At 40.1% G+C, this 288,358-nt stretch overlaps 5 protein-coding genes across 10 annotated transcripts; 4 read left to right on the forward strand and 1 right to left on the reverse strand.

Annotated features, from left to right (window-relative positions):
• The first annotated feature begins 10,894 nt into the window (after positions 1–10,894).
• Positions 10,895–24,963, forward strand: as3mt (arsenite methyltransferase). 2 transcript variants are annotated; one of them, XM_056254389.1, is made up of 11 exons: positions 10,895–11,000; positions 11,234–11,263; positions 11,640–11,767; positions 14,667–14,817; positions 16,754–16,890; positions 17,727–17,796; positions 18,016–18,097; positions 18,238–18,369; positions 19,351–19,493; positions 20,419–20,550; positions 24,804–24,963. In XM_056254389.1, the coding sequence occupies exons 1-11, from the start codon at positions 10,971–10,973 to the stop codon at positions 24,906–24,908; spliced, it is 1,140 nt and encodes a 379-aa protein (XP_056110364.1). In that variant the 5' UTR covers positions 10,895–10,970; the 3' UTR covers positions 24,909–24,963. The 2 variants fall into 2 exon arrangements, with proteins under 2 accessions (XP_056110364.1, XP_056110362.1); XM_056254387.1 differs by having other exon boundaries at positions 10,945–10,996; positions 11,227–11,263.
• A 2,038-nt stretch (positions 24,964–27,001) lies between these two features.
• Positions 27,002–73,718, forward strand: cnnm2b (cyclin and CBS domain divalent metal cation transport mediator 2b). 2 transcript variants are annotated; one of them, XM_056254390.1, is made up of 8 exons: positions 27,002–28,651; positions 52,184–52,327; positions 60,461–60,598; positions 62,373–62,542; positions 62,856–62,949; positions 69,623–69,673; positions 71,176–71,354; positions 72,955–73,718. In XM_056254390.1, exons 1-8 carry the CDS (start codon positions 27,202–27,204, stop codon positions 73,165–73,167), a joined length of 2,439 nt encoding a protein of 812 aa, XP_056110365.1. In that variant the 5' UTR covers positions 27,002–27,201; the 3' UTR covers positions 73,168–73,718. The 2 variants fall into 2 exon arrangements, with proteins under 2 accessions (XP_056110365.1, XP_056110366.1); XM_056254391.1 differs by lacking the exon at positions 69,623–69,673 and having other exon boundaries at positions 27,003–28,651.
• A 4,126-nt stretch (positions 73,719–77,844) lies between these two features.
• On the reverse strand, positions 77,845–119,271 carry nt5c2b (5'-nucleotidase, cytosolic IIb). 3 transcript variants are annotated; one of them, XM_056254394.1, is made up of 19 exons: positions 119,232–119,271; positions 116,882–117,005; positions 108,295–108,368; positions 96,411–96,528; positions 96,194–96,289; positions 96,006–96,097; positions 92,509–92,566; positions 91,984–92,034; positions 91,796–91,889; positions 89,871–89,924; positions 89,678–89,761; positions 86,080–86,121; positions 85,888–85,995; positions 83,754–83,820; positions 82,593–82,763; positions 81,952–82,003; positions 80,605–80,665; positions 79,660–79,836; positions 77,845–78,248 (listed from the first exon to the last, which is right to left on the reverse strand). In XM_056254394.1, the coding sequence occupies exons 2-19, from the start codon at positions 116,983–116,985 to the stop codon at positions 78,012–78,014; spliced, it is 1,740 nt and encodes a 579-aa protein (XP_056110369.1). In that variant the 5' UTR covers positions 116,986–117,005; positions 119,232–119,271; the 3' UTR covers positions 77,845–78,011. The 3 variants fall into 3 exon arrangements, with proteins under 3 accessions (XP_056110369.1, XP_056110367.1, XP_056110368.1); XM_056254392.1 differs by lacking the exon at positions 91,984–92,034; XM_056254393.1 differs by lacking the exons at positions 96,006–96,097; positions 96,194–96,289; positions 96,411–96,528; ... (1 more) ...; positions 116,882–117,005; positions 119,232–119,271 and having other exon boundaries at positions 91,992–92,034; positions 92,509–92,537.
• A 16,231-nt stretch (positions 119,272–135,502) lies between these two features.
• On the forward strand, positions 135,503–138,296 carry inab (internexin neuronal intermediate filament protein, alpha b). The gene is made up of 3 exons (XM_056254395.1): positions 135,503–136,708; positions 137,578–137,702; positions 137,950–138,296. The coding sequence occupies exons 1-3, from the start codon at positions 135,677–135,679 to the stop codon at positions 138,203–138,205; spliced, it is 1,413 nt and encodes a 470-aa protein (XP_056110370.1). The 5' UTR covers positions 135,503–135,676; the 3' UTR covers positions 138,206–138,296.
• Positions 138,297–228,726: 90,430 nt separating this feature from the next.
• anos1a (anosmin 1a) lies at positions 228,727–271,564 on the forward strand. Of its 2 annotated transcripts, none has more exons than XM_056254398.1 (14): positions 228,727–229,020; positions 232,650–232,697; positions 241,826–241,888; positions 247,099–247,321; positions 248,016–248,200; positions 248,584–248,713; positions 248,894–249,090; positions 251,754–251,895; positions 252,038–252,154; positions 255,173–255,261; positions 255,752–255,923; positions 258,799–259,016; positions 270,695–270,839; positions 271,179–271,564. In XM_056254398.1, exons 1-14 carry the CDS (start codon positions 228,841–228,843, stop codon positions 271,226–271,228), a joined length of 1,959 nt encoding a protein of 652 aa, XP_056110373.1. In that variant the 5' UTR covers positions 228,727–228,840; the 3' UTR covers positions 271,229–271,564. The 2 variants fall into 2 exon arrangements, with proteins under 2 accessions (XP_056110373.1, XP_056110371.1); XM_056254396.1 differs by having other exon boundaries at positions 228,728–229,020; positions 258,796–259,016.
• Positions 271,565–288,358: the final 16,794 nt, after the last annotated feature.

Consider the following 288,358-nt stretch of genomic DNA (forward strand, 5'->3'; position numbering starts at 1 on the left):
TTGTCTATCAATGTGTGTCTATTTGTTAATGAGGGATTTGTGGACACATCAATGTTTTGGGATTTGTGGAGTAAAAGTTATTGTTTTTATTGTAATTACACAAATTAGATGTACATTTTACATCTTTGCTTTCATTAAAACCTATAGGTTAATTGAGTGATATCATTCAATTTGATTTTACTGTGTTTCTATTATGATATATCTTCAAATTAAATGTAAATATTCATATGACTACATTAGACAGAGCGATTTTACCTTTCAGATTAATCTCTTTTACTGGGATTCTGCTTTTGTCTGTCATCTGTTATTCAGTTATTCAACTAAATTGTCAAAATTTTAAATTGAATAGTTGATTTAGTATTTTTATGACACTTTAAAAATGTAAAAATTTTAATAAGAAGTATATCAAAAGTAATGTATACATTCTGTAAAAGCTTCTTACTCCTCTTTTGATACCTTATATGTTGTGCTATAACAGCAAATTAGCGAATGTTTCTATTTATTTCCACGACGGCTGATGCATCCTCCAGCAAAAGCTAAACTTATCTAAATTTGTTTCTGTTTAAAAGTAAATCCACATTGTTCTTAAGGGGATCCCCATCTATTATTGTAATTATCATTGGGTGTAAATCAGGGTTACTATGGAACAATTTTACAAGGGCAAACATAAAGATCAGCTGGTTGACAGTAAATGGTTCCTCTCCCTGAACAATAAATATATTTTTGTAAATGATATAAATATATACTATCATATTTTATTACTTGAATTTCTGAAGGCTCTATGTTCGGGATAAATTATGATTTTAACAGGTGTTTAAAAATGCCACAATTGTTCTCAAAGTACGCTCTCTACAGGTCATGCATAGTATTATTTCATGATAGGACAACAATAATGCAAACTTTACACATTTTGATGGGAGAAGGTATTCTTCTTTTGAGTTTTACTATTTTAACATTATTAATAAATACATTAACATAAATCATTGGATTTAACCCACTATGGGACTAATTATGAAATCACAGAAAAAGTCATTTTCCATTTGCACCGTAAATCGATTTCCTGTGCCACCCATTTAAAACAATGCGATGTGGCACGGTTTCAAAACAAGTATTATAAATTGGCAGCCTTCTCTTGTGCTCTTAATAAAACTAATGGGGTGCTTATCTTAGTCGATAGGAAGTTACATATAGGCCTAACTATTGAACTTACCGGGAATGATGATGAAGGTAGATTTGTTTTTGGGTGTTTCTGCAACTACAGGCACTTTTGACTATCCCAATAAAAAAAAAAAATCAACCTCTATGAATTTCAATTTTAAGCATCACAGTCTGTAGGCTAATACATATATATTAATGTACACAAAATAGAATGTAGTTGTTAAGATTTTAATCTGGAACATGTTTATTTTTTATGTTTTTCGGGTCATCTTCTTAAAAAGTGTCCTTACTGCAACGTTACAATAACGTTCATTTTATACATTTTTCTTTAGTAATTTCTATAAAAAAAATTATATATTTAAATAGCTTTTTCAAATTTGATGCAGTTTTGTAAATACTGATATAAAAAAATAATATACAAAATAGGGAATTTCATGTTTTTTTTCTATGCCATGTAAAAAATTTACAGTAACCTTAGATGTCAATTGTTTCCATGCACACAAAAGATAACATTTAACTTTTTATGACAGATGTTGCAATTTCAATGTGTTAATCATCTCAGCTTAAGTGTAAAAATATTTTTTTTGCAAATGAAAATGTGAAAAAAAAAATGAAATAGAGCAGTGCTGCGGTAATGCCATTTTGTGTCGGTAAGGACACAATGTCGGTGTATGAATGATTGAGTGAATGGATGAATGTGAGGCAATATGTAAAGCGCTTTGGTGGCCATTGGGTCTGTGAAAGCGCTATATAAAATGCAGTCCATTTACCATTTACCAATGTTAAACTGCCACGACAAAAAATGGCATGTTTATATGACGTTATATATATATATATATATACTAATATATACTTCAGTATTAATAATATGCTGAATATTTGTAATTTAATAGCCTATACAGTAAACCTTGAATTTGTCTCTACCGCAACACAAGGTCTTTACCGCAACACCTAAATTTGCTGCGGTAAAGACATGTTGCGGAAATTACATTTTTGCAAATATTTTAGCTAATTGGCAGCTAGCAAGGCCTTCCACATTAGTTTGGACTCTTAGCATCTTAATATACATGAATTCAACAGTAATATACATTTATTTTTAAAATGTAGTTCAAAATACACAATTATTAAGCTGATTGGTAAGGACGCACAATAAATACTAGAGCAGATGATGTTTACCTCACTTTTTTGGTATCTTGTGAAGTAGTGTGGTGGCCCAGTCTGTCAGCAATGTGCTCAAGTGATAAGTTCTGTTTCCATAGATACTAGACTTGTTTGTGTTCGATAAAATTTCATAATAAAAGCTTTTTTTCATTGTTTCGGTAAGGACTCAAAAGTGTGGGACAGGCACATTTAGTTAAAAAAAATCATAAAAATGATCAGTAAATAATACAAAGAATTTTAAGATGCTGTAAATTAATCTGTATATTAAACAATTCCATTTGAAATAATGTCAAATTGTAATTAAATTAGCTTATTTTATGTATCTCAACATTGAGACCACAGGTGTACGTGGGACCTTAACAAAAATGGTGTTTTGAGCAGTAATTATATTTTTTGTCAAGGTGTGTAATGTATTTTTGAAACATTAAATGAAATTTTTTTTTAACATAAATCTAAAATTTCACTGCAGGGACTTAAAAGTGCCCGTAGTTGCAGAAACACCCTTTTATACGTTGCAAAATACATAATGACAGGTTAACACTGGCCTCCATTTACTGCCCGAATGAGTGCATTTTTCATGAATATTTCCAAAACATTGCTTGAGCAGACTGATTGTCATTCAATGGTTGGTGGTGGTGGTTTTAATGCCGTCTTAAATCCTGCATTGGATAAATCTCACCCGGATACAACAGCTAACCCATCTTCTAAGTTACTGAATAAATTTATCACTGAACTTAATATAATCGATCTTTGGAGAATTCCAAATACTACATCTAAGGACTTTACTTTTTTTTTCTAACAGACATAAGACTTTCTCTAGGATAGATTACATATTTCTCAGCCCATCTCTAATTTCATCTAACTCCTCTATATTACCAATTTTATTGTCTGATCACTCTGCAGTGTTATGTAATGTTCACCTTTCCAACATTAAGACCAATGCCCCTAGATGGCGTTTTAACCACTGATCTATATAATCATTCTATAGATCAGTGGTTCTCTTACGAGAGGTTCTCTCGTATTGCGTAAGCTAGCTTATGCTACGGGAAAGATTAATCTTTTCTGAAATATTGAAGCCAAAAATTATCCTTAATTTTGTATCCATTGTCAACGCAGTGTAGCAGCTGCAGACCTTGAGCGGGCTAGCTAGCGAGCTCATTGGTCACTCTGCGGCAACTGCTGCAGCCTATGGACGGACAGAATGAACTAGCGTCCAATGAGAGGCGCTCGCGCCTTCATCACGTCACAGCCCGCCAAACTGGGCGTGGCTAGAGTGTATATTAGCGAGGTCTGAAGGCTGCATCCCTGATTTTCATCTCTTCAGCGAAGCTCTTCGCATCTGATCCACAGAAGCCACGTCGCCGTCTGAGGGGCATTTTAGGGAGCTTGGACAGCGCCTGAAGAAGCCGGCCGTCTTCGCCACCTTCAGCCATCCGGCAAGCTACGCCATCCGGTGACGTATCCTTTTTCAGAGCTAGCTAGTTCCTCAGTGAACTATCACAAAAGAGCACGAGAGTCTTTGTAAAGATGCCTCGCACCACCTGTGGTTCATGCCGCGCCCCTCTCAGCGCCGGAGACCGCCACCTCATCTGCGCTCTCTGCCTGGGACTGGAGCACGCAGAGCTCGCTCTCGCTGATGGCGGATGCGACCTCTGCGAGGAGCTTCCGATGTCGACCCTGCGGGCTCGACTCGAAGCATTCAAAACCGAAGCCGCCGCGCCGCCTTTCGTCTCGCCGCGCAAGAAGAAGCGCCGCTCCCAAAGGCCGCCGGAACCGGTGCTGGAAGCGACTGTCTCGCCGGAGCCTCTCCCTCGAGCCTCGCTTTCACCCCCCCCCGCCCTCCCCGGACGCGCAGTTGCCGCCGAGCGGCCGCACTGCTGCCATTTCGGATGACGAGGCGGAAGTAAAGGACTGCTGTTCAGTCATGGCTTCGGACAGCGAGGAGTGGTCAGGCTCCTTCGCCTCCTCCTCGCCCCACGAATCCAGCAGGACCCGCGCCGGAGTCGAAGAGGAATTAATGCGCCTCCTCACACAGGCCGTCGACCGCCTCGGGCTCAAGTGGTCACCGCCCCCTGAGCAGGCCCCCAACAGACTCGACGGCTGCTTTCTGCAGAGCCGCGCGGCGCCCGCGGCCCGGGCCGCGCCCTTCCTGCCAGAACTCCACGCCGAGCTCACTAAGTCGTGGAGCGCGCCTCTATCGGCCAAGACCCGCTCCCATGCCTCCGCCTCTCTCTCTTCGGTGGATGGCGCCGCCGAGAAGGGCTATTCTTCCATCCCTCCGGTCGAGTATTCGGTCGCAGCGCACCTTTGCCCGCCCTCTGCGAGATGGCGGTCTAAGCCCGCGCTCCCGTCTAAGGCCTGCAGAACCACTTCCGCTTGTGTTGGCCGTGCTTATGCCGCCGCCGGCCAAGCCGCATCCGCTCTGCACTCCATGGCCGTCTTGCAAATCCTCCAAGCAGACCTTCTTCGGGAGTGGGATGAGAAAAACAGGCACACAGAGGCTGTGTCAGACCTAAGAAGCGCGACGAATCTCTCCCTTCGCGCCACGAAAGCTGCAGCCCAAGCCCTGGGGAAGTGCATGGCCTCGCTGACTGTGACCGAGAGACATCTATGGCTAACGCTTGCCGACATGGGAGAAACTGAACGCGCCACGTTCCTCAACGCGCCGCTCTCTCCTTCCGGTCTGTTCGGTTCTGCGGTGAGTGGCATTATCGACCGCTTCTCAGAAGTCCAGAAAGCCACCCAAGCCATGAACCTTTTCCTGCCTCGTCGCGCTAGCTCCTCTGCAGGCCGCCCACGTGACCAGCCTCCTGCACGAGACCCTGCACAGCGCCCAGCTCAACACAGCCAGTCTTCTCAGCGTCGACATGGCGGCCGCCCTAGATCGCGCTCAGACAGCCGCTGCAGACCGCTGCCCCCCCGCGGGCCTCGGCCTCGCATCGCGCTGAAACCTGAGAAACCGAAGTCCTCCTAGCTACGTTAAGAAAACGACGGCTCAGTCCTGCTGTGGCCGGACCGCCGTCGAAGCTTCGCCCTCTGTCAGTCCCCTTCTCTCAGGCTACTGCAGTGGTGTATACAGCAGCCAACAAGCCGGTGGTACTACCCGCTTGCCTGCATCCAAACGCCGTTTTTACGGCGACCCAGAGAAATCTCTTAAAGAGCAAACATGCCTTATGTGTAGAAAATGTGCCCACAACACAGTGTTCACCCCTACACACAAGCATTACACTGGCCCGTGTCCCTGTCAGAGTGCACTCTCATAAAGCGGGCACAGCCCGCTCGAGTGTTAAAGTCAATAAACGCGCCCACGGGCCCGTGCGCGCGCCCCCTCTCTGCCCGCTCTGTCACACGGCCAGCCATCACCTCTCTGTATGTAAGTCCCGTGCCCGTGACTATGCTCGCGCATCACTTAACAGTTGTGGCTCTTTCCCCATTCACCCCAATCGGGAAGTCACTCACAGAACAGCCTGTCCCTGCTGTTTGCGAGCCGTCATGCATAAGCACAATAAGCGCGCTCACACATTCTGTTCAGCTCGCTGTGTGCGGCAATCAGGGCGATTTGGCCACTCACCCTCTAGCGTTACGCTTCAAAGCGTGGGAAGCTATCCCAGGGATATCCAAATGGGTGTTAAGCACGATAAAACAAGGTTATTTGCTACAATTCGATCGCCGCCCTCCCCGCTTCCGAGCGCGGCTCGAAACCACTGTGAACACGGCAGCAGCCTGCATGCTTCGTTCAGAAATAGCAAACCTTCTGTGCAAAAGGGCCATAGAGAGAGTGCCGCCTTCTCTGAGCGAGTCGGGGTTTTACAGCCGTTATTTTCTTGTTCCCAAGAAAGACGGCGGCCTCAGACCGATTTTGGATCTCAGATTTTTGAACAGGGCGCTTGTGAAAAGACCGTTCAAAATGCTTACAGTCAGGAAACTCCTCGCGCACGTGCGCCAGGGGGACTGGTTTATATCTCTCGATCTGAAAGATGTCTATTTTCAGATTCAGATAAATCCCCGTCACAGGCCATTCTTGAGATTCGCCTTCGACGGTCAGGTTTATCAATACACCGTCCTTCCGTTCGGCCTGTCCCTAGCACCCCGTATTTTCATGAAGTGCATGGACGCGGCGCTTGCACCCCTGCGGAGCCAGGGCTTGCGAATATTGAACTATTTGGACGATTGGCTGATTTTGGCAATCACAATCACACACGGAGCTACTGTCTCACAGGACAGTTCTCCTCAGTCATCTGAACAGCTTGGGTCTCACAATCAATTGGACCAAGAGCTCACTTCAGCCCAGTCGAGCGATTTCCTTCCTTGGAATAGAGCTAGATTCCGTGGCTATGACGGCTCGCTTATCAACACAGCGCGCGCGCCGTGTTCAGCGACTAGCCGCATCTTTTCAGATGAACAACCTCACGCCTCTGAAACAATTGCAGAAGATGCTAGGTTACATGGCCTCAGCCTCAGCAGTACTCCAGCTGGGTTTACTGCGCATCGCCCGCTTCAACATTGGCTAAACACCCGCGCGTTTCGCCGGGCTTGGGCCACTGGCCGCCAGCCGATCAGACCTGTATCTCAGCTCTGCAGCCCTGGTCAGTAGCCGAATGGTATCAGCGGGGAGTGATGATGGGAGCTGTATCTTACCGAAAAGTCATCTCGACAGACGCGTCCAACACGGGTTGGGGCGTGGTCTGCGAGGGCTCACCGGTGTTTGGCCTATGGTCAGTGCAGGAAAAGCTCCTTCACATAAATTGTCTGGAAATGATAGCGGTCGAGTACGCGCTCATGCGCTTCCTCCCGGTCATTCAGGGTCACCACGTCCTGGTCCGTTCGGACAACAGATCTGTGGTATCCTATCTAAACCGTCAAGGCGGTGTCAGGTCCAGGAACCTCTTCCATCTGACAGAACGCATACTGAGTTGGTCCCAGTGCCATCTGCGCTCGCTGAGGGCGACGCATGTGCCGGGCCACCTGAACGACGGCCCAGACAGACTGTCCAGAGACAACATTCCCCCAGGGGAATGGTCTCTGCACGCTCTAACAGCCCAGATGTTATGGCGCCTATTCGGCAGAGCAGAGATAGACCTCTTTGCGTCAGAGGAGAACTCTCACTGCCCAGTATTTTTCTCAGAAAAAGCGAGGACGCACAGGCCCAACCGCCCGCTTTACGCCTTCCCTCCCGTCTCGCTATTGCCACAGGTAATACAGTGAATCAGGGAAACGCGCTGCTCGGTGCTCCTCATAGCCCCGCGCTGGGAGAATCAGACATGGTTTCCGGAGCTTGCGCAGCTGTCACTGACAGCCCCGTGGCCCATTCCAGTGAGATCAGATCTCCTCTCTCAAGCTCGCGGCACGATCTGGCATCCCCACCCAGAGCGCTGGGCGCTGCACGCGTGGGTGATCAACGACTACCCGTCGCTTTGCCAGAAGGAGTTATGCACTATCATACACGCTAGAGCTCCTTCCACGAGAAGACTCTACGCGTCCAAATGGTCTGTGTTTTTAAAATGGTGCACCGACATAGATCTGGACCCACGGACATGTGGGGTTTCGCCGCTGCTCGTGTTCTTACAGGAGCTATTGGATAAGGGCAGGTCCCCATCCACGCTCAAAGTATACGTGGCGGCCGTCGCGGCGTTCGCTGAACCACTGCACGGCCAGTCACTGGGAAAAAACGAGCTGGTCATCCGTTTCCTCAGGGGAGCTAGAAGGATGAACCCCCCGCCCCCCCCATCGGTTCCTATCTGGGATCTTTCATTAGTGCTCGAAGCTATGAAAGCCCCTCCTTTCGAACCGCTTCAATCCGTGGATGTGAAATACCTTTCACTCAAAACCTGACTGCCTTTTTCTGACTGCCTTCTCATCAGTTAAACGTGTGGGAGACCTTCATGCGCTGTCTGTCAGCACCGCGTGTCTTGAGTTTGGACCAAATGACTCCAAGGTCATTTTAAAACCTAGACACGGCTATGTCCCCAAGGTGATCGGTACCCCGTTCAGAGCGCAGATCATTTCCCTATCGGCTCTGCCAACATCCGATAGCGAATGTGACGCCAATCTCCTCTGCCCTGTGAGAGCACTGAGATTGTATACTGCGCGCTCTGCCTCTTTCAGACGCACTGAGCAGCTTTTCGTTTCGTTCGGAGGGCGCGCCAAAGGTCTCGCCGCCTCGAAACAGACACTGTCTAGATGGATAGTGGACGCTATTGCTGCTGCGTACGCGTCAAAAGACCTGCCTTGCCCGTTAGGCATTAGGGCTCACTCCACTAGAGGCATGGCCTCCTCGTGGGCGTGGTCCAGCGGGATTTCCATTCACGACATATGTGTGGCAGCGGGCTGGGCTTCCCCCTCCACCTTTGTCAGATTTTACAATCTGGAAGTACCCGCCCTGCAGGCGAAATTACTAGCGGTCTAATACGCTACAGCTCTCCTGGTGAGCTGCAATGATGGGAAACTCTCCACAGACTGACACTGCCGCTCTGTCTCTTTCCCACTATGTGCTTATGTATTACATATACACTGGCCCGCACTCTTGCTGACCAAAATGTTTTCCCCACTCATAGGGCTCCCCGGGGTTCCCCCCCCTGGGCTCATGCTGTGGATGCTTGGCGCGCACGGCATTGACAATGGGTTCCCGTAGCGTAAGCTAGCTTACGCAATACGAGAGTACCTCTCGTAAGAGAACGAATCGGTTACCTAACGTAACCTCGGTTCTCTCTAGATGAGGGAACGAGTATTGCGTAGCCTGCCGTGCTCGCGCCACGAGCGATTTTTCGCTTCATTCTATGAAAACCAGGGATGCAGCCTTCGGACCTCGCTAATATACACTCTAGCCACGCCCAGTTTGGCAGGCTGTGACGTGATGAAGGCGCGAGCACCTCTCATTGGACGTGAGTTCATTCTGTCCGTCCATAGGCTGCAGCAGTTGCCGCAGAGCGACCAATGAGCTCGCTAGCTAGCCCGCTCAAGGTCTGCAGCTGCTGCACTGCGTTGACAATGGATACAAAATTAAGGATAATTTTTGCCTTCAATATTTCAGAAAAGATTAATCTTTCCCGTAGCTCGTTCCCTCATCCCTCGTTCCCTCATCTAGAGAGAACCGAGGTTACGTTAGGTAACCGATTCGTTTTAACACATCAATACTAAGTAATCAGATGTTCATTGATTCGCTAAAAGATCATATAAAGGAATTTCTTGAAATTAATACATATCGCAATGTAGACCCTCAAATATTGTGGCAAACAACTAAATGTAGTATACGAGGATTCTGTATATCTTTTTCTTCTGTATATCTTTTTCTCTAAGAAGACAATAATACAGAACTGGTTTACTCCACACATGTGTGCAAAAATATTGGATAGCCTCCACAAAATAGTGACTTGAATGTACAACAGCACGAATTAACAAGGCTAAACCTAGTACCATTGATGCATGGCAATGTTTTTCTTCCAACATATTGGATTATATAAAGGAATGACTATATAAAGTTTTTTTTTCCCTTTTTTCTTTCTTTCATATTGTTAATTATTGATATAGGCCAATGTCGGTTGCTCCCCCTTCCCTGTCTGTTTGTTTGAGTGGATGTGATAAAGAGTTGGTCACAAAAAAAAAGTCATTTTCCAAAATTAATTTTCTAAATATATTCTGACCGTCATTTATAACTGACTTTGTCCTATTAGGGTAAATTATTTTTGTCAAATTACCTTAAACTTCACACTCATTCAAATGCATTTTTAAAAAACATTAAAAAGCTTTATTAACATTCCATTTCATCTTACTATACTATATTTGGAACTCACATGTGAAATTGTCAAAAATTTCACACAAATTCAGAGGCAGCTTCGCTGCCTGGAATTATCAATGATAATTCAGAGATGGACAAATAAATGTTCCACAAAAGACTTTTGTGTCATATTTGACATTAACATGAACAAATGTAAAAAGAATTTTAAATTTGTAACATTATAAATGTACGAATGATCAAGTAAACCCAAGTTGCTTGTTCATCTTACATTTACTTTATGATTTCTGAGCAAAAAAGACTTTACTTGATAAAAAAGGATGAACTATCAATCAGAGGACTGCATGAAGTAGATTCTGTACAAGTATTTTTTCAGCAAAGTTTAGCTCATATTGCATAATTTATAGGCCCCATTTGCATATTAAATATGATACAGTAGGCTAGCTAATCTATTCATAAATAAGCATTATACTTATATTGTTCAACATACTTTTATAAAGAATATTTAGTTTAAGTTATGAGGGAATAAATTGTTTAAAAATTTGGCCAAAATGTAACACGGCGTATCCTGGGGGATACAAATATTCCTAATAAGATAGAAAATAGCAATAAATAAATTTTCTCATGTGTCTTTATTGTTTTTTTTATACCCCTTTAATCGGTTAGTCCCGGGTTAATACCGACTTTAGTGTAAATAAACCCATAGAGGTCTTCTTAATCACATTATATTAATAATTTACTCGGGCATTGCATCATCATCATGATAGTAGTTGATCACTCTCCTGCTGCATGACTTTGCAGTCTCAAAAGTCCCTTTTAAAACTCAAACTGATGAGCTACACAGCATACTGCTCACTGATTGGCTGAACCTCTCAAACTACCGAAAGCCAGAAAGACCAAAACACATTTTCGCATAATCATGGCAGACGCACCTACAGCAGCCAGGTACGTTGCTCAGTAGTAGGTTACTCGAATGTTTTACATGTGATTTGCAGTATCAATCAAGCTGGCAAAGTATGAGCTTTCATTTTGTAATAACAATAACAAAATAGATATAATAGACATAGCGACAGCAAGTCTTTGCGAGTTGTCCAGTTTTGCTGTAGCATAAGCACAACATGTTCTGTAACAAAGTCAATTATAGTCTCAGTAAAGTTTCTTATTATTGTTCACAGTAACAAGGCTGTTACAAGTGTTTACAATGAGGTTAAGGTATGTATTTCTCTAAACGTTAAAAGACGAAACTCCTTTGTTGACTTTAAAGGACTGTTAAACTAAAAAATAAAATAAAAGTAGTATGAAGTATGTGTGTATATATTTATACAAGGGGAGGCGAACGTCGGTCCTGGAGAGCCACACTGGTCCTTTAGAGTTTTTCCTCCAACTCTGATAAAAGCCCTTCCGACCTTGATTAGCTTTTGCTCAGGTGTGTTTGATGAGGGTTGAAGCAAAGCTTTGCAGGACTGTGGCTCACTAGGACCGACGTTTGACACCCTATATATATATTTATATTTTATGTGTATGTATGGGTGTATATATTTTGCATCTCACATCGCAGCCAATTGACACCTACTCACCATTAATACAGGAGTACTATGGAAAGACACTTAAGAAGACATCTGACCTGAAAAGCAATGCATGTGTACCGTCTGCCAAGTCTGTCCCTGCATATGTGAGAAAAGCGATAGCTGGGATCCATCCAGATGTCGTTGCAAAGTGAGGTTTACATGATAAATGTTGTGTTGATGCAATACAGGCTATATATAGGCTATACACATACAGTCAAACCAAAATTTCTTCAGACACCTTTTGCTATCCTTACTTACATGAACTACAGTGTCCTGCACCCACTAAAAAAATAATCATAACAAAATTATATATGGTCTCTGAATAATTTTTAGTTTGACTGTGTATGTATATATATATGTATGTACAGTCGTGCTCAGAATTAATGGCACCCCTGTTAAATATGACTGGTAAATATAAATAAAACATAAATCTGCATCGTTTATCCTTTTGATCTTTCATTAAAAAAAAGCCAGAAATCGAACCTTTCATTGAAGTAAAAGAATTGAAAGTGGAATCACATTATGAAATAAATGTTTTTCTGCAAAACACGTTGGCCACAATTATTGGTCAAAAGGATAAACAATGCAGATTTATTTTTTACAGCCAGTTTTGATCATATTTACCAGGGGTGCCATTAATTCTGAGCACGACTGTATATATAACATATATATATATATATTTCCTTGGTATACTTATGTGTTTGAATATATGTGTATATATATATATATATATATATATATATGTGTGTGTGTGTGTGTGTGTGTGTGTGTGTGTGTGTGTGTGTGTGTGTGTGTGTGTGTGTGTATGTATGTGTGTGTGTGTGTGTGTGTGTGTGTCTGTGTTTTACTGTTTTCACCAAGGCTGGATTTGTTTGATCAAAAATATATTAAAATCAGTAATATTATGAGCTGTGATTTACTCTTGTCATGGCAAGGATGCATTTTCAGCATCATTACTCCAGTCTTCAGGGTCACATGATCTGTCAGAAATCATACTGACATGCTGATTTGATGCTTAACCCTTAATCAGTGTTTGGGGTCCAGCTGACCCCACTGGACTTTTCCTTCATTTTTAAAAAGTGTTACCTTTCATCTCAGGGGCATGAGACTCTGTGACTTTTCCTAAATAATCTAAACACGCACAAAACAATCTGGGCTTGATTTGGTTGTTCTAAAGTTGTGTAACTTTTTTTTTTATCGTTTAAGGTGCTTGGGGTCAGATTGACCCCACATTGAAAATTAAGGGGAAACTTGTAAAAATGTTTTTTGTTTTTGTTTTGTTTTGTTTTTTTGTAAAAAAATAATAATAAAATAAATCCAGTATAAATCTGAAAATTTCTACATTTAAATCAAAGTTTGGTCCTAACACACACACACACACACACACACACTGCTTTGTTTTTGTGATATATGAGGACATTCCATAGGCGTAATGACTTTTATACTGGACAAACTGTATATTCTATCCCCCTACACTGCCCCTATCCCTAAACCTACCCATCACAGGAGACATGCTGCATTTTTACATTTAAAAAAAAACATTGTTTTTTATGTTTTTTAAGCTATTTGAAATATGAGGACTCATGCAATGTCCTCATATATCACGTGTAAGTTGTAATACCAGTGTAATATGCATGTCATTATACACATTTGTGTCCTCATTTATCACAAAAACAAACACACACACACACACACACACACACACACACACACACACACACACACACACACACACACACACACACACACACACACACACACACACACACACACACAATTTATTTTATTTAAATATTAATAAATATTCTATTTATTTGTGAAATAAATAGTATGTGATTACAGTCATGTCTTTTAGTGGTGACTTGTAACGTTTCTGCAAATTTATGTATAATAATTTGCAAAAGCAGACAATTCAAAATATTTCAGACAACAACAAATACAGTTTTTTAATGTATTTTAGAATGTTTAAATATTCAAAAAATATATATCATAAAGTTGTGAGGAGAAGTTGAAGCATCAAGAAAAATGAAATGAGTCCCTATGGACCTCTACTGGATATATATGGTCATTGCACTTTCTTTCTTTAACTATAATTCCTAAAGTTTTTCCACAAACCTGCAGATGGCAGTATTCTATCCCTAACACATAGAGCAATGTCCAAAACCAATTTAGATTTAGTTAAGATCACCATTTAAGAGATTTCTTCATAAAAAAAAAAAAAAAAATCCCAGCCAATTTATGGCGTAGTAAAAAAAATTAATTGTGTAATTGTGCAGTAAAAAAAAACCTACCAAATATCCACAAAAACACATTAAAAAAATTATATATAGTTTGCCATGTAAAACATGTATATTTCCTTATGGTCTATCTGACCCCAAGCACCAAAAATGTAAAACCCTATTTGAGCACTGATTAAGGGTTAAGTAACATGTCTTCTTATAATCAATGTTGAAAAGTTTTGTGCAAAACCCTGATACCTTTCTTTCAGGATTTTTTGGATGATTAGAAAATTCAAAAGAACAGCATTTATTTGAAATGGAAATATTTTGTAACATTTGTCTTTACAGTCACTTTTGATTTTTTTTTAAAACATTCTTAATATAAGTAGTCATTTCTTTAAAATGGATGTAGTAGACTGTATATATTACAGCCATTGATTAACTGGAAAGGTAATTGTACATTATAAGCATATTCCAGATTTTGAATGTTTGCTATTAAATAAAGCATTTTAATTTATTTTTAATTAATACTTTATTGGAAGGCTGTTGCCATATTAATAAAAAAAACAGATATATGAAAAATTATTTAAGTGGGCTTAATAGGGACACTTGATACAATGAAATAATTGTATCATATTTAAATAAAGCCAACCTTTAGATTTTTTTTTTTTAATTTGACTGCTTATACCTTGTCTTATAACAGTTATACTACTTTATTCTGAGGATACTTCTGAGGTTTTTTTTTTTGTTGCATTTTTACATCTAGCCTTTCACCATGTTTCAATGCTTAGTCCTTGGTGGCAGTATAACTTGTTTCCGTCCTCTCAGGTACTATGGCTGTGGTCTGGTGGTCCCTGAGTGTCTGGAGGGCTTCAGGGTGCTTGATCTCGGCTGTGGGAGTGGACGGGATTGCTACATGCTCAGCCAGCTCGTAGGAGAGAAGGGACATGTCACAGGCATCGACATGACTGAAGATCAGGTCAGTTCCCTTGAACTGCAGATTACGGTTACAGGGTGGATTATTGTAATGGACTCCTCACTGGCCTTCCTAAAAAGACCATAAGACAGTTGCAGCTCATACAGAACGCTGCTGCCAGGATTCTGAGCAGAACCAGAAAATATGAACATATCACACCAGTCCTCAGGTCTCTACACTGGCTCCCAGTTACATTTAGGATTGATTTTAAAGTATTATTACTGGTATATAAATCATTCAATGGCCTAGGACCTCAATATATTGCAGATATGCTCACTGAATATAAACAGATCACTCAGATCATTAGGATCACATCAGCTAGAAATACCAAGGGTTCACTCTAAGCAAGGAGAGTCTGCTTTTAGCTATTATGCCAGCCGCAGCTGGAAGCAGCTTCCAGAGGAGATCAGATGTGCTCCTACAGTAGTCACATTCAAATCCAGACTCAAAACACATCTGTTTAGCTATGCATTTACTGAATGAGCACTGTGCCACTGTTCGTCCGACTGTTTTTACGGTACTTTATTTTATTTTTTATTCTAAACTGTTTTAATTATTCTTATTTGTTTTGATTATTTTATTTTCTCCTATGTAAAGCACTTTGAATTACCATTGTGTATGAAATGTGCTATATAAATAAACTTGCCTTGCCTTGCCTCGCCTTTTGAATAATAATGTGCACAGTTAGTAAATAAGTAATTTTGTGCTTGTTTCATATTTCAGTTCCTTTCAGGTTAAAAGACCAAACCTTTAGTCTTCTCCAAACCAGTTATGAGATTAAAGGCCTGTTCGCACCAAGGACGATAACTATAATGATAAAGGTGTAGTTTTAAAAATCGTTCTAAATAAAAGCATAAATAAGTAAAAGCACTGCAGAGTCCACACTACAACTATAATGACAATGGCACAGAGGAACAGTAACGATAGAGGAAGTCAATGTCAAAAACACTGACAGCCAATCAGAATCCACCCTGCTTTAATTTAAAGAGCTCGATCATTTAAAGCAGACGACAAAACTGTAGTGGGTGCTTATAATAAACGATTGTTGTGGACGCTAACAGTTATTGTTATATTTATTAACTTTATAGTTATCTATGTAGTTGTTCTATGTGTGAACGGGCCTTAATAGTGTTTAATTATTTTAATAGATAAAGGCCCGGTTTCACAGACAGGGTTTAGATTAAGCCAGGATTAGGGCTTAGTTTAATTAGGACATTTAAGTAGCTTTTATAAACATGCCTTAGAAAAAAACATAACTGGTGTGCAGCTTGAGACAAAACAATGGCATTGACATATTTTAAAGACCCCCTGTGGTGAAAATCATGCTTTTAATGTTGTTTAAATGTCTATGTGGTGTTTTAATACACTTTAAGACAAACCATGTGCAAATTTATAAGTCAACACCATTGCTGAGTATTTTCTCCTTAAAACTGCAGTGAACCAAAGACAGTGTCAAAAACTGTTTGAAACCGCTGTTGTTTCTGACGTCACAAACTATATTTGTTACCAATCACGACAACGTGATCGTCAACGAGTGGATCTCTGAGCTGAGGGAGTGAGTGGAGATGGGGCTTATTTTCATATTCATAGAACGCGTATACTAAATGAGGCAAGGGTGTAGAGTTACATTCAAGCTATTTTAAGGCATGAATCATTTTTTTTCAATGAAAAATCGTTTAAATGTCATTTTGGTAATCAAAGATGAGTTTTAAGGGATAAAATGATTGAATACAGGGGGACTTTAAGATATATCAGTGCAAGTTGCTTTCAGTTAAAACAGCTCAAACATGTATTTTAGCCTGGGACTAGCTTAAGCCTTGTCTGTGAAACCGGGGGTGACAGTCTTAATATAAAAAAAGTTATTTATTTAACACATCCTACTAGATGTAATGGCAAAAACAGTATATGTGAACTACACTTTTCTTTTTCTTTTTTTCAGCTTGAGGTGGCCCAGAAGTATGTTGACTACCACATGCAAAGATTTGGTTACAAAAAGCCAAATGTGAATTTTGTTTGTGGTTACATTGAGGCCTTGGCTGAAGCAGGTCTAGAGGAGAAATCATATGATATCATCATGTAAGCTTTCAAAGTTTCAAAATAGTAGCCTTACGCCCGTTTCACACATACTCCGTATGCAGTGCGTATGCGGTGCGTTTTTTTCCCGTACCCATGTTAACAGGTTAGAGCTTTCACACTGCACGCGGATGCAGTCCGTCGATCTGTTCCAGTTGCGGTGCGTATACAGCAGTGCAGAGATCGTTTCCGCACCGAGTCTATTTTTGCTGTGCTGCAAACGCTGAATTAAAGTGACAGCACACGGTTCGTGGTCAAAATGAACACAGACTGACCTGAATGTAGTAGGTTAATTTCACCATAAATGCATTTAATTCAATAAAATGTAGTAATCTCACCATAAATGTATTTAATTAAATAAAATGTAACCATAAATGCATTAAATTAAATACTACTATTTTTCATAGTCATCTTTTTACTTTAAGACCGGGGTAAAGCAAGAATTTACTTCAATGCCACATAATGAACGACACTCGTCTCATTCGTTGAGGTGGAAAAACAAGTTATTTGTGACATGCAAGATTTATTGTATAAAGATTTAAATTATGCAAAAGAAAAGGTATGAGTCTGCTGTTTTTGTCAATTTTAAGTTTTAATTTAAAATGTTTGCGATTTTAATATAAGTACATGGTTAAATATGTTACCACTTGCTTGAGCAACTTAATATATAATCTATATAAAAGTAATGCATTGAATAATACGTTGTTTAAAATGTTTTCTTTGTTTTCTTTTCTGACTTGAGACTATTCTCTTTAACAGGTTTCAGTCTGTTCAGTTCCCACTATTAGCTTGCATAAACAGCCAATTAATTGGCGGTTTTCATTCTTTTCCTTCCAAAGATCAAACTGTGTGGTGAACCTGTCCCCAGATAAAACCAGTGTCCTGAGGGAGGCTTACCGTGTACTAAAGGTAACTCTATTTCACACTCGCACCAATGTTTGGAGTCATTTCAGAATTCAATTATTTAATTTTTCAGTTATATTTTTCCCCCATCCCTGACACTCGGATACTATACTTATTATAACAGTTATACGAAGCATTAGTTTGAATATTTGAAATAACACTGGACATTTTTGTATATTTAGCTCATTAACAAACAAAAAGGATTTCAATTTTCTTTGTTTTTAGGATGGAGGGGAATTGTACTTTAGTGATGTTTATAGTGATGCTAGAATCCCAGAAGACCTCAAGGCCAACAACGTGTTATGGGGTAAGAAAAGACATTGATCCTAATTAGCCTATTTTCTTTCTAAATGTTACAAGACAAGTTTAACTTTAGTTGTTCCACTGTGTTAAACAAAACAAATAAAACCTGACGCTGATATAGGCTTATTTGCATATGTTGATCAGGTGAGTGCCTGAGTGGAGCATTGTGGTGGGAAGACCTGATACGACTGGCTGAAGAGGTTGGGTTCTGCAAACCCAGACTGGTTACTGCTAGTATCATCACTGTGGGCAACAAGGAACTAGAGAAACTTCTTGGTGAGACATTAAAATGGTGAAATGTGCCACCTTGTAATGTTAATCAAAAATTAATTGGCTCAAGTCTGTTCTGCAAAAAACAAACAAAAAAAAACAAATAGACATTTTGCCAAAAACTTCTTTTGTGTTCCACAGAGGTAAGAAAGTCATACAGTTTAGAACGACATTAGTAAATTTTCATTTTTGAATAAACTGTCCCTTTAAGGCTCAATCACAGCCATGCTGATCTTCAGTCCAACAGCACTCTTACTCGTGTGATATTGGTTAAAGCAGCAATCTAGAGGAAATTATTACTCTTATACCACAGTTACCACACATGTACTGCATGTGTTAATACCAAGACATTTTTATTAGGTTTTCGTGCCACAAACATTCTTGTGTGTAGAACTATTTAGTTCTACTATTAAGTGATATGCGCAACTGCTGTACATTTCTTTAGCTTAAAATTATATATAAAGTATATATAAAGTGTATATATATATATATATATATCTGTTGCATTTAACATTTTGGATGATTTGCCGTAATGCTGAACATTTTGGAGGAAAAAAGTTGTTTATAAATTGCGTCAGTGCATAATGCATCATAACAAAGATGAATGAGAATAAACTTGTTCTCTTTGCCTTTGCAACCATCTATCAGCTCAGAGAGCACAAATGGCAGTCTATCTGGGTACACACACACACGCACACACAATTAATTGTCAAACATGCAGCACAAAATCTCAGACACATATTCCAAGCATCATTTTGTTTCTATTCTCCCAGTACATGCTCAGAGAAAAATTTGCCATTTCCATCTTGCTGACACTTGATTACAGTAGTAGACAGGAGGCTGATCATCTGATCTCTTGTCTCCCATTGGTAGTCATTACATTAAGTCATTCTGCATTTGCATAAAGTTAAACCTTTGTCATCTTTGTCACATTTATGAAATGTTTAGATATTTATAGTTTCATTTTGAATTGTAAAATTTGTTTAGGTGACTACAAATTTGTGTCTGCCACATACCGGCTCTTCAAGTTACCAAAAGGTTCAGAGAAGAGGTCCTGTCTGGTCATGTACAACGGAGACATTACAGGTGTGGAGGAAAGCTTCGAGTTTGATGCCCAATTTACCTTTAAGGTATGTAGTTACATCCAGTTCATCAGAATTTAACTACTTATTCACCAGAGCTCATAACTCATATCAGATCCTGCACATTCTTTCTCTTCTTTGTCCCATTAGTAATTATTAATATTTTGGAATAAATTAACAGTAATGTTATAGTTACATCCATGGATTAGCTGTTTGAATCTTGACAATATGTCACTATCATGTTGTTTGGAAAATAAGTGTAATGTAAGTGTGAGCTTTAAAAAATATCTTAACTGTGTCTTATATTGCTAGGTTTTAATTTGTTGGTCATATGGTAATAATATATGAAAATGAAATGCATATAAATGCTACACATGTAATTATTAAGTTAAATGGGTTGCATACAAATCTTTACATTTTACCGTTCAAAAGTTTCTGTTCAGTAGAATCTTTTTTTAAAGAAATGAATAGTAATGCAGCAAGGATGAATTTAATAATTATTCAGCAAGGACGAATTGAATAATTAAACACAAAAGTGCCAGTAAAGGCATTTATAATATTGCAAAAATAAATATATTTAAAATAAACACTGTTCTTTTGAACTGTCTATTCCTCGGAGCATTCTGAAATAAAGTAAAAGCACAGCTTGCACAAAAATATTAAGCAGCATTGTTTCAACATTAATAAGAAGCAATGTTTCCTGAGCAGCAAATCAGCATATTATAAGGATTTCTGAAGGATCATGTGACACTGAAGCAGGAATAAGTTACATTTTAAAATAGATTAAAATAGAAAACAGTTATTTTAAATAGTAATAATATTTCACAATATTACAGTTCTACTAAATTTTGTATCAGCCGTAGTGAGCATAAGCTGCTTCTTAAAAAAAAAAAAACATTTTACTGATCTTAAACTTAGAAAGACTATTTTGTGAACATTCATAATCAAGACAATTCTGGGTCTCTTTGTCTAGGTTGATAAAGTGATGGAGGTGGATGGTGATGTGGCCAGCCTCTTGAGTAACTCCAGATTTGCTGAAGAATTCACATTTCAGCCTCAGGAGGTGAACACCTCTGCCTCTGGAGGATGCTGGGCCAAACCCAAGGTAAGTGACTCATTTCCTACCATGCCTCATTTTCTTGGCCTACTTTTATCAGCAAAGCACTTATAGGGCCCTATCTTGCACCTAGCGCAATTGACTTTGTACACCGACGCATGTATCATTCATATTTTGCACCCGTGCAAAGCGGACTTTTCCCTCCACAGACGCACGCCGGCAAACTAGGGAATGAACTTGCGCTCCCTGGGCGGTTCAGCGCAAAAAAGGAGGCGTGTTCCGGCGCAAACAATCCCTGGTGCTATTTTGCAGTTCCAGAAAACAATTGCGCCACTGACCAGAAAAAAACTAGTCTAAAGTCAGTGGTGCGTTGCGCGTACATTCAGATGCTATTTTAAACGCGCATGCTTGGCCATAATACAGAGTGTGAACAACGCGCATACACTGTAGATCAGGGGTTCTCAAAGTTTTGATAGGTGAGGGCCAATTTAGGAACCCAACATTGAACTGAGGGCCGCCAAAGTGGCGGGGGAGAAAACAAAGAAAAAAAAACTGAAAAGAAAATCCCATTTGAAATTATTTTAATGACCAGGTTGCATCTCTACAGTTTACATTAGTTGCAATAAACACATTTTAATTCATAACTGAGGCTAAACCTGGCAAAACTTGTGAAAATTTTGGGGGGGAGAGAAAGAAACTTTTAAAATAGAAGCTTACCAAACAAGTCATCATCATTCATTCATTTCTATCATTGCTTGTCAGTCGCGTTTCCATTATTGCAGATTTGCATATTATTATATATCTTTTTTAACCCGTAACTGAAAAACGAAAAATGAACGGTTGTTGTCTTTTTAAAACGCAAAGTTGAACAAAATTTTAATTTGAACTGGCTTCACCAACTGCTGCGCAAAAAAAGTAAATATCGACAGACTTTTTCAGATTTTTGTTTAAATGACTTTTTGCCCCTTTATTAAACATTTTAAATATTCACAAATTAATATGGAAAACATGTCGATTTTACTGGTTTTCTAAGGCCAAATTAGAACCTGGAATTTATATTTTTCCCGCAGTGATGAATGAGAAGAGCCATATAGCCTGTACGTGTCTGATCTAGCCTGATTTATAGGTGAGTTATAGGCTAATGATAATAAATGCGTCTGAAAAAACAGCGAGGCATTTTAATTGTTTATTAATAAACTATTGTTTTCTAAGTGTCGGCTAAAAACATATCTCCATCTCCGCTGTTAAGCAGATGCGCTTTTAGAGAGAAATCCACCTTTAATACGGATTACATAATCAGGTATTTGCTTTCGATTCGAGTTTGTTTGTTTAAAAGTGCACATTTTAAGCTTTAGCCTACATAGGCTAGCTATATTTTGTTTCAGTTCTCGCGCTCCAGTTCACGGAGATCATGAAAGCGCGTAGTAGCCTAGGCTACTGATTGTTTTATTTTATTTTACAAAAGCACGTTTTCTTGTTATGAGTTTACACAAATAAAAGTAGTTGCGAATAATGCATTATTATTTTCTGTATGACCAGAAATGATAGACTAGTTTAAGTTGTTTCCACTGTTGATAGGAAAATGCAAGTGTTCGCGCCCGCGAACATTTTGAAAGGTAGGCTAATGGAAACGCGGCTATTAATAAGCTTGACATTGTTAAGATTATTATTAAGTCATATTGAATATTGATTACTTGGTCAACATACCCTTTTAAATTGCAATGGGAGTTGTGGTGCTGGTTTCGGTTGGCCACGATTCCTATTCCTGTGTAGACAACCACTGTTCCTGGTGGCCTTGGGAGTGAGGTCAAGTGCGATCGGTCGGTCGGACCATGTAATTACCGCTTATGCCTATGGATGCCGCTAAACACCACTAAACGGAGATATTCATTTTTTCAAAGCAATAGTTTTAACAGTTTTACAGATGTTATCGCGGGCCGCCAGAAATGTTTCGGCGGGCTGCACTTTGAGAACCTATGGCTTATGCCTATGGATGCCGCTAAACACCACTAAACGGAGATATTCATTTTTTCAAAGCAATAGTTTTAACAGTTTTACAGATGTTATCGCGGGCCGCCAGAAATGTTTCGGCGGGCCGCCATTGGCCCGCGGGCCGCACTTTGAGAACCTATGCTGTAGATGATTCTCTCATCTACACAGATGCATTTTACTTTTTGCAAATGATACATTATTATAAGGAAAAATATTAAAACACGAGGGAAATCATTGTTGTGTTCATGACGATGGGGAAAAATAGCCATAAAGTTTACACATTTACCCAAATTATTATATGCATGTTTAACCGAAGCTAATTTGGGTGGGTTTGTCCCATCCCCAATGTCACTTCTCTTTCTTTTACGGCCCTGACCAGAACATCGATCTCCTCGGCTGTGAACTGATTCTGAAGCGCGCCTGGTAAATGCGTCGTTATAATAGTATTGCACCATGGAACAAGCGCACCTCGTTCATCATGCTCTTAAAGGGAATGTGATATGACGCTCTTATTGGTTTGTTTCCCGTTACGCCCAAACCACACCTATGAATAATGAAGCTACTTCAGACCAACCCCTTTTAGATTTGCGTCGAGCGCAAGAGGCATTTATCCCGCCGGTTAAATAGCAACAGCGCCGAGATCCGCCCACAAAGTTACTTGCGCTTTGCGCTTGACACTTGCGTTTTAGATTGTTAAAATAGGGCCCATAGTATATCACATCTCTACATTCAATATTATAATGATCCATTTGAGTTTCAGTTGTAAAATCCAGTTTGTCTTATTTGACATTAAAATCTGCTGCAAAAGTGACAGACACATTTTTTTTTCGTGTTTAATACAGAAAAGCTAATTGCTTTAAAGAAATCTATTGTATAAAGTGCCAAATTGCAAAGCAGGTTCAAACATATCTACTTCACTATGATCAGATGCGTTCTTATCTGGTGTATTCTCACCGCTGTCATTTTTGCTGCATGTTTTTGTTATTGAGAGGAAAGCGAGCAACACATATTGCATATTCTTCTAAATCGTGCTCTCAGCAGTGAGGGTGGCGTCAGAATATTTGCTATTCAAACTTCTTTTTACCCTTAAGAAAAGAAAGATCTTTTGCCGTGAGTATTTCTGGACTTTCAGTTGCTCTATACAGACACACAAGGTCACCCATCTGTACCACAAAACCTTGAACACAGAGGAATGTCCGCCCTTCCAAACAAAGAATGCCATCTTATCAAAGCTGGTGGTGATTCAGTCTTTGCAAACGAATCGACAACAACACGCGGTCATCCTCCAGGGAGTTTAATGATCACTGTTGGTGCCTGGATCAGATTTACTCCATTTTTAGAAATCCTGATTTAAACATTTAACTAAAAAACATACATTTAGTTAATGTTAGTTAATGACCATTGTTTTGGTTTCATTCATAAAATATCTAAAACTTTCTTAAACTTCTAAAGAGCTAAAAATGTTCCTGCCATGCTTCAGTGGATTTTTACTTTCACACAGAAAGCCTCAAATATAATCTCATTGCCAAATATCAGAGATACATGTCATAAGTGCTGTATAATCCAAATCTTTTTTTAATATTATAAACCAAAACAAGATTTACATAGTGAACAAGGCATGGGTGTGTTCTTTGCCCACTGTAAAAAAAGAAAAAAGAAAGATCAATAAGAATTTTTTTTTACTTGCTTTGACACATCAAAATAAGTTAAGCAATTTTCACATTTGTATAAGTTATGCAAGATTCATCTTATTCTTTTTAAGCGAGTTTAATGCAATTTAAGTTGAAATTACTTAAACATCCAAGTTGACTGTACTTAAACATTAAAGGCAGCGATTGGTTTTTTTTTTAACACTGTATTAGCTCTATTTTGTTTTAGTGTTGGTTTTGTCTGAATTGAAAGTGTAATAAGGAAGTGTTGCACCCATTTGATGCTGTTTCTGTTGTTTTAGACCCAGAGTTTTCAAACTTCTTGATGCACTAGCCCCCCAAACGTGATTTTGTAATATATTTTCAAGTATATGTATAAACCTGAAGAGGTATATATAGTTTTTAAAACACATTTTGCACATAATTTTTCTCTGAACTTTCCCCGGACCCCAGTTTGAAAAGCCCTGTTCTAGACAACTCTAGTTTTCGGTCCCTGAATGCAATGAAGTTTTACACAGCAATGATATAATGGGCTGCAGTTGCATAATGAATCAGTCTGAATGCTCTGTGTCATTGAGTACTTTGGAACCAAATAGCTATACATTATGATTAATGCAAATACTGTACTTCCAACCTCTGAGAATGTTCCTCTCTCTTCAGGCAGTGTCAATGAATCCCTTTGAACTGGTCCAGCAGTTGGGCAGTGCACGTGTAACTGCTTCCACTGGGGGGTGCTGTGCAGGCCAGGAATCATGCTGCAACTGAATCTAATGTAAAATCAGTTTTGCTTGTTTATAATTTGAAAAGAACAAATTATTGGTTGTAAAGTAAAAATTAAAGTAAAAATTATATCTGTGATTTTGTAAAAAAATAAAAATAAAATGTACATAATATAACATTACTCATAATTTGTAAAAGGTAACAAAAAAACGAGGACATCGATCAGTATAGTGTAATGTTGTGCATCCACTTTTAATCATATGGATTAATGTATAGCAATATCTTGTACATCACAAGTCTATATAGTTGCATAATCTTAAGCATTCTCCTGCCAGATTTAATCTTTATTGTATCTTTATTGTATTGTCAGATATAATCTAACTGAAAACTCATGGTTTATTGAACTTTTGTAATCAAATCACTTTTTTCTACTGCTGTAATAAAAATGTTTGAGCTGCTGACTGCCTGGCTATTACTATCAGCTGGAGAATATTCATGAGCTCTCAAATGAAAATCACCTTTTATTAAATATAATCTAGACCCCATCCCTTAAAATTTCACAACAGGATTTTCAGGTGAGAAGGGGGAACACATCAACCCTTTGCTGCGATTCTGGGACCAATGTTCTTTTCTGAAAAAGGACAGAATTTGAGGTTATAGAAACTTAAGGAATCAGAATTCCATTGTAGAGTAAAACGTTTTTTTTTTTACTCTAAAATTCTCTCTAATTTACTGAATATGTAAAGTTTCACCACCTGTGAAGAATTTTAGGATTGTGAAATGGTTCATAATCAATCAACTCTCCTTTGGTCTGGATTGATCTCTGGCCCTGATAATGATAAAATGCACACTGTACGGAGATCTGAGTCCATGATTATTTTTACATCCTTTCATAGGTTTTGCACCTCTTGCATTTCTTAAGATCCCTCTAATCCCTGCCTTATCTATATAAGGTAAAGAGTTACCTTGAATAATCACAATAAATGTTCAGCTTTGTTCATTTTCTTTAGGATGACATGGACTGAATCGTTGTTCAAAATGTCTGCATTGTGGTGTTTCTCCAACTTTGAGAACTTTATAACTATAAAACTAATGTTTTTCAACTTTTTTTCTGCCACATCTTTTTGCTTCTCTTCAAATGATTTTTGTGTAGATTTTATTATGTCCCAGACACAAACTTTCAATCCAACATAAAGATATGAATAATTGTAAGATCTGTGGTGCAGCTGTGCACATGTTCTGGATATGTGGGTCCCCGAGAGCCCAACCTGGGACATGCTGTGATCCCACTTCCCCTCTTACCCATACTTTCTACACTTCTATTTTTTTAGGAAATAACCTCCTAAAATATAGGAGATGGCAATACTTTCATAAATGTAACAATCATACAACAATTTCATTTTATGTTAAACAAATGATGCTGTTCCTCACTGGCATAATTTCCAGCACAACCAACAATTTTGTATACAATTGCTTTATATTTTGTATAAAATATATAGGCCTATATTTTGTATTCCTCCTAAGTATAGCTACAGGTTACAGGAGGAAACAGTGAAGATGTTTTTGAGATGATCTAAGAAAAACCAAGGCAAATATCTGTTTTTAGATGTATTTTTATTGTGTATCATTTCACTCAATTTGAGCCTACATTAAGATATGCATGCCATTTATTTTCAAAAACGTTTAAAATGGAATTCCACCACTGTAATTTCAGCACAGAGTGCTATCAGACAGTTTAATTTGGTAATACAAAAGGAAAATTACAGAATTCTCTTGTGATGCCAAATTGCTGTTGGACTTTGTAAATAGACTAGTGTAAATTAAACAATCTGAGTGTGATATAAATGTATCAGTCTACAGGTTGTCCCTATAGGCTGTCTACTGTTGAAGAAACTCTCTAAAATCTTGTTTAGGTATTTATTACATTTCCTGAGAGTATCTTGGTATTATTCAAAAATGCTGTCACCAAATATCCTTCTCGAAACACCAAAAAACAGTCACGGGGAAACTTCTGTATGCGCTCGTTTGCATTAAGTGCGACTGTTTACGGAGCTCATTGGCTGTTCCAGCAGCGAAGGCCCCGCCCAACGTCCAGCTGCGCCACTGGATTGGCTGGCCAGGTCGCCTGTCACCGAGACATCAGTAGAGGCACGAGTTCGCGCTGCTCTCGCTGAAGTGTGATCAGTTTCAGCGGCGTAGTGGGACTCAGCGAGACCTGATGCACAAGTCAAGGCGACGCACAGCGGAGATGAAGCCGGATTGGCTCTGATTTTTAAAAGCCCTTTCATTCAAGAGGCTGTCCATTTATCAACAGTCGGTTCCAGTAGCCCCTCAAAAAATGGCGTCACTTAGCCGGGTCCGAGCCTTTACTTTGATGTTCTTTACTGCAAGCAGTTATTTAATTACTCCCACAAGTGGCAAGGAAGGAGGGGGAGAGGAGACTGTCATCATCGGGCTGAGACTGGAGGACACGGACGACATTTCCTTCATGGACAGGGGCTATTTGCGGGTCAGTGAGAGGTCTCGGGTGAGATTGAGGGTGTACGGGCAAAACATTAACAACGAGACGTGGTCCAAAATCGCCTTTACGGAACACGAGAGGAGTCGAGTGATTGGCAACATCGACAGCTCCTCAGGAGACAACAAGAGTCAGGAGGACACGTCGGGCTTGCACCCCTGTGGCATCAGGACTTCAGATATTCTGATCTTACCCAACATCATTTTAACCCGCAAGACGTCTGGCATCGTGGAAATCGAGGTCAAACCTTTACGAAAGACTGAGAGGAGCAAAGCGTACTACCTGTGCATCGCCACTTCCACACCTGCTGTGGCTGGCATGCACGACCCGTGGACGGAGACCACGTGGATCTATCACGATGGAGAGGACACCAAAGTGATCGTGGTGGAGGAGAGAAAGTTTCTGCTCCCTTTCTGGCTTCAGGTCACCTTTATTTCCATGTTGCTCTGCCTCTCGGGCATGTTCAGCGGCTTGAACTTGGGTCTGATGGCGCTGGATCCCATGGAGCTCCAGATCGTCCAGAACTGCGGGACGGAGAAGGAGAAGAACTACGCCAGGAAGATCGAACCTGTCAGGAGTCAAGGAAACTACCTGCTTTGCTCGCTTCTTCTGGGGAATGTTCTGGTCAACACGACCTTGACCATTTTGTTGGATGATATCGCCGGTTCTGGATTGATAGCTGTAGTGATGTCAACCATTGGCATTGTGATATTTGGGGAGATTGTGCCTCAAGCTATATGTTCACGACACGGTCTCGCTGTGGGTGCGAATACAATCTTCTTGACTAAATTCTTCATGCTGCTCACTTTCCCTGCGTCCTATCCGGTAAGTAAACTGCTTGATTATCTCCTCGGACAGGAGATTGGCACAGTGTACAACCGAGAGAAGCTCTTGGAGATGTTGAGGGTCACGGATCCCTATAATGACTTGGTGAAAGAGGAGTTAAACATCATCCAGGGCGCGCTGGAGCTCAGGACTAAGACAGTGGAAGATGTGATGACCCCGTTGCGCGATTGCTTCATGATCGCTGGCGACGCCACGCTCGACTTCAACTCCATGAGTGAGATCATGGAGAGCGGCTACACGCGCATTCCGGTATTCGAGGGCGACAGGTCCAACATCGTGGACTTGCTGTTCGTGAAGGACCTTGCGTTTGTGGATCCCGACGACTGCACCCCGCTGAAGACGATAACGAAGTTCTACAGCCATCCCTTACATTTCGTCTTCAACGACACTAAACTCGACGCTATGCTGGAGGAGTTCAAGAAAGGTGAGAACGCGCTCGCGCTGAGAGATGATGTGCTGAAGTGTTTTTGAACAATGTTGCATTGAGTGTTTTCCTACTATTTAAGCCTACTCTACGTTGCATATAGGTTTTATTGTCATATGAAAGCTAGACTATCATCATGTCTAGGCCTATATCAAGGCAGTCGCGTGCCTTTTACGCACCGGCTGTATTACGCACGACTATATCATTGGGCTACTAGATTCTACATTTCCTTTTCTTCAAAAAAGTTATTTTTAGTCCAACATATGTCTATTCAGGTATTTAAACATTGACCTGGAAGGCAACCTACATAGTCCATTCATTCAGTTTACTTGAAGGTACTCAGATATTTAGTTTTGATTGAATATAGGCTAATAATTATGTAATACCGTACGTATAGGCTATTATGGTATGTCCCCCATCATTATTTCATCACACGTTATGTCTTAAGTCCTATGTCTTCCCACTTTTTATCACCTATAATGATTTAAACTCTCTAAATTGGGATAAACTTAAGATTGTAAGTAAAATCGGCAACTTGCAGTAATAAATAGATTTTTGCAGAAAAAAAAAAAATTATTCTGTTACATTGATGGGAATAATTTGTTATAGTAATAATGTGAACTTTTCAGAACTAGTTTGTCATTCATGGTCATCCCATTTCAGAGTTTGCTAAATACTTCCTCTCCATACCCATTGCTTGCTCTTTCTTGAGGGTTCCTGCACTATTTAAAACTATTTTGAGTTGTCAGCTTTGACCTGTTTGACCTCACTTGCTGCCCTCAGGACCCTACACAGGTATTACAATGTGCCTGAGTGCAGGGAAGTGCGGTATCTCGATGTGCCCTCACATAGCTAAGGGTTAATGCTTGCAGCAGTGGTGAGAATGTAGTGATGCAATGGAAATACACTGCAGGTGTACTCACAGTTGCTAAAGGATGACTCAGGGGGGTTATTAGGTGTAATACTTCATAATGCATGAAATAACATGCCAGTTCAAATTAGAACTTAAATTTAGTAGAAAATTTCTTATACATTCTGAAAAAGAAAACTAGTATTTAATAGCTTATATAGATTTAAAAAAGACAGAGTAGATTTAACGTTTACTGGTGTGAATCATACCCTATAATGTACAGACCAAACTTACTAAATGTAATAACCAATTAGCCTACATTATCAGTTTGCATTAGACACAGCCTCATACGATCTTATGACAGTATCCACACCTCTGCAAACCTGATGTTTTATTTAAAGTCAAACCAGCTTACAATTAATATCAAAATAATGAACTATTGTAGTTCATCTAATGCATTAATACATTTCATTTATATATATATTTTTTTGCGGGGAAAAGGCATCAAAACGTTGACATGACTAAGCGACTACAGGAATACACAGCCATTATAATAATTTTAGCAACCTTAGCTATGATTGTGACTCTTTTGTTCTTGGCTTCTCTCCAGAGGAAACTCACGATTGGCTGTTGGCATTCTAATGACTGATTAGGGGAGTGGGCACAAAGTTTCACATCAATCTGGCTGTGGTTTGGGCACTCTCTCAGTTCAAACTTAGTGCTTTGTATTGTAAGTCAGTGTTAATTAATCTAACGCCTCTTGTGGAGCTGCACAGCCATCCAAAGTAGGAACAAAATACATCACTCCTGCCAAGCACACCTTCACAGTGTAATTTGTTTCTCTTTGATTTTGCTTTTTGAGTGGCAAAAGTTGCTTTTATTATTTCTGCAGCCGACTTAAATGATAGCATTTGAACATGAGGTAGATGATGCTCCATTCTGACAGAGGAAAATGGACTCAGATGTCTTATAATAGTCAACTAATTTGGGTCCGAATGAGAAGGACTTCTGACTGCAATCATGACCTTGAGGTCAGCCCTAAAATTCCTAGAGCTACAGACTACTAGCTCCTGATTGAAATAATTAGTGTGTCATAAAGGGAGCCCTGCCAAACAGCAGTTTTGTGTTTAATGAGAATGGCATTGTTCATCATCTGGGCTTAACCCAAAGTTGTGCAGTTCAAGGAGGCATTTGCTGCTGCTGCAAAGATTCTTATGTTGAGTGGGTATTTTGTTTTTCTCTCTTAGTATGCGAGTTTATTTGTAAGAATATTTTCTATGCTAAACAGAGTTGCGTTTTCTTATTAGTGGGGAATAATAATTAAATATTTAATTAACTAAAGGGCTCAACAATAAGGATTGCCCACTATCAAGGGTTAGTGTGAGACAGTTGAGAAAACTAGAACAATTTGCATTCATTAAACTTGTACATCAATGTTTTTCATACATTACAAACTTTTTTCTGTAATGTATTGTAATTGTTTTTGTTGCAAATTCTACTAATTTGTCACCAAGATGAATAAATATGAGGGTTTGTAAAAAAAAAAAAGAGTATAATTTCCAATTGTGGCATATATTATTTTTGTTTAAAAAAATGAGTGAACAAATGTATTTTTAAGAAACCTTAAATGGATAGTTCACCCAATAATGAAAACTCTGTCATCATTTACTCACTCTCATGTCGTTCTAAACCCACTAGAGTTGGGTTTAGAACGACATCTTCAAAACACAAATTAAGATATTTTTAATGGAACCTGAGAAGTTTCTGTCCCTACATTAAAAGAAAAAGGTTGTTGAAAAAGGTCATCATAAAATGAATCCATATGAATCAAGAAGCTTAATCCAAGTCTTGTGAAGAAATATGATCGCTTTATATGAACAGATTTTTTTTTTTACATCTAAACAATGATTGACATACACATAGACCACATAACATAACGCGTGTGATGCACGAGGACCAACAAGGTTTGTTTTAGAGCATAATGAACACGTGATGCATGCAAAAGTTTCTGTTACGTGATGTATACAAAATATGTGTTTATATATGGAACGATATGTCGCAATGTTTGGAACAACATTTTTGGCTTTCCCTTCAACATATAATAAAACAAATTTTATTTCTACAATTATAAAAGTGCCTTGCTAAACATAAAAATCATTCTTTTGTGGCAGTGCAAGTAAAAATCAGAACTACTGGCCCAATTGGTCATCAAAAAAAAAAAAAAAACCATATTGTTGATCCCTGAACTTAAATTATTAGGGGTCATTCAAAATTCCAAAGGAATGGAACACAGTGCAACTTTTTTTTAATGTAATTTTTTTTTTTTTTTTTACCTTGACAGAGTTTTATAAAAATGCAACGCTCAATGGCGCAAGATGCTGAAAAACAACAAGATTTATTGCGTTCATCTAGTCCAGGGGTAGGCAAGTTCGGTCCTAGAGAGCCGCTGTCCTGCAGAGTTTGGCTCCAACACTGAAAAAAACCTCTCCTGCCTATAGCCTTAGTAATCCTGAAGACATTGATCATTGATTAGCTTGTTCAGGTGTGTTTGATTAGGGTTGGAACTAAATTCTGCAGGACAGCGGCTCTCTTGGACCGAACTTGCCTACCCCTGATCTAGTCCATGCTTACATTAAAAAAAATACTTTGCAAATGGAAGCAAGTACGCATCCTGAGTGACCAGCCCTCGGATGCTTTCATCGTGCTTGATCATATCTCAACATACATCGTGTCAGTTAATTTAGTGCTTAATCTAGAACAGAAAGGTTACTGACTTCTTTGTAGTACTTACCTCATCAAACTCATTTAGCTGCAGAAGGATGTAGAAAACATACTCTCTGCAAAAAGTTAGAACAAAGTACGTAAAGACAAAGGTCATGAAATCAGAGCCTAACTCTCCTGAACTCACTAACCCTCCAATATGCCTTGGTTCAGTGCCAGCATTGCTATCACACGCTTGAGGCGATCAATCTGTTAATTTATGCGAGATAGGAAGATTTGTTATCATTTTAAATCATGCAGATGTACTCTTGGCCTTCAGTGACGCCACACTCATCTGTATCTCCAAAATAAGTGTTTTGCGATCATGTTTTTGTCATTATGGTTATAGGAATCAGTAATTAAGAGACTTACTTAATCTTATCTCATATTCATGATGTTATACCTTCAAATATATCACAATTGTTCAAAACTCCTTAAAAAGCCTGCATACTTTGCACCTGTCATGTTATCAGTTGTGACATCTATAGATGTCATAAACCACAGTAGTTCATTTACAGTACAGTACTATTATTGTAACGCAGGGCCACTGAAGGTGGTTGGCCTCCACATGAGTTCTTGCACGTATTGAACCAATCCACCCGCCTGCTAATGTAGGCCAATCTATGCTTAATTCAGATTCAGCAACCTCCTTTCCCTCTTGTTTTAACGTGGGAATTCTTTTTGACTTCACTTGGCCTAGTTATGGCTGCATTATGTCTCATAATAGATGACATCCCTCCTTCTTACACTGCTCAATCCAAATAACATCCTCTTCAATTAAATCAGAATCATTTTTGTGGCACCCCGCATCTTCAATTTTGACATTGTTCATCTGATGAGCAATCAGTGTAATGATTTCTGCTGAGATGTTGGAGCGTATACAGTACTTAGTAACACTTGGTTTGGTGGGGATTATGTGGCGTCATATTGGCAGGAACTCTGCTGGATGTAGTGTGTGGGATCCCCCTTTGAACACACTATGGTTTCACACTTATGGCGTTTTTACTCTGGGCACTTTTGCTGCAGTCCGTGTCCGAGCGTGATTGTTCCCGGCGCCCCCCGCTGTGTTGGTCTGGTTTCACTCTCCACTTGATTCTATTAAACCCTGGTGCAGTTGCGTTCATCTTACGCCATCACAAATGTGCATGGCGCATGATAGAAAAAAGAATGCAGGTCAAATATATTGTGTTTTTTTTTTGGTGCTACGCACAGCTGAGTAAACGACACTCTGAATGTGTGTCGCATGAAGGCGTCTTTCTGCTGCTTGCAAACAGACTCTTTTGAGGATACAAAAGTGGATTGCCAATAATTTGCTGCCCTGATTGCTCTCTCTATGCGTGAATACACTGCAGGCTCATTCTCGCTCGTATCCAAGGTAAATCATCAACACTGTCATCCCTTACATGTGTTTTATTGAACTAAATACATCGTAGTTGCCTAAAACGCATGCACAGGTTTCTTTACAGCAGCCTACTTCCTGAACAAGTGTGCACCTGCTTTCACATTCACGCGAATCGCGGCACAGACCACCTCCTCGTAGTCTCGGGTTCGGTACATCGGTGCACACCCTGGTCCGCATGCCATTACCAATTTTTAATGCAAACAACCCGTTCTGAACTAAACTGCAAGTGTGAAAACGCCCTCAGACTCACAATTCCATATTATACTAACTCTAATAGGCCTAGATTAGGGATGGGCGGTATGATAGGGGTGTAACGGTACACGTATTCGTCCCGAACCGTACGGTAAGTATAATGTTCAATAAGTTATGCTCATCTTTGCTCACTCCTTTGAAGGCATCTTGAGTAACAGCTCTATATTTAATGAAGCACATACAAAAGACCTGAACCCGAAATTATTCAACCCGTTTTTCAGACTGATCTCATGAAATGGCGTATGTATGACACGCCAATTCGTATTTTCATTTTTGGCGTGCTATCAACACGCATAATCGCTTTTCAGCGTGTTTATCAACGCCTTTGACTTAACGTTATATTACTGTATTATGTATATATAAATATATGACCTACCCCAACCCCGTCCCTAAACCTACCCGTCACTGGGGTTAATACCATTTATGAGTCTTCTCCTACCATCCTAGGAAAAGAAATATCGCTCCACAGATGTAGATATAGATTTTGCTTCGTTTCGCTCGGACATTTAACGGCGTACACATGCACGCGGAATCACTCGGACATTTAATGGCGTAGACATACACGCAAAAGATTTCGGCGTGGACATACACGCGGATAGCTCAAAATGCGTATAGATAACACGCCACTTGACTTGAAAGTGGCGTGTATGTTTACGCAAAGTCATGATGTCATGTTGCGTTTTTACAGAATACTAAAGTTTGTTGCGCATAACCCCCATAAAAATAACTTCCCTTCCACAACGAAATCCTGTCTCTTCTCTGATGACGTGCTTACTGGCGCGAGGGTGGGACAACCTGTCATTCACATGAGATCCCAGCAATCCAATCAATTCCCAAAGGACAAAATCAAGTCCTGTCCTACATTTTCTCATTCAAGAAGCCTTTTCACTCAGAAATTTGTGACAATAGGATAGAGAAAATGAACGTTCTCAGAATGAAAGTACTGTTGTGATGTCTTATTTTGATTTTGTCAAGCTATCAGCAGTAGTAGTCAATTCTGTCAGGACTAGGGTTAAATGTTATTGAACATGCTCTCCATTATCATTCCACGTGTGCAGCTCAAGCGCATGCTAAGACGTGGCTTTTCAAATGGCCTACATTCCTCAAATTCTGGTACATGAACATGAAATGGCCTCAAAACCGATTAGTTAAACAATTGAGTAGTGCCAGTACCTCAACAAAGTCTGTCTGATTACTAGCCTCTGTTGTGTCTTGTTCATTTTAACAAAGATAACAAGCATAATATTGATGTTTTACTCAGTGTTACTCAGTGTTTTGAAATAGTTATTTAGAAGTTGCTTGGCAAAATCACTTCTAATATAATCAGGTTGAGTCTTGGTCAAATCAAAGATTGAGTGCTGAGTAATGGCCTTTTATTCTTCCTGACTATTATGCAATCGGATTGTTCTCTGATTCAGACCTCTGCTTGTATCCATTCCTCACTCATTCATTTGTCTTGGAAACTGGAAACCTTCCAGACAAATACAAATGGAAACATGTACTTCCCAAAAATACTTTTTGGATGTTATTATTTACAGTTTGTTATATTTTTGGGAGATTTAAGGAGAGTTTGGAGCAGTTTGGAGGACAGATTGTTCATGTTCAGAGTTTAAACGGATTTTATGTAGCTATTTTTTACTTTTAACAGTTTTTTTTTTTTTAGTTTTCACACATCATTAATCTTTGTGAATATCAGAGGAATATTATGCCACTAATGCTGTATTTTGAGACTCCCTTTAAGCTTCTGCCTTAATTAAGGTCTGCCACTGTACTTCAATTCTTGGAAAGAAAATCTGGATCCAGCTCTCCTGCTTTACTGTAATTAAAGATCAAGCAAATTCGACGTAACACTTCTCTTCCAAACTCTCTTTCTTCTGCCTTTCTCCCTCTTTCTCTCTGCCATCTACTTCACAACACATTCAGAGTTGCAGAACCCACTTGGGTTTCAAAACTGCCCCCTGGCATTCCCAAGGCTTCCGTGCCATGCCCCCTCCCCCGACCCCCCTCCCATATTGTCCTTTTGCCCATTTCCCTCAATGTCGTAAATTACAAGCGACACAAACCCTTGCCTAATGCTCTGGCATGGAAGTCTTCCAACCAGAAGAGCTCTGGCTGGCAACATTGATTGCGGTAAGCAGTTCTCTCTCCCTCTCTTAGTGAGAGGAAAAACAGCCACGCCAAACGGGTGCTTCCATGGAGTATAAAATACAGCGCTAGTGTCAGATAAAGACATGACTGAACTTAACTCACGTTAAACAGCGAGGCCCAAAAATGCATGGCTGAAGCAGGCTGCCTCTCACTTGCATCTATTATATTTCATGACCAGTTGCAAGGTGTATGATACTTGTTTTATGTCCACTTTTTACTACTGCGAAAGTGTGGTAATTTGAAAGACATATGTTGAAGCCTTAATTTAATTTAATTTACAATAGTTGAATATTTAATTTAGTCTTTTATTTAATTAATGTCTGCTTGTAGAGGGTAAGGCATGCCAGTTAAAAACCTTTCTTGTCTTATTTTGCTTTTAGCTTAATGGAGTCCAGCCACAGTGAATTGTTTTCAATGTGGTATCAGTTGTTATTTGCAGCTTAGTTGGCTTGGATTGAAAACGTGCACATGTATCAAATAGTGTTTCGTTACCGTAGCTGATACACATTTAAAAGGATAGCTTGCCTAGAAATAAAATACTGTCTTCATATACTCATTTGCACATTTCAATCAAAGGAAGCATTTCATTTGCGAAAAACACAAAGCACATCTAAAACTGGAAAGAGCTTTGCGATTGACTGTACAAATAAATTTGACAAGAAATCTGAGGAATATTTTTACAGACTGCTGAAAGCTACAGAACAGAGAAACAAATGGATCGCTGCAATTCATAGAAACAACTGGACTCCAGGCAGCAAAAGCTGGATTTGCAGTTATCATTTTGTGTCATTATGCTGAATTTAGGAGTAACATCATTCCCTATATATTGTATTGTTATATATTGTATTGACAACTCATCAATTAAATATTTACCATCGTATATTCTGCATAATTGGACGTTTTTAAATAAACACTGACAAAAGAACTATATATGTTTTAAGGCTGGACAATATGATGTTATATACAACATTGATATAAGTGATCACATGGATTTAGACCTACCTTGTATTTATATAAAGCGTACACAGGCAAATTTGCTTTATGTATTTCCCAGCTTCGAAATCAGTCACAAATACATTTCAGGAAACACAATTCCTGGCTGCATGTCAATATCCATGGATCACTGGGTCTTTGGTAAGTTGTAAGTAACACTATATCGAGTCCAACCTTTAGTTTAAACTGATAATTGTTTGTTCTCCTATGCAATCCAGTCACGCAGCAGCTCTTTTGCCACTCAGTCCGGCTGAGGGGGGCGTGTTCCGGCGGGACAGTGACGTCAATGCATACCCTCTATTGAAGTTGCCGTTGAATTGATTTGGATCTGGATATTTCTAATCATTATGTTATTGTTTACATTTCAGTACGAGAGACCTGATCTCCTAATTAATGCATGACAGACTACTTAAAGGGGTCATATAATGGTGCATGCACTTTTACAAGTTGATTGTACTGAAATGTGTGTTGGCAGTGTCTGTACACAACCATCATATAATGATAAAAATCCATCCAGTGGTTATGTTTTAATCTCCTTAAATGTTTTCCCCTGCCTCAAATCGAGCCGTTCGACCGTGTGACGTCACACGCTCGGAAGCCCCTCCCACGATTGTTGATTGACAGGAGCGTCTCAACACAGACCCGCCCTCGCGGGTGAGATCAGCTCCATGAGAGAGCTGTCAATCATAGTCTGCGCGGACCGGCGCGGTCATTGTTGATATGCTGGAGCACTGTCTATGAGCAGAATGGCGTCTAAGCGATTGTGGTGTTCTGTTCTTGGGTGTAATAACGAACACAGCAGTCATTTTAATGTTCCTAAATCCGAACCGCTGAAGACGCAGTGGCTGTGTTTGTTTTCGAAGGGAATATTCCCCACGAGCAACGTCAATGCGTTCATGTTTGCGCGAATCATTTCTCACCAGACTGCTTTATAGACGAGGAACAGTATAAAGCTGGATTTGCTAAGCTGCTGCTCATGAAAAATGGATCGGTAGCTGCTAACGTTACCAGATATTCGTGTTCCTGCTGAATCTCCAGAAGAACGTAAGTGAGTGTAATGTTTTATTAAACTTTATATTAATATATTAATCTTTGCAAATCGCTAGCTGCATGCTTCACAATGAATGCGTCTAAGGTTTACACTCAGGGTACATTACGGCATGTTTTCTATGTATGACGTTCTCAATATAATTCATAATCCCACGTTTATACTGAACAACGCGTTATGGTTATTGAGTTACAAATGGTGTACGCCAGAGCTCTGGTGTACGCATAGAACAGAGGGGCGGAGTCAGCAAAGCTCATGATCATTTAAAGTCATATGCACTGAAACGGCGTGCTGAAAACAGAGCTGTTTTTGACCAGGTAAAATAAGTGTTTTCTTACAATACTAATGAGAATTTTTAATTAAAGTATATTACAAACTTTTAATTTAGACCCTAAAGAATCATATTAGCTTGTACAAAAATGGCATTATATGACCCCTTTAACAAAACATTAAATGATCGTGTTAAATTATATGTGCATAATTTAATTTATATTAATTGATATTAATTTGTGCGTAATTCTTCCTACCACTTTTAAGGTGGGATGCCAATGGGTCCCAAAATATTACAAAAAGTGACATGATGTGTAGAAAGGCCCTGGAGTTCTTTTTCATTCCTTAACAGTGAAGTTATTTTTGCTCTTTGTAAAACCACAGCAGCAGTTGTGCTGCACGCTTTTCTCTGAATAATACACAATAAAAATAAAATAAACACAAAAACAACAAGGACAGTGGTCTGATCATATGTGGAAATGTTTGCAGCTCTGCAATTCAGTTCCAGTTTGGCGCTCCAGTCATCACAATTATTTATATAGCACTGTATATAATACATAGATTGCTTTGAAGCAAGCAGCTTTATAATATTAAACATGAAAAAAAAAACAGTGTTAATGTCTCTTTCAATTAGTATTACAACTTTAATTTCTACTATAAAACGGCTCTCCAGTGGGTTCATGTTTTAGTCGCTGAAGTTTGACCTCGAACAAAATGAACAAAATAAATTAACTGAAGAAGATGTCCACGTCAAACAAGGCGAAGCCCCAGAGCACACCTACTAATCATGTAATCGCCATTCACCAATGGTAGTTTGAAGGCGTTTACCAGCTGGAGAAAACTTTTCCAGAAAGTTCGCTTTGGCAAGCTGTAGGCAAGCTGTGGCACTCCTGAAACAAAATCCGAACAAACTTTGTTTTAGCCTGGTTTTGTTCAAAATGAGTGCATACCAGGGACTTTATGTTGAGAACTGATCCTTTTTCAGAACCGACTACTGAAACCCAATTATATTCATAATGTGTGGTTCTGTTAAAAATCAAATGTTAAAGTTCTTTCACTGATGCTGACAGTGATGCTGGGGTTGTTATGTAGTCTGATTTTGTAAAAGAAAAATGACACGTGTAATGTTATGTATATATGTTTTGTTTCATGTATCATAACTGAAAATAAAACTATATAATAAATATATATATAATATATATAATTATATATAATATAATAAATGAGAGGGGGGAAATCTTCTCATACTGTTTTATATATATATATATATATATATATATATATATATATATATATATATATATATATATATATATATATATATATAAAACAGTATGAGAAAAAATTCACTCTGTAAATTCACCACCGCAAAAAATATAAAACTCACTATTCAACCTCATTAATCCACACAGCATAGTCACTGTAGTCATAGTACAAGAATGCCATGTGTAGCAACTTTGTATCAACTGTATTCACTTTGCCAGTCTTATCTAAAACTCCTTATAGTTCATCATTCCAGCAGACTGGATGTCACAATGAAAGAGCTGTTAGATAAATGCACCAAGGACACCTATGAAGATGATGCTTCCTGAATTATCCTAATCAAAGTCCTGCAAATCCTGGGAATGGTGTGAGGGAGTCAAACCCATGGTGATAAAAAGTTAAGGGAGTAATATATGTGTTATCTATGCAAGGAAATTAACCTGAAGAATCCATGCAGTGTGTTTTGCAGTTTGTCTATTGTTAGTGTTATCTATCCTCAAGTTTATTTATTGTATTACATTTATTGTATGACTACTAGTGGATAACAATACAATTGCTCTTAGCCTTGACCCACAAAAAAGTCCTTTCCAAATAAACAAGCATTTGTTGTTGATCATCAACCAGTAACTGTCGAGATGAAATGAATTGAATCAAGCATTCTCTAAAATATTTGCTGAAAGAAACTCACTTGTTACATAGTGCTCTGCTGCTTGTTAACAATATCAATTGAGTGTTTAAAATAGTGTAGAGATCTTGTGACTGTGTCTGTCTGTGCTTCAACGGCCCCTTAATGATGCTGAATCTGTAAGCAGCCTTAACCCAGAGCTCAGGCTCCTGTAACGCAACGCTCACAGACAGATCACTGTTATTCATTGTGAACCTTCACTAAGGAACCAAAGATGTTGGTTGGTTTAGTTACAGAGTAAAGAAATGAATCCTTTTTAACAAGGAGGTCAGTGTAGTGAGTAAACTGAGTTTTGCACTCGGTAGTTTGGTTTATGTAAACAAAGCGATGAGATGAAACTGCTAAATTTGTTTTCTTCAGATGATATCACTCTTATTTGAAGTCCATTTATATTTGTCAGGAAAAAAGGAACAAGTTTTGTGACGCTCTAAAGGGAGCTTATATTTAGAAAACGGGGTGATTTGCAGCAGCGTTATCTGGAGGTTGTTTTGGCCAGAGTTCATAATCACTGTGGGGGTTTGTTAGCCTAGAAATCTAGACGCACCCTAGCGGCAGCAACAATTATTTTGCAGCAAAGTGTGGTCTAGCAACTCTCCGTTGGCTTTTCGAGCTGGAAAAACCAAACTCTGGTCAGGCCAATCACATCGTGTATAGAGTTGGTGGGCGGGCTCAACAATGACGGCAGAGATGTGACGGTTCCGCGTGATTTCCATAGGTGATTTCCCTGCTAACGTTACTTGAAAACAAAGAAGATGCTGCTGGCGAACAGCGGCCTTTCGAATCGGCTTTGACCGTGACTCTGGAGGACTTGGAGTTAAGAGAACGTCACTTAAGTCATTCTTAAAAAAGGAAGATGTGTTCGGAGTTTTGACGATCGGATACGGCAAAAGTTTAATATATCAACTATAGCTCCGCTGGTGGAAAAACGCATGGGACTCACACAGCCACAGCCGTTCGTTGCTCTGGTTGGTTGTAGCGCTATCCTATTGCGTGCCGAGGGATATTGAAAGACAACCGTTTATCCCGCCCCTCGGATTGAGGTATGCCAATTGGGAGTTCCCAGACCTAACATCTTGATGTAGGTCTGGCTTGCCAGGCTAGGTGTTTGTATGCTGGGACTTTAAAATGACTTATAAAAAACATCTATAATAAACTTGACCTGATTTTGTAAAACATTTTGGGGGTTAAAGAGTTTCTTTTTAATTTTTTAATTTTACAAAATTTCTTTCTATATTTTATTCAGGGTTTTGATTACAGCTTAGTATATTATGTAGCATCCATCTTTGCTTAGGATTCAACAGCACATTAGTTTCAGTATTTCTTATTAAGTTAGCAGATGATTTTTCATCCAGAACAGCAGTATACCCGTTGCAGGACGGTCCCCAGTGGAATAGCCTAGGGTTAGGAGTCTTGCTCCGGGGCACATTAATAACAGAGTAACTTTAGTTCCTTGCTGTTGTTTTTCTAAACATGATGCAGATGCTCAACCATTGCTCTACTACTGCTACCATCATGTTGAACTTTTCTAATGAATCAGCATTTATTGTGGTGCTCATTGTCCTGCAGCCTAATTCACCCTGTGTGTGAGTAATATTGCGCATCTTATGGAAAGAAGAATGTAAATGATAAAGAGAAAAGAGAAAATATCTTGGTAACGCTTTAGATTACAGCCTGCAAAGAACTGTGTAAGTAAAACAAAGGTAAGCGTACCTTTCGGTTATTATAATGTACCGGGTCCGTACCTATAAAGTACGTACTTGTAGGTATAAGGGAACAATATGTAAAGTTTAGGGAATACATGGGTAACAACCAGGAAAACATTAACAAATTATTTATACTGGAAGTGTTTTGGATCTAAGGGGTACTTATTCTACAATATATCATAGGCAACAATCTTACGCTTGGGAGCAATTTAGTGAGAACATACACTGCACATACCTTTTTATAATAATAGTGTACCAATACTTATAGGGTTTTTAAAAAATGACAGGGTACATATCAGTGCATTCATACAGTATTTTTTTAAAGCAAAAGTGCACTGATTAAGTTTGGGCTTCTGTGTCAACTTTCAAGCCAAGTAAAACTAAAACTATTGCAACTTTTTTTTTTTAAATATTAGAGAAATATACTGTTGTTCCATATAGTTACAGGGTAAGGGTGACATCTGCGGGCTGTAAATTAAAGTGGTGCTTGTTACCCTCTTGTTCCATTAAGTTACAGAGTAAGTACAATAAAATCACACAGACACAATCTGATATCACACTGACTCTGAAAACCTTATTTGAAACAACTTCAAATTACAACACTTCTGCTTATTCATTTAAAACATTTTTAATTTCAAATACTAAAGTCCTGACAGAAAGTAGCACTTATCGAGGAAGAAGCCAAGCAAGAGAAACAGAAAAAGAGGGACAAAACGTGCTACTTTCTGTCAGTACTTCATCATTTGAAATGAATCAGATTGTGTGTATGTATTTATTACTACATGGAACAAGAGGGTAACAGGCACCACATATTTAAAAAAAAAAAAGCTGCAATAGTTTTAGTTTTACTTGCCTCGAAACACAGAATGGCAAACTTAATCAGTGCACTTTTGCTATAAAAAAAAAAAAACTGTATAAATGCACTGATCTAATTTTTAAAAAGCCTATGTATTGGTACACTATTATTACAAAAAGGTATGCAGTGAATGTTCTCACTAAATTGCTCCCAAACGTAAGATTGTTGCCTAATAGTAGAATAAGTACCTCTTAGTTCTAAAATTCTTAATAATTTGTTAATTTTTCCTGGTTGTAACCCCTTTATTCCCCAAGCTTGACATATTGTTCCCTTATACCTGTACACATACATAAATTATAGGTACACTATAATTACCGAAAGGTACGCTGTAAATTCATTTTACGAAATAAAGAAATATTATTCATCCAATATTATTTACTGATCCTGACATAAAGTCTATGTATAAATACCCAGATTTTTTTTTGATCACAATCTTTTTAAAACATTAAAGCTATTTATAGGTTATGGTTACAAGGTTACAAAAGAAATTTAGGGTCAAGCATTTGGATAACAATGTAATGATTTTCTCAGAAAGTCCTCTTATGAAATACATCACTTAATTTGTGATATCCCACCGCTCATTTCCAGTGTCCCAGTAGCTGTCAGAACTAAAATATTTTCTGAGAAGGCTGATCACTGTCTGTCTGAGACTGTGGCCTTGTTGCCTTACGTGACTATTTATGGTGGGAATTAGGCTATGGAAAAATATGACAAACTGCATTCCAAGACTTAAACTGGAAATGGTGGAAAAGAGCACACAATGAGTCTCAGAAGAGCTGAGGGGGAGCAGTAGATGTTCTCATGCAGGGTTGTGTGGCCATCTTACATCCACAAATTACTGCTTACTAAATGATATACAATATATGTGTACATGTCTTAATAAGGATGAAGATGATGTTGACAACGATAGTGCTGAAGATTGTAATAGTGATCACTTTAAACAAATGTTACCAAATGAAAATGTCTGTTAAGCATTATATTGCATATCTCTTTTTAACTGTATTGATTTATTGAAGCAATGATATTGTTTGTGAAGTTTTTTTTTTTTTTTTTTTTTTTTTTTTTTTTTTTTTGATGGTCAAATATGAGGTGTGTTAATTTGGACCTGTGAGATTTTACAGTGGGTTTGGGCGTGTGGCAACCCAGTGGGATGTGACAGAAATAAAATAAGTAAATAAATGTCGTTGCAGTCACAACTGGTTACACACATGCATGGCATGTGTACTAATTTTTAACTCCTGTAAAATTACTTGAGTACTTATGAAACAAAAGTAAAAAGTACTGATTGATGAACCATGATCAGTATTTATTTTAGCCAGCAATAGTCATTATTTAGCACTAGAATGAAAGATTACTACAGACATTTAATATGTATTGAACTACAAATAATCAAACTTTATATTCCATTACCAAAACTCATTAAACACAATCAAAACATTGAACGTTGATTATACTAAAATTTTAATTCTAACTTGAATTCTAATTAAATTTAATTGAATGTGCAAACAAGTGAAATAATATACCATGAAGTATTTATACTGTATTTATAAGTAAAATTTTAAAAACAACATTTCTGTAAATATGTATCAACAGATGGTATAAAAATTAAATGTACTGACATCACAATAATATTTAAAGAGAAACTCAATGCAAACACACTAGTTTTATGTAATTTGAAACTTCTAGGGCAGCGGGAAAGATGCATGGGCATTAATTTGTGTTATTTTACCTATAGCCTACCCTGTACAGACAGTGATGCACAAATGCAGACATATCCACATTCATTTGTTTCAATGTGATTCAACAGTTCACCCTTTTACAGCAGATTTACTTATAAATATTATAAATATTTTCATTTACAATGATCAATGATCAATATTAAAATACTACATTAGTATCTATTTTTTTTGCCATCAGTCATGTGTATCATCAAGCTCCGACAATATCTTGGCTATTGGCTAATTTTAGTTGTAATTTAGAGTTGTTGTCTCAAGAACAGCTACAATCGGATCAGTCAGATTCACAAATGAATCTTTCAGTGTGATTCATGAACCAATTCAACAGGTTAATTGGAAAGAATCAACTTGTTCACAATTCAGGTTTAGTATTGCTTCCGACGACGCTGCGTCAGCTGCTGACGCTATGGGCACACGTCCTTGTGGAACTAAGGCACGTGTAACTTCATGCCCATACCACAGGCCGATTCAGTGTTATGACGTCAGGCGGAGCGCCCAAGGGTATAAAGAGTTGCCTGCAAACACGTCATCAGCTTCATTGTGTGGAAAACTGCACACGAGTTGTAGGCTATGTCATTTGTTTAGGAGCGGAGCACACACGTTCAGCTCCACTCCCGCTTGGGTCTCTTCATGAGTGATGGAAATCAAACCTCTGAGCCTTGCGGTTCTGGCCCTGCGTCTGCTCTCCCTCGCTTCTCTAGCCAGATCGGCGGCTCTCGTATCTGTATAGCGGCTTCTTCCAGGTTGGACATGAGCAGTTTGCACGCTTCAGGTTCTGAGGAACTAGATATGGAGTCAGTAACAGACATTACATCTAAGTCTGATACAATCCCTCCTATCAAAGGCCTGCATACAATGAGCTATTCGAATATCAGTTACGCAAATATCGAGGGGATGTATTAGCAGGGTTATGGACAAATGCCTTGGCTTGAAGAGAATTTGGCAAGCTATCACTACTCTGGGACTTCTTTGTCACTGAATGCTCCTGTTCTGCCATCCAAGCCATGCCAGATAACATCTAGGCTGGTTGGCCAATAGTATGTATCGACAGGTCAGGCTTGTGCTGCCCTGTCCATCATGGTGGTGCTGCAGGCATACCAGGCTGACCTACTCAAATACCTGTACCAGGGTGAGGGTCAATCCCCTAAGGCAGTCACTGAACTGTTCATAGCCCCTCCGCACCACTAAACAGTCAGCCCTCTTCATCGGCCTATCCATGGCGGCAGTGGTGGCGATAGAGAGGCATTTGTAGGTTAACCTGTTGTGCGTTAAGGAGAATTAAAAGACTGTCCTCCTTGATGCCTCAGTCTTGCCTTCCATGCTTTTCGGCACTGCTGTCAAGACTGTGGTGGAGAAGTACAGGGAGGCGAGAGCACAATCAGCTGCCTTCAAAAAATATATCCCTTGCCGGGTCCAGGCTCTTCCAAAGTCTTCTGGTCCTTCTCCTTGTACGAGGTCTACGAGGAGTAGGGGGAAGAGGCACCGTGCTGGGAAGAAGAAGGGAAAGGAAGGGAAAGACAGGTGATTGAGCTTAATAAAATGTAGGCTTTTACCCCTTTTTTTTTTTCCTGGTTGCTTCATTCTTCACTTTTATGCACACCAGTAGTTTACTGTGTGATGAGTGTTATGTGGATTTTATTTAAACTAGTTTAAAGGAGCTGTATGTAAGATTGTGGCCAAAATTGGTACTGCAATCACTTTCAAATTACTGTAGAGCTGTGTATCCCCTCCCCCTCCCCCCTGACTCGAGGTTGCCAGATAGGCTGCAGGATCCAGCAGGAACATAGGCTGCTACAAGGAGCTTTCAACTAGAGCAGAGCTGGCAACCTGGATGCCGAAACACTACTGACTTCGTGATTGGTAGATAGGTGGAGGGTGGGGCTTCAGGCCAAAACACAAGATGACAATATCAACATCAGTTGAGGGCTGCAACTTCACTTTTTAAATGACAATATCGTGGCCGTACTAACTGTTGTCAGAGATATAAGTATTTGATATGAACATGATTTCTTAATGTCTAGAGACACATCAGGGCCATTTTATGATTAATTGAAATACATTTCTTACATACAGCTCCTTTAAAGCCAGATGAAACAGCGCTGACAAATGGGAGAAACAATGTGCGCAACGATACAATCAGAATGCTTTTCAATCTACAAATCGCCATCATTTAGCATGGATTTGCTGTAGTAACTGCAGCATGGAATTGTGGCAGAAATGTCAGATAAACATATAAAATGATTTTTTATCAAATAAAATTTTATTATACTATTATTATAGACATGTATTAAATATGTTAAAGGAGCAATGGAATATAATTACAGTATTTTTTGTGATTAAGCAATAGCATTTGTGCATTTATACTCAATGTATTTAGGCTCATACAAATACCATATAAACCATGTACATTTTTACCATGTTAGTGAGGTGCCATAATGCGTGGTTTTAACTATGGTTATTATGATCTAAATGTATGCTACTATGGAAGACCAATGGTTAAAACAGTCAGAATATATACATTTTACCATATAAAAATGATATTTTTTTTTACAGATGTTACTGTTTTTGTTAATGAACATAAATTTACATCTGCATCCAAATTCAAGCTACTGTCAAAATGCATTTCTAAGAGACAAAACATGTAATAATATTAATATTGCAGCATGCACTGTAAACTGTGCCGAAATAAATGTTCCATCAAAAATCAGACAACACAAATCCGTGTTTTATGATTTGAAACAATATCACCCGTTAGCACATGCAGAAACTAAGAAATACATTTTTCTATTAAGATATTTTGTTATGGAAAAATTACCGGAAAAGTGTAAAGAATTCAAAAACATGAAGTGTTTGTCATGGTCTGATAATAAAGAGTAGTTTTAAACCATAATTAATGGTCTGGTTTCTACAAATTTCACTAAGGCAAAAGTCTGCCTTTAAACTTGAAAGAAATAAAGATTTGACATTTATCGTGATAATTATCAATATCGACTTTATGTACTCTGGTGTATCTCTGCCAGGAGATGAAAAGAGGAAAAGGTCTTTCATTAACTATGGATGGGTTGGTTTGAATATTTTTTTTGCCATATCGCCCAGTCCTAGTTGAGCTTGACACTCAAGACCTTTCCTCTCCCGTCTTTATTAGGACTTGAGATGGATTAGGCGTGTTGATGTGGTCCAGATTTCGGTTTGGCCTATTTTTCCACCCTGTTAGCCCTTCATCGGGTATCAAAGCAGACCCGAGGAAACTGTTGCCCTCCCCACTGTATTGTAAAAGACGTAAGCAGGGCTGTGCTCTTCGAAAGATGTCTGGTGAGTGGAGCTGACTGGTGAATTGATAGAATAGATAGGAATAGGGGTTATGTTTGGGCTTATGCTCCATTCCTAATGGGTAGAGCAATATTGTATTTTTTTTTAAAGTAGAGCTGTACGGATTAAGGTTGAGGTGGTTGACTCGTGAAGCGACCCACTCCCTAATATGTCGCCTTCTCCAGCATGGATGTTCAACATGACATCATGACTTTGCGTAAACATACACGCCACTTTCAAGTCAAGTGGCGTGTTATCTATACGCATTTTGAGCTATCCGCGTGTATGTCCACGCCGAAATCTTTTGCGTGTATGTGTACGCCGTTAAATGTCCGAGTGATTCCGCGTGTATGTATACGCCGTTAAATGTCCGAGCGAAACGAAGCAAAAAGTATATCTACGTCTGTGGAGCGATATTTTTTTTCCTAGGATGGTAGGGGAAGACTCATAAATGGTATTAACCCCAGTGACGGGTAGGTTTAGGGACGGGGCTGGGGTAGGTCATATATTTATATACAGTAATGTAGTTAAGTCAACGGCGTTGATAAACACGCTGAAAAGCGATTATGCGTGTTGATAGCACGCCAAAAATAGAAATACGAATTCGCCTGTCATACATACGCCATTTCATGAGATCAGTCTGGGATGTTAAAGTAAGGCTATGCTCCTTTTTAGATCTGTAAGGTACAGCCTGGCAGACTCTTAAAGGGTTAGTTCACCCAAAAATTAAAATGATGTCATTAATGACTCACCCTCATGTCGTTCCAAGCCCGTAAGACCTCCGTTCATCTTCGGAACACAGTTTAAGATATTTTAGATTTAGTCCGAGAGTTTTCTGTCCCTCCATTGAAAATGTATGTACGATATACTGTCCTTGTCCAGAAAGGAAATAAAGACATCATCAAAGTAGTCCATGTGACATCAGGTTAAACTACGACTTTATTCAGCATTGTATTCTCTTCCGGTTCTGTTGTCAATCCGTGCTCACGAGTCCACAGTGACGCTGCTGATGTGTTATCTGGTAACCATTACACGGAAGAGAATACAATGCTGAATAAAGTCGTAGTTTTTGTTATTTTTGGACCAAAATGTATTTTCGATGCTTCAAAAAATTCTAACTAACCCACTGATGTCACATGGACTACTTTTGATGCCTTTCTGTACAAGGACTGTATATCGTACATGCATTTTCAATGGAGGGACAGAAAGCTCTCGGACTAAATCTAAAATATCTTAAACTGTGTTCCCGAAGATGAACGGAGGTCTTACGGGCTTGGGACGACATGAGGGTGAGACATTAATGGGATAATTTTCTTTTTTGGGTGAACTAACCCTTTAAGCAGAATGGGCTTATCAGGGAACCGGGGTTCCATACGTAACCCTAAGCCATTTGTATGGAATGTAGAGGAGTAAAATTTACAATATTATGCTTTGGGAATGTTTATTTTGGGAAAAAAAAAATTTGTTACTTCACTACATTCCAAAAATACCTAACTTTTTACCCCACTACCTTTTATAAAACATATTGTTCCTCGTAATTTCAAACTGAAGAAATCACTGGAAAATGTACTTAAGTGCTTACTTAAATACAGTAGGCTAACAAAGTAAAATTACTTTACTGTCCACCGCTGTATACAAGCACACATAGTACGAAATAAAACATGTAATTCTGAGATAAACTTTAAATAAGTTACAGTATAAGATATAAAGTCACAATTATGCGGAATAAAGCAATCAGGAGATATAAATTTGAAATAAAATGATTGAAGTCTGGATTTCACACTAAATGTCATGTGTTAACCATTCAAAAAAGGTATGTTTTCAGTTTTTCTGAATATGTGAGTAAAGAATTATCATTATTTACCATTGTTTGGCAAATTTTCAGGGGTATTAAAAATTATATTTTCAATAAGAATTCACACTATTAGGAATTTTGTGTGAGGGCGAAAGATTTCTCAAAAAATTCACAGCAGATTCCACTTGTTAGGTTTGAAAGAGTCTACTTTTTTTGAACAGTGCTTTATACATTGCAACACCATAATGGACCGTTTTGCCCACAAAATGTATATGAAATATAAAAAGCGTCAAAGCTGCTATGTATATTTCATGATTTCATAATGTCATTTGATTAAATTGCAAATATAATGACTGTCTGTTTTCTCCATTTCTTTTCTTCTTCTTTTTCAAGCTGTGACCACAAGTAATGAAACAAAATTGTAATCTTCTTTTTTTTCTCTACCTTGGAATAGAAATAATCCCAGCAGGAACAGAGTAGAAGCTAATATCCTTGTTTCCTTGAAGGGGTGAGATATGGTGTACTCAAGGGAACCTATGAAGGAAAATACATAAAGTAAACATGTTTTTTTTCCACTGTTGCCTGAATAAACCCTTCTTTTTGTGCTGATATTTAATGCTTGAGCACTTATTTATTTAGTCTTGTGACTTCTACTACCCCTTGACCCTTGCTCTTACGTCCTCTCTTTAAGGGTGATTCATTTCCACTTGCATACAAAGGATTGACTGATATTATTTAAATACTATCTTGTGGAGTTATTTTCTGTGATAACACTGGTAACCTTTGCCATCAAGTTACTTCATTGTCACATATCACAGAATCACCCTTCATAACTAGTGTAACTTTGTGTTCCTTTTGAGGTTTAGTCAATTGACTGACAAGGTTTATCTTAACTTAAATGCGATTTAGTTTATAGTGTTGTGCAGATGGGTTCGGACAAGGATTTCTAGATCAGGTCATCGGTCTAAGTGACCTTTGAGTATTAATAACGAGAATGCAATTTATAATTAATTTATATTAGATAATAATACAGTTCAGTTATGTTTTTAATATTTTCATTAACTCCAAAATTTGGTGATTATAAAAAAAAATGACTCATAGGATTGCAAACATAAAGTACACTAGTTCCAACATATTCCTGGATGTTTAGTGAATCAAGCTACATGCATAAGGTTCATTGAAATCATTGCAGTGACAAAATAAGGAAAAGAAGGTACACACACTCAAGTTAAGGCCACACTCCTTAAGCAGAGATTTATAGCCAATCATTGTTTGTGTGTTGTCATGGGGTTTGCCACAAGTGCGTCCCAGGCTTCCTAGTATTTCAGCAAATGGCCATCTGCATATAAACGACCAGCTCTGAGACAGATCAGATCACCCAGCAGTCGCTTTGGTGAGAATATTGCCCAAGTGGAATGGAAACTTCATTTCAGGTCTAATATTAGCCTGGCCCTCTGGAAAATTCCTTCTAAAAGTTCACAAGCTGAGAAAAGGCAAAGAATTTGTTTGGTGTTTTTCCTGACAGAATAAACAAAAAGTGGTTTTCACTTTTGTCTTTGTGATATGTATTAAAGCTTCAGGAGAAACTTGAAAGTTTCACCCTTGTCCTTTTACAGGGTTTCAGTTTTTATTTAGTTGAAATAAACACCAATTATCAGAAGCAGGAGCTCATTCAATCTTACTTAAAAAAAATTTTTTAGACAGCACAATGCTTATGACATGTTTGTCCACTCCAGTGGAGATATATCACCAAGACTGGACTACGTTTGTTCAAAGACATAATACACAGTATTTTGAGACTGAACCCAGTTACTCTAGACCTCTAGACCTTCAATATCAAAGACAAAACACTTAGGTGTTTTGGGAAACAGGGTCAGACTTTTGAACTTAGCAGAGGGAGAGAGTGTGGCTTCATGCCATAGACGCTCTGAGAAACTCTAGAGTGTTGGTTGTACAGGTACAGTACATATGTTGGATAATTTGTTAAGATTTGGTGTAGAAACCACTAGGATTGTTGTCATTGCCAAACATTTTTATGCTAATACCATTATCAGGTTGCCAACAGCAGTTACACATTTGCAGGATATGTGCATGCGGTCAGAAATGAAAATTCTGACATTATTTACACACTTGCATTTCATTCCAAACCTAGAGGCGTTTGACTTTCTTCAGCATTTTATAAGTGTTGTTTTGGACCCCATCGATCTATGGACAAAAACTGTAGAAAAACTACTTAAAATATCTTGTTTTTTTTATTCTAAATAGAAAATAGTCAGATTTACTCCTAAGAGTAAATGATGGCAGAATTTTCATTTTTGAGTGAACTATAACTTTAAGCTTGATTACATTTTGATACAGTTAGAAAACGCATTAAATATTCCTTTATATGCAAACAGCTTAAACTTTAAAATAAGAATGGTGTGCGTCTTAATCGACCTCTAAACAACTGTATTATTTCCTAGGTAAATCTCACCTGGCAATAGTCCAGCGGGTTAACAACGAAGGAGAAGGCGACCCCTTCTACGAAGTTCTTGGCATTATCACCCTGGAGGATGTCATTGAAGAAATCATCAAGTCTGAAATCTTGGATGAGACAGACTTATATAGTATGTGCCATGAATGTCATGTACTTTTGCATGTTTTTACAAAGAGCAGTTTAAATAGTACATTGTCAAATTCTGTTAAATGACAGTGACAGTGTTATGGAGAAATGTGGATTTTGTCCTGTATCTAATGTCTTATGAAATAGTTATACAATACTAGCTTAATAAAATATGTTGCATTTTCCCCATTTAGTACTTTTAGTTTAGCACAGTTTTATGTAGTATGTACATTTCAATAGCATGACATTACAAAAACCTTTACCTTTCACGGTAACACTTTACAACAAGTTTTAATTAGTTAACATTAGCTCTCTATCGGTCGACTCTCACTATGGGAAAGGCCTCTTGCATGGCCATCCGTGAAGCCCTATGCAATCACACCTCCCAGGAAGCCCCACCCCATCCTATATAAACAGCAGTGCTGTCTCAAAATCGCATCCTTCCTCTCTTTACTCGCGGCATATAAGCTACGAGCCCTTTTTTCAGTACACTTAGTGTTAGTTTGACAAGACTAAACTGTCCAAAAGACAAGCTACCACTTGTCGTAGGGCGTCAGGACAAATAAAACAAGAAGTGTCGTGAACTGCTTAACCAAGCATATACACTCACCTAAAGGATTATTAGGAACACCTGTTCAATTTCTCATTAATGCAATTATCTAATCAACCAATCACATGGCAGTTGCTTCAATGCATTTAGGGGTGTGGTCCTGGTCAAGACAATCTCCTGAACTCCAAACTGAATGTCAGAATGGGAAAGAAAGGTGATTTAAGCAATTTTGAGCATGGCATGGTTGTTGGTGCCAGACGGGCCGGTTTGAGTATTTCACAATCTGCTCAGTTACTGGGATTTTCACGCACAACCATTTCTAGGGTTTACAAAGAATGGTGTGAAAAGGGAAAAACATCCAGTATGGGGCAGTCCTGTGGGCGAAAATGCCTTGTTGATGCTAGAGGTCAGAGGAGAATGGGCCGACTCATTCAAGCTGATAGAAGAGCAACTTTGACTGAAATACCCACTCGTTACAACCGAGGTATGCAGAAAAGCATTTGTGAAGCCACAACACGCACAACCTTGAGGCGGATGGGCTACAACAGCAGAAGACCCCACCGGGTACCACTCATCTCCACTACAAATAGGAAAAAGAGGCTACAATTTGCAAGAGCTCACCAAAATTGGACAGTTGACGACTGGAAAAATGTTGCCTGGTCTGATGAGTCTCGATTTCTGTTGAGGCATTCAGATGGTAGAGTCAGAATTTGGCGTGAACAGAATGAGAACATGGATCCATCATGCCTTGTTACCACTGTGCAGGCTGCTGGTGGTGGTGTAATGGTGTGGGGGATGTTTTCTTGGCACACTTTAGGCCCCTTGGTGCCAATTGGGCATCGTTTAAATGCCACGGCCTACCTGAGCATTGTTTCTGACCATGTCCATCCCTTTATGGCCACCATGTACCCATCCTCTGATGGCTACTTCCAGCAGGATAATGCACCATGTCACAAAGCTCGAATCATTTCAAATTGGTTTCTTGAACATGACAATGAGTTCACTGTACTAAAATGGCCCCCACAGTCACCAGATCTCAACCCAATAGAGCATCTTTGGGATGTGGTGGAACGGGAGCTTCGTGCCCTGGATGTGCATCCCACAAATCTCCATCAACTGCAAGATGCTATCCTATCAATATGGGCCAACATTTCTAAAGAATGCTGTCAGCACCTTGTTGTATCAATGCCACGTAGAATTAAGGCAGTTCTATAGGCAAAAGGGGGTCAAACACAGTATTAGTATGGTGTTCCTAATAATCCTTTAGGTGAGTGTATAATAGACAAAAAGTTAACTTACCACTTGAAACTTACCACTTCTTTTATGAAGCCTAACAAGTCCAGAGCACATTCTCACAATTGTCCTAGGGGATGTGAATCACAACTATTGCAACTAGGGATCCGCATGTCGTATGCCTGGCATGTCTGAGCCCAGGGCATGCCCAAGCAGCAATACAGACACCAATCTCCTGTAAGGAGTGCAGTAAACTTTCACCTGGAGTGCTGCGCAGGAGAGTGGTGTACATGACGTGTATTGCAATCCCTTACAGGGGAGAGACAGCACGGCATCTCCGGAGGACACAGAATCTCCTATGTCGATAACAAGTTAGGCTGACCAGCTTACTCCTTCGGACGTGCTTGGGGAACCGGTCGCTTTCGAGATGGAAATCGAACCATTCCTACCGGATGACGATTCCATTTCCATCGCTGCCTTGGAAGATCTGTTTGTTCCCCAAACAGAATCCCCGGGTTATCTTACAGCGGTAGACGAACAGCAAATGGCAGCAGGGTGTGTAACTCTGCACGAGGCTTTCCATCGGGTGGTGAACCGGTTGAAATGCTGAAGGCAAGACAGGAATTTCCTCCTTCCTACCACCTTGACAGTTCATCAGAGACTTCCACCTTTCCAGAATTGCATGGATGAAATACTGGGAAAGACCACTGTTATCCAGAGTCCCGGTGTATGGCTTTTCTTTGCTAGACATGGGGGGGAGTGCAGGAAATGGGCTGGTCTCACTTGTCGCCAATGAAGGCCTCGTTGACAGGCCATCTGGTTCCCTCATCGGCATTCAGATTATCCACTGTCGCCCCTAAGCCACCTCAAAGATCTGGTCAGTTGTCAGCATTGATTTTTGAGAAGGGATGGGGGTTCTGTATGAACAGGATAAACAACCTTCCTCCTGGCAACGAAAGTCCTTTGATCAGGTGGCAAAGGCCAGGCCCCCACCCACCTTGGCTGCGAGGGGCAGAAGAAAGAAACAGGCGGTTTCACAAACCCAAATCTTTTTCTTGCTGTCTCCGCAAATTCCCCGGAGAACAGTGGTGTGAAACTAAAGTACTCACCAACAACCACACACACCCCGGGGTCGAGTACAGAATATCAAGAAGTACTTTCACACACTCATTTCCCCTGTGTTGTCAAATCAAATAAAGCAGTTTACACACAAAAACACAGTGTGGCCTCTTGTATTTTCCCCTTTCTAAATCCAGGCAATTTTATCATGGACAATCTCATGAAGAGCGATTGTTTTCATCACAATACTGTTATACACAAGCACCCTGTAGAAACTGTATTGGTCAGAACACCACCCACAGCACTGGTAGAAAGCATGTCACACTTGCTTGCACAGACTTCAAGTGGTTATTAAGCAGAATCCAAAGGGGATACAGACTGCAATTTGAGAGAGAACCCCAGGGTTTCTCAGTGATAAGACAGTCAAAAGTGCAGGGAGAGAATGCAAACATTTTGAGACAGGAAACAAATTATCTCCTTCTCAAAGAAGCCATTCAGGTGATACCGGCAGAGAAATCAAAGAAGGGATTATTCAGTCAGTATTTTCTTATTCCAAAGAAATGGGGAGGCATATGCCCTATTCTGGACCTTAGATGTTCACAATGCTGACACAAATATTCTTGCTTCATTCTGTTCAGAGGGGAGACTGGTTCACCTTAATCGATCTAAATGATGCCTATTTCACATCCCCAGCACAGACAATCTCTTTAGGTTTGCGTTCAAAGGCACAACATATGAGTTCAGGGTTTTCCGGTTTGGCCTTTCTCCAGCACCCTGCATTTCCACAAAATGTGTGGAAGTGGCATGGACGCCATTGAGACAATAGGGCATAAGGATATCAGCATTTCTTGAGAACTGGTTAATATGTGCCAGATCAAGGGAGATGGCAGGGGTGCATAAATGGGCAGTATTAATACATTTGAATTATTTGGGATTCGTAGTGTACCAGAGGAAGAGCTTATTAACCCCAAGACAATTAGTGGTATTTCTTGGTTTGGACCTGAACTCAATAACTTACTGGGCAACCCTCTCGGAGCAGAGAAGGGAGAGTTTATGGAACTGTGTGAATCAGTTTCGCCTGGGGAAGACAATCTCTTTTCGGCTTTTAATATGACTGGGACTCATGGCTTCAGTCATAGCAGTAGGGCTTTTGGGGCTGTTGTTCATTTCATGAGATATTGTCAGAGATGGACCTCTTCTCTGGAATTAAATCCCTCCATATGTCTGCACAAGAAGGTGCAAGTCTCAACCCACTGTCTTAGGGCTCTGCTCATTTGGTGAGACAAATAATTCCTGAGGGAGGGGTTGTCAATGGGAGTGATTTCAGACTGCAAGGTTGACACTACAGACGTGTCCTCACAGGGCTGTGGAGCGATCTTGGAGGGAGTGAAGTATGGACAGAACCAGTCAAACTAATACATATAAATTGTCTGGAGTTCCTGGCAATATCTTTGGCTCTTAAACACTTCCTCCTGCAAATAAAAGGCTAATGTGTTAGTCAGATCAGACAGCACAACAGTTGTTTCTTATAAATAAAGGCATGGAGGCAGCTGCTCGAGAAATCTGCATGCCCTGGCAAGGAGAGTGCTGCAATGGAACAGGAAACACTTGCTGTCCCTAAGAGCAGCAGACGTTCCAGGCTTAGTCAATATTGGGGCAGACCAGTTGTCGAGGGGCAATTATCACCCAGGGGAATGGAGGCTGCAACCAGCGGTGGTTCAGGAGGTATTGGATGAATATGGCCTGGCAGATGTGTATCTGTTTGCTTCAGATGAGAACACCCATTGTCCTCTGTTCTTCTCACTGAAGGAGACAGTTGTGTCATGGGATGGATGCATTAGCACATCCCTGGCCAGAGACCCTGTTAAATGCCTTCCCACCTATAAGCCCCATAATCCCCACCTATAAGACTCATCCTCCCTACTCTGTCCAGAATCAGGTGGCAGAGAGAAATAATGCTCTTAATAGCTCCATTATAGCCATGGAGGCCATGGGCAGAGGAGATAGTTCAACTGCTGTATTCAGGTCCTAGCAGGAGGGAGGATTTTTCATCCACATCCGCAGAGGTGAAATCTCTGGGTCTGGCTTGTTAGAGGTTTAATCTGAATGCTCTAGGCCTGCCCCAGAATGTGATTTTTACCATCCAGAGTGCTAGAGCGCAATCCACCAGATCTCTATATAAGGCAAAGTGGTGAAAATTTTAAGCATGGTGTCAGGAAAAACAAAGGATACCATTCCTTTCCTTTCCTCAGTTCTTTCCTTCCTTCAGGAGATACTACATGAAGGGAAGGCCTTCTCTACGGTCAAAGTATACCTGGTGGCCATTTCATCATGTCACATGGGATTTAATGGTGAATGGTTTTACAATAAGGTCCATTAGTTAACTTTAGTTTGTCACAGTTCTGTTCTGTTTGGATGCTATTTTGATCTTAGTTTAGTTTTCATGGGCTTTTAGTTTGTTATTTTCAGTCACATGTGTTCCTTTGTCCCGCCACTCATCTGTTTCCATGGACACTAACTCAATTATCACAGCTGCTTATTGAGTTCATTGTCTCGCATTGTTTGGATTGTTATTTGCCTGCCTAGTTATTTAATAAATCTTGTTTTATTTCCTAATACTCTTTGCCGTCTTCGGATCAGCGTTACAGAATACTGGACCCAAGAATGGATAATGCTGCGCAATCTGCCGCCCTTGCCCGAAAAGGGCTTCCTCTAATGAACTTTTCGCTTCAGTTCTGTCAGCTTGCTTTAAAGACTGCCTTTGATGATGAGACGTTAAAGTCTCTCTTCTGGGTCGGGCAAACTACTACTATCCTCTAGACTTCCCAGACACCACATGACTTGATTGGAAGGAGGCCATCATCCACCAGACCATAGCCAGACCCAGAGCCCAGCCCACCACCATCCCTAACCACGGAGACGACAACACCAGTACCCCCCGCAGACGGAGAGCTTCCTCCCGCCGCAAACACTGAGCCTGTGACAACAGCGTCTAATAACATCCCGGAGCCAAAGCCCCAGCATAAGTCTGACCAGGGGTGTGAGCTGCCAAACATCGTCCAGGTAGCAGTCCTGGTGGAGCTCGACACATAAGACTGTCTAATTGATTGGGACTTTGAAGCGGTGCTTCCCACCCTGTCCTTTCATCATCAGAGGCATCATCAGAACTATCATCACCACTGGTTCTAGCCAGCGGCAAAACAGTATCCTCACCCAGCAAAAACAGGGATTTACCAGTGAGCCTTCCTCTCCCACCTCCACTGTAGATCTCAGCCAGTCCTTCAGCCCTGCCTCAGCTGGTTTCCTGCAGCCCTTCACCTTCCCCTGTGACACCTTGCGACGTTGTCAAGTCTCAAGCGTGTTCTCACCAGCTTCACCTAAGCGTTAGGATCCCTCGGCTCTGCTTACGGCCGCTGATCCCTCCGCTCCGCCTCTGCCCGTCGACCAGTCAGCGATGCCTTGGCTCCTCCCACCCTCGGCTCCACCTGAGATCCTTGGCCTTGCGGCTCCACCAGGCTCTCTCGTCCCTCCGGCTTCACCTCGGTCAGCCGTCACTCTGCCTGCGCTGCGGACCTACAATCCATTCGCGGCGCTCCGGCTCTCCACCCCTTCGGCTCCAGCGGGCTCCGCCCTCCCTCCGGCCACCTGGGTCCTCTGTCAACATGACATCATGACTTTGCGTAAACATACACGCCACTTTTCAAGTCAAGTGGCGTGTTATCTATACGCATTTTGAGCTATCCGCGTGTATGTCCACGCCGAAATCTTTTGCGTGTATGTCTACGCCATTAAATGTCCGAGTGATTCCGCGTGTATGTGTACGCCGTTAAATGTCCGAGCGAAACGAAGCAAAATCTATATCTACATCTGTGGAGCGATATTTCTTTTCCTAGGATGGTAGGAGAAGACTCATAAATGGTATTAACCCCAGTGACGGGTAGGTTTAGGGACGGGGTTGGGGTAGGTCATATATTTATATATACATAATACAGTAATATAACGTTAAGTCAAAGGCGTTGATAAACACGCTGAAAAGCGATTATGCGTGTTGATAGCACGCCAAAAATGGAAATACGAATTGGCGTGTCATACATACGCCATTTCATGAGATCAGTCTGCCTCTGTCACATCTGCTTCGCCTCAGTCCTCGGATGCTCCGGTTACACCTCAAACGATCATTGCCGCAGCTCTGCTTTGGTCTCCAGCACTAGCTGCGTCGCTTAGGTCCATCAGCTTTCTGTCTGCGCCCTTGGATCCCGTAACATCGGCTCTGTCTCCGTTGGTCGTCCTGCGGATGTCGTCGGCCACATCAACATCTTGGCTCCGCCGTGGGCTATCATCTTGGCTGAGCTTTGGGTCATCATCATCCGGCTACTCCGTCCATCATCTCCTCCTTGGCTTCTTCCTCCATCATCGACTCCTTGGTCTGTCCTGCCTGCTTTTACCAGCCTTTCGCCATCTCCTCTCATCAGCCCTTCATCGGCTCCTCGTCCACCCCCGGAGCCCCCACCTTTCTTCCCTCACCGCATCTGTTATGGCGTGAGGTCGCCTTCGCAGGGGACGTACTGTCACAGTTCTGTCCTATTTGGATGCTATTTTGATCTTAGTTTCATTTTCATGGACTTTTAGTTTGTTATTTTCAGTCACATGTTTTCCTTTGTTCAGTTTCCTGCCACTCATCTGTTTCCATGGACACTAACTCAATTATCACAGCTTCTTATTTAGTTCATTATCTGTCTATTTAAGTTCCTCTGTTTGTATCAATCATTGTCCGGTATTGTTTGTGCGTAGCACACCGTCTCACATAGTTTGGATCGTTATTTGCCTGCCTATTCATTTAGTTATTTAATAAATCTTGTTTTATTTCCTAATCATCTTTGTCTTCTTCAATCAGTGTTACAGTTTATGCAACATTAACTAACCACAGTATTTATTAATCTTTGTTAACATTAGTTATTAAAAATAAAACTGTTAATTGTTAGTTCATGTCAGTTCAGGTCCATTCAATAATATTAACAGATACAAATTTAGATTTTAACAATGTATTAGTAAATGTTGAAATTAACATTAATTATGATTAACAAAGGCTTTAGAGTATTTTTCCTTGTTAGTTCATGTCAACCAATGTGGTAAACTAATGTTAAAAAATGGAACCTTGTTGTAAAGTGTTACCCAAAAACCCTTTTAGGTGTCATTGCAAATATTTTTACAAACATATGAAGCAAGATGTTTTACACATCATTCAAGAATTTAATTTAAAAACTTTCTTCCTCTGTCATCCCATTTTTCTGACAGCCGACAACAAAACAAAAAAGAAAATCGCCCATCGAGAGCGGAAGCAGGATTTCTCGGCTTTCAAGCACATGGACAATGAAATGAAGGTTAAAATATCACCTCAGCTTCTACTGGCTACTCTGCGTTTCCTAGCAACAGGCAAGTGCACTGCATTGCTGCTTGATTTACCCCAGTGTGTCCTGTGACTGTAGTATGGTTAGGGTGCTCACACAGGGGAGGAGCTTTGCCTCTGGTTTTGGTGAAAGTCATGCCATGATGTCTTTTAAAAAGAAGCAGCTTGTTTGGGTTAGTGTATAGAAGAATGACTTCCTGTACCTTAAAAACCTTGCAAGCAGCTAAGAGAAAACTTTTTTAATAGGTAAATGACGGCAGTTTTTGGTGGAAGTCATGATGTTGATGTTGTTTGTGTATACTAAGGTTTGGGCTATATTTAGAGTGTGGTGGCCTGCTTTATTAGTGTATACAAACATTATCTCTATCTCCAAGCCCTGGAAAAAGCCAGCAAACAGCTGAAAAAAGTAATTAAAAACTTTGTTGTTGTTTTTCACAGCAGAGATCATCTCTCGCATAGCTACCACATTTTGTTTCATGGTCTATGTGTCTCCTAGAAAGCACTTGATATTTATAATGTATAGAATACATTTGTTAATATTAGTGTAAATAAATGTTTTATTTTAAGACATTACCTCTTCCACTGCAACAAACCCGTGTCTGCCTGAATCTGTAATTTGTTTCCTGTAAGCTGTTTTTTAGTAGCCATTTACACTACTGTTTAAAAGTTTGGGGTCAGTCAATTTTTCGTCTTTTTTTTTTTTTTTAAGAAAATGTTACTTTTGTTCGGTAAGAATGCATCAAATTTATTTAATTCAAATTTCTTTTCAACTTTGTATTCATCAATGAATCCTGAAAAAATATATCAGTTTCCACAAAAAATATTAAGCAGCATGACTGTTTTCAACATTGATAATAAAAATAAACGTTTCTTGAGCTGAAATCAGCATATCATTATGATTTCTGAAGGATCATGTGACACTGAAGGCTATATTAATGGCTGCTGAATATTCAGCTTTGCATCACAGGAATAAACTACTTTTTAAAATGTCCTTAAACAGTTATTTAAAGTTGTTTTACTGTAATATTTGATCAAATAAATGCAGCCTGTATTGCTGATTCTTGCATTCTTCTAGAAATCTTCAGGCATTTGGCACAGCCCCCTACAAGTCATTACCCTCCTTTGCGTTACTCCATCAAGCTGCTGTTAAATGGTCCCAAGGGTGTTTGTGTATAATAGAGACAAACCATTCTGAGTGATATTCCCCTTTAAACCTAATTCCAGGATTTGGTAAAAACTTTCCCCTTTGTGGCTTACGCTAATCATTGATTAACAAATACAATACTATTAGCGTTCCCTGGTCAAGGAGCGACCAGCTGCCAGGTGACACATATACTGTAAACAGAACAATGTTACAGTGAGTTATTTAGCAACAGACAACCATCATAATAGAGACAACAGTGCTTATTCATAAGCTTTGTAGTCACAGAAACTTTCAGGCTCTGTTAAGTTTCAGCTTTTCAGAGAACAATACAATGTTGAAAGCTGACGGTTTTAACAGGAATGAAAATTTGTTTTTGCTTTTGTAAGTTTCAGAATACTTTAAACAGTCAGAACAGTGTCACCGATGGATAAGCAGTTATTAAAACAGAGGATTTGCCTGCCACAAGCTGTGTTCGTCCAAAAAATAATAATGTTAGAGCATCATTTACCCAGGGTTTACTACCGTGTGATGTTTTGAAACCTGAAAATGCAATATTACCTTTAACCATGGTTTAGAATGGCTCTGAGGTAACCGTTTCAATTGTGAAAAACCCACAGGAACAGGAAGATGATGTCATGTCTTCTTTTGCCTTACAGAAGTTGAGTTATTCAGTCCCATCCAGATGTCTGAGAAGATCCTTCTGCGTCTCCTCAAGCACCCCAACGTCATCCAGGAGGTCAAATATAATGAGAAGAATAAGAAGGCCATCGAGCATTACCTTTTCCACCGCAACAAGCCCGTGGACTATTTCATCCTCATTCTGCAGGTCAGCTTGGTTGTTTGGTCCAGGGCCGTGGAGGGCATAGAGAGAAAGGATTGAGGTCATTAGCCTAGAACAAGCTGGGATTTTCGCAAGTATTTAACACGCCCAGTATGAAAGAACTAGGGTACCTACGTAAAAGAAGGATGTTTAGTTCAGTGAGTATAGTTAAAGACAGACATGCTTCTAAAGGAATTACTGAAAGCCTTCTTTTGCAAAAAAAAAATCCCATTAGTTGTAAAACTATCCACTTAAAGTTATTTAAAAAAAATCTTAGCTGTATTGAAAGTCTGGCCTTCAATGTGATCTGTTCTCTAAGGGGAAGGTGGAAGTGGAGGCAGGGAAGGAGGGAATGAAGTTTGAAGCTGGAGCTTTCTCCTCGTATGGGATTATGGCTCTCACCGCTTCTCCAGGTAAATACAAATAATACATTCATTTGCATACAGCATTTCTACAAAGTAACCTATATGCTATGTGCGCTGTACTTACTGGTATTTAAGATTTATGTGTTTGAATTTCATATAAAATTTTCTTAGATTTGGATTACACAGTTTTAACATAAACTAATAAACTTAATATGATGCATATTTGTCTGTCATACATAAAACGTAACATACATAAACTGAATGTGTTTTAAATACACAATTACCAGGTTTATATATTTTTCATCAATAAGTCCATTTTTTTTAATCATACATACATCATACACTCTAACTAATTGAATATTACTTGTTCCATAGCTAGATGTATTTATACTTTTTAACTGAATAAATGTAATTGTTTTCAAAATGAACAGATTTGTGCTTAATCTAAGCCATTTGAATAAACGCTTTTTTGAAAATATGATTATACAAATAAAATCAAATAGAAGTTACGATAGGACAATAAACTTAAACTTACTAAAAACTATTCCATGATTTTTTTTTTGGGAGTGCAGAAATCTTGCTGGTTTCTTGCCCGTTTAACTTTCTTGTTAATGTTAAAACTGTAAACCAATGCAATTTAAATACATTAATCTTAAATGTAGGCCTAAATATTTTAGAAAAATTACACATTTTACATTAGAGGTTTTATGCTGGTTTAAAAAATAATAATACTGCAATACAAAATTCAGTCGATACCACAAGATACACCCACATACCCTGCAACAGTGCAAGCAGTTGTGGGCAGCATTAGCCCAAAAAGTATATGCACGGGTATACTGTTCCCTTTCGAGGGAACTCGCGATGCGTCATCGACGCTTTGGGAACGCCCCCAGCGTGAATGCGTCTGAGCATCAATGTCAACTAGTCCAATGGAAAGAATGAGCGTCACGGGCGGGTGACGTCATGACCAGGAAGGCATAAGAGCACATCCGGTGAAACGCGGCATTAGCTTCTGTGTCTCAGCAAGCGATCTGTGTTACTCTGTCTCTGTCTATTTATTGTTGTCTGTTCGATATTATTGGGAAGAGTTATGGCGAAACAACTTTACAAACTCTGTGCTTCTCCCTGCCCGCGTTATTTAACGGGTGGGGACACACACGAGCTTTGTGTAGTTTGTTTGGGAGTGGAGCATGCGGTATCAGCCTCCGAGGGGGCTGATTGCAACATTGTGAGAAGCTTTCGCTTCGCATGCTCCACTCCCGCCTGTCACTTTTCGAGGAAAGTGGCCAGGCTCGCGATCCTCAGGGTGCAGGACACGCGTCTGCCGAGGCAGCGCGGAGAATGCATTCCTTTGGATCGCGAATAGGATCTCTTTACGGGGTTGGAGACGGGTCCGCGGATCTTATCTCCTCCCTTTCCACGAGGGATCCAGTGCTCTCTCTCCGGTCTCGGAAGCCCGCGCTGCGGTCTCTTCCGCCCGGGGAGAGAAATCAATGCTTCAGTGCTCTACCTCCGAGGAGGTAGATGTGCTGGACATTGAAAGTGACACAATCATGGGGGAAGTGGATTTGCCATCTCTCCCCCAGCGTATGAGAATTATATATAGTTCTCTGCGGCTCAAAAGAAAAGGTCTGGCGCCACGGCGTCAGACCGGTGAGGGCAGCCCCAACCGGGGTGGAATGGTGTACACCTCATTATACGGTGCCCTTTCCATCTCTGTGCCCTCAGGGGACCGTTCTGCCAACCCCGCCACCCTTGGTGCTTCGGGGCGCAGCGTTCTCCAGCGAGCTTCTGGCGCAGCGTCAACTCGACATTGTGTCGGACTCGCGCCCTCTGAGGGGGGTTCGAAAACAGTCAGTTCGGGTGGCTGTCTTTATTACACCAGAGGCCAGCCTCGAGGGGCTGGTTCCCTTGGTAGATTTTCTGGCAGCGCGGAAGCTACTGCCAAATATATCTCTATGGGTAATGGTAATCTCTCTGGTAATGGAGCAAGGGGTAAAGGCCCTGTTAGCAAAGAAAGCTATAGAGCAGGTGTACTCACCCGACATTGCGTCGGGTCTTTACAGTCTTTATCTCATTGTTCCAAAAAAGGATGGAGAGCTGCGTCACATACTAGATCTTCGTCTGTTGGAGTGTTTGATGCTGGAACTCAAGTCCAAGTGCTGACACTAAAAAACAGATCGTGACTCAAATCAGATCCGAGGACTGGTTTGTCACGATAGATCTAAAAGACGTATACTTCCATATCTCCATCCTCCCTCAGCACAGGAGGTTCCTGAGGTTTTCTTTGGGGCAAAGAACACCAGTATCAGGCACTTCCTTTCGGTCTAGCTCTATCACCCCGCACATTCACGAAGTGTGTAGACGCAGCTCTGGCCCCGCCAGGCTGCAGTGTATACGCATTCTGAATTACATAGATGACTGGCAGAACAGTTAGCGGTTCGGCACCGAGGTGTCGTTCTCGCTCATATGCAGATGTTGGGGTTGAGGCTCAATGCCAAGAAGAGTGTGCTTTCTCCAGTACAGAGAACCACTTTCCTTGGTGTGGTATGGGATTCAGTGACGATGCGGGCCACTCTGGCCCGTTCGTGTTGCTGCTATCCTAACAGCCACAAAAGAGCTGAGGCTAGGCCAGTCACGCACTGTAAAACAGTTCGAGAGACTGTTGGGTCTTGTGGCAGTAGCGTCCAACGGGATACCTTTTGGCCTGCTGTACATGATACCTTTGCAGTGGTGGCGCAGGACCAGAGGGTTCTCCCCGAGGGGAAACCCACTTCGTATGATCAAGATCACGCGGCGGTGCCTTCGTGCCTTGGTTATATGGAGGAAACACTGGTTCTTAACCCAGGGTTCGGTGTTGGGAGCTCTTTGCCATCGAGTTGCTATCTCGACAGATGCTTCCCTCACCGGCTGGGGAGCGGTATTGGAAGGCCGCTCAGCTCAGGGCTTGGGAGGAGTCATCATCTCGCTTGGCACATGAATTGCCTAGAGATGATGGTCGTCTTCAATGCGTTGAGACATCTCCTCCCAGACCTGAGGGGCCATCATGTGTTGTTCTGAAACAGTGACTGTTAGGCCTCAGGGCAGCAGCGTTCAATGTGATACCCTTTGACCTGCTGTACGTGAGACCTTTACAGTGGTGGCTCAGGACCAGAGGGTTCTCCCTGAGGGGAAACCCACTCCGTACGATCAAGATCACGCGGCAGTATCCCCGCGCCTTGGTTATATGGAGGAAACTCTGGTTCTTGACCCACAGACAACACGTTGGTGGCCTATTATTTTGGTCCCTCAGGAAATTACGCAGTGTATATTCCAGGGGGGCCAGAATATTGGAGCAGACACCCTGTCGAGGCAGGGGCTGAGGCCAGGGGACTCCACCCCGAGGCGGTGGAGCAAATATGGGAGTTTTATGGCCAGGCAGAAGTGGATTTGTTCTCGTCTCAGCATACGACGCACTGTCCACTCTGGTTATCCCTCACTCAACCAGTCCCCTCGGGGCTGGTTGCTATGGTGCAGACGTGGCTGAGGCTACGTCTGTACGCATTTCCCCCTGTTGCTCTGCTCCCAGGAGTTCTGGAGTGATTCCGCCAGGATGGAATAAGCCTATTTAGTAGCACCACCCTGGCCGAGCTGAATTTGGTTTGCGGACCTAATTTTTCTCCTCGACGGACCTCCCTTGGAGGTCCCGATCAGGAGAGACCTTCTGTCTCAGGCAGGGGATGCAATATTGCACCCCCGGCAGGGGATTTGGAAACTGTGGGTTTGGCCTCTGAGGGGGCCCAACTCATAGAGAGTGGTCTCTCAACCGAGGTTGTTGAGACCATTCTAAGCTCCAGAGCTCCCGCTACGAGGAAACTATATTCACTATTTCGAGAGTTTTTCACTTCTTGGTGTTACCAGCGTCAGTGGGATCCGGTTAACTGTTCAGTAAACACAGTATTCGAGTTTCTGCAAGAACGCTTTGTAACAGGTCTATGTCCTTCCACGCTTAAGGTATACGTGGCGGCCATTGCGGCTTTCCACGCCCTGGTGGGTAGTATATTTTTAGGTCGAGACCCCCTGATCACTCGTTTCCTTCGTGGCACTTTGAGGCTGAGGCCTGCAACTTGCACTAGGGTGCTGGCTTGGGACCTTGCAATAGTTCTAGAAGGCCTATCTGGGGCTCCCTTCGAGCCCTTAGATTTGGTCTCAGAGAAGTTCCTTTCTTTTAAGACTATTTTCTGCTAGCTATTTCGTCCCTATTAGAGTCAGACCTTCAGGCCCTTTCGGTCCCCACCTGCCTTGAGTGCACCCGGGGATGGCCAAGGCATTCTTACCCGAAACATGGATATGTTCCAAAGGTGCCTACCATTATTCCGAGGCCTATTGTGCTGCAGGTTTCTGTCCTCCTTTTACATCTGCGGACCAGGAAAGGCTGAACCTCTTGTGTCCAGTGCGAGCACTGGATACTTATGTTCATCGGACATCTTCAATGAGGAAGTCCGACCAGTTATTTATTTGCTTTGGATCACCTAAGAAGGGTCTTCCTGCTTCTAAACAGACGGTTAGTAAGTGGATAGTTGAGGCTATTTCACTTGCATACGAGTACTCTGACCAGCCGTGTCCTTTGGTGGTCAGAGCTCACTCTACGAGGGGTATGGCGGCCTCTAAAGCCTTATTATTTGGAGTTTCTCTTCAAGACGTATGTGATGCGGCAGGCTGGTCCTCACCGCTCACGTTCGTCAGGTTTTACAGTTTGGACCTGGATGCTGCCCCAGGTTCTCAGGTGCTTAGTGCTTAGTTCCAACAGACTAACACTCAGGTACTTGGAATTCTGGCGTTTTGGGTATTCTCGTTCCCAAAGCGTCGATGACGCATCGCGAGTTCCCTCGAAAGGGAACGTCTCAGGTTACGACTGTAACCATAGTTCCCTGAGAAAGGGAACGAGACGATGCGTCACCCTGCCATACTTCCTGAATCCCTGTGATCGGCTTGCTTCGACTTTTTGAAGCTAATGCCACGTTTCACCGGATGTGCTCTTATGCCTTCCTGGTCATGACGTCACCCGCCCGTGACGCTCATTCTTTCCATTGGACTAGTTGACATTGATGCTCAGACGCATTCACGCTGGGGGCGTTCCCATCGTCTCGTTCCCTTTCTCAGGGAACTATGGTTACAGTCGTAACCTGAGACATTTTCAATGTACTATGATGCACTAATCCCAGTCAGGCATTATTGTATACACTATCAGAAAATAACACCATGTCACAGAAGCTTTGTACCAGAGGTCACATGGCATTTAGAATGGCAAGAGAATTTGAGACTATCATTTGTTTTGCACAAGAGATCTGTGAAACAACTGAGATATTGTGTATTCCACAGTATTTTTGCAGCTATCAGTGTTCAGCATTGATTAGTATATAAATAAAAATGATAAAAGACACTAATGGTCAATAAATAATAACATGTATTATTATTGTTATTATAGCAATCATGCATAAGATCAGCGAATTGGAAAATGGATGGATGAATGGAAATTTTTATTATTTTTATTCATAATCATAATAAATCATTATACTGCCAAGTATAATAGTTTAAATGCCCCCTGAAATCAAAATGTATGTTTTCTTTAGCTTTTAGTATGACTACGTTAGCATTAAGGTTATGAATAAGCTGGTGTGTTCCAAAACAATGACAAAATTCGCATTTAGGAGATATAAGCATTCAAAACTTACAGTCTCTCATTTCTGCTAAAATGGATCACGGATTTTTATTACCGTGGACTTCAGCTTCTCATCACATCTTCTGTCCAATCAAATGCTCTCTAGAATCTAAAGCGTCCCGCGACTCCCGCCCCCTATGCTATAAATACCACCTGGCCAAAACGACTGTTGACATGTCATGGAGCAATATGGGTTGGAGATGTGTGTTTGGTTGCTTAAACGCTCGAGTTTTATTCCGCTTTCCAACTGTATGTTGCTTAAGAATGAAATGAATGAATCCTCTACTATTGAATCCAACATATCATCAGCACTCAGATTCGCTTCCATGGTACTACTTGCAGTCTGTGAGGTAAACTAAACGCTATTGGCTATTTGAAAAGGGGGAGGAGCAGATTTGAAAATATGTCCCACCTTAGCTATTTCAGTGCTAATTACGTCAATGCATCATACAAAGCTGCGAGCTCCAAGGCACTTCAGTGGGTCTTTAATATATATATACTGTAGTTTTTCAAGCAACTTAGAACTGCAATGTAGACCTGTGACTAGTGACTTTTTACTGATGTTATTTCTAGTTCTTCCAGTGTTATATTATCTAGATTGCAAATTTCATTGATCCAACTGAACATAAATATATAAAGTCTTTGGGGGGAAGTATCCACTGACACTTTTTTAAATAACTATAGGGTATTTTCAAATAATTTTGAACATAGATAGATCCATCAGAAATTGATAGGGGTTGAATATTATGCCAAATTTGAACCAAGTGTCACATGTGCCACTAGTTAGGGGACTATCACAGAACATAAGTGACCTCTGGTGGTGAGAAAATGGGACTACAGTAATACTAAAACTGCTTTGTTATGTGGGAATGGAGAATAGTTTCTAATGTGGATTAAAACAAGTGCTATTTTGTGATTTCTTTACTCCTATAGCTCTTCAGTTCTACCTTTAAGTCACCTTTTTGTTTCCCACCCTCTTTAATGCTTTTCTTTTCCTCCTATTCTTGTTCTTCCCTGCAGTTTCTCGTACCTTTGTGGTCAGTAGGGCTGAGTCTGTTGCTGGATCTCCAGGTATAGTTAAACCAAAATGACTAATCAAACAATGACAAGATCGTGACTTTCTTACTGTAAATCATACCATATGTTACAGTAAACCCACAGAATTCCTCCCACACATTTTTACTTCACAGGCCTCCTGGAGTAAAGGGCGACAGCGGGGTCATATGCACACACACAGACACACACCTCTGTACATAGTCACCCACACACACATGCACACACACACACTGTTCCCGGTTCTCACAAACCTCATGCTGACTACCAGCATGTAGGGTTCAGAGTTGGGCCCCTTCAGGCCAGCATTGGAGCCTTGAACTAAAGACGCGGTGGCTCCCCCACTCCACTCACACATCCAAACACGGATTACATACATTCCAACCAAATTGTGGCATTAACACACCCCACTGTGGAAACCTGTGTGTGTGTGTGTGTGTGTGTGTATTTGTATGTGCGTTTATGTGTAAGAGAAACAAAGAAAGTAAGAATAAATATATGTGCTGGAGTGTGGAAGTGTGCTTATTTGAGTGTCCGTTAGCAAGTATTTTGTGTGTGAGTAAAGTCAATATGTTTGTGTGTGTGCACTTGTAAATTCCCCCTCTTTATGAAGTGGAAAACATAAGCTGTGTTTAATTAAAAGAACAAGCCAGTCTTCACTTTGAAAGCTCTTAGGCTTTGTCTCATACTCTTGCCAGCGGCAACCCTTTTACATACATGAAACACCCCCTTCATAACTAGCAATGCAATTATTGAGTTCTAAAAAGCTGTTACAAGCTATTATAAAATCATAATATACCCTGTGCTAATTATTCTCTATAAAGCTGGATTTGAAGTTCTAGTCATTAAAGGGTTCAGTGTACTAAAAAGCCATAAACATCTACAAACATACACTACTGTTTGAAAGTTTGGAGTCTGTAAAAATTGAAGGTTTTTGAAAGAAGTCTCTTTTACGCACCAATGCTGTATTTATTATATCAAATATACAGTAAAAATATTAATATTGTGAAATATTTTTAAATGTTTTTTTTCCCTGTGACGCATTCCTGCCATTACTCCAGTTTTCAGTGTCACGTGATACTTCAGAAATCATTTTAATATGATGATTTGTTGCTCACAAAATCTTTAAAGTCTTTACAGTCACTTATGATCAATTTAATGCTTGCTTGCTGAGTAAACATATTAATTTATTAATTTTTTTTATTCATATCAATTATTAAAAAGTGCTAGTGTACTTAAATATGAATTGATTTGTAAAGTGTGTCATTCAGAATATAAAGCAGTTTTCAGACAGGTTTGGAAACACTCCCCAATTCTATCATTACTCTGACAGATAGTCCCGCCCCTAATTCGTGTCATTGGTTGAGCTATTGTTGCTACATCAGGTCAGAAAATAAATATTCATGAGCAAGGCTGATAAGTTTTACATTGTGTCCCCCCTCCCTATCGTGCTCTTGATTTTATTTGTTTATGTTTGTCCTGATTACTGAAGTCACAATGCTTTCCCTTTTCCTCTGCAGAAAACAAATCCCCTCCTCGGCCATTTGGACTGAACCATTCTGACTCGTTAAATCGTAGCGAGCGGATTGAATCCATCACACCGTCACTGGGCAGCAGTAACAACCAGCTCAATGCCTTCCTGCAGATCTATGTGCCAGACTATTCTGTCAGAGCTGTGGCAGACGTACAGTACATTAAGGTAAACAGAATTGCTCAAACATGCCAACTCACTTGCAGTTAATGAACATGTATTTTTTTTTTTATTACATAACATAATCAACATGCCCAAGACAATCAGAATCAATGTAATTCTTCAGAAGACATTCATTGCGCATTTTTGGTGCCATTGTGGGTCTTGGGGTTCAGACAGATCATGTGTGTACAGGACATTTGAAAAAATACCGGTAAATTGGTTCCGGCAATTTACCAGTAAACGAATATGCAACATTACCAGTAAATTACCGCGGAATGAAGATTACCGGTATTTTTTATTAATGCTTAAAACAATACACAAATAATAAGAGATAACAATAGAATACAAAAAAACAAACAAAAAACTCAACAAAAATAAAAACAATGGGGGAAATAATATAAATTAAACATATTGACAAATTATGAGAATTACATGACACTGAAAAAAGGAAAAGAATTACAAACAGATAACGTTTTTAAGGCTTTTTTGTTCTCAGACAATTTAATTGAAAAGAGGTATTTTTCAAGTTCTTTCACAAATATAAGAAAGAGAGATTTGACTTTTAGATAGATATTTAGATTTATGAATATGGAATTTTGGTAGTAACAAGATCATATTAATTACATAAAAATGACATTTTTTAGATTGATCATAATCAACAAAGCCTAGGTCCACATCCTTCCAATACAACACACATTCACAGAACGAGCTGACGTAAAAAGTGATTTGGGCCAATCAGAAGCCGTTGAAAGAGCAACTGCTCTGGGCCAGTCATGAAATTATGACGCAGATGACACGTTTACCCAGGACTGTTTACAAATGTCTTCAAATTGGAGTGATACCGAAACTAAAGCTCTTCTCCTCGTCTGGGCGGATGAAGAGATTTGTCGGCAACAGTTAGCGATACTGTCACATATGATAAAATAACTAGCCTTCTTCAGGAACAAGGCATACACTTCCGGTTAATTACATCATCAGAGTTTACCAGTATTTTGGAACTGATGTGTGAATGGTCTGTTACCGGTAAAAAGCCAGAACGCTGTTGCTTGTGTGAACAGCACATTTTTTAATTTACCGGTAAAGTCGTTCTGGCATTTTTACGGTAATTTACCGGGATTGATGTGTAGGGGGCTATTACCAGACATGCCACACTTTTCTCTGAGAAAAAAGGAATCGCAAATCACAGCCAACCAGAAGAGCATCATATTTGTCTGAATAGATGTTTATGTATCCTTTAATTTATTTGCAAGATCTGAAGTAAACTATGTATTGTTGCTTCAGTATGGCTATAAAGGTCATGTATAATTATATTCAAAATATAGACCCACAATAGACCCTTTTAACATTAAACAAAGCACATAATCAGTACCTGAGATTATCATTGTCATAGTTTGTATGTTGTTGTTGTTCCAGCTGCAACGTCGCAGATATAGAAACTGCTTCTGAAATAGAAACGCTTGTTGTCATGGCTGGCGAGGACAAAAGCTCTGATTGCCATGGAAAAATACCTTTTATCCCGTGTTTGCGCCATCTGGTTAGGAGGACACAGTGTAAGATGTTCCAAAAGGGTTTTTTTTGTAACCCCCTTTCCCGTGTGTTTTGACAGGTAACACGCCAGCAGTATCAGAACGCCGTCATGGCATCACGTATTGACAAGACGCCACAGTCCTCAGAGAGCGAGTACACCAAAATCGAAATGACTTTGACAGAGCTCCACGACGGAGTGACCGATGAAACCACCGCTCTGTTCAACCAGACACAGAACTGCGTCGCCCACATCAAGTCGAACCACACAGGACACAGTGAGGGGGCCATCTAGAGCTGCCTCACCACCCCAAACAACTCTAATCTGGTAGTGCAGTACTACTGGGGCCAGAGCTTGGGTTGACCCAAGGCAAAATGGGATAGTCCAGTGACATGCTTCGGTCCTGTTAAGATTTCAGATAAACCACAGTGTTTATGTCCCCCCAGCCAAAGAGTTTGGAGGATGGACAGTCTTGTGCTCGGACGAGCCCCTCCAGCTACACTCAAACTGCCCTGTCATGTTCACAAACACAGGATAAATACTCCAGGCAGATTCTGTAATAGGGTAAATCAAAGACTGCTCCAAATACTGCTTTGAAGGAAACCGTGAACCAAGAGCATTCTACTCACATATTTATTTATTTTGTATGCATTTGTACATATGTGCATGTCTGAGGATATAATTGTCGGCACATGCAAACACCTGTCTGTACGTTGTGCATGTGTGCCTCTATGAGTGTCACTGATATCATGCACATGCTATATATACGTAGTTTCAAAAACATAATTGTATATGTACTGGTGAGGGTCTTTTACATGTATATTTCAGAAATGGTCATTTTTACTGTTCTATATCCCACAGTACCTTTTACACGTTTTTTTTTTTTTTTTTTTTTAATGAATCACTATATTGCCTTTTAAAAATCTTATTAATTTTTTTTAACAAGTGCAATGAAACACATTTTATTTAAAAAATGATTTATCATGATTACTGTATTGTAAACGATAGATTATTTGTATGCATCCATTGTATCATGTTTGTATATTTGATATTTTGGATTCACTTCCAAGGATGAACAGGTCCTATTTGTCTGCTTTAAAAGTTTAAGTCTGTCAAAGGCACAATAACTTTACATTTAAAGCCGAACGCTTTCTTATTTGAACTAAACACAAAGACCTTTCAGGACTTTATGCAAGGGAGAATCCATATGCATTCATGCGATTCCTAACTGAATCCAGCCCGTAACAAAATGAGTCTTTACCACGTCATTAAAACAACTACTACATTAAATTGTAATACCCATCACACGTCTGTAAGAGAGGTCGCTCCTCCACTCAGTCTTGTATTACCTTTATGTCTGTAATGTTGACTTCAATGGTTATTTATATGAACGCTGGAAACTCCTGCTATGCATACAGTTGTATTTAAAAATCAATTTACTGTTTTGTTAATGATAAACCACTTACATTTTCTCTTTTAACTGCCACAAAAGTGACCCTTTGCCGTACTCCAAATGACCAATAGTGGCAGTAAGGTTTTGCCGAAATGTTAGTGGTCACATTTCCCTTTGCTTCCCCCTCCCATATCCTCAGAGACCCAAAACAGCTTATCAACAAACAGCATATAAAACTCATTCCAATAACTATTCCTATATGTTCGTATAGGTGGCAGCTGCGTGACCCTGTTTCTACAATGTCAGACTTTGTGGTAAATCTGATTCAGGCAGCTTTTAAGACTTCTCCCTAGATGTTTTCATGTGTTCCAATGGTTACTTGAACCTTAACAGATAAATAACAGGAATGCATTACTTGTTGTATTCTATTATTTATACATGGGTCAGTACCACAGACAGCCACTGCTTGGCACTACGGTCTAACAATTTAGCCAAGCTCAACCTTGATAAGGTATCTTAAAATTGTTGCTCTTTATACCAAAGATTTTACATTAGAGGTGAGATCAGAGATTGTTGGGTTTTATTTAGTAAATAAAAGCCTACTTTGATTTTTTTTTTTTTTTTTTTAGAAAGATGCTCTTGTGGGGTTAAATACAGGTTCTGGCTTTTTACATTTATTTTTCTTATTTGCTTTGTTAATGAATTGTAGCTACTTTGTTACTAAAATGTAAAACCTAGGGAGGAAAATGGTTCTAGAGAAAGTGCTATTAAACGTTCATCAGTTTCACTATGGTACTGTGTTCTTTCTGCACTTTTTTTTTGCATATTAAACATCAAATATATTCTGATTGATTGTGATTGTTGCATCATCATTTTTGCTTTCAGTATGGATCTGACTTGATGTCAGGCTCATATTTTTCAACCATGTTGCTCGTGATCAATTTTGTTCGAATGTTTTATACCATGTTTAATGTGCAATATGCAGTACTTAGACATGGGTAGTATTTTGGACAAATTACAGAAATCAGAAATGGAATCCAAGTGGCCGACTTGTCTTTGTTAGAGTAGAAAAAATGCTCTCAGAAGTAAACACGACAGGAGACCAATGGGGAATTTATTAAGGAAAATTATATTTATTTTACATTGCAATGCAATTTCCCATTTGTATATAGGTTTAGAACTCTATAAATCAGAAACGATCATAATTCAGGAAGCAAAATTAAAATTTGGAGACATAAAATCACATGCCCTAAACAAACAAACGACAACAAAAAACAAAACAAAAGAAACAGGATTAATAAATGCCATGGCTATTTTGCTCTTGATCTCTTTTACAGATACAACCGTTTTGCACCTGAAAGCTAATAAAATCACACAAAAAACATCATGAACTAAAAAAGATTTCAGAAATTAGGAAAAAGGTAAAAAATAGAAAGGAGGAAAAACTCAGTATATTAGTTATTGTATACAGTATATAAGTTATTGGCATGTTCAACACGCAACTGTAAACTAAGCCAAAATATAATATGAAAACACTGGTCGAAACAGTTGTATGCAATGCTATCTATGACTAAACGGATGAGCTCTTCACCCGTTAAGGAGGTAATGACTACTGGGATAATCGGATGAATACTGTTTAAACTCGATGCCTTTTCTATTATATTATTCTTAAATATAATCTAAGCCAGTGTCCCTTGCATAGACAACTAAAAAGGACAACAGCCAACACCAGTGCAAATTAGCCCAGGACTAGTTTTAATCCATGTCCAGGGAGCCAGCCATATTATATACAATGCTGAGTTTGTATAAAAAGCAAATGAAACCAGAGGAAAGAGAAATGCTGGATCTTGAAGGACAAACACTTTCTCTATACTGCAGTCTCTAAAGACTGGGACCGAGAACAAGAGCTGCCCCATTTTAGGATGTCCAGTTGTTTTTAAACTACAAACTGAAATTGACACAGATAAAATATGCATTGTACATTTAAAAATATCTCTAAACTTATTTAATGCTTGAAAACCTAGAAAACTATTTTATTTTTGTGCCTAACCACAAAACTTTATACTATAAGACCTACTTGGTCTTACCCTTTTAAAAATTGACAGTCAGACCCATGAAAAACTACATTCTCTGAAATAAAAAGCAAAGAACATACAGTTACAATATGCATACGAGTAATACATGTTACACTATGGATTGGGTAGCTTCATTCAATCAGAGCCTACCTACTATTATCTTTGAATAATGCATATAAAAGTCACACTAAACATCCCAATACCTGTTTCGTGCACTTGGAACACTTCCCAGCGCTAAAACCGCTTCCTCCCTAAACCGTGACTCACCGTAACACTCAAGAATCACATTTATTTCTTAAAACCTCCACATACTTCCTGTGGGGACACCTAAAAGTGTCTAATGAGACCCTTCAAGCTAAATCAAACCCAATTTCTCGACACCGTTTTGGTCCACATGGGAGTAAACCATCAACAGAGTTCACACATTAGCCAGGACTACATTAATTTCCATAGAAACAGTCACCAGAGCAACAGCACTCTCTTTCTCAGTTTCAGAATGCCCAGCTGTTAACTTCATTTTACTATTTTCTCAATGACCGATACATCTCGACAAGCTGCTCAGGCCATAAAACAGTTTTATACGTTTTATTTTTGCATATCAAGGTCACTTACTGTCTATGTATATGATGTTTGAATAGTTTGCATCTGTCAGGCAAAAACAAAACCAAACCGTTCTGTTTAGCTCATGAAGGAGTATAAAAATACAGAATGTCATTGTTTAATGTGACATATAACAGGTGTTGAAATGACGTGTCTGTGTGTGTTTTAGATCATTTTGCGACTATGTGAACCCAAATAAGACAGGCATCTGTTCGCTACACTGTAGCACTAGCTCTAGCCAAACCGTCTGCATTAAAAAGGATGAAAAACAAGAGGTTAACAGCGAACCTCTAAAAAAAAAAAAAAAAAAAAGTGGCTACATGCTGTTGCCAAGTAACTGGATTCTTGTGTTGGCCGCATTTCCTCATGCACGTCACAATGAACCATGCTTCGGTTTTTCTGTGCTTCATTTAGATTCCCAACACATGCAGAACTTCAACACAGACACTCTGCCAACATACACACACGTACACTTTTTTTTTTCAAAGGGACAATTATTGTATACAGCCTTTGCAGGAGGTAGTAACCAAGAAGTTAATCTGACTGGATGGACTGGCAACTCAAAAGTTGTCTAAACTGATAAAAAAAAACTATAAAATAATAGTAAAAATCGGACTATAACATACCTATAAACTAAGTTGAGTACCCTTAAGGAACCAATAACTGAGTTAAACACGCATCCTAACGGAGTGAGTCTTTGTATGAACGTTAATGCAAGATTTAGCCAACATGCTACATGTATGATACATACATGACAGTCTCATGTAAACTCATGAGTGTCCTTCCGCTGTTTTTCCATTGGATGTTTATCACATGTGCTTATATAGTGACTGATAAACGATTCCAGATACCATCCAACGTGTTTCGAACAAACTTTCGTTCATTCTCTTTAGTCATCTTTACTGGAGGGTGAACTGAACTCTACTATGAACATCAGCTTTTTGAGCTTGATCTGGCAAATATAGTCTACTTCATACATCCACTCCTCCTTTTCTACCTCACTCGATATCACCATCATCACTCTCTCATCATCGTCCTATGTATCTTTACCCTAGAATAGGCCAAAACATCTACTCTTCCTCCTCTTCTTCCTCCTCTTCATCGTCATCCTCATCGTGGCAGTGTGTGATTTCCTGTGGCGGCTGAGCGAACAGGTGGGGCGGTTTGATTTCGCTAATAGAGCGTGTGAGCTGGTTTCTTTTGCAGTCGATGTCCTTGCAGTCCACACAGTGGCGGTTGCGTGTGGCCAGAGGAGACTCGGTCTCTGTGTCTACATGGGCGTGCTCCACTGTGGACTCATGGGGCATCTAAGAAAGAGAAAAGGAAAAAAACAAACATGCTTAACAGGTAACAGGTTAAATAGGTCATTAGGCACAGAAGAGAGAACCAAGTGAACAGGAAAACCATGGGTGTGTTTGTGTAGGCAAAGCCGGTATTTCGGTACCAGTCGATACTTGAGTTAGAAATATGTAACCATATTAGTTTTTTCACTCCAGGCTTTTCTATTTTTAGTACCGCCTGACTTGTAGAACTTGCGCTTATGCCTAGTACCTTTTGAACTACCGTTCAAACGTTTGGGGTTGGTAAGATTTTTAAAAAAACATTTTTGAAAGTCTTTTATGCTCACCAAGCCTGCATTCATTTGATCAGAAATACAGTAAAAACAATAATATTGCGCAATATTATTACAATTTAAAATAACAGTTTGTTTTCTATTTAAATATGTTTTCAAATGTAATTTATTCCAGCATTTTCAGCAGCCATACTCCTGTCTTCAGTGTCGTATGATTCTTCAGAAATCTTTCTAATATGCTGATTTGGTGCTCAAAGAAACATTTATTATTATTATCAATGTTAAAAAAAAGCTGTGCTGCTTATCATTTTTGTGGAAGCAGTGATGCATTTTTTCAGAATTCTTTGAAGAATAAAAGGTTCATAAGAGCAGTATCTACTGTCACTATTGATCAATTTAATGCATCCTTGCCGAATGAAATAATTAATCAAACCAATGTTTGAACATTTGTGTACTGTATGAACTATCAAATGCACTTTTCACTGTCAAATTGGCCATCTTGGCAAGATATTAATGAAGAGACAGTTGATCAGGTGAATGTAAACTGGAGAAATAAAACACTGGACACAAATCCAGTATTTTGACACGTGCAGTGTTTTATTTCTCCAGTTTACATTCACCAGACCAAACTGTCTCTTCATCAATGTCTTGCCAAGATGGCCATTTTGACAATGAAAAGTGCATTTGATAGTTCATACAGTACACAAATGTTCAAACATTTGTTTGATTAATATGCAATGCAATGATTTTTATTATATTTGGACACAAATCCATTATTTTGACACATGTGCAAATATAATAAAAATATTGCATTGCATATTAATCAAACAACAACTTTTACAAGAAAAAGAAAAGCCCAGACACTCACTTTAATGTATTTCTTTTTTCTTTATTAGCTTTTATTACTGACACTATATTTCAAGAATTACTTAAAACTATGCAGATAGGCATGTTTAATTGACAAATATTATATTAAGGTAACATACAATTATTATATATCTTTTTTTTTGTATTGATATGAACAGTTAACCTTAAATAATGATATTATTATTATTATTAGTCTGGGGCATAGGAATTGGTACCAGCTATTGTATTGGTATTTGTATCACTAATCCAAGCCTATGTTTATGGGTGTGTGTTCTCACCAGAACATGGGCGGCTCTGAACAGGTAGCTGAAGGGGTAGTAGAGCAGGTTGATGAAAGAGGCAGCATACAGATCAGCATAACGCATCACCTGAGAAGCAAACAGTGTCTGCCGAGAGCCACTGCGAAACAGGCTTCCCATCATCCCGTAGCACATGTCCATGTCATGAGTCACTCTCTGATGAGCCAAGACACACAGAGAGAATTACTGAATCAACATGTAATATATAACATCCCTCTTGTAGCTAATTCATTCCATCCAAATATTTATGGGCGGCATATGTGACAGGCTGTTGATTACCATGGGCAATAATTAAACTTACAAGACTTATAAGCTGCCATTACAAGCATTGATGTAAACACATTTCCTGTTCGTTTATGCAAACAGAGGAACGAGTCTAAATTATTAAGCTCAAGAGCATTCCACAGATACTCTTCATGAAAATAACCCATAATATTTCTAAACTCTAAACTCTTTAAAAGTTATTAGGGCACTTAAATGTGCTTACATAAAAAAAAAAAAAATTAAAAAAAAAAACATTGTTAGGTACATGTATTGCAAAACACTTTTGCTGCTATTGAGGTTGGATACGGGTAAAGTTAGGGACAGGTTTAGTGGTATGGGTAGGTGTAAGGGTGGGTTAAGGTGTAAGGGAAAGGTCAACAGTGTAATAATAGATGTAATTACAGAAATTACTGGTATACAGTATTATAAATATAAGTACAATGTAAAGACATGTATGAACATATTAAGTGCATTTAACCAAATGAGTCATTTAAACGTTAGTACATAGTAGTTAAATACACTTAGTTTACAGTATCTATCCAACGGTCTCACTTTATATTAAGATGAAATTTGAGCCGTTTCACATCTAGTAAAATCAGATCATAATTGAAATATGTGGAATGTGCGTGTGTGATTCGGTGTGTGTCTGTGTGTGTGTACCTTCATTCTTCTCTGGATGGCACTGATATCTGGCCTCTCATTGCTGCTGCTGTCCAAATGCCTACAGAAAGAAAGACCGTGAGCGAGAGAAAAGTAGAGTCAGGGTGCTTTCCTCTGCCTCTGGCCTAAGAAACTGGGATAGGCTCCAGCCCTATGACCCTAGAAGGTTGTATTAAGGACAGCGAGAGAGATTATGGTGTGTAATTACCATAATGTCAACCTGGATGTTCTACTCGGAGCTGTTCACATAGGCTACCCGGACTTGGAATTATGCATTTCTATGACCAACATTTCAAAATGAATATGCGTATTTTGAGTAATCAACAGACAAAACTACAATACAACAATAGTTTTGATTCAAATGCCTTATTGATAAACTTTTAATTCAGTTTTTATTAGTTTATTTAGCAGGACATTAGTCATTAGTTATCAAACTCTGATTAATCTGGCCTTAATAAAATACCAACAAAAGACAATTAGAGGAATCATTAAACACTAACAGAAATATTATGAGATTAATTAACCACTTAATTACATTTTACTGATGAAGCGGTGCAAGTCGGAGCTCAGAAAATTCTGAGTTAGTAATTTGTAAATAAAAGCACTTATGTAGGAATCTCACAATTACAATAATTCAGAAATGGCGTGATCGCCTTCAATAGATCCAAATGTCAACATTTTATTTTCATAAAAGTTATCTAAAAACAATGTGATGGATATTAAGTTGATGGCTGTTTTGTTGATTTTGTTGGGGCTAATGTAATTCTTCTGTTGATTTTTTGAGAATTGCAATTCAGTCAGTTCCACTTCCTGTCACCATCCTGTGGGGCATTGTCAATTCAATTTTCACCTCACAAAATAAAAGGATGGCCATTTTACATTCTGAATTTTGCACATTCCTGAGACATATATACTCACTCGATCGCGCGCGCACACACACACACACACACACACACACACACACACACACACACACACACACACACACACACACACACACACACACACACACACACACACACACACACACACACACACACACACACAGGTATTCATATCATTATGAGGACATTATATAGGTGATTTTATATAGAAAATGATTTTATACTAGACAAACTGAATATTCTATCCCCTAACCTTAAACCTACTCCAAAACCAACCTATAACAGAAAACTTTTTACATTTTACATAATTTATTATGATTTATAAGCTGTTTTCCTCATAGGGACCAAAACATTTCTCCACAAGGACAAGGATTTAGGATATTGCCATCTTTGTGGGAACATTTTGTCCCCATAACATACCAGACACACACACGTGTTGAGGGACAGAGGCAGCTTTACTCACTTGTATAGTTCTGCCAAGAAAATGTCCAAGCCCTGCAGTTCCTCGAACAGAGCTGTGAATGAGAGAGCAGAACCCTTGCATGAGTGGGTTTCACATCTCTTCCTTAACCTTCCAAGTGTTAACATATTATCTGACACTCTTTTTAGTCTTTCTCATTCTGAGCATTCCTTTCTTTATTGAGTTTATTACAAGAAGGTCTGTGTCATGACAGTGTTTGCTTTGTAATAGAACTGCTGCAAAAAATGTATGCAAAACATTAAGTAGTTTCTAGGTTACGACACTAAGTAATTAATGGTAGTAATGATCATAATATAATTATTACAGATTTGATAGTCAACCAATCTAAATATACAAAGAGGGATTACATTTGCATCAAAATGGTAATGAATTTTCATGGATTGGAACCCAAATCCCAAAATATAGCTATAAACTGCTCTAAATCCTATATTGCAAAAGATAGGTTTACATGGGATAAGTAGTTCAGCACTAAAACTCTACTTGCAGCTATTCATCGCCAATGTGCTTGTGCCAACCATGCTGTTACCTATTAATAATGGGCACCCCAAATAAATGTGTGCTGCTTACGTACTGTGTGAAACAGGTCAAACAGGCTTATTTTACTGAAATATGGCGACACTCACAGCTTTTGTCTGTCCACACGTGCAGCTCCTGCGCCAATTCAGGAATCACCAGGAACGTCCGCCAACCCTGTCGCTTTTTGGACTTAAGAATATCTCCAAAAATATGATCCCCAATGTACACAATATCCTTACCTTTCGCTCCGAGTAAATCACACACAGTGTCAGAGGAACCTGGGCAGAGATGACAACATACATTTTTAAAATAGAGTGACATGTTCACATATTAAACAATTTATTGCAAGTGTCCAGAATAATGCATTAGTTAAGCAATAATTAATGATTAACTTGTTCACAATTAAGCATTAGTTAAGCACGAACACACTAGTAATTAATGATGACCCTTAATATAAAGTGTTACCCATTTAATTTCTATGGCATATTCAATGGCCAGAGAAAGGTTGCAAAATGAATCAATTTGAAATGATTTTATTCTAATATGTTGAACATGAGAGTTGCTGTTCCAGTGTGATTTTTTGCCTTTGTTCTTTCAGCCTTGATAGCCTAGAAATGGCGATCTGAGATGTTTTTTTTTATATATTTGTCACAGCACAATTTAAACCACAATCACTATATTTGTCAAAATAATCTCAATATGACTTTATCATGAATATCTCAGCCAATCAATGCTCTCACAGGTTTTGCCTTCAGAGAATCAGAACTAAGGATAACACTTCACACCAAGTCCCTATTAGTTAACATTAGTTCATGTCTTGACTAACATTAACTAACAATGAGCAATACATGTATATCTGTATAGTATTTATTAATATTTGTTAATACTAAAGTTAATAAAAACACACTCTTTTCATTGTTAGTTATGCAAGCTCAGATCCATTAAATACCATTAACAAATAAAACTTCTGATTTTAATAATGTATTAGTAAATGTTAAAATTAACATTACCTAAGATGAATAAATGCTTTAGAAGCATTTTTTTTTTTCATGTAAACTAATGTAGTTAACTAATGTCAACACATGAAACCGTATTACATTACCAAACTAAGTGACTACACATGCAGTTAAAAAATCATGTGATAAAGTGTTGATCTGTAATGGACTTGTGATCTAAATGTTAGTCATCAGCGGAATATGTTTCAGGGCCTTCAGGGAGATACATCTGTGAGTGTGTTGTTTGCATCTTTATCCAAGAATTTCCGGTACCTCCAGAGTAAACAATGCCATGTTGTAAAGGTCCAGTGTATGTTCCTATTTTCAACCGCCCTGTGGTCTGGGATAGAGAACAGACCGATTAATATTTAGATGTCCAAACTGTCTGAATTTTCATTCAATGTACTTCAGTGGTTATAAACAAGAGTGCTGGGGGCCACTAGGGGGCCTCAACACACTTCAAAGGGGGCCGCAAGATGACTTAAAATAGGACAAACAAGCTTTAAAATAAGCTAAAACTTCATCTAAGCAGACATTAGCTGCGTTTACATGGACCCTAATAATCCGTTTGTAATCAGACTACTATAGCACAGTCAGAATAAAAAAGTTGCACGTATCAAATCCAATTAAAATTTAATTCGGATTGTGAGGGGTGGTTTAAACTTTTTCTAAACCGTTCGATACGCTGATTTCACGCAGCCGCCATTTTGAAATCGAAAGCGAGGCTCCGGTGGGAAGAACCCCGGAATTACAGATAGACAACAATGCCTTGGACTACCAACCTGAAGCTGCTGCCGCGATTTACACTATTGGATGTTAATATCCAATATAGGATATGTTTATAGTTCGTTCCTGCTTCTTTTTTTATGTTCTGAATTATATATAAAAAAATAATTTTATTTATAAATTAATTTCACTGTATATAGTCTAAAGTATGAAAGAAATGTATGTAAATTTTTAGAATAACTAATTTCTACATTAAACACAACAATACGCCATCGCATTCGCGACTCTCCTATGATTAAAAGCGACACTTCCGGTTTTCTTCCCACCGGAGCGATTTCAAAATGGCGGCTGCGTGAAATCAGCGAAAAAACAGAAACTGGAAAGCTCTGCGAAATGTGCAATGACGTAGAAATAGCGTAATCACATTTGATGCACGAAACGAGCCGATGTTGAATATAGAGTAAATTCTCATTCCATGGATTGTCTGTGAAGTGCTGCAGGACAGCGTTGTCCCATCAGTACTTGCTTCATCCACAGACGCCTTGTTTTGGGCGTGGGAAGTGTGCGTTTTTCTGCTTGATAAATTTAAGCAGCACGGCACAAAGATTCATCTGACCACTGTCTCCTAATCAGGACCCCGAAATAGATACATATTAAGTCTGCTTTTTATTACAAAGAAATGTTAGGCTGATGTATGTGCCAAAAGCGGGAAACTCTATATATTTATGCAGTGTGCGCATGCCAAAAGATCAAATCCAATTTGAAGCTTGTGACATATAAACGCGCACATCAACCCGATGACTTTATTTAGCGTTCATGAAAAACACTATGTTCGGATTCATCAATCGGAATGATTTCAATCAAAAAGTGTCCATGTAAACGTAGCTATTGTATTTCCTATTTTAATTTGTGTGACAATGACTGTCATCTTTATTTATGAACCACGGTTCTCACAGTCTCGTCATGACACATTTTTTTAAACTAATCATTAATTGGTAATGTGTAAACAATAAAGAACAATCAGTTATTTAAATCTCTGGAATTATGGAATTTAGCTTTTTAATTATGTATAATTACTTTATTTGAAAATATTGCCACTATTAGTTACTGTACATACAAATGTTTGAAAACAAGCAGCTTTGCCATTACATCAGAAGTACCAGAAATATCTTGATTGGCCTTTGAATATTTTCTTGGAAGATTGCAGTCAAAAAGTTTGAGAACCACTAATGAACTTATTACTGCTAAATTTTCCCTTTTTAATGTTACATTTTCTCAGCACATATAAATAACAAAGAATCAGTTGTGCCTGCTTGATGTGCACACACACACACACCGTCTGTGTTGTTTAGCATGCGACACAATCAATGAATTATGCAAATCAGTTAATAGTGCAAATACACCCACAAAATAAGAACAGAAATCAATATTTGATTTTTGAGTTATTGATGCTATGAGCTGTTTAGCCCCTTAATATTGCAAAGGGAAGACAGGACAGTGCTCAGCTTTCAGCTTGTATTGTGCTCAGCAGACTTCAGTATAAACGCTCTATACTCAGTGCTGACTAACCCTCTTTGTGATTGCGTTCAGCAGGATAAAATGTTCCAGAATGTGCAATTCTACACCTGCTGACTTAGAAAGTTGGCTTCTTTTTTTTTTAGGGGTTTTGTTATTTACTCACCGTATCCACCTGTCTCAGAACCGTTCCCTCTCCAAAAAATAAAGGCTTTCGAGCATCCACTAGGATGAGGTCAAAGTACGACTGCCAAGGACGGTGTGGAGTGCCATGCTACAACAAAAAAAAAACATTACTATGAGCAACAATATATGGCAGGAAACTCTTTAGAAAAGTTCAAAGAGAGGTTGAAAATACCTTTGGGCCATGTGGGAAGTCAAACAAGTATGTCATAATTTTCTGTAAAACAAATCAAAACAAAAGCTGGGTTTGTTAAAAGATGATGATGGCTTAAACAAATAGCTTCATGAGGCAGATAATATGTGCGTCCAAATATGAAACAAACGAGTTGCATGTGTGGTTGTCTGTTGCTCTGATCCAAAACCTAAAGAGCTGCATACAAAGGGATTTTTAAGGAATCATAGGCACAGTTCTGACGCAAAGCTTTTGAAAAGCTTTTTTAATTCATTCCCTCAACAACCGTCATTTGAGCCAGGGTTCTCACAGGAAAATTCTGAGATATGAGGGAATTTTAAAAGTGTCTTTACTAGACCATAAAAAGTCATGGAAATTTAAATATATATATATATATACACTCACCTAAAGGATTATTAGGAACACCATACTAATACTGTGTTTGACCCCCTTTCGCCTTCAGAACTGCCTTAATTCTACGTGGCATTGATTCGACAAGGTGCTGAAAGCATTCTTTAGAAATGTTGGCCCATATTGATAGGATAGCATCTTGCAGTTGATGGAGATTTGTGGGATGCACATCCAGGGCACGAAGCTCCCGTTCCACCACATCCCAAAGATGCTCTATTGGGTTGAGATTTGGTGACTGTGGGGGCCATTTTAGTACAGTGAACTCATTGTCATGTACAAGAAACCAATTTGAAATGATTTGAGCTTTGTGACATGGTGCATTATCCTGCTGGAAGTAGCCATCAGAGGATGGGTACATGGTGGCCATAAAGGGATGGACATGGTCAGAAACAATGTTCAGGTAGGCCGTGGCATTTAAACGCTGCCCAATTGGCACTAAGGGGCCTAAAGTGTGCCAAGAAAACATCCCCCACACCATTACACCACCACCACCAGCCTGCACAGTGGTAACAAGGCATGATGGATCCATGTTCTCATTCTGTTTACGCCAAATTCTGACTCTACCATCTGAATGTCTCAACAGAAATCGAGACTCATCAGACCAGGCAACATTTTTCCAGTCTTCAACTGTCCAATTTTGGTGAGCTCTTGCAAATTGTAGCCTCTTTTTCCTATTTGTAGTGGAGATGAGTGGTACCCGGTGGGGTCTTCTGCTGTTGTAGCCCATCCGCCTCAAGGTTGTGCGTGTTGTGGCTTCACAAATGCTTTGCTGCATACATCGGTTGTAACAAGTGTTTATTTCAGTCAAAGTTGCTCTTCTATCAGCTTGAATCAGTCGGCCCATTCTCCTCTGACCTCTAGCATCAACAAGGCATTTTCGCCCACAGGACTGCCGCATACTGGATGTTTTTCCCTTTTCACACCATTCTTTGTAAACACTAGAAATGGTTGTGCGTGAAAATCCCAGTAACTGAGCAGGTTGTAAAATACTCAGACCGGCCCGTCTGGCACCAACAACCATGCCACGCTCAAAATTGCTTAAATCACCTTTCTTTCCCATTCTGACATTCAGTTTGGAGTTCAGGAGATTGTCTTGACCAGGACCACACCCCTAAATGCATTGAAGTAACTGCCATGTGATTGGTTGATTAGATAATTGCATTAATGAGAAATTGAACAGGTGTTCCTAATAATCCTTTAGGTGAGTGTGTATATATATATATACTCACCGGCCACTTTATTAGGTACACCTGTCCAACTGCTCGTTAACACTTAATTTCTAAGCAGCCAATCACATGGCGGCAACTCAGTGCATTTAGGCATGTAGACATGGTCAAGACAATCTCCTGCAGTTCAAACCGAGCATCAGTATGGGGAAGAAAGGTGATTCGAGTGACTTTGAACGTGGCATGATTGTTGGTGCCAGAAGGGCTGGTCTGAGTATTTCAGAAACTGCTAATCTACTGGGATTTTCACGCACAACCATCTCTAGGGTTTACAGAGAATGGTCCGAAAAAGAAAAAACATCCAGTGAGCGGCAGTTCTGTGGGCGGAAATGCCTTGTTGATGCCAGAGGTCAGAGGAGAATGGCCAGACTGGTTCGAGCTGATAGAAGGGCAACAGTGACTGAAATAACCACTCGTTACAACCGAGGTATGCAGCAAAGCATTTGTGAAGCCACAACACGCACAACCTTGAGGCGGATGGGCTACAACAGCAGAAGACTCCACCGGGTACCACTCATCTCCACTACAAATAGGAAAAAGAGGCTACAATTTGCAAGAGCTCACCAAAATTGAACAGTTGAAGACTGGAAAAATGTTGCCTGGTCTGATGAGTCTCGATTTCTGTTGAGACATTCAGATGTTAGAGTCAGAATTTGGCGTAAACAGAATGAGAACATGGAACCATCATGCCTTGTTACCACTGTGCAGGCTGGTGGTGGTGGTGTAATGGTGTGGGGGATGTTTTCCTGGCACACTTTAGGCCCCTTAGTGCCAATTGGGCATCGTTTAAATGCCACGGCCTACCTGAGCATTGTTTCTGACCATGTCCATCCCTTTATGGCCACCATGTACCCATCCTCTGATGGCTACTTCCACCATGTCACAAAGCTCTAATCATTTCAAATTGGTTTCTTGAACATGACAATGAGTTCACTGTACTAAAATGGCCTCCACAGTCACCAGATCTCAACCCAATAGAGCATCTTTGGGATGTGGTGGAACGGGAGATTCGCATCATGGATGTGCAGCCGACAAATCTGCGGCAACTGTGTGATGCCATCATGTCAATATGGACCAAACTCCCTGAGGAATGCTTCCAGCACCTTGTTGAATCTATGCCACGAAGAATTGAGGCAGTTCTGAAGGCAAAAGGGGGTCCAACCCGTTACTAGCATGGGGTACCTAATAAAGTGGCCGGTGAGTGTATATATATATATATAACTAATGACATGACACTTTTTATAATGAATATCATTTTTTCTAGTTATGTAAAGCTTTAAAATATTTTATTGGTTAGAAATTGCTGAGAGATTGCTATTTGTGAGTAAAAGTTGGTTTCTGCCAATTGCTAAGGCAGAAACATTCATAATAAAATACAATTATAATATTGATTGCAAAAAGTTTTGATAATACTAAAAGGCACTAATAAAAACAGTTAAATGTAATAGACTTCAGTGAGGGTAGCGGCAGTGCCATGTTTAATTTTTGACAGGAAAGAAAATGAGGCTGCGAGGTCTGGGCTAAAAAACAGTGTGTTCAATGGCTTGTATTGTTGTTTATTAATAACACAACAATTGTTTAGCTGACGAAATCTTTCCAAAAAGTCTTTCAGTACACAAAAACTCTGTAAAACGGTTTGGAAAGTTGTGAATTGTGAAAAAAAAAACATGTGATCTAGGACAATTATACAGCTGATACCATTGTAAATAAATACTGTAAGTCTATTCCTCACAGCCTGGCGTCTTTCCTGCCGAAGTTCATTTAAAATGTTATATTTTTCCCAACGTTTGTGTGTGCTATGTTACTGAGCTGTTAGCTTACATAAAGCTGCCAATGTAAAGCATTTCAAATCTTTCCTTATAGATAGCTTGCTGCCATAGGTGGCTGTGTTGCCTGTATGCAGCAAGGCAGCTCACTAGGTTCTGAAAGAGAGCTTATGAATGTGTTTGCATCAGTAAACTCACTTCTGTGTATTTGTAGTCACTGTTGGTGGCTAAGAAAACTTTTGCGACTTCAGTCATGCGGCTCAGCAGCAATGGCAACTTTGCCTTTAAATGAAAAAAAATGTTTTTTTTTTTTAGAATTACACTTCCCTTGCAAAAACTGTAGCACAAAAAGGCAAATCAGTAACTTCAAAAAATGAAAAGACAAACTTACATCTTTCACAACATACTTCTCCAGGTTTTCCACAGTTTTCTCCTTCAATGTTCCCTGAGTAAATCAGCAACGGAGCAAGTTTGTGACATGCATCTAAAACACTTCCAATAGAGGGTATGCGCATGACGTCACCGTCGGCCGGAGTGAATGCGGTCACGCCCACAAGTGGCAAAAAGACTGAGCGGCAGCATTTGTTTTCAGCGTGAATGCCGTGAAAATCACACAAAACACATCTAAAACGGGAAAGAGCTTTGCGATTGACTGTACAATAGGGGTGGGGGAAAAATCGATTCTTAGATGCATCGCGATGCGGACGTGGACGATTCTGAATCGATTCACAATTGTCAAAAATCGATTTTCAAAAAAAAAAAAAAAATTTTTAGATATATATTTATAATAACGTAATATTGACGGAACGCGAAAGACGGAACTCTCAAGCGCGGAAGTGCAGTGGCCGGACCGTCTGTGGCGTGCACATAACAGACGCGGACGCGATGGCTGAGCGCCAAATCCAAACACCCTCCTCGTTAAAAGCTGACGTGTGGAAATATTTTGGCTTCTGAAGTTGAAGGGGGAAAGGAGCTGGACAAGAGCCACACTAGTTGTAAGCTTTGTAGAGTAAAACTAAAATATTTCGGAAACAAGACACATGAAGCCAAATGACACGTTTCCAGCCAGAGGAGGAAAAACACTCGGCTGTAACGTTACCGGTCGTTGTTATATTATTAATTTACTACAAATATGCTGCTGCTAGTTCAGACACACATGTATTTTCCTGTTGGTTCTTTGCAATGTTAATAAAATATATTGTACGTTAATTCTTTATGGGTCATTACTTTGTACTTTTAAAGCAAAGTATTTATAGTCACACACACACAAAAAAAAGATTCTGATAATCGATTTAGCATCGAATCGCAGCCCTCTGAATCGTAATCGAATCGAATCGTGAGGTGCCTAGAGATTCCCACCCCTACTGTACAACTAGATTTGACCAGAAATCTGAGGTACTGTATATTTTTACAGACTGCAAAAAGCTACAGAACAGACTATATTCTGCATAATTGGATGTTTTTAAATAAACACTGACAAAAAACTATACAAGTTTTAGGGCTGGACGATATGATGATATACAGTATAACATTAATGTAAGTGATCACTCGGATTTAGACCTATCTATATTGTATTTATATAAAACGTTTACAGGCAAATTGTCTTCATTTATTTCCCCGGCGTCGAAATCAGGCACATATAAATGTCAGGAAACACGATTCCTGCTGCATGTCAATATCCATGGATCACTGGATCTTTGATAAGTTGTAAGGAACACTATATCGAGTCCAACTTTTAGTTTAAACTGATAATAGTTTGTTTTACTCGCGTTAACGCAGTTTCCCCTATTAACTCCAGTCACGCAGCAGCTCTTCTGCCACTCAGTCCCGCTGAGGGGGGCGTGTTCCGGCGGGGAAGTGAAGTTAATGCATTCCCTCTATAAACACCTGCTGTTTATATTCATTTTACTATTAATCCTAGCTGCTTGCTATTAAATGTACACAGCATTGTTACCCTGGCAGATTACTCTGACTTAGTGACTTCCTCTGACAACTAATATTCAACAATATTGTTGATTTGACTGCACTGACATGATGATGAGAACTGGATAAGAACTGAACTGAGCTGGACGATGACATCACTGTTTTTCTGTAGAGCTGCTTATAGCTGAATTCAACTCATTTCATAATTGATGAACTTTAGACAGTTCTTGAACCGAACTGACACTATTGTCTTTTTAGAGCTGCTTTACAGCAGAATTGAACTCTGTGTGCATCACTGAACATTATTTGCTTTATCTGTGTATAAAGTGCTATATGAATAAAGGTGAATTGACTTTAGAAAAAAAGAAAAAGACAAACCGAGAACATTTGTACCTTAAAATGTACCCAGTCTACAGCATCTCGGATATCTTGGAACATGCTCTTGAAGGACATGAAGAGGTCTCCATCCTTGAAGCCTGTTTCACAGCTAAAGGTTTAGAAGAACAAAGGGACAGCAGAGTAAGACGCCGAGCGGCAGCCATGACACATTTTATCGACAGTCAGACATGTTTAAATGGGACAGTCTTCCCTTGTTTGAGGTTGTCCGAGCCAAACAGGAAAGCTCTCTCCCCCTAAAAGGACCAACAGGTGTTTCAGAGGACATGCATCCATACCAAAACACAAATCACAGACTACTACGTTTTAACAGATTTTATCTACATAGGCCTGGCTGGTTTTTTCGCCCCAGAGCATGAATAAAGTTATTTTCATGCTGTTTAAATTTTCTAATTCTATTTGACCTACTTTACATGCACTGTGATTAGTCATTAGCAAGTTACAGTAAACTGATGATAAATGATTTCATGCATGAACATGAACCATAGTTGAATCACAGACAACAATCTGCTTGTGTCATCCTGTTTTATAGCATAGTTGTAAAATTGTTTTAAGATTTTCTTATCAAGTTGTAGCGTTCTGGTGGACTAATATAGAGCGTCAAATAGTCCTCACCCACAGTAAATGATACTGATTATCAATCACTGGTATGGCTGTATGCAGTGTCCATGGCAACAGAGTAATAGAATCATAGTTACTGGAACTCCTACCTGGAATATCGGTCACAGTTTGAGAAGAAGTCAACCAGGCAGGCTAAGAGGTATGTTTCTGTGCGGAGAGAGAGAGTAAAAGATATAGAAAGACAGAGAGTGTGAAAGTTGTTCTCAAATTTAAGCATGAACAACTTACAATTTTTTGCACATAATTAAAATTTTGCACATAATTAAAATTATACACTACCGTAAGTTTGGATTAAATAATTGCAGCCTTGAGGACAAGAGACCACTGTCTAATATTAAAAACTCTTACTGACCCCAAACTTTTGAATGGTGGTGGCTGTAAAAGTAACATTTTGCCACACCTACCAATGACTTGAGAAAATTTACTGGCCATAAATCATTTTTATCAGCCATTAAACTGTGTGTGCATAATTTGAAGGCAGGCAAGCCCGAAGCATGGCAATGCAGCTTCTCATTCCCCTCTCAGGGAACCGGGGGTTACATAAGTAACCAGAGACGTTCCCTTTCGTAGGGAAGTCAACGCAGTGACACTATGCCACTACGCCATGCTGACTAATGAAGGTTACCAAGTACAATTTTGTCAGGCTTAAATGTGTCAGTAACAAATAAGGACGCAATCTGTGTCACCATAGCCTTGCTCCTGAGAAAGCTAGTGTTATAGGGACTAGGAAAAAAAAGCCCTGAAGCTTCCTTGCTCAACCTTTCCTGACACGGGTACTCTTGCCCAAGCCAGTCCAAGCCACAGCTACAGGGGAACCCAGAGCCCCAAAGAGCAGAGCTATCAGGGGAGACTACAGACATAGCCTCAGCTAAGTCCATAGCACTACAATCCAGCAGCCGAACCAGTCAACAGGTAAACTATAGAGTCACTTGCAGCAACTCCACACTGTTACACCGTGTCTACATTGGTCACGAGCAACGTGATGCGACGTGACAAAAGACAATGGATTATTATATATTATATTTATTATTAAACATTATAATCAGTGATGTTGTCTACATTGGATGTGACACGGCGAAGCGCGACACGACAAATCCCTGACAGTAAACTGATGCCTCGTTCTATTTATGACGTGCTCCAAGCACTCACGATACTTCTCATAGGAAGGAAAAATTGTGTCGCGTCTAGTGTAGACAGCTTCTAGCTGTTGTATCACAGTGCGATGCAACGCGTCAGCGGTTGCGTCCGGTATAGACACGGTGGTAGATGTCGCTGTAGATTTACAGCACAGTCTGTAAAAACCTACAGTACAATAACACGTTTCTACATTACAGTAAAATACCGTAATTTATATTGCATTATGGATAATTTCGATTGAGCAGGAATATTTTAGTGCTTCTGTAACCTTGCTGTAACCTGGCTGTAATATACCAGACAATAATACAGGATTTCTGTAACTGCTAGTGACTGGAGAAGGAGAAGGACTGGAGGACTGGAAGTTCGGCAAGTTAAAAATCATTGTATTATTATTACGCTATAGTTTTCACACTACAGTATACATTGTTTTTGGTGTGTAATGAAACGGCACATTTAGCTAGCGAACATTGCAATCTCCTCCCTCACTCACTCAGTAATTTCTGGTCGAAAACACCATTACAGAGTTAGATGTCTACTCGCTCACTGCTCTCCCAACATTTTCAAATCTGACTCAGTGAATTAGCTTAGGATTTATTTATTCCAAACTAGAGTCGATGATTGTTGGAACAGTGTAAAAAAACAAAATGGTTTTTGGTGCGTTTTATTTTGTTTCTGTTGAGTTTGAACGAAGTTTGTTTTATGATGGTGTGCAAGGTAAAGGTACTGTATTTGTCAATGGAGTCCGTCCGGTGGGTTTGAGGAGATCGATAAACGTCCGTTTGAGTTTAAACAAAAAGGATCTTACGATTAACCAAAATGTGAATCTCTGTGAGGAGTCTTTCCATAATGTTTTCCGATCCGAGCCTGTCAGTGACAAATTTAATTGGCCTTTATTTGGATTGGGAGAATTTGCAGAGCGAGCTTCCAAATCCAAAAATGAAGAGCAAGAGAAAGGGGAACAATCATCTCAAGCTCCGCCCACTCAAACCAATAGCAGATGGCCACTCCTCAAGCGTGATTCCTGATTCAGCATGAGAGCAATAGAGCTAGTGAGAAAAGCCCAAAGAAGGGAAATACTCCTCCCACATTCTGCCTACAAAATTCCCAAGAACCTCGAGGTGCTCGACTCTCATCCCTTAAGAGAGAGTCAAGCAAGGGAGGAGCTTCCCACTGCGAATGCTCCATCGAGAGCCTTACGCGCTCCGTGCAAACGCTTGATTCTCATCCCGAGAGTCAAGCAAGAACAGATCTTCCAACTGCGGATGCATCATTCACAATGAGTGCATCTAACTCCCTCGAAAGCTGAACACGTTCCATGCAGAAGTTTGATTTTATCCCCCTGAGAGACAGTCAAGTAAGAATGGAGCTTCCTACCTTGAATGCATCGCAATGAGTGTATCCTGCTCCCTCAAGAGTCGAACGCGCTCCGATGGACTCCTAGCTTCACATGCACATACAAACAAAGTGGCTTCCTGAAGACAACAAAGCTGATAACGTGTAATGCAGGCACCCTTTTATACGCTCGGGCACTTAATGTAACTTAATCGGACTGCCATCAACCAATAAGTCATGATTTCACAAGTGCTTGAGACATCGAGTTCTGCGGGTCAACAACTGACGCAGCATTGAGTTCCCTGAGAGAGGAAACCGCAGGGAAACTTCTCTTTTGAACTGCTTATCTTTTGTTGACAACAGATTTATAAATTATTCCATTCTCATTACACACTTAGGAAGATGTTTGGCACGTTGCAATTTCAAATGCACGTTATAAGTGATTTAAACTCACAGCACTTGAGTGTTCGTATGGAGCAGCATTTACTGCGACCGAGCCACTTTGAGACACTCAAAACACTCATGTGAAAAGACCACAGTGCTGTGATTCACTCTGAAACATGCAGCGCATAAGATTACATATTTATATAATTACAATGCAGGCTTTGCGATTTGATAATCAGGCTAAAGAATATCGTGATCTCAGGCATTGTTAGAATGAATAGAAAAAGCTGCATTTGGCGCTTACCGCACTTGTGTTATTTTTAGGCCCTGGTAGTGTATATGTAGGCAATTATATACTGAATAATTTTTGTTTTCAAAGTGCTTTTTAAATGCAACAAAAACGATTTGTATCTTTGAAAATTATGTATGCATATTGTAGGTAAAAAGGTGTTTGTCAAAAATGTCCTATTCATTTTTTCTTTCAAACAAAACAACAAAGCTGCTTTTCCATATGTCTCATGGTGCGTAATGATAACTGAATTAAGTTCAGTAGTAACTTTGCTTGGTTTATTAGAAAAGACAATTACCTGCTTTAAATGTAACAGGAAGTCATGTGTTACAATTGCAACTCTAAAATATAAGTATTAAGAGGTCAAAAAGACACTGTTAATGTGTCTCTGAATGGCAGCCAGTGACAGAGACACTGTATGTAGGACAGTGATGAAGTACCTACCTGGAAGGTTAAAAAGTGTGTTGAGGATGTAGAAGCGTTCTGTGTCATCACGCTGGATAAATTTGTTGGAATAGAGCTCTCGGATGTCAGGGCTGGCATGGGACACAGAAACATTTTGAGCACATACTCCACAGGCTTCAACAGAGATCTGTAACCAAGCCCATCCATCGGGGGCCGGGATTACTCACCCTCGCAGGAAGTTAAAGCCATGGGCACAGACCAGGATGTTTCCGTAAGCATCAACCTTTAGGAGGTTGCCATACATGGTGTCAAACACAAGACCTCTGTAAAAAAGTACAATAATGGGTTAGATGTGCTAATTATCCAATAAATATAATATCACAAGATAATCTTGGTACTGATAACTTCAATTTCAAATATGGTCTGCTAATGAGAGTTCATTACCTTGTAGGGAAAGTGGAGTCGTAAACAAAACCGAGCAGTTCCTGTGGGTAGCCAATGGAGACCAGCCGTTCCACAGTCAGATCAAAGCCCAAAGATTCATATTCAGGTGATTTGTATACTACAGATAGAGAGGCATTCAGTTAGACACATTGGACAACATAAATAAAATCAAAAGATTACTATACAATTCTATTGATTACATCCAGTAAAGTCCTGTAATAAGTATTAACGTACCATAGTGGAATAGTTCATTTTATATTAAAAATGAAAATTCTTCATTTACTCACCCTCATGTTGTTCAAAATCTGCATTACTTTCTTTATGCTGTGGAACACACACCAAGGTATTTGTTGTTTTTGCCCATACAATTACAGTCAATGGGATCCAAAACAACATTGAACAGATTTTGTTTTTCAAAATATTTTTTTGTGTTCCACGGTAGAAAGAATGCCATATAGTTTTTCAATGACATGGTGAGTAAATTATGACAGAATTTTCACTTTTGTGTGAACTAGGCCTATGCCTTTTAGCAGTGGTGGAATGTAACGAAGTACAAATACTTCGTTACTTTACTTAAGTAATTTTTTCACGTATCTGTACTTTACTTAAGTAGAATTAATAGTGCATACTTTTTACTTTTACTTCGTTACTTTTTGCAGCAATTATTATACTTTCTACTCCACTACATTTCTACAACGTTCTGTTACATTTTCGTTAAATTTTCTGATCAGTTTTTCCCCTGCCAAAACGTCATCCTGACAGTCCGTTCATCGCACGTTTCTGTCTCACCACCAGTAAAGTTTGGTTGCCATAGATATATCAACCCGGTCACACTAAATGCGTCTCTATAGCACGCAGTGTGTTTATCGTGCAACTTATACGCGAAAATTAGTTTTTACATGCATAGGAAACGCATTGGTAGGTTTAGTAGTGATGTGGGGTGCGTGTGTATTATACGTTTGGTTAGGATTAGTATGGCAAGCCAAGAGGTTCAGAATTACGCCATAAATGAATCGCGTTTACAGCCAAACGCCGTCAAATACGGCGTTTTAACATAATATGTGTTTATATATATATCGTATATAGTAAGGGTAGGCTATATAGTAAGCTTGATGTGTATATTGCCTAATTGCAAGCTTGTTCAGAAATGGTGACAAAAACTTAAAATATAACTGCTTTTCCATCATATTGAACATCATTATTAGGTTGAATGAGTTAGAATTAACTGTTTTATTAATCATTAGAATATAGACATTAAGAGAATAAATTGTTATGAAAGTACTTTTACTTTTAATACTTAAAGTAAATTTAAAATCATGTACTTTTTACTTTTTACTTAAGTAGGGTTGTCATTGTGGTACTTCTACTTTTACTAAAGTAAATATGTCTCTGGTTATTTGTACTTTTACTTAAGTACTGAGATTCAGTACTTCCTCCACCACTGCCTTTTAGTATGATACCTTACAACCACTGTCACTTCACCACATTAACATTTTTGAACATTTTTGGCTGAAATTTCTGTAAATTCCCTCCAAGTTAAAATGGAAGGGAGGGAGCTCAATAACCACTGACCAAAAATAAAACAGAAAGATGCATGGATGGCAGCGTAAGTGTTGTATTTAAAGACACTCTCTGGGAGCGCTTGGATTTGCACCTGTGATACGTGTCGACCCCAACCTTGTCCTTTCGCAGAGCAAGCAGAGGGTACCAGAACATTCATATTACAAAGGCTTAGCAGGGCCATGTATGCTCTGTGATCTAATCCAGTATGAAACCAAACCCACTTGCCCTAAAAGTTTTAAACCCAATTAAACCCCAAGCCTGTGCAGAGGGATTTGGGTGGTATTTCAGCAACAAAAGGCATTTTGCGTGACTCTAACTCCTATATTTGTTGTTCCATCCTCACACCCGCATGAAGGAGAAATTAGAATAAGACATGTCTTCAGCAAAGCTGGTTGGTACTGTACTGTACACAGACACTTCAGCTCATGTTACAAGTTGTTATGAAAGAGCTGGAAATGTGTTAGACTTGTTGTTGATGAGATGGCAGGTCAAAGGGCAGAAACCCAGAAGGATCTCTTGAGAGTGGGGAATGAGAATCAGAGGAGTGCCTCAGGGTGAACTCATGGGTCCGTTGATACAGAAGACGGAGATGTTTGACCACAACAACCTGCTTGTTTTTTTTTGTTTTGTTTTTTTGCAAGATTTCTGTTTTTCTACAATAGGCTTGTGTTTGTCCATGTCTGAAGATGAAGCATTATTCTGTTATGTTACTTAAGAACACATTTGTATTTGCAGCTGTTCTATTAGGGGAAGTTTGTCTTTCAAAGCTAATATTCTCAACAAACAAATACATAAATTCCTAGACGGTCATTGACAGGTGACACTCTGTCGTAAACCGCTGTTGAGCTTTGACCGAAACGCTGTGTTGTTTAAAAATATTTACATTAAGCTATGGAAATGTTTTTTCTATTGCTACTAATTCCTTTGTTATTTTCCTAAAACCATACAGACTGTCATAACCTATTTTTTTGTACCCTTTAAGCACACCCCTGTTGCCAATAAGCTCAACTTGATATTTCTCAGCTTAATCAACTTGTTTTATTAAAATTTCTATTACTATTATTTTCTATTATTCTTTATTTTAAACAACCTTTTTAAAGAATAATTGAAAAATGTTTTATTTGAAGGTACAGAGTGTATAAAAAATCAGATCTGGTAAATCCCCAGCCTCATTGGGAAAGGATCTACACAAAGAAGAAATTAAATGAATACATTCACACACAAATATATTTAGAAATATTAATATCACTGTTTATTATATAAACTGACTCCTGCCATAAACCTCTCTCTTTTAACAGTTCAGTTTGTCTAACTTTTACCAAGCCTACCTGAAGACAACCTGAGATTTCCCTTTCTGTCTCTGCACTAAACACTGCCCTTGATGCGCATCAACACGGATGTGCTCCTTTACTCTCTGGGTCAGAGCTTTCCTGTCTACTCAAACTTCCTGGACAGATAAAAGGCTACTCATGCCTCTTTCATCTTTGGGCATTAACTAGTATTGTCAAAAGTACAGACTTCGGTACCAAGTCGGTACTGAAATAAAAAAAAAATGTGATACCAGAATTCCCCCCTAGCATTTTGAGCGCTGTTGAATGGATTCTTAAACACCTCTGATTGGCCATTGTGTTCACACGCTCAACAGATATGTCTGTGATAGGCTAAAATGATCAACGCTTCAAAAACATGTTGTCTTCACAGAACGCTTACACAGATACACACGGGAGTGTTTGAAAGCGGGTGTCTATCAGCGGATCCCTATATGTACTGATAAACCGATCCGCTGATAGACGCCTGCTTTCAAACACTCCCGTGTGTATCTGTGTAAGCGCCCTGAAGTCGGTACTTTTGACAACACTATCAGAAACTATAGTTCAGTCTAGATTTTGACATCTTAAGGCTGTGAAAATAAGTTATAAATTATTTTAGAAAGATTAACTTAAAGAGTGACAACCATCAGTTAATATTTAAAGTCTGTTTATGAAGTAATTACATAGACGTTCAATGTGGATGAGCTTAAAGGGAGCACACTGAGCTAATTGGAGCAACGACAATTTTTCATTAATAAATATTACATGAACTTTAAAAGGACAATATTTTGCAATATTTATGTTTATACATATTTTAATATGAACAACTATTATTGACAATATCTATGAAATTATACTTTTTCTAAGTGATGTCACACTGAAGCTGTGTGATTTTCATAGTAGTGCACCCTTTAAGCTCACCTTACTATAATATAAAGTCTTTAAAAATGACAGCAGTGTAAAACCACAGACCATCAAAAAACTGTAAATTTATAATATTATGGATTTGAAAGCACAAGCCATTAATGCCTCTGAAGTAATATATTAGTGTAGCACACAATCTTATACAGCTAGTAAGCTAACTCTGTTCTGTAGCATCTGCGCTATGTTGCTAAAACTATCTTTTGGACTATAATTAATTAAATAACTGTAATTATTTCCCACATCCAGGTTCCAGGTTATTATATCCAAAAGTCTAAATATTAATCTCTTAATTTTGCAGTAAGTAGTTATACTAACCCAAAATAAAGGCTTAAACGTTTAAAAAATGCACATTTGAGGGGCTCCCATAGACAGTATAAGAAGTGGACAGAGCCATCTCATTGGAACTCAGTTGAGACAGTTGAAGCCCATTTTTAGCGATTTTTGAGCATTTCCGTTCCTGACGCGCAGACTCAAACCGACTCAAACTAAGCTTGATGACGTGAGCAACCTGTCTGACAGACGTTAATCTTCTAGTAGCTGTGCGTGAAAATTGCCAACGTTAATCTTGCAGAGACGGGGAACTTGAGCAAAGAGTTCTTTGGCGTGAGTGAGCAGGAGTAAGTATTCCGTTGCTTTTATGGACTCATTATCTATGGGCTTCTCCCTTGACGGGACGTCCCCCCGATTGCCTGCGAGCTTCTCCTCCTGTCTGTACGGTCATTTCTGTACAGCGCGACAGAGAGTCGAGTGGTTATGACGCAATCGTTAGCCTATTTTTACAAAATCTGTTTCTACGGGGCCATAATGTAACATAGAAGGTAATGGAGCCCTTTATACATAGTCGTGTTTCTTTAGAAATAAATAATGGACAAATGGAATCTTTAAACGCTTCAGATGTAAAGTTATTCGCTGTCAAAGTGACGCCAAAATGAATGGGAGTCAATGGAAATGCTAACGCAAGTGAAGTTCTGCTACAACATGGCGGCACCCGGCCGGCTTCAACTTCCGGTCGATGGATTACCCCCTTGGGGGCTCCTCTTCTGGTGAAAGTTTACAGACAACTTTCAAAATGGCCACCAGACAGTGTGAACACATGTACCCATATCTCAGTGTGCGTGCAATGGTCTGATTTACTTGAAATTACAGGAGGTATCTAGTAACAAACACACCAATTGATTAAGACATCAAGTAGGATAATACATTATTTCTTTATTTTTATAATCTGAGCTCAAAGATGGTAGTGTGCTTAATGGGTACGTGAGCTTAATAGGTACGTTTACCCTGCATCCAGTGAGTTTCAGGTCTGTTCCAGGCCTTGTATCTTTACAGATGTATGATAGACAGGCTGTTCAGGGGGAGGTGGATAAAACTGAATCCCCCACAGAGCCACGGCAGAAGTACTGGCACACATAGGCAAGCAAACCCCAACAGAGTCACTAACTCAGGCCAGATTCTTCCACCCAGATAGCAGCTGTACATAAACCCAGCTGCCCCTTCCGTTTCTGTTTTTCTCTCTCCTCTTCACTATGTTCCACGAAGCTACAGCGAAACCTATTTTGAGCCTCTTTTTCCTCCTCAGTCACTATTCCCATCATCACTCTTTGCTTAACTGCATACCAGTGTTGACCTTGGACAATTTTGTCCCTGAGCTAGCACACTACTGCTAGGGTGAAAGGAAAACATTTTTGGCAGTTTTACTGAGGTCTGCAGACAGAATATGTTATACCTCATTATATGTGGCCTACACAGAAGTGTGATAAAGGTCTGAAGGGTGAAATTAGTTTATGATTATTAACAAAAAATAAATGCTATGAGGTATACATTGCTGTGAAATACAGACAAATCTCATAACCTCAAACCTAACATGAACCATTAATGTATCTACAGTTCAATTGAAGCCTCAGCAATATTATATCAATATACGGAACCACTGGCACCACTAATCCAGAGTCTGGACCAAAAAATCCAGAGCGCCAAATACAAAAGGTAGAAGAGAATCAAGATAATTTATTTTGGATATGTAAACGCTTGGACCAGATTCATAAAAGGAGATTTGCTGTATCCACAAACTTGAAAATCATTCTCCAATTTAACATAGAAATGTATATGCTAACCTGTATCTTATAGGTAATATGACTAATATCTAGAGAATATAATGTTAAAAAAAACATGATGCTTTTTTACAAAAGCATACAAAATTATGTTTTCAAATTTAACATAACGCCTTTCAAGAAGTAAATTATTAACGATTATTCACGTTTTGTAGTTAACGTGACATTCATAGTGTAATTCGCTGACATTTGCCTCTTTAAATCATAGTGCTTTAATGTCAAATATGTCCCCCTTTGTAATGATAAATATTATACAAAAAAAATATTTTTTAAATATATATATACCAAAGTGTTAACAATACCACAGTGTACCACATCAATTAGACGAGTTATCTTTTTTTATGTATATAAACATATAACATATGATAACATATGATATTTAAGCAATATTTCCAGAATATCAAAGCAATTGCAAATGTGATATTGATTTCATACAATATATTTTTTTTAAAGTACTTAATATTAAGTGACATTTTAGACATATATTGTCTAAATATTGTCAATATTGTCTGTTTTTGCTCCATTTCTCCATTTGTTCCAAACAAAACCACAGCTTTCTATGAGCAAAGCACAACAGGTTTTGAGCCAGGGTTTTAAAAAAAAAAAAAAACAGTTTAGTGATTCAATGACTCATTCATGAACACAGTCACTGGTTTAATTCCTGAATGAATCAGCCACTTTAAATTAAACATGTGCATGTGCATGAATGCTTCTATGCTTCTATACTCACTGACTTGACAATGACTTGCCAGCACCTTTTTATTTTTTTAAATTTGTATTTGTATTTTTTTTTTTTTTACATAATTACCTATTTCTTGATATTGTTAATGTCAGTTTAATTACTGGAGTTGTACCTATGAGTTTTAAACATGCAGTTGTTCAACCTTTGTTAAGAAACCTGGTCTGGACCGACTTGAGCTCTCTAATTATCGGCCTATCTCAAAGCTCCCTTTGCTTTCCAAAATTACGGAAAAAGTTGTTTATTTGCAGCTGAGCACATTTTTGAACGATAATTGTATAACTGAAATTTTCCAGTCTGGGTTTAAGTCAGCCCACAGCACTGAGACAGCTCTGCTGAGGGTTTTTAATGACATTTTTCTGGCTTCAGACTCTGGTGATACGGTTGCTCTGCTGCTATTGGACCTTACGGCTGCGTTCGATACAGTCGACCACCAAATTTTATTGTCTCGGTTGGAGAACTATGTGGCATTAAGGGGTTGGCCCTAGCCTGGATTATGTCCTATTTGGAAGGCAGAAGTTTTTCAGTTCAGGTCAGTGATGCTGTGTCCTCTTCCGCTCCTCTGTTGTGCGGAGTTCCTCAAGGGTTTGTCCTTGGGCCTCTACTTTTTTCAATCTACCTGCTGCCTCTTGGGTTAATCCTTAGAAGTCACAATGTTTCGTTCCATTTTTATGCTGACGACTGCCAAATATATGTGCCGCTAAGTCAGTCAAAAACTCTTTTAGAGTGTCTGAATGAAGTGAAAGCATGGATGGCTATGAATTTAGGAGCTTGTGTTATTTGCTCCTAGTGACTCAGCTGTTGCGGTTCCTGCTGACCTGGGTTGTCTAACCCGAAACATTAGCCCTGAGGTTACAAACCTGGGAGTCAAGCTGGACGGTTGTTTAAAACTTGATGCCCAGATTAGTGCAGTGGTGAAGACTAGCTTCTTCCAGCTGAGGCAACTAGTCAAAGTAAAACTAGTTTTATCTCGACATGATTTTGAAATTTTAATCCATGCTTTCATCACTACCCGTTTAGATTATTGTAATGCGCTTTATAGTGGTCTTAGCAAATCACTTATGGCTCGATTACAATTAGTTCAAAATGCAGCTGCTCGGCTTCTAACTGGAACTCGAAAATTTGCCCATATCTCACCCATCCTCCAATCCCTCCACTGGCTCCCTGTGCACTTTTGTATTGATTTTTAAATTATTTTATTTGTTTTTAAATGTCTGCATGGCCTGGCTCCCCAGTACCTGTCTGATCTGCTCGTGCCCTACACCCCCCTTCGTTCGCTCCGGTCGGCTGATCAGGCACTGCTGGTCGTCCCCAAGACCAGACGTAAATCTAGAGAGCGACCGTGCGTTTGCAGTGGCAGCTCCGAGACTCTGGAATGAGTCTTTTTCTGTTTTTAAATCTCATCTAAAAACTCATTTATTTTCTTTGGCTTTTAACTCAGTTTGAGGGTTGACTTTCAGCTTTGTATTTTTTGTTGTATTTATTTTCATTGTTATTATTATTATTATTATTTTTTTTGTGTTTCTGTTGTATGTTATTGTTTATTTTTTAGACTGTGTTCAGCACTTTGGTCAACAGTGTTGTTTTTAATATGCTTTATAAATAAAGGTGGATTGGATTGGATATTTCTATATTCTGTTTTTGTTTTATTTAAAACATTAATCTCATAACATTGTTTATGCAGTTGTAATTTTAGTGTAAATGCCATTCATGCTACCTCTAAGATGATGCATACATTTTAAAAGGTCTGAAATCAATTGAAGGGGGCAAATATCGGCCCTTAATGGGAAAGTTATTTTCTGTCAAAGTCCATAGACAGAAATCATAGAAAATATAAAAGCCAGATTAAACATATGAGTTACTAAAAAAACTTGACTTGACTTGCTTGGTTTGTGTGCACTGCAACTTGAGATTTGACCCGAGACGATGGTAGGGACTTGGGACTTGAACTTGTGTGACTTTCTCCCACCTCTGACGCGAGATCAAAGAACAAAGACTGCTAATGGAAACAATTGCTTTTAAGGGTGTTCATACTTGGGTTCACTCTTTACAAGATCCAACTAATACTACAAGTTACAATACAAATATTTGCCTTAAATTCTTTCAAAGGTTGAAACCTTTGAGCTTTTAACATGTCAAATCTTGAATATTGGTGAAATCCTGTAAATTTCTGTCCACAAAAATGTTGGAAATTATGCAAATGTGAATGCAAATAAAGTGAACCTATAGCACATTGCATTCCCAAATGACGTTAAACTCACAGCGCTTGCAGAAAAGGAGTTAGCTTCGTTTTATTGCTTTATCAGCTTTTCAGAAACTCACAAACTCCCGTGTGGCAATCCCAACCAAAGATGGCTTGCTAGTCTGTCTCCTAACATGATAAAAGCTGATATTCAGCTGGTTTATCTGGTCTGTGGCCAAAACCTTGCCTGGTCACTGATCAGCAAACCCAGTAAAGACCAGTAAGCCCCCTTTTAAATGGGGATATGAGTTTTAATGGGCACGATTAAATCTTCATCATAACTAATTTAAGCTGTCGCCAGAGAGCTTTCACCTCCATGACTGACGACAGTAAGATTACTTACTGAGTAATCTTATACATGATATATTATACAGAGTAGACTTCTGTATAACATATGACAAATACGTCCACATCCTTCCATTTACAACATCTTATATTTGTCATTCCAGATTCTACAGCTACAAACTTGTTTGCAATGACCTGTGCATCACCCTATATATATATACTCAGGCCATGAAGATTCATGTTTCTTCCTCCATACGCCGAATACACTCCTGGACAGATTATTACACATGCATAGGTGGATCAGCATGAGGGTATGATGTCAGGCTGGAGTTCATAGCTCATGTTACCTTTCGTAAGAAAATGTAAATTATATTTGTTGTACAGGATAAACAAACCCCCAACCTTTCAGTCCGTCCATCAACCTCTCCCTCATCTCCCTCACATTCTGGCTGCATTAAGCCTCTGGTTGACTTTGGACTGCTGTCAGGTTCTTAAACAACAGCATATAGACTGTACTGAATGTGTCTTTCATATACTAGTTAATTAAAAAAAATTAAGTTCTGAAGTGAACATTACTCTGCTGTTTAAACAGGGTTTTATTTCTCTGTCCTGTGAAAAAGACTTTAGTCTATACAAAGAATGCAGAGGTGGTGGGCTTCCTCTGTGACTTAATGGACTGCCAGGTTGAAGAGCTGTCAACACCAAGCTTAGATGGAGAGTTTGTTCCACAGCTCTGTACACGTGCAGGGTATTATCTTGCACGCTGGTCTCAATCACAAAGGGGATTTGGTTGGGTAATGGACTCAATAAGCGACAGGAAATATTAAACAGGGCTTGGATCTAGTATTGTGTTGGAAAGTGGTCCTAAAACCCTGTATGGTTTGGTACACTGCTTTTTTGTAGCCTGGATTTGAGATGAACAATGAATACTAACATCTATTAATATTCCATTGTAGAGCCAAAAGAAAATTTGTCTCCACCAAGAGTGAAAAGTGATAACACGGAGACATTTTTTCAAAATATGTTTTTCTTGTTTTTCAAATGTCATGTTTTTATGTCCATACAAATAAAGTCAATGCGCGGTCCATTGTTGTTTTGAATGCAAGAACTTTCATTCAACTTTCACTGTTGCCTTGGATTTTGGCTTGCTTAGTTGGGGACATTTAACATTTAATATTCAATAATATTATTAATCTTCCTTACTTAAGGTGGACGTTGACGCAATTTCTTTTAGAAACAAACTTTGTTATATTGTTATATTGTTTTTGTTATATTGGTTTCATGTTATCACTGTGAAGCGCTTTGATACAATCTGTATTGTAAAAAGCGCTATATAAATAAAGGTGACTTGACTTGACTTGACTATGGACAAAAACAGTTAATACATTCTTTCAAATATCATCTTTTGTGTTCAGCAGAATAAATCAAGTCATACAGGTTTTGATTGACATCAGGGTGAGTAAACGATTTAATTTTTACAAATGTTTTGGTTAACAATCAAGAGTGATGTATTAGAAGTTAGTTACTGTGGTTGCAACCTGATCAGAGGATGAGAAACCACATAGGGTTTGTACTTGTAAACATTTGCACTTGGTTACAGCCAGCTGTAATGTGGAGGATGTCAACAGCTGAGAAGCCTTCAGCTCAGGCCACATTAGCCGGTTGGCTACGATACACGCTATCCACCTCTTAAGAGCCATCAATTCTAACTGTCAAAGAACTGATCTGCTCTCTCATGGCCCCCAGCCCGGATTTAGTGAGGACTTTATCCACCACCAGCAGCTGAGTCCCTGGGACCAATAACAGAAAGCAAAGGGATTTCGGAAACCCAATGCATCTGATCCATGTTAAACTGCTGCACCATAAAAACCAAACCCTCTCTTATTTCAGGTTCTTGGATCACCTAACTGACATAAATATATTAAGCTGTAAATAATTGGCTTGTTTATGTTGATAGTCATTTAAACAAACTAAGCCCCTAGCCAACAAGACAAACTATGGTTTAGATCACAGAAAATAGAACACTTTAAGCCAGAATTACTAAACAGAGCAAATTAGCATGAGCGCGCAATTCCAAAAAAGCGCAGATGGAACTGGAAAGTTCTGGATTTGATCTACTGACGACGCGCAAATTAAAGAACACAGACGCAGCCGGATCATTTCCATAATGACCAACGTAAGTTAGCGCAAGTTAGCATCTGGTTTAAGACATGCTTTTTTGGGGGTGGTAAATAATGGCGCAAATACCAGTAGATTGACGAGCGCAAACCTTCGTTAATCATCAATAAATACTCTTCTCCCATAAAGTTTGCATCTGGAAGGGAAACTCTTACAAATGCATATGCAATAAGGTCAGCCGCAAAAATAGCGCTCCACGCCTTTTCACCGCTAATTTCCACTGTGTGTCTTTAGTAAATACTTTCTGACAGAAGTTTTTTAACGCCAAAAGAGGGTTTGCGGTGGCGCAAGCTGTAAGTAAATCTGGCCCTTTGTGTATAAGAGACATCACCTCAGTTTTCCAGATTCCAAAACCAGACGAGGGGTAGCTAAATATACCCAAGAATCCTACTGTACGTTTACCCTGAGATTCTAAGCAAGAGTGTTACTGGATCCATTTGAGAGACATGAACATAGGGACGGATCTATCAAAATAGACGTTTGACTGTAAACAATTATGCGTGATCATCAATTAAAGTAGGAAACACCTCACCTGCTAAAGTGTAGTCCATGTCAAAGCCGAAGCATTTAATCTTTTCCATGGCCAGACTTCTGTTCACAAACACTCTGGGGAAGAAGGGGAAACAGTCAGAGGTATGTGTTCTGGTTGCAATATTCTGCAAGGATTAGGAACCAATTAAAATAGTTTAAAAACAAGACCGCGATTTTCCAGAATTTCGTAATAATTCAGGTCTATAAAACCTGAGGACCTTATTCAAACATTTTAGAAGTGAAGTATTTATATCAATCTGTCAATCTCTGCAGGACTAAGACAAACTCCAGTCAGATGCTAAATCATTTCATAATAAAATAAAAATAAAATAAAATGAAATGAAATGCATATATTTAAATTTTAGAGAAAGGGATACCTTTCGGAAACAATATCAAAAACCAATACAGTATGGTATTCCAGGCAATAAATAAACTCCCATTCCATGACGGGGCCAAGATTATCTGCATTTATTTTGCATACTGACAACTCTATGCTTTAGTCCATAAGTCATGATATTTAATGCCAAGATATGAACACAAAGGAAATTCTGAATCACTCTCTGTGCATGCATATAATCTGATACTGACAGAGATAAATCACAGAAAACAACAGACGTTTATTTGTACACTGCCATTGCATCCATAATTTTACAAAAGTATTAAAGTTTATATTGCATCCGGAAGCAATTTCAATGATATGAAATAACAAATTAAAAATTGTCACACAGCAGCTGAATATATGTTTAGTATATTTTCACACACAAAAAAAAAGATCATCAGAGACTTAACGCTTAATGCTTTTTCAACCCGATAAAAATTTACAAAATTAAAAAGAGAGAAATTTAAAAAAACAACAACTACCAAATCATCACTACCAAATTATTTTTTTGATCAAACCTACCTTGTGGTGGCATAACATTGGACCACATCCCACCATGATTCAGTTTTCCAGGTAGAACCTGTGCGCTGCATTCTGAGTGGATGTCAATGCTCTATCTGGTCTGTCAAGCCCATTTCCCTGTTCACCCTGTTACCCTCACAGTTCAAACAATAGCCCCCTCTCTCTGCTTTCTTGTCATTCAATTTCTGACTTGTTGCAAAAATGATTGTGCCAGTTCTGTAGCATTCTCTGTTGTTGTGCCAGTTGTTGAGTTAGGGGTTGTTTGCTTCCCTTCAAAGACATCTAGAACAATCAACAACAGCAGGAAGAACCAGGCAGGCGCAGCGGCTCAGACAACAGTGTGCATCACTAGTTAGAGACAGCTGGAAAACAGATTACTCTTGTATCTCAAATGGATCCTCATTGTTGCCCTATTCTGTAATAGGCTACTTATACTGTACCAGAGACATTATAATGGGGAGGAGGCGGATCACTTGTATAGAAATGAATGGAAGAAATATGGTACCTGAAAAATGGGAAGTCCCGCCTTTTTGAGTTTGTTTACTCACAAATGTGCATGTGAAAATGAAAGCTTTTAAAGACCCCATGTGATGTTGTTTATATGTTTATGTGGTGTTTTTAATATGCTTTAAGACAAACCATATGCAAATTCATGAGTCAAAACCATTGCTGTGTGTTTTCTCCTTAATTAATACTGCAGTGTTTATGTTATGTTAAGTTACCAATCACATCAACATGTGGACAGGGGCAGGGCTTTATCATATCATTACTATGCTCTGAAGCAAGGGAGTCTCAAGAGAATCCAGGCTATCCCGGTATGTTTTTCTGTTGATATGAAAAATCGGGTACATTTAGCAATTTAGAGGGTGAATTTTGTGTATGATGTGTATTACGATGTTATGATGAACTATATGCCTTTCTCCACTGAAGTTCTGAGTTGTTCAAAGCGTTTCTAAGGATGCTGGTTTTTAGAAGGCAGCTGTCTGACTATGAGATGGCAAACGGGAACATGGTTTGTGTAACATTACCAACACATTATTAGCTGTTTAATAACGTAGTCAAGCAAAAGGCTAATCATATTAATTACCATAGTGTCCAACGTTGTGGAGACCGATACATAAAACGCATTATCATTCTGATACATCGACTTAGGCCATGTTTACACGGAAACGATCTGAAGAGAAAACGCAAAAGTGGCGTTTCGTTTTGACACTTTTTATTCTGCGTTTAGACGAGCGTTATGGGGGGGAAATCTGCGTGCATATGGAGACGCAAAAGTGTTAGAAATGCGATGTAGTATGCACTCCAGGCGGCTAGGTGGCAATGTGAAGCACTGCCACACAACAACAACAACAAGTCCGTGCGGCTGCGTACAACCTTCCTTCTACTTCTCTCCCTAGTAGCGCGAAATTGAAAAGACTCTTGGACGTTTATCAGAGCTGCTAGGGCAACTTGAAGGTCCGACGTATGGAAATAATCCGACATGTTGGTTGTTATTTTCCTGTACTGGCGCATGCCTGTGACGTAAATGTGTACGCGACGAGAGCCGCCATGAGCAGATTTGCGTTTTTACCCATTTAGACGGAAACGCGACGGTGGAGCGTTTTTAAGATTTCCACTTTGGAGGGTGGTTTCACTTTTTTGCGTTTTTAAGCCCCAAAAACGCCGTCGCCGTGTAAACGAAAGGCACATCCGATAAAATATTATTACGTTTTCACCCGGAATCGTTTTCGTGTAAACAGGGCCTTAGAGAGCCTGTATGAGTTAGTTGCGACGGGGCTAATTTGCACATTCATGGATCCGCAAAAAAACTTTTTTTAAATATGTCATTTTGGTGATCAAAGGTGAGTTTAAGGGATAAATGATTGACTACAGGGGGACTTTAAGTTATTTGAGCATTGTTGTCAGATTTTTTTAGTTTAGTAATATTTTGTTGAAATTAGTGATGCACCAAAATTCAAGTTTACAATAAGCCCAAAACCAAAAATAAAATTTGGACAATTGGGAAATTGAGTAATTGAACTCGTTATGCTGCTCAGGGTGTTGTGTTCTCAGGTAATAAATTAAATCAGTTGTAGTTAAGTTCTTTGGTAACGAGTTGTCTCTTGATATTTCAGCTGGACAAATTTGACATATTACTGCTTTAGCATAATGTTTGTAGCTTATTCAAGTTGTTTGCACGAAATAGACCCTGACATGGTCCAAACATGTTATTGTGATGAGGTTCGGCTGGATTGCCCTCGAGTGTCACGAGAGGGCGCTCCACCTCTGCACTGCCTTCCCTTGGACTGTTCACGCACACACCCTGGACTGATTACTCACACCTGTTTCCACTGATCACTCTCACACCTGCATCTAGTTCCACACGCAGCTCCACACTCATTTACAGTGGTGTGAAAAAGTGTTTGCCCCCCTTGTAAATATGATCAGAGATGGCTGTAAAAAATAAATCTGCATTGTTAATCCTTTTGATATTTTATTTTAAAAATTTGAAAAAATCTAACCTTTCATTGAAGTAAAAGAATTGAAAGTTGGCGGAAAATCACATTATGAAATAAATGTTTTTCTCCAAAACACGTTGGGAACAATTATTTGCCCCCTTTTATTAAATACTTTTTGCAACCTCCTTTTTCCAAGAGACCAGCTCTGAGTCTTCTCCTATAATGCCTGATGAGTTTGGAGAACACCTGACAAGAGATCAGAGACCATTCCTGCATACAGAATCTCTCCAGATCCTTCAGATTCCCAGATCCATGTTGATGCTTCTTCTCTTCAGTTCAGCCCACTCATTTTCTATAGGGTTCAGGTCAGGGACTGGGATGGCCATTGCAGATGCTTGGTTTTGTGCTCAGTGACACATTTTTGTTTTGATTTTGATGCTTGTTTTTGGATCACTGTCCTGTTGGAAGATCCAACCACGGCCCATTATAAGATTTCTAGCAGAGGATGTCAGGTTTTGATTTTTTATCTATTGGTATTTGAACGAATCCATGATGCCATATATCTGAACAAGATGTCCAGGACTTCTGGCAGAAAATTAGGCCCACAACATTAAAGATACAGCAGAGTATTTCATTCTACACATGGGGTACTTTTTATACCTGTATGAACCTAACCCATCTTAAGTGTTTGCTGCCAAAAAAGCTAATTTTTTTGTTTCATCTGACCATAGAACCCGTCCCATTTGAAGTTCCTGTAGTGTCAGTTACTTTTCAAACGTTCTATGGTCAGATGAAACAAAAAAAAGAGCTTTTTGGCAGCAAACACTTAAGATGGGTTTGGTGCACACAGGGATAAAAAGTACCCCATGTGTAGAATGAAATACTCTGCTGTATCTTTAATGTTGTGGGCCTAATTTTCTGCCAGAAGTCCTGGACATCTTGTTCAGATATATGGCATCATGGATTCGTTCAAATACCAATAGATAAAAAATCAAAACCTGACAGCCTCTGCTAGAAATCTTATAATGGGCCGTGGTTGGATCTTCCAACAGGACAGTGATCCAAAAACAAGCATCAAAATCAAAACAAAAATGTGTCACTGAGCACAAAACCAAGCATCTGCAATGGCCATCCCAGTCCCTGACCTGAACCCTATAGAAAATGAGTGGGCTGAACTGAAGAGAAGAAGCATCAACATGGATCTGGGAATCTGAAGGATCTGGAGAGATTCTGTATGGAGGAATGGTCTCTGATCTCTTGTCAGGTGTTCTCCAAACTCATCAGGCATTATAGGAGAAGACTCAGAGCTGGTCTCTTGGAAAAAGGAGGTTGCAAAAAGTATTTAATAAAAGGGGGCAAATAATTGTTCCCAACGTGTTTTGGAGAAAAACATTTATTTCATAATGTGATTTTCCCCCAACTTTCAATTCTTTTACTTCAATGAAAGGTTAGATTTTTTCAAATTTTTAAAATAAAATATCAAAAGGATTAACAATGCAGATTTATTTTTTACAGCCATCTCTGATCATATTTACAAAGGGGGCAAACACTTTTTCACACCACTGTATACCCCACTCTCACTTTCACTCATTGCTAAGTCTTGTTTCACTGTTGTGTACATCTCCGAGCGTTTCCTAGTTTTCCTAGTCTAGTCTGTTCCTGTCTGTGTATTTGACCCATTGCCTGTTTCCCGGATTCCGTCTCGTTTGCCGCCTGCCTCTGTCATCTCGCCTGGTTTCTGATCCTGAGTATTGCCTTGTCTCCTATGCTGTGTTTGCTGTCTGTGACCCTTGCCTGTCTGACTACCCTGTGAATAAACTCACGCTGCGTTTGGATCTAACCTTGTCTGGTTGTTCATGACAGAAGACTTAGCCACACCAGATCCAGCAGCATGTCAGCCTTGTATGCCTCCCAGTCAGCCGCCGTACGCCAGGATCAACTGGATCAACTCACCGCGTCGTTGGAGAGGTTGGCCAAGATGGTTCGCGGCCTTCATGTTTTCCCACCGGGACCATCGCAGAATCAACCCGTCTCCACAGTTGTTGGCCTAGGACCGATCCCGATGTCATGCCAAGCTCTCCCGGTAAAATTCAACAGCGAGGTATTTCAACGAGCTCACACAGCGATTCCGAGCACAGATACGGGTGCTGAGATAATGCAACTTCATCAGGAGGATCGTTCTCTCGAATGGTATGTGGCGGAGTTTTATGAACTTTCTCATCATACGTGTATGAACAACGTTTTCCTAACGAACCTGTTCCGCGGAGGGTTGTCTGAACCGCTTCGCTCATTGATGCCCAACCCAGAGCCTCACAACACTTTAAGGCGGTATATTAACACGGCTCTTCTACTGAGTGGTTCGGCTCTCACTGTGGGTTTGCTTGCCCCGCTGGTCCCGTCCAGTCCAGCCGAACCAGCACGTCACGTCAGCCCCGCCGAACCCGCGGCCGCGCTTCTCGACTTCTCTTCCGAGCCCGCGCTCCACGTCAGCCCTAACGAACCTGAGCTTCACGTGAGCCGTCCCGACTCAAGTGAACCGAGTCCCGAGTCAAGTGAACCGAGTCCCGAGTCAAGTGAACCGAGTCCCGAGTCAGGTGAACCGAGTCCCGAGTCAAGTGAACCGAGTCCCGAGTCAAGTGAACCGAGTCCCGAGTCAAGTGAACCGAGTCCCGAGTCAAGTGAACCGAGTCCCGAGTCAGGTGAACCGAGTCCCGAGTCAAGTGAACCGAGTCCCGAGTCAAGTGAACCGAGTCCCGAGTCAAGTGAACCGAGTCCCGAGTCAAGTGAACCGAGTCCCGAGTCAAGTGAACCGAGTCCCGAGTCAAATGAACCGAGTCCCGAATCAAGTGAGTCTACCTAGTCTACTGTGTCAAGTGAGTCTACCGAGTCTACTGTGTCAAGTGGGTCTACCGAGTCTACTGTGTCAAGTGAGTCTGAGTCAAGTACGTCCAGTAGTGAATCTAGCCCAGTGAAGCTCCGTCGCAGAAGGAAGAGAGGGAGGACTCGTTTGGCTCGCCAGGCTCCGGAGGGCGTTCCCAGACCCCGCCTCTGCGCCTCGCCCTGCCTGCGCCCTTCAAGCTCCGGGAGCTCTTTCCTGAACCCGTTTACCACCTGGAGGTTTCTCCTGTGGATTTCCCCAAGTATTTTTTGGGGGGGGGGGCAGGAGGTACCCTGTGAGGGTCATGGCGACGACGTCGACATGGACCTCACCCTCTTCCGAGTGTGCTCCGCCCTGGCTCCCTTCCGAGTGTGCTCCGCCCTGGCTCCCTTCCGAGTGTCCGCCCTGGCTCCCTTCTGAGTGTGCTCCGCCCTGGCTCCCTTCCGAGTGTCCGCCCTGGCTCCCTTCTGAGTGTGCTCCGCCCTGGCTCCCTTCTGAGTGTGCTCCGCCCTGGCTCTCTTCCGAGTGTGCTCCGCCCTGGCTCCCTTCCGAGTGTGCTCCGCCCTGGCTCCGAGTCTGGTAGCCGCTCCTTAAAGGGGGGGTTATGTGATGAGGTTCGGCTGGATTGCCCTCGAGTGTCACGAGAGGGCGCTCCACCTCTGCACTGCCTTCCCTTGGACTGTTCACGCACACACCCTGGACTGATTACTCACACCTGTTTCCACTGATCACTCTCACACCTGCATCTAGTTCCACACGCAGCTCCACACTCATTTATACCCCACTCTCACTTTCACTCATTGCTAAGTCTTGTTTCACTGTTGTGTACATCTCCGAGCGTTTCCTAGTTTTCCTAGTCTAGTCTGTTCCTGTCTGTGTATTTGACCCATTGCCTGTTTCCCGGATTCCGTCTCGTTTGCCGCCTGCCTCTGTCATCTCGCCTGGTTTCTGATCCTGAGTATTGCCTTGTCTCCTATGCTGTGTTTGCTGTCTGTGACCCTTGCCTGTCTGACTACCCTGTGAATAAACTCACGCTGCGTTTGGATCTAACCTTGTCTGGTTGTTCATGACAGTTATCGACATCGGAGAAACATTAACTGTTTTGGTGAATGATTTTGGTCAATGATCTCTATCTCTTAATGATGACATTTCAACAAGTGATACACCAAAATGTTGGCAACCGTTTGAAAATATTCCAAAACATTCCAGACAAAAAGAATCCGGTTCTGGCTGAATATTTTTAGAATGGTTGCCGAAATGTTGGTGCATCACTGAGAAAATCCCTGAGCCTAGAGGCCTGTGTAGAGTAGAACTTAATCCGCCCCTGGATGGTTTTCAGGTTATTGTATGCTTATTACCTATATAAATAGCCTGGGAGTGTTACAAAGATGGTCGCTGCATGAACTGAGTTACTTTAAAAAGACGTTGACTGTACTAAGGGTCACAGATTTAGTCATTCTACAATATACATGGACTATAATCTTGTTTCTATTTTGTAATATATTCAACAGCTCCCCTACTAAGTTTCAGAGAGTTGACAAATTTTTCACTGCACATCACACACACCAGATAACACCACTGCCTTTGGACCTCAAATAGACTGTACAGACAGTGGAATCCTTGCCTTGACACTCACATTTACTTTTCCTTATCTCAACCCACTTATCTGGGTAATGGAAAAAGACAGTGAACTTTTGGCTTCAGCACGGAGAAATGTAAAGTCAAAGTTCATGTTAAGTAGGAAGAGTAAACTACACTTACAGACGTGACCTTTGGCTGGATTAATGCCACAAGTGTGACGTCATGTATTAAAGAGGCAGTTTTTTTGCGAAGAACCGAATGACCCTCCTTTTATATATTGAAGATCACATAACTCCACTGCATGGTAGTAAACACATTTGTGAGGTTGCAAAAGCTCCTCTATGTTTCTGAGTCACGTGTTCCACTACGCCCATTTCCAGTATGTAGTTTGAACCATAGATGCAGGGTTTGGCCTATAATTAGTTAGCTTTTTTCTTTATTTTAGCTGAATATCCCAATTTACCAGTGGAGCTGCTGTCTAAATACGAGTATCCTTTCTTGAAAGAGTCGCTTACATTCTTAAAGCAGCACACAAAATGCAAAAATCATAGAGAATGTTCTAATGGAATGCTCAGTATACAATTATAACTATTATACACTACACTCTGAGACTCAATGGGCTCTTCTAAAATGAGTGGATTGCAAACAAATGAAACTTTATCTAAATAGAAAGAATTAAAGTGAAATCTGTGTAAATATTCAAAACGCCATTTCCTTCTGAGGAAGCCTAGCGACTTAATTTGAAACAGTCATTATACTATACAGTCAGTCTGTTCTTCTGTTATACCTATGGTAGGCCTCTCTCCTGTATTTCTTCATTGCCAGGCCATCCATGTTTGCCGGAAGGTCTGCATAGTCCTGAAGTCGATCACTCCATGATGTCGTCATCATTAAATTTGTCAGTTCTGAGTCTGTAAAGAGATTTAAAAGACCTATTAAATACTTCAAGAAAAAAAAAAGAAATAGAAAAACCTCAAGCAATGCATTTTAAGTGATTCTTCGTTCTTATCTATCTTAGGCACCAAAAGATTCCATTAAAGAATGAATGCACTTAGATTTCTTAGATTGGATTAGTTATTATCTGTAGATTCTATCACCTATTAAGCAAGCCAATACACAACTTCTGGGCCCGCTTATGTGACAACTACTCTAATTGCATCAGAATCAAGAAAGACAAGAATAACAACTGACTGATTTGATTATCTGAGTAATTTAAATAGAAAGCATTAAGCCTTGAAATGCTTTATCAGACCGTTTCACACACTTTTTTTTGTACTGCTTGACAAGTATTAGCTTCATTATACTTCATTTTTGGTATGAAAACAGTTAAAAGTATGTGAGCAGTATGTGAGCAAAATGCAAGCAAGCAGAACACAGACAACCTGATGTTCTACCCTCTTTGTCTTGAAAGAAGTTAAAATACACTTCAGAAAATAAAATTAAGCACCATCCAAACTATTGAAGCAAGATGAATGACATGCAGCATAGAAGCTTGAGTCAGCATACTGGGGCCAGTGGCCTTCACAAAGGCTGACTTGCACAAACAAGCTGGAGACCTTAAGGGCAAAGGAAGGAGATTTTCCCACCAGCCGTCTATTTTGATCCTAATGTTGAGGGAAAAGGGGATGTAGTAGGGTTTGAAAAGAACTTCAGGCGGTGCTGACATCATTTTTCTCTCGGATGTAATGGGATAGCTTGCTTTTTAGAAATGCATTTTATCATTCTTTCTCTTTTTCAAATATTTAGACATACATCAGGAAAAAAAGTCCTCCTTCCCAAAAAAAGTAGGTTAAAACTCTTTCATTTATTAAGCAAAAACGTACCCCAAGCGGGCAGCTAGGCTAATGGCTCTACTGTGGTCTATCAGACGGATTTGCATCAAAATATTTGCGAAAACCAGAAAAGAAAGAAGGTTTTTCGGTAACACTTTATTTTAAGGTGCTTGTAATAAGCAGTAATTAACAGTTAATAAGACACTTATAAGACCTTATAAGATGCATATGCATATAAGCATTAACTACTTCATATAAGGGTTAATTAAAGGTCCAGGCCCTGAAGAGATCAGGGAAACTACTCCCTCTTGGGAAGGTCAATTTTTAAGGGACTGGGAGTTTGTGTTACCATTTATGTTTGTTCGGCTGTTCTAAAAGTGCAATGTATTGATACTTGAGAAATTTATTATTTAATGTAATTTATTTATTATCATTAGTTAACGCTTATATGCATCTTATATGCATCTTATAAGGTCTTATAAGTGTCTTATTAACTGTTAATTACTGCTTATTACAAGCACCTTAAAATAAAGTGTTACCGGTTTTTCTTCCTTTTTGAGGGCTTTTGGTCCTTGAACACCAAAGAGACACAAACAAAGAAAACCCTTTTTTTCTGAAAGTTGTTTATATTGGCAGGATGTTCAGCTAGTCATGGGAGAAGTTGAAGGTTGATGGGTTTTGGTAACCTTGCATCGGGTAGCTCTATATTTCGCAATATTTAACTCTTTTTTCACAAATAGTACAGATTAGGTATTCCCAAAACTCTAATAATTTGACCCAGATTTAGTTTTGAAATGTTATGCCAAGTCATTGCCTCTTTACAAAATCTTACAGCAGCAGTAAAACACTGGAGATGAAAACTTACTCATAAGCAACTAACCTGAAGCAATTTGTTGCTTGCCCTATTTAGATGCCTTTTTGCACAATCATAACCACAAAAAGTTACATTCAGCTGCTAAAAACAAGGACAAAGCCCCCGAGGACGTTATGGGCTGGCTAAGGCCAAGCTGCTAACGTATATAGAATTTCCCACCAAAATGGCTGAAATAGAGCTTGACAATCAACCAGTATTGATGTGTAAAAAAAGGATGTATTAACGTTGAGCATTCATAAAATTCGGTATCGCGTCTGGTTTACGCTCTGGTAAAATATATTTTGACTGGAGTTCGTCAAATCCTGAAGCACTGACTGAAGCACACAGCGCACTGCTAAAACATAATTTTGAGCTTCGCGCAGAACATCAAACATCCCCGATCTTTTTATGTAACGTTAAGCAGAACAGGAGCGAATAAAAATTCACACAAAGCCTACGAACAGACCGTTGACATTAACAACAACTAAGTCCAATCCGATTCGCTCACTCACCTTCCGTCAATGCACAAAAAGCTCAAGTGCACCGGCAGCGATCGCTTCAGGGAATAGCCAATCAATAAGACAGAAATCGCTGCCGTAGCTATTCAAAGTGAGACTGCAAGTCTTACTGTTAATGTGAATCAAGCTCGTCTTTTCATAACCGTGTTGTAAGCAGTTGTTGAGGGGCAGGACGAGGCGGTGCTTGAGCTGTACAGTGCTACATCCAGAAGAGGAGGAGCGAAACCTGTCAACACATCAGAGACGGTGAAATGCGAAGGCGGGACAGGCAGACTCTTGAAGATGGTTGGTCTAACGTTACTGGCAGATCATTGTTTACAGGATTGTTAGCCTGATTGCGTACCGCAATACTTTACGGGAAGGTGTAACGCAATAGTTTAATTGAACTAAATCTAGTAAACATATTTAGGTGTTTTCAAAGGAGGCCACAAAAGGAAGTCCTGGGGGTGAGTGGAAAAGCTGTGTAAAAATGTAAAACAACAACAACAAAAACAGATAACTGACTAAATAAATAAAAATTGATTACATTTAATAAAGAAATGGATTTAAATCAAACTAGTACTATACTTGGAAAAAAAACAATTATAGTAGAAACTATTTTTCAAATAATATTTTACACGCATATAATATTAATTCAAATTGAAATATCATTTTCACATAGCTTTAATAATTATTTTTACATGAAAGGATGATCATATTTTATATACACATCTAAATTGTTGTGTATGATAGCAAATTGTTTCTTTAAGAAATAGGCCTATTATGAATAACAATGTATTTATAAATGTGGTTACACATTAGTTTAAGGTTTTATTGTTACAGTGTAATTATTAATTAAATATTAATTAACAACATGTACTTACTATATGGTTATGGTAGGATTAGGGTTTGGTTGAGGGTTAGTTGGATGTAATTAAGCATAATTTACTGTTATTACTATGGTAAATTTATGCAACATATTATCAAGAATACATATGTTAAATATGTAAAAATATGTAAATAAGTAAAATAAAGTGTTCCCATATTATTTATTAGCCAAGATTAATAAATTGTATACAAATTATTGTTCATCATTGATAGAATGAACTAGCCTATTAGAAATGTGTATAACACTTAACAATATGTTAACGTTAGTTAATGCATTATCCAATATGAACTAACAATGAGCAATATATTTTACAGCATTTGTCAGGCTAATCTTTGTTAATGTTGGTTAATAAAAATACAACTGTTAGGGTTATGGGGTTGTTTATGTTATCATTAGTTCATGGCATTACCTAGTGTTAACAGATAGGCCTAGGCCTGCAACTTTTAATTTTAAAATGAATTAGTAAATGTTGAAATTAACATTAACTAAGACTAAAAAATGCTGCCTGCTGAAATATTGTTAGTTCCTTTTAACTAATATTGTTAACTAGAAATGAGACCTTATAAGTGTTTCCAAATTTGCCAAAGGGTATGTTGTTTTTATTAAATATTTTTTATATTTTTATTTTTGTTAGTATCATTGAGATACTTCTAAAGTTGTAATTAACATTAACCCTCTGGGGTCTAATGTGTTTTTGGGGTCCTTGAGATGTTTTGACATGCACTGACATTTGTGCTTTTTTCGGTTGCTTATAAACATATTAATGGCACAGGTGAAATTACACTCTATTTAGCACAAACAGGGCTACCATAATATATGAGCAACATGTATGTTTGTATTTTTGAGAGAATATTGTTTATGCATGGTTATTGAAAAAACTAACTTAAAGTTTCTGAAATAAGGCCACAAAACACAGACTAAATATGTGTCCACAAGACTTTTGACTAATGGATGTTGTCGCCTAGAGTTTTTGCTTCAAAATGATCTGAAAATCATCCTGCCTAATCATTCACACAAAACAATACATTGATTTAAATTTTATAAGACACTTTTTGTTCGGAAAGGCAATATCCTGGGGGGGTACGAGGCTTTTGGTTCGGTACACATTTAAAACCGAACGATCCGTTGGACCATTTTTCCTGCCGACCAACAAAGCGGAACGAAACTGCGTAGCTCATTTCTGTTTAATGGACCGTTATGAGTTTGGTCCATTGTCAGTTAGTGCAACGCGAGCCGATCTTGATCAAGCGGCACTGTCACTACACAGCGCTAAGAGATCCAGTAAAGAAAGCATTTGAGTTCGCCACTGAAGTAATAACATCGCTGCGAGATCTAGTGAGAAGCATTCACATTTCTCCGTTAACCGTTATTATTTTGACATTATGAATAAAATTGCTGCCCTCAAATGTTAATCTGGAGCCTTGCAAACTTAAAATAAACCTTTGTTTATAACTACTACAATATTACATTTAATTTTTTTTATAAGCAGCTGTTTTTGTTTTATATGCTGCTGAGAAGAGTCAAGTATAGCTCCATCATTGTTCAAATTAAAAAAAGATCATACTTTATGATGTTAGTTTTAATAAATGAAAAAAATAAAAAATGTAAATCACTTTATGATGTTAGTTTTAATAAATAAATAAAAATGTAAAAATCAAGGAAATTTCTCTGGCATTTTTCTTTTTGCTGTATCGAAAACATACCGAACCGTGTCACCACTGTATTGTATTCAAACCGAACCGTGAATTTTGTGAACCGTTACACCCCTAATATATATATATATATATATATATATATATATATATATATTTATTTATTTATTCCTCGCATTCTTTCTTGTGGTATCGTGGAAAAAGAAAAGAAAAATTCAAGATGTTTCAAAATCTGACTTTTAACCAATTCTGTAGAATGAATATATATATATATATATCCTATAGAATTGGTTCAAAGTTAGAGTTGGAAACATCTTGAAAAAATGTGTCTTTTTCCACAAATTTTGTATGCATGCAAATTGTATAATATCCAAGGTAAACATTTCTAGTAATTGTGTAGTTAATTCTCATACTGTATTTTCAGAAAGTTTTGGAATATCCTCTCCCTAAAATTGTCACTATAAAACACACAAAAAAAGTTACAATTACAACAACCATTGCAATTTTACTAATATTTCAAGTGTAATCTTTCTTTATAAAAAGTATATATTGTATCATATCATACATATTTCTAAGGCAAGGATTCATTAGTTTGAATATTGGAACAAACACTATAATAACATCTTAGTTGATAATTCAATATACCTACTTTATTTTTGACAAAACATCCCATATGCTACTATATATTTAACATATGAGCAGAGATTGGCGAACAAAAGCTTATTTGATGTGGCAGTAGTCTTTTTTTTACAGTAAAAACTAATCAACGAAATCTTGTCTAAACATTCATATTTATTCTGTAACATATCGTGTGTATGATATATTAGTATATAAATGTTAATTTGCAGTTTGTTGCTTATACAAAGACATTTTATTTCAACATATTTCTGTCTATTTTTACTCATCTCAGAAGGCTCTATCAATATAGTTTGGTCAAAGCTAAACAAGCAGATGTGTTCATGTAAAAATAACATGTTTACTTGTATGAATGAATGGCACAGATGTGCGCTGTACAGCTGTAGTGTAAAAACAGCGCGCACCTCATTCATTCACACACAGACACGTGATTCATAATTAAACAGTCTTTTGCAGTTTACAGACACTATTCCATATCGCGATTAGAACAAAGCACTTAAAGGGATACTTCAGGATTTAGCATTAAGCTTTGTATCAGTAGAAAACCAGTAGTATTTTCGAATTACCGTGCTTCCCCCCCCCCCCTCATATCCCCCTGATATGAGAGAAATATACATTTTTAGTCTGGAAAAAATCCTTCGATGACGCAAAAATCGTCATTTTGTGTCATCGGAGGATTTTTGTGCCAGAGGCTAAAGACTACAGCCAGTGTTCCGCATGTTTTCACCACGCCCATATGGGGCGGGATCTCACTCACAGAATGTAAAGATAGTGTCAGCCATCTTTCTGTAGAAGCTAAGCTAACAGGCTCTTGCCTCTTGGTCTGTGTAGAAAGTTTGTATAGTAGGCTAATCACGATGGCGGAAGGTAGTTTTGAAGTTGAAATGGCAGAAGGGGATTTCGAAGATCTGTTGCGAGAATCTGATGCTCGCGGCTACCTGTACAAGCCGCAATACAGCAATGAACAGTTGCGGGAGATGGAGGAACAACAGGCGGCCGGAGCGGGACCTGAGCCCGGCCAGACTCGAGCTGGGGCAGACTGGCGGTGTCAGTGCTCTCGCTGTGCGCCTATGGAAACAGATATAGAGTCCTATTGCTGTCGCGAATCTCAGCGATGCCATATTCTTCTGGACGAGATCACTGAATCCGCAGAGCTTTGAGTGTAAAAGTGTTAATATTAAATTTTTTTTTAATTAAAAGTTATAACTCACATTGGTTGTGGTTCTTTTTATAAACCTCTAGTGTTACGGATTAGACTAGAAAATGTATTAGCTTAGAGAAATAATGATTTCAATTGGAGGAAAACAGTTCATATGCAGAGCTACTAAGCTACTCTGTTGACATGGTCCTGCCTTGCATCATATTTTTAATGTGAAAGTCTAAGTTGTGTTATATACATTAGGCTAGTACATCCCAATGCAATTTAGCACCATTTTGATGGAAATGGATCAAATAACTCACGATGTATCAAAGCAAGCCTAGTTGTATCCATTTTTCGGATTCTGCCGCCTGTAACCGGTAGGCGTGGTTTGGGAGTGGCCTCGTAAGGGCAGCAAAGCAAGTGCATTCTGGGAGTTGTTGTCTTTCAACCACATGAGTAAAAAATACATTTTCTGTCTTTTCTCAGCCTAGAATGGTTAAATTTAAAAAATAATTTCACATTTCTACTATATAAATGACCAATATTAAATACACATTCATCTTCCCAGAGGTGAAGTATCCCTTTAAGAATAAATAACTTACTTTCACATCAGCTTGATCCGTTGCTCCTCAAAATGAAACTATCAGCACTTCTGAGGTAAGTTTTTCCAGGATTATTAGATAGTATTATTCCTCACAGTTTAGCAAGACGACGTAAAGTAAATGATTCTTATTAAACTTGATGTGTTTTATCCAGCTGTTGTGGGCGTTGACACGTATGCGTGCCTTGCCTCAGATTATTTGCGTTTGAATAGCGCATGCTCTCCGTGGGCGTGGTCACATTAAAACTCAATGAGCTATAATGAGCTATAAAGAAAATCACTGACATCTCTCTCTTTTCGTACAGATTACATAAACTGAGAATATTTGTTTTTTTTAATAAAAATTACTTCATTTAAAAGAAGAGAATTCAAGCTTCATGCCAGTGTGCCTGTATTCCTGCGTGACTGAGTATTCGCTGAGTTAGAGTTCATTTTCGGACGCGGACTTAACTGAGAGAGAGAACGCAGAGCTCGCATCATGTTTTTTTTTTTCTTTATTTGGTGAAAAGCACAACACTTTGTTTTAATTGTGAGTATCCACAAAAAAATAGACATTTAACAGGATCTAATGATGTGCAACACTTATATGTAAGATCAAAATCAACAGAGTATTTTGAGTCTCTTTTGCACTGATAAGAAAAAAAGTGAGCGCGTCGCGATAGCCGACCCCAGGGGGTTAATATTTCTGCTTTCTTTTTTAATTTAAGTTTTACTTGTCACTTCCTAACATTAAGGTTGGACCACTGTAGTGACATGGACTATTTTAATGATGTCATTATTACTACCTTTCTGGGCCTTGAAAGTGCCAATTCCTCTTTAGTGGCAAGTCCGGACTTTAATAAGCCTTGGTATACAGATAGCTTACTCAAGATGCTGAAGACTAAGAATAAACTCTATAACAAATATGTTTTAAATCATACTCCTCTCATCTCACCTATGGGGTTTATAAATCTTATAAATAAATATAATCATTCTATTAGATCTGCAAAAAAGAGATATTTAAGTGAAAAATTTAAGAAGTGTTCAAATGATATTAAAACAACATGGAAAGTAATAAATCAGTTGTTGCATAGAGAGAAGATTACTTCAGAGCTAACGTTACCTTCAGACTTTGTGGATGGTGACAATTTTTTTAATAACCCATTTGACATAGGCCTAGCTCAAAAATGTAATGAATTTGTTAATGTTGGTGATAAATTGGCTGATAATGTTCCCATTGATACTGGCGAACCCTTGGATTATATATCAGGACATTTTCCTATTATCTCTATTTTTAAATCACCTGATATACAGGAAATAAGTGAAATTATTGAGGAATTTAAAATATCTTCAGCGGGTCAATATTTCTGTGTTTCTTGTCAAACAGGTGAAATGGTTAATATTGCAGCCAGTTTCTCACATTTTTTCTCTCTGAAAACAGGCATTGTGCCAGAAGATTTAAAAATAGCAAAAGTTATTCCTCTGTTTAAAGCAGATGATCCACAACGTTTTAACAACTATAGACCTATATCTATTTTGGCATGGTTCTTAATTTTAGAGAAAATTGTATAAACAGATTATTTTTCAGATTCAAATCTCATTCTTTACAAACATGGTTTCCATAAAAATCACTTTGCTTACCCTTGCACTTGAAAACCATTGTTACGTCCCTTTTTACGTTGTCTAGGGAATAAGGGAATAACACTTTTAAAAATTGTGTGTGTACCTCAATGTGCAGGACAGAGCAAGAAAAGAAACCGATCTCTCAAAACTCAGCTCGAAGGGATTTATTAATCCACAGTGCCAAAATGAATGAGTGAAGAAAATAATATTTAGCCTACAATATGTACAAACAATGAATGAGAACAATAAAACAAAATAAACATATTAAACAAACAAAACCCAAGGTGGGAAGGCGAGCACGAGAGATGCCAAATCATAAAATGTAGAAAAGAAAAGTCTTCGGCGTCAAGACGCTCTAACCAAACTACTCTAACTATATTATAACAAAACTTACAAGATGGGCACTCTCCTAAACTAGTGTTTCTAACATAATTCAAAATATCCTAAGTGGTGCAAAGTGTATGTCGTGCGACCTACTAACCTGCTCCCTCTTCCCAGCCTTACACGCTCCGTGTTAACTGACCAGGATGAACTGTATAATAACAGAACACTTAACCACTATTTGACAATAGATTGAACAAACGATGGACACACAAATTAGCAGTGACAGCGAGTCAAACAAGTATGCCAAATTGAGCAAGTAGCTGCTGCCGACATGGAAGTGATCACGGGTATTTGAATGAAGTGGTGCAAGATGTGATTGGATGCGGTGAACCGAAACGTCATCGTCCTTCATGAAGAAGTCCTTCACCCCCCCCCCCCCAGGTGGTAGATTGAACCAATGAATACCTGAAACACACACACACACACCACAACAACAACAACAACAAACTACCCACATTTCCATATTGCAACACTTTGATTACGTACGATTACTTTATTCTAGCAAAGAAAGATTACTCTGTGGGGTTCCTCGTGGGTCCATTCTTGGACCCTTAGTATTTCTCATTTATATAAATGATTTGTCAAATGTTTCAAATATTCTTACTCCAATAATGTTTGCTGACGATACAACGTTAGCAAACATTATTGGAGTAAGAATGTTTGCTGACGATACAACGTTAGTTTTTTTCTCTCATTCAAATTTTAATTTATTGATTAAGAATGTAAATTGTAGTTTAATTGATTATGCTAATTGGTTTAATTTAAATAAATGATCTTTAAACATTAATACATCTAATTTTATTATTTTTAGTGTTGAAAAATTACAATTGAGTCCACTGAGGTGTCTCAAGTGTCAACTACAAAATTCCTAGGAGTTTTTGTTGACGAGAGCCTGAGTTGGAGGGAACACGCTGACTATGTGAGTGGGAAAATACATAAATCTACCAGTATAACAAGGAGAGTTAGGGATCTTGTTTCTACAGAATTGTCACAATCCCAGACTCAGCAACCTCTGTCTCTGGCCAGCAGTGAGCGCCCTCGCCCGAGTACTGATCTTCACTTGCACTACATTCCCCATAAGCCTCTCTAATGACTCCAATCACCATGCCCAGCTGCAGCCTATCTACCAGGCTATTTAACCGCACCACGAGCAGCTCTCAGTGCGAAGTTTTGTTTTGCTTTTGTGAACACTACCGAGCGTTCTACCCAGTGATTGTCTGACTGTTTCTCGACCCCTTCTGTCTCTGATTTCTCCTAGCCTGCTGCCTGCCTACGCTACATCTGCCTGGTTCACGGTCTTTGCCTGTTTGCTGCCTGCCCTGATCTTCTGCCTGGAATTAGACCCCGATTAAGCCTTGACCTGCCTGTTTGACTATTTTCTTAATAAACTTATGCTGCAAATGAATCAATCTGAGACTGGTGATTTGCAACAGAAAACTTCGCCACAACCCGATCCAGCAGCTATGTCAAGTTTGTCTGCTGCCTATTCAGCCCAAGCTGATCAGATCGCTGCCCATCATCAGCTGAGTCACCTCACCTCGCTGATGGACAAGCTGGTCAAAGTTGTTCGAGGTCTCCAAGCTTCGTCATCGGAGCTGCCATCTCCACCTGCCGTCGCCGCTGTTGTCAGCCCGGCTCCAGTCCCGCTCACCGTGACTCCTCGCCTTGCGCTTCCGGAGAAGTTCGATGGGAATCCCGACAGATGCAAGGGTTTTATTCTCCAATGTTCTTTGTACATTGAGCAACAGTCGGCTCTGTATTCGACTGACATGGGGAGGATTGCATTTGTGTGTTCCTTATTGATGGGGAGAGCGTTGGAATGGATAACGGCCGTATGGAGACCAGATGGTTCCGCTTTCCTGTCCTTCTCTGTGTTTCTCCAACGCTTCAGGGAGATCTTTGAGCATTCCAGCGAGGGAAAGAGCGCCGGCGATCGCTTGCTGGAGCTCACGCAAGGAAGATCAACCGCTGCCGAGTATGCTTCTCGCATCGCACCCTGGCCGCACAGACTTCCTGGAACGATGACACGCTCAAGACAATTTTCCGAAGAGGCCTGAATCACGCTTTACAGTCAGAATTAGCCTGTCTTGATGAGGGCAGGGACCTCGACCAGTTCATCAACCTCACAATCCAAATAGACAACCTCATGAGATCTTGCCAAGCCAGTCACCGCGCCATCCCTGCTTTTCGCGCTGTCCAAGCTATTCGGACCACGACTTCCGATTGCTCCAACCCATGCAAATCAACGCCTACCATCTGCCCACGGAGGAAAGAGACCGACGGCTGCGACTCCACCTGTCCTTGTACTGTGGCGAGGCTGGCCATCTTCGCATCTCCTGCCCATACAGACCTCGCTCAACCGCCTCTTGTCCGGTGAGTCCAGACCTTGAAGCACCATACCTCACCACGTCTGTGTTCATGCCCGATGTCATAACGACGAACGGCAAGCGGATACCCACCAGAGCTCTGGTAGACTCTGGCGCCGCTGGGAATTTTGTTTCAACAGAATTTGCCCGTCTACACAACATTCCTCTAATCCGTTGCTCTTCCTCCCTCGCAGTTGAAGCCATCGACGGAAGGCCATTAGGCTCTGGTCAAATCTCTCACCTCACCCAGGAACTCCAGCTGCAGACAGGGGCGCTCCACTCTGAGGTAATCCAATTCTATGTTTTCCATGGTCCACGCACCCCAGTGATCCCTGGCCTGCCATGGCTCCGCAAACACAATCCCCAAATCCACTGGAGAACTAACCAGATTACCCGCTGGGACGCATCCTGTCACTCCAAGTGCCTCTCTCCCGTTGCCCCGTCCTCCATCCAGGTCATCTCCGTGCCCGTGGAGAGGGCTGACCTGAACGGTCTTCCCTCCGAATACCATGATCTGGCAGAGGCCTTTAGCAAAGCTGGAGCCTCTCAGCTCCCACCTCATCGCGACAGCGACTGTGCCATTGACCTGCTACCCAGTTCTGTACCTCCCAAGGGCTGTATCTTCCCTCTTTCTCAACCAGAATCCGAAGCGATGGGGAAATACATTGACGAGGAGCTTGCTAAGGGTTTCATTCGCTCCTCAATGTCCCCTGCATCCGCCAGTTTCTTCTTCGTCCAGAAGACCCCAGTTCACTTCTCAGGTCTGGTCAGCCTTCTTCAGGACCCTTCAAGTCAATATCAGCCTTACGTCGGAGTATCATCCGCAATCCAATGGACAGGCCGAGCGCATGAACCAAGAGGTGACCCGTTTTCTGCGCTCCTATTGCCATCAGCATCAACAGGATTGGAGTCGGTACCTGATCTGGGCCGAATTCGCCCAGAATTCCATCCGGAAACACTCCGGCCTGACTCCCTTTCAATGCGTCCTGGGCTTTCAACCGCCTCTCTTCCCGTAGTCGGGGGAACCCACAAATGTCCCCGCAGTGAACGACTGGCTTCAGCGCAGCGAGGAGACCTGGAACCTGGCCCACACCCACCTCCAACGAGCGGTTCGCCGTCAGAGGGAACAGGCTGACCGCCGTCGTCGGCCGGGGCCTGAGTATCACCCGGGCCAGTGGGTCTGGCTGTCGACCCGAGACCTACGCCTACGGATCCCCTGTAAAAAGCTCAGTCCCAGGTTCGTGGGTCCGTTCAAAATCACACACCAGATCACTCCAGTCTCTTTCCGTCTAGGTCTACCTAACCAGTGCCGACTCGCTCCCACTTTCCATGTCTCTCTTCTCAAACCTGCCGATGGTCCCAACGAGAGGGAGGAGGGGAGATCCCAGGACCAGACTCCCCAGCCCATTCTAGTGGAAGGCGAGGAGGCCTATCAGGTTCAGTAGCTTGTGGACTCCAGACGTCGGGGCAGTTCCCTGCAGTCCCTAGTTCATTGGGAGGGATACGGCCCTGAGGAACGTTCTTGGGTGGATGCTTCTGACATCCTGGACCCCAGCCTGATTACTGACTTCCACCTGGCTCATCCCACCAAGCCGGCCCCACGACCACGTGGAAGACCCCAACGTCGTCAAGCTCCTCGCGCCAGGAGTCGCTCACAGTATCACCTGGGCTCTTTCACGATCCCGGACTCAGCAACCTCTGTCTCTGGCCAGCAGAGAGCGCCCTCGCCCGAGTACTTCACTTGCACTACATTCCCCATAAGCCTCTCTAATGCCTCTCTAATCACCATGCCCAGCTGCAGCCTATCTACCAGGCTATTTAACCGCACCACGAGCAGCTCTCAGTGTGAAGTTTTGTTTTGCTTTTGTGAACACTACCGAGTGTTATACCCAGTGATTGTCTGACTGTGTCTCGACCCCTTCTGTCTCTGATTTCTCCTAGCCTGCTGCCTGCCTACGCTACATCTCCCTGGGTCACGGTCTTTGCCTGTTTGCTGCCTGCCCTGATCTTCTGCCTGGAATTAGACCCCGATTAAGCCTTGCCTCTGGTGCTGTTATTGACCTCTGCCTGTTTGACTATTTTCTTAATAAACTTACGCTGCAAATGGATCATTCTGAGACTGGTGATTCGCAACAAGAATGTCTTCTTACTCTTTACTGTAGTTTAATTTATCCATATCTCGCATATTGTAATATTGTTTGGGCAAGCACTTTTCCTACTACTCTTCAAAAAAGATGTATCCTTCAGAAACCTTTTGTTAGGATTGCAACCCGATCAAATACATATACTTCATCTGCGCCTTTATTTCAGAAACTTCAAGTTCTTATTAATATCAATATTTCTCAAATATGTGTTTTCATTTATAAGATATATTCAAGTTAAGGTAACAATCCAGAGCAATTTAAGATGTATTTTAAAGTAAATTCACAGGTTCACTGTCACTTAACTCGTCAATCTACAGATTTTCATCTTCCAAAATTTCTCACTTGTAGAGGTCAATACTCAATAAGATATTAAATTATGGAATGGTTTATCCCATCTAGCAAGAAAATGTTCATCTTTAATATATTATAAAAGATGTATAAAGGATCATTTAATTGTTGCTTTGTAATTGTGTCTTATATATTTTCCGTTGTTGTTGTTTATGCATTTATGAGCCCTACAGGGTTTGTTTTTGGTATGTCAATTTTTGGGGGGTTTAGATATATGTTGTAATTCATTTGATTCAGTCATACATTTATATATTTGTTATTATAGTTTAGCTCTTTCTTTAATTTTAAAGTTTCTTTTTTTCCTTGTTGTTTAAGGGGAGGCTTTAAATAAGCCCTTTTGGGTTTTCTGCCTCTCCCTGCACAGTATTTGGATAGTATTTTATTGCTCTTATTGTATATATATAACATTTGTGCAAATAAAATTAAACTAAACTAAATTAAACTCTTTATACCAATGTGTTTTAGTGTCAAATGTGAGGCCATCTGTCCGACAGCTAAAGCTTGGCCAAAATTCGGTCATGCAACAGGACAATGATCCCAAGCAAATCTACAACAGAATGGCTGAAAAAGAAAAGAATCAAGTTGTTGCAATGACCCAGTCAAAGTCCAGACCTCAACCCAACTGCCCACAAACCTCAATGAACTGAAGCATCGTTGTAAAGAAGAGTGGGCCAAAATTCCGATGCGAGAGTGATACTGAAAATTATTCCTTCAACTTATTGCTGCTAAATGTGACTCTACAAGCAATTGAACCATAGGGTGTAGTTTGTCTTTTTGTCTTTATTTTTGTTAAATAAATAATGACACAGTGTAATATGCCATGTGTTGTTGTTCATCTGAGGTTGTATTTAAGAACTGCTAACTGTCACGGGTTGGTTGCAGCAGAGATGAAACAGGATCTAAGGGCAGCTGTTTTATTCAAAAACAAACTCAAAACGTCCAAAACAGAATCTCATGAACAGAACAACCAACTTGACACAACGCAGAACTGACAAAGAAATGGAAGCTTTAGCGTTAAGTTCTGCCAGGAAGACTCAATTGCTACGTCACTTATTACCTTCTCGTCTATCCAATCGTGTCTAATACTTGCGGTATAAAAGACCGGTACTTACACATGTTTGAGTTCGCAGATGCTGACGCTTTCATTTACCTCCATCCTCCCCACCACCACCAGGATGGTCCCTTCCTATATCTCCCAGGGGGTCGGCTGCGCCCCTGCCTTCGTCTTCAGGCAGGAAAAGCAGAGTCCGGACCCTCGGATTGCGAGATATGGACCGGGCCTACGCTGAAAAACATTATTGCTTGCTGGGCTATCAATAAATGTATCTATTGTTACAGTATTTATTCTCCCGAGTCTTTCTGGTAGAACTGATACACAGGGCTTAAATAGACAGAAACTGAGGAGCTAATTACCAAGACTCCCTTGGACAGAACTAACAATCAATTAGAAACCATAGTGACAAACAGGAAGAGAACTGAACCAATTAACAGACTGAAAACCAACCTAGAAACAGACATGAGCAGAACAGATTAAAAACAAACTCTAAAGTGAACAAACAAACACAAACCATAACACCAACAACCAGATGATTTTTATTATGTTTTGATACACAAAACCATACAATTCTAAATAGTGTCCTTTCTTTTCACATGACTGTATGTTCACCACATATATATTTAGATATTTATAATATTATCCTCACACATGCACCTGACAGATGTTAAATGGTCTCCTGTGTATGATGACATTGTTCATCATTATACTGTGCTATCTCTTTTCAATGTTGTTGTTAGACAAAACTTTCCCTCTAGGGATCTATCTATCTATCTATCTATCTATCTATCTATCTATCTATCTATCTATCTATCTATCTATCTATCTATCTATCTATCTATCTATCTATCTATCTATCTATCTATCTATCTATCTATCTATCTATCTATCTATCTATCTATCTATCTATGGTTCATACCATTTACATTACCTGAGCAGTCGAATTAAATACGCTAAAACCACGATCATTCAAGACGTGCATTTATAGATGAATAACATAATGTGTTTAAATTGCACACAGTTCAGTTGAATGATAACATTTGCCCTTTTTAATGCTGTTAATCTGAATGTACAAAGCAATCTGTTTGCTGAAATTATCCTCAACAACAACACTGACATATGGAGGGCACAGTATAGCCTATCTATCAATCAATTGTGTTATATATACAGAGGACAACTTAGTGTTACAAATTCTGACAACGGAAGAACAACAATGAAACAAACAGGGTTAACAGTCGGGAAAAAGAAGAGGAGTAAGTAAGTGTGTTGGAAGGGTGTGGAGGCAAAACAGAGGAAGAGGTAGAAGAGGCCAAGATTGAACAGATGTTATATTGTCCACTATTGTGGACCACGTTCTCGATCATGACCTTATGGCCGAGGCGGGTTGAAAGGTGCAGCTGAATGTTGGGAGAACAACCGTTTCCTCAATCATTCAAACATTTGTAGACAGAACATGTAATCAGACAATGTTCACTATACTGTAACACTGTACTGTAATGCTACATTACACTAGTCCAATTGCATTTTACATTATAGTATACTTTATAGAGACATAATGTAACACACACACACACACACATACATACATACAGTATGTGTGTGTGTGTGTGTGTGTGTATATATATATATAATTATATATTGTATATACATGTATATATACACTGAACAAAATTATAAATGCAACACTTTTGTTTTTGCCCCCATTTTTCATTTAGACAGATGAAGCCGGATACCTGGGTTCGAGGCCCGCACATCGCGGGGCGAGTAGGACCCGGGTGGAGGGGTTACATATATACATATGAATAGAAACATCTCTACAATCATGGCCTCTTGCTATATATATATATATATATATATTTTATATGTAGCCTATTGTCTTTTTCTTTATATCGCAATGACATTGTACTGTAATTTATTGGCAGATCAACAATAAAAATTTAACTGTGAATCCTGTCCAGTCTCTTGCAATCAATATAGTTTTCATCTGAAAATGCTGACAGAGTACACAGTTAAATTGACAACATGACTAAGCATTTGCATCTTGTTTGTGAACAATGACACAAGGACTTGTCATTCTGATGGCACTGATATGTTCATTGACATAATAAATGCTTACTTTTGAGAGATGGACTAAAGATTTTGAGCAAGTTACAGGCTTTTTCAGGTAATCCATTGTGTGGTGCCGTTTGTACACATTATATTGAGAAATGCACCTACTGGTTTGTAAATCTTAAGGATGATTCAAGAAATGTACCAAAGCGACTGAGAAAAACTGTAAATAACCTTAAAATGTATCTCGTATGGTGTTATTTAATACATTTTATTTTATTTTAGAGCCCTATATGCCCCATCATACCCTTACTGTGGAGTTTGTGAGTTTGTGTGGTGCATTAAACACAAAATTCCTGTCAACCCAAATTTACAATAATAAAAAAAAAAAGACATCACAAATACTGTCCTGTCCAGATATGAATGGTAACACAAATACTGTCTAAATATGAAGGCCACACGAGACATGGAACGTTTGCCAAATTTGACCTTGTTCGTTTGCCTTCAATCTGTTGAGACCTCGAAGCAGCCAACAGATGGCAGCAGTGTATAACTGCTATGAGATGGCTTTTTAGCCCGATGTTACTTTTACACTACAGTCGTTTCGAGTTTAATGGCATTAACTGACATCAGGTTAAATATGTGACAGACTATCTGTGATTTATTGGTTGATATGTGAGGAACCTATATAGTCACTTCCTGTTACATTAATATTTTTATAACTCGGTTCAAAATGAACAAAAGGAAACTTTTTTTTTAATATACTATAATCTACACTGTAAAAATGTTAATCATTTTGTTACAATAATTTAAAAATAAAACTGCCACAGTAAAAAAATGGATCTACAATATGATAGCCTACCTACAAATTTAAATAGAAAAATCAAACGTATTGGCCATTCAAAAGTGATGGTTTTCATTACCAATAAATCATAGATTTATATTATTATGGGCATTCCCAGAAGTCTTGGCAGTAGGTAGCAGAAGCTAGACCTATTTGGCCTTCCATACAAACATACTTTACGAACAGTTCTTAATAGCATAATTATAATACATTTGTAAATTAACATAATATAATTGTGCAATTATTATTATATATTTTTTTGACTTAATAAATAAGCTAATAATAATAATAATAATAGCCTAATAATAATAATAATAATAATAAAAGTTAGTGCTCTTAACACAATTATGTATGGTCTGTGTACTTGATATAGGTGTGATTATTTTCAGAGATGAGATGGCATTAGGTATTTTCCACAGATGTGACGTTATGATGTGTGAGTGAGTAATTAAACGAAGGTATTTTGTTGACATCAGCACTGCGCCAAAACGGACAGTTCCATCCGCTCGCTGCTGCCGACCTGAGTATGAAGGACTGAGCACGGGCAGAAAGCACTCTTTGCGCTTTTAAAAGTTAAAAATAACCAATAGATCAGGTGTTGTCGGATTTCTTCGGGGTCTGTCCATCTAAAACATCTGCAGTGATGTTGAATGCGAAGAGTAGCACGGACCCGTAAATTATTGATTGGGACGGTCCTGGTATAAAAGGAGACGCCGCCTGTGTTCTGCTCTCTTGTCTGCAAACGCCACGATGAGCTACGGATCCGACATCTACTCTGCCTCTTCCTACCGGAAGATCTTCGGGGACTCTACCCGCTTCTCAGCCTCTCCATCCCGGATGAGCAGCTCCCGGAGCGGGTTTAAGAACCAGTCCGTGACCCGCACCAACATCCCAAGCTCCTATAAGCGCTCCACCCGATCTGCCTATCCATCTTTGACGCTGGAAAGCTTAGACTTCACCCAGAGCACAGCGCTTAACAATGAGTTCAAAATCATCCGTACCAACGAGAAGGAGCAGATGCAAGGGCTCAATGACCGTTTCGCGATGTTCATTGATAAAGTTCGCAATTTGGAGCAGCACAACAAAGTGCTGGAAGCCGAACTCGTGACCTTGCGCCAGCGCCAGACAGAACCGTCCCGTTTGGCCGAACTATACCAGCAGGAGATCCGGGAACTGAGGTCCCAACTCGAGGAACTCAACGCGGAGAAAAATCAGATGATGTTCGAGCGCGACAGCATTGAGGAGGAACTTCAGAAACTCCAGGAGAAGTTCGAGGAGGAGATGAGAATGCGCGAGGAAGCGGAGCAAACGCTTAGAGTTTTCAAGAAGGACGTGGATAACGCCACCATGGTGCGCCTAGACCTGGAGAAAAAGATCGAATCCCTTCTGGACGAGATCAACTTCACGAGAAAGTTGCATGAGGAGGAGGTGGCTGAGCTCATGAACATGATCCAGGCTGCCCAGGTGTCCGTTGAGATGGAAGTGGCTAAACCCGACCTTACCTCCGCCCTTAAGGAGATTCGAGGCCAGTATGAGGTGATTGCGAGTAAGAACTTGCAGTCCGCTGAAGAGTGGTACAAGTCAAAGTTCGCCGATCTTAGCGAACAGGCCAACAAGAGCAACGAGGTCATTCGCGCGAGTAGGGAAGAGCTCAACGAGTTCAGGAGACAGGTGCAGTCCAAGACCATTGAAATCGAGAGTTTAAAGGGAACCAACGAATCAATGGAAAGGCAGATTCATGAGATGGAGGACAGTCACAACGCTGAGGTCATGGGTTACCAGGTTGGTTTCCTCAATTTTGATTTTACGCGTGTTCAACTGAGTTAAGGCAAACATGTAAAGAGTTTTTTTTTTTTAAATGATTAAAATACTGAGGACATTGGCGCTTTGTTAAAACAACCCAAAACAAATAAATAGCCAAACAAATGTTTTTAAAAATAAAATATCAGCGCTTGAAACTTGTGCTTCTGTTAACCAAACAGCAGACAAAAGATCCATGTGAAATGGGCGTGACCACAGCAACTGACTGTGAATGTTACTGCTCTGTCCATGGTGCTAAAATGAACCACTTCCCAGAAATAACTAAATCAACAGCCCGTATTAGATATTTTATTTATAAGGTTTTCCAAACCTTTTAATATAAGTTATCATAAAATAATGATAACAACGTGTTATTAAATAATGAATAAGTGATTTAGCCCATGAAAAAAATCTAAAAGCTTTTCCACAAGCAGCAAATTCTTTCTTTCTTTCTTTCTTTCTTTCTTTCTTTCTTTCTTTCTTTCTTTCTTTCTTTCTTTCTTTCTTTCTTTCTTTCTTTCTTTCTTTCTTTCTTTCTTTCTTTCTTTCTTTGCATTGAAGGTTCCATAAAGATCCTTCAAAATTCATGGAACCTTTCCATTGCACAAAACATTCTTAATAGTGGAGAAAGTGTTCTTTAGTTTAGATTATTAAAATGCTCTTCACACCAAGAACAATTGTTCTTTTGAGAGCTGCTGTTCACTGAAAGGTTTTTTGGGGAACTCAACAATGGTTCTTCTATGGCATCACTGCGAAAACCTCTATTTTCTTTTAAAGTTTAAATATGTCTATCATCCAATCAAATCATTAAGTCTTTTTTTATTATAACTATATCATGTAACATCACACAGGATTCAATTGGGCAGCTGGAGAATGAGCTGAGGGGCACTAAGAATGAGATGGCCCGTCACCTTAGGGAGTACCAAGATTTGCTGAATGTCAAGATGGCTCTTGACATAGAAATTGCTGCTTACAGGTATAAACAACTGACATGTGACATGTGACAATTGACGTGTATGTGAATGCTATAGTGAAATGTCCATCCTGTAATTTGATCTATTTTTATCAACATACCTAAAATGAAAATTGTGAGAATTCCTCTTATGACATCTACTGATGTGATTTTCATACAGAAATGTATTGCTCTTTCATCCCACCTTTTCCACCACACCCTTCCTCACCACCTTCTCTTTGTTCACCCTCTCCTTTATCGCCCGTCTCAGGAAACTGCTGGAAGGGGAGGAGACACGTATCAGCACTGGGATCAACTACCCCACCCCCAGCTCGATGTCTGGCTACAGCTACCAGTCCCGTATGTATAGCAGCACTAGCGTGAGCAGAAAGAAAGAGGACAAGGATGATGACGACAAACATCAGCAGAGCAGCAAATCCGTCAAAGGCTCCTCCCAGTCTGACGACTCCAAGAAGGGTGACAAGATCGACTCTGGAGACTTGAATCCCACCAACCAGAAAAACTAAATGTCTCACCCCTCTTACTTTCATCCTCTCCTCCCTCTGCCTTCTCCATTACTCTCTTTCCTTTTCCCAAATAACTCAGATCCCATCCACAAAGGGGTCTCAGAGAGGAATCTAGTGTTTTTCAACTTATTCTCCACTAATTAGCCTCCCACTCAGTCACAGGCCAGCAGTCCCTCAGTAGCAAACCACTAACTAGTCAAGAAACCCCAGGCGTCACATTGTTTGATGCATATATTTCTGTGGATGCACTGTTTCAGAGTCATATCACTCCTGGTAACTGCACTGTAATGGGTTTCTCTCAGCACACTCCGTTAAGGAAATGTTTAAGTGTTTAGCTTTGGTGAAGGTAGCTTTTTGTGCTGCAGTTTTCCCAAAAGCCATCACAAAACTTGTCTTATAATGTAAGCATAAGAAATGACAAAGTAATTATTGTTGTCTTTGCATCATGCCAGCCCTTGTAACAATTGCATCTGTTTCTTGACTCCAGTTAACTTCTTGGCATGCTCATGCATTTCTGCCAATAAATAAATACAAATCCAGAACTTTACATATCTAAAAACTCCACTCAGCCAAATTCCTCTCCAAGACTGCTCTTAGTTCATTTTTAAACATTTATTACAACCCACACCCACTTACCCTTTAAACATGACAAGGATTTGAGCCTAATAGCAAGTCCTCACTGCATGAGGTGTGTCTGCTGTTTGCATGGTGACTGTATGGTCCAAGTTTACCAATACTTTCATAGCAGTGTGCCTGCCATCCCTCTCAGTACTTAAAGGCCATGGTGCAGGTTTTTTTTTTTTTTTTTTTTGCCAGTTTTCTAGTTGGTAATAAACATTTAAACAGTTATCCTTTGTATTTTATGTTGTAGGGGATTACAAAAAAGAAATATAATACGGAAAAGTCGGTGATGTGTTAGCATTTACCACTAGCCTAGCGAGGATTCTAATTTCTCCCACAATGCATTGCATGACGTCACATGAGGTACTCGCTGTTGGACAACAGACGAAAGCCCGCGAGTAGTAACTTAGCTAACGGTAGCTAGTGAAAGAGTGACAGTGTCAGATAAGTAAATATATCGAGATAGATAGATAGATAGATAGATAGATAGATAGATAGATAGATAGATAGATAGATAGATAGATAGATAGATATCATAAGCATAACATAGATAGATAGTGAGAGATAGCATAGCATAACAGCTTAGAGAAGAGTAAGCTAGATAATAAGTAGACAAAATGGTTTATTACTGTGTTTGTGGCGGGTGCAAAAACTTTATCAAAACTGGACATGGGGTCCATTGTTTCCCCAAGGACAAAGGGAGCTTCCGAAGCTGGGTGCAATTTGTCAAGATTAGGCGAGCAGATTTTTCAGCTAAGTTAGCTCTGTCGCCGCCTACTCGAGAATATGCAGCGCGCATTTCAAAGAGGAGGATTAATTTACCACGCAGGGGATGCCAAGATGGTCTCACTTAGTTTAAAGAGTGAGAGGATGGCTAAGTTACTTCCTACCGCCGTGCCGTCTGTGAATGCAAACCTCTCTGCTTGCCCTGTCCCGAGGTCGAGAGACACCGTCTGCCGCAAGCGAGATATTGCCACGGTAAGTTCATTCTAACGTTAATGTTTACAAGCTGCGTGTTAGCTAGCTCTGTGTGTATTTTGTATAGCTACCGTGTTCCCTTTGACACAGCCTCCACTACAAGCACGATCACTCTGACATTAGAAGAGCATTTTTCGTGATTCACGAATTTGAGCCAAAACAAAATTGCCCTGAAGTAAATGTCCATATCGTCATGAAAGCTTCATGGCTAGTGTTTGGATCAGTGGTGATGATCATCAAGCGGCTTTCGCAATCGTGTTTGCTTTTTGTGTTAGACTGCTACGGTTCTCTTTCACATTTGACCGTGACCGTGTCGTCAGGGCTGTAGTGGAGGCCAAACGCAGTTTACCCACCGCTGAAATTATGTCAGAAACAGTTTATCCACTTCTCACTTCAGAGTTTAGCTACCTCTCAGTAAATTCACTACCTCGTAGAGTTTATGTAACTTTACCACATGTATTACCACTAGTATTGGTGTAAACATTTAATTGTAACATTCAAATCATCAAATATGTTCTGAATTTCTTTTATGTATTTTTAAAACATTTAGTAGCGCATATCAGGGTCCACTGTACTGTAATCTCCCTGGCAATCTCGTAACATTCTGTTTACTGTTTATGTTTGCTATAATTCATATGCAGGACAATTTCATGTGTTTCCATTAGTGGCAATGATCTTTATACAGTATTATTATTATGTCTGCAGGTTATGCAACATCATTAATGAAGGCGCTTCGGGAAAGCTACACCAATCCACCTGCAGCTCTTCGAGAGGTTAGCGCCAGTTTGTCCTGATGCACCCGCCCCCATCGCCACATCCTTCAAACTGGTTCCTGAGGAGGCCGTCAGCCTCTACCTAACCCGGCAGTCACGCTACAAGAACCTAATTTCACATTATTTTCTTTCCACAGACAAGTCCAATGATTTAGTTGTAAGTATTCATTTAGTGGTGGTTTCCTGCATTCTGCATGTTTTTTTTTTCTTTGTGTGCTGTTGCTTTGGTTTTACTTTGCACAAAATCATTACTTTTTTTCTTAGGCTATTGATTCCCGTGATCCTGCTTATAAATTCCGATTCAGCCATTAGCCTACCTTCGTGATCACGCAAAGAGGTCTGGAGAGGCGGTCCGTTCAGAATTACAACCAACATAAAATATAAGTGTGCATGTACAAATTTGCAGTAATGTTCGGTAAATATAAACTATATATATATATATACACACACACACACAATTCATTTACTTAAATGGGTTAGGGTTATGTGTGTATATATGCATAGGCGTACAAACATACATACATGCATATGCTATGCATATATATTATAAATAATATAATATATACTTCAGGTTACCAGAAGTTAGCTAACTTTAATGAAGAGTTGGTCATGTGAGCTATAGCTAGCTGCAAGTAACCCATTATCTTCCAATAAGCATTAACTAAAACTGGCTACATAAAATATACTGACTAGATTCACGAGAGGTCGGCTAATGTGTGTAAAAGTAAAAAAAATACAGTAATTTCATTATTTTACCAGCGAGCGTACTTCGGAAGCACTGAAAATGAATGGGGTTCAATGCTGGAACTATCAGTGTTTGGAACTATCGGCCGCTCCACGACACGCGTTACTTGCGCATTTTTAAGTTCCTATGGCGGTCTATGGGAGTGTCGCAACTCTCTCTCTCTATGGCTCTGTCTGGACCACACTATTGCAGGCAAAAGAAACAATGTGCAAACGTTTCAGGTCTAGCCCTACATCAGTGGGCTTTTTTTTATATAGATTTGTTTACTTGCAACCTGTGTCTTTGTTCAGTAATCTTTGTCCTTGTTCAGTAAATGTTTAGTAACTATTACAAGCAATGCCAATAAACTGTTTTTTTTCTTTCTTATAGAAATTCATGTGTTCTGTGTACTTTATAACATTTTGAGGGCAAATTGGGCGATCACAACAGAATAAGCAATTATTATTTTTATACATTTTCATCCAAACGAGGCGATTGAAAGCCCTGATAGGTCTGGTCACGACTTTGGAATTGTTGTCTGATGGTTGAAACCACACGAGAGGCTTCTTATACTCCTGCCTAAAACTCCATAAGCCCAGGCCAGCGTATAGCCTGCCTGTACGCAGTGTACCGGTATTGCCTAGGGATAAGTAGGAAAGATTCTTAAGTTTTAAACTCTGTAAGTAGGTTGGAAACGTCTCTGATGCATGTTTATTGTGTATGCAACACATCTCCTGTCACCTATAGCTGTTGTTCAAAGGACTCCGTGTAAAAAATAAAAAGGTAAAGTAAACATAAACCATGAACATACTCGTGCGTGCTGGCTTGAAGGGGACCATTATCCTGCATGAAGTGTGAGTATGCTATGTGTAGCACAAACGGATTCAGGCATTAAGCCTCATATCCAGGATGCTGCGTTAGGCACGTTACAACTGCTGGCCGCGGGGTGAGGTCCTCGACCAGCGACCAAAACGCGCTCACCTCCCTACAACACAAGCTCTCCACCACAGTTTCCATGGGACGACACCGCCCACAACTCACTCCCTCTCCTGGTAAGCCTGACGGTGTCAATGACAGTCATGAGGAAAACTAGTTAGCACTATCAACAATAATCACACTGACTGAAGACATGACCAGCCTACTCATCGTCAGCTACGTTTGCAAACAACATTTTCACTGGAGATAGAGGTGAAAGCAGGACACTCGGCCCGGCAAACAGATACTCAAATTATACTCGAAATTTACTCGATGCCTTATTAATTTCAGTATATTTAAAGTAGCCTATGCCTCCTCTGTAGAAAATGGTTATATTACAAGACACAAATTCAGATAGCCTTCTCAGAGCCTGTTTTATTAAAGGTTTGAATGAATGAAATGTCTCTTGTATTAGAAAAAGAAATATATAATTATTACAGGTTTGAATGAATGAAATAATGTCTCTTCTATATTAAAAAAATAAATATATAAAGAAGAAATAACTAAAAGAAATACCTCCAAATTTAACAAAAATAGCTCTCACAAGCTTACAAAAACAAACTAACAAAATGTATCTTTAGTCTTCCTCTTTATCCTGTTTTTCTTCCTCATTCTCCTTGTTTGCCCATCTATGTTTTGCTTTAGAGCTGATCTTTCCCAGAAGTTTTGAAAACCAGGACATTTTCATAATAAAAAAAAAAAAAACCCAGCCAGGACAGGACGTGAAAACAGGACTGTTGGTCACCCTAACCTAGTCTAAAGTCTAGGTCTAGCGCGTACATTCAGATGCTATTTTAAGCGCGCATGCTTGGCCATAATACAGAATGAACAACGCGCATACACTGTAGATGATTCTCTCATCTACACAGATGCATTTTACTTTTTGCAAATGATACATTATTATAAGGAAAACTATTTAAACACGAGTGAAATCATTGTTGTGTTCATGACGATAGGAAAAATAGGCATAAAGCGTACACATTTACCCAAATTATTATGTGCATGTTTAACCGAAGCTAATTTGGGTGGGTTTGTCCCATCCCCGGCCCAATGTCACTTCTCTTTATTTTACGGCCCTGACGAGAACATCGATCTCCTCGGCTGTGAACCATCAGAACTGTAACTAAACCAAGCGCGCCGCTGCCTGCGTCTACCTCATGTGACGTCATCGCCGAGTCGCGTAAAAAAATAACCGTTACTAAGCAAAAACGTCAAAAACTGGACTTTAACACAATTTGGGAGACATTTCTAACTTTATATACATATCTTAACTGCTTTATGTACCCATTAATCGACAGTGGTGTTTAACCTGCACCATGGCCTTTAAGGCTGCATTAGTTCACCAGCCAATGGGCAAGACTGAGAGCGAGAATGTTACACAACACTGCTGAAGCCTTTCACATGCTGCTAAATGCTTGTGATTGATACACATTTTGACAAATACTGTAAAGCCAATCAAGTCAGGGCACTTAAATGTATGTAAACAGCATCTCATCCATATCAACTGTCTTAACAAAAGGGATATGGTAGAATTATTTGAGAAATAGGGAGATATGTATTGTTAAAAGAAAGTGTACGTTTGAATGGGAAACAAGAAATGGAGAGGACTGATTTTTTTTTGAGCCAGCTTTAAGTTCAGTATACCCTGCTGCTTCTAAGTTTGTCCAGAATTAGCTGTGTTTGGTCAGATAAAACAAATGTTTTGAAATTGTTAAGAAATCTAACTATCTTTAGAAGTTAGAATATATATACACATCTCAACATTATCTTTCTATACTTATGGATGCCTGAAGCACATTGACAGCGTGGAAACGTAGTCAGTAACACAACTTATCACAATGCATCTCGAACACCTAAACTTGAATCTAGTTCTCTACACTCAGTGTACTCTCATGCACAGAACTGTCACAGTGAAACAATAAATTCCTTTGGTAAACGTATAACATATTAAATGTAAATGCTAGTGAAATATCCGCATTACACTTCTGCTACACTGCCAGGTTTTGATACCACTTGCCTCTATGCCATGCTTTGTTAAGCATGACTTGCTGCACTCTTTCAATGGATAGTTTGAACGGATTTATATAATTGGGCTTAATTCACTTGAAGAATTGTATTATAGAAAGCAAAGTGAATGGACTGCTTTGTCTGTCGGAAGTAATTTTTCCAAAATAAACACTGTGACGTTGGCATGCTTAGCTGCGAGGGAGTGTCAGGCAAATCTGGAAATTCGTCTTTCCATTCTCACAGATGCTCATTAACTAGACCCGGTAACCCAGTCACAAGAATCAGCATCAAATCTGAAAGTTTTAGGAATTGTTCTATTATTTTTGGGAGGGCCAAAGGTGATTGCAGAAAGCGTAGCGACACAATGCAGTTTGAAGAAGAAGAATTTCAAACCTGCACTGCCAAACTTTTGTAATGCATGTGCGATCAACATTCCTCCATAAAAAGGCAACCCACTTTTACACCAATATTTAACAATCCATCTAAAATGCTACTGTTTATGTATGAATGCTCTAGGTTTTAAAAAAATGCCTTAAGCCACCAGCAGCTTTCTCAATATGGCAGGGTGTGCATTAATATTTTATTTATGTTAAGAATGTGACCTTGTTTGCTATCTAGTAGGCTAGTGTATAGGAGCCACTGTGTACTGGATGACTGAAAACTTTAGGAGCTGAATGTAGTTAATGTCATTTATATTTAATCATCTTATTGCTGTATGGCACATGACAAATAAAGACTTGACATTATGAAGCCCATCTTAATGTGTCTATTGTTGGTAATTTAATGTGATTTTGTTTCATTGCACTTATTTTCGTATTGTACTTATAATTCACTGTTGCAGTAGAACCTTAAGGTACTGTAAAATGTGATCAGTTGACAACTTAAAACAAAGAGAGGAAACCCCTTGCCTTTAAATTATTAAGTAATAAACTTCATGCGTAATTGAAAAATTAAGTTGTGAACTTGACAATTCCACATAAATAATTTTTTTCAATTACGCATGCAGTTTATTTACTTAATAATTTTAAGGCAACGGGTTTACTCACTTTTTTAAGTTGAGTCAACATGATAACTTTTTAGTTTGGCAATATTGATAATATTTGAAGATTTTGTGGTTAAAGGCAAACTAAACAATTGCGTTTTAATGGTCAGCCACTTAAAACATAATGTATAGCCTACTTATGTTCAGCCTGCCTAGCAGATGATGAGATATTATTTTCTTAAATTCCTAGACCTACAGTAAGTGTGGAGGAAGGAATGTTATTGATATAACTAGCAATTAATGCTAAGCATGATACTAATACAATACATACTGCATAGCTTGATTTTGAGATACTATTATAATTTTAATAATATTTTGTACGTTTTTGTCTTTATATTTACTGTTTTGTTTTATTATTACTAAATATATCAATAAGTTTGTTACTACTACTAGCCTATATATATGTAAAATTGTCAAATTATGTGAAAGCAATTAAAAATATCAGAACTGTTCATTACTAAACAAATTAAATTTAATTAAATATTAACAGTAAAGTATATATATATATATACACTCACCGGCCACTTTATTAGGTACACCTGTCCAACTGCTCGTTAACACTTAATTTCTAAGCAGACAATCACATGGCGGCAACTCAGTGCATTTAGGCATGTAGACATGGTCAAGACAATCTCCTGCAGTTCAAACCGAGCATCAGTATGGGGAAGAAAGTTGATTTGAGTGACTTTGAACGTGGCATGATTGTTGGTGCCAGAAGGGCTGGTCTGAGTATTTCAGAAACTGCTAATCTACTGGGATTTTCACGCACAACCATCTCTAGGGTTTACAGAGAATGGTCCGAAAAAGAAAAAACATCCAGTGAGCGGCAGTTCTGTGGGCGGAAATGCCTTGTTGATGCCAGAGGTCAGAGGAGAATGGCCAGACTGGTTCGAGCTGATAGAAGGGCAACAGTGACTGAAATAACCACTCGTTACAACCGAGGTATGCAGCAAAGCATTTGTGAAGCCACAACACGCACAACCTTGAGGCGGATGGGCTACAACAGCAGAAGACTCCACCGGGTACCACTCATCTCCACTACAAATAGGAAAAAGAGGCTACAATTTGCAAGAGCTCACCAAAATTGAACAGTTGAAGACTGGAAAAATGTTGCCTGGTCTGATGAGTCTCGATTTCTGTTGAGACATTCAGATGTTAGAGTCAGAATTTGGCGTAAACAGAATGAGAACATGGAACCATCATGCCTTGTTACCACTGTGCAGGCTGGTGGTGGTGGTGTAATGGTGTGGGGGATGTTTTCCTGGCACACTTTAGGCCCCTTAGTGCCAATTGGGCATCGTTTAAATGCCACGGCCTACCTGAGCATTGTTTCTGACCATGTCCATCCCTTTATGGCCACCATGTACCCATCCTCTGATGGCTACTTCCACCATGTCACAAAGCTCTAATCATTTCAAATTGGTTTCTTGAACATGACAATGAGTTCACTGTACTAAAATGGCCTCCACAGTCACCAGATCTCAACCCAATAGAGCATCTTTGGGATGTGGTGGAACGGGAGATTCGCATCATGGATGTGCAGCCGACAAATCTGCGGCAACTGTGTGATGCCATCATGTCAATATGGACCAAACTCCCTGAGGAATGCTTCCAGCACCTTGTTGAATCTATGCCACGAAGAATTGAGGCAGTTCTGAAGGCAAAAGGGGGTCCAACCCGTTACTAGCATGGGGTACCTAATAAAGTGGCCGGTGAGTGTATATATATATATAACAATGTGCCATAGATTTCTCCACAGACAATGTGAGTAAGAACAAAGCAGGAATTCCACCTTCAACTTTGTGCCTGTTGTGATCCAGCGACCCCACAATCCATCATATTTAGTTAAGTCTTCAGGGATCAGGAGTAAAGGGGATAAGGACAATCTGGGTCCATTGTGGATTTTTCTCCTAGTAAAAAGCAATGGATATGAAATACATTTGGAAATTAAACATATTTATTGTACAAAGGACACACAGAATCAAGCTACATCTCTGCCATGTGAACACATACACAAGCACACACAACCTTTGCCTTTATTAATCCCACATACGGTGTGGTAACACACTCATGAATGCACCTCTGCACTGTTAGCTGATGTAGAGAGCTGTGTGGGCTCTAACATACACTGCAGGTCTTCAAAGATTTATATCCCTGCAATGCTGCCAACAAGCTATGAATGTCCCATTGTGATAAAACGCTCACCATCACCCCCCTCACACATCCCAGGCTTAAACAGAGGCCTTATTTTACTCATTTTCCTTTGCCATTCTTTGTATTATCCGTTTCATCTGTTTCCACCTAACTAACATCATCAAAGACTGTGTAATTTGTACATTGATGACTAACTTCCTACTGTATATAGTGTCAGCATTTCTCTGTAGTATGGACAGACATGCACATATGATGTATAATTGATTAACTACAAATATCTCTATCTCTGTATCTTCTTTCCTTCCAGTGACAAAGTATATACATTGACTTACTTGGAGTTACTTGGATGTGTTATCCACACCTCAGTGCACATAGACTCTAAATTACATCTTCGGCTATTCTGTATAGACCAGTCGGAGCAGACTGGCATTTCAAGAGAAAAGATAGTTTAGAGATGTACTCTAATGTCAGAATGATAGACACCGTTTAATTGCATGTGAATGTGTTAAAAACATTACATCAGGTTTAATAAAAAAAAATAAAAAAATAAAAAATAAAAAAACATTTAACCTGGCTGAAATCTCCCCCAGGAAAATTATAGCAGTTGGGAATAGATGGCGTCTGAAATGTTTAGCTATCCACTTTCATGCCACATGGCCATTACGGTGCAAGACAGATTGAGACATGTATGATGCATGACATTTTTAATGACGATTTTGTTTTAAATTATTATATATATATATATATAAATTATAAAACAAAGCCCAACTAAAATAAGTTTGACAAGACACCATTGGAAAAAACAGCTACTGCAAACCAACAAAGCTAAGAACTCATTTTCACTACTGAGCATTTAACAATTGAAGTTAAAAAAGGACTATTAAAATTAATGATTGAAATTTTATCGTAGTTCACACAAAACACTTCTATATGTACATACCCAAGTGCTACAGAAGAATGGACTGCTATGTATATACAGTAGCAGCAATTATTATAGCCCCAGAAGAAAAGTTTTCACGGGCCAAAAGCGGACGTTATTTTTATTTTTCAATAATCAAACCATAATGGAAGATTTCAGGTGCAGGCTGGACGATGAGATCCATCTCCTGATGTCTAGGGGGGATATGCTGGACCTTAAAATAGAACATCAAATTCATTCTGTGGTTGGATGGATCTTCTTTTACTGTAGGCGAAGCTGAAGAAGATACCATCTACATCATCCAGCCACACCTCACACCTGTCACCACTCCAGACCCAGAGCCCAGCCAGCCATGGCAACGGTGCACAGATATGATGCCAGTCCCCACCAATGATGGAGAGCCAGAGCCTGCCTCAATGAGTATGCCAGAAAAAAAGGACTGAGCCCACCATCGCCCTGGAGCCCAAACCCCAAAAAATGTCAGACCAGGTGTGTGAGCCAGCAACATCATGTTTCGCCGTGGGACTGCTAGTGGAGTTTGAGGGTATGGAGGAAAACCCTTCCCACAATCCTGCTGCTGTGGGTGAGCTAAGATGAGTTGAGCCTGTGTGAATTATAATTTTTATTGGGATTTAGAAATGGGCATTTCACGAGTTTCCCGTCTCCGCTGGTTCTGCCCAGCTCAGATTCTTCTTTGTCTACCAGCCAATTCAAAGTCTTCTTCGTTGCCACTGTTTCTGCCCAGCCTGTTTCGTCACCCAGCACCAAGTTGAAGTCATAGTCACTGATAATGCCCAGCCTTCCCTTCCAAAATCAGCCAGTTCGTCGGCCTCACCTCCGCTGGTTCCCTTCAGATCCTCCTTTGTTTACTATGCTGCGTGGATAGATCTCGGACCTCTCGGCCACCAGCTCCGCCCTGGCAGGAGGATCCCCGGCTCCGAACACCAGCCGCTGAGCCCATCACTCCACCTAGGCTCATAGACTTGTCAGCTACACCTTGGCTCCTCCCTCCCTCTGCTCCACCTGGGACCAGGGACGTGCACAGGAATTTTTAGGGGCAGTTGCTCTGACCTGAAAAAAAGGCACCCCCTCCCCCCCCCTAAAGAAGCTAAAAAAATAGCTTTTCCACACTTATTTAAATACAGAAAAATATTTTATCAGCCACAGATGGTAAAAATGAGCTATCATTTATTTTTTTCAAGCTACCTGAAATAATATTAAACCTTTGTTTTTTTTCTTGACATTTTGTGACTTTTTTTCATCTATCATCATGAACATGCATGTAAAGTTTGAACATGCTGCTGTGTTTTGACATATACAAAAAATAATAATATTACGTTCGTGGTGTTCGCGGGTCAATTTGACCCTCATAAGGAGCCATTCAAAAGCAACTGTACAGACAAAATAAAAACATTTATTTTTTGTATGTCAGGGAACTTCAACTCCAGTTCTAATGTGCAAGTGTTTCTAAAAGTGCTCTAACCAAACACACTTGAAAAAGCTAAAATCACAGTGTTTAATTATTTATCAAATTTATCAAATTATTTGCAAATTACAGATGAAAATCTTTGTCAGACACATAGTAAAATAAGCTCTCATTTCTATATTCAATATATCTGAAATACCTAGCTTTTAAAGCTGCAGTCCGTAGCTTTTTTAAGTTAAAAATAATCCAAAATAATTATATTAAAAAAAAACTTATTCTGCCAGTGGTCAAAACTATCTGCTTGCCATAGCTAGATTCAAAACGGTTAGCTTGTAATAATGATTTTAATTCCAGTGGTACTGGTGGGTTTCCGCGGGAAATTCGAGCATGTCTTTGCGTCATTACGTCACACCCGTACACATAAAGAAGGAGTTTCGGCTAGCCGGCTATACTGCGCGTGACGAGATGTTTAGATGTATAGGCTTTTCTCGCAGCACTTTACATAATTAAACTTATGGCATCCAGAAAGATCCAAACAACAATCATCAGTGTCAACTGGAGATTCAGCAGATATAAAACCCAAAAGACTTCGTACTTCGGATTTAAGGTGGCTAGAGAAAGAGAAAGAAACCGTCTCATGCGAACACAAGGATTTAAACATCGGTGGGGCTTTTGAAAAGTGCGTGAACTCCGTGTTTTGAAGGGGTTCAAAACGGAAGAAGAGACGGCTTTTTTCTGCTGAACAAGTAAGTTAAGACATTTCAATAGGTCAATCGTGTAACAGTACGTTTTCTTAATTCACACAGTTATGGAGTTTCCTTTGTTGTGCCTTTCTCGTTTTGCTATTATGGAGAATATGAATTCTGAACTACACAGGTTACCATAAAACACATTAAATTTAACATTAGTCACGCAATGCTGATGTGATGTTGTTAACATGAACAATTTGAGAACAAAGTAGGCTATAATTTGCACGGTTGCTGTAAATCGCGTTGATTAAATCTAACAAAGCTTATCATGTCGAATGCTTTTTCCCCCTTAGTTGGTCAGAACAAAAATGGATTTTACTTACTTGTTCAGAAGACATTTTCTTATGAAAATTCTTATGTTGGTCAAACTTTCAAAAAGTGAATCTGTGATTCTGTATGACAGTATCCACACAGCGCGGTGACTGACAGCACCACTCGCCTCAAAACACTGTGTTCATCCGCGCTGTTTCGTGCCGATTTACAACCCACGTAAAGATGATAATTCCGCGAATCACTGCAGTTACAGATTTCGAACAGAGAGATGGCGACAAAGAGGAAAAGCTACGGACTGCAGCTTTAACCAAAACTTTTATGTAGGATTTTCAAATGCAGCATTACAGAGCCAAACTATTTATAAAAAACATTTATTATATGTACGTTTTTGTTATGTTTGGTTTCTCAATCCGCTGTGAGTGAATAATGAGCTTTCCCACAATTTTGCTCAGTGTAGCACGAGACTTCAACAAGCAGAAAAAATTAGCTCCCAAAGTTTGACAGTAAAATAAGTAATTTTCACAGGTTTTTGACTGTGCTACTGATACAGATGTTTGAGTGAAGATGTTTCAGAGTTATTTAGAGGATGCTTCAGAGATTGAGGAAAATGTTGTTGAAGATACAGAAAATGAATGAAACTAGGGAAACTATTGGGAACTATGGTCTTAGGAAACTAGGGAAAGTTAACTTAGGAAAATTAAACATTTTCATTATACAACTAAATTTAATTGTTCAGTTATGATGTTTAAAGCATAAAATGTAAAATAAATAAATAAATAAATAAAACGTAAAATATATGCATAAAAGTCAGTATACTGTTTATTTTCAAAATTTGTCAAAATAAAACTGTTTTAAAAAATGGTTAAAAAAAAAACATTTTCATGAATCATATTTTCAGATGTTGTTTTGTAATGTTTGACAAATGTTGATATTAAAAGTTTAGTTTGTATCTAAATCTTTGTTGTTTTTCATAGTGTGATTTTTGAGGAATTGTATTGAATCCAATTAGGGTCAATTTGACCCGCTCCATACAGGGTGTGCACAGAAATCGAACAGTGCACAAGGGTTAACTACTACTAATAATGACACAGAAAAACATGACTTGAGTCATGAAAATCCCTGCAGCATAATAATGGTTCTCACACTCCAGTAATATTTCTGTGAATTGAATTAATCTTGCACTTGTTCATAGTTTTTGTATTATGTCTGAATATATTCAGTTGAATTTTGCCCATACAAATGGCCTTATCTGACTGTGTTTATGTCCAAACTCAATGCCTCATATTATGGTCTTATTATTTATAAAGATCGCAAAACGTCAGAGATGACAGGTTTATGATATACAACTTTGTAAACAGTAGGCTATACAAAATGTAATATGTTAAATGTCACCAAAATACACATGAGAAAAAGAGTTCCTCATATTATTGTTTATAGTTTTTTTTTTAATTATTATCATTTATTTATTTTTTATTTTTTTAAATTTGAAAATAAATAATCTGGATTGAATTGGCAGATGGGGAAAACTCGCTTCTAAAAAAAAAAAACGATTAGATTTCGGGAAAAAATACAATCCTTTTTTAACCTTTTGGAGTGGAGTTCTGCATCCATTGTACGATTTTTTTTTCTCGGAAGGGCAACGTGAGTCGAGAAGGGCATATGGGCAGTTGCCCGGGCAACCTGAGCAACCCCCCTGTGCACGTCCCTGCCTGGGACTCTCGTCCTTATGGCCACCATCTGGCTACTCCTGCTCTAAACTATTGTTTAGAAAACCTGGAATATGGTTTCTAAAGTGGTATAAAAGTTCATCTTTTATGATGTTTTTTTTGTCGGTTTTCATTATGAACCATCACTGTGTGGGAAAAATTCTTTGAAAAAATGTGTTTGTGTTCCAAATAAAATAAAATACAAGGTTTGGAATGACATGGAGTTTCAGTTCCCGTTGACTTCCATTTTGTGGACAACTGAAGTCAATGGGAATCGAGGGTGAGAAAATGATGACAGAATTTTCATTTTTGGGTGAACTATCCCTTTAACACAATCAAACATGCATATGCACACAGAAGCTATGCTGAATTATTCATGTTTTTCTCCTGGTGTGTTTGAGCTGGTGTGAAGACTGGAATGACTGGATGAGGCAAGAGAGGGAAAATCACACCTCAAAGTGTCCTCACCCTGACCTTCTCCTCTCAGACAGCGGTCATCTTGCACATGGGCAGAAGAGGATCTTATTATTACAGTACATTATGCACAAAAGGGCAATCCATTCTTTAGGGTCTTGAGAAAAATACTGACAATTCAGCTGATGTCATTATCACCTTTGGTGAAAAAAGTAGTAAAAATAAGTAACTATCAAATGATAAAACACAATCTAAATCATCAGTCACTAACAAATGCTGACTTTATCAGTTCTTTAGTCATTCCCAAGGCACAATGAGCCAATCAATTTGATCATCACAAATGCCCATCAAAATGACAGAGAGATTGAACAGAAAGTCAGTGAAGAGCACAGGGCTGTCGAGTTACCTGTCAGCAAAGTGTTAACCAGCCTGCTGCAGCAACTGTTGCCATGGATACTGTTGCCAAGCCCCATCCCACTGTGCCCTTGCAGCACTGAGAGATACGTGTGGGAAGCTGCACGCACACTTCAGAAGCCCACCCTCCAGACGGTGAATAATCAAGAGAAAATGGATTTATAAGGAGACAGATGAGGGAACAGCCTGAAGATCTGCAAAAATAGACTTTTAATGTCCTCAATAAGTCTCTTAAAGTATTATGCTTCTAACGACGTGTTCCACAATGTCGTCACCCACTTAAAACTGTTTCATATGTGGTTGGAAATGTTTATCCAGATGTTAAAAATAGGATGAGAGCCATTTTAATCCATAGACCACAGAGTGGATGCTATTGCTATTACTGTACATTAAACAATCGTTTGTCGATTTAAGTGTACAAGTTCAAATGGAGAAAACAGCTCAGTCCTCAAATATAGCTGGATTAGATGGTATTTCCAAGTGGAGGATAAATAATACAGCCCCCATGATGCAGCTGAACTGAGTTCTCATCAACATTACTAACCTGCAAGGGCTTTCCTGAGAGAAATCACTAGATACTGTGTAATGAGACTATAGAGTCTACAATGAGTCATCAGTTTATGGGTATCCTGGGGAGAGCGAATGAGAACAGATATATTTGACGTATGCAAAAAAACTGAGGAAATTAAGAAGAAGCAAAGCTATTGTTCATCGATAATGGGAGTTACAAAAGGAAAGTGTTGGGAATGTGTGAGATAGCGTTGGATGGATCCTGTCTGTAATGTGCTTCTCAAGAATGCACACGAGGATGCTGTCTTTTTCTGGGTGTTCTGCATGTGTGTGTGGGTGTGAGAGAGAAAGAAACTGAACTAAAAATAGCACAAACAGACACAACAGAGCAAAACAGACATAGTTATTAAGTTCTATACAGCGAGACACTGTCACTACTTGACAAACTACTACACCATCCCCAAACACACACACATATCCAAATACAAAGGAATGGATGTTACGCTTTATTATGTGAGTGTTAAGGTTCATTCATTACTCAAACATTGTCATGGTTATCTGGACTCATTCATCTTTAGTTTCACGTTCAGTTTGTTTTCATCAGTCACATGTTCCTTGGTCTTTGTTTCCCACCACTCATCTGTTCCCATGGACACAAATCTTCTACCACAGCTGGACACCACTTAGTTTGTTACCTCTGTGTATTTAGTTCCTCTGTGTTCAGTCTTTAGTTGTATGTGTTGTTATATTTATGCTCTTGTGCACACTGTTTCTTCTGCCTGCCTTCTAGTTAATAAAACCTTGTTGATATTTTATAACCCTGTCTTCAGTCCGTCTTCCCTCTACCTGTCACAATCATCTGTCAATGTTTCATCATAGGTCTTTTAAAATTCATTTTTTATAATATATCATTTAAATATGATTCATGTTTAGGTCTATCATTTATGTTATTCTAGTCCAATTAATTATGAAAATGTTTTAAAAATGCAATAAAAATGTGTATCAATGATTATTATTAATAATTACTAATGCCCATAACCGTACACAAATTATGTAATAAGGAATATTCTTATTGAGCAATTGATAGGTTTATGTTAAATGAAAAAAAGCCCAAATTGATTAACACATCAATTAATCAGTCTAAAAAACTGATAATAGATTAACCGATCTCATAATAGTTAATACGAGTCAATAGATCAACTGATCTCATATACCATATTTATAATCCTGATGTAACGGGAGAAACATCGGAAAGGGAAACTCTACAGCTGACTACGCCAACCTGTTAAACAGGGAAATGTTAAAGGGTTAGTTCACCCAAAAATAAAAATTATGTCATCAATGACTCACCCTCATGTCGTTCCAAGCCCGTAAGACCTCCGTTCATCTTGGGAACACAGTTTAAGATATTTTAGATTTAGTCCGAGAGCTTTCTGTCCCTCCGTTGAAAATGTATGTATGGTATACTGTCCTTGTCCAGAAAGGCAATAAAGACATCATCAAAGTAGTCCATGTGACATCAGTGGGTTAGTTAGAATGTTTTGAAGCATCGAAAATACATTTTGGTCCAAAAATAACAAAAACTACGACTTTATTCAGCATTGTATTCTCTTCCGGTTCTGTTGTCAATCCGAGTTCAGTGATGCTGATGACGTAAGACGCTGCTGACGCGTTATCTGGTGCGCCCGAGCTTTGTTTACAGTCTGAGGGAGATGCACGCTGTAAACAAAACAATCTTCGCAAACATGTCTAAGGTTTTCGACACAGAGGAAGACTTGCATTTTTTTGCCCAGCCATATTTATTTGAACCCAAATACACGGACGCACCAGATACACGTCAGCAGCGTCTTACGTCATCAGCATCACTGAACGCGGCTCGACAACAGAACCGGAAGACAATACAATGCTGAATAAAGTCGTAGTTTTTGTCAGTTTTGGACCAAACATTTTTTTCCGATGCTTCAAAACATTCTAACTAACCCACTGATGTCACAGTGGGCATTTCCAAGGGCACCCACCATCATTCATGCACACAACACCGCACCCAACTACACTGCACACACCTCGGCCCAATGAACCAGCAAACCAATCTGGACAATACTGCCCTGAACGCTACACACCTACACCATCACATGTGTGTCATCCCACATCAGCAAACGTCATTTTCATACAGACATGCACTGCTGCAAGATGACACAGAATGACTGCACTCTTGCACTATATAATTGTACCTGTTGTATATGGTTCATGTGTTTTTATGTTGCCTGTACTGTGCTTCAGTTTTGTTCACAGTTTGACCTGTTTTGTGTAATTCTTCTTTTACCTGTTGTAGTTGACATGTTGTACATAGTTCTTGTGTGTTTTGTGCACTGTTGCACTTTATACAATTTTACCTGTTTTATAAAATTGTTCTTTGACCTAAAGCTTTATTTTACAATAAAAAAAGCAGTCATTTGTTTATTTTCACTGGACACACATTACATGCAACACTTTCAAAATAAGCATTATACAATTTACCTTTGGAGAATGTACTAAATACTTTTTTTAGAGTAGACAAAACAGAAAACTTTTTGGCCAGCATTTTAAGGGTCAATGTACTTTTTGAGTACTCTCCTCACTCTCTTTCCCTCTCCCTCATTACAGTCTGTGAGGTAGTTGTTGAATTGTGTAGGAGGCTGTAAGTCTTTATCACCTTGCATCGTTCCCAACACAGAGTGTTCAGCCACAGTCTCCTTCTAGTCCTCACAAAAATTGTGGAGAACAAATCAGGTGTAAATGACATGGGGCAGGTCCTGCAAGTTGATGTCCATAGACCATAGGCCTTTTCAGTGCAGCAAATCTGGCTTTGAGGCGACCAAAAGCACACTCAATGACCATCTGTGCCCTACACAAACATAGCCCAAAGTACTGTTTTTGAAGTGTGGAGCCACCGTTTGCATATTCCTTCATCTAGTAAGGCAGCAGAGGGTAGGCTGGGTCACCAAGAAGAAAAATTGGTATGGCATCCTTGTTGTCCACAATCTGTTTTTTTTAGAGCAGGGATCTTGCCAGTCTTAAAGTACAAGTTGAGGTTTGAATTAGCAAAAACCTGTGCATCGTGTACACTCCCAGGCCACTTTATCGCAACATCAATAAATCTGTACTTATAATCACAGACCGCCTTTACATTAAGAGAATGTTTTCCTTTCCTGTTGATGTAGTCCATTGAGTTGGTAGATGGCTGCTTGATTTTGATGTGTGTGCCGTCGACCGCTCCCAAACACTGCGGCATGCCATGAGCACAATGGAAACCCAAAACCAGATCCTCGGCCTCGGACTCCGTAAAAGGCAACTTGATGTCTTTTGGACCCAGGTGGATAGCGATCGCTTTGCATGTTTGCCTTACAACAACGGACACAGTCTGTCGTGACACGCCGAAGGCGTTAGCAGTCTTCCGTAGCCGTCCCTCATCGCTCAAGTAATACAGCGTTAATGTCACGGGGTGACTAAAAGCGGAACCTTAGTTGCAGAAATTGGGCCCGGGGAACGTTGCCGGCGTAACACGGGACCGGTTCCGGGAAAACACGGAAGTAGGGAGAAACAGGGAAGGAGAGTTGACGAGCGCGATTGTTGTCAGCTGTGCAGCGGGGAAAGATCCGGAAGGGCGATTGGACCATGAGGAACATAAAAGAGGTTGATACGGAGAGGAAGCATGAGCGGCGGAGCGGGAAGCGAATCGCAGAGACGCAACGGAGGTCGGGTGAAGAGACAGCGGGGAAGTGGCCAGCGGTGGAAAGCACGAGGCTTAAAAAGAGATAAGTGATGGTCTCTTTTCACTGAACATAGTATTAGGATCTGTCATGGTATTATTGGGTGGAAGATTTACTTCGCTTTTGTTTCTTGAAGAGGTTGTAACGGGACTGCGTCTGCAGACATTAATTTGGGGGGAAAGAAGAGGAGCGCTTCAGATGCGACATTGCAGTGCAGAGTTTGTTTACACCTGTCATAGAGATTCTGTTCACCAAGGCTGCCGTCAGGGGCCCGCATGCTGATTTCGGTGGGTGAGGTTTTGCGAGTGCAGTGCCGGCCGTTCTAATCACGTGTGCAGTTGAGTGTGTCGTAGTGGAAGCACGAGTGGGGAGAGAAAGCTGCGGCCTGTGCGGCATCCGAACGAACAGAGCTACGACGAAATCGCATTCTTCATTGTTGTCAACTGAGCCACATGAACCGAGCCACGTCCTCGCTGCTGCATCGAGCCCTGTATCGGAGGAAGAGTGAGCATATTGCATCCATCCTAATCTGCTGGCTTACCAGTCTATGCTGAAGTCCCGCTGAGCCAGTGAACCGAGCCACATCCTCGCTGCTGCATCCAGCCCTGTATCTGAGAAGAAAGAGTGAGCATATTGAATCCATACTAACACACTCTGTTTAACAGTCTATGCTGAAGTCCCGCTGAGCCAGTGAACCGAGCCACATCCTCGCTGTTGTATCCAGCCCTGCTTCCGAGCATAAAGAGGGAGCATACTGAATACATACCATCCACTCGATCTGCAGTCTCGTTGGCCTAGCGACTCGAGCTCAATCCCCACTGCTGTCATCCAGGTCGGACTGGTCGACACAGGAGGAACGGTTGGCCTGTTCTCTCCCCTTGAGATTGCCTATTAATTAAATAAATAAACTTGAGATTACTTTTACTCTGTTGTCCGTCGTCCTTGAGCTGCGGGGTAGCTCCCCAGGGGGGGAAGGTACAGTAGAAGGAGGGAGGGGCGGTCGACAAGCAGAGCCCCCACACACACCTCCCTCCAGCCTGTGACATTAACGCAACCTTTTTGAGCGTCTCAATTGGTGCCCTCATGTTTGTTGTTTGCCCTTCGATATACGGACTAAGTTCTTCGCTCAGGGCGGCGAGAGATAACCTGGCCCTTGCCAGATGAATTTCGCTCCGCCTAGCTTCACTCACATCCATCTGGAACCTCTTCCATTGAGAGTGATTTATCCAACCAACTTTATGGTTTAGCCAATCAGGACGCAGGGCGGGAGTTTCATAGATGTGACGTAGTGGAGAAGCGACCGTGAGACTGTTTTGATTCAGACAACAATGGCGGCTCGCATCGAGGAAACAAGCGTTAACATTGATGCTGCTATTTCATCCGTGTTGTCCAATCTACCTAATATTGTTTCATTAAAAGAACATCAGAGAACGGCTCTTAAGGCTTTTGTTGGTGGAAACGATGTTATATAGATCAGTGCCTTCTCCCGACCGGATTCTTCAGCGTCACGGGTTGGCTTCAGTGTGAGTGGTTGAAATAGCACGTCGATAAAGATGACAGACAAGTGGCTTATCCAATCATATGCAAGGATTTTTGATAAGGCCCAGCCTTCTGAAACGCCATTTCAATGGATCGGTTCCAGATGGATGAGTGAAGCTAGGCGGAGCGAAATTCATCTGGCTAGGGCCAGGTTAGGCGAGAGATGCTTTGGACATGCAAAAGTTCTCCCTCCATTCATCTTCCACAACAACACCATTGACAAAAGTTGTCCCACCAACTGCTGGTTCTACCAGGTCTTACTCAATTTTCTACTGGTTTCCCTCCTGGTTGTCCTCCACGGTGGACCTAAGAGCATGTGGCGTATGGTGTTGTCCATAATCACTTGATGCTCACCGTAGTAGCATAGGAGCAGAAGATTTTGCTGTAGTAAAGCTAATAGGCTCAGTAGCTTCTGCAGCACGAACACAAGTGTCACCGGTGCAGGCCGGGGCAGACTCGTATGACCAGCCGCCCCTGACTCCAGACACCACCGCGAGGAGCCGACACCACGGGCACGCAACAGAGGGACACAGAAACATAGGTAGTTTCAAAAGAGTAACAATCTTTATTAAGCACTGTATTTATGGAAGTAAAGAAAAGGATGGTAACGGTTGCTGGGCCTTCTCCCCGGAGCAGCTTGGCAGATCGAGGGCTCCTTCCCCGGGATGTTACACACTCCACGGCCCCGAAGGTAGATAGACAGGTAAGCACTCTTCTCCCAGCGATAACTGCACACTTCGGAACTCAGAAGGTAAGTAGACAGGTAAGCACTCTTCTTCCAGCGATAGCTGCACACCTTAGACTCTGAAGGAAGATAGTCAGATGAGCACTCCTCTTCCAGCGATAGCCGCACACTTCGGGGCTCAGAAGGTAAGTAGACAGGTCAACACTCCTTTTCCAGCGACAGCTGCACACTTCGGGGCTCAGAAGGCAAGTAGACAGGTAAGGATTCTTCACAGTACAAAGTACTTTCGTCGGTGCACAGTAACGAGACAGTGGTTTAAAAGCTTCCTTCACCAACAGTGCTGCATACTTCCAGACTCGGACAGTAAGGGGAACAGGTAAGGATTCTTCACAGTACAAAGTACTTTCTTCGGTGCACAGTAATGAGACAGTGGTTTAAAAGCTTCTTTCACCAGCGATGCTGCATACTTCCAGACTCAGACGGTAAGGAGGACAGGTAAGGATTCTTCACAGTACAAAGTACTTTCGTCGGTGCACGGTGACGAGACAATGGTTTAAAAGCTTCCTTCACCAGCGATGCTGCATACTTCCAGACTCAGACGGTAAGGAGGACAGATAAGGATTCTTCACAGTACAAAGTACTTTCGTCGGTGCACGGTAATGAGACAGTGGTTTAAAAGCTTACTTCACCAGTGATGCTGCACACTTCCAGACTCAGACAGTAAGGAGAACAGGTAAGGATCTTCACAGTACAAAGTACTTTCTTCGGTTCACAATAGTGAGACAGTGGTTTACAAGCTTACTTCACCAGCAATGCTGCATGCTTTCAGGGAGAACAGGTAAGGATTATTCACAGTACAAAGTACTTTCTTCGGTTCACGGTAGTGAGACAGTGGTTTAAAAGCTTACTTCACCAGCGATGCTGCAAACTTCCAGACTCAGACAGTAAGGAGAACAGGTAAGGATCTTCACAGTACAAAGTACTTTCTTCGGTTCACGATAGTGAGATAGTGGTTTAAAAGCTTACTTCCCAGTGATGCTGCACACTTCCAGACTCAGACAGTAAGTAGAAAGGTAAGGATTCTTCACAGTAAACAGTACTCTTCGGTTCACAGTAGTGGGACAGTGGTTCACAAGCTTCCTTCACCAGCGATGCTGCATACTTCCAGACTCAGACAGTAAGGATAACAGGTAAGGATCTTCACAGTACAGGCTGCTTTTCAGCTCAGCTGTAGCACTCTAGGCTTCTGATGGAGAACAGATATAGTAACAACTTTCCACAAACGTGTAAGCATGGGGCGGGGCCACTTCTCAGCAAAAGCACACCACACTCGTGTTAACTTCAATTCCACAGCCATAAATCAATGTGTATCATTAAGGCAAAAGCACTGCAATTCACTCACACGATAAGGCTGTTCAGAGGCCTCAATCCGTTTGTTACACTCACGTGGGGGATATTAAATCTTCAGTTCCTGCTCAACACACTCTGAAACACATAGCTTCTCCAACAGTCAGATCTACACTCACTGCATCCTCTTTAAGCTGTTTGAATGTTAGTAAGATGAAATCAATTCACTTATCTTTCTCCCTCTCTTCACAGTGCAGGTTCAATCGATAACTCAGTCCAGTAGATTTCCCACAGACGATCGCTCTGATCCAGCAAACTTCAATGGGCGGCTCCCACACCCAGACAATTTTCCCGAGGAAGCTTGTGTCCAACACTGCTCTGAGACCACCAGCTTCAACCCCTTCAACGGTCCTCCTTGAACCACCTTTGAACGACTTTGCACGACACTGAACGACTTTGAATGACACTCAACACTCTCTGAATGGCCCTTTTATATTTGGCTTGTGAAGCAGGAAGCCTGTGTGAGCGCCGCTCCTCTCTCTCTCGCACCTGCAGTGTATTAGCGCTAATCAGTTCGGACCATGTTTCTGTCACACCCGGAACCGGAGTGCAAGGTGTCGCACCCAAAACGTTCCCACAGGAAACTCAGTTCATCAAGAGGGTTCCGCTCACCAAGCGTTTTTGTCACCCGTGACACAAGCATATAGTCCGCCATTGTTGTTGCTGTTACGTGTGACGTAGTGGTGTGTGACTAATGCTGACACGTGGTGTGATGACATCATCGTTTCACAAAATGTACGGATTGGCCGTACACACGAAAACGCATGGGTGTCGTTTTCAGATTTATCCACTCTGGGACACAGTTTAAAAAAATAGCGGTTTGAGTGTCCCAAAACGCCAGATCCGTCTGGACGAAACGTCAATACGATACAAAATTTGTACGTATACAGCTAAACGCGTCTCCGTGTGGACAGGGCCTTAGTCACCTACAAAAGGACACACAAGAGCATGGTTTCAAAAGGAGGGCCTGAGACATGGATTCCAAAATACAAAAGGTTTATTTCAACAATAATCAAGCATGAATAATACAACATTAACAGACTGTAGGACCGGGGCTAGGATATACAAACATTGAAGACACTAGAAAACATGGAAAAGGAGACCAAGGCTTATCCATGGAAGGTAAGCTAGTTTAAACCAGAAAATAGAAAGCAAAACACCTGCTATGAGGTTCAAAATCTAATACCATATGGAGGTGGATGTTCACACAACTTCTATATAAACAAACAAATACAAAAAGAGAAAATAAATACAAACATAGTAAATACAGACTAAACAGCCAATTTAATCGAAGCAAAAGTACAGATAAAGCAAAGACACATGAAACATGGTTAAACAAAGTAAAACAAACCAAAGCAAATACAAACTAAAGAACAAATTTGAGCAAGCAAAACAATATAGACAAGCTAATTGTCACAGTTGGTTGAAATGAATAATGATTGCAGGATCTAAGTGCAGCAGCTTTAAATGAGTAGTTCACTTTAAAAAAAAACTTTTGCTGATAATTTACTCACCCCCATGTCATCCAAGATGTCCATGTCTTTCATTCTTCAGTCGAAAAGAAATTAAGGTTTTTGATGAAAACATTCCAGGATTTTTCTCCATATAATGCACTTTACTGGGCACCAAACGGTCCAAGGTCCAAAAGACAGTTTCAGTGCAAACTGCAAACTGTTCAAAGGCCTTTAAACAATTCCAGACGATGAATAATGGTCTTATCAAGCGAAACGATCGGTCATTTAAAAAATAAATAACAAAGTTTAAGTTTTATAAGCTCAAATGCCCGCCTTGCTCTGTTCTGTGATGCACGTTCGTGACTCTCCTGTTCGAACTCGTTCATCAAAATGAACAAATCTTTTTTCGAGTCATATGATTCATTTAACGACCGAAATGAACGAATTGACTCGGAAAAAGATTTGTTCATTTTGATGAACGAGTTCGAACAGGAGAGTTACACAGAACAGAGCAAGGCGAGAACGTGAGCTTATAAAACTTAAACTTTTTTTTTTTTTTTTAAATGAGCGATTGTTTCGCTTGATAAGACCCTTATTCATCGTCTGGTGTCATTTAAAACCATTTGAACAGTTTGCAGTTTGCACTGAAACTGTCATTTGGACCTTGAACCGTTTGGTGCCCAGTAAAGTGCATTATATGGAGAAAAATCCTGGAACGTTTTCATCAAAAACCTTAATTTCTTTTCGACTGAAGAAAGAAAGACATGGACATCTTGGATGACATGGGGGTGAGTAAATTATCAGCAAAAGGTGTTTTAAAAGTGAACTAATCCTTTAACTTTAGTTTCAAGAACAAACTCAAATCTTCACAAAACACAGGAATCGCAGAAACATGAACAGAACCACCAACATAGTAATGACATATAACTGACAGTGAACAGAAAGACACACAGGGTTTAAATGCACAGCAAACAGAGGAACTAATGAGACTAATTAAAGAGACACACCTGAACTGGAACTCAAATCAAATCAGTTACCATGTACCAGATTCTGCGTTTTCTAACACATTCATATCATGCATGGTATGCACGAGCTCGAGCTCCATCAAGTTTCTCCTAAGTATCTCAACACGATCACTTGTCAAGCGGCAAGCAGACATCAAGCGGACCCGCGGAAACGACAAAAAACGCTGTATTCTGCTGGCAGGCCATTAGATGGCGATGAAAAACTATAAACTGAACACGTGATATGCATGTGCAAGATGTCATCGTCTTCAGAGATTCGCGTTTTTGTTATTTACACAGAGACCGTTTTCAAAAACTTGCACTTTGAAACCAGTTTTCAAAAGTTTGCGTTTTCAGGCACCCAAAAAGCCGTTGTCGTGTAAATGAACGGCCAAAACACATAAAACGTCTTCCGTTTTTAGTTGAAACCTGTGTTGTGTAAACAGCTCCTAAGAAATGAAGACATTCACGGAACAGGAAAACAGATCAGAAGCAAACTCAAAATGTGACAAACAGACTCAAAACATGACAGTACCCCGCCATCCCGGAAGACGTGTCCCTCGCACCATATTACATCCACAGGGGTGGAAGGGTGGGCACCCTGGAGGCTGACGAGGGCGTTGGATAGTAGAACAGGAATCCTCCAGGGTGGCGCTGGAACAGACTGGTGAATTTCTCTCACTGGAACATACTTGGGAATTTCACTCACTGGAACAGACTCAGGACTTTTCCTCACTGGAAAGGTGGCTGTGGTTGGCACGCTGGTTTTCTTCTCACTCTCCACGATGTTAAATAGGGATCCATTGTGGACAAGCACCCACTCCACATAGTCCTGCAATCTCCCCCAAGGCCTGTCTCCTGGCAGGCGTGCTCTGGGCTTTGCGTTCAGACCTGCCCAGAAAAACACATAGAGGCTGGTGTCATCATAATGAACGGAAGGAACCAGATACAAATACCTCTGTGTGTGGGCCTCGTGGGACAGATCCGTCTGGGATAATCTTCACTGCTGCTAGATCCATGTTTAAGGTCAGGTCTTCTGTCACATTTGGTTGAAACGAGTAATTATGGCAGGATCTAAGTGCAGCAGCTTAGTTTCAAGAACAAACTCAAATCTTCACAAAACACTCAGGAATCGCAGGAACATGAACAGAACAACCAACATAGTAATGACATATAAATGACAGTGAAATGGAAGCTTTAGCGTTAAGTTCTGCCAGGAAGACTCAATTGCTACGTCACTTATTACCTTTTCATCTATCCAATCGTGTCTAATACTTGCGGTATAAAAGACCGGTACTTACACATGTTTGAGTTTGCAGATGCTGACGCTTTCATTTACCTCCATCCTCCCCACCACCACCAGGATGGTCCCTTCCTCTCCATCCTCCCCACCACCACCAGGATGGTCCCTTCCTATACCTCCCAGGGGGTCGGCTGCGCCCCTGCCTTCGTCTTCAGGCAGGAAAAGCAGAGTCCGGACCCTCGGATTGCGAGCTATGGATGGGGCCTAGGCCAAATAACTTTATTGCTTGCTGGGCTATCAATAAATGTATCTATTGTTACAGTATTTATTCTCCCGAGTCTTTCTGGTAGAACTTAAAGACACACAGGGTTTAAACACACAGCAAACAGAGGAACTAATGAGACTAATTAACGAGACACACCTGAACTGAAACATAATAGAATATGGATCCATAGCAGTAGTTGCACATACCTTCATGTTGTCGCTATAGTTGTAGTCCAATCTCGTGCACCCACAAACACAGAAGAACATCAACACGCCAATAAAGCACGAGATTACGAAAGGAAAACGCTGAAGGAGAAAGGAAGGCAGCCGCCAACCAACCACAATGACAATTGTCCGTAAGTAAGCTATAAACCAATTTAATAAACTTGTTACATCAATCCACACATCTCGATGTTAACTAGTAAGCCCAACAACACATACCTGCAAAGCGGAAGGGGGGTAAAAACCGGAACGGGCGGTCCACAGGCCGTGACGCACAAACCTTTTTATACCCACTTAAGGTATGTGATTGGACAACTTGCGCACCTATGGCATTTAAGAAAAAAACACCATGCTCAATGCACTGTTTGTCCAACTACACTGATAATCCTTATAATCCTGATTATGATGTAATTGTATATCAACGTCGAAAGTTATTGTACAATTGTGTTGTTACTTTTTGTCTGTTAAGCCTTTTAGATAATAGCTTTCAAAAGGTACGTGTCTATTCAGAGGAGGCTCATTATTTTGGCTGCAGTGGCACCAGACAACAACCCTTTCCCTTTGAGACTTTTCCTCAAATGCACTATGACTGATGGGTGTTTCCTTTAGTGTGAACATTCTACAGAAAATTTGCCACAACAGATGGCCTCCATATCCTCAGGCTGTATATATTTTAAGCTATAAGTAGAGAGTTTGCACCTTTACCTTTGCTAATAAGATCTTACAAGTAGGTGACAAAACATGACTTGGTTGGCACAACTGAACCAGAGAATGTAACAGTAACACCTCTATTAAACACCAGAAATGTAGAGTAAAACAAGTGCAGTAAAAACAGTGACACTAATTCAAAATGACATGTCACACTTGTCTTCAACAGTTGTGCCCAGTCAGTAAATGACTTAACAGACTACAGTTTAGTTACTTTAAAGGGATAACTTTGTTAACTTTAAAGGGATCGTTCACCCCAAAAAATTCAATTCTGTCATCATTTACTCACCCTCAAGTTGTTCCAAACTTTCTTTCTTCTGACGAACACAAAATAATTTTTTTTTTTTTTTTTTAGGTGAACCCTTTAACCCTCTGGGGTCCAAGGTGTTTTTGGGGTCCTTGAGATGTTTTGACATACTCTGACATTTGTGCTTTTTTCAGTTGCTTATAAACAAATAACTGGCAAAGGTGTAATTACACTCTATTTAGCACAAACAGGGCTACTATAATATGTCATCAACATGTATGTACACTGTGGTGAGCAGGACGGCCGAGGGACGTGAGAGAACGTCGCGAGGCCGGTGGTGCGATGGCTAATGAGCAGCAGCACCTGGGAAGCACACCAGTCTCGCATCTCTCACGGAGGAGCGGAAGCATAAAGGAGGAGCGACGGAGTGGATGATCGAGAGAGGAACAGGCCTGCTTTTGTTTGTGTTTTATTTTATTTTATTTTGGTAGCCAGCAGTCGTCCGTGAGGGGCTGCTGGCAGGTAGTTATATTTTATTTTGGGTAGCCAGCAGTTCCGTGAGGGACTGCTGGCAGGTATTGTGTTTATTTCATTTAAATAAAGTTTTAATTTGATTGTCCGCCGGTTCCCGCCTCCTTCTTCCCTGAACATTGCTACACTGGTGCCGAAACCCGGGAAGAGGGAGGAACGCGCTGTCCGAGGGTCCTCGCCGTTGTGGTGAATCCGCGGTGCCATCAAGCATGGTGCGCGAGTCGCCGCCGCTCGCCGTGGCCCGGAGATTGCTGCCGAGGGGAGGAGCAGGGAGCGGGGGACTCGCGGCCATGGACGCTCGAGGCGGGGCGCTGGGGTGAGTTGCCGGTGGGACGCCCGAGCTCGCCGCCGACCGCCTGGGAATGGAGGGGCGGCTGCCTTCCGGGAGGGAGAGGAGGAGTCACCGCCGCTTGCCGTGGGCCGGAGCCTGCTGCCATCCGCCAGTGAAGGGGAGGAGCAGGGAGCGGGGGACTCCTGCCGTCTGCCCAAGGCACCCGAGGAGCCGTCGCCGTCCACCGGGGGCGGGGCAGCGTCGAGGCGTCCAACGAGGGCCATCCAGCGTCGCCGCCGGGCACCGCGGAGGAGATCGCCCAGCTGGTGAGGGACAAGATGGCAGCGCGTTGTGGGAGCCGGACCAATTTTTTTTTCTTTCCTCTCTCCCCTCTCTCGTGTCCGTCGCTCCTCGTGCTTCCGTCTCCGTTTCCCTCGGCTCGTCGGTCCATATCCCCCAGGGATCGCCGCCGGGGGGAGGGAGTAGGCACAGCCCGGGTGTACCCCCCGGCCTGTGAGGGGTGATGGGGGTATGTGGTGAGCAGGACGGCAGAGGGACGTGAGAGAACGTCGCGAGGCCGGTGGTGCGATTGCTAATGAGCAGCAGCACCTGGGAAGCACACCAGTCTCGCATCTCTCACGGAGGAGCGGAAGCATAAAGGAGGAGCGACGGAGTGGATGATCGAGAGAGGAACAGGCCTGCTTTTGTTTGTGTTTTATTTTATTTTATTTTGGTAGCCAGCAGTCGTCCGTGAGGGGCTGCTGGCAGGTAGTTATATTTTATTTTGGGTAGCCAGCAGTTCCGTGAGGGACTGCTGGCAGGTATTGTGTTTATTTCATTTAAATAAAGTTTTAATTTGATTGTCCGCCGGTTCCCGCCTCCTTCTTCCCTGAACATTGCTACATACACGTTTGTATTTTTGAGAGAATATTGTTTATGCGTGGTTATTGAAAAAAGTAAAACTTAAAGTTTCTGAAATAAGGCCACAAAACACATACTAAATATGTCCACAAGACTTTTGACTAATGGATGTTGTCGCCTAGAGTTTTTTCTTCAAAATGATCTGAAAATCATCCTGCCTTATCATTCACATAAAACAATAGATTGGTTTAAATTTAAAAATGACACTTTTTGTTTGGAAAGGCAATATGCGCAGGGGTGTGACCTGCTGTGATTCACACCTGAGAAGACAATGGCCCGCATAATGAGTGCATAATGGGGCTGCATACTAATGACCCTTTCATTCAGGTGTGTCACTGAGCCACAAGAATGCAATGACAATATAAATATATATATATATATATATATATATATATATATATATATATATATATATATATATATATATATATATATATATATATATGCCTATATAATACAAAATTGGTTCACAGTTCCAATTATTTATTTATTTTTCAAATTGTGCTTGCAAATTGTATAATATCAAATGTAAACATTTCTAGTAATTGTGCAGTTAATTCTCATACTGTTTTTACAGAAAGTTTGGGAATATATCCCAAATGTGTCACTAATAAAACACAATACAAATAATTTAAAGAGGAGGCTTATATTGAGCTTTTAAGATTTACCTAAGATTTATTTATATGTAGCCTACATATATTTTTGCTATTTTAATTAAAAAGGTTACAATTACAACAACAATTAAAATTTTAACTATATTTCAAATGTAATCTTTCTTTGTATATACTAAAGTATACATTTTATCATACATATTTCACAGTTGCGGATTAATTAGTTTGAATATAGCCTACAATCGAACAAACACTATAATAACATCTTAGCAAACAAGCTTATTTGATGTGGCAGTATTTTACAGTAAAAACGACATCTTGTCTTTCATAATGTAACATATCGTTTTTATGATTAGGACATATATGTTAATTTGCAGTTTAATACGTTGCTTATACAAAAATATTTTATTTCAACATATTTCAGTCGATTTTGTCATGATTCTGCCATCAGGTCTGTGAGTTCTAGTATTTTGGCAGGATCATGACAGACCCATGTTCTGTGTGCAAGCACATGGCCTTGTGTTTTGGTCATGTGCTTGTGTTGTCTCGTCTCGTTACCCCGCCCCCTTGTTATCCTGATTCTGTCATTAGTGTTTCACCCGTGTCACCTGTTATGTTTGATTAGTCTTCCTATTTAATCCCCTTGTGTTTGCTGTCTTGTGTCGGTTCATTGTTATACGTTGATCGTGAGTACCCTGTGTACATCTAGTCATTGTTAGCATCTCTTGAAGTCTTGTTTGTTTCTTGTTCATTTGTTTCCCAGTTTAGTCTAGTCAGTCTGGTATTCTGTGTTCCATCTGTTTTGCCCCCTCATGGGTTTTGTTTTCCTGTTTTTGTCATTAAACCGTGTCTTATTTTATACTGTCTGCGTTTGGGTTCATCTCCGTGTCTCACCGTGACAGAATGAACCGACCCATTCTGAACCCAGCGGACAGTATGTCACCCCCACTAAGACAACAATCAGCTGACCAGGAACTATGGTGGCAGTCAGCTATCAACGACAGCAAGTTGGGCAAGCTTCCTTTCCCTCCCCAGGGAGAGAGGTCCCTGAGAGGATATGCTCAGGCCGTGGAGGCAAAGAGAAATTTTTTACCGGAGAGCCTGGTTAACCGTTACCTCATCGCGGGTCTCAAAGTTCCTCCACCTCTGGCGGAACGGGAGAGGCTGGCCCACCGCCCGTTCCGGGACATGGTGGACTGCTTGGTTCGTCGGGAGTCACAGGGTCCCATGGTGTCGTCACCTCCTGCCTGTCTGCCGGTGATCCCGGAGGATCTGATGTTAGGCTTCGTGAGGCTTGGAGAACAGACTCGTCCCAGTTCGACTCCCGAGGCATCATCGGCTCCGCGAATCAGGAGGAAGAAGAGGAGGAGACCTGCGTCTGCCCAGCCAGAGCCAGTTCACGTCCCGTCTGTCCAGCTAGAGACTGTTCACGCCCCGTCTGTCCAGCTAGAGACTGTTCACGCCCCGTCTGCCTTCCTGAGCTGGGACTATCTGGAGCGTCTGGCTCGGATCTTAGAGAGGCCGGTGTTCGGTGTTTCGGAGCTGAACCCAGTGCCCGTTCCAGAGCCCGCTACGGCAAGCGCTGTTCCAGAGCCCGCTACGGCAAGCGCTGTTCCAGAGCCCGCTACGGCAAGCGCTGTTCCAGAGCCCGCTACGGCAAGCGCTGTTCCAGAGCCCGCTACGGCAAGCGCTGTTCCAGAGCCCGCTACGGCAAGCGCTGTTCCAGAGCCCGCTTAAACCGTTCCATTAAACCGTGTCTTATTTTATACTGTCTGCGTTTGGGTTCATCTCCGTGTCTCACCGTGACAGATTTTTACTCATCTCAGTATTGGAATATAGTTAGGTAAAAGCTGTTCATTCACACACAAAAATGCGATTCATATTCAAACAGTCTTTTTGTTTACAGACACTATTTCATATCGCGATTAGAACAAATAACTTGAAAATAAAGAATGTACCTATTCCTCAGCTGGATCCGTTGCTCCTCAAAATGAAACTACCTGCACTTCTGAGGTAATTTTTTCCAGGATTATTATTAAGATAGTATTATTCCTCACAGCGTCGTAAATCTGAGTCTCTTTCGGTGAGTTATCCAGCTGATGTGGGCGTGGATCGCCTCAGAGCATTTGTGTTTGAATAGAGCGCGCGCTACGTGGGCGTGGTCAAATTAACTTTAATGAGCTGAGACGAGAACGACTATCATCTCTCTCTTTTCGTACAGATTACATAAAATGAGAAAATTGTTTTTTTTATATAAATTACTTCATTTAAAAGAAGATAATTCAGGCTTCATGCCTGTGTGCCTGTATACCTGTTTGACTGAGTATTTGCAAAGTTACAGTTCATTTTTCGGACGCGTATCAGAATGGACTTCACTGACAGAGAGAACGCAGAACGCGCATCATGTTTATTTTTCTTTATTAGGCGAAAATCACAACACTTTGTTTTTATTGAGTAAAAGTAAGTCTTTACCTGTCCGTGTTTGCGGCACTCATGATAGGAATATGTGTGGAAAATAGAAGAAAACTAATTGAAGTGGAGAGGAGAGAGTTTTCTGTGGATCTCCTGAGTACAGCATTTCAGACAATGGGCTATATAGCCCAAGATATATAGGCAGGCTGGTAGGCACATTGTTGTGTGGCCGCCGCCAAGTATGGCTTGCTCAGACACTTACCAGGAGCCTGAGGTTGCTTGCTCGTAGTATATAGCAGCACTCCAGCCCATGCTGGAGGCAACTGTTGACAAGATGCCTGGACACTTGTTCTAGGGGAACTCCTGGCCATAGAAAAGCAAGGTCTGGGTAACAGCCACTGCACTAGATCATGCACACTCAGCAACCACAACCTCCTCTGGAACGATCACCATCACACCAACACTCGAACAGGAACAGGATCCCTCTTGTTCTGCTAACCAGGAATGATGATTGAAGAGCAGAGTGAAATAACGCCAGCTCGGCTCCGAAGCTATAGTTTAATGTGAGTGTTTGCATGCTGCCTTACATAACCGGAAGCGGGGGAGGGCTTGCGATGCAAATCTCACTTGCCAATGTACATTGGCTTGTTCTGTTACCACTCGAAGGTGATTGGGCTTTCACGTCGAACGTGACTGACTGATAGGGAACTGGTGTCTCTGTCCTGTCTTGTTTGTTTCTCATTGTTATTGTCTGCCATGAAGACGTATGCTACATAGATGCGTTTTTTTGCATTTTGTTGTGAGCATTCATTTAAAAAAAAATTAGCGATATCTGACTTCAGCGTGACTTTTCGCGTGAGTTTCTCGAAGCGTTTACATCACCTTACGTCAAGCGTGAACTCAACCCTCTCATGCACATGTAGGTGACAGTTGGTTGGATACAATAGTCTACAGATTAAACATTTTGAAATATTAATATTTTACTTACAAACACTTATTGTTTCACTTCAGAAGACATTGATTCATACATTGGGGTCATATGGATTACCATAGTTATTCATGTATGTCCTGTTTGATGCTTCAACTTTTAGCATGAGCTTGCATTATATGTAATCCCAGAGAGGATTTATTTTTCTAAAAACCTTTGTTTGTCTTCATCTGAAGAAAGAAAGTCATATACATCTCATGAGGGTAAAAGATGAGGAAATTATAAGAACATTTCTGGGTGCATTGGATTTTCTTTTAATACATAATACAGAATAGCAAGAGACATGGGATTCCTTCTTAAGATGTATCAGTGGAAAGAAAGAAAAAGAAGAAGAGGAACAAGAGGAGGAAGAAGCCAAGCAAGAGAAACGTCTCGATTACATATGGTAACCCTCGTTCCCTGAAGGAGTGAACGGACACGTACGTCGTGACCGACGAATAGAAATCTCGCTAGAGAGGCCAATCTACTTCGAGTGAAACTAAAACAAGCCAATACACATTGGCGTGCAATCATTTGCATCAGCTGCTCAGCCTCGCAGCGCGGGTTTATAATGAGCAGCAGGTGCGATTGCACTTCAGTTTATTGCTGATAAGCTGATATTGCCGCCCCGGCAGGCGGCAGCAGATGTGGCGACAGGACGTACGTCTAGGACGTACACCCTTCTGTTAGGAAGGAGAACGCTGCGTAAGCCACTTTCTTCAAGGAGTTATGTGGGGAATTTGTGCCGTGATGCCACGCCCATATCGGGACTCGGCCGTGAAGCCAATGCTGAAGCGGTCTGATATGAAGCAGGCCGAGCGGGGTTACCGCTGCTGCCGCTGCCATATGCCCCAGGAGCCTCTGAAATAATTTTAGTGGGGCCGCCGTCCTGCCTTTGAACGTGTTCAACTGAGTGTGTTCCTCTGTGAGGCGCGCTGTCTGTGCGACCGCATCCAACTCCATACCGAGAAAAGAGATCCTCTGCACAGGGGCGAGTTTGCTCTTTACCCCGTTGACCTGAAGACCCAGCTGGCTGAGGTGCCTGAGCACGAGGTCCCTGTGTTCGCATAACTGATCTCGAGAGTGCGCTAGTATGAGCCAGTCATCGAGATAGTTGAGGATGCGCACGCCCTGTTCTCTCATGGGAACAAGTGCCCCCTCCGTTACTTTCGTGAAGACACGAGGAGACAGGGACAGCCCGAAGGGAAGGACCTTGTACAGATATGCTCGACCATTGAACGCAAAGCGCAGAAACGGTCTGTGTCGAGGAATAATCGGGACATGAAAGTACGTGTCCTTCAGGTCAATCGCTGCAAACCAATCTCGGGGACGGATGCATTCAAAAATGCGTTTCTGCGTGAGCATTTTGAACGGTAGCTTGTGAAGACTCTGATTCAAAACTTCGCAGGTCCAAGATCGGTCGTAACCCTTCTTGGGTACAATGAAGTGGGGACTGTAGTACCCTGACCTCATATCGGCTGGAGGGACCGGCTCTATCGCGTCCTTCGCCAGTAGGACTGCGATCTCTGCACGCAAGACATGGGCATCGGCTGCTCTCACTGTAGTGGAGTGGATGGCCCGAAACTTGTGGGGATGCCAGGCGAACTGAATCGCATAGCCAAGCCTGATGCTCCGAATGAGTCAGCGAGATGGACTGGGGAGCGCTAACCAGGCTCGCAGAGACTGTACAAGTGGGACCAAAGGGACCGTAGGCATACCCGGAGTGGGGCAGCGAGGTGGAACACAGGGACGTGGCTCTGAAGGCTTTCTCTGGGAAGCGGCCCGTAGCGGGGTCTGATTGTGGTCCTCCACTGGCGGGATACGTGTGTATCCCTTAGCTGCCCCGCCATCAAGGGTGGTGAGGGAGGAGGAGGAGCCACCGAGACGGTTTCTGGCAGTAAAAGGTGCCGTCCACGTCCCCGTGAGCTCCTCATGCACCTCCGGGAAGAAAGGCACTGGGGTGGGTTGTTAACCCTTTAGGCGCCAGAGGTTTTTTCCTAAAACGTTCGATTTTGACATCTTAATTTCAAAAGGCTATATCTTAAAAGTGATAAAAGATATAGACTTTCTGTAAATAAGAGAAATATTAAGGATGACCCAAAGTTTATGTAGGGATTACATTTTCCCATCTAATTTGCATATTATGACGTCATATGGTGGTGGCAATCTTGGATTATAGAATTTTCATGAAAAGTCACATGTTTAAATGATAAAATGCAGCACTTCTTTCCCCCCAAAATGTCCATCACCTTCGGTATGCTATATTGCACAATACTGAATGCTCAGGTATATAGTAAGTAGTAAACAAACTGTGTAAATCATTACTAATAAATGGTAGAAACAAACCGAATGCATGTAGTGGTTGGCCTTTTGCTGTAGAGATTTTCCATTTACTAAATACAGTAGGCACTCTGATTCCATGTACGGGGCACATATATATTATTCATATGACATACAAACACAAGTAGACAAGACCTGTTTAGTTCAAACGCTCACTCGCACTGATCAGTGAGATGATACGAGCAGCGCGGCCAGATCTGCCTCGAGTGTGCACAGCTCGGACTACTGTCATTGTCATTGCGACTCCCCACCCTGCCTCCACGTTGCCTCCTAACTTTCCTATGAATACTTCGACCTCGTCTAACATACCCAGTGGCATTAGACTAAGTCTCCACCACAATACTGTCGCCGCGATTGCGGAGAGGCTCTGATAACATGGCTCACTCGCACACTAGCTCCGCTTTTGATCGCACTGATTCAATGCGCTCTAACTCGAACATTTTGTATAGAAACATGACGTTTTTTTGATTCGGGGATGAAGTATAACATGTCTGCCATCCAGTGGAGGGGAGGTCGAACGAAATTTGACACCCAATTTGACAAAATCGTCCGTTTTATTCAGTGCCGCATCTTGTCGAGTAAACTCGACCGTGGCGCCTAGAGGGTTAAGAACCAGCGCTTGCCACCCCGAGATACCAATCGTCCAGCCTTGAGGGCTCGGGACATGGTGGAGGGTTACACACACCTGTCGGCGGCCCAGGAAAGCATGGCCATCATCTCCGGGTCCGACTCGGGACCGCTGGCACACCCGAAGGAGGCAGCGGCGCGGAGTCGTCGTCCATGGAAAAGTCTGACCCACCCTCCGATGCAGAGATCGACATCTGATCGTCGCGGGGAGCACCAAAGGAAACGACTGGTATGCACCTCGAGGATGGTCCACCATGTTCCTTTGGTGGCTCAACTGGCTGCGGAGCGTGAGAGGGATGAGGGTTCCTAGGGGGTTGGTTCCCCGAAGGAAGCGCGCTCACTGTGATCCTCAGGTCTCCCATGTCACTGCCCGAAGCAACCCTCTGGGGAGGGTTGGATCGAGGCAGAGGCACGGGGACTCCACCCCTTTGCAGGAAATACAGTCTCGTTCGCAGCTCCGCGATGTTTATCTTCCCACAATGGGTACATGACTCATACACAAAAGCTGCCTCAGCGTGTTCGAGGCCCAGACACACGAGGCAGCGATCGTGACCATCCCGTGACCCCAGGTAACGACCACATCCAGAAACACACAGATAGAAAGTCATCTTTAAAAAGATGCGTTCTATCTGTGTAAGCTCTTTTAGGGACTGCTCTCAGTGGTGCTGAAGCACGCAGGGGGAACAGTCACTGCAAACACAGACAGGAATGTGCACCTGTCTGTGCGCTGTCTCTCTCTCTCGTTGGCAGGTCTTACCAGCTGTAAAAACAGCTTTTGAGTGCTCTGAGGGCACACCTTACCAGCTGTTACAACAGCTTTTTTGTTTTGCTCAAAGCCAAAAAAACTAAAAAGACAGAGAAGAGAGAGAGAACAGAAAGAAGACTACTCGCGCTGCTGTGCTGTAACACCCGCACCAGGAAGGAGAGGTCCAGAAGGCTCGTTGAAGTCACACACTGTAGTGAATTCACACAGTGAAGTAGAGGCATCAAAGTGCTTGGCTCCGAAGCAAAAAGCTGAAGTGCAATCGCACCTGCTGCTCATTATATACCCGCACTGCGAGGCTGAGCAACTGATGCAAATGATTGCACGCCAATGTGTATTGGCTTGTTTTAGTTTTACTCTAAGTAGATTGGCCTCTCTAGCGAGATTCCTATTCTTCGGTCACGACGCACGTAATAGTGACCGACTGATAGGGAACAAAAAAGGGGACAAAACATGCAACTTTTTGTCAGGAATTTAGGATTTAAAAATGGTAAAAACAAAAACAAACTGGTTTTAAATGAATGAGATGTGTTGTAAATATGCTATGAAATAAGTTTTTTTAAAATACAGTTTTCCGAGTCAGTGATATCAGATTGTGTGCATGCATTTTTATTGTACCTACACTTGTAACTTAATGGAACAAGAGGGTAACAATCACCACTTTAATTTACAGCCCGCAGATGTCACACTTACCCTGTAACTACATGGAACAAGAATATGTTTCTCTAGTATTTAAAAACAAAAGTTGCAATAGAACTTGCAATAGAACTTTTAATGAAACAAGGAAGACCAAACTTAATCCATGCACTTTGCTATAAAAAAAACTATATAAATGCACTATGTACCCTATAATAAAAAATAAAAAAATTATGTTAGGTGCACTATTATTTCAAAAAGGTATGCAGTTTATGTTCTCACTAAATTGCTGACTAAAGTAAGATTGTTGCCAATCATAATAGTAGAATAAGTACCCCTTAGTTCTAAAATATTGCCATTATAAATAATTTGTTAATTTTCCTGGTTACCCCTTTATTCCCCAAACTTTACATATTGTTCCCTTAGGTATATTACATTTATTATATATCCCTTAAATTTATTTTATAGGTACACTATAATTTCTGGAAGGTACGCTGTAAATTATTTTGATTTATGGAATGCTTTTTTGGGCTGTAATTTAAAGCGCTACCAAAATTCACAGTATGAATACTGTACAATTACAGGAGATTGCTGGCGACTGTGCTGCCAGTAATTTACCGTTATTTTAAAATATTTGTTTTTACAGTGAACTCCACAAGGTAAAAAAATATTTTATCTTTGTTTGGTATCAAACGTAGGGTTTACCAGTACACACACACACACACACACACACACACACACACACACACACACACACACACACACACACACACACACACACACACACATGTTGTGTTTTCATGTTTTATGGGGACTTTCCATAGACATAATGATTTTTATACTGTACAGACTGTATATTCTATTCCCTTACACTAACCCTATCCCTAAACCTACCCATCACAGGAAACATTCTGCATTTTTACATTTTCAAACAACATCACTTAGTATGATTTATAAGCTGATTTCCTCATGGGGACCAAAAAATGTCCCCACACGAACAAGGATTTCGGATATTGCCATTCTTGTGGGGACATTTTGTCCCCATAACGTAGGGTTTACCAGGCCACACACACACACACACACACACACACACACACATACAGAGAGAGAAAATCATCTAAGTTCAGCTAAGAGATAAGGTATCATTGTCTTGATACACATGAACAATTCCAGAATATGACAAAAACACTAACAAAAAAAAGTGTTAATATTTAGCAAACTGCCTAATATTTAATTAAAACTATGAAGACATACAACTGAAGGAGAGGACCATTTGTATTCATTGTATGCATTTATATATACATTTTTTATTTTGATGTGGGGACTATTTCTAAATGTCGAGAGGGTGAGAAAATAATGGCAGAGAAAAATATAAGGTTGGGAAAAGCAAGGAACGGGATTAAGATGGTGAGAGATAAAAGTGTCAGAGTGCCACACCCTGATAAATGTGTATGTGTGTGTGTGTGGTGGGGGTATGTAATGCATGAAGGGAGCAGTGCGGATAGCACACACAGGCACATCCCACCCATGTTGCATACATGTCATACTGCAGAGGAGGAGGGGAGAGGGGTAATGCTACACTGCCCTTCATCACAGGTGTACATAGATGCGTTATTTGCAGCAGTGGACATGTGGGCAGTATGTTATGTTGATATGAGACAGACGAGACACACCATACCATATTTAAACTAATAGGGACAAATCTGATAAATTATATTGTTACAGTACCATGTACGACACTGTGAATTGAATTATTCAATCAGTCATATTGTAACACTTACCCGATATATACTGATAAATTTACATCAAGAGAAATCATAGATCTTTTTTCTAGAGGATGTAAATAAAGGAGGCAAAATATCACACTCAATTCGTTCATGCACCAAAGTGTATATAACAGATTTACACAACTTTAACTTTAAAGACACAATAACCCCGCACGCGTGTTTTCAAATAAGTGCGGACATGAGAGCATATAATTTTTCAGTCCAGCATATTCATAGGCCTATTAAGTTGAATCAGTCTCACCGACATGGCAGAAAAGTCTGTGAGCAGCTTCGTGCAGACCGTGTCCGTTTTAAATCCTCAAAGGTGAGCAATCGAATCCCAAAAAGCTCCACAATGATACAGATAAACAATCCACCGACATCTTTCGTTCCCAACCTCTCGTCCACTCCAAAGTCCCGGGGTTTGATATGATCGTCCAAACAATCGCGCCCCTCTCACGGAAATGTTCGCTCCCTACTATCTTCCACTCTCGGATGACGACACTTGCGCTATGCGCAAACCCACTCTCCGTCTCGCGAGAGTTTGTTACAAAGTTAAAGGCCAATACACATACGAAACAACATACCATGCAGACATTATAATACAAAGGTCAATCACAATATAAATCATCTATCCCTTATGAGGCTTTGCTACATAGACCCCACCCCCAGCAGACGGCATTATAGGAGAGCGGCCGTACCAGCATTTAAGATTCACAACATTTATATTGTCTGTTTTTGGAGGATTGCCCCACTGAATGGTGTAATTTACTGGCCCCAATTTCTTTATTATCTCAGCTGGACCCTCACATTTGGGCGCTAGCTTAGCAGAGTACTTGTTTTTAGCAAACGAAAGAGGATGAGTTTTCACCCAGACGACATCACCCGGCTGAAACTGCGTATCTTTCCGCCGTAAATTGTAGTGCCTTGCTTGTCTGTTCTTCTGGACCTCGACTCTCTTCCTAATTTCCTCTGCCATGATCTTCTGTCGTTCAATGAGATCATAAGCGATTTGATCAGGTGAAGGGCATCTATGAATCAGTCTTTCTAAAGGTCCCTGGAGGTGTCTACCAATCATCAACTCGACTGGTGTTTTGCCCGTTGTCTCCTGATAAGCAGCATTAATAACAAAACGGAACTCAACCAGCCATTGATCCCATAACTGATGACCACATATGAAGCTATCATGGTCTTTAAAGTTCGGTTTATACGCTCGGTAAGATTGGTTTGTGGATGATAACTGGTGGTTAACTTTTGGATACATCCCCAAGTCTTACAAAGATCAGACATCAAACTGGATGTAAATTGGACACAAGATATTTTGGAACTCCCCAGCGGGTAAATATTTCGTTCCTCAATATCCTAACTATCTTTGGAGCTTTACTATCTCGCAGGGGAAATAATTCTACCCATTTCGAGTAATAATCCACAATGACAAGCAGATAGGTGTTTTGTTTTTTGCTACTTGGGAAAGGTCCCATCAAGTCCACCCCCAGCATCTGTCCAGGTTCTGTTACTTCAGTGGTTTGAAGGAGCCCGCTGGGTTTAGTATTGCTCTGTTTGTATTGTTGACAGTTATTACATCCTTTCACATACTGCCATACATCTTTACGCACCGTAGACCACCATGACACTTCTAACAGACGCAGCAACGTTTTCAATTGACCCAAAGGTGTCCCCCCAAAGGGTTATCGTGGAAGTAATGGAGAAATCCAGGAATTAACGTTTGAGGTACTACAACCTGGAACTCATTCCAATTATTCTTCAACGGCACTTTACGGTATAAAACACCTTGGAAGACTTCAAATGCAATTTGTGGATTTTTTGCATTTCTCGTTTTTGTATCAGCCTGCAGACGAGTAACGGTTTCATCTTGTTGTTGGGCTTGAGCTATTTTCGTCCATGGTGTGTGGGATGTCAGAAGGATGTTTTGGTGTTGTTATTGCTAAACACCGTGCCTCCTTTCCACTCACCGGTTCAAGCGATCTGGATAAGGCATCAGGATCTAGGTTTAGACATCCTTTCCTATGATGAACCTGAAACTCAAACTGCTGCAAGCGTAGGGTCCAACGGGTCAGGTGGGAGCTGGTCTTGGGACAATTAAAGGCCCAAGCTAGAGCAGCGTGGTCTGTATAGACATCAAACCTCCTACCTTCCAAGTAGTGTCTCCAGTTTTCCACTGCCCAGACAACTGCCAAGCATTCCTTTTCAGAAGTGGAGTAGTTATTCTCTGCTCCTCGCAGAGTTCGTGACGCATAAGCAATCACCTTTTCTCCATTAAAGGTTAGCTGACTGAGTGTGGCCCCTAGACCCACATCGCATGCGTCAGTGTGTACTTGAAACGGCTTTGTGAAATCCGATTGTATCAGTACAGGTGGATTCAGGAGAGATTGCTTAATGTTATCAAAGCTGTCCTGGCATTCAGGGGTCCAGTCCCATTTCACCCATTTTTTCTTTAGGTTGTTAAGGTGAGCTGTGATATCTGCAAAGTGGGGAATGAATTTATGGTACCAACCTGCAAGTCCGAGAAATCGTTGTAGGGTTTTAAGGTCAGTGGGTGTAGAATACTGAGTGACGGCTTCTGTCTTTTCTCGGTCAACCTCCACTCCTTTTCCAGAGATTATATGTCCCAAGAATTTAAGTTGTCTTTTGAAGAAATGGCATTTCTTCATGTTGAGGGTAAGGTTGGCCTGAGTGAGTCTTTGAAAAATTATATTATGATTGAGGTGTTCTTCCAATGATTTGGAGTAAATGATTATGTCGTCGATTATGTATATGAAACAGAATTGTCCTCTCACCTCTGCCAAAACCTTTTCCATCAGTCTCTGGAAAGTGGCCGCTGCGTTTCGGAGACCATAAGGCATAACCCGAAATTGAAATAACCCCTTGACCATAAATACGGAAGTGGATGCAAGCACTAGTTGCTTTTTCGCTGAGGAGCCGAGCGTAACTTGGAGTCAGCGGTGGTCCAGCAGTAGTGGCAAGGGGACTACGTCCTCCGTCCCCTCCTTCAGGGAACGGGGGTTGCATACGCAACCAGGATGTTCCCTTTCAGTCGGGAACGTCAGACGTAGTCGACGTCGACTGAATGGGGATAACCATTGAACACGCCACTAAAGCTGCCACCTTCCAGTGCCTAGAAAAAAGCCTCCAGATCCCCCCGCAATTTAAGGCGGGAAGGGAAACGGCTTAGGCCAGGGAAGTCACTGCTGTTCCTACAGGACCACTGGGAAAGTGCACATATCCAGTCCATAGGAGGGGAATGGAGCAGCAAGCCAACACAACGAACCGGGCTTACAGTGAAACTGGCTTCATGTGAAGGGAGCCCACGGGAAGCAGCGGTTCGACTAAGGTGTTGCCCAGCCCCCAACTCTAGAATATCTGTCAGCGAAGCACTCTGTGTCAACGCCTAAGCACACATTCATTTAAGAGGAGCTCACCACCTAAGTAGACATGTGCATCTCGGGAATTTCACCAAGATGAAGGCACTCACATTTCAGTGGGCCAACCTCGCTTGGAAACATCATTCCCTCTCTGCTGATTTCCTAAACAGATAAGAGCGGGTCTGAGGTCCTAAGGCTTGCGTTCTGTGCACGTAAAACTGCAATGAAGCGGATGGACAGAGAAAGCCAGGGCTGGGTCTGCCTCCTCCAGGCAGCGCTTGCAGGCTCACCACCTGGTCCCAGTTTAAGGAAGTGGTAGGAACCTTGGGCACATATCCAGGCTGGGGTCTCAGCTAGTGAGAGTTAGCCGGCCTGAATTCCAGGCACAAGTCGTTTACCGAAAGCGGGCAAGTCCCTACCCTCTAGTAGAGACCATGCGAGCAGGAGAACTGTTTAAAAACAGAATTTTTACCTCACTGCCTGCAGTGGCTCAGGAGCGGCGGTCTCTGCAGTGCAGTAGCACCAGAGATAGGCCCAAGAGGATAAAGAGGGGCGCAGGGATGACCCTTGCTCCCTCAGGAACCTGACGATCAGGACGTGCTTCCCAATCTTCTGCATATGATGTTCGTCATCATATTGAGGGTGAAGGTGAAAGAACCAAAGTGGACCGTGTGTCGTATCCTGAGACGCGAAGCGATCCACTTGTGCCTTGCCATAAAACCACCAAATGTGCTCCACCACCTCGGTGTGGAGCCTCCATTCCCCGGGCCTCAGCCCCTGCCTCAACAGGATGTCTGCTCCTACATTCTGATGCCCTCAGGTCTGGGAGGAAATGTCTCAACGCTTTGAAGATGACCATCATCTCCAGGCAATTTATGTGCCAAGAGAGATGATGACTCCTCCACAGACCCTGAGCTGAGCGGCCTTCCATTAGTGTCCCCAGCCGGTGAGGGAAGCATCTGTCGAGATCGCAACTTGATGGCAAAGAGCTCCCAACACCGGACCCTGGGACAGGAACCAATGTTTCCTCCACATAACCAAGGCGCGGAGACACCGCCATGTGATCTTGACCGTACAGAGTGGGTTTCCCCTCAGGGAGAACCCTCTGGTCCAGTCGTCGAAGTAGTTCAGAATGCGTTTGCCTTGCAGCCTGGGCGGGGCCAGAGCTGCATCTACGCCCTTCGTGAACGTGCGGGGTGATGGAGCTAGACCGAATGGAAGTACCCGATATTGGTATTCTTTGCCCCCGAAAGAAAACCTGAGGAACTTCCTGTGCTGAGGGAGGATGGAGACACGGAAGTATGCGTCTTTTAGATCTATCGTGACAAACCAGTCCTCGGATCTGATTTGTCACAATCTGTTTGAATGTCAGCATTTTGATCTTGAATTTATTGACTGCACGATTCAACTGAGATCTAATAAAAGAAGCAACCCCCCATCCTTTTCCGGAACAATGAAGTAACGGCTGTAAAAACCCAATTTTTTTTCTCTGTCTGGTGAATAGACCTGCTCTATAGCTTCCTCAGCTAACAGAGTCTTTACTTCTTGGTCCATTACCAGAGCCTGCCCATTCTGTAGATAATCTACTAAGGGTACCAGTCTCTCGAGGCTGGCCTCTGGTGTAATTGAAACAGTCACTTCGGTGACCTGGAGCACACTGGCAGAAAACAACCGAACGGACTGTTTTTGAACCCCCCTCAGAGGGTGCGAGTTTGACACAGCGTCGTGGTGACACTGAGCCATGTGCTCGCTGGAGACCGCTGCGCCCCGAGGCACCAAGGGTGGCGGGTTGGCCTCCTGAGGGCACCGAGGTGAGGCAGGCACCGTATACTGAGGTGTACACCGCTCCACACCGGTCAGGGCTGCCCTCAGAGGTCTGACACCAGTGGCGTCAGGACCTTGGCCGAAGCCTTTTTCGCAGAAACAAGGGTCCTCAGATCCATCTTCTGCTTCAAAGGCTTCTGTTGAGAATGCCATACCGGTCCCCAATCAATCTGAGGGGAAGCACAGGAAGCGACACTCTATCCTGTACAAGGAGTTTGTTAATCTCAAATGATAACATAACCAGAGCCTGCTCGGGGTCCACCACGTAGGGAGGACCCCTAGAAATATGGGTGGATGAGAACCGAACTGAATTTTGTAACCCTTTTCTAAAGTGAGCAGGCCCCAACGAGATATATTTGGCAGTAGCTTCCACGCTACCAGAAAATCAACTAAGGGGACCAGTCTCTCGAGACTGGCCTCTGGTACTGGTCGAACAGCCACTTCGGTGCCCTGAAGCGGCGAACCGGCAGGGAACAGCCGAACGGACTGCTTTACGACCCTCCTCGGAGGATTGTTTGGGGACGCTGACACCTCGGTACCCTGAAACGGCAAACTGGCAGGGAAAACCGAACTGCGACCCTCCTCAGAGAGTCGCCCCCAGAGGGCGCCGAGGAGACACGGATTCTCGAACCCGTCTCTCCCTGGAGGGGGCCACCCTCAGAAGCCTGATAGACTCAGCGTCAGGACTTCTTCTTAGTCGAAGCCTTCTTCGAGATAACGACTGTCCTCAGATATGTCTTATCCCAAGACGACTACGGCTGAGAATACTAAAGGAACCAGCCTCTCGAGACTGGTCTCTAGTATAGCTTGAGAAGCCAATCCGGCGTCCTGAAACGGATGACCGGCAGGATATAACCGAACTGACCCCTCTTAAACCCCCCCTGCTGCGAGTCAGACACAGAGACTAGAACTTGCTGGAGGGCACCGGAGGGAGATGGGCACCGTATAATGAGGTGTTATCCACCATTACAAACCTGCGCACATATTTTAAAAAGCACATAACTATAGAATTCTGAATGAGCATGTGAACGCCATCTGCGTTAATCACAGGTTCGCGTTTAAAGTCTGATCATTTCGACGGAGGTGAATCAATCAAAGTTAACTTTAGCTGGAAGTAACATTATTCAAGAACCGCTATAACGCCAAAACAATCTGTTACCTTAAATGATATGTTTATCTCTGTAAAGCTGCTTTGAAACAATCCATTGTTAAAAGCGCTGTATAAATGAAGATGACTTGACTTCCCCCTGGGAACTAGCGATTTATTTCCTCAGAATTAAATGACTCCTCAGAGTTTAGATTAGTACATATTTAATTTTCTCAAAAATTAAATGCAGCAAAATATCAACAAGACAAGTAGAAATGGTCTAGTTGAAAGGCTGAATATAGTGTATTAATATAGACAGTCTCAAACAATAAAGAATATAAAATTAGTTTGCACACACTAATAAGAGAATGAGAGAAAGGGAAATTCCCGTATGCTCAGTTCCCTGCGCATACTATACATTGCGGACCATTATCTAAACGTTGCCTCGGCAAACGTGAGATAAAAAGCCACTTAATTATTGCAGATATGCAGACCCATAATCTACGCGCTGCCTCGGCAAGCGCGTGATCTGAGCCATAGATTCTTATTGTAGAGATGCAGACCCAAAATCTACGCGCTGCCTCGGCAAACGCGAGATCTGAGCCATAGATTCTAGAGATGCAGACCCATAATCTAGGCGCTGCATGCCTCGGCAAACGCGAGATCTGAGCCAATAGATTCTTATTATTGCAAAACCGTAATCTACGCGCTTCCTCAGCAAACGCGAGATCCGAGTCAAATAATCTTTATTGGCTTTCTTCCCTCGAGAAGAAAGCCAACAAGAGCAGAGCAAAAACACTTGATAGTGCATATGTTACACGTCGGGAATTTATGAATGAACACTGTCAGCCCCAATTTACTAGAGCTGACTATGCATGCTCCACTCCCAAACAAACAATACATGAATCGCGTGTGTCCCCACTCGTAATGAAGCGAGGGCAGGGACGAACACACGATCCAAAGCTGTTTGCTCGCCATACTCCTGTCTAATATATAAATATATATGCTTGAGGACAAGCAACAATAAATAGACAGAGACAGATTTGCATAGAGCGCGTGCTGAAGGCAGAGAAGCTAACGCGGTTCTAAACCGGATGTGCTTTTTTCCTTTCCTGGTCGTGACGTCACCCGCCCGTGACGCTCACTCTCGTCGTTGGACTAGTTGACATAAGTGCTTCAGACGCAATCACGCAGGAGCGTTCCCAAAGTGTCATCGACGCATCGCGAGTTCCCTCGAAAGGGAAGACATTCCTGCAACACACTCATTATACAGACATGAATAGTAAAATATGACCACGGAGAAAATCCCCCACAAAAAACAGAGTTGAGGGCAGCTTGATACATTTAAAAAATATAACCCTATGACAAACTCACAAGAACGAGGGAGAAACGCGGAAGAACATTTAAAAGGTCTAAAAATATATTCATTACATCTATGAGCACTACAGTCTCTGAACAAATGACATGTGTCAGTTTAACAGAATGAAGTTTAACAGAATAGTTTTGGAGGTGGCTTTTTTGCCCGTTGTTCTTTGAATCTTCGGTCTACATCATTTTCTTCTGTGTATCAGAATAATCCATCTTGTCATCGCGTTCATGATCAAATGTACGGCTGTATCAGTGTCCTTATTTGCACATATATTTAATTTGAAGAAGACATGTGGTCCGAACAGGCCGCTTTGGGAGATAGGCGCGTCGAGAAACGACGCCTTATCTGCATCCTTCATCTCTGTTAGCGTCAGCCACAGATGGTGCTCAAGGACAGTCAGGTTAGCCATGGCACGGCCGATAGATTGGGCGGTGGCTTTTGTGGCTCGCAGGGCTATGTTTGGTTGGCCACAGCCTCCTCGAGGGGCGGAGTTCCCTCGTAGCCTCTTTCTTTCGCGCCGTCCACAGAGGAGAGCGACGAAGAGAAAGAAGGCTTCAGGCGAGCGGAGTGAGGGGCTTTCCACGAGTTCGTGATTTCGTCGTGAACTTCCGGGAAGAAAGGGGAGGGCCTTTGCCGAGGGGCCTGCAGGAACCACTCGTCCAGTCGGCTGCAGGCGGGTTCTTCCGGGGAAGACCAATCGAGCCCGAGGTCTTCCACGGCCTTGGACAGGATGCGGACGATCTCCGAGTCCATGCTGGAGCCCACACTCGTGCCCGCTAACGTCGATGGCGCGGGGTCGAAGGACGAGCCCGGCCAGTCGTCGGATGCAGCATCAAAGGAAAGGCTGTCATCCTTTTCGTCGTCATCCCCTGACGCGTCAAACGAGACGAGACCCATCGCTCTGCTGGAGGGGTGCTGGTCCACCTGCATGAACTGAACTGGCGGCGGGGAGTCCTTGGGTGGTGGTGAAGCACGCGGGGATTGGCCCGGCATGACGTCACTACAATCCGCGTGCTCTGGCGGCCTCTGTGCGCTTCTTCTTGCGCGGCTCAACTAGAGGGGACGGTAGCACGGTGGTGGTAGGCTCTTTCGCGGCGAAAGCGGTGAAGCGAGCGCGCAGCTCGGTGAGGCCCAGGGAGTCACACTCGGGGCATCCGCCTCGAGTAAGGGGCAGCCTCTGCGTGGTCCGGACCCAGGCAGCAAGTGCAGATAATGTGACGATCCCCGTCCGGAAGAAGGCCTCGACACGAGGCGCAGGAAGGCATTTGAAACAACGCCTTAATTTGCTCTTTTAGAAAAAGTGTCGCGGGAGCGAACACTTCATTAGCTTGCAAAGGATATGAGGTTATGCGCGCCGGATTGCTTAGCAGAAGGCATTCGAAGGCGGCTGAAGGCGTCGGCGTCCTCGTAGCAGTCCTGCTGTAGGCTTGTCGACGGCGGCGGCGAAAAGACTCCAAAAATCCGGAGGATCCAGCGAAGAGAATGGTCTTTGCTGAAGGAGATTAAATCTAAAGAACTCAGACGACGGGGCGCCCAATATATAGCCCTTGGCCACGCCCATCTTGGCGGGCTCTGACGCGCGCGGGCGCGAAGCACGCTCATTGGAAGCGTGTTCAGAGTCGCCCCGTCATAGGTTCGTGCAGTTGCCGCAGCACAGCCAATGACCGAGCTGCCTCGCTTGCTGCTGTATGCTGTGCAGCTGCAATGCGTTTTACATAAAGACTTCAATATTTCTCGAGAAAAAGAGTTTTCCCATAGCGTAAGCTACTTACGCAATGGGAGAGACCTCTCGAAAGGGAACAGAAAAGTCACAAGACGAGCCGGCAGACACAGAAATGAACACTCAGTTAAACAATAACTTAAACAATACTCCGCAACCAGAGAGCTCGTGTATCAGTGATTTATAGTCCCTGATATTGACTACAGGTGTGGAAATAATCAAAGCAATGGAGTATGGGAAATGTAGTCCAAAGTAACCTGTAACTGTGTGCGCAGTGAAAAAGTCTTAATTGTGAACAGGTAACCTCTAGTGGTGATAGGATGGAAACAGCAGGCGTAGAATGTGTCACACTAACATTGTTAAACTCATCGCGCCGTTCCGCTCAGTTACCCAATTACACACTCTGAAAGCACGCTTCTACCTCAGATTCTGTGACGTTGCTCAGAAAAATACAAAAATAACCAATTTCCTTGATGATAAAATGTATGAGTGCTTTTAGTGTTTTCAGTGAACCCCGCCCCCCCCCCCCCATCCCCCATCCCCCATCCATACATAAACAGCTATTGATTAGCCTTGCCATCACTCTCACATAACTCTCATCTAGACGTAATTAAATAAGCTATATACAGCTCTTCCATAAGACTTCTGAGGTCTACAGAGCAGAGGTTGCCAAAGTAGGAAACAATGTCTTTATGGCATTGTCAATCGCATGTTGGTAATACTTTGATCTGTCTGCGCTAGTTGATTTGTCTATTCTAATGCAAATGTTTCTCTGCCATATAAGGAATACCTCCAGTTCATTAATACTGTGCATGTTAATTGCATGTTAATGATCTAATTTGTATAACTGAGGTTATGTATCTGTGTAAATCCTTTTCATAGAACTTACAGAAATTCCAATGAAATCAGATATTACACCCAGTTCTTCACAGAAGCAGTCTTTAAAGTGGTGAGCAGAATTCTTTCACTATATTCTCTTTGATTGTTTCCATAGAGACATGACATTTCCACCTCTGACTTGATTGGTTAATGCAAATTACATGATATTGACTGTGACTAGGCACATTTAGAGTGACACTCAGACATCACACAACTCAATACTTACATACATCTTCTTGAATATTCAAATTTTCAAACAGATGGGGTATTATTTTAATAATTTTGTATTTAACAAATGTTCTAACAAAACATTTCTTATTTTCAGATAGGATCTGCATCCTTTTGGTGAAATTATTTGAGTGTATTCATTATTCATCACTGAAATTTAATATAAGATTTGATTATTTTCAAAGCTTATAGAATTTATTTTAAAAGGCACGTATAAAATTTACACATATTATGTCAATTTGAAATATTTTCCACAGGGAAGGAAAAAAGATGTCATGCCATTTAACAAATCATACTAGATGACAGATATCTCGGACACTGTAAATTATGCTACTAAAGTCTATTAGATGGCATTTACAGAGATATTTATAAATATGCATCTATTATGTTTCATTGTGATGTATTTCACATGAATGCCTAGCAAGATTTAAAACTATGTGGTAAAAAAATAAAAAATAAATAAAAGGCATACTCATGTAGCACTTTACAATAAGGTTCTTGGTAGCATTAGTCAATGTATTAATTAACATTAACTAAAAATGAGCAATTCGTCTGTTACAGTATTTATTAAGCTTGCTTAAAATACAACGGCAGTGGCTCAGTGGTTCATGTGGGTTGTCTACAAAGGTTGGTGGTTCAATCCTCGGTTCCACCTGACCAAGTGTCGAGGTGTCCATGAGCAAGACACCTAACCCCAGCTGCTCCCGACGAGCTGGATGGCGCCTTGCATGGCTGCCGTCGCCCGTCGGTGTATGAATGAGTGTGTGAATGGGTGAATGTGAGGCAAATGTAAAGCGCTTTGGTGGCCATTGGGTCTGTGAAAGCGCTATATAAATGCAGTCCATTTACCATTTACAACTTTTCATTGAGATTGTGACAGCTCAGGTCACAGATACAACTTCTGACTTAAAAATGTATTAGTAAACATTGAAATTAACATTAACATAAGTAAGATAAATAAATGCTTTTTTAGAAGTATTTTTCATTGATAGCTCATGTTAACTAATGTAGTTAACAAATGTTAACGGAATATTATAAAGTGTTATAAACTTAGTTTACATGAACATATATGGCACATGCAACAAAATGATGTGTTTGGCAATGCGTTGCATTTTATTCTGTTAAATGTATATTGTAACATTCAATATTTCCCCAAATTCTAAGATAAAAAACACAACATGAATGCAAAGACTAAAGATTATGGTTCAGCAAATCCATTAATCTATTCTTTCCTGGGTGTACTGATGTTTTCTCCACTGGTGATCTTTTCATTGTTTAAGCTGACCCCTGTTTTAATAAGTGTACAGAGGTCAGATGGTCTGGCTTAAAGCCAGATTTCTGGAGCTTAATGGTGGGGGTGTGATCTTAAAACACACACACACAGCTTTTTAGAAGCATGACTAGTCTGGGCCACCTGCCCTTTTTTTAATGACATGTCATGGACAGCTAGCATGATTAAATTGCCAGTTCAGTCCAAACTCAAACACGCATGCTGTTAAGTAGTCACATGACATGCAGATAAACAAATAAAATACATACAATATATATTTTTAGTAAGGTTTTAATTCGGATTGTTTGTATTTTTAAAACATTTATAATAGTTTATTTATTTAAAGGGATACTCCACTTTTTTTGGAAATAGGCTCATTTTACAACTCCCCCAGAGTTAAACTGTTGAGTTTTACCGTTTTTGAATCCATTCAGCCGATCTCCGGTTCTGGCGGTACCACTTTTATTATAGCTTAGCATACATCATTGAAGTGGACAAGACCATTAGCATTTCTCCCAAAAAAAAAAATGACCAAAGTGTTTCGATATTTTTCCTATTTAAGGCTGATATGGCTTAACCTGACTCCGCCAGATGGATTTGCTCCGCATATCCATCTGGAAACCTTCCGTTGAAGTAGTTTTGGTAAGGGGCGAAAATACTGGTTAGCTGATTGGCCTATGTTGGTGATAGACGGGCCAAATCAACCAATCAGATCAACGAAGCATATGACGTACTAACAGAGCGTATCTTTTCCTCTGAGAAAAGCCTCCAGAGCAGTGTTTTGCTCTTCTTTCAGTGAAGAAATACTCTGTAATTCCGATAAAACTTGCTCGATAGCCACGCTGATGCTAGTTTCATCCGCTGAAGCCGACATGTTCTTTAGACTGAACTGACGCGCTTCTCGTTGCGTCACACCTCAACCCGCCTCAAAGCCAACGCTGATTGGACGTTCGTTTGGTGAACTGCTCCCAAATTTTCTTTAACGGAAAGTATCCAGACTGATCTGCGAGTGAAACCTTGAAAGCTCGCGAGATCAGGATGGTCTCACGAGGCTAGATATGGCTAGGAACTATACTCTCATACTATACTCTCATTCCTGCGTAATAATCAAGAAACTTTACTGCCGTATGAGTGCAGCAGGCGTAATGATATGACGCATCGCCTGAAAATAGTACCCAGCTGCGTCATTTCATTTTCTGTGCATCAGTTTCTTGATTATTACGCAGTAATGAGAGTATAGTTCCTAGCCATATCAGCCTAGAAAATCGCAACTTTACATTTTCCGTCGGTCTTAGTGCACGATGTAACTACAGAAGAGTCAAGTTTTAAATAGGAAAAATATCGAAACTCTTTGGTCATTTTTTTTTGAGAAATGCCTATTTCCAAAAAAAGTGGAGTATCCCTTTAACATTTTTATAATTTCATTAAGTATTACCTTTTTAATCAATTTATGAACTCCCTGGGAACCCCTGATATGAAGAAATAGATCAAAATGAAAATTGAAAGTCTTTATTTACATCTCATCCAAAACAATTTTGGTGTGTAATGTTTAATACTGTCTTGGTGTAATGTATGTACCATTTAATAAATGTACCAATTTGTTATGAGCACAGGTGAAGAATATTACACTCTAAGAAATGTCCATAAAAATAGGGTGTTATGAAGGAATTGTCTGTATTGATTTTTCACAGGTGTTTTACCCTTACTTTGAATTGCACACAACATTGTGTTGTGTTTAGGGTTAAAGGTAATGTCCATAAATTACGAAAAATACTAGTACTTTTCCCCAATGTTTTTTCAATTAATTGTTTTCTCACTGTGCAGGAAAAAAATGTCTTAAATTTCAATCTGTTTCTCACATCTTTTGTGTTCCTTTTGAAAAAAAAAGTTGCATACATGATTGGAACAACATGAGTGTGAGTAAATAATGACATAATTTGACAGATCTGTTCCTTTATTTCCAAATTACCTCATTAATTAAAATAACAAGCAATTGTACCCACGTTCTGTTCTCATGCATGTCTTTCTAAAATGAGGCCATTTCTATGCTATTGTGTCCTACAGGAAGCTGGTGATCATTAGTAGTCTAGAAAGCAGAGGGTGCTCAGAGCTGTCTGTGAGAAGACAGTCTCAGGGGAGGACTTCCCTGTCATAAAGCCTACCCAAGAGCTCTTTTAACCAATACATCTGAGTCCACAGCTGAGCTTTCCCCTTACAGTCATGACAAATCAGATGAAATGGTTAAATTAATTCAATAAAATGTTAAATTAATTCGATGAAATGTATAATAAAGGATCAAAGGAGGTTACTACTGATTCATCCAAACCCTTTGGTGTATTGGATATATATAAAGGATGATGTTTTTTCAATGTACTTAGGGATACCCTAGTTGGGTTTGTACCAATTGAACCGTATGGATCAACGGCAGGCCAATAAAGGGTTGAAGTCTGGCAGACGTCCCTGGTAAACACTCCCTGCTGTATGTATTGCTACTCCAAAGAGTCTATAATTGAGAAATTAAAAGTGATTTTTATATATATTTGTTGTTGATGATTTTCTTTTGTTCTACTGCAGAATGACGTGCATGAAGTGAATAAAATATATTGTATATTGTATAAAAATAAAATGTAATGGTTATATAAACATCCACATATCCTTCAGTGAGAAAATACTCTTCCATCACAGGTCACTGGTGTTAACCCTTTAAGTGTCACCCCCCTTTTTTTGAATATACATGAAAATGCACATTTCGAACTTAAATGGTTGTAATTCAAGAATGCTTTGGAATATAGACGTAAGATTGGTCTTGTTTTAAAGAAGACATTTGGCAGATTTTTGTAGAAGTGAAATAAATTAAGAAAGTGAAACAGAAAAAAAGTTATAGAAGTTTGAGTTTATGAAACTGTACAATGTAAAAAAAAAAAATTATTCATATTTTATTTAAAATACATATTTTCAAAACCTGGGCGACTCTAAAACTGCAAAAAAATCAAAGCCAAAAATCTGAACAAGTTGTGTTTCAAATTTTAGGTTGATATCTCAAAAAATGAGCTTTCAGTAAGATTTTGTTTGGGCGCAGTACCAAACTTTTTCACTAGATGACAACCAGACTCCATTACTGCCCATATAAGGGCGCCTCCATTTCCATATGTGTTTTGAGTGATATGAACCATTATTTCCACAATTTTCATACAATTTATGAAGTAGACATCCTATTCAGAAGTAATATGAGAAGTTTGGCAGATTTTGATATGATTTCAACCTCTAAGAAACATAAAAAGAACACGCATGTGCGTTTTAGCTTCCTGCCACATCATATAATTTTTTTCTTTATATAAAAAAAAAAATTCAGACCTTTTTTTTTTTTTAAATAATTGAATGGATGCTATCTTTTGAACTCTTGGCATGAAAACAAACTGAGATTTCTACCCTTCTTTCATGATTTTTCATGTTCATCACTATTTCAAAATAAAGGTCTAAGAGTATGAAAATATTATTGTTGCAAATTGATAAATTACGGCTCCTCTGTAATTTATTTTGAAAATCAATCACCAAATATGGAAACTAGAGATTGTAAGCTTTCAAATGATATATAGTTTGTCAAGATTAGTTTAGGTTTAGTATAGGATATTACTGTTTTAAAAATGTAAAGGATTTGGGCCCACCGGTGGGCCCGTGACACTTGTAGACTGTGTTTAGCTTTAACCATCCATTATACATCTACCGATCTCTGTCAGATTCCTCCCGTCCATCAATTATGCACTGATTCCCACATTACTTCTGCAGCTGAAAGAAGCTGACTAATGCGATTTTTTGATGAACAGTTCTCCATGGTCAGTCAATCAGAATAACACTACAAATAAATACAACTTACTTTTTTCTCATATTATTATTTATTTGGCCAAAGATTTAGGAATATATATTTAACATTTAGGAATATATTTAAAACTTAAAATCAATGTAAACTGCTGTTCCCAAGCCACTTCTGTAATGTGATATAAAATTCATATATTAGTAAAAACAAAAACAATTATAATTGCCAGAACTGATTTATATTTTAATCCTGCCTTCACATGCTATTGGAAATTTAGTAATTCCCACTTCTGAAGTCGTGGTTACGAGGTCATTGCATTCAAATTTTGACTTGAGAGGGCGTGCATGTCTATTTCTTTAATTAGGAAACTAGTATTTACGATAATTCCGATAGCACGCGAAGGCAGGGTAACAGGTTTATATATTCAAAAGTTGTGACACTGCCACATATGATACGTTTTACCGTTTTTTTTTTCTATAATAGCTTTATCTATAGTATAATTAAGTTTTACAGTTTTTTTCAATTGCTAACATATTTTTGTCCAATCTGTAGTCAAATTTTTTAAAACTCAATTAGCACAACATCAGTCTGTAGTGACTATACCAATAACACAATTAATTTTGTTTTCACACAATATTATGTAGTTAACGCATGTCTAAAATGCTTAAATTGTCTTTTCACACAATCTGCCCCCATATCAAAATCATCTCTCAGGTCTTTTTTACAAATGCTTAAACACAGCATGACAGAAATTAAGACCTAATGTTCCAAACAGTAAATATGGTATAAAGCCTCTCATTCAGCAACAATAACACTTATTCAGTTGTGTTTGATCTTAGTTTCGTTTTCATGGACTTGTCACGTGTTCCTTTGTTTGAGTTTCCTGCCACTCATCAGTTTCCATGGACACTAATTATCATCACGGCTGTTCATCATTTAGTTGATCACCATGTGTATTTAAGTTTCTCACCTTCACTCAGTTTATGTCCGGACTTGTTTGAGTTAGCGTTTGCAAATTGTGCGAATTGTAGTGATGGGAAACCGAGGCTATCTGAAGCATTTGAGGCTTTCATCAAATTGTGCCAAAAAACGGTTCATTACTCAAAGCTTTTACAGTTTTTTTTTCAATTGTTTACATGCAATTTTGATAACCGGGTTCTTTTTTTCAAAATATAATCACAATTATCCAAACACCACACTCAATTTGCACAATTCCTAGATTGTTTGCAAAATGACACACTTCTGTCAAAACATACACACGTTAGTCAAAACATATACACATATTTGTGAAAATGCTATTAGTTTTCATTTAACCAACACAGTCCTCAATGATCAGACACTATTGCAGTCAGTTTCACACTGCTGTGATACATAAAAAACTAAAAAAAACTAATTTTAGGAAATAGCATGTGCTAATTTTTTGGCCAGACATTGTTATGTAAGGGATAATTTAGATAAAAAAAATAAAAAAAAATAGTGAAAAACCCACAACATTCTTCATGATTAGTTTGAGATATAGGGAGAGTGTACACAAATAGGCCTTGTGGCCTACTATAAACTTACCAAGCACTGCACAACACTGGTGCTGCAGACTGAATATTTTAAGTATTTCTTTCAATACTTACAGAATTTCTTACCATAATCAGTTACAGTAATCAACCAACAATGAAATCAATGAAACAAATAAAATATGTAGACAAATACAAATTACTGCATGAAGTAGGCTACATACACTTTGACTCTGAAGAAAAACTACTGTTAAAAGCAACAATAATACTGTAACTATTCAGTTACAGTATAGACCAGAGATTTGGTTGAACTCTTTGTCCAGCTTCAATCAGTGTCAGTCCATGGTTGATAACATGGTCAATAAGTGTTGCACGGATTTCTTGAGTCAAATTTGGTCCTTGTCTTCTTTGTTCAGGTTCTATCAACTCTTCAAGTCCTTCTCTACCTCTTCCTCTACCTGGTTCTCTTCCTCTATCTCCTTCTCCTCTTCCTCTACCTGGGCCTCTTTCTCTATCTTCTTCTCCTCTTCCTCTACCTGGGCCTCTTCCTCTATCTCATTCTCCTCTTCCTCTACCTGGGCCTCCTCCTCTACCTCCTTCTCCTCTTCCTCTACCTGGGCCTCCTCCTCTACCTCCTTCTCCTCTTCCTCTACCTCCTTCATCTCCTCTTTGAGCCCCCCCTCTCATTCTCACTCTTCTTCTTCTTCTTCTAGCTCCTTCCATTTTTGTCGAAGACAGGTGAACTCACCTGCTGCCTTTTATAGCACACCTGAGTGCTGCGCTTTCAAATTAGCACATGTGTGCTTCCACACCTGGTGGATGTGAATATCCAATTCGTTTATTAGTGTGGTCATTGGCAATCCGGGGCTTTGTAATGACAAGGAAGTAACCCCACAATCCTTATCTGTGTCTAAGGTGTGAAAATATGTGTATGAGTTTTACAAATCACTGTGTATAATGTTTTGAAAAAAGGGTGAAGCAGACATTGTGTGTAATGTTGTGCAAATCTGTGGAGGTGTTTTGCTCATTGGAGTAGAATTTTGCAAATTGTGTGGAAATTTTTATTTTAGTGTGTAAACAATCGTAAAAAACTGTAACACAATGCGCATTAGCGACATCTGGTGGTCAGATTTGTTTTCTCCACCATATCTAACAAATCACCGCAGAGCAGAAAAAGCATGTGACCAAACAAAGCTTCGGAAGTCCGTGACATACAAGTGTAACTCACCTTGACAAACCCACTTCATGCAGTAATTTGTATTTGTCTACAGGTTTTATTTGTTTCATTGAATTCATTGTTGGTTGATTACTGTAACTGATTATGGTGAAATACTGTAAGTATTGAAAGAAATACTTGAAATATTCAGTCTGCAGCATCAGTGTTGTGCAGTGCTTGGTAAGTTTATAGTAGGCCTATTTGTGTACATTCTCCCTATATCTCAAACTAATCATGAAGAATGTTGTGGGTTTGTCACTATTTTATTTATTTTTTTCATCTAAATTATCCCTTACATAAAAATGTCTGGCCTGAAAACTCACCTGCTGCCTTTTATAGCACACCTGAGTGCTGCACTTTCAAATTAGCACATGTGTGCTTCCACACCTGGTGGATGTGAATATCCAATTCGTTCATTAGTGTGGTCATTGGCAATCCGGGGCTTTATAATGACAAGGAAGTAACCTCACAATCCTTATCTGTGTCTATGGTGTGAAAATATGTGTATGAGTTTTACAAATCACTGTGTATACTGTTTTGAAAAAAGTGTGAAGCAGAAATTGTGTGTAATGTTGTGCAAATCTGTGGAGGTGTTTTGCTCATTGGAGTAGAATTTTGCAAATTGTGTGGAAATTTTTATTTTAGTGTGTAAACAATCGTAAAAAACTGTAACACAATGCACATTAGCGACATCTGGTGGTCAGACTTGTTTTCTCCACCATATCTAACAAATCACCGCAGAGCATGTGACCAAACAAAGCTTCGGAAGTCCATGACATACAAGTGTAGGATCAATACAGTTCTATCTAATCTCATCTAAATGAATTTGTACCAATGAGACCACAACTCGTGTCAAGTGTGCCCGGTCAACGGATTCACATTGATCAATAATATTTCTGTCAGGACCACTCAGGACGTCAAATACGATTGACAATTAGCATACAGTTAGGATTGGCGGTCTGGTTGCGTTCTGGGGCGAGAACTCCCTGCGCATCCATGCAGCCTAGCATGGATAAGAGCAGGGAGAGCAGCAATAACCCCCCTTAGGGTAAACAGAACAGAACCAACATGAATGTATTGCAGATATCACTAATTCAAGATTTTTAAGTACAACATATTAGATAATTTTAGTCTGATTCAGGGGGACTGACTGACGAGAGGAGGAGCTGGGGATGGAGGAGGGTAATTAGATCCTGAGAAACGCGATAGCTTATGATAATGCTCAAGGAGCTTATCTGTATACAGTGATTGGCATCGTATTCCTATAGGTAGACGTGGAGAGTCAGCTGATGCGAGCTTGACTAACGTGACCTGCCAGAACTGACGCTACACTTGATGTATATGATTATAATTAGTAATTGACATTAGTAGTTGAAAAATATTTTGGATGTTCTGTTTTTTATTTCATTTTACAATTGATGTTATATGGAATTAAAGTATTAAATATTTTAATTAAATAATGCCCCCTCGATAATCACTTACCTTTTATGCATCAGGTGGGGTCGCCAATTTTTTCAATCCAGTTGTTCCCGACTTTCCGATACTGCATAACAATCGAAGCTTCAAACGTCATCAATCACGTGGTATTGTCATTTTGACAACAGTGGGAGACAAAAAGGCACTAAAATATGTAACAGTAAACAGATACACCGAAGTCCCACAAGAAAAAAAAAACACAAACAAACCAACAACAACAACTTACAAGTGCAATCTAATACAATCCTGCATACAGAAAACCCAATTATATATTGACCAGACAAAACAGAAGTAGTATCATCTAGGCCGGTGATTGGTGGGCTTAGGGTTTGGGAATGGGGTCCAAAATCAAACACAGAGAGCAGGGTCAAGCTGGAGAGTTTGGACATGTTCACGAAGGGGTCTCCAAAGCGTGACAAAAATAGTGCTAGGTCGGCGAAGAGAGTACCTAATTTTCTCTAACTTCAAGAAATAAAGAACATCTCTAACCCAGCGAGTGTGAGATGGAGGGTGAGGGCTCTTCCAATTCAATTCAATTAACCGTCTAGCCAAAAGAGTTAAAAAAGCTTCAACGTCTGAGAAATAATGCCTGCAGTTCTTCGTCTTCCCCGGGAACTCTTTGCTGTGACATGAAGCCGCAAGTTGTGCAACCTCTAGCCTCGCCCGAGCTAGAGGATCCTGTGGTTTCACTTCCTGTCTCTGATCCCTTCGCTCCACCTCGGCCCGTCGACTATATATATATATATATATATATATATATATATATATATATATATAATCTCTTACCTTTCCTTTAGTGTGTAATGTAGATGTTTGTGCATGTAAACAATCTGCAAAGATACAAAGCACAAAGTCCACGCCAAAGAGAGTGAATCTCTCCAACAGAAAGCACTTGCCTGATATGCCTCGTTTGTTGTCCTGCTGTTATTTGGCGTATGTAAATTATAAGATTTTTTTTTTCTTTCATTAAATCATGTAAACTTATTCAAGTAGACTTCCTGGTCAAATGTATGAACCTGTAAGTTAGCATAACAGGGGTCCTTTAAGAAAGAAAATAGGGTCCATGTTAATTTCATGTCTGTGCTAAATGTATTTCTCAGTCTGTGCTTTATTTGGTCATATATGTTATATGCATAAAAGTACTTTCTTTGGTAGATTATTATTGGCATTATGCAATATGTTGTACAAAGTATTTTCAGAGTGAAATGAGCATACACAAGTACTTGTTCACAAGAGACCAGACATGTAGATTAAGAAAGTAAACGGACTGACCCTCTACAAAATCAAAATTGGCCCTGTGGCAAGCTTTGACATCTGTGGTATACATATTATCTGTAAGATTCATACTAGAATTAAGTAATACTATACAAAATTAGTAATTTACTGGGGAAAAGGAGTTGTGTTATTTGAAAGATTAAATGAGATTACATATTCCAAGAAAAGCAAGCAATGCAATATTCTGCAATGTACTCCACAGTGTGCTATGTCATGCTGTTGTATACCTGTGTTTCCCATGGACACTCCTGCAAGTTGTTGTTGAATTATTCAATAAAGCAAAATTAATATAATGTCTCGTTCTGATGATGAGCAGTAGCACTTACACATGTGTAGAGAAACAGTCCACAGTCAATAGGGTTTGAAGAATATGCATAAACAATATAAACTTAAACTGCATACTCACCAATGGTTTGTATAAATAAATTGTATAAATATATACAAATTACAAATGCAATTGATTTAACTGAACTCTAATTGACTAGTTGATAAATTGTAACCCCGTCTGGTGTCAACACTTTGAAGGTTTTGTAGGTTCTTTGATTCATTTTTACAGCGTCATGCTGTCTCCCTCTTCATTCCGGGGAAGAAAGCTGTTGTACTGAGCTTGCGTGATGCTCTTATTTGTAAATTCGGCAAGGCCTTGTTCAATAATTCAGACTGACATTTTCTCAGAGCACAGTGATTCAAGATCCTAGGTGCTCCAGCAAGCACCAGCTTGCCATTATTACGCCTCACTGGACTAAAGGTAACAAGCATCCAACCCCCAAACTCACTAGAGAGCAAGAGTGAGAGGAAGGGACATAGAGAGAGAGAGAGAGAGAGAGAGAGAGAGAGAGAGAGAGAGAGAGAGAGAGAGAGAGAGAGAGAGAGAGAGAGAGAGAGAGAGAGAGAGAGAGAGAGACTCACATCATTGCTGAAAGTCCACCACCACCTCAAATGAAACCTTCAACTGTATGTTTGAAGTGGATGCGGGAGTGTAGCAGAAGAGAATGCGGGCCATTTGAGTGTTTAAGGTTGTTTTCACAATAAGCTTTCTCATCTTATTTTTTTTTTAAAGTGCACCTATTATGCTTTTTCAGATATTACCATGTAGTGGGTAATATAGCTGTTTGTGAATGTAAAAGGTCTGCAAAGTTTGGAATTGGTAAATGGGGTTACTGTCTCCCAAAACAAAGAATCGATTATGAACTGCAGAAACGAGTTGTCAGTAATTCCAATCTTACTTCCTTTACATTCACATGTAACACATTTGCATAATGCCCGCTTATGGTCTTTGGCTGCCGGCGAACATCGTCTACTTTGACCCTCCCTCAAACACACTGTAGCTGGTTCATGTTGTGTAGATGTCGCTGACGCTGTCTCCTGCGCTGCAAAAGCAAATTCGTTTTGTATGCACTTCCAAAGGATGAGATGTGTTTTATATTGTGTAGATCTCCAGCTAACCGGCTAACTCGCGCCATTTCTGTCTTCCTGAAATAGTTCTGTTATCAGCTGTTGGCCCACTATTACCTAAAACCGTGTCTATTAATGCATATTGTCTGTCGTTCTTACTACTTTGAGTAAAGATAAAGGATGGAGCAAGATTTTTTTTACAAACGTAAATGTTCCATCAGTTATTCACGTTAGTGCTCGGCTAATATGCACCGTTATTGATACAGTTAATGATACAGTTCCCACATGTGCACTTCAATAAATTTAGAAATATACACATTTTGTTGATGGACATACACTTGTTAATGCTGATGTAGAGGAATTACAGAGGCAACATCTCATAATGTACATCCAACTGAGTAAAAACTTATCAATGAGAAATGTCCTGCTCAAGTTTTCCTTGCGATGGAGGTTCGGTCGATCAACTAGTTCTTGGTATGTTTAGTTATGGTATTGGGCATTTTGTTTCAGACACATGCTCTAAACGGTAGACCAATCACAACAGACTGGGCCATCTGACCAATCAGAGCAGAGCAGTCTCACGGGAAGGAGGGGTTTAGAGAGACTGAATCTTCGGACAACCCCCATGATTACATATGCAAAAAATCATAACCAAACAAATATTTAAAACTAATGACATAGAAAGATCACTAATAATTATAACATAAAAAGCAAAATACACAATTAGGTAAGCATTGCTTAACTGTTGAAACATCAGATACATGCTGCCAACATTGGTCCTCGTGATTCCACCTATTTTTTTGTATATACTGTATTGGCAAATAATAAAGTCAGCAAATAATCATGTGTCAACAAGAAAAAGAAATGTTTAACTCAAAAGTTACTTCAACCCAGAAGTCGATGCAGTACATACAATGATTTCAGTCCAAAAATGTTATACCAATGTAATAAATGATCAGTAACACAATATTGCAAGTGTATTAGGATCAGTATTGACGGTTAGTCAATAATTAGTAACTGTTAGTTACTTGAGGCACCTTCATGGGATACTTTAGACAGTGTCAAAGGAACCATTGGCAGTGTTTAGAGTTCTTGCAGGGAATTATACATTACATAAAAAAAAAAAAGTTCCTCAAATAAATACCTTTAAAGTTCTCCAAAGGGTTCTAGCACAAGGGTTCTAATAACTATTTTGGCTTCCCCAAAGAACCATTTATAACAATTTCCTTTTTTTATATGAAGAACATTCTAATGATCTAAAGAACCTCTTTTCACTATAAAGAACATTTTTTTGCAATGGAAAGGCTCCATGGATTCACAGATGCCAATAAAGAACTCTTGGGAACTCAAATGGTGTCTCTTGTATTGTGTTATTGTTACAGTGTTGAATATGTATCTTGGATTAATATGCCTCATTAGTAAGTGGGAACCAGTGAATCAAAAATTCCTTTTGTCTGATATTTAACATCAGATGAAATAGGATTATGTACCTCCATTTCCCTTAGCTAACTGTTTCATTTATTCATTATTTCACATCATGTTGTTTATTAGACTGGTTATTGCCACTAAAAATCGTTCTCAGCCACATTCCCTCTGTCTATTTCCTTTATCTCACTAGTATTGTACTTGACTTGACTGTAGAACAGTTTCACTTTCTGTAGTTATGCACATCTGAATAATTAAGGTGGTTGAACAGATGAAGCTGAAAACACCTCCAGCGAGAGATGTTTTCTATTGTTGTTCAAATTTACAAACATTCTAAAATTGTTGCTTGCGAAAAAAGAAAAAAAAAGATGCAAGAATTATTCTAGAGGGGAAACATTAAAGCTCAAGGCTTTTGAAGTGAACTACACATATATACCAAGAAATATCGGATCAAACATGATGTTAGCCAATTTTTGAAAGCTGTTCTGAATATAATAGCAGCAAAATAACAAATTTAAATGATTGTATATTTTTGATGTATATTTATTTGTGTGGCTTTACTTGTGGTGCAAGTGAAGTCTTAGGCAGGTCAGCATAATTTATCTAGATGTAATGAATTATGCATCCATGGTTAAAAGGAGGATCTATTTGTCATCTTAATGTGTCAGGGTAATTGAATACACGCAAACCACAACTCACTCGTAATTCACAGTTTAGACACATAACTGTATGTCTTTTTTAATGTAATTGTCAATGCATGTGGACAGGGCTTGACATTAACTTTTTTGCTCACTAGCCAATGTGGCTAGTGGTTTTCCAAAGTTACTAGCCACACAGCATTTTTACTAGCCACATTTTTGTTGTTGTGAAATTACCTGATTAAAGTTGACTATGGCGTGCTAAAATTTACTTTAACTAGATTTACAACCCTTTTAAATGTAAAACCACTGTACACACGCAAATCAAGACTAGGTATAACAATACAGGTCATTATCATTAGCTCTGATAAGGTTGTGTGTAAAGCTCCTTTAAAGCTCCTATAAAACCATGTATTAAGATGAAGACATAGCTTCTTATTGCATAATAAAAGTGGTGCATGGATGTAGAAGATTAATAAAAAATATAAAAAACTAAACTGAAAAAACCTTTAGCATTAGAAACACTGAAAATATCAGAATCAGAATTACTTTATTGAGCCCCGATGGGAAATTCGTTGTTACAAGTTGCGTTTTCTGTGTCTTTGCACAGCAGAAACGTGTCTGACTGGTGTCTGCTGGTAACGTTCATGGAGGGCTATCTCGGGATTCGGGCGTTGCAGCATAGACGGCAAAATAGGCTATAAGAATATTTCGTTCTGTATTGACAGGTGCAATATTTGATTTTTTTTTAATTATATCTGCATTTGCCAAAACCTATGGACTTTCAAACATAAAAATGCCATTTATTAATATGTGTTCGTGTCAACATGACATATTTTCCTATTCTATTTAGCCTGGAAACGCTTCCAACAGGCTTGCGTGTCGCGTGAGAAATAGGCGTCGGTTTTTTTTCTAGCATGCACGCGTTTTCGGCGCGGCTCGAGACGCGCGTCACGCAGGCAGTGTGCAAGTTCTAACCTGTTAACATGGGAGCCGAAATAAAAACGGACACACCACGCAGTGGAGACGCGCACGCCACGCAGCCAGTGCGCTTCAGATGCCTTTTGAAAAGACTACAATTATTCAACCCGCCAAAGTGGCTAGTTGAAGTGACTGTGTTACCCGCCACGAGCAAAATCCACCCGCATTTGGCGGGTTGGCGGGTGTTAATGTCAAGCCCTGCATGTGGATCTCGTTGCATAACTTATGACAGTATTTGGACACATTTATGCATTTATCTGTATCTGTTCACATAATATGAAATTAATACACTTTTTCATATCTGTGTCAATACTATACATCAGGAACATCAAGAGAAGGCAATTTTGAGTGTCAATGCCCTTCACAACCTTAGTATCAAATTAAAATTTCTCTCTCATCCACCCACCTCCTCCCGTTCTCTCTCTTCCTCCCACGAGAAAAAAAGAGACACCAACACAAGGAAATTCTTACACTTGTAATTTGATTTATTCATTCTTTAGAACACAAATGTATCACTCAGACACACACACTGTTAAAAAAATTAAAAAGATACTGATTATTTACTGACAGGACTTTATGTGTTACCCTAAAAAGGCTTAAACCCCAAAACAACACAATACAATGCACAATTCGGTAACACTTTACTTGAAGGGGTGTGCATAAGACTAACATGACACCTGAATAATCATGACATGACACATGTTATGAATATGAAGGAAGTTGTATGCATGTTTATGACAACTGTCATTAAGTGTCATTCGCTCAATTATGACATTTTTAATGCAAATATGACATTGTTTGAGATGTCTTTGTTGTGACACCTTGACATAAGCAAATACATCATAACCTGTCAGTGTCTTTGTCATGACAACTTGACATTACTAAGACAACACAACCTGTCATAAACATGACCTAGCAGATTAATTATCAAACTTAAGAAACCACTTAGCTTTATGGGTTAACATTACATTAAACTGTCAGGTGGCTGGTTTTGACATTTGCTGTCATGAAGCCATTATAACTTTTTAATGACAAATTCAATTTGTACCACTGTAGTTGAGGTCACGAAAAATATTCATGACACAGTTATAATGGCCTCATGACAGTCAGTGTCAAAACCAACCACATGACAGTTTAACTTAATTTAATGTCAAGTTGTCATGACAAAGACACTGACAGGTTATGATGTTAGGGTTTATGTCAAGATGTCATAACAAAGACATCTTAAACAATGTCATATTTGCATTCAAAATGTCATTATTGAGCGAAAGACACTTAATGACAGTTGTCATAAACATGCATAAACCCTACTTCATATTCATGACATATGTCATGTCATGGTTATGAAGGTGTCATGTCAGTCTTATGCACACCCCTTCAAGTAAAGTGTTACACACTTTACTTGAAAGTGTGTAACACTTTACTTGACACGGGTAATTCAAATTCAAAATACGGGTAAAACCCCCTGTGAAAAACAACACTGACATTATATTTGTCTCTATTTTTACAGACTTTTCTAAGAGTGCACATGGCAAAGGCAAAAAAAAAGGTGAATTGTGGGAATATTTGATTGGAAGCACTATTGATCTGACATAAGATTAATGGATGTTCAGACTGACAGTAATTAAACTCAGTCAGCTCTGCTGTTGCCTTGTAGCAAGTCTTCATTACAAGACGTGAACACGCATACAAACACATTCTAGTTACTGAAAAGTGCTCTCTCACACTCACACACACACACACACACACACACACACACACACACACACACACACACACACACACACACACACACACACACACACACACACACACACACACACACACACACACACACACACACACACACACACACACAGCTTTGTTTTTGTGATATATGAGGACATTCCATAGGCGTAATGACTTTTATACTGGACAAACTGTATATTCTATCCCCCTACACTGCCCCTATCCCTAAACCTACCCATCACAGGAGACATGCTGCATTTTTACATAAAAAAAACCCCATTGTTTTTTATGTTTTTTAAGCTATTTGAAATATGAGGACACATGCAATGTCCTCATATATCACGTGTAAGTTGTAATACCAGTGTAATATGCATGTCATTATACACATTTGTGTCCTCATATATCACAAAAACAAACACACACACACACACACACACACACCAAACCCCCACCAAAATCCCTGTCTTCCACCTCCTTCCACCAGCAGTCCAATTTATTTTCACAAATATAAATGCCACCACAGTTTTAGCACATACACACAATGTCCCAGTGCATGTCAGATCACTACATGGAATGAAGCCATAACACTTCCAGATAATGAAACTACAGGAACAGGCTTAAGAGCAGGTTTAATGCTGACAGATTTAAAATGCTTTTCATCAAAAAACATCATCATCCAGTCCATCTTGACTTGACAACATACACTATCCACTATATTAATGTTGACAAAGATTAAGTTAGCTAATGTTTAAATTGATGCTCTACCCAAAAATAAAAATAATAATAAAAAATAAAAAAATGCAGGTAAATAATATCAAAGTGCAGTAAACAATAAAACTATTTGCACTTCCAGCGTGTATGTGATTACATTTACATTTATGCATTTAGCTTGCATGTTTATACCATGTTTAGGACTTTTAACCAAAGTGACTATAAACAATAGAGGAACATGAGCAATTTGGGTAGCACTTTAATTTATAGTCCTGTTCTGCATGTACATACTATGTACTTATTATGGTAATAACAATAACCGGGTAATAGGTAATAACCCTGAACCAACCCCTAAACCAAACCTTATCTCTTGTAGTTACCTTACATTACTTTGTACTTAGATAAGTATATGGTAAGTAAAAAAAGTGCAACCACAATTTGTCACAGAGCTAAAAGTGTATTATACAGTACCAGGTTTATAAGAAAGCTAGATCAGTAAACCAGCTAGAGCAGCGAAGAAATGTAGTGTGTAAGTGTATTGGTTTAAGATTGTGGAGAGGTTGACTGCTTGCAAAAGAGGTGTATTTTCAGCTTTCTCTGACTCACATCACCAACACATCCCTCACTACTGGCAAATTTCCCACCATTTTTAAGCAGGCTCAGTAACCCCACTGCTCAAAAAGCCCAAACAAAGTCCTACACTGTCATAAAAAAAGGTACAAAAGCTGTCACTGGGGTGGTATCTTTTCAAAAGTGTGCATATTAATTAAAGGTACATATTGGTCCCAAATGCATGTTGCATGTTATTATGTTTGCATGTTTGCATTAGTACCTAAATGGTACATTGGAACCTTTTTTAAAGGGTACCGTCCAAGTGATGTCACGCTGGTTGATGAAGCAGACAGACGAAGCTTGATTCCAAACAATAACAAAGTTTTAATGTACACAAGCAGGTGAACAGGACCCAACATAGTGTTAACATAGACATGAACAATAACCGACAAGGGATTAAACTGAACGGGGAGAATATACACACAGGGAAAACAAGGGAACTAACTAGACACAGGTGGATGAAGATTAACTAATCAGGGATTAACAAGAACAGGTGCAGACAAGACAGAACATAATTGTGACATTACGCCCCCTTCAAAAAAAGGCGCGTCCTTGCGCCGTGATGACAACAAAAGATCAAAAACAGAAAAAGGGCGGAGGCTTTGGCGGAGGGCGTGGAGCTGGGGACGGCTGGGCCCTGGGGACGTTGGCCATGGCACCAGACGGCCAACCAGGTGGCGCAGACGGGGGGACGAGCCAGGGTGGAGCCTGAACTGATGGGCAGGACGACACCCGGGAGCCGATCAACGGCGGAACCATGGGTGGCTGAGAACCCCACGGAGCTTCTGGGCAGGCGGACCGCGGAGGCTATGAAGGAGTGGTGGGTTGAGGTGAGGGCGATGGGCTAACAGGACGAGGTGGTTGTGTGGGTCTGGAGGCCCGAGGTGTAGCCGGGGACTCGGCCTCTAGCCGAGCTAGTGGCAGGGGAGCCCGAGGCGCGGGGGATTAGCCGCACGGAGTGAACGGCAGTGGCAGAGCCGAGGAGCTACACCACACCTGTGGGTCCGACGGATCCAGGGGGCTGGTCATGACCAGCGATGGAGACGGGATAAGGACGACAGGCAGGGATGCGGACAGGAGACTTCCAGACGGGACCGGCGAAGATGATGTGAGGTTGGGGAATTGGTTGGGATTAGGATCCGCGGACCATAGGTCTATCAGGTTGTAGTCCACTCCTGGCTCTGCGATGGACTTCCTTGCTAGCGTCGACTCCGGGGCTCTGAAGTTCTCCGGCACTGGAACAACCTCGGTGGGACCTCGGGCTCATCAGCTGCGGAACAGAGGCCGCCATTCCGGAGCATCCAGGCCAGGTACCCCAGATACGACCGGCTCTCCGGGCGGAGGAGTAGCTGCAACTCGTCTGGGTGAGTCCATCACGCTCACTTTCTCAATTTTTTGAGGGTTGGTTATTCGGTCACACTGGTTGATGAAGCAGACAGATGAAGCTTGATTCCAAACAATATCAAAGTTTTAATGTACACAAGCAGGTGAACAGGACCCAACAGCGTGTTAACATATACACGAACAATAACCGACAAGGGATTAAACTGAACGGGGAAAATATATATTAGGGGTGTAACGATATTCGAACCGAACCGAAAAACCGCGATACAGAACACATGATTCGAATCGCGATACTCTCATTGCGTACCGAACACGCCCCTCCGCGCCCCCTGCTACGCCGGCCCCGCCCAGCCCGGCTCAATGGACCTCATGTCTTGTGTACAGTACACAACAAATTCAGTTTTGTAGTAGTAGTGGGAAGTTCGGATCATTTTACTGACTCGGATCTTTGAGTCTCGTTCAGCAAAATGAACGAATCTTTTTTCGAGTCATTTCGTTCATTTCGTTCATTTCAGCATAATATAATTAAAATGGCATGTTAAATATCCCAACACATCTAGAACTTACGAAAATGTTGATTACATTTGTAAAAAGAATAAAAATAAATTATAGGGTAATGCAGCCAAAGCCAAATTATAAGAAACCGAAATTTTTATGAATTGATTAGTTGTTGGGTTTTAAGTTCAGGCTATTGCAGTCTGATTCTGTTAGTTCACCTCACCTCCTCATCCGAGACGTTCTTTCCTTTGCAACTTCATATTTATCAGGTTTGTTCTCCTCCTCTTGTGTCTCGAGACGTTAGTTGTCGACTCGTCAGTGTCTGACTCTGATCTGTCTGCTGGGCCGTGCCGTGTGTGATACAGCAGGGCCGGAAAGAGTAATGATTAGTTCATCTTTCGAGTCTCGAGTTCGGGTTCGGCCGGGTCCGAGTCTTTCGTTCTTCCTGTCAGTCCCATAGAGGCTATGCTGTCAGTACCGGAAAGAGTAATGATTAGTTCATTTTCTTCGAGTCTTCGGGTTTGAGTCCTTCGTTCTTTTGTCACGTGACCGCTGGTATCTCGCATCAAATACAATATTAGATTCGTATTATTGACTGCGTCTGAATGTATATTGTTTTATATTTAGGAATTAAAATAGAAAATATGTGAAATAAACATTATCTGAAAAATAAAAGTTCCATCTTATTATTGTCCCTGTCCGTTTCTTTAAATGTTTCTTGTGCATCTGTGGTGTGTTTTATTATATATTATACATTAATTAACTACTATTATATTATACATTAACTACGTGCTTGTTTGTAAAAAGGTTGTGAATTAGTAGGCTATTCAATACGGTGACAAGTCACGTGACAAAAGAACGAAGGACTCAAACCCGAAGACTCAGAAGATGAACTAATCATTACTCTTTCCGGTACTGACAGCATAGCCTCTATGGGACTGACAGGAAGAACGAAAGACTCGGACCCGGCCGAACCCGAACTCGAGACTCGAAAGATGAACTAATCATTACTCTTTCCGGTACTGACAGCATAGCCTCTATGGGACTGACAGGAAGAACGAAAGACTCGGACCCGTCCCGAACCCGAACTCGAGAGAGATGAACTAATCATTTCCAGTACAGATTCAGAAACCATATGTTGCGCAATGCGCATGCGCGATCAACACAAAATGAACGAATCACTCTCTGAGACAACTCGGTAGTCCCGAGTCATATTAAAGATTCGTTCAAAATGAACGAATCGTTCATGAACGACACATCACTATTTTGTAGCTAACCACCATTAACACCAAATAACAAGCTCCGTGTTTTGTTACTTTCGATAATAAGCAAGGTGTAATCTTTCGAATTTGTCTATTTGATACGAAATTCAAACAATAAATGGCGTTTTGGCGCTCTTTGATGTGGCGTGACAGATCGCTCTATGCCTACTAAGCTCCTCATTTCAAACGGCAACGCGGCGCGCGGGTAAACGCGATCATCTCTTCCTCAGTTATGGAATGGACACCTGAAGGTATGTTGAAAGATGCAGTATACTTACTGAAAGGCATCATAACTCGTGCAATCGCTCAATCAGTGTTTCAGCAGCGGAAAGACATCAATAAAACAGCATAGCTTGTCACTAGCATTATATTTACCTCAACAGGCAAGTGATTCAGTGTCCACAACTTCCTATGAATGGTTCCTATAAATGAACTCTTGCACTAAATAAATGCACCATGTTAGCCTTTTTTACTTTTTTTACTTTTACTTAACCTGTTAATGATATCTTGATTATTTAATGTATGTTTAAAATATCTTTCATGAAAATGACAACTGTGTAAAGTATTATATTTCAATAACAAATTAGAGTAAAACACAAGTTAATGCAAAAACTGCCTTATGTTCAGTTTACATGTTTTCATACAATGTGTTGTGTGTTGATTATTATATCTAAAAAATAAATAGCATCTGAATTTAGGTTAAAAGTCTAGGCTACAACCTTTAATGTTATAGTAATGTGCGGCTCCCTATATAGTTTACAGATTTAGCAGATTTTTTTTAATCCTTGTGAAACGTTTAATTGTAATTGAATTAATTTAAAGACAAAGACCATTTTTTCGTTAAACCACTGTTTAAAAAAAGAAAAGGAAAAAAAAGAAGCAATTTTAGCTTTCTAAACCGAACCGAATCGAACCGAACCGAGACGTCAAAACCGTGGGAAAACCGAACCGTCAATTTTGTGTATCGTTACACCCCTAATATATATACAGGGTAAACGAGGAAACTTACTAGACACAGGATGAAGATTAACCAATCAGGGACTAACAAGAACAGGTGCAGACAAGACAGAACATAATTGTGACAAATGACAGCTTTTGTACTTTTTTTTTTTTGAGAGTGTAGGCTACAACAGTTGAAAACTACAGACCAGTCTCTCTCCTACCTCCCTATTCCTCAAGTTTATGCTTCCTCCTGCCAGCTAAGGTCACTGAATGAATGAGCATTGTGTTCCTTCACAACGAGGCAAAAAGTACATTTTCTAAACTTTCATCCTCTCTGTTTCGACTGTTTCAGTGGAATGTGCTGCCAACCTCCGCCCAAACTGCTGAGACCATCACATCTTTCAAGAACCAGCTAAAGAGACATCTCTTCCGAAGCACTTTAAACCAATTCACAGAAAAAAATCAAACAAAATGTTCTTCTCTGCATTTCTCTTCTTCTCTAGCTTGCTTCCTAATCGAGTTGGCATTAAACCTGGCATTGTATATAATGAATATTGTTGTCTCCTTGACTAATTGCTTTTGTTCTTCTCTTGGGATAAAAGCATCTGATAAATGCATAGGCTAAATGCTTCTTTCTCAGCAGTTCAGGTGAAGGTTGGCAGCAGGAGCAGAGACAGTTGAAGGCTTTGGACTCATTGTGAAGGAACAAGGCACCACTCGTTCAGCGACCCATTGGGAGGAGTTTAGCTTATTTATGATTATTTCAGTTTTTCTGAATTGCTAAAACACTAAACTCCATTCTCTGAACCAAATTCTCATTAGTCTAAACCAATTTGTCGACTAAACCACTATTTCTGCAAAACCTTAAACAAGTTCAGGCAGTTAGACACTGTTTGCAAATCTCATGCACTCTTTTTGCAAAACTCTAAACACATTCTCACTCATTAAAACCGCACTTTTCGCACTGTGATACATTTGTGTTGCAAAACACTAAACACAAGAGGCAAAAGTTAAACACAACTACAACACAGTTGTCATCGTTTACACACAACAATTCAAAATTGTTCACACTTACTTCTAATGATGTGATCAGACCAACTATGAAATATGAGCCAGTTCAGAGTGTCCAGGTGACATGCACTGATGATATGAACAATAGACGTAAACAATCTGAGAGGGAGAGGAGGAAGAGTATGTGTAAGAGGAGGAAGAGGATGAGGACGAGAAAGAGCAAGGGGTGGACAGTGTTGTCAATGTGTCACACTAGAAGGTTTTTTTACTTCGTCTGGCAAGAGACAACATTGTCTGTGATGTGGACAAAGTCCTCAGGCCAGAGCCAGCAGGAAGACACGATGCTGAAGCAGAATCCATCTCTCATTGACCTTGATTTTGCAGTTGCACAACACACAGTATTTGAGTGTACTGTAACATGCTTTTCATTTAGAGTTTTATTTGACCTTTTTGGCTTTTGCAGTTGGACTGCAGTATTTTTACACTATGCAAGTGCTGAATATACAGACATTCAATAGGCCTATATTCAATATTCAGTACAATACTATACTTGCAGTTCATAGAGTAATATATTCACCTTACTCAGTTGAAATTACTATATACTTTTTTTGTAATGGCAAAAATTGTTTACTGTATACACTATTATTTTTTTCCGTAACCTTCTGGATGCTGTTCTCCATTTTTTGATGTAGTGATCTAATGAATGATCTAGTGCTTATTTTATAGTGTATTATGTATGTATGATCTAAAAGCATTGTTTGATTTTAAATACAGGTGAAATGGTTTTGAAGCAATTGTTTGCCAGAAGAGTCGATGGTTTTGTGAGTTTAGTTTATACATTTGGATTTGTAATGTTGTGAGAAAATGGATGACGGTTTCAAAAAATGTGTTTATGAAAAACTGTAAAATAAAATAACATGATAACAAATACTATAGTTCACAGTATCAAGCAGCACAATTGCAGTTAAAAAAGGCTGCGCTCAAAATTAGTTAGATATTATCAAATTACAATAATACAAATAAAAGGGGGAAAGCTTGTGCTGTGTGACGATCTGCGGCTGGAGTGCCCGCTTGAGCCTCTGGAGGGCACTCCTTCCTAGTTTATTGTTTCCATTATGTTACCCTGGACTGATTATGGTTTATTTGTTGCACCTGTTTTGGTTATTGAGTTCCTGATTTAAGCCTGAGTTTTGCCTGTGTCCTTTGCGAAGTCTTGTTACACTGTAAGCGTGCATTTCTGAGCGTTATTCCCTGTTCTGTTTCTCCGTGTTTCCCTGGACTCTTGACCCTAGCCTGTATCCTGGACTGTTTACGAACCTGTGCTGCCTGCCTCGACCTATGCCTGTTTGTACCACGGTTTATTGGATTGCCCTTGTTTCTTTATGTGCTTGATTGTCTGATAAAGTTCTGCGCATGGATCCCCTCTGTCCTTGTTCCACGTGCAGTTCGTGACAGAATACTGAGCCCCTACTGATCCAGCGGTTGAGAGGAACACGGACCTCGTTATGGATCCCACAGCGCAGATCGTAAGCCTCCGTCAAGGAGAACGTCCACACAAGGTTTTTGTGACAGATTTTTTGAAGCTCGCTCGTCAGTCCTACTTGAATGATTTCTGTTTGATGATGTTCTTTCGGGGAGGACTGTCTGAACCGCTCGGGTCTGCTATACCGTTTCCGTGTTTAAGCTGGACTCTAACCCAATATATTGACCTGGCCCTTTCCATGGGCGGTTTGCTTTTTACTGTGGACTTTTTGGAACTTTTGCTTCACAAAGGACCCGACGATTCGCCACTTTACAAGGTACCCACTGAATCCACGCATCAATTGTCTCCCGGTGAACCAGCGCATCACACGTGCTCCGCCGAGTTTGCGCTACATGAAAGCCCAGTTGAACCAGCGCTTCGTAAAGGGTCCGCCGTATCCACGCAACATGTGAATCCCGACGTTCTAACACTTCACGTAAGCTCCGTTATATTCCTGCCTCAAGAGTTTTCTACTGAGTCTGAGCGCGTGCCAGCCGAATCAAGTGAGTCAAGTGAGTCAAGTGCCGAGTCAAGTGAGTCAAGTGCCGAGTCAAGTGAGTCAACTGCCGAGTCAAGTACCGCCGATTCAAGTGAGTCAAGTGCCGCCGATTCAAGTGAGTCAAGTGCCGCCGAGTCAAGTGAGTCAAGTGCCGCCGAGTCAAGTCCCGAGTCAAGTGAGTCAAGTCCCGAGTCAAGTGAGTCGAGTCAAGTGAGTCAAGTCCCGAGTCAAGTGAGTCAAGTCCCGAGTCAAGTGAGTCAAGTCCCGAGTCAAGTGAGTCAAGTCCCGAGTCAAGTGAGTCAAGTCCCGAGTCAAGTGAGTCAAGTCCCGAGTCAAGTGAATCTAGTGCCGTGTCAAGTGAATCTAGTGCCGTGTCAAGTGAATCTAGTGCCAAGTCGAGTGAATCAAATGAGTCGAGCCAAATGAGTGAATCCAGTCAAGTCAGTGTATCAAGCCCAGTGACTCGCCGTCGCAGGAGGAGAAGGAGGACTCGTTTGGTTCGCCAGGCTCCGGTGGGTGTTCCCAGACTACTCGCCCTGCCGGCCCCGCCTCTGCGCCTCGCCTTACCTGCGCCTCTCAAGCTTCGGGAGCCTTTTCCAGTAGCGGTTTCCAGCCCGGAGGCTTTAGCTTTAAATTTCCCCAAGAACTTTTTGGGGGGGCAATAGGTACCCTAAGAGGGCCATGGAGGTGGCATCTACGTGGACCCTTGCACTACCACCTACACCTGAGAGGGTCATGGAGGTGGTGCCTACATGGACCTTTGCACAACCACCTTCGCCTGAGCTTACCATGTCACTGGTCCGGTCCAGCCCTGTGCTCCCCACGTCTTGGTCCCCTGTTAAGTGTACTCTGCCCTGGTCCTGTGTTATGTGTACTCTGTCCTGTTCTCCTGTCACTTATGCTCCAGCCTGTCTTCCGGCCAAGCATGCTCCGCCCTGGCTACTTGCGGAGCGTGCCTCCCCGTGGTCTCTTGCCCTGCTCTGGTCTCCAGGCCCCAGGTCTCTCCATGGGCCTGGCCCCCTGCCTCTCCACGGGCCTGGCCCTCCATCCCATCCCCCGTCGACCTCCCTCCGGAGCTCTTAGGAGCGTCTGGAAGCCGCTCCTTAGAGGGGGGGTTATGTGACGATCTGCGGCTGGAGTGCCCGCTTGAGCCTCTGGAGGGCACTCCTTCCTAGTTTATTGTTTCCATTATGTTTACCCTGGACTGATTATGGTTTATTTGTTGCACCTGTTTTGGTTATTGAGTTCCTGATTCAAGCCTGAGTTTTGCCTGTGTCCTTTGCGAAGTCTTGTTACACTGTAAGCGTGCATTTCTGAGCGTTATTCCCTGTTCTGTTTCTCCGTGTTTCCCTGGACTCTTGACCCTAGCCTGTATCCTGGACTGTTTACAAACCTGTGCTGCCTGCCTCGACCTATGCCTGTTTGTACCACAATTTATTGGATTGCCCTTGTTTCTTTATGTGCTTGATTGTCTAATAAAGTTCTGCGCATGGATCCGACCGTCTCTGCCCGTACGTTACATGCTGCTTGAAGATCTGTCTGTGGAGTACGTACCATGGTGTCTAGCAAAAATATTCAGAGCTGCTGGGAGCCACACCCTGCAAGCTCAGCAGGAGGTCTCTGCTCACAAGAGGAGAGAGAGAGAGAGAGAGAGAGAGAGAGAGAGAGAGAGAGAGAGAGAGAGAGAGAGAGAGAGAGAGAGAGAGAGAGAGAGAGAGAGAGAGAGAGAGAGAGAGAGAGAGAGAGAGAGAGAGAGAGAGAGAGAGACAGAGGAGAATGTTTGCCCTGACACCTGAGAACACATCATAAACCAGAGAGGTGACAAACAAAACACACACACACACACGCACACACACACACACACACACACACACACACATACTTGTATATAAACCTTAACGCATATATGAGTCCCAAAATACCTTCCCAGCCTGCACAAACACAATACATATTGCACCATCATTGTGTCTAGTGCTAAATTAAGCATACTTCACATCCTTCCCTTTCAGATCTGTCTGACACTTTCTTTCAGACATTTTCAGATCAGCTTATATCGGGACCTTTATAATAATTTAATACTTAATAAAATGCTTTCCCATTCATGTTTCCACAGCATTTGATTAAAACACACATTAATTAAGCTATAGGGCATTTTGAAGTATTGCAAGGGAGAGATGTTGTACTGATCTCAGGTCAGCAATGGACAACGGGCAGGTGGAAGATGCAGCAGTAATGATTGCAGATCGCCATAGGCTGACTCTTTCTTTTAATTGCAATTGATTAAAGATCAAAACAAAGGAAGTGGTCTAAAACCCAATAACCTGAGGTCTGTGGTGAGACTCAAGCCCATGCACAGGCACAACTGGGGTCTAAAGATCTGAAATAACTAGTGAAAATGCTTCTATTTTGTTTCTGGTTCAATAGAAAAATAAATAAATAAATAATTGTTATTATAAAGTTGTACAAAAACTATATTTTTATCATAACGATTGAGTGAAACGTTGCTTATTTGAATAGTGTCCTATTGAAATAGTGAAGGATATTATCAGGACTTATATTATAATAATAGAATATGAGTGTAAACAATGGATTGTCCATCCTCAAGGAAACAGTTGAGAGTATTGACACCCCTCCCCCCACACACATGCACACACACACACACACACGCACGCACGCACGCACGCACACACACTGAGTGTCATGGTAAAATCCATGCATGACCACACCCTGATGTCAGACTGCAACGTTTGCCTGCTCTTTCTTCCTCACACTCAGCACTGCAGTTATTATGTAACTCACTGCCAGTGAGTGACTCTCTACAACACATCTCATATATGAGTTTCATCATTGAGCTCTTCTCTTCACTGTACATTGTTTACAGTCAACCAGCTGTTCTCCCATCATCTCAATAAACTCTGCCGCAGCTCTCATCCTTAATTAAGCATTGCAGCAGGACACATTACAAATTTTGGCTGATCATTGTGTCTGTGAGTGATAATTAAAATTATGGTTTAATTGCTTAAGTCACATTCAGCCTGAATCTCAAAAGCATATTTGCTAGAGGATCTCTTTTACGTTACCCAAATGCTGTAGAGTTATCAAAAAATCATCCGATGCACTCAAAATTATTTCTAAATGTATGTATATACTGTCATAGCTTAAGCCATAGTGATATATTATGTTTTATATAGGTTGGGTAGATATTATTGAAAAACTGGATACTTATAACTTATTTTGCCAAATATCTACTCAATTTGCAGAATTATACCCTTGCAATTACATCTCTGGTTTGATAGTAGTATAATTTAATAACAATAAATATTATATAAAATAAAATATTTAAAACAATATTTATTTATTTTTTTCTAAGTTTGTCCACTACACATTTTATTGGCCCAATACAATTTTTGTCTCCATATCATTCAACTGCATAAACTGAACTACTACGCCATCTGTTGATCAGTTAGAAATAAGGAATAACATTAAGTTCATTTGCATCGTCTTGTGGCAATTTACTTGTTCAGTTCCTTTGTGTCATTGTAATTGATGTTATTAATTTAATTAATTTTGGTTTTGTGACTAGGTTGGACTAGAATAATACTATTATGTGCCCTCCACGGCTAACCTGATTTTATCCAGAAAAGCTTACAGTGCATTAGGGGTTAAGAGCTCTATGTGCCTATCAGTGTTAGCAGAGGTTGTGATCTCAATAAAAACTCATTCCTATTTTCTACAGCATCTGATAGCTTTGCAAGATCCACCAGGCCATATAGTAGCACACTTACCATTGCATTTAGATCTTTGATAGACCTAGTCAGGGTAGCGCCATTTAATTTTGACAACAAAATTGCTGTTTAACAACAATCCAATTGTTTAGCTGACTACATTTTTCAAAACCTCCATTCAGCAGTTTTAAAGACTGCGAGTTGTGAAAATTATGTGATGTAGGACCTACAGTGTGTCAAATACTGTCCACATCCCTCACAGCCTTGTTTTCATGTGTTAAATTCAATATATGGCACCTAACCTGACTAAGGCTTATTGTTTTAAGTTTTGTTTTGTTCAAATATTTCATTATAATATATATCTTCTGTTCCAGTCACTTCAACCTGCTGAATATTGAGACTGTTTTCATCATGGTCTCTATAATTGAATGCCTGTGTGTGAATGAGGAACTGCCATTCAGGATGTGACAAATAGTATATGATATGTGATACTGAGGAAGAGTGGAACAGTCAAGCCACATCGTTACCTTCATTTATATAGTGCTTTATAAGCAGCTTCACAGTTATAAGAGTTCCTGAGAAAGTCCCGAGGACGGAACAAGACTGTAAGTGTTGTTGCATAAATACTTGTGTTTTCATGATGCATAGTTCATAATTGCTGTTATAATTTCATGTAACAAATAGAAATCCATTTAATGTAAAGATAAAATATATTACATGCTTAAGAACTAAAGGGTAAAATAAGCTGCTAAATAAGACGTGGTTAACAGTGTATTTATCTCATTCTGTGTATTTACGTTTGTCCCGGAACTAATGTTTTCTGTCTGTGTTGCTGCTACAACGGTTTAAGTCGACACACACTGCTTTGGATTCTAGCGGAGCAGATTGCTTCGAGGCTTTGTTAAACTGCATCAAAGTTGCAAATGTGTTGTTTGAAGTTAATGCAGACGGTCAAATGGACTTTCAAGAGACTTTAAAGAATTCAGTAACCTCTTTTCACGACAAGCGGCCAACGAGTTCTCACGGTGTACAGAACTGTTGAACAAAGTTTGGATGTACCAAAGAGACCAGATGTGCCCACAGCAATAAACGCCCGTTTCAAAGAACTGACCTGTGTCTGTGTTGTCGTGAAGAGAGCTACAAAGACACTGCGTCAGTTGCTGATGCTATGGGGATGCAGCCCACAGAACTTGGTGTCTGAAGCACGTATGATATCAAACCAATCTTATTGACCGACGGCAGATTGATTACATTATATGGAATGCCGAGTGTCGCATGTCTGCATTACACGTCATCATATTTGAATTGTCTGAAGAAAGACGTGCAGGCATGTCCAAAACATCTAGAGGAATTGCTTGAAGCAGGAATCATTCGTGAGTCAGAATCATCTTTCTCTTCTCCTATCGTTGTAGTAAGGAAAAAGAATGGCGATATTTGCATTGATTACCGCAAGTTGAATATTCAGACCATGCATATGCCTTACCCAACTTGGAGGAAACCTTTTCAGCACTTCGAGGTTCAAAAGGGTTCTCAGTGCTCAATCTCAAATCTGGGTATTACCAGATCAAAGTAGAAGAGAAAGACAAACCCAAGACCGCCTTCGTGTGCCCATTGGGATTTTGGGAGTTTAATAGGATGCCTCAGGGCATCACTAACACTCCCAGCACATTTCAAAGGCTGATGGAGAAGTGCATGGGTGACATCAACCTTTCAGAAGTCCTAGTGTTCTTGGATGATTTGATTGTCTTCTCAGATACTTTAGAAGAGCATGAGAGACTTCTTCTTCATGTTTTGGGACGCTTGAAAGACTGCTTTCATTGGTAAAATGCAAGTTTTTTTAAGACGTCAGTGAAATATCTCGGTCACATCTTCTCAGAAAATGGTGTGGAGACGGATCACCAAAAGATAGAAGCCATTAAAACCTGGCCAAGTCCAAGGAACCTGAAAAAGTTGTGTTCCTATCTGGGTTTCTCTGGTTATTACCGACGATTTATAAAGGACTATGCGAAAATAGTGAAGCCATTGAATGAACTAACCGTGGGATATCCTCCTCTTCAGAAAAGTTGCAAGATGAAAAGTAAGGAAAAAACCTACCTTGGTCCCAAAGTGCCTTTTGGAGAGTGATGGACCAATGACTGCCAGCAAGTAATCTAAACACTCACCGCAAAGCTCACTGAAGCACCAGTATTAGGATTTGCAGACCCTGGGTTGCCATATGTGCTCCATACAGATGCGAGCACTACCGGACTAGGTGCAGCCCTCTATCAATAGCAAGAGGGCGTGCTACGAGTAATTGCATATGCCAGTCGAGGATTGTCAAAGAGCGAGGCCAGGTATCCTGCCCACAAGCTGGAATTCCTAGCCCTGAAATGAGCAGTTACCGAAAAGTTTTGCGACTATCTGTATGGGAGTAGTTTCAAGGTGATCACATAGAGCAACCCCCTCACCTATGTTTTAACCTCAGCCAAGTTGGATGCAACTAGCTATTAGGGGTGGGAATCACCAGAGGCACCACGATACGATATTATCCCGATACTTAGGTCACGATATGATATTATTGCGATTTTAAACATATTGCGATATTTTGCAATATATTGCAATTTATTACCTTTTTTCAACTTCAATTTTTGCATTTTTTCCAAACAAAATTATTACATTTATATCGCCTAAATGTTTGCGCTCATTGCAATTTTTACAATGGGGGTAATATTGTTAAGAATTTACACAACACAAGGAAGCTTGATTTAAATTGTTTATTTAAATTGAAAAAAGTAGCACAAATAAATACAATAGAATAAAGATACAAATAATGACAAATAAAGAGAAAAGTTTTTGAATAGGTCTAGCACTAGTATTCATAAATACAGAAACTGAATAATGTAATCAAATGGATATACAACACTGTATACTACCCAGATAGTAACACTGGGTAGTATTTTAGTCCTGACTAAATTAAATACATAGGCTATTAATCCTGATTCCTTTAACCTAAAGCTATATTTTGTTGTTTTTTTTGACAACAAAATTAATGACAGAAACATATGGCTGCCGTCACTTTAAGAGCTAGTGCACGGATCCTGTGTTCATTATACTGGCACATGCGTTTTATGCTTATTAAAGACAAAACCGACTATGTTTAGAGTATACTCACGAAGACCGAAATTGACACAATTTTGCGTGTTAAAGCAATGCAATCCGCGAAAAATAACATTTGTTACTGGCCAGCTGTTTTTGAGGCGGATTTTCTATGAATGTGCGCATAGAAAATCATCTCAGAGAGCGTGCGAGCACTGATTAGTTTAAAATCGCTTGAATGTTTAAACTGGTAAGACTTAAAAAGACGTGCAAATGGTAAACTTCAGTCACGATGCACTGCTGGCCCGAGCAAGGAGAGCATTTGACATTATTAAACTTAAACTTTGTTATTTATTTTTTAAATGACCGATCGTTTCGCTTGATAAGACCATTATTCATCGTCTGGAATCGTTTAAAGCCCTTTGAACAGTTTGCAGTTTGCACTGAAACTGTCTTTTGGACCTTGAACCGTTTGGTGCCCAGCAAAGTGCATTATATGGAGAAAAATCCTGGAATGTTTTCATCCTTAATTTCTTTTCGACTGAAGAAAGAAAGACATGGACATCTTGGATGACATGGGGGTGAGTAAATTATCAGCAAAAGTTTTTTTAAAAGTGAACTAATCCTTTAAGAAATATGAAAAAAATAAACTCTTAAATATCCACTTAAAATCGAAATAAAACATTGTGCTTTTGTAAAATAAAGAAAATAAATAGGGTGTGCTTTCTGGCTCTTCGTCTCCGTGAACTTTTTTTCTGTAGCTTGTCTCTAAACTTAAACAAAACTCAGCGAATACTATTCACCCATTCATGTGCAATATATCTATAAACATTTAAGTGTGTTTTATTTAAATTATCTTATTCAAAACTAAAACAAATATTCTGTTTATGTAATCTATATTAAAAGAGAGATGTCAGTCGTTCTCATTTCAGTTCATTATAGCTCGTTATCTGTTAATGTGAACACGCCCACGGAGAGTGCGCGCTATTCAAACGGAAATGGTCTGAGGCAATACATCCAAACGTACCAACGCCCACATCAACTCGATAAAACACACCAAGTTTAATCAGATTAATGTACTATGTTGTTTTGCGAGGCTGTGAGGAATAATCCTGAGAAATTTACCTCAGAAGTGCTGGTTAATAGTATTAGTGCTGAGGATTAATAGTACGTTTTTTATTCTTATATGCTTTGTTCTAATCGCGATATCGAATTGTGTCTGTAAACCGCAAAAAGACTGTTTAAATATGAATCGCATTTCAATGTGTGAATGAATTAACGGCACAGATGCGCACTGCTGTTTACTAGCTCACTGAGAAGCTCACTGGAAGCTCACTGAGACGTGAGCTTCCAGAACTTCCTTTCCTGTTAAAGCAACACTAAGTAAGACTTTTTACCTTAAAATAATGTTTCCAAAATCGTTTCAGTGGTTCATCAAGTTGTAACAGGGTGAAAGGCACTTCTGGATTCACTTTGCGGTGCTATATCTGCTATAACCACGCTATGTAAGATTGCCAGATCGGGTCGCGTTTCTGTAGTTCTAATGAGACATAAGAAAACTACAAATTTGACTTGCTTTACGTCAAGCGTTACAATAGTCATTATTTTGTTTTTCTTCGTTTCTGATGTCGCAATACATCATACTTTCATGAAATCATGCAACATACTCTACCTTGTCTGTGGACATCGTTCATTCCAAAGCCGGTGCTGGATAAACAAGTTACAACGAGCGTGCGTGCGACAGTAGGCTGCGGTAGGCTAAATTATTTACGACAGCGGTAATGGACAATTCCGCTTCCAACCTGTAGGGCGACCGCAGAGGAAAAGTTACTTGGTGTTGCTTTAAGAGAATGGAGAAAACTTGAGATAAGGGATGGCGTTCTCTATCGCAAAAGAACTGTTGGAGACTGCTTACCAACTCACAACTTACCAACTCGTCCTTCCATCTGACTTAAGAGCCATGACCATGTCTGCATGATGACATGGGTCACATGGGAATAGAACGGACTCTTGATCTCATCCGGTACCGATTCTATTGGCCCAGGATGGCTACTGATGTTGAAACCAAAGTCAAGACCTGCAGTCGCTGTGTGTGTAGAAAGACCTTGCCAGAAAGAGCAGCACCTCTAGTGAACATCCAAGTCACCCGGCCACTAGAGTTAGTGTGACCGTAGCAACACCAAAGATATCTTGGTGATAACAGACTTCTTCACCAAGTATGCAGTCGCAGTTCCCACCCCAAACCAAAAAGCCAGAACGGTCATCAAGAGTCTGTGGTAGAACTTTAGTTCATAATGGTGTGCCTGAAAAGCTCCACAGCGACTAAGGACCTGATTTTGAGTCCAGGACAATAAAATAACTCTGTGAAATCGCTGGCATCAAAAAGGTCAGAACTACACCTTACCATCCTAGAGGGAATCCGGTCGAGCGTTTCAACCGCACGCTGTTAGGAATGCTTGGTACGTTGAAAGCTCAGGAGAAGAAACGTTGGAAAGACTTTGTGAAACCACTTGTACATGCTTCTAATTGTACAGAACACGAGACTACAGGATTCACACCTTATGCACTTCAACAACAGTAAACACCCATTCCCTCGCCCAAAACAAAGCATCTGTGAATGGGAGTCCGAAACAAGGACTGGTGTGACGGTGTCCTACTCCACTTCACAGACGATGAGTGGAAGGAGAGTTTTAAAATGACACGACAGTCATTTATGACACTTCATTCAACAACAACAACAGCTTGTTCCTTGCATCATACGTCATTACGCCATTTCTACATCATTGCCCATGCGCAGTACTTTTCCAGTTTCGGTTTGCAGTCCGAACAAGTGTTCACATGTCCTCTCGATTGGATTACAGAAGGTTTAAACCACCCCTTACAATCCAAATGTAATTTTAACTGGATTCGGCCAATTCATTCCGATTGACATGGTTACTTCCAACTGTGCTAGTAATCCGATTACAATCGCTCGAGCTTAACACACTCGGTCTGCTCATATTGGCAAGGTATAGCCTTCAAAGAGTATGCAGCGCCAAGGGGAGAGATAAACCACAAGCAAATCTTCAACCCGGGCATCCTCATGTATCACACAGCCCCTCCACACACGAATATTTGAGTGCGTGGGAGACACTATGTGAGCCGAATACAGATTCCTCCATTACCTTGACACCTTAATGTGGAGATCTGGGAGGAATGAAAGGCTCACAGACTTATATGTGGGGCAGCAGAGGAGGGGTATGCCTCAACTCTCTCTCCACATCTAATTCCTCAGAACTAGACATGGCACAGAAAAGGGCTTCCGGAGCTAAATCGGCATCTATGGTAAGAGGTTAGGTTCTTCTTAGATTTTGCACAGAGTCATAGCAGCATAATTATTATTATTATTTTTAACAAAACATATGTCCTAAACAAATACTGTTGTCACAGTCACACACCATTTGGACATTGTTTTACAGTTTTCACCGTTTTCCCGAGGTGAGTTGGTTGTCATGGTTATTGATTTGATTTTTTCATTTAGTTCGGGTGTGTGTTGTTAATTATCCTCATTTGCATGTATACTTAAGTTCCTCTAGCCTACTTCTGTTCATTGTTGTCGAGTCTTGTTCATGTGTATCTGTGTTGAAAGCCATTCTCTCTGTTTGGATTTACCTGCCAGTGGATTTATTAAAGATTACCTTTGCTTTCATCATCGTGTTCATGCATGCTCTTACAAAACAGTCCTTATGACAACTGTAGGCTACCTGCAGAACATTGTACACTAAGTTAAAAGTAAATACAAGACTTAATTTAAAAACTCCAGAAAATACATATTATTTGAAAACAATAATAATCATAAATATCAAGAAAAAATCACAGACACAGTGCAGTAGTTCTGAATATCAGATATCAGCAGATGTAGAAATGTCTCTGAAGTCAATTGTTTCCATCAAATCAATGATCATTTCCTTTAATTATCAGAAGATTAACTGAGTTGATTAGATTAACAGGACAAGTTATTAAGTGCTCCTCTCTGACTGTGATCAAGATATTGCTCTTTGGATAGATGAGGGACATGGAACTGAATCATGAAGATCCCAGCAGATCACATAAAAATAGGTCGCTTTCTCACACATTTATGTAAACCGTCACAATTATTGAAAAACAAAGAATGTGAATACTGACCACAGATCATTGTCTATGGTGGTTGTGGCCCTGAAGTCAGATGCGATTTTAATGTGTGTTCAAACTAGAATGAAACTTCTCTTTCATATGCACAGTATTCATTTTGATAAGAAAAAAGGTGAATTAAAAATTATAAAGCATACCATCACAAACAATGCTTCTTTCTGGGAACATTTTAGATCAAAGACAAAGGAAATGTTGCCCCATGTATTTGAAATGGAGATCTCCCAATCTTTCAAATTATTTTAGATTCTTTGTTGTGTGTTTTCAAAGTAATGTTTTCAAATAAAGTCTAGTTCTAAATGAAGTCCAGACTTCATTGTCTCAGTGATCTACACTATGATGACTTGGATAATGGAAACCTTCGAATTTATGGTCAATACAGCATCCATTAGTGACTGTATCAGAGTGCATTGCGGGTTTTGCTTTCATTTAACTGATTTTGTTTCATTGACACAGTATCTGGTACTCAGGAAAACATTAAATGTACTTCTGTAATGGCATTAATGCCCACCAGATGTCAGCAGAGTTATTAAACAAAGACGACCAGGATCTTCTGTCAGGCCTAATAACCCATTCTGAGCTGACAGACCTCAAAATGTCTCGCTTTAACACAAAAATGAGTTTCCTTGTGCCACTGCCAAGATTCCATTTATACTTGATCAGAATATAAATAAATCAGAGTGGCTATGATGAAATCTCTCCCTACCTCCCCTCTTTTATTCCATTTTGATTTTATCATAGTTTTCACTTGCCAGATGGTGAGTAGTTTCATCATTCTGATCAGTTTAAGAACTGTACATTCTTCATTTTTGAAAAGCAGTTCATTTTCATTAACTTTACACATATTTTTTGCTCTTGAGTAAATGTGACTCATTTGTAAGCTGACATCAACATGTTAATTCGGTTTTCCCAAAATAACACCATAAAAAGTTATTCAGGCATATTAGCAGGTTGTTTCCTAACTCTGAGGAAAAAGAGGGAAATGACAAAATCAACCTACCTCATGCTCCCCTACTAAGCCCAAATAAACTGCAAGGATCTCCCTGTATACTCCGTATTTACGAGCTGGGCTCCCCAAAGGCCGAAGCATTTCCCTGGAAGCACAAGGGAAATACCATTCAGTAAGGCTGCAGGAGAAAAGAGGACCCCACACCAACATGTTTTCCATGTGTACACACACACACCAACCACCAATGCTACACACTATCCTGCTGGAGTACACACACTTGTATAGACGCTTACATAGAAATCCACAGCTGTGAGGAAACCACAAACACGTCACAGACGGCTAATTTTATGTGTAAGTAACATAGACTGATGCTTAAAGGCTTTTTTAGGAGGAATGACTGACACCTCACCTCCTAAATGTTATGGTGTGTGGTTCGACCACCAGGAGCACCAATCTGGCATAGTGAAATGTTTCAGAGAATACTCGCATGTAAGTATGGAGTCACAGGCTGTATCCAAATATGCATACTTCCCTACTATACAGTGGGCAAAAACATAAGGCCTCAGGAAAAAGTGAAGAGACGCAACCGACACTGGTAGGTCAAATGAAAATAGCAACGTTACGAATATAGCATGTCTGGATTACTTTCATATTACACACATTTACACAATATAGAACACATTTTTAAATGGTTGTGAAGTAAGTACATGTTTAAAAAAAAATTAACAGTCAGGGCACTGACCAGGAAGTCTGGCATTTTATGGATTGTCTCAATCACAAAGTTCTTGAGATTGAGACAACCCATAGAAAATCACACCATAGAAAATCCCACAATGCACCACACAAAACAAAGTATCAATGCTCATTATGTTCCTTTAACGGGAATTCTGAAGCACAAAACATAAATCGCACGATCCAATAAACAATGTGACGTGATTGAAGATTTGAAAAAGCAAACTGTTAATTTATTTGTTAGTAGAACATCGCTAGACTGAAAAATGCCTTCTCTGAAAAATGGCAAAGCTAAAAAAAAAAATCACATTATTCATCTCGCTCAGAAACTCACTCCAAAATTGCAAGATTTACAGGAAAAAAGCACCACTATTTTTTAGAAGCACCACAATTAAATTGTTATCTGTTGTAGGGACTACTGAACAAATAAGTTTATTGTAAAGCACTGAAAATCAAAATGTGTAAATAAAGCTTAACAAAACTTTACTTGAATTTTTACAACACCATGCACATTTCTCCGTCTTCATGTCTACTTGAACACTTGGGCAAAATACAGGAAATTAGTCATGTAAGTAGACAAATTGTCAATTTCAAAGAACGCAAGAGTGGGTGTTGGGAAAGACCCATTGTGCAGTGAGTCAGGGTCCGAACCCATGTACACAGTGTACCGATTCATGACCTATGGGAGCAAGTGGGCTGATTGTGACGCACCCACAATCTTACACAGCATGAGATTAATAATCAGATGTTGATAATTACTACTAACTTGATGTCAGCTCAGCCTGCTAAAGGAAGTCATTGTGATTCACCTGTTAAAAAAAAAAAAGACCTCCAAATTGCTGACAGCACAGCTGCCAAAACACCAGGAAGCTTCGCTACTTCATAAAACCCAGTAGGGAGGAGGACGGGCGTCTCGTTAACACCCTGGGATCTCCCTTGTGAAGCACAATCCATTACAGCAGCTCGCATGACAGAGTGAAAAAAGCACATCATTTAGTTCAATATTTCCAACACGTCATATTTTCTCCATTCCTTGGGCGAGGGACCAGTGCCAGTATGTTTAGAGATACCTTGTGGTATACGTTAGTGGTCGTTTTAAACACTCCGCACATAAAACTGTTGTTGTTCTCAGCTACCAGTGAAACCTTTTAATAGTTGTGGGGTTCCCTGGATGCTTCCTGCTCCCCTCCAGATGGGCTCAGGGTATGGTCCATGATGTTGTGGGGTTTCTATTGGACACACACGTGCACAGCTGCATTTCAACAACACAGACGCAGTGGAAAATGTGTGCATTGGATGGCATGTTGGCTGAGATTTTAAAAGGCCTGGTAAAAATGAATCTAGTACTTTGGGTGAGAAAGTTAAGGGCGAAAAATCTTTCATCCATGATGACAAAATGGTCAGACTTTTTTTTGTAGATGTCTGTAAATACTATGTTTATAAATACATACAAAACATTAAATAAAATACTACTAATAATAATTGTTAGGTACACTGTATTTATTGTGTTCATGTTGTATTGCAAAACACATTTGCTGCAATTGATGTGATACAGGTAAGGTTAGGGACAGGTTTAGTGGTATGGGTAAGAAAGGGTCAACAGTGTAATTATTGATGTAATTACAGAAATTAATTACTGATGTAATCACATGAAGGTATTTTTTTTTTTTTTTTTTACAATAAGTACAATGTAAAACATGTATGTACCCAGTAAGTGCATTGTATCAAATTATTAATTTAAATGTTAGTACATAAGACACTTAATATAAAGTGGGACCAATTAAATAGATAATGTGCACCATTATATTTCTGTATCAAATAAATGAGTTCCATGTGCTATTTTGTGGTCTACTTGTAATGTGTCACCAAAAGATGGCAGCAATGCCAAATGTCTCTAACTTATTAATGCTTATTAGTTTGAGATGTACAAATCAACATAACATAGCCTATAACCAACAAACAGGGTGATGTACTGTTTGATGTAATGTTTTATTTGTTAAAATTAATCATACTAATTTCACTATTGCTACCCTGAAACAATGTCACAACCAAACAGTTGTGTTGTGTTCAGCCATGAAGTGAGCAATCCACAGAGAGCATTAAAGCTGTGTATCTTCACTGAACAGCTGCTGCATGCGCTAGATGCACCTGATCCCGCGCGTCTCACGGGTGCAAACTCTGTCCAATAGCAGCGCGCGTCTCTGTGGAAGCTCCGCCCACACGCGCTCATTGAACTTTCATTATTTGCATCAAGCACCCGCACATCCACTTTTACTTTCAAGCTCTTCGGTTCAACAGGGCACTTTCTGTTCGTCAAGATGCGCGACGCGCTCATCGGTTTGTGCATTGGGATTATACTGTTACTAAACAGTGGGTTTGTTGTAATGAGGAGGCAGGACTCGTCTTCAGCTCTTGGCAGTATTTTCCGTACGAGGTGCGCCGCCAGGTGCCTGAGCCTTCACAGCACGCGCATCGCTCTCTCTCCAAGACATTTCCAGGTAAGTAAGAAAAGAGTTGACAAATAAATATATTATTGTGTGTTGTACTCAAATGTACAGAATCAGAGAGTCTCTTGTAAAGTCAGTGCCTTTTACCCTTCCTTTTTATAAAACAATATAGTCGACTTCATTATTACCAAACTTATATTGAACTTCATTTAACTTAACTTATATTATGAAGCAACATCTTGTTTTTTTTTTCACAACGGATAGAGATTGTTTAGCTTTATTGTGTATTGCTTGTTATTCATAATGTTACTTGTATTAGTGATATTAGCCTATTGTTTTTCTTCTGCTTTTGAATCAATAACCAGCAGGATTAAATTGAATGAAAACATAATAAGCATAATTATCATTATTATTGCCATTATATGCATGCAACGTAGATTTGGGATCTAAATAGTCTCATATTAAATAGTATATGTTGATAATAATAATAACAATAATACATTATTCATTTTAATATTTAAAACTCCAAATAGATCAGAAAACTCTAAATAGATCATTCAGTGGCTCTATTTGATAAAAACATGTTTGTGTAAATGTACCATCACTCTACACCTGATCAGATGAACTAAAGATACTTTTGTTAGTTAAATGACAGTTATTTTTAGTGCTATACCTTACTCAGTGAACACAAGCAAACTCACTCATCAGCTCATCCATTTCAAATTCCTAACCATTCACCCAGAGGAGTTCTATCTATAAACAAACAAATGCATAGAATTGGAAAACTGGAGACACAACTGTACAAATCTCTGCCAGCCTCAGTCTCAACACTGCGGTTGGGGTTTTCATTAGACGTTTTAAGTTACTTGCTTCTCTGTTTATGTTGGTTATGACAGACCATGGGAGGGTTTGGGGTGGGGGTGTAGAAGAGGAGTGTGTTTTAGAGACTTCCTCTGTGTATGTGTGTGTGTGTGTGTGCATGCCTTATATGTTTATGTGTGTTTGTATCTGCGCAGAGGCATGTGGAGGGGGATCTTTGTGCGTGTGTCTGCACTTTTTGTCTGCTGTCAACAGACTCCCTTGTTACCGTGATTATATTCATCCTCATGTCCTTCCTGATCTTTATCATGAGTTTGCACCGACATCCGACCCAGAAATAGACAGCTAGATAGCCAAATTCATTTACAATTGTTTTGCGAACCTTTAGTATGAATGATAGAGAAATTACGTAACACTGCAGGAATTTTGTTCAATGTATAATATTAAAAAAGATGATTTAGTGAGTGTCAAACATTATTCAGCATCAAAAGCGGTTTTCTTTTCTTGTTGTTTCATGAATAAGCTACTATTCCACACAATAATAACAACTTAAAGATGTTTTTGACATAGGCTATATAATGCATTAACATGAGCAAACATGTACTGAACCAATTAAAAGCCCAATGCCCATTCAAAGGCCCCCAATACAAATCATCCAGATCTATTCAAATTAAATCATCTCCTATCTTCAAATGCCCTGTCTCCTCATCACAGTGACGGTCTTGTTGTTATCTAATCTAGACATCAGTGCAGAGGGAAGCTATGCACATCAGTCTCTTTTATCAAATGCTTTATTCTACAGCAAGCTGTCCATCTGGAGATGCTATCAAATTAGACACTGGTCTAGAAGCTCTTCATTGTCTCAACACCGATTCCACAATGGGTTCAAAGCGTTCCAGAGCTGTCTGACTCAAACAACAGCTAGTGTTCCTGAACAGCTGCTGGCATTCTGATGTCCGAGCAGGGAATAAACCAGAATGAATGCTTTTCATATCTGCTGATCATTGTCTTCGTGTCCACATCCCTAAAGCCCACTTACGCTGTCTCCCGAGGGGGGAAGCCATTTTGGCAATTATCCCCCTTCCTCTAGTATCAAATGGAGACCGGGGTCATGGGTTAATTTAGACGGGCTGAGCTGAATGTCAAGTTATGCTGTGGCGAGGCATAACATCGAGCTATGATGAGCTATCTCTGATGATTAATGATTATGGGAAATTAGAGAGCATTTGATGTGGTTCAGAGAACGCCTGATCTGTCAGCGTTATGCAGACAGTTACGTGGAAATACACAAATCTTTCAGCTGTCTCAATATCCTGTTTGACTGCCATTGTTTTATTTGATCATCAGTTTTTGCTTCACTATGTCTTAAGTTTTTTCCCAGGAACCAATAGGAATTTAGAAGTATAGTTTTATTACTTCATTATATAAAAAGGATAGTATAAAATTATTTAATACATTTAGGTATTGGTTAATGATGTGACGCTTTTTTCTGCCCCATTCATTTATTCAAATAATCAGTAAAACAATAAAAAAGAATACACTTGAATACACACATTATTATTTTTTAGGGGGACATAAAGTCAAAACATTTCAGGGTTATGCAACTGTCCTAATATCAAAAGTGACAAATCCTAATTAAAAGAAGGACATTATATATTATATTATATATTGCCAAATCAAAGTCATGTGGAGCAACCAACAAAGTATTGTGATCCAATCAATATGAAGAAACACACAGGAAAAAGAAATTTAGGAAATTATATAATTTAGGAATTCAGAATTGGACTTTTTTTATGACAAGACAAGGTTGTAAAATGTCATGTGGTGCAACTTCCCCCAAAAATGTAATTATATTTATGAAGTGATTCATAATAATTGTTTAAAAATACTTCTTTTTTTACCCTCTTATGTTAAAAAAAAAACAAAATGTGTTTCCACGCACATGTATTCAATGTGTAAGCAACATATATATTACTTTTTGGTTACATTACATGACATTTTAGAGTCATTAAATGTAAAATCTTTTGAAAATGTTATAAATGTTTATTAAAAAAAACATACAGGACCAACATGAATACAAATTAATACAAGAACGCTCTTATACGTTGTTTACCCAATATAAGAGTCAAATATATGTCTCATATACCTTTAGTAATGAGAATAGGCTTTTGTAGCTCTGATGTGAGCACATCCATAACGTGCATGTGAACTAACCATGCTAATGCTGCCGGCTTGATCCATTGATCCCACCACAGGCCAACATAGATTTGTTGCTCTGTTCCCCATAGTGGCGTAGTTGCAAGATCTGGCAGCAATAATATTGTGGTTACTTTAGAGTCCCCACCATGTTCAATAAAATATACAGTGCACCAAAAAGGTTTTGTCCTTTCTTTGTTTTTGTGCTATTCAATAACCATTATTCTGAAGACTGGCCATGAGCGTTATCCTGTGATCTGCCAATCAAATATGCTGCATAAGCTTAAAACAACTAGTTGTTATTCAGATAAGCAAAACGCTGTGACGATTCCTGACACGCTACGGAACATTCCAAGATCTGCTATGCAAACAAGTTGTGTGATTTCAGGTGTTGATGAGTGATTTCTGATGTTTCTGTGCTCAGGTGCCCCTGCTAGTCTTTTTAATAAGGGAGGGGATGTAGACTGACTGTTCTGGTTTATGAGCAATTTTCAAGGCAGTGTTTTTAAAAAAGAATAACGCGTTCATAATAGGACATTTCCTTTGTAAAGCCTCTCTGCTCAGCAGGGGCACATTAAAATAACACGATTCAAATGAGCCTGTCTGATGTGACTGGTGATTACAGCATTCTGACTCGCAATTCCATCTGTCTCTTCTGTCCGCAGAGTAATGGATCCCTTGGATGGTGTCAGAGCCATAAACAGTGTGCAAAGGTAATTTCTGTCAAAATTACACAGCATTTCACAGCAGCTTGACATAAAAGCCAACACAGATCTATCACTGTAAAGCATTGGTATGCCTGTGCACCTCCCGTAATGACATCATACATCATCGTAAAAGCTACTGTATTTGTCAGCTATCGCCTTGGACTATTATATCCATGCTAGCTGGTTGTCAAACCGAAATGAGATTATGATTCACTAGCAAAGCTAGAGGTCACATCTGTAATGAGACTGATACAAATGGAGTAGAAAGGCTATGTGTTTTGATTCACATTAAATTATACAGCCGGTGTTATTTTTCTTTTTTCACTTCAAGGCAAAATGCTAATTTCAGTAAAGAACTCAACCCACTTTTCTTAATGAGGACATTAACATGCTCTAGCAGCCTAGTCATTAAATAACAATAATTTGCCAGTAGCACAGGGGGAATTGAGCTGACAAGTTGCCAATGCAGATTTTCCACACATTTCACTGTGGTATTATGTAAAGCTCCCTTTGATGTATTGTTCAAGAGGGCTGCTTTTTCCTTTCAATGCTCTGTGCTTGCATTCCTTTACATATCAACCATCTATTGCAGTCCGCACAATGACAGTCTGCAGAAAATGTTCTTGAATGCACATCTGGACATTTTGAAATATTTCAAAACAGTTCATGATTGTGCATGTTACAGTTAAGCGCCTAAGCAGACTTCTCATGGCTTGAGGGGCAGCTTTAAGGATTTGAGATCTTTAATGCATTGATGTATGTGTGCATATGGTTGGAAATGGTGCAGCACGTGTTTTCATATCACCCTCGGGGTGAGTTCACTGGAACAGCCATGGTTTTGACCTCTCTTCTACGATCCATGAAAAAATTTGGCCAACTGGTTCATGGATTTTTACTGCATTCTCCAGAGAGTTTCTTCCATTGGCTTCAAAGGAAGACAATGCCTTTTAAATTCTTTCTTCTCATTATACAGGATCCATGCACATTTAGTTAGAAGTCCAAAAGCTTCAGGACAATGTGCTTTTAAAACTCTGTGTCAGTAATAATGTATTTAGTAATACTCGAACTAAATAATGCACGTAGTCTTGTCATCATGTAGCAGGAATGTGCAAAATTACATATTGTCATTATCAGTTAGTCTGTGGGTTTTCTGAGTGTGCAGCTTTTCAGTAGGATAACTCAAAAAAATGTGAACAAATATATAAGCTAAAAATTAGGGATGTCCAGTATATGTTCAATTACAAGCGCAAAAATCATTTCCAAAAAACCCAAGAAAACTAAACAAAACAAACTTCATTTAATTCATCCCCTTGAAAGTATTGCAGTTAAAAATATTAATCCTGACCTATCCTTATAATGCAGACACATCTACATCAGTCTAAAGCAAAGTAAAGAGTCCCTCAATTAATTGTTTCCTTGATTAAATAAATAACCGTAATCTCTCGTTGAAATATGGCCCATGGGAATCATAGCTTTGATAAAGCTAAACTTTTTTATCAGTCTCTGTCCGGGATCTCTGAGGATAAGATGGACTTCCATGCATAACATCAGGGGTTTGCGCTGAAATTTTAGACTGCGTTCACTCCTGTTGGCTTTCATGCCACGTTCAGGTGACCAGGCCTCTAAACGTAACCAATTCTTCAATCTCACTACAAATTGTGCACATCTAATTAAAGAGCTGTATCATATCATATAACTGCATACAGTACGTACACATAACAGACTGCAGCTTTTGTTTTCCTAACCTTGTTTACCATACATTCCAGAACTAGCATTTGCATTCAGCTTGTGCACACAAACATCCATTTATACTCCTAATAGAGTGTTTACCAACTAGACATGTGATTGAAAATGCCATCTTGGAACTAAAAATATCTTAAGGCCGGGACACAATAACTGCAAGCGTCCTTCGGGCTAGTTTTTGCGGTGTGTTCCACATGTAGGCTCTCGTCAGGCTCACGTCAGCGACAGCTCACCCGATTCAGCATGTTGAATCGGCGTCGGGGCCGATGGTGAGAGTGGGAACTTGAATGTTCAGTTTAGCGAAGGAGTCCGTGCACGAGAATTAAAGCGAAAGTGATGAAAGAGAGCAAGTAAGTCCGACGTAAGTAAGACGGTACAGAGAGAAGGCTGATCTAATGTTATGTTATCCTACCTGAGCATTCCAAAACGCAAATATTTTCATAACAACATGAGCCGCTTAAAAAGAAGAAAGTTACTACCATAACTGATATTCAAAATGGTAAGCAAGCGCTGCGTTTTTTAAGTTTCGTATATCTGCATGTATCTCATATACTTGTTTCGGTTTCTCCTTTTGAATAGATGAAAATAGACTATTGATACTGCTGATATAGACAGTTAATTCCTTGCAAGGCAGGCGCAGAACGCACATGCTAGTTTGCAGTCAGCTGTAGTCTGTGCCGTGTGTTCAAGCACAGCTTTTTGGTCCAGACGCAGCAGACACTAGGCGACAACACCGTTGGTTTTCGTCTTCGCACCGTTGGTTTTCGTCTTTCGTTCTTTGAAGTCGGCTTGGTGTGCCCCAGGCTTTAGATGTTCCTGCTCTGAAGCTAGTTAGCTTCCAAAGGCTGTTAACTTGATGCTTCTTGTTTAGGCTGTTTGCCTCGAATTGACTGTTAACCCAGTGGCCTCCACTCATCGGCACTTTTTGATTCATAATAGCTATACTCAGACAGCACTTGGAAAGCTCTTCACTGAAGTACTCTTCAAAGCGATTAGCATGATAGAACTACATACACCAATTGCTCAGTTTTCGAACGACGTCTACAAAAATGTTGAAGAACACAGGCGGCCCTCAAATCAACGATCTGCTCTTGAATATTATTATGCTACGGCAGCACATGGCCTTTAGGCATTTGATATTCAAATGCCAGCGAAATAATTAGTGTGCCTTGACAGTTCTCTTAGCCTCCAGTTTAATTGCTGGTTCAAGTATTAGTGCTGTGGCACCAATGCAGTTGTAAAACCGAGAGTGCCAGCAATTTTCATGACATGGGCAAGATTTCAATTACAGTTGCTCTACATAATTTGCTGAGGCTGGCAAAGTGAGTGTCTCAGTGGTAGATTAAACAACGCTTGGAAACTCCTTAAAGCAACTACAATTTGTCCAAATGTTGGGTCCAGACATGGGTGGGATTCTTGCATTCCGCCCAGCATTTAACACCCAAAGCATGCATTATCCAGACTCACTTACATCCTTAAAAATAAAGATTCCAAAAGGGATTTTTTTCTTCTTTTTTCGCCGCGATGCCATAAAATATCCCTTTTTGGTTTCCCCAAAGAACCTTTTAGTGATCAGTAACCATTTTTCTTTCTTAGAGTAAAGAACATTTTAATAATCCGAAGAACCCTTTTCCACTATAAAGAACTTTCTGTGCAATAGAAAGGTTCTAAGGATGTTAAAGGTTTTCTATGGAACCATCAATGCTACTAAAGAACCTTTATTTTTAAGAGTGTATGGAGGGAGCAGTCTCATATTTGACCATTTTATTCAAAAGAAACAGGTCTTTTTTTTTTTTACGTAATGCTAAAAAGTAAAATATTTGAAAAACTGTTTCCCGGTTTGTGTTATTTGTTCAAGGGCGGTGCATCTTAGCTGAACTGGAACTCACCAAGGCTTCTTCTCAGCTCAATCTCCATGTCCGCAGCTCTTAAATAACCTTTATTTTGTACGGTGGAAGGGAATGCTTGATTTGAGACTGAAATGGGGCGGAAAACTAACTGGCGCTGGGGTATAATAAAGACACTGGGAGTGAGCGCTTTCATGGAGATTACAGGTGCCTCACGTACAAAAGCGAAGTGGGTTTGGAACAAGCCAAATGGTGGCTTTAGAAAAGAGAAAGCGATTGGATTGAAATACTTTAAGTGATTTATTGCTTAGATCTATGCTGTGCTTTTTCCTACCAACATGCAATGCATCATAAAGGGCCGTTACACAAAGGGCCATTGAGTGCTGTATTTGAGAGACTGATAAACTGAGACTAAGGATGTGAATGTGGCGTTCCTCAAAACAAGCTATTGTTTACAATGGTTGAGGTTTAAGGGTGAGGCTGAATGAAAATGTATAAAGAGGGCAATGAATCTACTTGTCATATAAGATCAATTATAAAATATGTGGGTAGGAGGTCATTTCCCTGCATCGACTTCAGCATTGCACAAAAATGCATTACCTGCAGAGTATTGAGCGAGGAGACATGGGTGTTTATCAAGACTGCATCATATATCAAATCTATCACATATAATGCTGCATAATCAAGGTAGGACTCTCCAATTTTTAAGGGCATTATTTGTTTTAAGACTAAATCTGATAGAAAATAATGAATGCCAAAGTTAATAATTATGTTAATAATTTATGTGTGGGTCAAGGACAAATAATGTGTCCATGATGACGAGTCTACAATAAAGAAAAGGAAGCATTTTGAAAATCTTTTATACCATTTACATCAAAGGTTTTAATGTAATGATTAAAAAAAATTAACATTGTGTACTGTAACCTTCAAGTAAAATGTAAAAAGGTAAAAAAGTGAATCTACACATCCTAAAAAAAATTTCAAAACATTTTTTAATGTTGTTTTTCTAATGAAAATGTATTATTATTTACAAATAGGTATACATATACAACAAATATTATGTTTTTTTTTTATATTTTAAGGGAATTACTGGCCTTGGAACACATATCATTTTCTGTTTTATTATTTTTTTCCTGCAAATGGTTTTCCTGCTTGTACCACATGACTTTGTTGGTCGCTCAACATGACCTTGATTTGGCAGACAAAAGTCTTTTAATATTAAGCAGTGAAGCAGTTTTATTAAAATGTTTCTAAGAAGTAATAACAAAACAATATGCTATACTATTTAATTAAGTTTTCTTTTCAATGAAGGCATTATGCTTCATTATGGTATTAAGAAGGAAGACAGGAAGGAAGGATAAATAAATAAACAAACAAACAAATAAACATGGAAGTAAGTAAATAAATAAATAGTCACATGTATTTACACAGCACTTTATATAATACAGATTGTTTCAAAGAAGCTTCACAGTGAACTGGGGAAACAGTTTCAATGTTGCAATTCAGTAAGGAAACAATACATTTGGTAATCTCCCAATTAAAACTTTCATTTAAATAAAGCAGCTTAACAGGAGACAATGGTGTCATTATTTTAGCTCAATTCGATTTACTTATTTTGTGATCTGTCAAGTATACAGCTAAATTGATATGATTTATAAGTATTAATACATTAAATGAAAAGAAAAAGATAAATGAATATATCTGGACACAAAAATGCAGTTTATTCACCAGTGATTTAATACAAATTTCTTTATGTACTACACCTATTGCAAATGATGAACAGTAAACTTTAGTACTGTACAAACTGTATTGTAAGTTAATTAATCTTCAATTATACAATGCTTGTTTTATTAAATGTGGCATAATGCAGTGTGCATGATAAGTTGATATTTACATGCTTATTTACATTACATATTTATTAGCTGTTGTGTCTAATAAGCCCATGAGGGCTGGGCACCATAAAAGGTGTTTGACACTCAAATAAACAATAACTAACTAACTAACTAACTACATGCATGGGAAATAGAAGCAGGCAAAGCATAATTCTCTCAGCTGCACATGCGACTCTGAGACAGCGTTTCGTGTGTTAGAACACACAAGCTTCAGGCGATCTCAGCAGGGCTCTGGCCATTCTGAGCTCCATAAAACTGCCTCCTCTGCTGCCTCTAACTGCCCCTGTGCCTCTCCCATTATTCATAGTTTCCGACGACTGCACCACCCCAAGCCCGCGCCGTCTTTAAAAGGTGTGCTTTTTTACTGCCCTCCCAGATAAATGTGTTTCCCACTCTCATTCTTACTCAGAAACATTGCCCCAGGATAACCTCAGTTTCCCCAACACAAACACACATATATTAACATTTACACACACACACACACACACACACACACAGACTAACGGAAATGCGCCTAGACCTTATCGTTTCCTCCTGATACTAAATCCCTGGATTAACAAGCATTTTAATGCGAAACTTTCTAACTGACGTCTGCAGAATATTTCATTCGTAAGGAAGTGTACGTTTTTCCCAAGGTGGTGGTAAAGGTCCATTCATGCTGTTCTGAAAATGGGACCATTGGAGTAAAGACAGCTCCTAGATCAGCATAATGTGTAATATTCACATCTCTTCCCAGCATTCTCCTGCAGAGCAATGTTTAGCCCCAGCACCATAGTGACCGCTGTGTCTCATCATGGCATGAAATTGGAAATGCGAATTCCCCAGAGGCAGCCACGCTCACTCATGCAAGGAATTGAAGTGTCAATTTTAAGGAAAGGAGAATAGAAGATGAGAGAGAGCGAGTGAACGAAGAGAAAGAGCCAGGGAGAGAGTCAGGTGTAGACAATGAAATGAAAGAGTTTTGGCATGTGATTTACGTAAGTGCTGGATGCAAATGTCAGTGATCAGAATACATTCAGGGATCTCTCCGCTGACTTTTCCAAGTTGCAGAGAAGGTAATGACAGACTCCAAACACCTATGTGTGATCAAAAACAACAAAAAATGGCAAACTAATCTTTGTCTGAACAAATTGAGAACTAGAACACTTTTAGATTACAAACCACCATAGCTATTCAGATCAGCAGAAACAAACTATTCAAAACTAGGGCTGTCATTATATCAGATTTTCACTAAACAAGTATTGTGGCATAAATAATTCACAATAACGATAATATCGAGCTCCATTTCGAGGGAACTTGTGCTGGATGAAAGCGTCTGAGGCACGTGTGAAACTAGTCCAATCTTAATGGTTCTGCGTCATGATGTGGCATGTGAAGGCATACACGGAAGCTACAAAGGGACGCCGGCACACAACAGAGTTAGCTTCTGGCCAAGCCTGCATCCACATCCACCGAGGTGGCGAGGCATCTCAGGTCGTGGGGATGGCAGATGGAGCTAGCAGAGGGACTCGACACTTCGGCAGTCTCTCAGTCCTCATCGGGCAGCTCCGATGCTCCCGATCCCGATGCAGAAGCCCGTGAGTCGATTTGTGAGAGATTCGGCCCAGCGGAAGTGGATTTGTTCGCATCTCAGTAGACGACCCACTGTCCACTGTGGTTCTACCTCTCTCATCCAGGTCCTCTGGGGCTGCCATGGTGCAGGTGTGGCCGAGGGTGCCCCTGTACGCATTTCTCCCAATCGTTCTGCTCCCGGGAGTTCTGGAGAGTGTCCGTTGGAACGGGGTCAGTCTACTCTTAGTAGCCCCGTTCTGGCCGGCCCAAGTGTGGTTCTGGGACATCATATCACTCCTGGCAGGCCCTCCGTGGGAGATTCTCCTCAGGAGAGACCTGCTTTCTCAGGTCGGGGGCTCAAGACTATACTCAACTCCAGAGCTCCATCCACGAGGAGACTGTACGGCCTAAAATGGACTGTTTTCACAGTTTTGTGTAGAGAGCGTGGGTTTGACACAAAGCGGGAAACACTCCAGTGGCTTTCAGTGCTGGAGTTTCTCCAAGGTCTCTTCTCTGCTAGTCTTACCCCATCAACATCTAATGTGGCACACTCTACGGTTCTTCAGGCTTTCCATCCTCCACCATATGTGTCGGCGGAAGAGGAGAGACTTCATTTACACTGCCCTGTCAGAGCTCTAGAGTTTTATGTTCAGAAGTCTTCTCAATGGAGGAAGTCAGACCAATTGTTAGTATTGGGTCGCCCAGGAACAGATCCCCGGCCTCTAAGCAAACAATCAGCAATTGGATCATTCAGGCTATCTCTCTGGCCTCCCAGGTGCATGGTTTGCCTTCCCCTCTGGCCTTAAGGGCTTAAGAAGCATGGCATCTTCTAAAGCCCTTCTTTCGGTGGCTTCCCTTCAAGAGATTTGTGATGCTGCAGGCTGGGCTACCCCGCATACTTTTTAATGAGGTTCTATAGTCTGCACCTTCCTTCCACGCTGGGCACATGAGTGCTCTCATCCTAAATTGTGCCTGGACAGTTTTACACTAGGACAGGCATGTGTCGGTGTGGCAAAGTGGGTACTCGTTCTCCAAATTGTCATCACCGACGCAGTGCGAGTTCCCTTGAAAGTGTTTACGTCCCTTTGCCACACCTCCGCATGCCTTGAAGCGACTTGCTTCAACTTATCAGAAGCTAACTCTTTTGTGTGCCCTTTGTAGCTTCTGTGTATGCCATCACATACCACGTCATGACGCAGCACCAATCAAGATTGGACTAGTTTCAAGCTAGTACCCGTAGACAGCGTCTTTCACGCTGAGGGTATTCCCCAAAATGTCATCACGGACGCAGCGTTTCGGTTTTGGCCTTCTAATGGTTGAAGCAAAAAACAACATTGTTTTGGTCATTTTGTGACTTGTGCTTTGGCTCCTTTATTCTGCGCAGATGAATCTCATGGTTTGAGGTGCATGGCTGTGCCCATGGTTACAGATGTGCACCTTATAAGTGTGAATGTCACTAACTACATCGCTATCTACTCTCCCAAAAACAAACAATGGATATCTGAAAATTATCTTATGAGCGGTTAAGTAGCTTTTGACTCATTGAAATCAATTGTTTTAAAACAATGTTAAAAAAGATTGGCAACACTGACACTAGACATAATGATTGCTTTTCATATCAGATAATGGTGAAAACTATATATTGGCAAATCTATTTTTAGGCAAATAGACTGAAGTAGTAACTGGTTAGAGATTGGCATTGTTAACAACATAATAATTGTTTTGTGAACCTAGTCCGTGCATAGGAAATGTTGTGCATTGACAAGGTTTTTGCTTGCAAACTCTTCCAATTTGAGGTACAGTTGTTGTAGCTTCAATCTACTTCAACTCCATATTGTAGTAGCTAGGCCTTCTTTCCTTTATTAAGGGATATGCTGTAAACACGCACAGTTTCTCGGGAAATCTGTCCCGGCAACTCTAAAATAATTATTAATGGCTTACCATTGTAATTAAGGGTAAGACTAAAGAACGGTTTGTAAGGTTTTGTGACTCAAAGCAAATGCTTTTGACTTTAACATATTTGGCTGTGATTGTTTGAAAAAGAATGATACCAGAGTCATTTGAGACTGCTGATACTCAAACTTCTGCTGTCTGTTCACAGTGCCTGGAGCCATGCAAAGACTCCTGGGAGTTGAAAGATGGACCTTGTCGAGATTTATGTGAGGTACAGACCGCAGCATTCTTAACAGATCTAGTAGTTTCTGGGATGTGTTCTTAACAAGAAAAAAATCTAATACAAAATGGCTGACCTTGATGTTCTGGTTTTCCAAATATTAATCCTCCATTGTTTTTCTTGACAGACTTGACTACCATAGAAGTGGTCTCCTATTGTTCAAAATGATAATGTTCTGCTCTGATCTTCTTTTTAAAACAGTCTTAGAATCTGTTTGAACATTTCCATTTGGTCTTGAATCCTGTTTCTGTGGATTTTCTACATTTTAAAACTCTTGGCCTTGTAACATCTAGCTTTCCCTAGTTCTTTGGCTATAAATGCAATGTTGAGGGCAATGGGGACTTAAAACTATGAATATCGTTTTTTCATTTGTCAGTACTGATCAGGACCTTCATCAATCATTTTAGACTTGTATAAGAGTAAGCAACATTAAATCATTCACAACTCATGTAAATGTGAAATGTTATAATCATCTTGTTTTGAACGTAGTGCCAAAAGCAAGAAAAGCCATTTTCTGAAGCCAGCTGAAAAACAATATACACCTTTCATATAGGCTTAAACTACACATGAACATATACAGTTTTATGCAGAACTTATCCTAGATCATATTATTTTCCTGAAATAAATAAGTATGGTCACATAATAATTACATTTCTAATATAACCTGGGATAGGCTCCATAATCCCAATCCCACAAGGGGTTTGGATGGATGAATGAACATATATTATATTATATTATATTATATACAATAGTTCTTTCTGGTTCTCGAATCTGATTGGCTGAGAGCCTTTTCCAGCCGTGCATTATTTACCCAGTAGAACTCTAACCGTTACTCCGCTTGCGGCGACTGTCATGGCGGTCGAGCAAATCTACCTTTTTAAAAATACTACTGTTGTTGTGTCACGAAATGTAGTTTTAAGAGTTTTTAGGCGTGAATGTAGTTATTTAGATCTCAAATATGCGACTAATATATAATCATAGTGCCTATTTTACAATATGTTTAGACGCTTTCGCAGATGCGAGCTCCAGGCCGTCAGCAGCCATTCAGCGCTCATGTACCCGCAGAGAACAGCGTCATCTCGGCCAGTGCTTTGGGAATTTGCAGCTGGCTTTTATGTAGAAAGTGGTTAAACATGAGATATAATTAATTTGGAGCATATCAAACTGGCAATCTTTGGTCTTATTAATCTATTACTTGTTCCAGAGCAAATCGATTTTAGCTAAGGGGAAAATTAAGCTTATATTTAGGCTATATTTAATATAAATCTTGTACTAGAGTGCTGCTTGTAAGTTTGACTGAATTGTTTGCTTGTGTTTATTTCCTATTGTCTTTTAGAATGGATATTGTTGTTAATTTAGATGTTGTTGTTCAATAAATATTATTTTATATAAATAATACCTATACCATGTTTGGTATAGAGAAATGGTCCGTAGATCGTGATATGGACTTCAGTGAAAGTTACAATATTATGCCATTAGATATGGAATGCCAAAGCTGACTTAATTAAAAATAAATAAATACATGAATAAATATACGAATAAATGTAAAAAAGCAAAAATACATAAATAAATACATAAATAAATATACAAAGAAATGTAAAAAAGTACAAATAAATGAGTATTTACACTTTTATGTCCTTATTTATGTATAATTGTATTTTTTCACACATTTTTTATTTATTTTTATTTATACATTTATTCATTTATTTATTTCCACTTTTATTTATTTCCACATTCATTTATGTATATACGTTTTTATGTCTACATTTATTTATTTTCACATTTATTTATTTATACATTTATTTATTTCCACATTTATTTATTTCCACATTTATTTATTTCCACATTTATTTGTCCGTATGCTAATGAGGGGGGCGTGTTTTACCTCAGACATCAGCAATCGAGCTCAGAATGGCAGTGCTGAAGCTTTGAGGTCACAGTTACACCTTGTGGTGTGTGACCAAACGAAACGCAAGAGGTGTGCGGACAATATCACATTTTAAGTCATGTATATCACCCTAACTGTATGTAGGGTAGGCTATAGGGTTAACACACATAGCACACATGAACAGAAACTGCACTTCAACGGGTCTGATAGCAGGCACTTGGACATGGAAGCGCATGAAAGTATCCACTATTAATAACAGTGTAAACGCGGTGGATAGGGGCTGATAAGAGCTTGCGTTTATTGTCGATGAGACTCGCACACCAGCGCAGAACGCGGAGAGAAACCAGCACACATTTCACTGACTCCTACGCAAGCTTATTGATCAATGAGTTTGAAACGCGACTCAATACACGGTTTACGTTCGCATTTCATAATTTTGTATGCATAACAGGTGACAATTCAAATGCTTAAAACACAACCCATATTTCATAGATGCTGCTCTTAGATACTGATTAATCACAAGTCATCAATTTGGAATTATTCTTAAATCAAACAAAAGGGGCTCATGTAAACGCAGCTAGTGAGCCACGCATCTCACCCCATGCAGTGGAGGACTGAAGCATCATCATGCCTATTCAAACAGCACCTGTCGTTCCCATGGGCGTGGTGATATTTCCCCCTATAAATTGATGTTATATCTACCCAAACCTTATTAAATAGGTAGGCTATACATCATCATATATGTCAAGTTCTTAATATTAATCGATAAACTACTCAGTTATAATTATAATAAGGCACTATGGCTGTTATCAGTAAAATAAAATTAACAAAAGTCATTAAGTCATTTAAAGTCAAAATCTTAATACAGAGGAGAATGCTTTTACACTGCAAATACAATTGCATAAAAGTCGTTATGAGATTAATGTTAAAAATAAATGAATATAGAAATATGAAATGATGGAATCAATTAAATTGTATGTTTAAATAAAACAGCCAGTAGGTGGCGGTAAGTCACTGTCTAAACGAGTGAGTCATATCATTCATTCAGACCGATTTATTAAAATACTGATTCATTCAGTTCGGGGGAAAACACCACCTGTTACTGTAAACTGTACAGCTCAAGGAGCAAAATTATGGCGGGGCGATGTGTGTCTGAGCTGAAATGCTGTAAAAAAAAAAAAGCCCATGTATGAGATAATTTTATTATAATTTTCCCCTCCACTGCATGGGGTGAGATGCGTGGCTCACTAGCTGCGTTTACATGAGCCCCTTTTGTTTGATTTAAGAATAATTCCAAATTGATGACTTGTGATTAATCAGTATCTAAGAGCAGCATCTATGAAATATGGGTTGTGTTTTAAGCATTTGAATTGTCACCTGTTATGCATACGAAATCATGAAACGTATGATCAATGAGTTTCAAACTCATTGATCAATATGCTTGCGTAGGAGTCAGTGAAATGTGTGCTGGTTTCTCTCCGCGTTCTGTGCTGGTGTGCGAGTCTCATCGACAGTAAACGCAAGCTCTTATCAGCCCCTATCCACCGCGTTTACACTGTTATTAATAGTGGATACTTTCATGCGCTTCCATGTCCAAGTGCCTGCTATCAGACCCGTTGAAGTGCAGTTTCTGTTCATGCGTGCTATGTGTGTTAACCCTATATAGCTACCCTACATACAGTTAGGGTGATATACATGACTTAAAATGTGATATTGTCCGCACACCTCTTGCGTTTCGTTTGGTCACACACCACAAGGTGTCACTGTGGCCTCAAAGCTTCAGCACTGCCACTCTGAGCTCGATTGCTGATGTCTGAGGTAAAACACACCCCCCTCATTAGCATACGGACAAAGAAATGTGTAAATAAATAAATGTGGAAATAAATAAATGTGGAAATAAATAAATGTGGAAATAAATAAATGTATAAATAAATAAATGTGAAAATAAATAAATGTAGACATAAAAACATATATACATAAATGAATGTGGAAATAAATAAAAGTGTAAATAAATAAATGAATAAATGTATAAATAAAAAATAAAAAAATGTGTGAAAAAATACAATTATACATAAATAAGGACATAAAAGTATAAATACTCATTTATTTGTACTTTTTTACATTTCTTTGTATATTTATTTATGTATTTATTTATGTATTTTTGCTTTTTTACATTTATTTGTATATTTATTTATGTATTTATTTATTTTTAATTAAGTCAGCTTTGGCATTCCATATTAGATGGCGGCAAAGACTGTCTTTATGAGTGAGTCAGAGCAAGGAATTTGTTTTAGCGCTCTCATGAGAAGGACAAACATAACGAATACAACGCTGTCCTCAGCGGATTTCACACTCATAGCTGTGCGATATGGCTGTATATCAGCACGCTGTGATTACCTACGACCGAATCACAGCCGTGCTGATATGTATCAAAGAATATTTAAATGAACAACAATAGCCATTGTAAAAGACAATAAAAAATAAACAAAAGCAAACAATTCAGTCAAACGTACAAAAGCAAAAGTCTAGAACAGGATTTGAGTTAAATATAGCCTAAATATAAGCTTAATTTTCCCCTTAGCCAAAAATTGTCCGTTCGATATGCCCCAAATGAATTATATCTCATGTTTAACCACTATCTACATAAGAACCAACGGCAAATTCCTGAATGACGGGCCGAGATGAAGCTGTTCTCTACGAGTGCTAAACGCTGCTGATGGACTGGAGCTCGCATCTGCGAAAGCGTCTAAACAATTGTAAAATAGGCCATGAGCAATATACATGAGTCACAAATTTTAGGTCTAAAAAACTACATTCTTGCCTAAAAAAACTTTTAAAACTACATTTCCTCCTGACACAACAACAGTAGTATTTTTTTTTTAATATGGTGGATTTGCACGACTGCCATGACAGTAGTGATACAAACGGTGAAACGGTTCTATTACTGATACTGGGGGATTATTGCATTATTATATTATATTATATTATATTATATTATATTATATTATATTATATTATATTATATTATATTATATTATATTATATTATATTATACATTTTCCATGGTTTATTTAACTATTATATAAACATTTTTGCGTATAAAGTGCAACGTTTCATAAATCAATATTTCAGTGTGAAAGTGTCTATGTGAGAATGCACACAAGTTTTATGTACAAATACATACATACAAATGGTTAGAGAATGAGACCACAAGTGTGTTTTGAAAATCCATAGACAAATGAATTGCTAGAATCTATAAACTATGAGTTACAGGTGTTAAACTTTGGTCCTGTACACTATGACATCTCCTCAGCATGCCTTTCCCAAGCGTCATGGGGAGTGTGTGACGAGCTGTGAGTTCCTGCGATCAGTGATGGTGGTGAAACAGGGTGACTGTCCCCCACCAGAAAGAGCCAGCGGGTTTGCAGCCGCCTGTGTGGAAGGATGTGAGGAAGATGGAGAGTGTTCAACCCAGAAGAAATGCTGCCCAAACGGCTGTGGACACACATGCCAGTCACCTAAGAACCTCTATAGGGGTAAGACCTGCTACTGAACCTGATGGTAAACAGCTGGTTTAACCCAGTTACCAATTCGTTTTTAACTTCAGCTGTGGTCGATACCAACTGATAACTGTACCTTTTTTCTTTCACCTGGAACGGCTAGCAGCTGATTAATTAAAAACCACTCAATTAGAATTAAGACTTCATCATGCATATAGGGCAGTGGTTTTCAACCAGAGGTCCAGGGCCCACTAAGGGCCTCGCCAAACTTCCTGGGGGGCCCCAGTAAGTCTTAATATTATTTAAATGTAGTTATATTATATTATTCTTAATTAAAATGCTAAAAAATAACAACATTACAAATAAAGATGTTAACCTGACATTATATTTTTTAGTTTTTTACTTTTATACAACAGAAGTACCAGAAGTACCATTATATGTTTAGATAGGTGAGCCTTAAAATATTGTCTTGGACAAAGGGGGGCATTGGAGTCAAAAAGGTTGAGAACCACTAATATAGGGGAAATCTTAACTGCTGCTTTCTAATTTTTAATCATTTTAATTTTAAATTTGTAAAATTGTTCTGTGTCAAAATGTATGAAATGTCCTCAAAATAACCATAATATTTGAAAAAACAAACAAACAAACCCATTATACATAACAGTATACAGATCGGATAGCTTGATCTGTATAATGTATAATGTATTAATCGGATTCTCTTGATCTTCAGGTGCTCCTCTAAAGCCCAGGAAGGAGCTGGTCTTTGAGGAGCTGGAGTCTGGTGTGCTGGAAGTGCGCTGGTCCTCCAAGTTTAATGTGTCAGCGGAGCCGGTGCTGAATGTTCTGCAGAGGAGGTGGAACTATGGCATCCACCCCAGTGAGGATGGAGCCACTGAGTGGCAAGTGGTGGCACGGGTAAGTGTGAAATAATATTATACTATACTATAATATACAGTACTCAACATTGAAGTGGATCAACAAAGTTTATCAAAGTTGTCCCAAGACAAGAACGGGTATTGTTCAAAATTCATGTATAACTTTGATGAAAGGTTTTAATCCTTAATCATTCAAATGTTGATTATTTATATTATTACTGTAATATAATAATATCTGTAACCGTAAACATCATAAAGTTTGTAAATACATTAATATGATGTAGGCCAGGCATAAAATGAAATGCTTAACTTCACTTGGGATCCTTGAAGTATGATATGTTCAGTCAGTAATTCGTCCTTGACTCCCTTCAGTGATTTATACGCTCACTCCTACGCTCATTCATCTGTGGTTCTGTACTGTAGACATCAGAAGAGCGTGTGTGGTTGACAGACATTCGACCCGGTCGCTGGTACCAGTTCAGAGTGGCAGCAGTCAATGTTCATGGAACAAGAGGATATACCACCCCCAGCAGACACTTCAGATCCTCTAAAGGTTGGATCAAGAGACTGTAATCTAATGGGGATTCAAATGGGGATTTTAGGAGAATAATAGTAATAGTAATATCATTTATTATTCTTTCTCATATTAATTAGATTAGACAGTATTATCCGAAATGTCTACTGTACTGTTTTTGTACTGTAAGTTTTATTTCTTTATTTCACCCCCTCTCAGATCCTGCCCCTCCCCCGGCTCCATCTGAACTTCATGTCAGCGACATGACCTTTGGTGCAGATCGCTCTGTGTCTGTCCGCCTCAGCTGGAGCATGTCTGCAGATTTAGACATTCCTGTTAACCATTACAAACTCTCCTGGAGCTGGTCTGACCACACAATGCCACCCAAACTCAAAAGGAGACAGACTGCAAATGGGGTAATTCTGACTTGCCCATGCCTCTGCACATTCTCTTTTTCTCTCAGTCTTTCACTATTTAATTTTCTCGTACACTGGATTGTTCCCAAACCCCTCAAGGGTTAAGCTTCCCAGCCCCTTCTTTCAGCAAGCCACAACAAATTAGATATCTTAGTGCAAGATAAACAACTCAGGATTGGGCCTTTGATCGCACCAAGCCCTAAATTTGAGGGCTTCAGACACCAAACTAGGGTGGTACAGCATTGCATCACCGCTCTTGGCAAATGCAAACATTTATGGGTGCCATTTGGTAAACAGCCAAAAACAGCATATCAATTCTAGTTGTCTTGAGAAAAGGAAATCTCTCAATAACAGCTGAATTGTTTTTCTTTGAATGAGATCATGTTGAAGAGTTTATTTTTTCCTCCTTTAGGAATCCAAGAGATGGCAGTTGTGCCTTTATAATTTTGAAGGCTTGGTCAGCTGAGGGACACTTTCCTCAGAAAACTACATTTCTAAATAGTTGCTGAGTGAATGCAGACAAATGCAAACCACACTGATTTCACTGTTGGGCTCTGTAAGATGATAGGAAAAAAAATGCTTCAGATTGATTTTAAACAGATTACTCTTGTGCACAATGATTATAAGATTATAAAAACACAATCTGCATAAAAATTCTATTAACATTGAATTCGGCGTACTCTATTGCTATGATTTATGTGATTAATAGTAGTTTTATTATTAACATGTGACTCAGCTACAGTATCAGATCTCATGTTATTGGATTAAAGCAGGGGAATCTAATATGGCCTGTGGGATATTTTGGAGAAACCTTGCAACTTAAATATGCTGAAAACATTTGTATTCATTTATTTTATTGGTATGATATTTCTACAATATTTTGTTATCTACAGCAGTTGTATATTATACACTACGGGGTTGGTACAATTTTTCAAAATGATTTTGAAAGAGGATACTTCACCAAGAAGAGAATGTTCACCAAAGCTTCATTTATTTGCTAAAAAATACTGTATAATATTGTGACATGTTTTGTATTAGTGTACCAGTCTTTACTGTCACTTTTGATACATTTATTGCATATTTGCTGACTAAAAGTATTAAAGGGATAGTTCGGCCAAAAATGATATTTAACACATGCATTACTCACCCTCAAGCCGTTCGAGATGCATATGTCAATCTTGTTTCAGACGAACACATTTTCCGTTATTTTAGAAAATGTCTTAGACCCTTCAGTGGATATAATGTGAAGCAATGGGGTCCACCTCCTTCAAGTCCCAAAATGTGCATACATCCTTCACAAAAGTAATCCATCCGGCTCCAGGGGGATAAACGAAGGCCTTCTGAGGGTAATCCGTGCAGTTTTGTCGTAAAAATATACATATTTAAAAGTTTATAAATGAAAATATCTGACTTCCGGCAACGATCGACGCGTGTTCACGGGTGATGGAAGTCGGCGTACGAGGTAGGACGTAGCGTAGGAACCGTCGGAACATTGCTTCACATTATATCCACTGAAGGGTCTAAGACATTTTCTAAAAATAACTGAAAATGTGTTCGTCTGAAACAAGATTGACATATGCATCTCGAACGGCTTGAGGGTGAGTAATGCATGTGTTAAATATCATTTTTGGCCGAACTATCCCTTTAATTTCTTTAAAAAAAAAAAACTTCTATCTACAAACTTTTGAATGGTAGTTTGTAGTTTGCATATTTAATTATGTATGGCATTCAGCACTTCAGAATCTCATTGAAACTAAATCTATGAGTGACTCTTTCCCAGGGCAACCCAATTCATTGTCCCACTTTGACGTTTGTCAGAGATGCTCACAGCAATAATGGACCATATATAAGGAACTATTTTTAGTGGCAAAAAATTATTAAATAAATATAATGCACTAATACTGATTTGATGCTGACAGTGTTTGACTGAGCAGCAGGCCCGTAAATTGAAATGAGCCCAACACTATTTATTGACATCTAAACTTTAACGTCCACGGTCTATCCATTGCACAAAAGGTTCTTTATAGTAGAAAAAAAGTTAATCCGATCATTAAAATGTTCTTCACACTAAGATAACTAATGGTTCTTTTTAGAAGTGATGGCCTAACTTCATTTTCATGTTCATCTTCAGTTATGCTTCCAGAGGCTTATTAAATCTACTTAAGTTATCCAGGTCAGACCAATGAGTGGGTTTCTCTTTTTTTAATTTGATTAATATTCCCTAATTATTTCATCTGAATTATTTCAAAGTAAACGCAAGGTCTCTGGTGACTGAAATCAGTAAATTGCTCCCAATATTGGTTAATAAAGCAGCTAAATTTGATTCTGGGTTTTGTCCAAAAGCACATATGCTCTTTTTGTGATTAAGCTTCATCAAGGTTTAAGAAATAAAATATTATTGGCTTGCATGCGTAAGGTGACGTTTTGTATGGCCCTCGAGCCTCGACGTAAAATCAGTTTGACACCTCTGGATTGCCGGGTAGTTAACAATTCCACATGGGCTTACCTTCTATTTTCATATAGGTACATTGATCATTCCTTTTTTCTTTCTGTCTTTTTCTTTTGGATTTGTATAGCTGTGACTTATCAAATGCATCCCTGTGGGTTTTGTGTGTGTGTGTGTGTGTGTGTGTGTGTGTGTGTGTGTGTGTGTGTGTGTGTAGGACTCTACCTATGCTGAGCTGGATGACTTGGGAGAGAACAGGAGTTACACTGTGGAGTTGCAGGCAGTTTCATACTGGGGTCAGGTCCCCATCAAGAGCTCCAAGGCCATTCTTCAGTTTCCTACAAGCCAAAGACAATCTGGTACAAAACTATTTAATTGCTCTTCATTTGTACTTGATACATAACAGCACTCATTTGGGTGTTGTGAAATACAGTGAAAACAGCTGTAAATGTTTTGAATTTTTTAAAGTTATACCTTTCCTCCATATTTGATGTCATTCAGATTTGGAACCCACAGTCAGCACGGTCTTTATAAATCCCCAGTCAGATCTATTAGACGTGGGCACTCCGTTCTATCAAGATGGACAGCTTCAGGTCCGGGTTTACTGGAAAAAGACAGGTATGACAGATGCAATATACCATGTCTTTTATCTGGGAAACATCCTGTTCTGTGCTGGATGTCTTTCTTTTGGTGCTTATTAAAGAGTTAAGCATCAGAATATGTGTAATTAAATGAAGAACAATAACTCTTTGTTTGGGAAGAGATAAGAACTACTGAAGTAAGTGACGACCTGTTTGTGTGCTAACATAAGCTGACGAGACATGTCTCGGCCTAACTTTGCATGCTGCAAATTACATTTAAACTGTTTCGTTCTGTCAGTGAGTGATGAGTTAATCCTACATTAAACTCAAAAATGAAAACTGTCATAGAAACGAAAACATTTCATTCATACCAAGCCATGCAAAATGTTGCTTGAAATCTTCTCCTTGACCTCAGCAAGGATGTTTTTTATATTTTTTTATATTTCAATAACTCACACTTAAGACTCACATTGGCCACATGTCAAATCCCTTAATCTCTCTAATGGATGTCCCACAGATTTACCTCATACTAATCTGTCAGGCACATTATCAAGATTGCTTTGCTTTGCATATTTTGCTTGGTTTTGCATATTTTCAAGCATGAATTTTTACAGGGCGTATTATTGAGCACTGATTACTTGTAAGGTCTAAATAGATCATTACTGATGATTACCAGTGAATCATTAACTGTTCATTAACTGATACAGACAAAAAAAAATATTTTGTTTAATTACAATGGAAGGCTTATCCACGCTTTTAAATATTTTGACCCTTTTGGTCCCACTTTATATTAGGTGTCTTTAACTACTATTATAACATTTAAATGAATAATTTGATGCAATGCACCTATGCATGTTTTTACATTGCACTTATATTGTTATTATTACCTGAATGTATTTACATCTGTAAGTAATTTCTGGAATGACATCTATAATTACACCCTTCCTTTGCACCTTTACCCACCCTTAAATTTACCCATACCACCAAACATGTCCCAAACTTTACTCGTATCCCACCTCAAAAGTATTTTGCAATACAACATAAGAACAATACGTACATTGTACTTATTTTTCGATGCAAGTACAAAATAATTAAAGACACCTAATATAAACATAACTTCAAATGTATTGAAAGGGATCATTCACCCAAAAATGAAAATTCTGACATAATTTACTCACTATGTTTTTCCAAACTAGAAAGTCAGTTTTTTATTTTTATACAAAATAAGATATTTTGAAGATATTCATACAATGAAAGCCAAAAACACTGCTGACTTTCATTGTATTATTATTTGTTTTGTATGGACAACACAACTTACATGAACAAAAAAGAATATATATATATATATATATATATATATATATATATATACATATATATATATATACACTCACCGGCCACTTTATTAGGTACACCTGTCCAACTGCTCGTTAACACTTAATTTCTAAGCAGCCAATCACATGGCGGCAACTCAGTGCATTTAGGCATGTAGACATGGTCAAGACAATCTCCTGCAGTTCAAACCGAGCATCAGTATGGGGAAGAAAGTTGATTTGAGTGACTTTGAACGTGGCATGATTGTTGGTGCCAGAAGGGCTGGTCTGAGTATTTCAGAAACTGCTAATCTACTGGGATTTTCACGCACAACCATCTCTAGGGTTTACAGAGAATGGTCCGAAAAAGAAAAAACATCCAGTGAGCGGCAGTTCTGTGGGCGGAAATGCCTTGTTGATGCCAGAGGTCAGAGGAGAATGGCCAGACTGGTTCGAGCTGATAGAAGGGCAACAGTGACTGAAATAACCACTCGTTACAACCGAGGTATGCAGCAAAGCATTTGTGAAGCCACAACACGCACAACCTTGAGGCGGATGGGCTACAACAGCAGAAGACTCCACCGGGTACCACTCATCTCCACTACAAATAGGAAAAAGAGGCTACAATTTGCAAGAGCTCACCAAAATTGAACAGTTGAAGACTGGAAAAATGTTGCCTGGTCTGATGAGTCTCGATTTCTGTTGAGACATTCAGATGTTAGAGTCAGAATTTGGCGTAAACAGAATGAGAACATGGAACCATCATGCCTTGTTACCACTGTGCAGGCTGGTGGTGGTGGTGTAATGGTGTGGGGGATGTTTTCCTGGCACACTTTAGGCCCCTTAGTGCCAATTGGGCATCGTTTAAATGCCACGGCCTACCTGAGCATTGTTTCTGACCATGTCCATCCCTTTATGGCCACCATGTACCCATCCTCTGATGGCTACTTCCACCATGTCACAAAGCTCTAATCATTTCAAATTGGTTTCTTGAACATGACAATGAGTTCACTGTACTAAAATGGCCTCCACAGTCACCAGATCTCAACCCAATAGAGCATCTTTGGTATGTGGTGGAACGGGAGATTCGCATCATGGATGTGCAGCCGACAAATCTGCGGCAACTGTGTGATGCCATCATGTCAATATGGACCAAACTCCCTGAGGAATGCTTCCAGCACCTTGTTGAATCTATGCCACGAAGAATTGAGGCAGTTCTGAAGGCAAAAGGGGGTCCAACCCGTTACTAGCATGGGGTACCTAATAAAGTGGCCGGTGAGTGTATATATATTTGTGTTTAACAATAGAAAGAAATGCATACATTTTTGGAATGACATGGGGATGTTAATTAAGATTTTTAATTGTTGCATGAACAACGGTATCATACAAGAAACAGCGCTGATATTCAGTACACACTAGAACAATTGGATGTGTGAAATTGCTGAGATATAAAATAGTAACAAATAAATTGTATAAAATAAACAAATTAATAACAAATAACTTATTTTTCAGACAAAATTTGGCCAGTTAGTTCATATACTGTAATCCTTCTCAGCCAACCCATAGAAATAGTTCCAAACGAAAGCAAAGCATCAAGGTGTGTCACCAAACAAAGCACAGACTGGAAGCCGGTCTGGAACAGCATGTGAGTGGAACAAACTGACAGAAACTTCCCGTCCCCCACTCAAAGTGCTCCTTAATCACATTTCGGAATCTGGCATTTATCTGTCTCTCCTTTTCAGATCCCACTGTGAATCGTTACCGTGTGCAGTGGTCTCCGGAATTCTGCAGTCACAATGGATCCAGAACCCAGGAGAAGCTCATCACCCAGGTAACCAGTCAGGAATGTGTCTTCCATCCTCCCTACAGGTGCGAGGCCACATTCTGACAGCTCATACATAAGATTAATTTCCGGGGAGAGGGTTTGTGTGGTGTTCATTGATCATTCATGGCAGATAACTCACCATTTTGAGGCACATCCAAATTCCAGAAATATTTATTTACTAAATTGCAGAGAAATATGAGACAAAGTATTATTTTAAACATCTTTAATATTTAGATTTTCATCAATGTAATTGTGTCTTTTACAAAGTAAGAAACTGTATTAAAATCTATGACACACTCAAAGGGGAAAATGTATTTTTTCAGCATGAAAATTAATCTTTCTTGACATATAGAAAACATGAACTATAGATTTTCCCATTGAGGCCCACAGCTATGCTGGATGTGTTGATAGGTGATCAGTCATCATATTTCTCCTTGAATTCTTTTCAGTGGAGTTGGAACAAAGAATATATATTTTTTTTCACATCACTGAACAGGAGAATTTTGCTAGCCTTCCTGGTCTTCAGTTCTCTTGCAAGTATAAGGTGATTATCCAGCCTGTCGGAATAAAGGGTCGAACCCAGGCGGAAAGCACAAACTTCTACACCCCTTCCTGTGCTACCATCCAGAGCAAGAGTCCCAAACCCATCCCCTGCTCTACAGTATCAGGTGAATCTGAGCTTTAAAAAAATATGAGGACTGTATTGCTACAATTCATTAGCGTAATCTACAAAACCATTTATGAGATATGTTGGATCAAACTTGTAGGTCGATGTATAAGAGTGTCCATAATATATATATATTGTCTGCGTATACATGCGTAACTATGGTTCCCTGAGAATAGGGAACGAGACGCTGCGTACCCTAGGGGCCGCTATGGGGAATGCCTCCGGCATGACTGGTGTCTGAAGCATGAGTCCAAACACGACCACGAACTTGACATTGGCAGGCGGCAGCCTATGACATCACCACTGGTTAGTATTCTCACGACTGTGCGTATAAAAGGGCATCTGAGAAATACGTCATCCACTTCTTGTCTGAAGGAGACGTGTGCAGGAATACCGGAATCATGGCAAAGGGATGCAGCGTTTCTGGGACCAAGAAACTCCCTACACTCAGGATATCTTGCAAGGAGGATTACAGAGAGCCTGCAACTCGCAATAGCTATCCTTGTGGATCGCCTCAATAAAGACAACTTTCTCTAGTGAGAGGAGGCCTTACGGCACTCGCAGTAGCCAAGCAGCCTCACAGAGAGCCTAACCACTTAGCCTATGCCTGAGCTCATGGGACGAATACAGTACGTGCTACGTCTGTAAAGGAAGCTAAATAACAGAGCTAGCAGCCTGCCACAATAATGGGAGGAGCTCAGAGGCGTGGAGGTCTCTAATAGAATGACTCTCTAAAGTGAGAGAAGGCCTAACAACGCTCTGGTTCAAGGAGCTGACCAAGCTGCAAGCCTCCAAGGAGGCTTGCAGAGAGCCTAACAACTTAGACCCAGGCTGAGCTCGGATGACGGAGGCCTTAAGATAATGAGCTAGGAGGCCTAGCTACATCCAATGCATGTCAGGGAGGCTTAAAAGAGGCATAGCAACTTGACACTAAAATAGCTAATGGAGCTCATAGGAGCCTACATCTCAGCTCTACTGCCCAAATCTGGTTCAGAAAACAGAGGCCTCAATATGCTGACTCTCAAAAATGAGATGAGGCCTGACTACATTCTATACCCAGGGCAGCTCCAAGGAGTGTTAAAACGAGCCAACAACTCGGAATATCTTTTATAAAAGCAGTATCCAAGAAGGATCAAAGGGAGCCTAACGACTTGACAACACTGCCTACTAAAAAACAGGGGCCTTCTCATAATGAGGAGCTTAATCAATTCATGTAGGTGAAGCTCAAAAGAGCGGAGGCTAAACCTCAGGACGGAAAACGCACTGGTTCCCTACACACAGGTCTCGCTTCGCTAAGGCCAAGGGTTTGAGACGGCGCGGCCGCCCCATGGCGCTTCCTAAAAGCAGTGGCCAAGGAGGCTCAAAAGCCTGACAACTCAGCACCACTGTATGTAGGAGCTCTGCGGACAGAGGCCTTAACATGACAACTCTCTAAAACAAGAGGAGACCTAGCAATGTCCTAAGCAAAAATGCCAGTCATAGCGAGAGGGCATAACATGCTCCATAGAAACTAAGGAGGCTCACTAAAGAGCCTACGTCTTTAATAATCTATCTAGCGCCAGACAACACATTCACAACCAGCTTCCTTTTGAAAGCAGTGGCCAAGAAGGCTCACAAAGAGCCCAAACACAGCACTACTGCCTGCCGAGCTCTGGGTACAGAGGCGTGCTACGCTCAGAACACCTTACCAAGGAGGCTTTGCAAAGCCTAACTCATACCCCCTATTCAGTGGAGCTCTAGGGAGCAGGGGCCTGAAAAAGTGACTGTCTATATAAAGAGAGGAGGCCAAACAACACTCCGCTACTGTAAAGGCAGTAATCAAGGAGACTCACAGTGAGCCTATCAACCTAGCGCATTGCCTAGCTGATCTCTAAGGACAGCATGACGACTGTCTCATGAGCCAATAAGAGGTGCCAAAAAAGGAAACATTCTGTTCGACTAGTCCCTGCTCTGTCTACTACCCCCATGCTAAATCCCGCCTCACTGTAATGGGTGCCACGGAACCCTAACAGCGGAGTGCAGGCGCTCAACTCTCCTTCCTCAGGAGAGAGTCAAGCCCAGGTGGAACAATTACTGCGACGCATAGCAAAAAGCACGCATTTAACCCCTTTGAGAGTCAGCCGTGCAAGTTCACGCGTCAGATTCTATCACTCTGAAAAGAATCATACGAGAACAGACACGAATACATCACTATGAGTGCCTTAAACTCCCTCGAGAGCAGCCGAACGTGCTCGTGCAAACACCAACTACTATCCCTCAGGAGAGAGCAGAAAAAATGTCTCATGTAGTCAGTCTTGTGAATGCTTCATACTTAGCGCATCCAGCTTCTTCGAAGAGAAGACAGCATTCCACCCAAATCCTCTCTATAGCGAGATGAGACCCATGTAATGCACGCATTCAGCTCCCTCAGAAGCTAAATGCGCGTTCTCCTCACTTATGTACAAACAAACAGTCTCCTTTGCAACGTCACCTGTGAAATGGTCACAACCTCTTTATTGTCATTAGGAGACTGTGACCATTTCACAGGTGACGTTTTATACTCAAAGTCGCACCAGTGGTGACGTCATAGCCTGCCACCTGCCAATGTCAAGTTCATATTGTATATATATTGTATATATATATACAACATTTCGATGTGGCCTTGGCCTTCGGCCTCGTGCCTATGACATATAGGCTGATATACAGCCATATGATTTTTATATATTAAGAAGCAGTGAGGCAGTTTTGTTTAAAATATTTTGTTTTCTAAGAAACAATAATAGATTATAACCATTAACTACTTATATTATGTCACTGTGACATATTTCACTTTATGCATATTACACTTATATGGTTTTATGTTTCTTATATGATTCTTTGTTTTCTCAAATCAGCAGTGGTTCTTCCAAAGGTCCTGGTCAGGGCAGAGAACCTGACGGCAGCGTTCTCGGTCTACATGGGGAATGTGACAGGCCTGTTCTCATGGGTGGTGGCCATGCCTCAACCACCACAACAGGTCACAGGTTATCAGGTCACATGGGCAGAGGTCATCACAGAGAGCCGCATAAATAATCTGCCCAACAGCCTCATATCCCAGTCTCAGATCCTACCTCCAGTAAGTCACGTTCAGAACAATTGGTCACAAGCAGACAGTATGTTCAACCAGGATATGTTTCGTTTTGGGCACTAGCATGCAGGTCGAGCAGCTAGATCACCAAACCAGCATAAAATCCATACTGAATTGATTTCTAAGCTTAATTCTGTTCTAAACTTAGTTCTTACTGTTCTTGTAACGTGTGGTTGCTGTGGTAAACACACAACAATGGAGATTTCACGAGTTTGTTTGCCTATATAGCTATTAAGGTTAAACGTATTTGGCTTGCTGTCCGCAGTGGAGGAGCTCTAGGAACAGTGTTAATTTCGTTGACGAAAATAACGACGAAAATTATTCGTCAACGACATTTTTTCACAGACGAAAACGAGACGATAACTAAATAAAACCTAGTTTTGAATGACAAAGACTATGACGAAAATCTATTGACATTTTCGTCAACGAATAAAAACTAGACGAAAATGTTAGATAGTGACGATTTGGGAAGCGATCCGTCAGAACTGATGTCCTGCGTGTGTGGAAGATGCGCACATTTGTAGGCTACTGTAACGTGATCTACCCCGCGGTCATAAAACGTTAAAAAATGTGAACGTCTGAGAGAATGAGTAGGGCAGACATATAGATCTCTGAATAAGAGTGACGATGCAAAAAAGAGCTCTATTCGGTGCGGTTTTCTGTGCGCACACACCTAACCCGAAGCGTGCAGTCATGCACAATACACCTACAGCGCGCGAGTAGGCTACTGAATTGAGCTCTCTTTCGTGTCTGAATGGAGAAATACACAACAGTATGTCTAAATGTCCGTTTTGGAGAGTATTCATGTAAACTATGCTGGTTATGTCTTAAACTGTGAGTGTGTCGGATGTGCATCAGTGCAATTGTATCCGCATGTCATTGGACATGATCCGACGTCTTAAAGTGACAGTGGCAATAAACCTAATGCGGTCTGTGTCCTTAATTTTGATCAAGCAACAAAAGAAAAAGAGAAAAGCATTCACTGTTTGTTAATAGCTTTAATAAGGATTAATTATATTTAATTCATACAAATAAATATGTCTGCTTGAAAGAATAAAGAATGATGTGTAAGTAGTTATAAGGAATGAATATATCATTCATCGTAAAGAAGACTGTGTTGTACTTTAGGAAAAGTGGTTTTATTTCATTTTAAGATATTTTTTAAGTCACAGTAGTTAAATCTGTATCTGTATTGCATGTTCAAACTTAAAAATCATTCATATTAATAGGTTAATAGATGTTTTCTCCGGGAGTATGGGTTTGGAAATTTTAGAGAAATTCTAAATTAACGCATTACAATTGAACTAAACCCATTATATTTTAGTCGACTAAATCTACTGTAGATTTAGTCGACTAAAATGTTATTGTATTTCGTCGACTAAAACTAGACTAAAACTAAAACAATTCAGATGACTAAAATATGACTAAAACTAAATGGCATTTTAGTCAAAAGACTAAGACTAAAACTAAATCAAAATTTGCTGACAAAATTAACACTGTCTAGGAAGCAGCTTCAACTCAAGCTTAGATATACCACATAGTGGAACTACTAATGCTTGTAAGATGAGTTTAGTAGCAAGATGCCTAAATTATGTTGGTGGAGTTGGGGAGGTGGAGGGATGCAAAAAAGCGGATGCAGTTAATTGAACGATTAGATGGGTTCACTCCTCCCGAAAATTAAGTTTAAGAACTTCACAAACAAATAGTCTTTAATAAAAATAAATAAATCCTAAACCGGAACACTTAGGAGATCAAAAGGATAAATATAACATGGCAAAACCACATAGAACTGAAACGAGACCGAACACTGAACAAAGGAAACTATGGGCTTATAAACACAGGCAGTAATCAAGAGAAAAAAGAACAGGTGTAAAGGTCTAATCAAAATCCATAGTAACTAATAAAGAGTGGGAAAACAGAACAAAGGAAATATTCCAAAAAGCAAGTTTATCTTACCGTCAAACATACCCTGAACTCTCGGTTGACTAACCTAAACCTTGCTTACTCAAGGTATGCTGGTTCCAAAAACGCGTTCAAGAGTAAGTTCAGCAAACTCGGAGTATGTTCAATGTTAACTCACAAGACATTTTCAACAGAGCGACGAATTGATGAGTCACCATGGAAACGAACACTAAGAAAAAGCATGCCTTACTACTTCGTCTTCTTTTGTTTAATGGTTATTTACATACTGCATATATAATAGAGTGCATATCGCCATCTATTTGGTGGTTGTGCAATCATTTTTCAATCTTTTCATTAAATAATCTTTAATCACTGGGAATAAGAACTATTGTTTGTTTGATGCTAATTATATAATAAAAAGAAAGACTGACTAAACTACGTAACTAACAGTATGTGCTTACGTCCTGCTGCTGCTGCTGCAAAAAACAAATCTTCTGAATGCAGATCAACGATGTGTGAGATGAGATTTTTCTTATCAGAATAAAATAAACATTACCTTGTTTTAATAGTGCTTTATATATAATATAACTATATATATATATTAGTGCTGTCAAACGATTAAAATATTTAATCGCGATTAATCGCATTAATGTCATAGTTAACTCGCGATTAATCGCATTTAATCGCACATTTTTATCTATTCTAAATGTCTCTTGATTTCTTTTTGTCCCATTATTTTTTTCTCATTTTAATGCTCTTATCAACATGGAAAAGTGGACCGGCTTGCTTTGTGCAAATGTTTTTTATTGAAAACAATATTGGCATATACTGTTCAATTTCACACTAAAACATTATCACTTGGAGCAAATAATCTCTCACACAATATAACACTGCCCATCAATAAAAGGGTGAAATAAATACTGACGAGGTCCTGATATTGACGAGGGGGCGGAGAATTCGCATCAGCTGTGTGTGTGTGTGTGTGTGTGTGTGCTGGCCATCATCAAGTGGTATTCAGACTGGACGTGCTGCGATGATGATAGCTCAGTTCACAACGACAAAACACACAGATCACTTTGGTCTTGTCAATGGAACCATTTGGCAACTTTTTAAAAGTAAACTTTCCATTTAGAATCTTATTGGCATCCATTTCGGCGTCTCGCGCTCGTCATCCACTCAAAACTGGACGTTTTGAACGTTCCTATAACATTCAGAAATAACGTTTTTATAACTTAATGGGAACGTTATGAAAACATTCTTATAACCTAAAATTGTTAGCTGGGGAAGAGGAGAGATTCGCGATTGCACTGAACACGTTTTAAGTGCAGGCATATTCTCTGAGTGAGCCCAGAGAAAATTCTTACAAGAGCAGCGTGTATCTGAGAGCGCGCGCGACTCGAGCAGAGAGATTCGTGCTCGGCACATTATATTCCAATCCGCGCGCGAGCAGAGAGATTCGCGCTTGCGCATCCGGCTCGCAAGCCCAAACAAGTGTGTGCGGCGTGCCTATTGTTTTGTTTCCGGTCTAGCTAGATCCGCTTGCGCTTTCAAAACGTCCTCGCGCGCCGCAAGCCATTGAAATAAATGGGTTTCATAGCGCAGCGGCCCGCATGCCGTCCTGTTGCAAAAGTATGTGAAAAAAAAACTACAAAGTTTGCTAGGCCAAAAAGACCGTTAACCGCGCGATAAAAAAATTAACGCCGTTAAAATGGGTTTGCGTTAACGCCGTTAATAACGCGTTTAACTGACAGCCCTAATATATATATATATAGTATAGATAATATCATGCCCACTGGAGCCTTATCAATATGAGCACACATGCACTGAACACCTCTGAAGTAAACTAACCCTGGAACAGAACCTGCTCCGGAGCGGGTTATGTTCAGAGATTAAGTTGATATGGCTACTTACCCTGAAAATCACCTCCATTTTTGGAACTTATCCACTTACTTACCCTTAATTCACCCGAAAATGTATTCCTGTCATTAATTACTCGCCCTTGTGTCATTCCAAACCCATAAGAAACCCATCTTCAGAACACAAAAAATATATTTTTGATGAAATCCGAGAGGTTTCTGAACCAGCCATAGGCAACTTGCAACTTTCATTGCAACTTTCAAGGCCCAGAAAGGTAGCAACAACATTGTTAAAATACTTCATCCTTAATGTTATGAAGCAAAAATAAAGACTTTATTCAACAATTTCTTCTCTTCTGTGTCAGTCTCCTAAGCTGTTCATGCAGTGCATCGCTTCTGGGTTCTACGTCAGAACATGTGTCGTGGTGCTCACGCGAACAGCGAAGGCCAATAATGAGCCGCCGTTCTGACGTGTTTGTTTTTTGCGAACAAAAAGTATTCTCGTCGCTTCATAATATTAAGGTTTAACAAACCAAAACAAAACATGTCGGTTTCTATATATTAACTTAAAAAACTACTAAATTTGATAACTAAGCCATATATGTACTGTATTATTGGCGTAATACAAATCGTACTTTTAATACCATGTGCCCCAAGATTCATATCCGAAGTTCTTCAACAATGTACACTACCATTCAAAAGGTTTTTTTTGGGTTTTTTTTTTAAAAGAAAGTAATACTTTTATTCACCAAGGACAATTGATCAAAAGTAACAGTAAAGACTTAGGGCCCTATCTTGCACCTAGCGCAATTGACTGTGTACACCGACGCATGTATCATTCCTATTTTGCACCTGACGCACAGCGGACTTTTCCCTCCACAGAAGGGAATTAGGGAATGAATTTGCGCCCCTGGGGGCGGTTCAGCGATAAAAGGAGGCGTGTTCCGGCGCAAACGTTCGCTGATGCTATTTTGCAGTTTTAGAAAACAATTCCGCCACAGAACCAGGAAAAACCTAGTCTAAAGTCAGTGGCACGTTATTCAGATGCTATTTTAAGGGCGAATGCTTGGCCATAAAGTAGCGTATGCACTTTGCTTCTCTCATACACAGACGCAGCAGTTCCCATTTTCGCAAACCATACATAATTCCAAGGAAAAATATTACCACACGAGGGAAATCATTGTGGTGTCCATGAAGATGTGAAAAAATAGGCATAAATCTAGCTTACACATTTACCTAAATTATTATACGCCTGTTTAACCAAAGCTAATTTGGGTGGGTTTCTCCCATCCCCATACAATGTCACTTCTCTGTCTTTTACTGCCCTGATGAGAACGTCTCAGGTTACGTATGTAACCCTGGTTCCCTGATAGGGAACTCGAGCTGCGTTTGAGACGCGGTGGGAACGCTCTGCGTGATTGCGTCATGAAGCACGTATAAAATCAGTCCAATGGAAGCCCGATACGTCATAGGTGACGTCATAGACCAGGAAACTATAAAGCACCCTTGAAAACAGACCGCGCCAGCTTCTGAAAAGTCTGAAGCAAGTCGATCAGGGTATGCAGGAAGTATGGCAGGCAAACGCAGCGTCTCGTTCCCTATCAGGGAACATGCCCGTTCTGTGTGAAGTCCAGCGCACACTAAGAAGCAAGCAACCTCGCCCCTGGAGTGGAGAGGTCAAGGTCATAAAACCTGACAAATGTATGCGGAGAGGACCAACCTGCCGCATTACAAATATCAGGAAGGGAAACCCCCGAAATTAAGGCCGTAGAGGCCGCCATACTCCTAGTAGAATGGCCCCGAACAGCCATAGGTGAAGGCTGACCGGCCGCTTCATAAGATAATGAAATAGCCTCGACTATCCATTTGCTCATAACCTGTTTAGATGCAGGGCACCCTCTTCTGCGTGACCCAAAACATACAAATAATTGCTCTGACTTACGCCACAGGGCAGCTCTGTGAACGTAGGCATCCAATGCCCGAACTGGACATAACAGGTTCAGTTGTTCCTGATCTGGGGTATTAAAAGGTGGAGGATAAAAGGCCTGCAGCACTATTGGGCCCCCAACATTAACTGGGACCTTAGGAATATAACCCGGTCTAGGGTATAGAAATGCTTTCACCATACAAGGTGCAAATTCCAGACATGAAGGAGCAACCGACAAGGCATGCAAATCTCCAATTCTCTTGATAGATGAAATAGCAAGGAGAAATAAAGCTTTCAAAGTGAGGAATTTTTCTGAAACCTCTTCAATAGGCTCGAAGGGAGCCAGAGCCAGACCCTCAAGTACAATAGCTAAATCCCAAGCCGGTGCTCTAGAGTGCAGTGCAGGTCTCAACCTCAATGTACCACGGAGAAAACGAGTAATCAGAGGATCTCTCCCAATAGAAGTACCCCCCAGAGGGGTATGGTTGGCCGATATAGCCGCCACATAAACTTTTAAGGTGGAAGGAGATAATCCAGCAGAGAAACGGTCTTGCAGAAAATCGAGAACTGAACCAACAGGGCAGTTAACAGGATCTAACTGATGCTCACCACACCAGGTGGAGAATAATTTCCATTTCAGTGCATACAGTCTTCTCGTGGAAGGGGCTCTGGAATGGAGAATGGTCTCAACGACCTCAGTCGATAGACCGGATTCTATGAGCCTGGCCCCCTCAGAGGCCAGGCCCACAGTTTCCACAACTCTGGCCGAGGGTGAAAAATCGTGCCCTCTACCTCTACAGCAGGTCCCTCCTGATTGGAATCTCCATGGGAGAGCCGTTCAGAAGAGACACCAAGTCCGAGAACCAAACTCGAGTCGGCCAGTAAGGGGCTATTAGTAGCAGACGGGCCCCTTCCCGGCGAACCCTCTCCAGAACCCCCGGGAGCAACGATATCGGGGGAAATGCATACAGGTGCAGCCTCGGCCACACCTGCACCATCGCATCCAGTCCGAGAGGAGCTGGGTGCGTGAGAGAGAACCACATGGGACAATGGGTTGTATCTGAGGATGCAAAAAGGTCTATCTGAGCACAACCAAATTTCTCCCACAGGAGCTCCACCACCTCGGGGTGAAGTCTCCACTCCCCGGGCCTCAGCCCCTGCCTTGACAGTATATCTGCTCCCACATTCTGACGCCCCGTAATGTAAACTGCTCTGAGAGATAGCAACTTCCCCTGGGCCCATAGGAGGATCTGATGGGCCTGCTTGCAAAGGTGACATGACCTCAGACCCCCCTGATGGTTGATATATGAAACCACCGATGTGTTGTCCGTACGAACCAACACATGATGGCCTCTCAGGTCTGGCAGGAAATATTTGAGAGCTCGAAATACCGCCATCATCTCCAAACGATTTATATGCCATGACATTTGATGGTCCTGCCACAGACCTTGCGCCGAGCGGCCACTCATGACCGCCCCCCATCCCGTGAGGGAAGCATCCGTCGAAAGCGTGACGCGTCAACAAGAAGCCCCCAGCACTGGGCCCTGGGCGAGGAACCAAGGTTTCTTCCACATGACCAAGGCACGAAGGCATAGCCACGTGACCTTGATCTTGCGGAACGGATTTCCCTTCGGAGAAAACCCCTTGGTTCTGAGCCACCACTGCAGGGGTCTCTTGTACAGCAGGCCAAAAGTAATCACGTTGGACGCTGCTGCCATGAGCCCCAACAGTCTCTGAAACTGTTTCACAGTGAGTGACTGGCCTAGTTTTACATTTTTTACGGCTGTGAGAATCGCAGAAATCCGAGCAGGAGATAGACGTGCCTGCATTGTGGTCGAATCCCAAATTACACCTAAAAAAGTGGTCCTCTGAGCAGGGAGGAGAACACTCTTCTTGATGTTGAGCCGCAACCCCAACTCCTTTATGTGAGACAGAACGATATCTCGATGCCGAACTGCCAACTGCTCAGACTGAGCTAAAATCAACCAATCGTCGATATAATTTAATATGTGAATGCCCTGGAGTCTCAAGGGAGCCAGAGCTGCATCCACGCATTTTGTAAAGGTGCGGGGTGATAAACCTAGGCCAAACGGTAGAACCCGATACTGGTAAGCTTCGCCCCCGAAAGCGAACCTCAGGAACTTCCTGTGATGAGGATGGATATATACATGGAAGTAAGCGTCTTTCAGGTCTATTGTGACAAACCAGTCCTCGGACTGGATCTGTGATACAATTTGCTTGAGTGTGAGCATCCTGAACTTGAGTTTCTGAACTCTGCTGTTTAACTGGCGCAGATCTAGAATAGGATGCAACCCTCCATCCTTTTTCGGAACAATGAAGTAACGGCTGTAAAACCCTGACTCTGGACTGCGAACGCCACTCGGGAACCCCGGATTGTGGAGGAGCCCGAGCAGCGACGCTCTGTTTCTGCTGGAATCTATGTGCGGAGCTCGTAGACGGACGAGGCTGCTCAATCTTTATATTACGTGCAGCCTCGGGGACACTGGACCGGCGAGGAAGAAACTTCTGAAACGCAGCCGCTTGTTTTTTATTTTCTTGAAACCTATCGACAACACAATTTATAGCATCGCCGAACAGACTTGTAGGAGAAAGCGGTGCGTCCAGAAGAACAGATCTATCTTTATCTTTAATTTCAGAAAGATTTAACCATAAATGACGTTCCGTGGCCACCAGGGCTGCCATAGAACGGCCCACAGATTTGGCCGTCTCCTTGGTGGCCCGGAGAGATAAATCTGTTGTGCGACGTAATTCTCGAATTGTATCAGCACTAACTTCCTCACATTCATCCATGTCCCTCAGCAGGTCAGCCAGATAAGCTTGTAATATCGACATTGTATGTAAGCATGCCGCAGCCTGACCTGCTGCCGAATACGCTTTACCCACCAGCACTGATGTATTTTTTAATGGTCTGGTGGGTAACGTCGGGGCTTTCAGTGATGACGCTGACTCGGGGGAGAGATAGCTCACAAGCGTCTCTTCCGCACGAGGCATCGTCAAATAACCATAATTATCAATAACTCTAACTTTACTGTAATTGTTAGTTTGAGGATTATGAACTCCATGATCTGGACACCTCAGTGTGGAGATCAGGAAAAAACGGGAGTTCCCGACGAGGAGGTCGTGATCTAGATGGTAAATAACGTTCATCTAGAAGACTCTTTCTTGATTCAACATCAATATCATCAGCTGGCCACTCAATATTTAATTTAGTAACAGCACGAGATAAAACCTCCATAAGCTCCTCATCAGCAAGGGTATGAGCTGGCGAAAACTCAAATTCCCCCATATCAACTACATCCAGTTCCTCAGAACTGGATAGCCGCAACATTGGTGCCTCAACCTGGGGAGGAGAAACCGCAGAGCGGGCTCCTTCCTGGGCTGGGACACCGGAACCAGCAGGTAAGGGCTGAGAAAGGGCTGGGCCCGTCTTAAACCCCGCTACTAGATCCATCTGTGAACCCCAAGATGCACGCCGCCGCTGTGCCTCGGCCGTAATGAAACGAGGGCAGGGAACAACACAACGTTTGAAATCTTGCTTGCTCGCCATCATGAGATATATATAGATAATATGATCGGACATACAACAATAAATGGACAAGGACAGAATCACAGAGAGCGCTTGCTGAAGACAACAGAAGCTGGCGCAGTCTGTTTTCAAGGGTGCTTTATAGTTTCCTGGTCTATGACGTCACCTATGACGTATCGGGCTTCCATTGGACTGATTTTACACGTGCTTCATGACGCAATCACGCAGAGCGTTCCCACTGCGTCTCAAACGCAGCTTGAGTTCCCTTGAAAGGGAACTTCAGTCTTCTCGGCTGTGAACCGCTCCTAGTGTGCGCCTAGCAAATCCGCCATTATAATACTGCCCTACAAAGCAAAAAGGCAGTAACTGCATTTTTCGTCAAAAATGAGTTATTATCATTTTCATGACATTCAAGGCATCCTTTGTTATGTGACAAAACATCTTATCTCAAATGTGTGTCGTTTTGGAGAAAAATGGTAGTCGTTTGTACAGTAACTGCAAAAAGCCCTAGTGAAACATCCATTAACATCCAGTAACATCCATCACTGTATTCTTATGTTTTACCTAACAAAAAATAACCATGTTTCTGCGCAGTGTAGTTACTGTTGGTGAACCATGGTGAACACACACAGCTGATTTTCGGGCATCCTCACGGGACGAATTTAACATTTGCGATTTCACCCTTCTAACTTCCCCTAATTGTTTCCCTACCAAACTACCCCCCTCCCCTGAAAGAATGAAAAAAATACTCCAGAAAGAAAAAAAAAGGTGCAAGAGCATAGCAGTTCAGTAGGCTGAACGCGCACGCTGAAGCACGTGTGACGCTCAAGCTGTTTTTTGCCTATATGAGGACACGACTGCATTAACTTACTCTCCAGACTCTAGATCCGCTCTTAAAGTCACTTTGTGAGCATTTAACCGCTTCATTTGAGAAAAACTATCGTCATGTCATAAACACAGAAACTCAAAGGTCTTCATGGCAACCCGCCAAAATAAAAGTTCGGTTTAACTTGACAGAAATATATTACTGTTGTACAGTAGAATTTAGAAACATCTCAATGTAATAATAATTAAAAGATTAAAACTTAATTTTTATTCAATGTTTTAATTTTAACAGTAAAGCTCATTGTGCAGCATGTTGTTTGACCAAAAATGTTTGTTTAATTTCATATGATTAAAAGAAATGTAATTGATAATATATTAGAATTTTAATATATTTTATTTGTAATATTCATAGAATATTTTTAAAATATTGTATAAGTTTAATAATAGTTTATAATTAAAGTTTCATGATTTCAATTAATTAGACATGATTTTTGATTATTAAAAATTTACACCACGTATCCGTAACACTAGTTTCGCAACACAAAAATGTTGAAAAAAAATGTTGTCCAAATGGTTCCAATTATTTCAAATACAGTGTATCTAACACACCCAGAGCTCAAGTTGTGGCAAAATAGTTTTTGGAGAATCTGTAGTTACTGCCTTTTTCCTTGGTATGGTGCCACGTTTTTGGTAAGTAATACAAAGCAAGAATACAGTAACTGCAAAATAGGGGTAAAATATCAAATTAAATATGAGGATTGATATGTACAAAGAATAAGCTAATATAAAGTAACAAAACAGCCACATGTCCAATAATCTGTCTACAACTACTTAGGCTGGATGACAGGATAACTTTAAAGTCATTTTTCTCTGTTCTGCACTCTGCGTAGTTACTGCCTTTTTGCTTTGTAGGGCAGAATAGCAATCCGCCATGGAACAAGCGCACCTGCTTTTAAAGGGAATGTGAGATGACGCTCTGATTGGTTTATTTCACGTTATGCCCAAACCACACCTATGAGTAATTTAGCTACTTCAGACCAACCCATTTTAGATTTGGTGATCCGCCCACAAAGTTACTTGCGTTTCGCGTTTGATACTTGCGTTCAGATCATTAAAATAGGGCCCATAATGTTACAAAAGATTTCAAATTTCAAATAAATGCTGTCCTTTTGACATTTCTATTCATCAATAAATCATGCAAAAACGTACATTACAGTTTCCACACAAATAATATGCTGCTCAACTGTTTTCAACAATAAGAAATGTTTGTTGAGCACCAAATCAGCATATAATAATTATTTCTGAAGGATCATTTGACACTGAAGACTGGAGTAATGGCTGCTGAAAAAAAATCTGCTTTGCCATCACAGAAATAAATTACATTTTAAAATATATTAAATTATAAAATACTTATTTTAAATTGTTATAATATTTCACAATATTACTGTTTTACTGTATTTTTGATTAAATAAATGTTGCTTTGAGCATAAGGGACTCTTTTTTTTATTTAGAATTTTTAACAACAGTGTATTTGTATTTTATTTCTTTCTCAGACTCAAATGATCTTGATTAACTAAAAAAGAAAAACCTTCTCTTTCCTCACAAATAGGAGCGTAATATCCTGGTAGTTTCTGGTCTTCAGTTGGCATCTCTCTACAGGCTTGAGGTGCAGGTGATCACTACGGGAGGACAAGGCCCAGCAACATCCAGAACCTTTCAGACACCAGTTCACAGCAGGCCAGTCCTGCACTACAGTAAGCTCTTTAAACTTATGAGACCCCAACATTTGTGTACCAAATCACATACTATTTAATAGCGTAATCGCTCTTACTTTTTTTCGTAATCTTTTGCGGTATCTCTATGACTCTGACCTCTCCAGTGCAAAAAAACCCTGCAGCCCAACCCTTAAATCTTAATAAGGGAGAGCTGAAAATACATTCTTGTTCATCGCAAGGAAAAGGTCAGAGGGTATATGAGGTCAAAAGTCTTGTGCAAGTAGCCCCAGCTCTTGATGTCGAGGTCAAACAATAAATCATGTAATTGAGATGAATTGCTTTTCCTCTGCTGACTCTAGTGTATATTTAACTTTGCAGAACCAAGGATTAAGAAACACCATCTAAGGTCGGTGATAGAACGGCACTGAAGACCACACTGCAATGAATCATCCTGGACCAGAACTGACTCCTCAGGAACACAGAGTGTCAGAAGAACCAAAGAAAAGTTAATTGCAAATCGTGTTTCAGCCTGAGCCAGTCAGATGCCTCAGACAGTAACTCAAAATGGGGACCTGCTGTAATCTGAAGATCAAATTGTGATTGACGTTATGATATTTAAAGACCCATTAATTTCCTGTAGGGAGGATCAGCTTCCACAAACTAATTAGTATTGAATTTGCAACAAAGACTTGGGCATCAAAAGCAAAAGCCATAGGATAAAACATAAAGAAAAATATAAAGATAAAGTGCAAATACGAAAAAAATGGTGGTTAAATGCCTAAAAGACATGCTTTGAATTCCACATTCCCTAAAAAAAAAGAAAAAAACTCTGGTTACACACCCTAGGCGCTGAAATGGACCCTATTACCCTAATACAATATTGCATGTGATGACTAATTTGGTTTAACTTGTAAATAAGCCTGACTCAATACAACTGTTTGTGGTTTTGCATGTGTTCGTTAAGCATGGAATTTTACTGTTTGTATCCCCATTGTGTCAGTAGCAACAAATGAGGAATCAATGAAAAATATTCCTGCTCTTTAAAAGGAAAATGCCATTTCATTTTATGAGGGTTTTGTGTGGTGTGTGCTCAATATGCTGTAGAGATATTTGTTTGCAGTCATGTAATTCCTGTATATACTGTATGTTTTTTTTATTTATTTATGTATGCAATAGAAATGTGTTATGTGGATTTGTAACTGTCTGTGTGTGAGTGCATGAATGTGTGCGTGCGTGTGTGTGCGGGTTCCCCCAACATCATTCACAAACTGACAAACCCTTGCAAGGAGATTTTGTATAAATATATTTGTAAATTCCCATGGATAATGAATATTAATGTACATATTTTATATGAATAAAGATGTTAAACCTTGTTTTCCCTTTACCATACTGGTTGTGTGTTTTGTAACTGCTACCAGGGTGAATAGGAAATAAAATCTATCATGTCACACAAGCAATATTCACTAAAATAATTTCTGTCAGGACCACTATCGTCAAATACGATTGACAATTAGCATACAGTTAGGATTGGCGGTCTGGTTCCGTTCTGGGCGAGAACTCCCTGATTTTTATCATTATATGATGGTTGTGTACAGACACAGCCAACACACATTTCAGTACAATCAACTTGTAAAAGTGCATGTACCATTATATGACCCCTTTAAAATACAACATAATTAGAGCATTTATTCTGATTCGAGGGGAATCAGAATGCCAAATCCTGACTGACGAGAGGAGGAACTGGGGATGGAGGAGGGTAATTGGCCCCTGAGAAACCCGATAGCTGTTGATAATACTGAAGGTGACAGGCATCATATTTCTATAGGTAGCCGTGGATCAGCTGAGAGTTAGCTGATGCAAGCTTGACTAACGTGACCTGCCAGAACTGATGCTACGCTTGATGTATATTTACAATACACACAATCAAAAATCAATATAAACATACACATAAATTTCATCTAATTTTACTACTAAAACACACTACAAAACAGTCAAGGCAAGGAACTTTTCCACCCCTTGACAATAACCAATAACAAGATACAGTAAACGTATACAGTATCATTGTGTTTATTTTTCATTTCGATGCAAATGTGCACACTATTTTGCAACAAAAAAGTAATATGTTCTGTTGATGCAGCTACATTGTGTTCTTTTATTTCTGTTGTGGTTCAGTTGTGTGTGAAAACAAAGCATTAAGCCCAATGGATAAGTGTGTGGTTACTCAAACATACACATATGCAAGCAGGCAACCCTACCCTTGTAGCTCTGTAGTCACTTTCATTAGAATTCAACTCCACATCTGGCCCTCGTGTCACAACAGAAGTGTGTGTGTGTGTGTGTGGGCGCGCATGTGTGTGTGTGTGTGTGTCTGTGTGTGTGTACGCCTGTTTGCTATATGGAATATTGATGTGCCTTGTTCCCATTACCCCTTCAGAGAATGTCTGACCAAAAAGACAGGAGTACGACAGGACAGGAGACAACAATATTCATTTTTGTTGATCCTCAGTGAGTCCATATATAGTCCATTCTACTATATATTGCAGGTCACACAATACAATGCACCACCAGAAGATTTTTAAGCAGTATTGAACAAGCGGGTCTGTTATTGCCTTGTATTCCCTTTTAAAAAGTTATTTTAATCTTTTACATTAAAAATAAGAAAGTATACTTTCAGTCTACTTTTTATGTAATTCTCAGAAATATACTTTATGTACTATCAAAAATATACTTAGACTTCTATGTCAGTATGAGTCAAGTATACTATTATGTGTAATTTTAAGTATATTTGACCTATAAATCTTTTGCTCGGCATATGCTTAAAAGTACAATTAAGTGTTCTAAGTAGGGCCTATACTTGGCTTGTATAGTTGTGTTTGGTTGAGCCTATTAAACACTTTTTTTACATACTCTCTTTAAATTACATTGTTTGAAAATAATGATTTATTAAGAAAATGTTCTTAATTCTATGTATGGGATTTTTTTTTGTAGTCCACTGGTAGTGTACATAGGAATTTACTTCCAATCTACTTAACTCTTTCCATGCCTTTGACGGAATTTTCTATAATTTATGACACAACACTTTCTCGCCATTGACATAATTTTCAGGCAATACATGTTTTCACTGTTATATAATAGGGGGAGCTAATACGCATCTTCTGAAAAAGTATAGAATCTCTGGATCAGAAACACAGGCGAAGAAGATCCAGAAACAATGGATAGAAGCATTGCTTATGCACATGTAAAAATAACGCAAACATTGAACACCCTAGTGAAAAAAGTATACTTTATTGTATTTTAAATATATTCCCTTTTTAATAGTACATTGCAAATATATTAACAAAAATTGTACTATATTTAAATGTATTAACTAGGTCTACCAAGTTCACCATAAAAGTAGATGGTATAACCACCTTTACCATAAAACTATAGCATAATCCAGTCTTGACAACAATGGAAATTCATATTGGTCTAAGATAAAAAAAATTCAGCAGGGATTTACACAGCGTCAGGCTATATCATATGATGGATATTACATGTGGCTTGTTTGGATGGTGGGGTATGACTTCCATATGTAGTACCTTGCATGTCATATGTATGTGTGTGTGCCTGGTTTAAGATGAGACTCTGACATTTTTATGGTTAAACTTTAAATAGTTCAAAAAAATTACATGTGTATCTTATTTGTCTGAAGTCCCTGAAGGAGTGTCTGAAAAGTTGTTGTTTTGTCACATTGTCTAATAATGAGGCACATCAGTATCAACCTTATTGTTTAAAGTAATCATTATCTTGTCAATGATGCCTCAATGGATTTAGTTAAGTAGAAAATATTGCTAGCTGTTTGAATCCAGGCCTAGTGTTAGTATGACTGATATAAAGGCTGTCTGAATAAATCGATGGAGCTCTGCATGATGCAGCTGGAGCGCAGTGAGAACATTAGAGAATGAAATGGCCTGGTTGGAAGAGTCTTCTTGCTTCCTTGCTGAAGTGTTGAACTGTGCCTCAGGATTTATGAGTGCTCCTGGACTCTGGTGACCCAGAGACAGGGATTTAGAAGGAACAGAGAGAAGGAATGGTGGGGGCTGGAGAGTTTGGGAAGACTCGATCCGCTTGCAACACATTTACGATGCTCCAGAGAATGGCCGCAGAATGGTACAGAGAAAGAGTGTGAGAGAAAGGGAGACTAAAAGGGAAGCAGCATCAGGAAGAAGGAAACCTAGAGGGGAGAGAAGCAGAGGAACCAAAGGGGAGAAGAGGCAAAAGAGGGACAATGAGAGAAGGAGAGAATAGATTACTTCAGGGACTGAAAGTGTGAGCAGATGAAATATGTATCAAAATACTTCACACTTTTTAAGCCAGAGGGAGATATGATATTTCCTCCTCCCACTTTCCCATGAGCCTCCCAGACGAGTTGCCTCACAACTGGCCAATCCCATAAGAAACATTTTCAAAAAAGATTGCACTCTGGCCTGTGTTCTCACTTACACCATTACAGCTTCAATTCCTGCATAATGGTATCTGACAAGTAGCTTCTAGCTTTGAATCTGATAAAGAATGAAACTTGGTTCAGTGAGTGTCCACTTTCCATTATCTTTTTTTAAGGTTAAAAGCAGTTTTTCTTTTCAAGAATTTAATATTTTTCTTCATTCTTCACTGCATGTACAGTATGAATTGCATGTTAAAGCTGAAGTCCGAAGTTTTTCCTCTTTGTCGCCATCTCTGTTCGAAATCTGCAATTGCAGTCATTCGCGGAATTATCAACTTTATGTTGTATCGAGTTGTACCTCGGCACGGCACAGAGCGGATGAATCCAATGTTTGAGGAGAATGTGCAGCTGTCAGTCACCGCGCGGTGTGGATACTGTCATTCAGAATCACAGATTATACTTTTTGGAAGTATGACCAACATAAGAATTTTCACCCTAAAATGTCATCTGAACAAGTAAGTAACATCCACTTTTGTTCTTCTGACCAACTAAGGGGAAGCATAGCAGTAAATTGCGCTGATTAAATCTAACGATCGCTTATCATATCACGTCAAACCGTGCAAATTATATTTTGTTCTCAAATTGTTAATGTTAACAACATCAGCATTGCGTGACTAAAGCCCTTAAGATATTTATCCTTGTTTTCGCATGGGCCCGGTTGCAGTCTCTTTTTCCAAACTCTCAGTCCAAAGTCTATTGCATTTTACAACGGGTGAATCTCTAGTTGTCTCTGGTGATTGTCGTTTGAACCTTTCTGGATCCGCCATCAAATTAATGTTTAATTATATCAAGTGCTGTGAGAAAAGGCTATAAATCTCCACCTCCAACATCCTCACACGTAATATAGCCAACTAGCCGAGACTCCTTCTTTATGTGTACAGATGTGACGCAATGACGTAAAGACATGCTCGAATTTCCCACGGAAATCCACCAGTACCACTGGAATTAAAAACATTATTACAAGCTTACCGTTTTGAATCGACCTAAGGCAAGCAGATAGTTTTGAACACTGGCTGGTTATGTACTTGCTCAAAAGTTTATTTTGGATCATTTTTAACCCAAAAAATGTACGGACAGGAGCTTTAATGTATTTTTGAAAAAATGAATAGATGAAGACTAAATCTGAGCTGACATTTCAAATTCATTGATGAATTAATGTCATGGATCAAGGTTGAATCACTGCAAACTTTTGCAAACTGAATCAGCATGTGCCATTGTTTCAATGTCTTACTATTCTCACAGGTATATTTAGTTAACCCTTAACAATCATTTAGTGTTAAACATTGTTTAAACATTGTTCCAGTGTTTGTTTCAACTTTTGTGCAAAATTCTGCTTTCAGTTTTTTCAACATTGAAACAACAACAATGCATCGGTTACTATCCCCTTGCTCATCCTCTGCTTCGATGCTGGGGACCCCTTGCTGGGTGACCCAAAGCAGACGAACAGTTAGGGTGTATTCACACCTGCCTTGTTTGGTTCGATTGAATCGAACTCTAGTTCGTTTCCCCCTTTGGTGCGGACCTTTTGGGCAGGTGTGAATACAGCAATCGAACTCTGGTGCTGACCAAACAACCGAACCGAGACCCAGCTGAAGAGGTGGTCTCGGTACGGTTCCAAACGAACTCTGGTACGGTTCGTTTACGGTGTGAACATGAACCGACCCAATTGCAAGAAAACACTGCGCCTTTGAGTTAACAGGCTTCCGTTGTCGGAGAGTTTGGCATAATGGTTTGTGTTATTGTTCAAGTGCGAAAGAGAATTCCATTCCGGCGCGCTGTCTGGCCACACGATACTGTTGCGCGTCTTTCTGCGCGTCGTGTGTGCATCATTGGAATGGAATGAATGAATGAGTGTGTGCATCAGGACATTCACATACAGCGCGTTCTCTTTAGTCTAATCGCGCATAGATGCAAGACAAGCTTTTGCAGTTCATATAATGTAACGATATCGCAAGCGTTAACATTGACAGCACTTGTTAGCAGTATATACAATAAGAATCTCATTATTTGAATGTGTGAACATATAGCGCCTCTCTATGAATGAAAACTGTATACCTTATCCGTCTTCTGCGCAGTTTCTTCATATTGCGTTTGTACAGAATAACACAAAATTAGTAAAATAACAAATATTGCAGAATGAAATATCTCCATGCTGAGCCTTTTTTGCACTTCCTGATTTCCCTACTTGAGAATCCTTGTCCAATGAATGGACGACCTTAGCACACGTGTGGTTTTGTTTACAAATTTTGGTTCACTTGCAAAAAGAGCAGTGTGAAAGCGAACCGTACCAAAAAAAAAAAAAAAAAAACTTTATTTGGTCCGGACCAAAGCAAGTGAACTATCGGACTTTCCTGGTGTGAATACACCCTTAGTCTGATTTACGCCACAGGGCAGCTCTGTGGATGTAAGCATTTACAGTTTTTTTCAATCGCTAACAAGCGCTTACCCATACTTCCAGGGCCGGCCCTGACCAATTTGCTGCCCTAGGCAAGATTTTACCTGGTGCCCCATGCATTACAGCCCATTTCACCCCATCATTGTGTTGGTGATTATTTAGTCATATATATATATATATAGCAAGAGCATTACATCTAGCATTCAAGTCAAGTCCCCTTTATTTTTATATAGCGCTTTTTAGCCTACAATACAGATTATTTCAAGGCAGCTTTACAGTGATAACAGGAAAATAATGCAACAAAGTTTGCTTCTCCTGTACAGCAGATCTAGAAGAAAATAGTGTCATAATCCAGCGCTTGTTCAGTGATGGTTTATTTTGTTGTAAAAAAAAAATATTAATTTATCTAATTTATATATAGCCGCTCTGGATAAAACAGTGATGTCATCGTCCAAATGTCATTCATGCACAAACTATTCATTGAGCACTAGCAAAAGTGTTTGTTTGGGAGTTGATGGCAGCAATCTTCCACTAAATTATGGCACGTTTCGTGTTTTCAACATGAATGAAACTGCGAAATGTCTTCTTTAATGTGAATTTTACATAAAACAATAAACCTGTAGCCTATTAAATATCGTTAATAATTTTGGCAAATAAATAAAAAAAAATGCCATATATCCCCCTTAAAACTGCACAACTGTATAGTAAAACATTAAATAATGGAAGTGATAGTAAATGCGTCTAAATAAGACTGACATGATTGTTACAAATCGCATTGGGGGCTCTGAAGAACTCAGAACTACTGTTAGCATAAAGTTATAAGGTAAAAATAACTGCCATTAAATTATAGTATCTTATGCAATGAACTGTTCATTCATTACATCACTTTACCTCTGTCTTTATCCCCTTGTTGTGTCCTCTTCTTTTTGGCACTGTATCTATCGCAGGCTATAATGCTAATTTAAATGTGTCATGAAAATTCGACCTGGCGCGAGCTGGCGCCCTCAAACGAAAGCAATGCTGTCTACATTGGATGCGGCGAGGGGCGACGCTACACAACAAATTACCAACCGTAAACTGATCGCGCGCGCTCTGTTTCTGGCGCACTTCAAGCACTCGCTGGGCGGGGGAAGATTGATGCGCCGGACCGGAGTTGGGGGACGTTTTTGTGGAGTTGTTTTGCTTTATTTTGTAGTATTTCGAATTAATGGTTTTAAAATAGTATTAGTAAAAAAAAAAAAAAAAAATTTTTTTTTTTTAAATCACTCATTCACTCATTTTGGCGCCCCTATTGAGTGGTGGCGCCCTTAGCATTTGCCTATACCGCCTATGCCACGGCCGGCCCTGCATACTTCAGATACTTTTTCTAAACTCTTAAAGGAACACTCCGACTTTTTGGGACTTTAGCCTATTCACCTTATCCCCCAGAGTTAGATAAGTCCATACATACCTTTTTCATCTCCGTGCGTGCTATAAGTCTGTTTGACGCACCCACCGCTAGCCTAGCTTAGCACAAAGACTGGATGTAAATGGTTGCAGCTAGCATACTAATCCAAATAAGTGACAAAATAGCGCAAACATTTTCCTATTTACATGTTGTGATTTGTATAGTCACAGAGTGTACAAAAAACAAAGTCACATGAGACACAGACATATTTTAACCGTATAAATACTGGGAACTATATTCTCTGAAGGCGAAGCACTGCTACTTGGGCGGAGTGATAACCGCAGCACCTGAGACGTACCGTACCCAAACTCTGAACGAACTCTCTGCTCCTCACCACGGCGCGTCTCAGGTGCTGCGGTTATCACTCCGCCCAAGTAGCAGTGCTTCGCCTTCAGAGAATATAGTTCCCAGTATTTATACGGTTAAAATATGTCTGTCTCATGTGACTTTGTTTTTTGTACACTCAGTGACTATACAAATGATTTGTGTAAGAAGAAAGGAGTGAAGAAACTGAAGAAAGGAGTGTTCCTTTAACACAGACTCACACCTACAAAACACAATTGGCCAAATGGTTAATTTTCTTCTCAAAAACACATTTTGTTAAATATATACTAACTCTTCATTTCAAAATAGAACGCATCTTTCTCTGCACACACTAACTTTACCAAAACACTGAAAATCTGTCTCAAAATGAAATTATTCTGTCAAAGAATAACACTTGTTTTCACTTCACATGGTACATGCAGTCAATCAAAGTACACCAGGTTTCAAAATACTAGCTATTGTTGACATTAAAAAAACTACATAGACTTTGATGTTTCAGTTTTACAGGTATTTGCATGCAAAACATGCAATCCAACCTTTTTACACTAACTTTCTTGGTTGGGAACTGTATGTCCACATGTACAGTAATGTTCACATTCAAAAGCATTCTAGTAAAAAGCAAATCATTTTTTTCCCTTTACTGTTTACAACAGGAGGTACAGTAGAAACACGGTATGAAATAACAGAAAAAGTTTTACAGTATTGCTTACAAAAAAAGCACAAAATTACTGTATCTAAACTCTGCGATCTTCAGGATTAGGCCACATGTTTTCATCAAATATTGCACTTCTGCACCTCTCACTGCACCTCTCACTGCATCTCTCACTGCATCTCTCACTGCATCTCTCACTGCACCTCTCACTGCACCTCTCACTGCATCACTCACTGCACCTCTCACTGCACATCTCACTGCACCTCTCACTGCATATCTCATTGCACCTCTCACTGCACCTCTCACTGCACATCTCACTGCACCTCTCACTGCACCTCTCACTGCACCTCTCACTGCATCACTCACTGCATCTCTCACTGCACATCTCACTGCACCTCTCATTGCACCTCTCACTGCACCTCTCACTGCACATCTCACTGCACATCTCACTGCACCTCTCACTGCACATCTCACTGCACCTCTCACTGCACCTCTCACTGCACCTCTCACTGCATCTCTCACTGCATCTCTCACTGCATCTCTGACTGCATCTCTCACTGCATCTCTCACTGCATCTCTCACTGCACCTCTCACTGCACCTCTCACTGCACCTCTCACTGCATCACTCACTGCACCTCTCACTGCACATCTCACTGCACCTCTCACTGCATATCTCATTGCACCTCTCACTGCACCTCTCACTGCACATCTCACTGCACCTCTCACTGCACCTCTCACTGCACCTCTCACTGCATCTCTCACTGCATCTCTCACTGCACCTCTCACTGCACCTCTCACTGCATCACTCACTGCACCTCTCACTGCACATCTCACTGCACCTCTCACTGCATATCTCATTGCACCTCTCACTGCACCTCTCACTGCACATCTCACTGCACCTCTCACTGCACCTCTCACTGCACCTCTCACTGCATCACTCACTGCATCTCTCACTGCACATCTCACTGCACCTCTCATTGCACCTCTCACTGCACCTCTCACTGCACCTCTCACTGCACATCTCACTGCACCTCTCACTGCACATCTCACTGCACCTCTCACTGCACCTCTCACTGCATCTCTCACTGCATCTCTCACTGCATCTCTGACTGCATCTCTCACTGCACCTCTCACTGCACCTCTCACTGCACCTCTCACTGCATCTCTCACTGCACCTCTCACTGCACCTCTCACTGCATCTCTCACTGCACCTCTCACTGCATCTCTCACTGCACCTCTCACTGCACCTCTCACTGCATCTCTCACTGCATCTCTCACTGCATCTCTCACTGCATCTCTCACTGCACCTCTCACTGCACCTCTCACTGCATCTCTCACTGCACCTCTCACTGCATCTCTCACTGCATCTCTCACTGCACATCTCACTGCATCTCTCACTGCACCTCTCACTGCACCTCTCACTGCATCTCTCACTGCATCTCTCACTGCATCTCTCACTGCATCTCTCACTGCACCTCTCACTGCACCTCTCACTGCATCTCTCACTGCACCTCTCACTGCATCTCTCACTGCACCTCTCACTGCACCTCTCACTGCACCTCTCACTGCATCTCTCACTGCACCTCTCACTGCACCTCTCACTGCATCTCTCACTGCATCTCTCACTGCTCCTGCTATTCTCCCTGGGCCCCTTGCTCTTACTCTTCCTCGTCCAGACATTACAGTGTTTGTCTTTTTCTGTTTCTGTTTCCAAAAACATCACTCCTCAAAGTCCTAATTTTACTGTATAAGTGTCAATGTAATAGAAAAAAATTGGGTAATTTTGGGTTGGCCCAATTTACCCAACATAAATCAGCTGTGTGTCAATTATTCAATTGTTTGTTTATTATTTTGCTGAGATATATTGTTTTTGGAACTGATATCATTGCAAAAGCAGAGGTTTTTATACTGTCTCTAAGGTTTGGAATATTGTTTTTGCTATTGTGGGATGGTGTGTGTTAACAATCGCAAATACTACAAAAACAATCCATAATTTTGTTGGGAGGTATAACTTGTCTGTTAAGAAAATGTAAGCATTGTGGAAATGTGTTCACTGACTGCATATTGTTTGAAAACGACATGAAATGTGTGAATGGTATGGCCACAATAGACCGATGCTGTGCTAATTGTGTTTAGAGTTTTGAAAATGTGACTACTGGTTGGACAAACGCTTGTTAGCGACTGAAAAAAACTGTAATGCCCGACCTGGACACAGCAGATTGTTCCTTTCCTGGTCTGAATCCTGGAACAGAGGAGGATAGAAGGCCCACAGCACAATAGATCTAGCTACATTAGTGGGGAGCTTGGGAATGTAACTTGGCCTTGGGTGAAGGAACACATTTACCATGCCGGGTGCAAATTCCAAGAACGATGGGGCATCCGACAGAGCTAGCAGATCTTCTATCCTTATAAGAGAAAGAAGTAAGAAACTTGACTGGAACCTCTTCAATAGGCTTAAAGGGAGCCAGGGAAAGGCCTTGGAGCACCACAGCCAAGTCTCAAGTGGGCACCCTAGTGCGTAACACAGGGCTCAGCCTCAATGTGCCCCGGAGGAAATATGTTACCAATGGGTCTCTCCTTAAGGACATTCCACCCAAATAAATGTGGTAAGCAGCTATGGCCGCCACATAAACCTTTAAGGTGGATGGGGATAATCCTGCAGTGGATCACTCTTGTAGGAACTTTAGTACTGTATCAGCAGGGCAGTTAACTGGGTCCAGCTGACGACCAATGCACCAAGAAGTGAACACTCTCCACTTCAAAGCATACAATTTTCTCATGGAGAGAGCTCTGGAGTGAAGGATGGTCTCAACAACCTCAGTTGAGAGACCAGAATCTATGAGCTTGGCGCCCTCAGAGGGTGAAGTATTGATCCCCCTGCCTGGGACAGAAGGTCCCTCCTGATCGGAATCTCCCAAAGAGAGCCGTCGAGGAGAGACACAAGATCCGAGAACCACACTCTGCCCGGCCATCGTGGGGCAATCAAGGTAAAAAAAGAACTCTCTCCAGAACTCCCGGTAGCAGAGCGATAGGGGGGAAAGAGTACAGACGTAGCCTCGGCCATATTTGAACCATTTCATCCAGTCCCAGAGCTGGATGTGTGAAGGAGAACCAAAGTGGACAGTGAGACTTCTATCGAGACGCAAACAGATCCACTTGTGCCTGGCCAAACACCCTCCATATCTTCTCCACCACCTCTGGGTGGAGCCTCCATTCCCCGGGCCTCAGCCCTGCCTTGACAGGACATCTGCTCCCTGGTTTTGGCACCGAGGGAAGTAAGCTACCCTAAGTGAAAGCAGCTTTCCCTGGGACTACAGGAGGATTTGGTGCGCCAGTTTGCAGTGTGGACATGAACGCAACCCCCCCTGGTGATTTATGTAGGTGACCACCGATGTATTGTCTGATCAGACGAGCACATTACTTTTCTGTGGTTGGGCCACGGTTATGGAACAACCTGCCCCTTAGAGATTAGAGTGGCATCTTCCCTGACAATTTTTAAGTCTCTTTTAAAAAACGTATTTGTTTTCTCTGGCGTATTGATTTATTGATTCTTTATTTTTTTACACACATTTTTCTTAAATGTGTATATTATATATATTATATTTGTGTGTGTTAAAGTGTGTATATTTAGGATCGGCATTTAGTTGTCTTGTACAGCACTTTGGTCAGTCTTGTGGCTGTTTTAAATGTGCTTTATAAATTAATTAAACTTGAAAACTTGATCTTCCTGTGCTTACGGCCCTTCATTGGCTTCCTATTGGTTTAAGAGTGCATTTTTAAATTTTAGTCTTTACTTAGAGATCCTTGCATGGTCAAGCACCCTCTTACATCCAGGATTTATTACATGCACACGCCCCTGGTGGTTCTCTTAGCTATTCCCAGAACATGTCTTAAGACAAGAGGTGATCGTGCTTTCTGTGTTGTGGTACCAAGGCTATGGAACTCTCTCCCTTTAGCATTGAGAACTATGGCTTCTGTGGAATCTTTTGAAAAACACCTGAGACATCTTTTTGGACAAGCTTTTAATTAACAATATGGTTTAAGCATCGCCTCATGACCTTGATCATGCGAAAAGGATTGCCCCTCTGGGAAAACCACTTGGTCCTGAGCCACCACTGGATGGGTCTATGGGTATGTACAACAGGCCAAAATGTATCACGTTGAACGCTGCTGTCATCAAACCCAACAGTCTCTGAAACTGTTTCACAGTGAGTGACAAAAGCTAGACCGAATGGAGGAGGATGTTTTTTTATTCACATACATATACATATATTCATATGCACTTAAAATGAAACCAAAAAACAAAGAAGATGATCATGTATGTGAACTGGTCCCCAAAGAAGCTATCTAAAGCTTATACTTGGGGGCCATGACAATCAAAAAAAAAAAAAAAAAAAAAAAAAAAATAATAGAAAAATGTGTGGCCATAAACATTACATACAACTAATGTTAGGGGATCCCATTTCACAAGTACAATTTTGTTTGCCAGTTTACCTTGAGATTATAATATTAATACTGACAAACATGCATAATGAAAAATAGTACATACTTCAAGAAGATGAATACAGACTCAATAATTGATTCTTGAGATTTTGCTTAAAATAAAGAAAAGAGCTTGATTTTTTCAAATTTCCATCCAGCTTGTTCCAAATCCGCGGTCCCCGGCACACTACACTCATACCAGTGCTTTTTAGTCTCCGTTTTTTCCCAATAATAATGTGCTTGTTTCTAGTGAGGAAAGTGTGCAGGATAGCGGACAGGAACAAGTTCACACAATCTGTCATTTAGTCCAAAAACCACCTGATACATAATGCATGCATTGTGAAATATATTATATTCAGTTAGTCTTAGAATAACATACCTAAAAAACATGGAACAGGTTGGAGCATTGAAATCAGACCATGATATGGCACGAATAATTTTTTTTTGCAAAATTTCTAACTTTCTTAGATAAGTATGATAAGTGTTGCACCATATAATATTGCAGTAATTTAAATGGGGTTCAAAGAGAGTTTTATAAAGAGTAATTAATGTTGCATGAGGAAGCAGATATCTAAGCTTAAAGAACAGACCAACATATTTTTAACAAGGTATTCAATTTGGTGTTTAAAATTTAGGTGATCATCTATAAAGACGCCCAAAAATTTAGTCGTCTTCACTCTCTGTAGTTTCTCTCCCTTTATTTTAATCTGGAAATTTAAATCATCGAAATTAAGTTGTTTTTTGTTTGGACAAAATATTATGTAGTTAGTTTTGCTAGTATTTATAGATAATTTATTTACTTTAAACCAGTTATCCACATTTTGAAGCTCTTTGTTAAGTAGTTTTTGAAGTTCAAATTCATTGTTATGTGATAAAAAGTTAGTGTCATCTGCAAAAATTACTTTATGCAGAGTCTTTGAAGAATTTTCCAGATCAGTAATGTAAATAATAAAGAGGAGAGGACCTAATATGGATCCTTGTGGAACACCACATTGAATATATTTGTTTCCTGATGTCTGTTCGCGAATAGTTACGTATTGTTGCCTCTGATATAAATAGCTCTTGAACCAATTCAGTGGTTGGCCTCTAATCCCATAATGGTGCAATTTACACAGTAATATAGTAAAATCGATGGTATCAAAGGCTTTTGAAAGGTCTAAAAATATACCGATACCATATTCCCCCTTTTCAGTGGCATCATTGATCTTTTCAATAAGATCAAGGATCGCCATACAGGTAGTATGTTTTTTCCTAAAGCCACACTGGGATGGATTGAGTACGTTCAATGTATTAAAATAATTAATAAGTCTATTATACACCACTCTTTCCAATATTTTGGAAAGAGTTGGTAAGATGGATATGGGACGATAATTTGTTATGTCATTTTTGTCACCAGTTTTGTAAATCGGAATTATTTTTGCAATTTTTGTCATTTTGGGAACAGTTCCTGTAAGCAATGAGAGATTAATACAATGTAAAAGTGGTTCAATTATTTCATTAGCAATACTTTTTAATATTTTACTACTAATTTCATCTTCTCCAGCAGAATTTGAGCTCTTCAGAGCCATTATGATATTATACAATTCCGTGGCGTCAGTAGGCTTTAGGAAAAAAGAGTTTGGATAATTGCCTGACATGTATTGTTGGTAAGAGACACTGTGTGGTTGAGTAATGTTTTTCGAAAGATTTGCCCCTATTGATACAAAATAATTATTAAATTCATTTGCAAGATCAGTATTATTTATTGTGTCTGGGAGCACGGTCTCTTTATGGCCCTTATTCAAAACATTATTCAGCACTTTCCATAATTTCTTAGAGTCTCCCTGCAATGGTTTGTATAAGTTCAGAATAGTGACTATATTTACTTTTCCTAATTATATATATCAATTTATTCCTATAAGCATTGTATTTAATTTTATTCTCTATATTTGTTTTTTTGACATATGTTTGGTAAAGTTTATTTTTTTGTTTAATGGAGTTCAAAACTGCCCTTGTTAACCAGGGTTTATGTTCTGCCCTTCTGCGTGTAACATTTTCAATAGGAATAATGCAACGAATGGAGTCAGTTATTTCATTTACCAAATAAGTATATGCGGTATCAGGGTCGCATGAACAATAAACAGTGTTCCATGCTTTAGCCTGCAGACTTGCCTTAAGTTGATGCATTGTTCGATTATTTACTACTCTACTTTTTACCGAATGACATAGAGGTAAACATTTAAAATCAAAATTAAAGTACATCATTATCGGGTAATGGTCAGATACATCAGAAAGTAAAGCTCCTGATTCAAGCTTGACATTTCGTATATTTGTGACAATATTGTCAATGACAGTTGTTGAAGTATTTGTGACTCTAGTAAATATATTTATAGTTGGAAAGAAAGAGGAGGAGTGTAGTGTATTAATGAAATTGTTTTTGACTGCATCGTCCTTGGAGACATCAATATTGAAGTCTCCAAGGAGGACGCAGTCTTTATTTAATTGATTTATATGTAATAAAGTTTCTTCGAGTTTATTATTAAAAATATATCAGAATCTGGGGGGCGGTAGATCACACCCACAATAATGTTTTTACCTTTGTCATTTTTTATCTCAATAAAAAGAGAGTCTGTATGATTATCATTTACAGCAAGATCGCAGACATCGGCATGTATATTCGAACGTACATAGAGGCACACCCCGCCACCAGGTCTACCAACTCTGTCCTTATGATACAATTTATAATCTTCAATGTTTAAGGCATCTATGTACGATTTATCATTTAGCCACGTCTCACTACAACCAATTACACTAAAGCAACATTCAGTAGTTAGGAGTAGGGAGACAAGCTCAGGAATGATAGATTTAATTGGTGTTTTATTTTAATCCAACCTCTTTATATTGATTTTGAATTCCCTCCGATGTGTTTATGTCATGTCAATCAGTTTATGCTCAAATGAATCTACAATTTCATAATGCAGAGGAGGGAGACATTTTATAGCTTTTTTGTTTGCAAAGAGCTGCTTTGATTACTCAATATGTATGAATATTTGAGCTGAAAATCTCTGGGACTAACCTGAGAAAGGCTCATGGAGTTGAATGACAGTCATTTCTCAGAGCAAGAGCTATTTTGCACATTGCACTGAAAAGAAAGCATATACAGCTCATGGATTAATTGAGTGACTTCCCTCAAGGGCATTGGAAATTTGACATTCATAAGCTTTTAAACCCTGAATGTGTGATAAATGTGGCTGCACATAACCACAGATGAAACAATTGCGTTACGGTTTTAACGCTTGATGCTTTTTTTTTTTATTTGATTCCGTTTAGCAACATTTCAAAGTGCACATTTTTAAAGGTTCAATGTGTTCTTCCAAACGTCACAATATAGTTATTTCGTTTCAGAAGATTATAGGCCTACAGGTGAGTGCTGTCAGAATAAATCATTATTAATATATGGGGTTCAAAGGATAATACTTGTATTCTCTGCATTTTGAAATGAAAATGAAGCTTCTGCATTCAGTACGCTTTTGTAATGACAGGAACTTTGAATAGGACCTTTAAATAAGATTTAATAAAAATAGCTTGAACAATAATGAATTCAAAGTAATGCGATTGTCCAGTCTAATCTAATGCGCTCTGTATTGTAAAGTGGGTCTTGCTGTACTCTAGGGAGATACCTTTTGGCCATTACTGCAATGTTGTTTTTGTCCAGTAATGGGGACCAATGAGAAAGTGGGACATACTGTAGACAACTGAGAAAACATCTTAGATAGTGTGTGTCCTACATGGATTT

Source organism: Rhinichthys klamathensis, unplaced genomic scaffold (assembly GCF_029890125.1).
Source record: "Rhinichthys klamathensis goyatoka isolate OS25496 unplaced genomic scaffold, OSU_Roscu_1.1 h1tg000111l_1, whole genome shotgun sequence".
Taxonomy (NCBI): Eukaryota; Metazoa; Chordata; class Actinopteri; order Cypriniformes; family Leuciscidae; genus Rhinichthys; species Rhinichthys klamathensis.

Coding starts and splice junctions, on each gene's coding strand:
- inab (XM_056254395.1), top strand. CDS start 135,677: ATGAGCTACGGATCCGACATCTACTCTGCCTCTTCCTACCGGAAGATC. Junction 136,709..137,577: donor CTGAGGTCATGGGTTACCAG/GTTGGTTTCCTC, acceptor AACATCACACAG/GATTCAATTGGGCAGCTGGA. Junction 137,703..137,949: donor ATAGAAATTGCTGCTTACAG/GTATAAACAACT, acceptor CGCCCGTCTCAG/GAAACTGCTGGAAGGGGAGG.
- nt5c2b (XM_056254394.1), bottom strand. CDS start 116,985: ATGATGACGACATCATGGAGTGATCGACTTCAGGACTATGCAGACCTT. Junction 83,821..85,887: donor TTCTGAGACAGGTGGATACG/GTGAGTAAATAA, acceptor TCTCTATCCCAG/ACCACAGGGCGGTTGAAAAT. Junction 82,004..82,592: donor CGTGTGGACAGACAAAAGCT/GTGAGTGTCGCC, acceptor TCTCATTCACAG/CTCTGTTCGAGGAACTGCAG.
- cnnm2b (XM_056254390.1), top strand. CDS start 27,202: ATGGCGTCACTTAGCCGGGTCCGAGCCTTTACTTTGATGTTCTTTACT. Junction 52,328..60,460: donor GGATGAGACAGACTTATATA/GTATGTGCCATG, acceptor TTTTTCTGACAG/CCGACAACAAAACAAAAAAG. Junction 60,599..62,372: donor TCTGCGTTTCCTAGCAACAG/GCAAGTGCACTG, acceptor TTTGCCTTACAG/AAGTTGAGTTATTCAGTCCC.
- as3mt (XM_056254387.1), top strand. CDS start 10,971: ATGGCAGACGCACCTACAGCAGCCAG. Junction 11,264..11,639: donor GTGTTTACAATGAGGTTAAG/GTATGTATTTCT, acceptor CCATTAATACAG/GAGTACTATGGAAAGACACT. Junction 18,370..19,350: donor GGAACTAGAGAAACTTCTTG/GTGAGACATTAA, acceptor AAATTTGTTTAG/GTGACTACAAATTTGTGTCT.
- anos1a (XM_056254396.1), top strand. CDS start 228,841: ATGCGCGACGCGCTCATCGGTTTGTGCATTGGGATTATACTGTTACTA. Junction 232,698..241,825: donor GCCATAAACAGTGTGCAAAG/GTAATTTCTGTC, acceptor GTCTGTTCACAG/TGCCTGGAGCCATGCAAAGA. Junction 247,322..248,015: donor ACCTAAGAACCTCTATAGGG/GTAAGACCTGCT, acceptor CTTGATCTTCAG/GTGCTCCTCTAAAGCCCAGG.